This window comes from Zootoca vivipara, chromosome 4 (genome assembly GCF_965207765.1).
Source record: "Zootoca vivipara chromosome 4, rZooViv2.hap1.1, whole genome shotgun sequence".
In the NCBI taxonomy this organism is placed as follows: domain Eukaryota; kingdom Metazoa; phylum Chordata; class Lepidosauria; order Squamata; family Lacertidae; genus Zootoca; species Zootoca vivipara.
The window spans coordinates 72,336,954-72,625,311 of NC_142587.1; the positions used below are offsets into that span (position 1 = coordinate 72,336,954).

General features: G+C 42.2%; 10 protein-coding genes across 28 annotated transcripts in view; 7 read left to right on the plus strand and 3 right to left on the minus strand.

Moving 5' to 3' along the window:
• The first annotated feature begins 19,023 nt into the window (after positions 1-19,023).
• Positions 19,024-91,236, plus strand: BOC (BOC cell adhesion associated, oncogene regulated). Of its 7 annotated transcripts, XM_088668785.1 has the most exons (20): positions 43,935-44,051; positions 44,929-45,074; positions 53,737-53,917; positions 54,848-55,126; positions 68,259-68,405; positions 69,285-69,428; positions 69,841-70,134; positions 71,698-71,970; positions 73,388-73,686; positions 78,325-78,484; positions 78,711-78,821; positions 79,736-79,942; positions 82,046-82,227; positions 84,561-84,666; positions 85,994-86,116; positions 86,842-87,063; positions 87,434-87,660; positions 88,516-88,586; positions 89,345-89,511; positions 90,372-91,236. In XM_088668785.1, exons 3-20 carry the CDS (start codon positions 53,833-53,835, stop codon positions 90,551-90,553), a joined length of 3,279 nt encoding a protein of 1,092 aa, XP_088524911.1. In that variant the 5' UTR covers positions 43,935-44,051; positions 44,929-45,074; positions 53,737-53,832; the 3' UTR covers positions 90,554-91,236. The 7 variants fall into 7 exon arrangements, with proteins under 7 accessions (XP_088524914.1, XP_088524912.1, XP_034970293.3 ...); XM_088668788.1 differs by lacking the exons at positions 43,935-44,051; positions 44,929-45,074 and adding an exon at positions 19,024-19,054 and having other exon boundaries at positions 88,519-88,586; XM_088668786.1 differs by lacking the exons at positions 43,935-44,051; positions 44,929-45,074 and adding an exon at positions 26,280-26,722 and having other exon boundaries at positions 88,519-88,586.
• Positions 91,237-91,686: 450 nt separating this feature from the next.
• On the minus strand, positions 91,687-131,879 carry CFAP44 (cilia and flagella associated protein 44). The gene is made up of 35 exons (XM_035114394.3): positions 131,757-131,879; positions 130,813-130,872; positions 128,568-128,648; positions 127,636-127,813; positions 126,485-126,647; positions 125,620-125,722; positions 124,197-124,413; positions 122,109-122,223; positions 121,199-121,363; positions 119,086-119,241; positions 118,340-118,387; positions 117,396-117,495; positions 117,075-117,169; positions 116,343-116,552; positions 115,234-115,344; positions 114,536-114,688; positions 113,783-114,010; positions 112,976-113,121; positions 110,189-110,459; positions 109,869-109,924; positions 108,945-109,107; positions 107,766-107,896; positions 106,025-106,227; positions 104,113-104,305; positions 103,257-103,434; positions 101,811-102,326; positions 100,798-101,001; positions 99,776-99,971; positions 99,277-99,387; positions 97,685-97,815; positions 97,259-97,375; positions 96,342-96,543; positions 94,849-95,009; positions 92,888-93,022; positions 91,687-92,501 (listed from the first exon to the last, which is right to left on the minus strand). The coding sequence occupies exons 1-35, from the start codon at positions 131,794-131,796 to the stop codon at positions 92,316-92,318; spliced, it is 5,523 nt and encodes a 1,840-aa protein (XP_034970285.1). The 5' UTR covers positions 131,797-131,879; the 3' UTR covers positions 91,687-92,315.
• A 27-nt stretch (positions 131,880-131,906) lies between these two features.
• On the plus strand, positions 131,907-147,739 carry ILDR1 (immunoglobulin like domain containing receptor 1). Its single transcript, XM_035114405.3, has 8 exons — positions 131,907-133,316; positions 136,211-136,381; positions 138,009-138,158; positions 138,722-138,841; positions 140,132-140,278; positions 141,620-141,724; positions 143,012-143,847; positions 145,847-147,739. Exons 1-8 carry the CDS (start codon positions 133,253-133,255, stop codon positions 145,886-145,888), a joined length of 1,635 nt encoding a protein of 544 aa, XP_034970296.3. The 5' UTR covers positions 131,907-133,252; the 3' UTR covers positions 145,889-147,739.
• Positions 147,740-148,756: 1,017 nt separating this feature from the next.
• On the plus strand, positions 148,757-162,146 carry LOC118085513 (apovitellenin-1-like). Of its 3 annotated transcripts, none has more exons than XR_009557497.2 (5): positions 149,054-149,174; positions 150,328-150,438; positions 151,573-151,735; positions 153,515-153,697; positions 161,132-162,146. XR_009557497.2 is itself a non-coding variant. In XM_088668789.1 (4 exons), the coding sequence occupies exons 2-4, from the start codon at positions 150,378-150,380 to the stop codon at positions 153,621-153,623; spliced, it is 333 nt and encodes a 110-aa protein (XP_088524915.1). In that variant the 5' UTR covers positions 148,757-149,174; positions 150,328-150,377; the 3' UTR covers positions 153,624-154,029. The 3 variants fall into 3 exon arrangements, 1 of the variants encoding a protein (XP_088524915.1); XR_015949792.1 differs by lacking the exon at positions 161,132-162,146 and adding an exon at positions 158,112-158,204; XM_088668789.1 differs by lacking the exon at positions 161,132-162,146 and having other exon boundaries at positions 148,757-149,174; positions 153,515-154,029.
• A 7,044-nt stretch (positions 162,147-169,190) lies between these two features.
• Positions 169,191-171,519, minus strand: GPR15 (G protein-coupled receptor 15). The gene has a single exon (XM_035115845.3). The coding sequence runs from the start codon at positions 171,435-171,437 to the stop codon at positions 170,355-170,357; it is 1,083 nt and encodes a 360-aa protein (XP_034971736.1). The 5' UTR covers positions 171,438-171,519; the 3' UTR covers positions 169,191-170,354.
• Positions 171,520-174,455: 2,936 nt separating this feature from the next.
• Positions 174,456-183,401, plus strand: CLDND1 (claudin domain containing 1). Of its 2 annotated transcripts, none has more exons than XM_035116493.3 (5): positions 174,456-174,526; positions 179,727-180,016; positions 181,388-181,492; positions 182,100-182,237; positions 182,361-183,401. In XM_035116493.3, the coding sequence occupies exons 2-5, from the start codon at positions 179,737-179,739 to the stop codon at positions 182,579-182,581; spliced, it is 744 nt and encodes a 247-aa protein (XP_034972384.1). In that variant the 5' UTR covers positions 174,456-174,526; positions 179,727-179,736; the 3' UTR covers positions 182,582-183,401. The 2 variants fall into 2 exon arrangements, with proteins under 2 accessions (XP_034972384.1, XP_088524917.1); XM_088668791.1 differs by lacking the exon at positions 174,456-174,526 and adding an exon at positions 175,817-176,087.
• A 1,853-nt stretch (positions 183,402-185,254) lies between these two features.
• On the minus strand, positions 185,255-213,965 carry LOC118085263 (uncharacterized). Of its 4 annotated transcripts, none has more exons than XR_015949793.1 (5): positions 213,449-213,639; positions 209,260-209,718; positions 204,785-204,925; positions 202,000-202,064; positions 185,255-189,060 (listed from the first exon to the last, which is right to left on the minus strand). XR_015949793.1 is itself a non-coding variant. In XM_035115726.3 (4 exons), exons 1-4 carry the CDS (start codon positions 213,513-213,515, stop codon positions 202,060-202,062), a joined length of 672 nt encoding a protein of 223 aa, XP_034971617.3. In that variant the 5' UTR covers positions 213,516-213,789; the 3' UTR covers positions 201,926-202,059. The 4 variants fall into 4 exon arrangements, 2 of the variants coding, with proteins under 2 accessions (XP_034971617.3, XP_088524918.1); XR_004692615.3 differs by lacking the exon at positions 185,255-189,060 and adding an exon at positions 193,936-194,143 and having other exon boundaries at positions 213,449-213,965; XM_035115726.3 differs by lacking the exon at positions 185,255-189,060 and having other exon boundaries at positions 201,926-202,064; positions 213,449-213,789.
• On the plus strand, positions 195,509-201,149 carry LOC118085264 (phospholipase A2). 2 transcript variants are annotated; one of them, XM_035115728.3, is made up of 4 exons: positions 195,509-196,044; positions 197,932-198,097; positions 199,137-199,243; positions 200,845-201,149. In XM_035115728.3, exons 1-4 carry the CDS (start codon positions 196,005-196,007, stop codon positions 201,003-201,005), a joined length of 474 nt encoding a protein of 157 aa, XP_034971619.1. In that variant the 5' UTR covers positions 195,509-196,004; the 3' UTR covers positions 201,006-201,149. The 2 variants fall into 2 exon arrangements, with proteins under 2 accessions (XP_034971619.1, XP_088524920.1); XM_088668794.1 differs by having other exon boundaries at positions 195,522-196,044; positions 199,137-199,236.
• A 4,446-nt stretch (positions 213,966-218,411) lies between the features above and the next one.
• Positions 218,412-286,571, plus strand: GRAMD1C (GRAM domain containing 1C). Of its 4 annotated transcripts, XM_060273745.2 has the most exons (19): positions 226,941-227,155; positions 231,113-231,190; positions 236,596-236,755; positions 241,587-241,671; positions 246,520-246,623; positions 247,157-247,252; positions 249,379-249,459; positions 257,955-258,073; positions 264,091-264,214; positions 265,597-265,768; positions 270,133-270,276; positions 271,494-271,612; positions 272,427-272,569; positions 273,169-273,272; positions 274,071-274,247; positions 277,702-277,759; positions 279,923-280,033; positions 280,675-280,780; positions 282,168-286,571. In XM_060273745.2, the coding sequence occupies exons 3-19, from the start codon at positions 236,648-236,650 to the stop codon at positions 282,243-282,245; spliced, it is 1,929 nt and encodes a 642-aa protein (XP_060129728.1). In that variant the 5' UTR covers positions 226,941-227,155; positions 231,113-231,190; positions 236,596-236,647; the 3' UTR covers positions 282,246-286,571. The 4 variants fall into 4 exon arrangements, with proteins under 4 accessions (XP_088524321.1, XP_060129728.1, XP_060129727.1 ...); XM_088668195.1 differs by lacking the exons at positions 226,941-227,155; positions 231,113-231,190; positions 236,596-236,755 and adding exons at positions 218,412-218,519; positions 221,578-221,706; XM_060273744.2 differs by lacking the exon at positions 231,113-231,190.
• A 1,437-nt stretch (positions 286,572-288,008) lies between these two features.
• ZDHHC23 (zDHHC palmitoyltransferase 23) overlaps positions 288,009-288,358 on the plus strand; it is a 12,630-nt gene continuing 12,280 nt past the window's right edge. Inside the window, exon 1 of one of the 3 annotated variants that reach the window (XM_088668196.1) lies at positions 288,009-288,358. This exon is cut by the window's right edge and continues 414 nt beyond it. The gene's annotated coding sequence lies outside the window, so the exon portion shown is untranslated. The other 2 variants (XM_035116602.3, XM_035116599.3) reach the window with 2 other exon arrangements.

Sequence of the window (288,358 nt, forward strand, 5' to 3'; positions counted from 1 at the left end):
CTCAATCTACTGCTGTTGTCCACTGCTGCTGGTTTGAAGTGTTTTCACCTGGAATCTATTTAAACAGCATAGCCTTTTTGGATAGTTGGGATTGGTTAGAGTCACCTGTTTGTTCCTGCTAAGTTTCATCGCATAGTACAAATTTGCATTGTAGGCAGCAGTCCTGTACATACTTCCCAAATCTGAGAGTAAGCCCAGTTGAATTCAGTGGGCCTTGCTTCTGAGTGGACATGCATTGTAAACCATCCAAACTTAACATATGCTGATATGCAGGTTTTAAGGAGAGGGGACTGAACTATTTCCCTGTTATTGATCCATTTAATGTTTTTTTGGGGTGCATTTCTAGGAATGAAGTTTTTGTTCTATAATTTGTTTGGATGGTAGTGAGAGATACTACCTGCACAGAAAGTGACAAACTGAAAAAGCCAAGTTTTGTTTTACTTGAGTGGGGAGTGCCCGGGGGGGGGGAGGGAGATGCTATGGAGCAGGACAGGATTTCACGAATCTTTACAAGGAGTCTTTTATCCCTTAACTGGCCTCACATAATTTCTGGGCTCTTTTATATACCTCTGGAGCACCACTAAGAAACATTACACTGCCAATGTAATTTACAGCCTTCTGAGCTACAAGGGAACTGAACTGAAACATATTTGCAGGGGAGTTTGCAGCTGCCATTTCCCCATTTTTAACTTCACACTGTTCTCTCCTCTAGCGTAAATTACGTTTTTGTTCTAATTTGAATGGTTAGGGGTTTTATGACTCATCAATTCATTCATTTATTCATTTAATGTATTTATATACTGCTTAATACGTAGGGCAGTTTCTAAGCAGTTTACAAATAACTAATACTATATAGTAATAACTAGCTGTACCTGGCCACGTGTTGCTGTGGCTCAGTCATGGGCCTCCTCCACTCAGCGTCCCCATTCCCCACCCCAGCCGCATGACGTCGAGACACCCGTCTCTGGTCCCCCCACCATGTGACGTAATCTTCCTCCTGTGTGACGGCACCTGGCACCCCAAGTGCTCTCTCTCTCTCCCCCTCACACGCGCGTTCTGGCAAATCCCCCCACCCATTCATCCTCCCATAAGGCATGAGCCTCCTCCACTCAGTGACCCCGTTCCCCACCCCAGCCGCACACCCCTGTCTCTGGTTCTCCCACCACGTGACATAATCTTCCTTCCACGTGAGGGCACCCACCACCCGACACATTCCTCGTCCTCAAAGGCACGACCCACCCCCACTCAGCGCCCCCGTTCCTCACCCGAGCCCTGTACCACACCCCGGACGTCACGACACCTCTCTCTCTGTGGTCCCTCCTGTCTATCTGGTCATCTCTGGTCATCTTCCCTCCAGCTCTCTCTGCTCATCTCTGGTCATCTTCCACCCGCATGATGGCACCCGTCAACCCAACCCCTCTCTCTTTTCCACCCGCACACCCCATGTGCATCTAGGGCCTGGCCTGCTCCCCTGGCTGTGCTATGCTGGGTAATTCCATGCTGTTATGATGTCACAGATAATCTGCAGCCAATGGCAGCAGTTGTGGCATCCTCAGTTGTGCTGCTTTGACATGTTTTTTTAATAGAAAACATGCTCTAACTTCTCACAGGTGTGACATCTGTCCAATCTAAGTTTATACAAACACCTGCATAGTGGAATGGAACGTTGTATGAAAATTTCAATGCAGTTTCGGAGGTAGCTGGACACATACGAATGGGGACCTTTTACATTTATATATATATATAGATTAGACGGAAAAAGTGCCAGTGTGTTAAATGTTGAACAAAGCTACAACACAATGCAACAAAGCAATAAAATACCCCCAGATGAAAACATAGCAATGCAGCTTGGATGTGCTGGTTTGAGCCAATGAGAGTTGTAGTCCAGCGAACATTTGGAGGGTACCAGGTTGTCTACCCCAGATTACAGCATGCAGTCAGAACCAGTTTGACATTTTACTACATGAAGTAGGCTATTCTGCCACTCTCCCTCCTTTCCTTCTCTTCTGTTCTGTGTAGGCTCACATCAGATCTCCACAATAAACACATGAACCAGTGTAACCTCATGGCTAAAGGGTAATTTTATTTTGCAAAAATGGAAGGGAGCAAATTATAAAGCATTCTCTGTTACACAGCACTGTACAGCTAGTAGAGTGTGTGTGTGATCTGTTTTTTGTTTTAAAGAGAGAAACCATTGCCCACAACTAAAGTAGATGACTTTTCCACAAGTCTTTTGATATTGAAAGTGGGGTGCAATAAATCAAGGGGACTTACTGTCAAGAAACCTGGAGTAATCTTATGCAAACACCGCAGTCAAATCCCCAGGACTCAAAAATGAAGAGGAGGAGGAAGGATATCTCAGAGGTAAAATAAATTATGTGAAGGAAGTCTTAGTGCAGATGTTCCTCAGTTCAAACCCCATAAGAACAACATAACTGAGTGATCACTCTGAAAGTAGAAAGGCTGCAGCCTGCATAGTCCTGTTTGGCTTAGAACATTCCCCACTCTGTAATTCCATTCCTTCCCTTAAAAGTGCAAGCACAAAACTCAGAAGAATTTAAGCATTGCAAACCTGTTTAACTTTTATTATGCCAGCAAATTCTAAATTCTTTTTCAAAAAATTACCTTCTGAGGCTTTTGGTAGATCATCAATCTTTACTTCCACTTAAAATGAGGATATTGCTACAGAGTCAGTGCCCCAAACAGATACACAAGCGCACATGGTAATAATTAAGCTCCTTCCCCATGTTGCCGTTCTACATCTCTGGTGGTATGTGTGTGAGAGTATGTGACAAGCCAAGTGTACAAGGCCCTTCCTTGGACTTTTTCCACCTCATTGCCATCTTGAGATCCAAGTATAGCTTCGGACCCTGGTACCTAAAAGAGTGCCTTCCCCACTATCAAACACCTTGAGCCGTATGATAATCAGAAGAAGCCTGGTTGGCAGTGAGCCATGACAGGGCCTTCTTGGTAGTGGTTTCCCATTTGTGGAACACCCTTCCTAGTGAGAGGTGTCAGTCTCCCTTATTAACTTTTAGGAGATTTTAGTAATAATTATAATAGTAATAATAGTCCTGGCAGGGTGCCAATTGAACAGAAAATACCCACTCTTGCATACCCACCCATCTGTAGTACAGTATATGTAGGGCTTCTGTGAAACAAGAAGGAGGTATCAGCGTGTTCAGGAGAACCCCAAAGTTTTCAGAAATAGTTTACAAAACCTTTAGGTGGGGAGCCCTAAGTGTGTAAAAGGCCACAAAATAGCTCAATGAAGACAGAGAATACTCAGTGACCACGGATGCTGAATACCTGTTGTGGGAGACAGATGGAAATACTAGGTGGAATGGAATAGAATCATAAAATCACAGAATTGTAGAGTTGGAAGGGACCCCGAGGGTCATCTAGTCCAACCTCTAGCAATGCAGGAATCAGAACTAATGCATCTATGACACATGGCCATCCAACCTCTGCTTTTAAAAAAGAAGAGTCCACAACCTCCTGAGGGAGACTGTTCCACTCCCAAACAGTGCTTACTGTCAGAAAGTTCTTTTTGATGTTTAGTTGGAATCTCCTTTCTTGAAACTTGAATCTATTGGTATGGGTCCTAGCAAGGGCGTACCCACCATGCGGCAAGTTAGGGCAGCTGCCCTACTCTAGAAGCAGGGCTGGTGGGCAGAGGCGGAGCACAGCCCGGCGGAGCGCGAGTTCGCCATTCCCGCCGCACCGCGCCGCACCCTCCCTCCAGCTCCCCGGCGCGCCCTCAGGCAAGGCCAAGCGCGGCGGGGAACCAGAGAGCGCGGCGCGGCGGGCGGGAACGCTCCGCTGGGCTGGGCTCCGCCTCCGCCTACCAGCCCTGCTGCTAGGGAGGGGCACAGCCCGGCGGAGCGCGAGTTCGCCGTTCCCGCCCGCCGCGCTGCGCCCTCCCTCCAGCTCCCCGTCGCGCCCTCTGGCAAGGCCAAGCGCGGCGGGGAACCAGAGAGCGCGGCGCGGCGGGCGGGAACGCTCCGCTGGGCTGGGCTCCGCCTCCGCCTACCAGCCCTGCTGCTAGGGAGGGGCACAGCCCGGCGGAGCGCGAGTTCGCCGTTCCCGCCCACTTTGTGGCCCCTCCCCTTCCGTGCCTTGGCCCCTCCCCTTGCCCCCCCTAGTTTTGATCCTGGGTACGCCCATGGGTCCTAGCCTCCAGGACAGGAGAAAACAAGCTTACTCCATCTTCCATGTGACAGCCCTTTACATATTTGTAGGTGGCTGTCATATCTCCTCTCACTCTTCTCTTTTCCAGACTAATCATACCCAGCTCCTTCAACTGTTCATTGCAAGGCTTGGTTTCCAGACCCTTGATCATCTTGGTTGCCCTCCTCTGCACATGTTCCAGCCTGTCAATTTCCTCCTCCTTCACACTACACATTTAAAGCACTTTTGCATATCCTTGGCTGCTGCTTTTCTATTCCTTGGCCCTGTATGAATCTTAAAGTCTGTGGTGTTTCTGTCTGTCTTTACGTCTCCCTCTTCTCACTGGCCAGGATCAGATTTCATTCAGTAAATGAATCATAGTCTAGTGGAAACTCCCTATGAGCTCTGCCAACAATTGCAAAGTTGATGAAAGAACTATTTTTCAGCCAGAGTTTTGAGGAGTTTCTATTGGCTCAGTCCACTCAAGGCAAAGGCTGTCTCTTGAGCTGAGACCTATGGCTTCACAGTTTGCAGAGAAGTGTGTTTAAATTCCCAAAAGCGATCTAGTTGTGGTTTAGGCAGTGCAGGTTGCTAAAATTTACTAAGAATGACACCTGCCAATGTATCTAACATCGCCCCCAGGAACTTTGTATCTCCTGGTTGTTATTCCAGGTAGTCGCACCTTTGATATTTCTAAAAATGCTGCATTTGTTTCTCTGTTTCGTTCCACAGCAACTGGTATAAAGGTCCATACTGCCTCTGATTCTGGAGATAGTGCATAGCCATTCTGGCTAGTATTTTATTTTGTCACCCTTTATCCTTTAACATTCAGTTTCATTCAATGACCTTGGCTCTAGTATTGCAAGACAGGGTGAAAAATCTAGTCGCTTGGTTCACTTCAGTCATGCCGCTTGTTTTACCTTTTCTTTCAACTAAAAAAGCCCAAATGCAACCTCTTCTCAAAGGAAACAAACAACCAAACATTGGATTTGCACAAGTTCTAGTGTTATGCGAGAAAATTCCCCCTATCCACTTTGTTCACAGCATGCGTAATTTTATACCCCTCATTCGTTTACTCACCATTTCTTTGAACTACTGTATATATATATTTTTTTAAAAAACCTAATGTTGTCACCTTTCCTCATTTGGGAGATGTTCCATCCGCCTGCCCATTTCTGAAACTTCCACAGCTTTACCATATCCTTTTTGAGGTGAGACGAGCAGAACTACTGGTATATAGAGGATTCCAAGTGTGGTTGTACCATAGATTTGAATAACTGTAATATAATATTGGCAGGTTTATTTTCAGTCCCTTTTCTAATGATCCCTAGTGTGGCATTTGTATTTTTTAAAAAATATTACTTAAGGTATCTGCTATGGCCCCAAGGTGTTGCTCCTGGGAAGTCACTGCCAGTTTAGACCCAATGAGGTGTCAAAATGCATTACTTTACCCTTGCTTTCATCAAACTGCCCTTGCCATTTTACTGCCCATTCAACTAGTTTGGAAAGATCTTTTCATGGCTCTTCACAACCACTTTTTGATTTAGCTTACTGAATAATTTGGTTTCATCAGCAACTTGACTACCTCCCTGCTCACCCTTCAGTCTGTTGTTGTTGTAAACCGCTGTGTGATCTTTAGATGAAGGGCAGTATATAAATTTAATAAATACAGTAACAACAACTCTAGATAATTTATGATTAGATAAAAAGCACAGGTCCTAACATCAATCCCCAGGGGGCTCCACTTTGACATCCCTCCGTTGGGAGACTTGTCCATTTATTCATACTCTCTGCTTCCTATTCCTTACCTAGTTACCTCCATGACTACTAGTCTGACACTCCAGCCACTATGCCACGCTGGCTCTCTACAGTACGAAGGCTAACGATTTCTGCAAGTTAAGTAATTGTTGTGTGCAAAAAGGAGGGGAAAGTAGCCCTAAACATTCAGATGTTTTCTGTGGCCATCTTCTGGAAAGGCAACCGTAGCACCAGAAAACAGAGGAGTGGAAGGGGACCTCATTTTTAACAGTGAGGTTTCTGGGACCCTGCTAGATCTTTTTTTCTTTGGTCATTGTGAGGCCTTGCAAGATTGGGTAGGAATGTATGAAGAAAAGAGCACCACTGGCATGCAACATTTCCTTCCTCCATTCCATGTAAAATTTTCTTTGCATTGCTGTGCGTCCACAGCATCCACAACCTGCCACAGTCCCACCAACAAGTTTCTAGCATTCTACACACAGAGACATCAAGAGAAAATTAGTTGTCTCCCATAATTCAGGGAACCATTTGTTTATTATTTGCCCTTGTATTTTTAGCCCGCCCTTCACCAAATGGTCCTAGGGCAAGTTGCAAAAATGTAACAAGTAAAAACAAATAAATTTTACATTGAAACGATAAAATAAAACCACAAAGCAACTTATGACAGAATAACAGAAAAGCAATGCAGTGCAGTGCTGTGCAGAAAGAAGGAAGACATCCGTTCAACTAAAGATATGGATAAAGCGCTTAGAAAACAACCTTTATGGAACAAATGGGCTTACATTATGGGGTGGGGGTAGGGAAATGACACAACAAAATAGTGGGTCATTTGACATCAATAGGCAGTTTTACTTGAGTAGGATTTGTTTCCAATTCCAAGCATGATCATTTAGGAAGGATTAATGTGCTTGATTGGGAATCCTTCATGTACAGGTGAAAGAACATGTAGTATTATCATAGTGTAGGCCAGGGAAAGCTCATGGATCTTGGCCCTTTCCATGAGCTTGAAGGTGGTATACAATGTGGTACTTTAGAGGTGGAGAATGTGTGGTAACTGATATTCATGAGCCCTGAAGCACCTGGACCTTGCCTAGTAACAGGGCCGGCTCTAGGTAGACCCCCGGTGGTGCGGGGCACTAGGGCGCCGGGCCGGTAGGCAGGGCGCCGCGCGGCGAAGCTGTGTGGAAACCATGCTGCGCCCTGTGAGGGCGGGGGCGCCGGAGCAATCTCCGCCCCTCAGCGCCAGGTCGTGCAACCTGTTCGAGACTGCCCTGCCTAGTAACTACAACAAACTCCATTGTACGGTCCAGACGTCTATCTGGATTAAGAAAGATATTGCCCAGACTCAAGTAAACATTATGGCATATTAAATAAGATGTTTGCGGGTTGCCTTATTGGCATCTGTGTATGCAGCAAATATTCTTCTCCAGTGCATATTATATATTATTGTTGGTTTATTAATCACCTTCTAAACTACCGTCTCAAGGTGATGCACTCTACAGTTAATTAAAAACAGTTAACAACACCAAAAGAGGAATTACATTTAAAACAAAACTAAAACCTCACAAAGGAGACACTTGGGGTGAAGTCCTATTTATCCAGCTGGGGAAACCTGTACGTCTTGGTTGAAAAAGTGTATCAGTGTACATTTACTAGTGTACCTGCATCACTTACCATTCTTTTCCTGTTTTTGCCCTTCCTAATCTAGCACATTTCCCAACTTTCCCTTGTGCCTGTGTGTCTCCTCTGTTGCTTGTCTGTCTTGTCTGACTGTATTTCCTGCCTTGCAAGGATTTAGAATTCCACCGAGCCAACTTGGCTTTCCTTTCTGCTGCCGTGTATGCAAAATGGAATGATGAATGCAAGTGATTGATTAAAGAAAGAAAAAAGAGAGAAAGAAAGAGAAACGCTTTAGGCCCAGGTTTGCTGCTTCCAACCCCCACCCCTTAAAAGGCCTCTTTTTTTTAGCTTGGCTCCAAGAAAATTATCTCCAGTAGTTCAAGCCAGCAGAGGCCCTGCATGGGCCCAGTGTTCATAAAGCCCAGGTGTGTTATAGCTCTGCATGGCTGTCAGCCTTAGAACATGAGCCTCCCTTAGAGCAATGTACTCCCTGCCAAGTGATCGGAAAGAACCATGGAGGGCCAGCCAGGGCAGGTGTCGGATTTCTGCCTGCAGAAAGGAATGAAGTTGTGCCGTCTGAAATCCCACAACTTGGGAGAGCCACAAACCTTATCAGGATTCAGATTCTGGCTGCGATAGTTTTCCTTTATTGAACTTTCTCCCCCCCCTTTCTCCCCCCCCTCTCATCTGCTTTCTTTGACACTGGTCCCAGGACCACTGCCAAATCTCATATCCATTAGAGAGGTGCCTTGCTGACTGAAGCACAAATCAGGATGGATCCAAACGCAATTAGCAGCTGCTAGCACCTCATCTGGAAGGCATTAGCTTGGATTAGGGGCGAGGGGAGAGAAAAGAGGGAGCGACTGGAGATGCCAAACTGAATAAATGCTAGCTTATTTCGATCATATTTTGAAACGCTCTCCTTGCAGCCAGTGACGCACATAGAGGTGGCAGTGTAAGCAGGCAGGAATGGGAACGTGCAGGGTAGGATAGAACTGTTGTGCCAACTTGCCAGCTCCTTTTAGATGCTTTAAACCTACATGCTCTTTTGAATGATGATTATGAAGTAAGATGGTGCTGATGATAAGGCAATAGGAAATCCACAGTTGTGAAGGGCAATTTTGGAGCAACAAATTTTAGCCCCCATTTTGTCCCAAAATGTCAACCTTGAGCCCTAATGTCAGCTGCTCCAGCCTCCTGTGGCGAAAGGAACACAAGAGAAATGTCTCCAAGGCAACATGCAGGTAAACTTGACAAATCAGGACACATTATTCTCACAGATAAAAGAGAAGGAATTGGTCCCGGAGCATCCAAAGCCAATTCATATCATCACCACCACTTACAGTTCCTTAAACCAAGGGAGACCCTGTATCCCTCCAGAAGCTGTTACACTCCAACTCCCATCATCTGACTCAGCATGGTCAATAGGGAAGAAGGGAGCTGTAGGCCAACATCAGAAGACCTACAGATTCCCCAGTCCTGATTTATAGAGGGGTTTTTTTTGGGGGGGGTAAGAATTGGGCTTGGACCTTTTAAGCAGCATGGGACTAGCCTTCCTTGTTGTATAGAGTATCCTTAACAGGAAATACAGTGTTATTAGAAAACATTTGTAACTTCTGATTGCTTTGCAATCTATTACAGTATATTACCATACCCTCCAACATGGTGAGTCCCAAAACGGGGACATGCATCTTCCTTTCCATGCTCCCATGCGAGTCACATGACCAGCATGAGATGATGAAGCCCCAAAGGTGCACTTTTTAAAGGGCCATGTTCTTATGGTGTCCCAAAACATGAGTTTGGGCCGCTGCGCAAGATCACAGCCTTGGAAAAAGCCCGGAACGCACAATATCACAACACCCAAAATGGCCACTGTGCTCTCGTGGGGGGAGGGGAGGTCCCTGTTTTTCCGAGACACTTGTGTAGTATGTATTACTTTATATGATATAAGCTGCTTATTTTAAAATGCTAAAAAGAGAGAGGAAACACATCACCTCCCTAAAGAGGACATAGATATGCATAACATTAGCAAATTTAGAATGAGTTACTGTAATAGAAATACAGAGCATCTCACTGTAGTGAGGTGATTGTGACCAGGTGACCTGAGTGCTTGCTCAGTCCAAGTGCTGTTGATGGGCAGCTTCAAGGCAATCTGTCTCTTCTTATGCTTCTTTGTCTTTAAACTGGGCTTGGATTGGATATTTCCTTCAAATAGGGGATAGTCCTCAGTAAATCAGGACCCATGGCCACCCTACTGAGGAGAGAGAGGCCACAGCCTGAGAGTTACAACAAAACCTTTAATAAAACTTAACATTGGTTTAGAGAGAGCGGTACTGTGAGCGATCCCAAAATCGGGAAGCATAAACATAAGGACTCTAACTTAATAAAGCGAGGCATCCCTGCCAGGTGAAAGATCAGTTTTCCCATTCAGTGGTGCATATTGATTTTAAGGGGCTCGCAGCTAACCTAGGCCCAGACATTCCCAGCAGAAGATATTGCAATTAAAAAACATTGGCAGTGGGTGGCACAAGGCTAATCCAAGCTCACACCAATTTTTGCAGAAGGCAAAGCTGCGTGCCATCCAGAATTGTAAACTTTGCCAAGTCAGTGAGAACTTTGCTGTGAATACTAGTTTCGGCTCCAAGCAACACAGGAAATGTGTATGTGGACTGTCTGTGTTGGTGGTACATTAGCAAGTTTCTTAGCTTTTAAAACATTTTTTTAAAAATGGGGAAAAATAATTCATTACTCTTGTAGGAATTGAAGCCGCTTATACAGGTAATCAGTCTCTGCATTCTCCTACAGAGGAAGATCAGTATCTTTTCTCAGTACTGCCACATGTGATCTACAAATAGGAACACTTCTGGTGGGTCTCAGTGATGCTAGTAAATGGAAGCAGCTGCCATAGATGTTGGGGTTGTGGGAAATGAGAGTTCAGTGGGGAGGTTCAGGGTTTACCATAGGGATCAAAGACCTGCTTTCAGACATATTCAGAATTAAGCTTCAAAAAAGCAATGCATTTAAAGTGCATTTGCTGTGGTGACTGGTGACTTGCTCTTGAGGAATAATCATGAGGAATAATTACACATGGACACAACTTAGTGAAGATCTACAACATCACCAGCATACCTCTCTTCTCCCGGGATTTGTCTAAACGGGGGCATTATCATACGGAGAAGTTCCGATATTTTATGTGTGCAGTTGGCACATGATATTCCACTCACTACTGTTTTTTCACTCGCCATATGTATTGCTATTACAGTGCTTGTTGTTAACACTGTGTGGAGCCTTGCAGAAAATATCCTGGATATGTTGTTTCCTCATCTCCTGCTTACAGGATTAAGCTGTAGTTTGGTTGTTCTTAAAAAACAAAAAAAGATTATTTTTACACAGTTCTGATTTGACAGAACTGTGTAAGATCTATATTAAGGAAAACAAATTGGGGCTGCTTAGTGCTCTCACACTCTCTGTGTGTGCGTGCTCTGAATTTTCTGTAAATTAACATAATTCCATTCTCCCAGACTTCTCCAACTGATGTCCAACTTCAATTAAAGCACTTTAAAGCACTTTGGGATCCAGTTGTGCTATACCTGCAAAAAGTATTTTAGCACTAAGTAAAAGACTACATTAAAAAAAAAATAAACAGAGTAATAAAATGGCCCCCGCCGCAAGAGTTAACAGTGAATGTGTGCTGAGATTCAAACGAGCACACCCACAACAACTGTGCAACTCTAACTGGTATGTACAGAACATAGCGGGGTGTTCACATAAAGAAAGCCCAATACTCTCAATTGTGTGGAAAGTCGATAGCAATTCTGCTTGCATCATAAAAAAGGAAGAGCAAATAGGGGAGTGGTGTTAGGAGCCACTTATTTAGAAGCTGTCAGGCTTCATGTTGCAGATAAACAAACCTATTGCAACTGCCACCAGAATGCCATGAGAGGTGGTGTGGTGTGATGGTTAAAGTGTTGGATAGGGATTTATAGCAGGCATAGGCAGACTTGGCCCTCCAGATGTTTTGGGACCACAACTCCCATCATCCCTAGCTAACAGGACCAGTGATCAGGGATGATGGGAGTTGTAGTCCCAAAATATCTGGAGGGCCGAGTTTGTCTATGCCTGATTTATAGGATCCATAGGAACATGCCGTTAGCAAAGTCACTTAAATTGTTTTGGTGCTGTTTTAGAACGACGCCTAAGACACTGCAGCAGGAGCTAATTTATGGAAGAATGCTAGCAGGGGTCTTGTTCTCTTTTTCATTTTATAAGATATTCTTGCCAATCCCAGTCTGTACACAGCAGTGGAATTTCTTCAGAATTGCGAAGGAGAATGATGGCCTAAATAAGCATTGGTTGCTGAGCTACTGGACTCAACATCAAGAAGGAAGAGCATTTGTTTTGGGTGGTCCAGGTCAGTAGAAAGTTGGAGCAATGAGATGAAATGAAATGAAGCAGAGTAAAATGTAGGCAGAATATCAGACGTTTCTTAGAATTAGCTCCAGGAAAGAAATGTTTGTTAAACGTTTTGAAGACTGTGCATTCAGTATTGTGGGCTTGTGACTGATATCTCCTTCCTGACTGACATTAGACTGGCACTTTTCTTGCCGAATTTCAGGGACATGGCAAAAACTTTCTTATTCCAGCAGGCATTTTAAGGTGATGTTTGGTTTGATGATGACTTTTTATTATTTGCTATATGGTTTATTTTTATATGCATTGCTTAGAAATGTAATTAAGCAATATATAAAGGTCTTAAGCAGGACATTTGATTCTTCTGCATGCTTTGAGATGGAGGCCCAAATATTGCTTTAAAGATGAACCCAGTGGGTGGTATAGCCAGGAACATATTACTTCATTTCATACCTATGTGACAAAACATGTGTCCTTAAAAGATAGGTAGACTGTTGAACCAACAACTTTACCTGTTGCTTTCTAAGAGGCAAAAGACATGCAGCTAAATCTGATGGGCTTGCTCATCCTCTTGTGGTTGTGGTTTTTATATATGGATTTAGAACGAGAGCCCAGCTTCATGAAAGGTTACTGTTAACATGCCCCTCAAAGCTATGTTTCTGCCTGTCCGAAAGGCTTTATTGTAGCTAACAGTAATGCTTTCTTCTGGGGGTGCTCAGGGGTACGCAGTACCAGCACTGTTTTTCCTTAGAAGAGCAGCACTGGCTAACAGGATTGCTGAAAAGGTGCTGTCCATGCCGAGGGGAATTTTTTTTAGGTCTTAATCAAGGCGGCAGGGGCCATGTTGGATCAACAGCTTAGCTGGCCTAGCCATGCAATCAACCTGCTGTCCCTTTTCTTTGGCTATGTACCACACTGATTTCAAGTTTAAGTTCTTCATCCCAGAAGAGCCAGGACAGTGAGTGTTCCTAATGTTATGGGGGAGAAGGAAAATACTACATGGAGGTGCTGGTTGCCACCAGCAACATTTGACTAGAGCCTAGTGGCTGCAACCTTTTTAAATACCACTGCTGTGGGACAAGTAGGGACAAGGAAGAAATTTTATTCAGTTCACTAATGTGCTCCTAGTGAGAGAGGGAGGGCAGGATCCATACCGGGATCAGAATTTAAAGGGAATAAAAATTGAGATAGGGCTGAAAGGTGGAAACATAGCTGGGTGGTATTGTGCTACAGTTGGTATTGTGCTACAGAAAATGGGGGGGCAGCAGGTAAAGATGGGAGAGTGGTGGATAGGCGGCGAAAGAGTGGGAGTGGGATGAGGAGTAAAAATGGGTTATTTTCTGACTGATTAAGGTGGTCCAACTGGAATGACTTATGGAGCAGGCTGATGCATCTGGGAGACCCAGAGTCCAGGGGAGGGGGGGTAGAATTAGATATACAGTAAGTGGTTAAAGGCTATTATGATTGAAGAAATAATATTTGAATGTACTGTATTAAAAAAATTGGGGTAGAAATTTTGAGGCTAAGGGAAGAAACAGATGAATTGGAAAAATAAATTTAGATTAATTAATTTATAGGTTGAGGATAGTTGATGTTCTGTTTTAGATTAGAATTGGTTGTGAGATAATGGGGGAAAATGTGAGAAAATGATTTAAGATGATAAAGGGAAATTGCTTAATTTAGATTTAAAATTGGACCCAGTGTGGGGGGAGTCGAGGAAGTCCACAGTGTTAATTCAATGTAAAAATTGATATGTTTTTCTTTTTCTTTTCTTTTTTCTTTCTTTATGTTTTATTTTTTATGTTTTGGTTTTTGTTCTTGCCAAATTTTGTATTTTGAATTGTTTGAATATTAATACATATTATTTGAAAGAAAAAAAAGTTCACATTCAGTTCGCAATTAAGGGTGCATCTATCTAATTTACACTTTCCGGAACAATTCACAAACAATGCACAAAATTTGAAATTCTCAGATTTTTGCAGGGCAGTTCTCTGCTGAAGTAGTTTGTACAGAAATGCATATATGAAGGCAACTGCAAAATGCAGAAACTGCTTTGAGGGTTTTTTTTTCTACAATTGACATATATGAATTTTATGAAACAAATTTTTATGAAACAAATCTGTTAGTGAAAATAACATACAAAATGCTTTATATTAGGGAAAACAGCTTTGCAAAAATGTGTATGTTCAGCAAAAACAGGACGAAGTAAATACTTCCCACATTAAATGGGGGGAGGGGCGGGAATCATAGCTCAATGGCACAGCACATACTTTCAGTGTAACAGATTTCAGGTGCAATCCCTGGTAAAAAGGTAAAGGGGCCCCTGACCATCAGGTCCAGTCGTGTCCGACTCTGGGGTTGCGGCGCTCATCTCGCTCTATAGGCCGTTTGTCCGCAGACAGCTTCCTGGTCATGTGGCCAGCATGACAAAGCTGCTTCTGGCGAACCAGAGCAGCGCACGGAAATGCTGTTTACCTTCCCACCGGAGCGGTCCCTATTTATCTACTTGCACTTTGATGTGCTTCCAGTTAAAAGGATCAATGAAATACCTCAGCCTGAGGGCCTAGAGAACTAATGCCAGTCAGAAAAAGCATAACTGGGCTAAATGGATAGTCTTGCCTGATATAAAGTAAATATTCTGTATTTAAATAGTGACACATACTAGGACCACTAAGGCCGAAATCCTGAACACACTTTGAGAATATGCAAACGAAAGAAGAGCCCTGCCTGATCAAACCAAAGGCCCATCTAGCCCAGCATCCTGTTCATACAATAGCCAACCAGATGCCAATGGGAAACTCACAAACAGGACCCAAGCACAACAAATGGCACTCTCCTGTTTGTGTTCTTCCACCACAACCAGTATTCAGAGCCGCACTGCTTAAGTAAGTCCCACTGTGCATACTGAGCTTACTCCTGAGTAGAGATGTATAAGTTTGCTCTGTAAGGGGCATTTTTTACAGGGAGATAAAGTGGTTGTGAAGGATAAAATGTCTTCCATCAGTGAAGTATCTGTAATGCAAAGCAGCCTTCCACGAGTAGGTAAAATCTGGCATACTTGAGGTAATGAAGTGGGAACATGATCAGCCAGAAAAGACAAAGAAAGGGGGAAGGGAGAGTCAACTTGAAGATGAACTAAGGAAGCTGGCAAGTCTCTTTCATCTCATAGTCCGAGGGTTTGCTAAACCCATTAACATACTTGCATGAACCCCTCCCTAGCAACTAAGCAGAGAAGAGACAATTTGGTTCACTTCTGCTGAGGCAATGTGGCGGACAGGAGCAATGGGATTTGGTCTGACCTAGCAATTTTGTAGGTCACCATGCAGTCCATGGAATGTTTTGCGTTGCAGGGGGAGAAAGAGGCAGGTGTTTTTTTTGTTTTGTTTTTTTGACAAAGAAAGTTTTCTTTCTTCTTTGAGGTGGGCTGAGGGGACTTAAAACACTGTGGAGATTTCCTGACATGCTCATTGAGGTGCCTCCCATAGCCCTAAGTGCGGCAAGCAGAGCATAGATTGGTTGGTGGGAGATTTGTCTCCACCACCACCCCACATGATTTCTGGAGGATTCCTGACAGAAGTCATCAAGGCTGCCTTTTATCAGAGCTGTACACTTTAGAAAGTCTGTTATTGCTCACACACAATGTGCTTCATGCCAGATTAATCCAACTATGATTCACACTCAGGATGTGAGCAGAAGGAGGGGAAGACAAGTTGAAAAGATTAGGAGAGTTAAACAACCTCCCATCTTGAAAATGGAAATTATGTTTTAAAATATAAACTTTAGAAGCAAAGAAACATTAAGTCTGCATCGTTCAAATTTCAAGTTTATTAAGCTGCAAAAAAGGGAGGAGCACTGATCATAGCAACAAACAGAAGCAAATAAATATATTACGAAGTCATTGAACACGGTAGACAAGGGCCAGTTAAAATGACCAGATTGTATTTTACACATAGAGGCCAAGCTATCTGAATGGTTTGCTAAAAGCACAAATTGTGACTCATCATGCCTGCCATACAACATTTTTCAAAGCCACTTTTAGATGTTCTAGTGAATGTACATGGAAGAGAGAGACCCTGACCCTAACTTATGTTCATGGTTATATAATATTTGCAGATATTCTCCATAGTTAAAACTATGCACACAGAAGATTCTCTCTGCTCATGGTTTTCACTTTTGATGATAAAGTTGCTCAACTCTGCAGCACCTTGCAAGCCATTGTTGCAAATCTAGTTGAGATGTTCAGTGCAGTGTCTTCCCATACTCTGTGGGATTGATTTCAGTTTATGAGGCTTAGTGCTGTGGACAAGACTCTTGCAATGAAGCATGCCAGTTGGGAAGGGTTGACCAGAAGGGTCCAGGCTGTGGTGAATGTTTCCTTATGTGACAGAGTGTTGCCTTCTTCCATTAAACACTTGTGAAGAAGCCCACTCTAGACCCTATGGTTTATAACAACTACCACCTGGTTGCAAATCCCAGGTGATGGAGAAGATTCCTGGAGCATATATATTACCTGGGGTCAGGTGTGATTTTGGGGCTGAATAATGACCCATATCGAGAGTGATATAGAAAGGGTGTGACTCTGCTTCTGCTTCTCATAAGTCTCTTGGCAGCTCTTGATACCATTGACCATGGTATCCTCTTGAACTGGGTTTGTGGGATGTGTATCGGGGGCACTGTGTTACAGTGGTTCTGATCCTACCTACAAGGTCATGTCCAGAGTGTAGCATTGGGAAACTGTGTTTCAGCTCCATGGTCCTTGCATGGTATCATCTTGTCCCCAGTGTTGTTTAACATTTTCATCAAGCCACTAGGTGCAGTTATTCAGAATTTTGGGGCAAAGTGTGATCAATATGTTGGTGACACACAACTCTACTTCCCATTAGGCACAGCCAACATGGCCAATGGTCAGGTATGATGGAACATCTATGGTCTAAAAGCACATAATACAGCCATTTTGCTGAAGCTAAACATTTCTGTGTGTGGTCAGGGTCTGGATGGAAGTCTGCTTGGGAAAGCTATATAGGTAAAGGTAAAGGACTTCTGGATGGTTAAGTCCAGTCAAAGGCGACTATGGGGTTGCGGCACTCCTCTTGCTTTCATGCCAAGGGAGCCAGTGTTTTTCCACACACAACTTTCCAGGGTCATGTGGCCAGCATGACTAAATCGCTTCTGGCGCAACAGAACACCATGACAGAAACCAGAATGCACGGAAATCCCGTTTACCTTCCTGCCACAGTAGTACCTATTTATCTACTTGCACTGGCATGCTTTCGAACTGCTAGGTTGGCAGGAGCTGGGACAGAGCAACAGGAGCTCATTCCATTGTGGGGATTTGAACCGCTGACCTTCCGGCGGGCAAGCCCAAGAGGCTCAGTGGTTTAGACCACAATATGGCAGGCTGCTGAGCTCTACATCCAAGAACACGATGATCACTTCCTCAACTGAACCAGCAAATGTTCCTTGTGGAGGAAGACTCTATGCCACCTACTTTTTCTGCAGCATGTGGAGTTTTTTTCTGTCCAGAAAGAAGATTTCAAACCTGAGACTAGAGAGTGTTCAGGATGGATGAGTTGTTAATGCTTGCAGTTGTGTCAAACTCCCAGCACCTTCCAGCTGCCTACAGGCATATTAAAACATTTCCAGTTGGCTGAAAAGGTATCTGCCTTAGGTTTAAAAACCATGTGTAAGAAATATCTGTCTTTTTTGTACTGTTTTAAACACTATTTTAGATGTTCCTATGTACCAGTAAGTCTGTTCTGCTTTCTTCAACAAAATACCATGTTGTTTGATTTTTTACACCAAGGCAGATCAGTCAGGATCAATCCACCAATGGAGGATTTGAAATGCCTGGAAACCCAACAAGACACTTTCGCAATGTGTAAGTAAACTCCCACAGTTTCATTTACATAGCCCCCTCTGTCTTTATCTTCTCTAATTTCTTGTTTAATTTTCTCTTGCTTTTATGTCAAAAGATGTCTAATTCCTGAATCCCTTCTCTAAAACTCTTTTCTAATCTCTTCACTGACCAAACAAGGTTTTGTTTGTTTGTTTAATTCCGGAGAGAAACTATCCCATTTCCTATGGATTATCAAACTAACAAATAGCCTTATAACAAAAGTAAACAAAGTGAAACCAGCTTCTAAAGTCTTTAAGCTAAGGGCTTCTTATTCACTTCATTCTGAAAGTGATCCTTATAGCAGTGGCAGTGACTTTTGAACACTTCTAATGCAGGCTGTCTTTCTCAGATTAGCTGGTCTTCATGATGAAATAATAAAAGCTCTCCTTAATCATCTCATGACCAACATGTTCTGGAGACCCCCAACACATCAACAATACATTTTTTAAAAAAATGGCTTAGAAAAATGTATTCACTGGTAGACATTATAGACACATTACCCTACCGTTGCTATTCTCTGTCCAACTCTCACCCAGATTCTATTTTCATTTGGGTTATTGGTTGCCCAAACTCAATATTTGTTTTTCAGTAGTTTAAAAATCAAACATTTTACACAATATAAAATTCAGGATTTGGGCCTTAAGCAAATAAACCAACTAACAGTGCTGAGGAAACTGCAGAGGACTTTTTTAAAGTGGTAAATCAATACTGTACATTTCCACCTCTGAACTTCTGCTAGTTGGAAGCATGTAATTATTTGAGTTCCATTGTTAGAGATAAAAACAAATCACAAAATTCAGATCAGAACCTGACTTTGTCATAATTCATGACTATTTGGATTTGGGGTTCTGATTTGGGATGCAGTCTCTTGTTCCCTCCCCACTTCAACTATCCTGTTTATTTGCTCATTCAGAATTAGATGGCCTAGGAGGGTGAATAAATTCACCATAGCAGGATGTATGAGAAATCTCACTGGCACAACAGCCTGAATGAGCAAATTTAAAGGAACCCGTTTCCCACTGAGGATCTTATCGAAACACCACTGTTCAATTTCTTTTCAGCACCATCTTTCATCTGGAGTGCTTCTGTGCCCCCCACCTTCAGTAGCACAATATCAAACAGCTGGAGTTTCGGCAACTCTGAGGATGCAGAGTTTTGAAGTAACTGGGCAAGCAGAGAGAAGCTATCCATTTTTGAGCAGTGAGTTGAAAATCTTAAAACTCTGTTTTTGTTAATCAGTCACTGATGTTAAATAGATGTTAACACTGTGGAAAAAAGGAAGCCTTTGTTAAAGATTCAATCGACCCGACCATTTTAAAGGTGTATGGACAAAGCATAAATTAAATTCACAGAATATACAAGCCAAGGAAAATAGTGATTATAAAATATGGTAATCCTGCATGTGAATCTAAACAAAATTAGAGGAACACAAAAGAAGAAAACGTTCAAGCCTTCCAACATACCAAAGTTCCCCAAGCTCAAAATCTGAGATGATCTGATTCGTTTTGATGAAAGGTAATTTTGAAATATAACCACTTCATTTCTCATCGGTATAGCAGAAATTATGCTTCATTCCCATTGTTAGACATTATAAGAGTTAGCAGTGATAGAAACAATTAGCTTTTATCTATACAGTATGTGGACAGGAGGTGAAGATTTCCTGGTCCCACCTTGTTTTACATATGATGTAATATGCTTCAGACACACTCTTGCCTTCCAAGGCCGTGTCTGTACTATTGTAGTTTCAGATGCAAACCATATGCTCAGAAGTCAGTGTTAAAATGCTTGCATGCAAGTTTAAACCTCCAAATAACAAAGCTTAGATGGTCAGAATGGCATTTAAGAACATAAACTTTTATGGAGAACTCATCCTGTTGTTAACTCATCCTGTTGCTGACATATGGAAGTGTTTACCTCCAAAATACCACAAAGAACATCACAGTATAACACACCTCTCAAGGGTGCTGTAGTAGTAAATTTCTTGCATCAGGGTGGGGTTGGACTTGATGACCTTTGAATCTCTTTCCAGCTGTTAGATTCTATGACCCAATGACTTCTTCTGTGCCTTGAATAGCTGTATGGTAGAGAGAGGCTTGCCAGGTGTTGCTTTCCCCATCATTTCAAAGTTATGGTGGGTGATGCTTCACCTATTGAATTTATTTCTACCATGCATCTAGCGAAGGCATGGGAATAGCCTTCCAAGACAGAAGCTGGAAATTATTGTGGGGATAAGCTCCACCAAGGAGCTTATACAGGGCAAGTGTCAACAATGAAATCTCCACAATTCAGAAGTTGCTGATACTGGACATTCTCTGGTATCTTAACAATTTGTTCTGAATGCAGAAAAATCATTGCGCTTCACCCACTTAAAGAAACAACACATTACAACAGAAGTGGTGAGAAAAGACACAATAGTGAGCACATTTCCAAGAAACCACCAGAAAGATTGTACATACTTGTCAGACACCCTGGCTGATTCACTTGTAGCTTACCTCTTAACCTTTGTTGTTAATCCCAGTTAATCCCCACTCCCACAGTAGGATTGAACCCTGGGAAGCTATACTGTACCAGAAAGGCAAGAAAAATCAGAGACTAGTAGAGACAGCATTCTAGGTGTGAATATCTGCCCTGGGCTATTAAACTGATTGGCCTTCTAGGGGGCCATTGGCATGGCTCTCTAACATGAAATAACTTTGAACGGTGGGTGAGATGGTTACAACTTTTGGCATTACCTAGAACTCATTCCACACTTGGGTGTGTTCATATAGTTATTATTATTATTTTTAAAGCAGATTTTCTGCAACAATCTCAAGGAAGGTGTCTGTGTACAACAGAAACTTGACCCACACCATGCATTTGAAGCACATTAAGTGCACACTTGAAGCACACAGCTTCCCTCAAAAGAATCCTATGAACTATAGTTTGTTAAGGGTGCTGGGAACTGTAAACTCTGTGAGGGGTAAACTATGACTCCCAGGTTTTTTTGGGGGGGGGGTCATGTGCTTTAAATGTATGGTGTGGATGTGAACAATGTCCAATAGATGTTCAGTGTAGACCAGTGTGGGGAATCTGTGACTGTCCAGCTGTTGCTGTATTATAACTCACATCATCACTGACTATTAGCCACACTGGCTGAGGTTGATGAGAGTTATACTGGTAATTCAATAACCTCTGGAGGGCCACTGGTTCCCCACCACTATTGTAGACCAACCAAGATTTATCGGACTTGGTATTGGAAGCCTGCCAAACTCTTGTGGGCTTACCATTCTGAACATGCATTGTTTCACAGAGCAGGGATCCATGTGCTACCTACCATGAGAGAATTGCAAACAGCTAGCCGACAGTGCAAAAGGAGTTATGTGAATCTACTTTCAAGAATGGCCACATGTGAAACCCCACTAGTTAGTTTAATGAGGTTTTTCTATTCTAAGCAAATCACTTAAACACAACAGAAACTCTGAAGAAAACATAGGAATATACCTTAGGCCAGATTAGATTGTTCATCTAGTGCAGCATTATCCCACTTGAGAAATTCAACACAAATAAGGTGGCGAATTTTGAGTCCATTCACACAAATAGAAACTAATACAGTACCAACATAAAAAGAGACTTTCTCTGAATATGAATACTGTACACACATTCCTGGAGGAATCTCTAACATGGTTCATTTTTATTCCCACCAATACAGTCTGTTTTTTGTGCATACTGAGGTGTTTCATATTTATATATCTTTTAAAAGTGTTGCCTAAACTCCCTTATTTAAAATAATCACCACTGCCATCAAAAAGAGCTTCCACTCTAGTAGGGGAACAAAAATGTTGTTTTATCACCTTCCATATAAAACATTAAAGCAGCAAATAAAAATAAAATAAAAAAATACTGCTTCAGGTCTTATTATTTGTTTTCCCTGGATCTTTTTCAAAGTTTTGCTTCCTCAGTAATGCAAGTTAATGTGCACACAACCCGTGCCTCTTTTTGCAATGTTCTAGTGGTGTTATGTAGAAAAACATCTCTGTCTCCCATCCTATGGAATCAAAGGCATGAAGCAGCTTTGCAAGCTGAATCAGTATCAAAGTAAGCACATGGAACACACATTAATAAGGGAAGGTAAATAGATTACAAACTTGTTCATTAAAGAAAGTTCAGATTATACGCCCTCACCCTAAACAGTTAGATTAGGAGTGTGGGCTCATCCAAATTTCACTTGTCCTGTGCCTAAAAAGTACAGGTCCAAGCAGTTTTCCTGTTGCCCTGTGCCACTTTCTGCTGGAAAACCCGCTTTTTAGCAATAAATCGGAACGAATGGCAATTCATGGGAAACCCTATTGAAGTTTCTTGATACAGCGCTAAGGATCAGGTTTCCCAGGGGAAAGCAGCAGGGCAAACAGAGGTGTGACTAAGAAGTTCTGAGTCATAATAATAATAATAATAATAATAATAATAATAATAATAATATATTTATACCCTGTCCATCTAGCTGGGTTTCCCCAGCCACTCTGGGTGGCTCCCAACAGAATATTAAAAATACATTAAAACATCAGTCATTAAAAACTTCCCTAACAGGGCTGCCTTCAGATATTTTCTAAAAGTTAGGTAAAGGTAAAAAGGTAAAGGGACCCCTGACCGTTAGGTCCAGTCGTGACCGACTCTGGAGTTGCGGCACTCATCTCATGTTATTGGCCGAGGGAGCCGGCATACAGCTTCCAGGTCATGTGGCCAGCATGACAAAGCCGCTTCTGGTGAATCAGAGCAGCGCACGGAAACGCCGTTTACCTTCCTGCCAGAGCGGTACCTATTTATCTACTTGCACTTTGACATGCTTTCAAACTGCTAGGTTGGCAGGAGCAGGGACCGAGCAATGGGAGCTCACCCCATTGCGGGGATTCGAACTGCAGACCTTCCGATTGGCAATCCCTAGGCTCTGTGGTTTAACCCACAGCGCCACCGGTGTCTTAAAAGTTAGGTAGTTGTTAATTTTCTTGACATCTGATGAGAGGGTGTTCCACAGAGTGGGCGCCACTGAGAAGGCCCTCTGCCTGGTTCCCTGTAACCTCACTTCTCGCAGTGAGGGAACTGCCAGAAGGCCCTCAACGCTGGACCTCAGTGTCCAGGCTGAACAATGGGGGTGGAGACGCTTCTTCAGGTATACTGGGCCGAGATCTAGCCTGTCTCCAGCTTAAAATAAGCTGTGAGCCACATTTATTTGAACATGGATTCCCCAAACCCTGTGATCCAAATTCTGCTTTCAAATAGGATCTCGATGGGGATCATGTGGTCAGGGAGATACAGTCATACCTCATGTTGCGTCCGCTTCAGGTTGCGTCTTTTCAGCATACAAACGCGGCAAACCCGGAAGTGTTTACTTCTGGGTTTCGCTGCATGCACAGCAGCATTCTGCATGGTTCATGCATGCGCAGAAGCGCTCTATCGCGCATGCACAGAAGCGCAACTCTGGTTGTGGACTTTTCGGGGTGTGAATGGCACCCCGGAATGGATCATGTCTGCAACCAGAGGTATCACTGTACTGTGTTCAAACAAATATACCATCTCTGCATTCATAACCACTCATATTTATATCACTTATTGGGCAAGTTATTTTGTTCTAAAATGGAGCCAACTTACTCCATGTTTTACTTTAAAATCTCATTGAGGTTTTTGACAACTAGTGGGATAACACAGCTCTTATCCTTGTTTTGTGATAGACTCTACTCATGGCCAGGTCATGGACCAAGCTAAACTTGGAAGTCCTGAAACTACCTCACCAGGGTTAGGCAACCTAAGGCCCGGGGGCCGGATGCGGCCCAATCACCTTCTAAATCCAGCCTGCGGACGGTCCAGGAATCAGCCTGCTTTTACATGAGAAGAATGTGTGCTTTTATTTAAAATGCATCTCTGGGTTATTTGTGGGGCATAGGAATTCATTCATTATTTTTTTACAAAATATACTCCGGCCCACCACATGGTCTGAGGGACGGTGGACCGGCCTACGGCTGAAAAAGGTTGCTGACCCCTGACTTAGGCTTTGGTCGTAGACCAAGTGAGTTACATACTTGACCAGATGTCACCTATTGAGGTCTGAAACAGTTTCATAAAAGTCTGGTGATTTTATTCTGGGTTTAAAAACCTTTATGTGAATTGGAATAAATTAAGCAGGATAACGAAATACGAGTTTAAGTCTTGCACTTCACTATCAGTATCAGCCTACTAGAATCTCAAAGGAATCCCCCTCCTAAGATTTAGCCATGTTCTCAACCTCCTGTGAGGCTTCACTAGAAGTGGAGACATGGGTGGATGGACATACAGCTTAGAGCAATTTGGTGGGTTGTTTCCCCATCCTCTGTTTTTAATTGCAAGGTTTTATTTTATTTTTGTGGCCAGGTCTCATGACCTGAAGACAAAAGTGTGTAAGAATGCAAGAAGAGCTCTATTGGATCAGATCAAAGTGTCAAGTGATACACATTGGGGCAAAAACTCCAAATTTCACACATAGGCGCATGGGTCTGAACTAAGGGTGACAGACGAAACCTTGGAGTCTTGGCTCAGTGAAGATGCTGACCCAGTGTGGGGCAGCTATGAAGAAGATAAATGCCATGCTAGGGTTCATTAGGTTTGAAAGTAAAAGTGGCAATATCATAATGCCTTTACACAAATCTATCGTATGACTGCACTTCGAATATTGTATATTGTTCTGGTTGTCCCACCTCAAAAAGGATATTGTAGAGATGGAAAAGTTTCAGAAAAGAGCAACCAATGATCAAAGGGTTGGAGCAACCTCCCAATGAGGAGGGGTTACAATTTTAGGAGCTTTTTAGTTAAAAGAAAAGGTGAGTAAAGGGGGACAGGATGGTGGTGTATACAATTATACATTGTGTGCAGAAAGTGGACAGAGAGACGTTCTCTCTCTCTCATAATTCTAGAACTTGGAGACATCAATTGAAGCTGAATGTTGGAAGATTCAGAATAGAAAAAAAAGGAAATACTTATTCATACAGCACATTGGTAAACGATGGAATTTGCTCCCACAAGAGATGGTGATAGTCACCAACTAGGATGGCTTAAAAAGAAGATAAGACAAATTCATGAAGCATACAGCCAGGATGGCTATGTTCAGCTTCCGTTCAGAGCAGTATGCCTCTGAATACCAGTTGCTGGGAATTGTAAGTGAGGAGCGAGAGTGTTGTACCCAGGTCCTGCTTGCGGGCTTTCTGGTAGGTGACTGTGAAAACAAGTTGTTAACCTAGATGGGCCTTTGGCCTGATCCAACAGGGTTCTTATGCCTAATAGCCATTGATAGACTAACCTCCATGAATTTGCCTAATATCCTTTTAAAGTCATTCTAAACCAATGACCATCACCATCATGAACTGAATTCCATAGGTCCAGGATGAGTTGCCATATCAGATGGAGAAATCTGATGAGGAAATACTTACTTTTGTCACTTCTGAATCTACCGCCAATCAGTTTCACTGGGTGACCCTGAAAGTGCTTCTGGACAGTTGCTGTTTTCCAGTGGGATTCAGTCACATACCTCCAAGGGCAGCTTGGGCAATTAAAGAGCATTTGGTGCTCTTGCATAATAAACCTTCCCCCTGCCATTGCATATTTTGCAAAAGGAAAAATTATGGGAAAACACACTGGAAAGTGTGGGGTGACAGTTGCTTTACGCAATGCTGTATAACCCTCCCAGAGACACACCAGAATGAATGAAATAGTCAGCACTGTCTAACCACCCTGTGAACTTTGTGCAAACAAATCAGGATGAATGCATAATAAGTGGGTCCTGTGGAAGTGGCCTGAGTTCTTATAGGAGAAGAAGATATTCCATCAACCCTTTACAACCCAGCTAGATGGGTGGGGTATAAATAATAAAAATATTATTATTATTTCTAACCCTCCATCACATTTTCACCTTAGCTGGCCTACCCCTTGCATTACGGCCCTGCGAGCAAATCAGTGAATGCTAGAAAGTTTGAATATAATCTAACCTTTGCTTAAACTTTGTGCAAGCAAAACTGGTCTACCGCTCACTCAGTGAACAGGTCCTTTGGACCTGCCTACACTATCGAATTCCCTGTGCAACCTGTCCCCTCTTGTTGGCGTGCTGCACCCTCCCTGTTCCTGTCCATAGCTTGTAATATGCCATAACCACGTTGTTTAAATTTATAAACAAATAACTTAAGATGCCCTGAGGAAAGACGCGATGGCCCTCAGTTCTACAATCTCGTATACGCAATGCACACCCGCCAACCAAATATTCAACAAACGTTCTTATGTGCAATAGAGGGAAGCGATCCAAGGGGGCTTCTGTTAGTGGTGCTAACTTTCCAGGAGAAGGGGAGGTAACTTGTTTAGTAGCAGCCGCATCTAGGCAACCTCGTGGGTCTCTCTCCCCCCCTCCCCAACAGCGCGGCAGATTGTTCCGAGTGATCTGCCCTCTCCCCACATCCCTGCCTAAACAGCCTGCTGTGATCAGTGTAGTGTGCTCTAAAAAATGAGCCTCCGCTATAGTTAAAGACGCTGCTCCTGACTCCCCCTCGCCTCGCTACACCCCCTCCCAGCCCAGCACTGATGAATAGCGATCGGGAGCTTTGACGGAGGACTGCCACATACCAACTGCAGAAAGCAAAGGGGTGGTATGGAGAGAGAGGGAGAGAGGGAGGGAGGGAGAGACCCTCCTCCTTTCTTTGCAAAACTTTTCAGCCCAACTTTCCCAGCTTCCGCTTCTCTCGGATTGGCGAGGCCGTGACGGGCGGGGGTGTCGGTTTTCCTATGCGATCCCCTGAAACATCGCCTTCCCTTCTTTAAACCTCAGGTGCAAGAGGGCGATCTCCTCTCATCCCGCTCCGGACTTCTTCTGGGGGAGAGAAGGTGATTTTTTTGAGTACTTTTCTTTTTCTTTCCCCCCTGGCAGTTCCATTCCCCCCTTTCCCCTTCTGCGGCTCCTCCTTTTCCCCCTCCTCCTCCGCAAGGGGAGGCGGGGGCAAGAATGGGAGGCTTCGGAGCCGGGTTAGCAAAAAGAAGGGAATTGTTTGAGAGTTCAGTCATCCAAAAAACCTTCTTCCATATGGAGGCTCTGGCTGCCTCGATCCCAGTGGCTTTCTCGGCTCTCTGCAGTTTCTTCTTCCTCTTCCGCTCAGCTTTGTAGGGAAGCTGCGGACTCTTCCTAAAAGCAGCCAGCTCCCAAGTAGCCTACAACAGCCTCCCTTTCTCCTTTAAACCTCCTCCATCCAGATTCTCAACATCAGCTTTATTTTGGTGAGTGCCTAGTTGAACTGTCCGAGCTGGGACCTCCCCAGTCTTGGGGTTTGGGGTTCTTTGTTGCTGTTTCTTTCCTTATCTTTAAAAACTCCCTTATTTTTCCTTTTTCGGTAACCGCTCTCCCTTAAGCATCATCAGAGATCTTGGGTGAGGGAAGCGGCGGCAGCAGCAGCAACAACAACAACAAAACAACAACCCCAAAGTTTGATTTTTAAACAAAACCGAGGAGCAAAATAAAGTCATAGGCTTCCCCGTGTAACAGTAATTTGTGGTGTTGGGAATTTGGGAGGACAGAACCGGGATGTTTGGTTGGCTGCTTTTTTTTTGCTTTTTTTTTTGAGATGTAGGATGAGTTTGATAGTTTATAAGAAGTCATGATTTTCCCATGGTTCTTTTAACTTTCTCTGGTTTGTGCAGGTTTGTTTTTCACTTGGCAGGTGAGATTAGTAGCAGCCTGGCTGTTTCACTTTTTCGCCATCATCTTGCCAGTAATGGAGGACCTGCCAATTGCTCTGTACAATTCAGCTCCAGCTCTTTGCCAAAAGTCCCTCAGAGATTGCAATGTTTTTTTAAAAAAAAAATGAAAGAAATGGGGGAGAAATAAACTTTATCATCTTAGTTCAGGCTTGTACGACAACCTAAGAAATGTCTTGTAGCAAGCCTGCATTGGTAGGGTAGTTTTATTTAAAAGTTTTTAGAAACTTGAAAAGATGGGGGGGCATGTAACTGCTACAGCATCTTTTGCTTGTGACAATGCAGGGTGCTGCAACATAGAGGATGCATGAATGAGTTTGCTCAGAGTAAACAAGTTTGTTGTCTGCATTTGCCTGTTCAACTACTTATTTTTGTAAAGTTTTTGTTTCCATCTTTAAACGAAAAAGAAATTGGCGGTAGTAGGTAGAAAAGTATTTTGGAGGATTTTATATCTTAAGATGCCTTGTTTTGGTTGTAAGATTTTGTCAGAGACTTGTGATTGAGAGGTAAAAGTTATTTGCAGGAACATCCCAGTTCAGCTTTTCAAAAGGATATTTAACATTTGCTTATTAGCAAAACTCAAGTAGCAAAATTTATGTAAACACCTTGGGCATAATCCAGCTGCCGTTAAGCCCTTTTAAGATTTAGGGATTTCATTGGAAGAGAGTTCTGCACCTGCTTAATTCTCCAGTTGGTTTCAGTAGGTCAAAAAGGTGCTTAATGTTGGCTGGGTTGTAACCTTGGTGTTCTTGAGAAATACTTCCAAGAGCCCTCATTTATGAAATACTTCAGTTAATTAAAAACTCTTACTAACATTTTAGGGTTTTTTTTTTTTAAAAAAGTATGTCCATATATTGTCATTGTATAGAGCAAAACTATATTGATATTGTGCTTATGTTAAACTTGTAAAAGTTCTAGGTAAACTGGGATTTTTCTGTGAATTATGGTGTGACGAATCTAATTTTGAAAAACTTCCTTGTGTTTTTTTATGATCCCATCCCCATTACTTTTAAGACTACAAACCTGCAGCTCATCCTATATGTATGTAAAACTCCCTATGAGTTTTTGGAAATTATTTATATATATATATATATATATATATATTAGTTTGTTTAGGGAAAGGAAAAATAAGATAATATTTATGTGAAAGATGCATAGCTGGAAGCCAAGAACTGTTCACCACCCTCTGTTTAGCTGTTTAGCTTTTCAACCACTTTCTTAATGAAACCTGTGGAAGATTATTATGTCCAGGCACAATGTCCTTGCTTATAGCTAAAGAGTAAACTTTAAACTGCATGTGGCTCTTTCTAACAATGATTGAGATATTATGACAACTATCCCGGAGATTTGTGTCTATTTAGGTGTGGATTTACCTCTCGGTGGGTTGTGTAATGGAACTGAACTGTCCTATATCAATGTACCACATGTTCTGTTGGGGTTCATTGTGCAAAATTTGGTCATTGTTTTAAAAATCAAATGTTTTCCCAGCTATTTTTATTGATGTGTGTTTCTGTGTTTGTGTCTGTTTTTGTTGAAAACTGATTTTTGGAACATCACTGGCTTAGTCTGAAAGAATGAGAATGACAAAATAGAGAGAGTTTTTATTGGTCCTGCATCTGTTGTTTTAGAGATGTAGATTCTGCTCCTATTAATTCTCCACTAGTTGTGGAGTGCAGGTTCCAGCTTTTACTATTTGCATTTAAGTCTTCAGTTTGTAGTTTGTTTCCAGTCCAGCGGTTCCACTGCAGTGACTAATGAAGGTCCACAATGTGAGAATGTGGCAGTTACAAACTGACCCTAGCTCTTTCTTCCAGAGATTGTATAGGGAAGGCATAGTATAGACAGTTGGGAGTTTGAGGTAGGAGCAGTATACATTCCTGCGTACAAAGCACAAGATCTGGAAAGTCTGTTCCGTGCTCAAGCTGACTTCTATGATTCTTTTCTACCCACAAACCTGTGATAACATATATCTAACTCATGAATGCAAATCATTATAGCATTCATCACAACTTGCAATAATAAATAACTGCAGCCACAATCATGTGAAAGAGAAGTTGTTAAACCAGTTGCTTCTGTTGATAAAGAAAGGTTAGTAGTATTGAGATGCTGAAAATTTAGCTACAGCAAAAGAGTGAGTCAGTTTTCTGATTGATTTACACCCATCTTTAATTCCTAGAAAGGAGGAGTAACCAAAACACTTACTTTATATAGGCTGGCAAAGGAAACAAGCACAACCCATATATATTTAAAACACTCTCTACCTTTATAGCTTAAGAGCTGGTTTGTGGTGAATGACTTAAGGCCATGCCTATAACAGCCATATGGATAGGCAGGACACAAGAACTTGTTGGTATAGAGGGGAAAACTTGGGGAATCTTGGCTTGTTTTGGCTCCCAAAGGTGATGAGAGACTTGTGCCATTGACTTCAGTAGGAGTCATAGTAAGTTGGTATGAATCTGGAAGTCTCCCTGTTAGTGATGGTGTTGGTGAGTTCAGCTTGTGAACTTTCTAATGATTCGTTCTTCATACTGAATAGCCTTCCTTGATATTCATTTTACAAGCTAATCTGATCTTGGAGGATTGCTGTATCAATATTTTGCATGGTGGTAAATTGAACTTTGCAAAGTTGCAGAATGGAACTTTCTAGACAAAAACAATTAAGCATATTCAAAGTTCAATGCATAATAATCCTATCTGTTGAAAAGCTCTGAGACGCCTTAATTTAGCTACACTTTCAAGGAGTCAGACAGAAATCCAGTATTCAGTACATTCATAGTATAAATACAAATACGTGTTTAATGTTTAATGAGGTCACTGTGAGAGACATTGCTAAGTGTGTTCTAGCTGTGATCTTGGTATGGGTGTTGGCTTTGGTCATGTTACCCTCTGACGACAGTATTGTGTATGGGTGGGGAGCTTGTGGTCCAACAGATGTTGTTGGCCTACAACTCACATCATCTCTGACCATTGGCCATGCTAACTGAGGCTGATGGGAGTTGAAGTCCTGCAACATCTGGAGGGCTACAGGTTCCCCACCATGAACTTCTTAGTTGTGGCGCCTAAGTTGGAACTTCCTGCTTAAGACATTTCATCTTTCAGTTTCCTTGCTGACTCTCAGGAAGATTTTATTTCAAAGAGCTTTAGTCTGAACTTTTCCAGTTGAAAAACTGATGATTATGCCTGTGTATATTTTGATAGATTTTACTTATTGTTTGATTTTTTAATGTTGAAAACCAGTTTTTCTGCAGATTGGTACAGAACTTTAATGATAACTTTAATGGTCTCTAAGGTGCTACTGGACAATTTTAAAAATTTTTAAAATATATTTCAACTGCGTCAGACCAAAACGGCTACCTACCTGAAGGTGTATAGAGTTAACATTTTAAATACTACAGCTTAAAATAATATTTGGAGTTTATTTTCTATCACAGCATCACATTGCAGAGGCCCAGTTCCATCGTAACACTGGAACCAGGAGTAGGCCATAAAACCATGCAAACCTTCCTGCTGTAATGGTTTTTCCCAATCTTGGTTAAAATGAACATAGTCTGTAAATTAATGTTGAGAACTCATTTTTAGTCCCCTTCTGCGATGCCAGTCAGATGGATAAGACAGATATGGTTAGATTATTTGCATACATTCTCCAGTGCCATTGGAATGTACTATGGTTACTGTGCAGTGTGTGTGTGTGTGTGTGTGTGTGTGTGTGTGTGTGAAGAAAGCTGTCTCTTTAGTGCAGGGATGAAATGCCTGTGATTCTGCAGATGTTGCTGGACTACAATTCCCACTATCCCTAACTATTGACCAGATCAAAAGCCAATATAATCTAGCATTTTGTTCTGGCATTGACCAACCAGATGCCTATAGGAGACCAACAAGCAGGGCATGAGTGCAACAGCATGCTACCATATGCTTTTAAACTACAACTATCATCCCTTCTAACCACTGGCCATGTGGGCTACAGCTGATGGGAGTTGTAGTCTAACAGTTGTAGCAGGCTAACGCTATGTTATGTATGGTCATGCTACATACATGATGATCGGGCTCACATGATCACCTCTCCTCCTCTGATGCAATTTTGAGGGGGAGATTGGAAGTAGCTGCTTCTTCAAAACTTACCAGAATTCCTTGTTAATGTCTGAACTTTGGGACCTCTGGTTATTTTGAACGATGGTTAGTGGAACTAGCCAGGATCCTAAACAACAGTTTAATCCTGGCTTGTTTGAACTAACCAGAGTTTCACAAGTGTGAACGTAATGGGGAGCTCTGGTTTGTTTAAAACCAGAGAGGAGAGGAGGAGAGGGAATGACTAGTGTGTGAGCCTTAGATTCATAGGCAGCGATTGAAAGAGAGATGGTGCCAATGGAGGTGTTTTGGGAAGGTGCTTTTGTGCTTTGCTGGTTGGGAGCATGTCAGCACTGTCATATACGTTGACAAATGGAGATTCAAACCATTAATGCCTGAGTTTGTATAGTCTTCTCAGAGGAGTGTACCTCTTCAGTTTTCATGTAGGAAACCACTTGTTTGAAACAAGCCAAAATGTATCACTTTGAAGAGAAGACTTGCCACATGTACCACATAATGTACATGTGGTACATTATGGTGTGCGGGGTGTGATTTTCACAAGTGTGGGTATAAAACAAGTGACTTCCCACATGAAAACTGAGATTGTCCTAAAGCATGAGATGATTATGCATAGCTGAATTGGACCTGAGGATGGTCAGCTGACGATCTTGAGCAGGTTGGCAACTGTCTTAGACTTTTAGCCAATAGCTGTACAGAGACACTGTCATAATCTTCAGTCACCCCCTCCCCCCACCCCGGATGACTGACTTTTACATCTTCTCCCTGTTAAACCATTCCTTCAAATTCCCCACTCCAAAAACCAAAGTTGGCTTTATCTTTAGAGAAGCTTTTGGATGGGAGCAGGAAAGAGCAATGACATCAAATCCATTAGTCAATTTTTAGCACAGTTGCCAAAGAAAATGCTTTTTAACATACTGGGGTGGGGTGGGGTGGGGAACTGTGTGAAGGATCCAACTGTCGATGAAATACGGTAAATGTAGGCCATTCATTTACAGAGTGATCAGAGTGGGAATATTGTGGCAGAATTATGCAACAAAGATTATTTCCAATTTGCCACTAAGTTGGAACCCTCTGGGTTATGAATAATTATTGTACATTTATGCAGTCTTTGTGTCTACCCCAAAATGAATACAGTGGTACCTCGGTTTATGAACACAATTGGTTCCGGAAGTCTGTTCATAAACTGAAGCGTTCATAAACTGAAGCGAACTTTCCCATTGAAAGTAATGGAAAGTGGATTAATCCGTTCCAGACGGGTCCGCGGAGTACTTAAACTGAAGCATTCATAAACTGAAGCATGGGTGTAATTGGTTCCAGAAGTCTGTTCATAAACTGAAGCGTTCATAAACTGAAGCGAACTTTCCCATTGAAAGTAATGGAAAATGAATTATTCCGTTCCAGATGGGTCTGCGGCGTTCATAAACCGAAAATTCATAAACCGAGGTGTTCATAAACCGAGGTTCCACTGTAATGCATAGATCTAACCAACTCTCTCCACAATAAAACACTTTGAGCTGGTCTATGTGTTAACTTGTATCACAGACCTGTAGACATGTGGCAAATTGTCCATACAGCCCAACTGTACTGTATTGTGAAGTCAGACTCATTGTTTGACTTGAGGGTGTCATGTTCTGAATTTCTCTTTTCCCATTCATCGTGAATGGCAACCATGGTGGAGCACAAAATATATAGTTTGGTGCACAAACAACCCCCTTAATGGGTAGTCAGATTCCATAATAAAGTCAGTGCTGTTTCTTGCCAAGTTCTGGAGCTCTTGCAGGCAGGCTTAGATAGGCAGTTACAACTGAAAAACAAATAATGATGTTACATTTTTTTTAAAGAAACTTAGCTGACCAACCATGCTTTATGATTTGTAGTACTAAAGGCCATGAAAAGCATCTCAAGCTTAGGGTGTGAAGGTTTAGAAGGACAGAAAAGGTAACTAAAGTTTCCATGTAAATAATTCTTGGTAGAAAGTGGGGGGGGGGTTGTAAAAAAAACTTTTAGGCTTGAGGAAAGAGAAGGTGAAGTTTGGGCAGACATCAAAAATGAAAACCATCTTTCAAGGAGGATAGAATTTCATGACCAAATCCCCAGTGCAAGAACTGTAGCGATCAAAGGACTAGTTTCACCCTTCATCTTTGAGTTAGATACATCCTCTGCAGAACCGATGGTGAGAAGACCCCATTGACCTTCTTCCCCAGTCCTTTTGGGTGGGATCTTTGCTGCTCCCAAAGTGTTTCCCCTTGCAGTGACTCCTCCTTGGATACTCCCTTCCCCCCCCCCGGTGTGATGTACATAACAGCTGTCTGGATCACAAACAATGGCTGTTTCACTGTTCTGTTTCTCTAGGATTGACATTAGAGAAACAATGTGATAACCATGCAGCATTTTACTCATTTAAAATCTGTAGGAATTGTTTTTTAATGTTCAAATGCTCTCAATTTCAACATGGAGAACATGGATCACTCATCCTATTAATATAGAAAAAGCTCCTAGGTGGTACCTTAGGCTGTGATTGTTTTCACTCTTTCTAGCCCTGGGATCCATCTCTAACACCAATCTGTAACATGAAGTCCACTTTCAATGTTTTATCTTGTTTGTTACTCTTCCTTTTATTCTATCTGATTGTTTACATATGTGCTGCTTGCTTTCTTACACTCGTGGATTCATCCAAAGGAGGTTGTGGTACTGCTGTTACAACGTACCTTAATGCCAACCAGTTGAAGACAAATGTACAGAATATTCAAGGAACGAGAATACACAACCACATGTCACTAATTCTCAAAGACCCAGACAGCCTTGACTGAGATTGATAAGAAAAGTACATGACAAATGGAGGCTGTAGATGCCTTGCCTCAATTTAGTTGTTCTTGTTATTATTTATTTCATTATTATACCGCTTTATATTTTAAAGAAATGAACTCAAAGCGGTTTACAACTTACATTAAAGCATCAAATGAAACAATCCAGAATAAAACTTTGCAGAAGAAAGTCAGATATAAAGAATGCATTCAAAGAAACATAATTAACAGGAAACTAAACTTTTATCTTAAAAGATTTCAAAACAAAACATTACAAAGAAGGTCAAGCACAGGATGTGCATTTAATGCAGCAAGAACAAATTATCTTAACATTTCAAGATAAAACATTACTCAAGTAAGTCAAATGTAAAATGCACATTTGAAACGGCGTTATCAGCAAGAGTATACAATATTATCTTAAGCAGAGAGCGTATCTGCTGCTGTTGCTGCCAATCCTGCCAATGGTGGTTCATGGCAGCCAGCAGCTGTGGAAGCTCAAGCTCGATGACCTGGGTCTGCATTAAGAGACAGCCAAGAGACAGTTCTGCCTGCGAGCAGCATGCTTTGCCTGTGAAGTGCCTCTAATTCTGCTGCTTGGAGAGGGGAGGAAGAGTACCCGGAGAGTTGGCTTCTTCTGATGACTCCTGATTCATCCTGGGTTTGTGGGAAACTCAACCCTCTTGTTTTCAGCCACAGGAATGATCCTCTGAGACAGTTGTCTGTGTTCCTGGCTCTTGGGTGTGGGGCAGGATGTGTGCCAGTTCTGCTCTGTTCTTGGATGACAGTGGCTAGAAGTAGGATGCAAATAAGGAGAAGCAGAACAGAGGCGGGATGGTGGTGGAGTGAGAATTGTAAGCTGCTGAGTTCTAGCTGTAGGGGAAGGAAGGATCATATGGGTAACGGCTGGTCTCTTGTGGCCTGTTTGATCCTGGCTTCAAGACAATCTGAGATCTTCTGAGCAAAATCTCTCCTCTCTGTTATTTCCAACTTCTTTCTATAGGATATTCAGCATACAGTAACCTCTACTCCTTCCTTTGTGTCCCCCCCCCTCTCTCCTCTCCACATACAAGCTTCTTCTCCCCTCCCTCCCTTTAAATCTTCTTGGCAGAAGTTGAAACACACAATGAGCTTGGACCAAGATGAAACTAGTTGTGGAGTGTGTTGGGCAATGAGATTCATTTGTTCTGAACCTTGAGGAGAGAAGGCGGGTGAAGGAAAAGGAGGAGAGAGAGATGACCCTCCCCAGATTGGGCACAGTGCCAAAAATGTGTTTTACTTGAAAAAAGAAAGTTTTGACGTTATCCTGGAGTTAACTCTTTCGCCACCCATAATACAAGGACCATTTGACAGAGCAGCAGAAATCTTACTGCCCTCCTAAGGGCCCTATAATAAATCCTGACTTAACTGTTGGAACCACATTAGTTAAGATTGCCATACTTATTTTGATAGGCCAAACCATTAGGAGTACTTAGCGACTAGCAGCCATCATCAAGGATACTGACAGCAAGTGGCATCCCTTGACTGAAGAGAAATGTGCATTTCTTTTTCAGAGAAACAGTTATGATTGTCACCATCTTTAAAAAGTCAGAGTTCTTCAATTAGTGATGGAATATCTGTTCTGTGTTCCCTTCGTTACCACAGGCACCATGTTATTATGATTGCCCTTTAAATCAGTTCCTTTTCATTGCAATACCTCTAACCCTCCTCATTTGTACAATGAGGAAAATGTTATGCCTTGCTTCATAGAATGTAGGAGGTTTGAGCTGACTATTGCTGTTTAGACAGATATTTTCATACCGTGACATGAACGGGATCGACAAGAGCCTTGCTTTTTCACTGCCAAGTAGCTGCTTTAATTGAAAAAAGGGGACGGCGGGGGTGAGGTGAGAGGAAAGAGGAAGAAAGATGATTAACACAGAAATGTTGTTGCTTGCAGCAACTGAATAATCACAGCAGCTGGCATTGGATAATGGCTTGCAATTTGTATACTTTTGAGTCATCACAAGGGCTTGATAAATTTTCTCCAGATGATCAGAAAATGAATGTGGTGAAAGAGATGATGGTGAGGACATCCATTTTCTCAAGGAGGGGGGGGAGTCTATAGGAAGACAGTCTCATATCTGGATTCTAGGCCTAGTAGATCTACCTAAAGCCAGCCTATTTCTTATTAGGCATTCGCATTAGCCTGGTGTGCACATCACATTAAGCCATAGTTACAATAAACCAAGGTTTAACGCGAACAAAAGGTATGCTGGTGCATGCTTTTGAAATTGGGGGCCTTCTGAAATTCCCCACCCTGATCCTCCTGCATGGTCTGGCTTGCTGTGTTGTCCAAACCCAGACTCCTTGTTTGTGTCTCTCCGCACTATGAGCAGTAAGCCAAAAACAAACCTTGGCTTCTGAGAGTGGTTTGTTTGTAGAGAAACAAACCACAAACCCAGGTTCAGATAACACGACAAGACAGACCATACCTTGTTTCCTGGCAATGTGACCACAGCAGGAGCCAAAGTGGAGCAAAGTGCCTACAATTTCAACTCATTCATGTTAAACCATAGTTTATTTTAACAGTGATTTAATATGACATGTGAACCAGGCCATTGTGTTGAGGAAATAACGTGGCTCAGTGCATAAATACAGCACTGGATTGTTGTTTTAATTCATGCATATTGACTAGGTGGTAGCAGTTGGGTGATAGGCTCTTGCTTTGAGCCCCACCTCCTGGGTTGGGTCATTGGCTTAAGACAAATTTGATAAGCATAGTGACACATGAGCTTCTCCTAAGTATAGCACCCACATCATCAGGATTTCCAGGTAATGGGAGTTAATCACACAAACAATGCTCTGTATTTTGTTGGCCACCAGATATCTTGTTTGTCTCCATTTGTTTTTTCAGGGTTTTTTGCCATTACTGTAGGCTACTATTTTGCAGTAGGTAGACAACACTGATACAGTGATGCCTGAGGGCTCATTTTATGTCAGTATTATGTCACAGTTTGTCTTCATTACAATATATGTAGTTCAGTTGCACTGATATAACTAGATTAGTTTCCATGCTGCCACAATAAATGCCAAGACCTCAACCCTCAAATTCGATAGCATATTCCACTGAAATCAACAGGACATGATCATGGAGTGAATGTGCTTAGGGATGGTGTTTAAATTTAAACTAGGCCTCTTGTTAGTTTGACAAACATTTTCTCTTGGGTCTGTGATTTTGAGCTGGTTTATTTGATATATCCCTGTAAAATTATTCTGCTGTTTTTGTCTATGCCAGACTTTTACCACACTGCTTTGGCATGGTTGCTCCTTCCCTTAACCACAATATTTTGTGTACACTGTAAATTGCTTTGTTTCCATTGTAAAATGTATACTGATATGTCCTCCATCTGTTTGGTGCTATTGGACCTTCAGAGTGCTAACACTTTGAATTCTGGAGATTAGCCAGTTGATTATTATTATTTTTTGAGAGAATATAATTAAGTGTTTTACAAATAGTAAATCTGTAACAGCACAATCCTGTACATATCTGCTCAGAAGCAAGGCCCATTGAGTTTAATGGGGCTTACTCAAAGGTAAGTAGGGATATAGGATTGCATCCTGTCTCGGAAGTAGTTGATTATTTAGTCTGCTTGTTAGCATCCACTATAATATATAGATATAGATATGGTAGGAATTATTGTCACTGATTAATGTCACCAGTTCAACAAGACTGTGTGTGAAACTCAGGTTGTTTGTCTTCTCCTCTGTTGTGAGAAATAATGTACCAGGTTGATTTTTTTTCCATTATTACTCTCTTCATTCTTAACCGTAATCTTATTTTGTAAACTAAGTAAAACTCTTAGGGTTCCAGAATCTTGATCCACAGTGCAGTTGTTTTAATCTAAAACATCACTTCTAGTTTTGAACCCATAGAGGTATGAAGCTATTCATGAAAGGGTTTTTGGTGTATATGCTGGCGATTTCCCCGAAAATAATACTTGGGTAGATGTCCTAGCAGAGAATAATTTTTTATACCAAACCTAAGATTAGGTAGAACTAATCTGGTTTTGCAGCTATCCGAAAACACATCTGCAAATCTTTTGAGGAAGATTGGTCAGAATTATGGTTAGGGGTGGAAACCACATGGAACCAAGCCACCCCACAGTGTTTCTACCCTGAACCTTGCAAAATACATTGGAATGGGGGAAGGTGGAGTTCAGAGGGAGGGCAAGTTGACACATAGATTTATTTATTTTTAATGGTGGGAGACCCTTCTGGATCAGAAGTACCACTTCTCTGATTCTTCTTCATGTGCTCTGCGTTCTGAAAGCTGCATATATAATGTTTCAGACATATAGGAAAGGCAGGCTATATTGCAGTCAACAATGGCCTTTGCAGTGAGGAATAGCTTTGGACTGCTTGAGAAAACTTGATTCTGGCCTTGAAGATAAAAAGTAGATAATTGTGTTTTTAAATTAAGATGTGGGCATCAACTGAAACAGTAGAATTACTTGGAAGCAGGACAAAGGATTTGAGTTCATTGGGAACTGAATGCATTGTTCTTTCTATTTTATACATATGTTTTTTTCTGACTGGTGTATAATTCCAACTGTCTTCCTTGCTCTCTTTTTTTTCCTATTCCTTATTCCTTTTGTAAACAGAGCATACCAAATCCAGCTTCATTGCTGGCTATGCTCCACATGTTTGTTTTCTGTACACGTGCTGCTCTTGCCAACTCTGTTGGGTTTTGGCTGTTGAGAGAAGGAAGGCAGGATGGAGGGGTGGCAGAGTGACATGAGAGCAGGCCGCTGCTTTACAAATTCATATTTGTTTAAAGCTTAAAGGCTCCTTGAGAGAACTTTTGGAGTGAGGAGAAAGTAGTAGGGTGGGAATGGGGAAGAGGAGAATATAAACTGTGTCAGCACTAGCACAGCTGGGGCCTGCTCCTGTTGCCTGCGTGAAGACAAGTACTTTTAAAGATCTTAAATCTCAGATAAAGCACAAGTGGGGACTGTAACAAAATGTTGCAGTATGTCCTTAAACAGCTGTTTAAGGTACAAGCCAACTATTTTGCCTAAGCAGGGCATCTCCTGCCCTTCCCCACACTGATTTCCTGTTTTTATTTTCCAACTGATACTCGGCATTCAGTGGTTACTGTGCATGCTCAGAAATGTTAACATGATCAGAAAGCTTAAGTCTCATTTTGCAAGGCATGGGATACCCGGCACTCTGTTCTTTGACAATGGCCCACAATACGCCTCAGGAGAATTCAGAGTTATGCATTACATAGGAATTCCAACACAAGGCACCATTCCATGGATACTCGCAGATAATGGGAAAGCACATTCAGCAGTAAAGACAGCCAAAGCAAACAAGACTGCAGGGGATCCTTACCTGGCTTGATTGGAATCACAGAAACACACCCTTGCAAGGAATGAACAGTAGCCCAGTTCAAAGACTGATGGGAAGGATGACAGATACATTGCTGCCCTTGGGGGACTATTTGCTACAGCTCCAGGGGAGTACAGAGACAGTACACTTGGATTCCACAAAAGGAAAGAGCTAAACAAGCAAAGTACACCACACAAAACAAAGGCAATGTATCACCTGGAACAATTGCACAGGCATGAAGCGGGAAGCTGGTACAACAACCAGCCAACCTGGATGACTATGGACCAGTGGTGAAGGCTCCACTGTGGTGTATTTGCCAGCAGTAACCTGTTGGCCAAACCAACTGATTAAGTTAATTGTCTGCTTTAACAAAGATATAACTACATGTATAGAGTTCAGAAGTAAAGCTAGCAATAGCAGAGGGAACCGGAAGTGGGGAAGTACAGATAGGTGGAGATGGCAAGGAGACAACATCATGCCCTGTAATTGTTCTGTATGAAACTATTTTAATGAAGTACACTGTTATGTGGGGAGTTGCTCCTTTGATTGCACAAACAGTGTCACCTTAAGAAGCTCTAACTTGTTCTAGATGCTCTATAAATATATGGGGATTTAGTTTTCTTTCACCAGAAGGTGAAATGTTAAATTAACTGTCTCCACTGCTCAGTGGCCAAGAGATTATGGGCTATTATGAGATTTCAGGGAAACAGAAGAGCCAACCTGTTCCAACTTGCTCTTAAGGTTTTCTTAGCTAAAACAACTACTCAGCTTGTTTATGGTGCTCAGGTTTGGGAACTGGCTGTGCTTCTTCAATAGGCAGTATCCAGAATAAATATTTAAGATCACGTTTGTGCTGCTTTCTCTCCCAGTGTCATTTCTGATGCTAGAAAACAGGTTTAAGTTCCTTGGAATGTAAAATCCAGAGGCTGCTTCTTAATTATTGGCTTAGGCTCACCACAATGGATATTTCTAATGTAGCACATTTATGTTTTAGGGGATAGCCAATTAGGAACCAGCACATAAATCCTTGAGATCTGTGACAGAGGAGCACATTCATAGGGTGGGTTTTTCTTACTCTTATTCATTATGGCCTCTGCTGGAGCTCACATTACAGTTAGATTGGCTGGTAGATATATAACATCAACATTATTTGTCCTATGTTGAGGGAGCAAAAATTTCCCATTGGTATAGTATTTCAGAATACATGACCTGACTCAGGCATTTTTGCTTTCCTTCAAACTAAAGAAAATCTTTTCTTTATTATGGGTGGTTTCATAGAATCATAGAGTTGGAAGGGACCATGAGTATTCAATTAAACTTTACTTTGAGTATATCTATTGAAATTAATGGATCTAACTTAGTTATACTTCTTAATTTCAGTGGGTCTACTTTGAGTAAAACTTAGTTGACAGTACTGAAGGGCAGGTACACCCAAACAAATGATAATGATTGATTTGGTTTATCAGTCAAAGACCTCTCACATTATGCATGTTTTGGTAATCACTCATGCACCTAGACAAAAAAGTCGCTTATTACTGTTTGGACACAAAGAAACCTATCAGTTACCTTTTAGCTTTTCCTACTAAATGACAGGTACCCCAACTCTGGGATTTTCCTTAGTGGGATAATTTACAGCACCAAATTTCCAGTAACAAATTTATCTGATATTTATTTGATACTGATTCATGAAGGTGACTATTCAACTTTGATTCAGCTGTCTGTGGAGGTTTTTGATAGAAGTATGATTCCGTTTGTTGGTAACTGAAGTGTAATATATATTACCTGATTTTAATTATAAACAGAGCCCCACTTACATTTGAAAATGTTTACCGGTAGTTGTGCTTGACATAGCTTAGTCAGTAGAACATGAGACTCTTAATCTCAGGGTCATGGGTTTGAGCCCCACGTTGAGCAAAAGATTCTTGCATTTCAGGGAGTTGAATTAGATGACCCTTGGGGTCCCTTCCAACTCTACAGTTCCATGATTATATGATCTCATGTGATCTAATTACTAGGTATTGTACTGTAATGACCAATGGCTAAGTAATAAATTTGAATCTGACCAGGGCCCATAGAGGTTCATGGTTTGTCAGCAGAAAGGCTCTCAGCAGATTTGAGCATAGCAGATGATTTCATCCTGGAGCATAGGGTGGTCAGGTCAAAAAGCAAGGCAATAATTGAAGAGATGCTTAAGTGGAGATCGACAATAAGACTTCCAGGCCAGGCAGGAAAAGTTAGGGATTCAGAGAGGGCCTGGTTTTAAGTTCAGCAAAGTTAAAAGGTCACACAAGACGGAAAGCTGAGAAGATCCAAGTTGCTAAATAGTGAGGAGAAGCATATTGTTGGACTCAGTGAATCACTGGATATTCACATCTCTGTTTCCAAGTGCAGTTTTTGGTTTGATTGGAGTATATGTACGTTACCACTCTAACCAGCTTTCTTGGCAGCACAGGAAACAGAGAGCTCATGCTTGTTCCCCAAAGACCAGGGTTTGAAGCCTACAACATCTGATGTTATGCTGCTTCTATAAATAGCAACATTTGTCCACTCCAATGAACAAAGCCCCACATTAAAATGAACGTGCACTTAGTGTGATTACAGTCTCAATTAATTTGCAAATTATAGTCTCAATTAATTTGATATCCCCACATGTTGTTTCTTGCAATTGCACATAATTAAGTAATACACTTGCCTTATAGCTCAAGATTGCATTTGAGATTGGCTTTGCAGGAAAAGTCCTATAGAGTATCTAACATAATTAAAATGAAGGTTCTTGTGCCTTACTTTTATTTAATTTTAGGGAGTGCTTAATTTCATCATCACCATTTTATTTGTATGCAACCTTTCCATAGTTAAAACCATGCTCAAAGTGACCTACAATATGAAAAAGGTACATAATTTTAAAATAGCCATAGACAATAAGTAAAACACATCAAAAAGTAGACATAATCGAACAATTTCCACATAAATCCTAAGAGCTTAATAACAGCAACATCCCCTGTTAAACAGTGCCCAAGCCCAGTTTTTGAAGCTGGATTTAGGGCCCTGCCCTCCCAGGCCAGGTGGGGAAAGGCTAGCAAGGCAGGGAGCAAGTCATTCAGAACTCACAGCCAAGATGGTCAAAGCTTACACCAAAATCTATTGAAATTACAATAACTTGAAAGAATAACTTTAATTGTATGTCAAGAATAAAGTTCCTCCAGATGTAATAACCATGAAAAAAACCTGCTTCATATAAATACATTTTGTTTTAGGAGCGTATTGTGATGCCACGAAACTAGTGATACTAAAAATAGCAATTACAGTTGCCTGTTCGAATTCCCAGGCAGTCATTATGTGTGCTAAAGTTATGGAGGTTTTTGCCAAGGATTAATGAAGTCATGGAACTTGAGAAAGCTGGAAGTAATTTCTGCAATATTTCATCCAAATGTTATAGGAATTTTATTTTAATGAAGAAAAATTAGAATAGGCTATTACTTAAGAACCAATTACACTGTTGTTGTTGTTTTTTAAAAAAATCCTTTGTTACAGCAACATAATTCCATATTAGCTGGCAAGTTATGGCTCAGTATTCAGAGGGGCACTTTGACAATTTGGTTGCCCACAAATGGGATCTGCCCCAACTTCTTGTAGTGCGGAGTGCTCCTGTTCATTGTTCCAGTCATCCTGATACTCTATTCCCTTTTGTCTGGTTTTCCATCCTGTTTCTAGCGGTCGTTCAGTTTTTCCTCACCACTGAGCATACTCAACCATCATTGAGCAGTTGTGAGGTTGTTTCCCATTATACTTCTGCAGATCTCAGGTTTTCCTCCAAGTACTATTGATACCGCTCTTGTACATGGAAGATGCCATTTTGGATTCATAAAGATCCATACTCAAGAGATTGAGTTCTCCGTAAGTACATATAGGGTATCAGTATATAACCCAAGCTAAGTGATGCTGCTATTGTGCCAAGTCCATGATAAGAAAAACTAAACTGAATAATGAAAATGTCAGTATAAACAAACTATGGACATGATCTACCCACTTGCAGCCAACTATACATGGAAAGATTGGCATTGTTTGTCCTCTGAATGTGCATAGGCTTATCTGAAGCATTTCGAACACAAGAAGAGCCTGCTGGATCAGAACAAAGGCTTGTCAAGTCCAGTATCCTGTTCTCACAGTGGCCAACCAGATGTCTGTGGAAAACCAGCAAACAAGATGTGAGCAAATAATATTCTTCCTTCCTGCTTTGGGAACAGGCAGGCCATGTTTCCCATATCTCTTTCAGCCCTTCCTCTTGCCCAGGTGAAAGTTTCTAGGGCACCATGTACACCAGTGGAGGTTAAGGGGACATGACACCTCTATTCATCTTGTGAAACGCCATCTTTGATGTATTTCCACAATCCATTTTGTTTTGTACCTGATACCTAGAGGGTATTATTAGTAAGCCACTCCTAGCTGATAGAGGAGGTTGACATTGGAGAGAAGTTGATTTCTGAAAGTGAAAAAGCCTTGGTGGACATACTAGACCAAGGAAACAAGAGTAGATAACAATTACAAATATGACAGATATTCATTGTAGAAATGAGGAGATGCTAAGTGCTGAAACACAATCCCAAAGGAGGAAACAGATTGATTCCAGTCATAGAGAAGTCCCACCTTGTTGCTGACATGATTGTAATGGTAGGGACTGGACAGCATAGGAGGTGTGCTAGCATACATTGCTAAACTCATGAAATGCAAATGCACCATAAATGGCAATCTTAAGGTGTTGGAATTCATCTACTTCACTGGCCAAAGGAGGAATAAACTTGAGCTTGGTACTCGCTGATATATGGGCAGGCTATTTATGAGCAAGTAACCAGTACACCCACACACACAGTGACCTGGGTGACAGGTAGGCTTTATTACCAGTTTATGTAATCAGCAGCAGCAAAGCTTTCCTGGACATTATCACGTCAGGCTCCCAAGTGTGGCATGTATATGGGATCTTTGTAAAAGCTCACTGTACCTAGAAAAATGCAAGTGAGGGGGAAGGCTAGGCTGCATGGTTTTATTATCTGCATGGTTTGATGAACTGTCTGCTATTCTACTCAGCTCATAAACACCGTAGTATGCAGTAGGAAACTGAAACAGAAGAATTGCAATTTGGGATCAATGGTTCCACCAGCGCTGAAGCTGTGTGAATTGAGGGCCATAATGTTTGCATTGTGCAGTGAAAACCTAAGCATGCTGAATCAGAAGTAAGTCCTGATTTTGTTTTTATTATGTATTTTGTTTTGTTTTTTATTGCAGTTTTATGCTATGAACTCCCCTGAGATCTACAGGTATAGGGTGGTATACAAATTGTAATAATAATAATAATAATAATAATAATAATAATAATAATAATAATAATAATAAGTGGCCTTACTTCTTCATACTACTTACTACTTAGTAAGTTTGTAGTACTTATTACTACTTAGTGTTACTTGCTACACAGTAATTTTGTTTAGGATTGCAGCTTTCATGCTGAATAGTATTAGATTTTGTAATTAATTATTTAGATTTTTAAATTAATACATACAATTTTTTCCAAAATCTACACACAAACACAACTTTACACATATGTTTGTCATACCTGCTAGGAGAGACTATGGCTCAATGATAGAGCACATGCTTTGTATTTAGAAGGTCCTATTTCAATCCCTTGTATTAGAAAAGGCAAAACTCCAAAAGAGACATTGCTAGTACAGCAGACCATACTGGACTAGATGGGCAAACAGTCTGATGGTGTTAGGCAGCTTCCTAGATTCCTTTCCAGCCACAAAAGTTTTCTAGATTTACTGTGTACTTGCTGGCATTTGTAACCCAAAATACATTGAGACATTGAAGCATTAATGTTGCACTTACCAATAGTGAGAGAGACCTGGTCCTTCCTCTGGCATACACAGAGGGTTGCAGGCAGGAGGGTTCAGTGCAACTACAAATAATTGCAATCAAGTAAGCCAATTTGTGGACCTCTTTCTTCAGGTCAAGGTTTTCATGCAGTCAGGAATCACATCCAAACTACAACAAATACAGTATCTCTCTTTATAATATTTAGTCAACACATGCTGGGATTTGGTTGGTGATCTGACAACCCATTTGGTTTCCTGAACCACTTTCGATACAGGTCTGGTGATAGTAAAACTAGTTGTCTTGGGAGCTAAAGTAACTTCCAGACTATCCCAGGCTGTTCTCTGTGGATGTTGGCGGAATGAAATGAAGACACAGCAAAAGAGAGGAAGGGTGCAGATGTTTAACTTTCCACCAGGGGTCCTCCTGGCTGGAATGGTTTGTTTACATGTAGAAAGGTTTAAAGTCCTCTTAAATTCCTTCCTTTCTAGATGATGCTACCTGTTTTTACAAAGTCCTACATTTACTTACTTGTATTTAATTTTAATCCTACCTTTCCTCAAAAAAATTACCTTCATCTTAGATTTACGGGTAACAATCCTTTCAGGCTAGATATGCAGAAATGAGATTTAAACTTCTTTGTTGGACAAGATAACATACAGAAGACTAGTAGTAATGGAGGTGTTTTCATGCTATTATATTATGAAAACTGATAATCCACTTCTTTTCGTAGACTGTAGATCACTAAATGTTGCACTGGAGGCACATTGACGTGATTTTTGTTGTTGTTGCTATGGAATGACTTCATTGTAGCTTGAAAGAACTGACATTTTACCATGCTAAAAGGGATGTGTGAATTGGCCTTCTAATTTATTAGTACTGATATTATGCAGCGTTCCCTTAGTGCTTGATACCACACATTCCATGCTTGGAACACAGGGTGAATATTGTCTTACCTTATTTACAATATTCTGGTTGTTTAAACACTCTCTTTACGATAATAGAACAAAAATCTTGATTTTGCAGATAGGAAAAAAACAATGATTTACTGTTTTAGGGGAATAGTGTTCTTAGTTTTCTTGAAAGTTATTGTGGACACAGAAGGGCAGTTTTTGTTAAGCTGCTGCTGGAAATCTGGTAAGAGTTAAAGAACTAAGAATTACATGATATGGCAGCATTATGTAATTATTTTTAGTTTATGATCCCTTATGTAAGTGCTTGCAGGTTATGTATTCTCTCTTGTGTCATTAACATGTTCCTTAGTTAGAGGTGGAAAGAGTGAGAGAGCCATTAGAGAAGAATTGTAGTTAAGATTTCATTTGCGGTAAGGAGTTGTGGCAGGAAGTGCTTTGGTTGCAGAATGCATTATTAATAAAAATTAACATATTTGGCATTTTATTGCAAATCCAGTTCCTGGTTAAAGGCTACCCCCGCCCTTTGAGCGGAGAGAGAAAAGGTTAGCCATCTTCTTCAGCTCTGAATTGGTTTGCAGTGCCTGCTTCCGATAGCTTTTATCTTCTGGAGTAATTTCCTTGACCATTCTAGTTCCCGGCACAGTTTACCTTTATCGTGGATATTTACCACAGTCTAATTTGTAAGCTCATTATAACATCCTTCCATGTGGCAAGGAGAATTTTACCACATCCTCGGGCTTCACCAGAAAGCAAGGGCTTCAGAGAACTGATAAAATCCTGCTCACCATTTGACTGGATACTGTGGCATTCCCCGTGGATTCGGACCTAATTCTAGTAAACTACCACTCACTAAATGGTAATCTGTATTCACCTTCCACCCAAGTCATCCAAGTTTGCAACATTCCTGCGAAGGGCACAGATTCCTATGGTGAAAAGGGACTCCCGCCGCCTCTACGCACAGGTATTTGGACGAAGAGGAGGCATTGTGGACATCTTGACAGCTGGCCCACGGCATGCTTATTAGTTGCTCCTTTACTGTCCACTCCACTTCCTCATCTTCCCAGCCATCTTTCTTCCCTTCTGCAAGCGCCAAACCCTGTCCCTTCACTGAGCCCCAGCCTCTCCAGATTAGAGCTCTCCAGGGACCTTGTCTTTTGAAAAGAGGAAAGAAAGAAAAAAAAGGGAGGGAAAAAGAAAGAAAGAGAGGGAACAGAAGAATGAAAACAGACCCAAGGGGCAATAGTCCCTCGAGCCATCTCACTGCATTACAATGAATATGGACTCTATTAAGCTCCGTTCTGCCTGTTAGCGTTTCCCAGGGCAACACAGCTCCCATATGGCAAGCATGCAGCAGATTAGCGTAGGCCTCTAGGCCTCATTGAAGACCTGAGGCTTGACTGGCAGTTGAACTCCCTCCCCCCTTCTCCTCACACTTGACACTGCCTGTGTTTATCTAAAGCGGGGTGGGGGGGTGCATTTGGAAGGTTATTGTCCAGGGCAATGAGAGATAGGAGAGGGAATAACTGAGCCAAGCTGGGAAGGAAGAAGGGACATGGGAGGGAGTGGGGCTGGCTGGCCAAAGGAGGGGAAGAGGGAGGTGAGACGGGAGCAAAAGGAGATAGGAAGGAGGGAAGGTTGGAAGGGGGATGGCAAAACACTTCATAAATATTCAGGAAGGATGCTGAATAGGGAGAGGAGAAATAAAGCAGATGGAATTCATGTTAAAGAACAGCCACAATCACCCTCCAAAAACAAGAAAAGAAAAGAGAACTGCTTTAAAGGAGCATAGGGAACGACGTTTATCCAATTAGCAGGGTTGTCAAATTGAATTTATACAGAATTAAAGGGGGGGGTAGAGGAGTGAAAATTAAGTGTGTGGGGTTGGGTTGGGGGAGAAATATATAGAAGAAAGGAGGTGCATCCCCCCCCACTCCTTCCCACTCTAGTAAGGAGTTTTTATCCTTTATAGGGCTAAGGCAGTTTCCAGAGTGTGTGGAAGGCAGGCAACGCAAGGGGTAAACTGACTATTCCATTTTACTATGATGTTCTCACTTTGGATAAGAGGGTAGAAAGAAGTAACAGAAATCAAGCATGATGCAAGAATGCCAGCATTGCTTTTGATTAAGGCCGCTTTGTACCTGAGAATGCTATGAATTTGAGACTGGGATATTAAGTATATTAGATTATCAGTGGAAGTCCCCTATCATACACAGTTGTGATAGGCAATTGTCGCTTTAGCTGGTGACATTGGTTTCTGGGTTGCAAGAGAGAGTTCACGTGCCATAATTACTTCAGTCCTTAGTCTGTTAGCAAGCGTCTTAGTGGTTGAGTTGCATGATGGTTCTAAATGCTTTCAGTGGCAGTGGATTGATAACTGTCTAATTTTCATGTAGGCACTACCAAAATAGCTAGGGAAGATTTGATGATATGAATATATGTGTGTTAATACTGATCCACTGACAAACATAAAAACAGATTCCCCCCCCCCCTGCTTTTTATCAGTTGGTCAAATGGGCAACCTGCTTTTTATCACTTGGTCAAATTTCCAGGGCAGTGGGTAGCCACATTAATCTGTTGCAGCAAAATCAACAAAGACCCTTGTGGCATGTTAAAGACTAACAAATGCCATCATTGCATAAGCATTTGTGGGCTTCATCATGAAAGCTAATGCCTTAATAAAATGTGTTAAGCCTTTAAAGTGCTACAAAACTCTTGGCTGTTTTTTCTCATAGAAATGTATGTCTTTGATTTGTGATTCTGTATACAGTACAGTAGGTGTGGAGACCTGGGAAAAATAAAGAGTTTCCACCTGTTTCTTTCAACACCTGAGCTTTCACATCTCATTCTTCCCCTCCTCCATTATTACTTTTTACATTTTGTCCTACAATACCCACCAAATTCAAGAATTGTTAACAATAGCAGTATGCATTCATGGTCTTATCTGTAAAGCATCGAAAACCCCAAAATTATATTTTTATTCAAAAGTCAATGATGTGAAAGAATACAGCAATACCTATTCATTGATCTCTTACTGAGATACAGCTGTTGTCAAAAGCCCTGTTTGGGTGTTCTTCGTCATGCAATTATAGTTCTGTGAGGAGTGACAGCGGGCCATGCTAGATGGCTCTGACCCTACTGTTGTGTTCCCTTCATCACCTTCCACACATTGGAGGGTGGGGGAAACTGAATTTGGGAGGCTGCTCTATGTGTTTAGGCTCACTCCATGATTTAGAACTCTGCTTGGGCAGATGCCCTACACCAGACCTTCCCTCTTCAGTGTGTGGAAGTTGGTGAGGGGACAATGATGGAGCAAGCTGTGCACATACCATGCCTTTAAAGCACATTTAAGGCATGTTTCATCTCCCCCAAAGAATCATGGGAACTAGAAGTTGTTAAGGGTGCTGGGAACGATAACTCTATGTAGCGTAAACTACAATTCTCAGGATTCTCATTGGGGGTGGGGGCAAATGTGCTTCAAAAGTATGGTGTGTATGCAGCCACAGTCTCACCTCTATGGGAGAAACCATAAGTAGCAATTCAACAGCTGGTCTTAATCTTAATGTGGTCAGTTAATGAGCTATTTCATAAGTATTTGTGTCACTATTCTGTGTGGGCTTACTTGACCTATGATCCTGACCTATTGTCCTTAACATATATGGAAATGTATGTGTTACTGAGATCGATGAGCTAAATTTTTTTCAAATACTGTACATTATTCTGTTCTTTTAAAAAAATTGCCCCCTGCTTTCCCCCTTCACAAATGAGTTACTCAAAGCAGCATAGAATAAAGCATAAAAGTAATAGTGATCTAACCATTAAAACAAAAAATAAAATTAAGCCTGTAATCTTAGTAGACTTGCAAGTGACCTACTGTAAATCTTGTCTTGCAGATAATTGCTTATCTTAATTACCATGAGCAATGATGCAGACTAATTGTTTTGTATACCTGTAGATAAAACTAATTCATGCAAACAAAAAAATAATTAGAGTACTATATTCAGATCAAGAAGGAAGCCTAAAATGTCCATTTTGTGAGGTCTGATGTTCACAACATTTAAATTGTGTATTTAGCTTGGCTTTCCTGTTTCTAAATTCGGCCTTCAAGAGTGGCGTATCTAGGGCTAATGCTATAAACTGGCCTGCCACCTCAGATTCCTTGTAAATGTCACCAAAGTGGAGAAGATTAATGGATTGGTTTACATCCTTGGCCTGCACTTTTTTTAAAAAAAGCTTACTTTTCTATCATTTTTCAGCCTCAGAAATGGGCTGAGAGCACATGGCTAATTGTGGGCATGCCTTCTCTGCAGGATCCTGCTGCTGGCTGGCCTCTATGACGAGAATGGGACACCATTTCTGGTTGGGTTTTTTTTTAATCAGTCCAGCCCAATACATGGTCAATATGGAACATAGTTCAACTTCGTAAATAGATTGTTTTTGGTCCCTGACAAAAGGAGCAAAAGTGGCAAAGTCAAGACCAGGGGTCAGCAAACTTTTTCAGCAGGGGCCGTTCCACTGTCCCCCAGACCTTGTGGGGGACTGGACTATATTTTGAAAAAAATATATGAACGAATTCCTATGCCCCACAAATAACCCAGAGATGCATTTTAAATAAAAGGACACATTCTACTCCCCTTAGCTTGGGGACCCTGGTCAAGACTATCTTGTTTGGCAGCCCATTTAAAACCCAGACTTCCCTAATCTGGTTACTATAGAAGTGTTGCAATGTCTGCTTATTTTCCTGCATGATAAAATACAAAACTCGTGCACTCTTCCCTTACATCTTTTCTCAGCTTAAGTAGTGCAAAGGCAAGCAAGATATTAACAGTTAAAAGGAGTAGTCATTCTTCTTCCCCCATGCTGTAGCCTTGAAGTGCTTCTTTTATTTGTTTCCGTCTAAATTGTACCTGACTGTGACTAAGCAGGGGCAAAAACTGAAAAGTACAGACTCTTGGTTGTGTTTAATGCAGTGGGATCCTATCCTTATTAACTCATAAGTTCAGTGGGAATTACTGCCAAATCACTGCTCATAGCATCACAGGCCAGTTCACTCAGCTTGTAGAACTTTGCTACGTCAATCCCTTTGACTGAAGACCTGGCAGAATTGCAGTTGCCCTTAGACAGGAAACCACCTTACAGGCTTTGACAATTCTGCCTGCCTGCCTGAGTTCCCTTTTCATTTCTCCAAACACCTTCTCCCTACCCCCATCGTCCTTCATCCATTCCTCAAGTTGCAGCAAAAGGCTTGCTTGTGCCCAGCAGCTGAAACATGGCCTGTTTTTCATTTAGGACCCTCCTCATAAATTTCAGATGGTGTGGTAGTAACAAGAATTGCTTGGCTGGCCCTTATTTAAGCAGCAGGGGGTCTGGAGCTGCAGGCAGCATTTCCTCAATAAAACCTTCAGATTCTAATCAACAAACACCTCTATCGCTGCCAATGTTACTATTATAGGACTCCCTCAATCTTCCTTTGTCTCTTCCTCCATCCCTCTTCTTGTTCTCCACAGTGTATACAGATTTTTCCACATATGCACACTTTTGAGCAGCATGGGGATAGGTAACACTGATGGTATTAGCTTTTACACCTCATACATCTGATTCTCCCCTTCCTTAATCTCTGCCAATAGTGTAGTCCTTTGATTTAATGAAAGTGACTTCCATGCCCCCAGTCCACAGACAGGAAATTGTTTTTAACCTGAAGGGAAATAATTTATAAAAACAAAGTTCCTACTTTTCATTCCCTCTAATCCATTGTCCCTGTTGCACCTTTACTGGTGGGAAAATGAAGGATGCAGTCCAGTCAAAGTTGAGAATTTTAAAGCTCCATTGATTGAATGGAAGAGTGAAGCATGGGCTTACCGCATATCTCTTCCATTGGAGTTAAAAATGACTTTAAAATGCTTTACTTTGACTGTACCATGCTCAAAGTAAAGTCTAAATCTAATTTGACACTGCCTTTGAAGTCAGTGGGGTTAGGATTCTAGCCTGAGTCTGGATATATTTATATTGGTCTGGTTTTATTTTATTTTTAAATTCCTTGCTGCAGTATGTGAGCACTGTGTCTGTCTATATAGTATCTGGTGTATTCTTGTGTGACAATTTTCTGTGTCTCCTTCTTTTTACGATAATTTCTCCCCAAAAAGCTTTTCTTTTCCTGTTTTTTTCCTCTGTATTGTTTCTGTTTGTATTAAGAAGAGCCCAGGGGCTGAGGAAGTCTATTCATTTGTCTTTCTGTTTAAACCAAAACATTTTTTATAACCACAGCCAAGTAAAGAGGTAACAGAACTTGGCAAACAAACTATTTAAGCTACACTTGATTGGACGTGTTCTTATTTTATGTCCTAAAAATATCCGTAATAGCACATTAATTCACTGCGATGTTTCATTTGTAGTGGATAGAGTTTATACAATGGGAGCTAAGCAGGACTGTGTTGTTCACATATTAATTTTACTACAAATGATAGATCCGCTTGAAGGGAGTGTGTGGTGGTGGTGAAAAACAGTCATATGGATCACTACCATGAGTGTAATGTGAACAGTGCTTATGTTCTTCCACTGAATGCTTAAGTACAGTTGTAGCTCGGTACATGGACAATCCATAGGCTTCTATATGCTTAGTTTACATGAATTTGCTGCTCCAAGAGGCAATTACTGCTGATAACTTCAAATAACCCAAAGTCCACTTGTTTAAATACTCATAATTCTTATCGTACACTGCTATTTGCAGTATAATTGTGGCAGTTTTCTTGACCCTCTGGCTATGAGACTTTCTGGATCTTGTACAATGTACTGAACCATTTATTGATTTCCCGACATCAGAGAAGATAAATGTGCATTGTGCTGCATTCAAGTTTATGAGTTCCTCATGTAAACGGTCCTTGCAAAAGAGGCGATAAGATCTGAACCACCTAGTTTCTTCACCTCAAGCTGCCTTCATGGCAAGATGGAATGCCACCTTCACTTATTAAGGTTAAGAGGCACAACTATCTATGTTTGCCTTTAAATTTGTAATTCCATCCTCTGAGGACTAAATACTGACTCTGGGTGTTGATGTGTGTCAAAAAAACTGTACTCTTGACTAACCTACTATTTTATCTCTTATCTCCCTATCATCCAGGGTGCCTCACGAAGCTGAATTTCTACCCTTAAGTCCTCTGGGGCAGCTTATGGGAACTTCACTTGGCATCTTTTGCTCCAGACTCCTCTGCATGGGATGGCCATGATATCAGAGGGGGAAAGACCAATGACTGCTATCGTCTGTTTGCTCTTGGCATCTGCTGGTTGCATTGCAAATTTGGGTGAGTGTTTCGCCACCACCACCCCATTTCCCCCCTAATAAAGCAGCTGCATTTTCAGGGACTCAACTTTATTTCCATTTTGCTTATGGGATTGGTCCTACCTTTCAACTTTCAGATGCTGCCTTCCCTTTAATCTTTTTCTGTAGCGTTATTTTCAGCCACTTAGGACCGCTTTCAAATCCCAAGTCAACATTTGAGAATCATTGCTGAGTCATGAAATTTGCTGCTCACCTGGAGTGAGTAGCAGTTGCCTGTGGGTGAGCAGCCAAATGGCAAACTTACCTAATTCCAGAAGTGGTATACCTCTAACCATGAAGTGATGGGGACAAAATAACAGAAGATGCCTTTCTTGCTTTGTGAGATTTCTAGGGCTACGGTATATCCCTGTTAAAAACAGAATGTTGTCCTTTGATCTGATTCATCAAGACAGTTCTTACATTCCACTTTGTACTGCTTTTTTACTTAAGTCACATAGGACAGTACTTTGCTTCTCTCACTATGGAAGCAGAGTATTACAGATGTTCTCTGTGTGTACTGTGTACTGTCTCTCCTGAAGTAGAGGGCAGGACAGAGAGAGAGAAGGCAGCTAGAATAGTGTGTGGTGGAACATGTCTTTACTTACATATAATGCCACATTAACTCAGCATGGTACCCTTGTTGAGACTGAAGATCTAGTCTCAACAGTGGAATGTGATGTATTCTTATGATCTTACTAATAAGTAACCAACCCCAAATGCCAATAGCCTTCAACCTGTGGTATCATCTAGTTCCATTTTTATTGAATTATGATCAGAATGGTTAATGCATGACAAGCCTAAACAATGTGAATGTGATTAGAATGTAGATAGCTGGTACCTACAGTTTTAGTAGATCTACCTCCCTTTTGTAAACCAGTGTTCATGAGGATTTCTCAACTATCCTCCTTTGCAGGTCAATCTCGTCAGGTCACCGTGCAGCCTGATTCTATGGTCCAGAAGTATGGTGGCTTGGTGAGCTTGAGGTGTGTGGTCGAGCCCTTGACTGTAAATGTGTCCTGGAGACTAAATGGAAAGGAGCTGCTTCACTCAGATGACATCCTGGGGATCCATATTGATCAGAGATTGCTTACCATTGCTTCCTTAAACAACGACACAGTGGGCCGGTACCAGTGCATAGCCCGTGTGCCTGAAGGTGTTGTTGCCAGTGTTCCAGCCATGGTAACATTAGCTAGTGAGTAGCTTTGCTTCTTTTCCTCAATAACAACACATTGTCTTTTGTTGCCTGATTCTGTGTTAATCAGATGATCTAGGCATCCTTCATTCTCAAACATAGGATATATTTTGGATGTGAATGCTGGCCTCATGCTGGGTTAACACTGTTACACATATGCTTCACAACAAGCCTCGTTTTGGAGTAAAGAAGAGCGCCTTGTACTTGTCTGACCTCACATAGGCACTCCCACAAATAGGACTAAGTAGGATACTCAGGTTGGGATGCTGGCATTGTTTAAGAGTCAAGAGTTCTAACATGGCAAGCCCACAAGGTAAATGCTATTATGTGTATGAGTCATAGGACATAACTGCCTAGTAACCTGTCTCAGCTAGTATCAGGAGGGTTCCCTCTTCAGGGCACCATAGGGTGTGGAGGGAAATAGAGAAAGGAGATATGCCTTTAAAAGATTGAAGGAGATACATTTGTGCAAAACGGGGGCTGGTTTTGTTTCAAAGCCAAGAATTATTGGCTTGTCATCAAGATATTAATCAGAAGTGAAATGTTTAGGTTGGGCCGGGTTAGAAAAGGAGAATGGAACAGCAGCTCCAAGGCTCCATGGGAGGGGTCTGTCATTGGGTTGAAGCCTTTTGGGGATTTGGAGTGAGCTCTGCAGTTAGATTAAGTTTCGGAGAGTGCATTCCAGAGCAGAATGGGGGCTGTGTTTTGCTTGTGGGCTCATAGAGGAGGGGAGTGAAAAGGTGGATGAGATTACTCAGAGCATGGTTTGCATTTAACAGGGACTGGGAAAGTGCTGCTTGCTCAGCCTCTTAGCACAGTTGTTTTGCTTATGGGCCTTTCTAGTGTTCCCTCAAATGTTTTTTATTTGGACAAAGCTGTCATTGTTCAGCCTACCTGACTGATGGCTATCCATTCCAGCCTCAGTGAATAAGGGGAGTCAGGCTTCCACAGCAGAGCTTCTAGTAAATCTCCTTGAATGTCCATAAAATCTGGTCCACAGATCCAGCTTGCTTTTGTAATCTGTTGCTGTTGAAATAAAACAGTTTTAATTAAAATAAAGAAGACAGTGAAGTTAGCTAGTGATGTTACATCACAAATAAGCCATTTACAATATTCACTTTCAGAAGTAGCTATAGTTTGGAATAATGTGTGATTGTTAAATAATCTTGTATGCAAAAACTAAATGGGCCTGGTAGATTTCAGCACAATATACTGTATGCTGTTTGCTAATAATAAATGTAAACTGAAAATAGTATGGAAAAAGATCCAGAACACATATTTTCCTAGATTCCATGCGAAATAGTTAAATTAGGAATGTATGTTATTAGAGCAGGCATGTATAACAGGTAGATCGTGATCTACCGGTAGATCACTGGACGATTGTGGCAGATTGTGGCTCCCTCCAAATGGGCCTTCTTCCTCCCTAAAAAGCTCAACAACTTAGCCCTGAACCCAAAAACCAGGGCTTTCCTTCCCCCCAAAAGCTCAACATCTTTCACCTGAACCCCCCAAAAGGGGGTAGATCACTGCCAGCTTTTAACTCTGAGAGTAGATCGCAGTCTCTTGGGAGCTGGCCGTCCCAGTATTAGAGAAAAGTGGAGAAAGGTAACAACCAAGAACGTGATGTCAGATGTCCAGATTCAAAGTTTCCAGTGTACACAGATGAGGAAGTAACACCTGTTTTTCTATGTGAATTGGAGACACATAAAATTTTCCACCAAGTCACTTTGAATTTGAGCCCATTGATACAGGCTAAACTTCCATACATATTTACTGGAAAGCTCCAAGACTCGCCAATCCAGCTTGCATGTTCCATTAAGCCATAGTGAAAAACAAGCTGTGATTGAATGTGCAGTGTGCTCATGCATGCAGCTAAATGGTTCTTGCCCCACTCCTCCCTTGCTGCTGCCATACCACTAAGAAACAACTCAGAGTCTGGCTTGTCATGACATTTGAATCCAGACCATGAGTAGTAACCAAGGTTTGTTCTTGGTTTAGTGCTTGTGGTTTGTTTATGGGAAACAAACCTGGGTTCAGACATCACCACAAGCCATATTCTAGTCGTTTCCCAGTGTTGGGCAGCAATATTACCAGGAGAGGAGTGGAGAGAGAATTTTTCAGCAGTGTGCACCATCATAATATGGGCACTGAAAGAACCCCTACTAAAATTAGGCTAGAGGCTTTGATAACTGACTGAAATAACATTGAGGACAGAGTCACATTAACTTGTTGGGGGACTTGTAGGGCCAATTGGATTTCCCCCTTCCCTTCAGCCTGGCTTAAATTTGCTAGATCACGTGCCACTTCAAACCAGGTTGACAGGAAAGAGTAGATTCACTGTGTAACCATATTGCCAGTATGCTTATGTTGAGTTGTTAGTGAAGATTCTGTATGTTATAGGTTTTGAATTATTGCCTTTAAAACAATAGTTTGTTATTGTGAGTGTTTGTTCGTTTGTTGTTTTGCATACAACAAAATTTGCTCATATTTTCCCTTTTGTGGGTGAAAGGAAGAGGCACAACTGGTAATTTTATTCCCTACATGTATGAAGTGAACACTGACAGACTGAATATGATAAACTACATAATATGCAAGAAGATCTATTATGTCTTATCATTTGTAAACACAGAGATATTCAAAAGATCTAGGTTCAAAAGATGCCCATCCAATTTCTGTTGTATGCTAGTTGCTGAACATTTGCTCCATGTGCTGTTGAGAGAAGACCATGAACACAAATAGGCAAAATGCCTCTTAGATATTGAGAGAGCTGGAGAGGTAGGCAGCAGAAAGGTGGGCTTATGTGATGCAAGGTTTAGTGGCAAAGTACATGCTTTGCATGCAAAAGGTTGCATATTCAGTTCCTGGTATCTTTAATTAGGGCTTGGAAAGAATCCAGTCAGAATCCTGGAGAGGCACTGTCACTGTAGACAAGTCTGAGATAGATGGACCAACAATCTGACTTGGTATAAGACAACTTGTTGTGTTCGTTCTTTAGGGGAAGGATGCTGGAGTCATTGAGACTTAATGTGTAAAGGGAAAGAGCACTGGCCTCTGGCACAAGCCCTCCAAGGAAAGTGACACCTTGGAAAGGGCAAGTCTAGACTAGCCCCAGCCATCAACCAGAGAATGAGTAGCTGCAAGAACCTGCTCTCCTGCACCAGGAGAAAGAAGCTTGCCATGTGCCTTTGGGATTGCACAAGTGAGGGAAAAGTCACCCTTATCTCTGCCACTGGCCAGAGCAACAAGGGCTTGGTTTTGTTGGTTTTGTTGCAAGCTGCCTTGGAAACTGTTAGTTTGAAAGGTGAAGTATACTTCTGGATGCAGAAGATAGGCAAGGAGAGCAGTATCTTGAGGATGCCCTAGAACAGTATGTGGTGGAGAAGTTTCAAAAAAATTGAGGAGCCTGTTGGGGTTTAGCTGAGAAAGAAGTTGCAATTCAAGCCCAATGGAGGTTGTTCAGAGTAGGCATCTGGGCCCATTGTGGAAAGAGAGAAGCAGAGGGACACATAAAAAGAGAAAGAGGGTGTGGGCAGACATCCCTGGTTGTCAAATAAAGATGGATCCTAAAGAATCCTTATTCAGGATTCCTCCCCTCCTTTTTTTTTAAAAAAAACTCCTTTGCTTCTTGGAAGGTATGTTAGAGACTATATCTCCATTTCTTTGGTGACAGTTAAGGTTTCTTACAAGGTTTACACATCGCCCTTCCTGTTTCCCAAAGGCACCATGTCTGAACGGGATTATCCTTGCCAATATTTTTGACATGTTGGCAGCTGAACTTTAGCCTTGGGATATGCCTGCCTTTAGTGCAGAGAAGCTGATTGACACCCTTGAGCTGGTCCCTGCTCAGGCTACTTTGGAGAACTAGTTGAGACTAGCAGTTAATTCCTGCAGCAGATTTTTTAAAATGTAGAGATAAATTGGCTATTGTTATATAGTCCTTGACAGAGGGAAGGAAATGTGGAAATGGTAGATTTGTTAAAGCAACAAAATAAAAAAAATCCTTCCAATAGCACCTTAGAGACCAACTAAGTTTGTCATTGGTATGAGCTTTCGTGTGCATGCACACTTCTTCAGACATTGTTGCTCATATTAGCTAGTGAATGTGTGCAGCCGCTCCCAAGCAAAGGTAAATACAGGTAAATGCTCTTCACACATGGCAGTGTACATCTTTTATTTGTTGCAGTTATATTATTCATGAAGGAAAAAAGTTGCACATGAACTGGCATTCTCTGATAAATACTACATGTTTCTGACTCTGATAGGAAATCCTGTGCACAAGGATAGGGATGCTTGAGAAATTCATTCGCTTCATATTCCAAAGTGAACTGACCTGATCTGTACTCTCCTGACTAATGCGACACTCTACATTTGTTGTATTCAGTGTTGCTTGAATCCTAGTTGTTTTCTGCCTCTGAGCAAAAATTGGAATAAAAGACCCCCAAACTAAAGACACAAATTGAATGCTAGAAGGGTTCATTGTAGCCAAAGTACAGAAGGATTCTCTCCAACAGTATTTTCAATGCAATGTCCCTCCTTCCGAAATAGATCTTTTGCTGCCTCCAGCTAGCCGGATTGGGAAGAACCCTGTTTAAAACTGGCAGGATTCACGTAACAAACCCTGTCAGCAGAAGCCCTGTGCAAGGACTTCCACTTGCACAGTGGGGCTTCCCTCTCTTTCCCTATGTGCACTCTAGAATTGGCTCTGGTGGCAGGTTGTGAGAACCCCCAGAACAGCCTATGGCGGGGGGGGGGGGGTTCTGGCAAGCTGCAATGTTTGTGTGAATGGAACGTTCAACACAGCATAATGTTGAATTTCAGCATGTAATTCTTATCAGCAGACACCTCTCAAAACTGAAATTGTGGCAAGATGAGGCAAGAAAAAAGATGATAAAAATGCGGAATTCAGTAAATATGTAACTAGCATATTTGCTAATGTAATAAAAGAGGGCCAGTTTCAGCATAAGCAAGAACAGCTGACTGTTCTAATTAATACCAGGTGAATTTAGCATTGTATATGAAGAATTCAAAGAAGAAGAGGCAGTCTGCTTTGTAAACAAAATTCTCTACAGTTTTGTGAAACATCCTGCGTTTTCATTTGTATGTTCCATTCTGAATATTAAGCTATCAAAGCAGCCTTCAGCTGGAGCTGGACACCTGGGTGTTAGCTTTTTGCAAAGTGGCAGTGGGTAGTGACCCTTGCACAGAGGCATCTTTGGGGACCTGGGGGCATTTGCAGCTGTCTTTTCAACAACAAAAAACCTCATTTTTCATTTTGCTTCTGTCAGGGCCTCTAATCTGATAAGTCCCTTGATACAGCTGTTGGCTCCATCTTGAAAAGCCATTTTCACCCTCTAAGAACTTCCAGGGTAGAATTACAGCGAGGGAGAGAAGGAAATGAAAACATAGGATTTATATAATGGTGATAGTAGAGGTGTGAGGAGATAAATGGAATATGTGATACACAAGTTTGGGTGGCTATGCACAGCTTTGCATATGGGGATGTGGGTTTACAATAGAGTACTGCACGTATGCAAGTACACGTAAAGTACATTTGTGAAAGTGGCACAGGAACACAGCAGCTGAGAATAGAAGGATATATATTTTAGGTATGTAAGAAAGGTGGAGATAATGGAACTGTGAACTTACATGGGGTGGAATTCAACATCTTGCTAAGGTGATCATCCTGCCAGTGCAAGCATTTCTGTTTGCCAGATGGGAGGATCGCCCCTCTCCTCCCTGACATGCTGTTCTGGGAGTTTTCGTGACCTTCCCAAACAGATTTCAGGAGGGCTCAGAGAAGGGGTGGAAGTCTTGTTGCAGTAGAGCAGGGCTGTCCAACTTCCAAGTGACTGCAATCTACAACCACTATAAAAAAAAAAACTTAGGGAAGCCAAAGTTGTTCAGCTTTTTTTTAGGTAAGCCAAAGTTGTTCAGCTTCTTTTCTTTTCTTTTCTTTTCTTTTCTTTTCTTTTCTTTTCTTTTCTTTTCTTTTCTTTTCTTTTCTTTTCTTTTCTATTCTATCTTTGGGGGGAGGATCCCACAGTCAACCAGTAGATCGCGATCAACCTGTTGGACAGCCCTGCACTAGAGGGTCTCTCTGATCACTTCCGTTGCATAATGACTTAGCAGAATCTGGCCCATTATGTTTTGTGGGTGTATCAAGAGTCCCAGTCTCCTAATATTCAAGGAACCAAACTGTGCTGGTTGCTGCTGGGCTATATAGACTTGTAGGAACAGCATGGTTACACAACCACTGTTACACCAAAACAGCAACAGTCAGTTTAAACATCTGCAGTAGGACGTAGCTCTTCTCTCAGATATTCTTTGTTCTACAGTATTACAGCCATTTCAACTTGAAGAGGTTTGCTTACGTTGTATAAGAAGTGAGTTAGCAATGTAGTCAGAGTTTAATGGAAGCCAGGCAAAGTGCTCCACCATTCTTTATTCCTGTAGCTTAAATGTGGATTACCAGTGAAACATCATATTCTGCTTTACATTAAAAGAGGCCTTTAGTCATTTTCTTTTCCTGAACTTGCATCTTCCACAGTAATCCTTTGCTGAATTTGATGTAATAATATATTTGGAGATTTGGTCATTTTAATTATTTTTAATTTATTTCCTCCCAGGAGCACTTCTTTCTGTCTAGTACATTTTCTTCTGCCTAATGTTATCCATCATGGGATTTGAGTCCTTCAGAAACTGGGGACAAACTTAAGGGGAATTTGCAAAAATCACCAAATTTGGGCAAGATGGATGGCAACTAACTAAGTAAAGAACAGTGCCAGTTTAAAGCAATATGTTATCTGGGACCAAAGGCAAACTGACAGCAGATGTTCTTAACTTTACATTTCAGTTCAGTTTAAGTGCTTATATATAGAACACAGATTTCAAGTTCCAAGCAACATCAGTGTGGGGGTTGGTAGGTTTTCTTTACAATTGCTCTGTTTTACTCCAAAGCTCGCAATAACATGCTAGGCCTTTTTGTTGTATATCTGTATTCTTCACTTTGGCTTCTCTCCCCCCCCTTCCTTCTTCTTCTTTGCAAAACCAAACAAAAATCCTGAAGCTGAGTTGTAAAGTTTCTTGCCAATATGCAGTAGTAATTACAGGCGGTTTTATCTTCTAGCTAAAGTGTGAGAAACTGGATATGGCAGGTGGGCAAGATATTGATCTAACCCCCGTAACCCCCACGAACTATTTTGATAGGTAGGCCACCTATCCAGCACCTAACATCACAATGATGTAAGGTAAAATGTTTTTCTTCAGCCTCTATAGTTTGGAATTCTATTGGGCAAAGGCTTAGGGTTTTTTTTTTTGCGTTTTCTATCTTAAAATTACAGGTGCGGCGAAGGCTAGACTCAGTCATACAACTCTTCCCCCCCCCCAAAAAAAGTGGAGCTGTTGCTATGATTTACTATGATCCTGTTTGCATGGCACATTAGATCATAGTTTGTTTCGTATGTATAGTTTAATATGAATGCAGTGTGCTAGTGCACACTGCTGGAAAGTTCTTGCTCTGCTCCCCTGCTACTGTGCTGTATGTAAATAAGCCAGGGTCTGGCTTGTTGTGACATCCAAACCCATGCTTGTGTTTTCTTTTTCTCCAAACAAACTATGAATAGCAACCAAGCTTTGTTCTTGACTTACTGCTTGTTGTCTGTTTAGGAGATATAAACCGTGAGACTGGGTTTGGCCACTTCGACAAGCCAGACAGTGGCTTGTTTTCCCTCTTGTGCTGCAATGTGGAGAGCAGAGTCCACTTGCAGCATTCATGTTGCTGTGTGTACATATTAAGCCATAATTTTCTCTCAACTATGGTTTTAACCAGGCCTATACAATTATAACTGGCTTTCTCAAGAGACAGTTGAAGGCCAAGAGGACAGAGCGATAGACATAGACCTGTGCTTGTATCAGGTGTTTCAGGTGAGCAGCTATACAGTATATTTAATATTAGTAACATATCCCATGACAAGGGAGGTGGCTACATTTCCCCCCACATGTATGGAGAGCCACAACTGAAATAAGCCTTCTGTGCATGACAAACTGCGCATGATGTAGCTGGCAAATCTCGAATGTGTGAATATCCCTGTTACACCATATTACTTTTGCTAGGTTACTGTTTAAAGATGCAGGCATACTCTACCAAGTTGCACAAGTATTGTAAAAAGTGACAGAATATTGATGTGGAAATCTGATCTTCCTATAGATCAGAGATTAATTTTCTCTGTTTTCCTGTTGGGGAATTTGAGGGCATGGGGAAAATAAAGTGACATAAGTGAAAAAGGTAGCAGAGATGTAAATGCATTCCAGAAGACAAGTCATGGTTCTTTTTTATTATGAAAAAGCCATTCTTACCCTTGTGAAACTGTGCTTGGATTGCTCTTCCTTCTACAAGCAAACCTTGTAATAGCAGAAAATGTTTTATATTCCATCTGCAAAGAAAGTTGTTCCCTGGTGGCTTGGCTTGCAGAAGTGTTGGGCTGTTCTTTCTCTGCTCATTGGCTGAGACGGCTTTGGTTGTTTTTTGTTTAAAGCTGCTTTTGTGCATACATATCCTTTGCCAGTAATTTTGGAGCCTTTGCCTTGGCTCTGGGATTCAAAAATGGCTGTGATGAATTTGGACCACCAGGATGCACATTAATTTTTCCTGATTCTATTTGTATTTTGTTGATCAGATAAATGTGTGATGTCAGCAGCCAAGCTTTCAATTCTCTTTTCTCCCACCACTGTTTTCTGTGTCTCCTAACATTTGTCCCATGAGAAAGAGAAATAGGAAAATAAAGTCAGCACCAGCCTCTCCTTAATTTTTGTCCCATCAATATCTTGGAGTGAATAATTAACCTCCCATCTGTCTGCAATACCCAGTGGAAACATGGCTCTCCATCCCCAGCCTGCCTTTAAAGAATTAATCACTTTTCTGAAGTTCACCCCTTTACACCTTCTTTTTACTTTTATTATTATTATTTTAGTTGCATGATGCCAAGACATTCCTGAAGCATTAAACATGTTTGCTGCAAATCATTTTTATGTCTTTGTTAAGTCTCTCCCCTCCTTCCCTTCTTGAATCCAGGCACTAGCACGGAAATATTCTCCTGACAGCTAATACGTTTTTCATTTGGGGAGGTTTTTTGCAGTGCTGCCAAGGGAGCTGTTTTTTATTTAAAAATGTTTTTGAAGCAATCTTGCTTTAATTAGCCTGTTTGAGAAATTTCATGTCACTTTTCCATAAGCGTGGGTGGGAGAACCTTGGAGCCAGAGCTGTCTTTTGCTGTTGGAGAGCTGGTATAAATCCCAGAGAAAGAAAACATATTTTTCCACTCTTCCAGTCTGCCAATAGAGACTTGGCCATAGTTTTCAGTTCACAGGCTGTTCTAGTTTTTGCTGTCCCGGCTGCCTGAATACTTGCATTGATCCAGTCCAACTGTAGACGGCACACCCTCTCACTAGCACGGGTCATATGAAAGAAGTCAGGAATCGTAGGCTACCAAATCACAAACTTTGCAGGCAAAAATCCCAGACTCCAGTCTTATGAAAATGAAGGGCTTATTTGTAGTTTTCAGCTGAAGGTTAAAATTGAGAACTGGTGCAGTAAGGGGTATTGGTGCAAGTTTTCTTATCACAGCGCTTAAGTGAAGCAATACTTGATATCTATATTTTGTGAAATTTTCCCTTCAGTTTAACTCATTTCTTGACGTTAAGGAGTCCTTTTAGCCTTTGGACCTAGCAAACGTGTTTTTAGAGCAGGGCATGATGCAGCACAGAGCTGTTTCTTTCTATTTACTACATTGTTTCTCAAAATTCTTGAATTCGTACAGCCTTCCAAACCTTCAGCCCCTCGATCAGAACCAGTCCTTTATTCCTCAAATGAATGCGCAGAAAGGTTCTTGCTCACAGTTGTGTGCATACACTCTACTGCTGCACTGGGGTACCCGGTAGTAATTCCACACAAGCATTAGGAAAGGAGTAGAACAGGACATGTCTGACTCCCTACTGAAGCCACAGATGGGATAGTCATAAGCATCTCCTTCTGAGCTCTCATTTTCCCATATCATATTGGGATGATGGGGAAGAAAGGATGCTGTCAACCTCACAAACCCAATGTGGATCAGTGAGGTTCCACTGCTAAGAGGGCATTTGGTTTAACTCAGGGCTTGGCAGTTTGAGGAAGATAGCACTACAAGAAACCATGAGGACTAGATGCGAGTTCTTTAATTAAAGCCAGATTAACAGGATCCCACATAGCTACTGGGTTGAAGCATATATTTGCCACAACAATCATCCCACACTGAAGACATTCCAGGAAGGAGTGCTGTGGGCAAAGGCTTCAGTAGTTCATCTTGATATTTCCAAACATAATACTGTACAGTAGTTATTTTGTTTATGTTTTATCATTAGGAGATGTAATATGTATCAAACAAAGGCCCTTTGGATTTCATATGAGCTTAGAAAATTATTCCTATTTCTGGAAGAACCTGGAGTTTGATATAGTGATTTTTTTCAACATTTGATCAAGGGAATTCACTGGCAGTGGTCTATGTCTATGACTCACTTGATAATTGTAATCCCATACCCAGAACTGGAGTCCCCTTTAACTGTTTTCTGCTCTGGAGTCCTCAGTACCTGCTAACAAACTAGCGAGCCACTCTCAAAACACCCATGACATACTGGTACAACCTGCCTCACCATTGGAAATCACAGTTCTAACACCACTCATTATATGTAGGTCACTCAGACTCTCATTGCATTGCCCCACAGAACTTTGCATTGTAAGTCTTTGCATTGTAAAGATGGCATTGTATCTCTGAGATACTATTGTTTTGCTAGATAAGGAAAGGGGTTTACTAGAGCAAGAACCAGTGAAATAGAAAGTTGTTATTATATGACAAATTCATTAGAGGTTTCAGTTTTGGGCACCTGATTCTTGAAATCCTGTGCAGATGGTTAAGAAGTGTTCAGACACAGTAATAGAGAAAACAGCAGGGAAGAGAGGAAGAAGGAAGGCTGAGGTTGTTGGGGTTTTTTGGCTGGTTGTGGTGAGAACTTGTGCAAACATTCCCTCCTAATGGATTTCTCAAATGTACTGGCAGGCAGGCAAGCAAAGGCAGGTGTCACTTCAAATACCTTCTCCGATGAAACTTGATCCATCCCTCTTGATCTGGTATACTCATTCTCACTTTTAAAGGACCTCTTTGTTGGTTGTTTTGCTCCTAAGAGCCCAGAGAATAGTGCAGCCAACTAGTTTAGCAGACAAAGTAGACCTCAATAAGAAACCTTTCTCTCTCTCTCTCTTGCTCTGTAATGTTAATTTTGCAAGTATATCTGAAAACCCATTATATTTCTCTCTTTCTCATGGTTCATAACAGTAGAACATTAGGACCAGTATCATCAACAATTATAATTTGATTACAAACATACAAAGCTGAATAACTGTTCCCTGTTGATATGGGTTTCTGTTTTGAACAATAATGAAGTTTTAAGCTTGTTTATTATGGTTATGGCAATACACTTTGAAAGTGACTACTGCTTCATAAAAGTCTCGGTTTGTTTTGAGAACTGATTATCTGTTCTGGGGGGCTTGCGGTAGTGGGCTAAATTGCTTCCCACACTAGCAGTTTAGGGAAGAACCGAACCGCCTGATTTGCCTTGTTGTGGGGTAGGTTGTAAGGAATGGAGGTCTCTCACTGCCCAGGCCAGAACAGCTGTGTCTGCCTCCACCTATGGAGTGACACTAGCATAACTCTGCCAGCGCATAGCTCCCCATTCCAAATTCATTGTTTGTGTATGTGTGTTTGGGTGCTAAAAGGGCTTCACCAGATAATAAATGCCTTACCTTGCAAAGCAGTGTGATTTGTTGTTGTTTAGTCGTGTCCGACTCTACATGACACCTTGAACCAGAGCACGCCAGGCAATGTGATAGGTATTTGGAAATCATATGGTCATAATGGATAATTTCAAAAGAGATCAGCTCTAGTCTACACTCCTATTTGATGTGGCAACGAAATTAAATAGTTATAAGAATAAAGAAAACAGAAGATAACAAGTAAAAAATCAGTTGGGCTATTCAATCTGTTTCCACTTAAAAGTCAATCAATCAATCAATCAATCAATCCAGAGGCATTATGATTTGCTTAGTGGCATACTGCCTTTGCCCAGCAACTGCATACATCCATCCTTTGTACACCATGAAAACAGGACCATGCCTTCAGGAAACTCCCCAAATGACTCCTGGAGAGACAAAGGCTGCACTCTCAAGCACACTTGCATGTAAATCCTATTGATATCAGTGAACTAGGTGTCACATTGGCAAAAGCGTCATCCTACCCACATATTGTCAAGGTGATGGGAAGGCTTTTAATGTTTAATAGATTATTGTGTTTTATTTTTCTGTTGGAAGCCTCCCAGAGTGGCTGGGGAAACCCAGCCAGATGGGCGGGGTATAAATAATTTATTATTATTATTATTATTATTATTATTATTATTATTATTATTATATTCGCTATTTGCGAAGGGGAGATTGGAAGACACTTGGCAGTATGGCTTAACTCCTCCTGTGCATCCAATTTCTATCCTGAAAACATCCCACCCAGGTCATGTTTCTCCTGCCTAGGCTTGTTGTGGAGCCCAGCTAAAGAAAAATATTTAAAACCTGACATTGTTGGGGAATTTGCTGGACTGAATGTGGAGGGTGGGAGTGGAGAGAGGGAAGATTAAGTACCCTTCTCTTGTCCACCTGCATTTCTTACAAGTGAGCACTCCACAATAGTACAGTATTGCAAAGGAAATGGAGAGCTTAGAACCCCGTTACCTTCCAGCATGCAGTTTGTTCTTTATTTCTAGGTTTAGGATCAGGAGTTTAGGAAAGAACGAGCACTTGAGGCATAAGAAATGGTCATATTTCAGACAGCTGCATATGCTATGGTTCTTGGGAGTTTTTCAACAGTACATGAGATTGTGATATAATCTCATGGAAAGGATATAAGCTTCTTCAGTTTGTAATAAATGCAAAACCTTGAGCACCCCCCTTGTGATTCTTTTTAATCTACTTGCATTGTCCACCACTTTTACTTCTCTCCCATGTGTAAAGCCCAGCAGTTCAGCTTTTAACAGATCCTGTTGCTATCCTCTTAAACAGATCTCAAAGACTTCAAATACAATGGCCAGCATGTGATAGAAGTTGATGAGGGAAATACAGCTGTAATTGCCTGTGATCTTCCTGAAAGCCACCCAAAGGCCCAGGTTCGCTACAGTGTGAAACATGAATGGCTGGAGGTCTCCAGAGGTGAGTTGTGACTGGCTTACGAAGGAAGAGAAACTGGAATTGGTGGCTGCTTTATATCTCACTTACCTTAAACCACAGAGCCTAGGGCTTGTTGATCAGAAGGTCGGCGGTTCGAATCCCCGCGACGGGGTGAGCTGCTGTTGCTCGGTCCCTGCTCCTGCCCACCTAGCAGTTCGAAAGCACATCAAAGTGCAAGTAGATAAATAGGTACCGCTCCAGCAGGAAGGTAAACGGCGTTTCCGTGCGCTGCTCTGGTTCGCCAGAAGTGGCTTAGTCATGCTGGCCACATGACCAGGAAGCTGTATGCCAGCTCCCTTGGCCAGTAAAGTGAGATGAGCGCCGCAACCCCAGAGTTGTCCGCAACTGGAACTAATGGTCAGGGGTCCCTTTGCCTTTACCTTACACCTTCTGACTGTGCCTTTTGGGCTGATCTGTACAATCATTTTTCTGAGTTCTCTTAAGGGCTATGGCTTTCTGTATAGTAGACATAGTCTTTCATGGCTCCACATTTCGGTCCTCACTCGGGAGCAATTTCTTGACTGTCCTGTAACTTTATTGAAGCACTAAAAATATACCTGTGAAAGAAATATCTGAAAGCTGGGAAGTGCTGGGAGGATGAGTGAATCCCTTATTTTAATAATAAAACCGAATGATGTTCTAATTATCATACCAGGTTTGCCATGAGAATTAAAGCTGATTTTTTTTTACTCAAATCTTTTTATTCCATTCTTCCAACCACTCACCATTTTCTTTCTCTCAGTTTTAGCTGGAAACTTATTCTGCTTCTCTTATTATTACTCGATAATGTTCCTTTTGTGTTTACAGTATGCTAGAAATTGTATAATACGGATTTTCCCTCTTGCTCCTTTATCTTAACAGATAACTATCTGATCATGCCATCTGGGAATCTTCAGATAGTCAATGCAAGCCAAGACGATGAGGGAACTTACAAATGTGCGGCCTACAACCCTATCACCCAGGAAGTAAAAACATCGGTGTCTAGCGAGAAGCTCCGTGTGAGACGTAAGTCACTTCTTCCAAATATTTGGGTTCATTGGCTTCAGGCTGTCTTAAGGTGGTGGTCCCATTTTGCAGGTGCCACCAAATGCAGTCCTTTTAAGCTGCATGTTTTACACAAGCCCTTCATATTTGAGAGCTTGCTTTCTATACAGGAGTGTTAAATTCAAATTATCCTCTTGCAGTGCAGGTAGCAGAAACTTATCTCACAAGCATAAGGCTTCATTGTACATTTTCTGTTGCTTTTGGTATTACCGTATATATGGAGTGATGGAGTTGATGAAATTCCAGTTGGTGAAACTTCCTGTTTAGTGGCTTTTTTACCCCAATAGGCTTTTCTGCCTACATAATGCATCTTGTCCTGTTCTACAAGGCTGTCTTAATTTTGTTTCACTGATTTCTCTCTTGGTACTACTAGGCTCCACAGCTGAGGCAGCTCGCATAATTTATCCCCCAGAGGCTCAGACCATCATTGTCACTAAGGGTCAAACTCTAATCCTTGAATGCGTGGCTAGTGGGATTCCACCTCCACGTGTCACATGGGCTAAGGATGGTTCCAATGTCTCTGGCTACAACAAGACTCGATTCCTTCTCAGCAATCTCCTAATTGATGCAATCAGTGAGGAAGACTCAGGGACCTACAGCTGTATGGCTGACAATGGCATGGGTGAGGCTGCAGCAGCATTCATTCTCTACAATGTTCAAGTGTTTGGTGAGTACTACTTCATTTTCCTCCCTCTTCTCTCCTGTTAGACCCAGCAGCTACAACCATGGTCTGGAGCAGAGGTCCCCAGACTTACCGCGCGGCGGGCCGGAGGGCAGGGGAGTGCGCGCGCAGCGGGCCGGAGGGCGGGGGAGTGCCCGCCCGTGCGCATGCGCACACGCACACGGGCGGGAAAAAATCGCCGAAAATCGCTTGTGCGCATGCGTATGGGCCTCCCCCGACCCGGAAGTGCATCGGAAATGACCTCTTCCGGGTCGGGAGAGGCCCATACGCATGCGCACAAAGGATTTTCGGCGATTTTTTGCCGATTTTTAAGATCGTCGCCGCGCTGCACGCCGTAAGAGCGGGCGGCGGCAGCGGGCGGCGGGGGTCGTTGCGGGCCGAATTGGGAGGCCGATTGGGCCGCATCCGGCCCGGGGGCCGTAGTTTGGAGACCCTGGTCTGGAGACTGCTCTTGGTAATCCCACATCGTCATATATTTCAGAACTGTTTTTGAGGTGCAATTTAATGCTCACAAGCAAAATTCCTCCAGCTTAGATTTCACTCAGGGGCCTAACTCCTAATGACTGCCTAAGTAAGCTTTGAGGGCAGAGCCAAAGCTTTGACTTTCCAAAAAAAGAGCCAGAGGATTAAAACTGAGTTATTTATCGAGGCACAGTAATTCTAGGCACACACACATAAATATAATCAAAAGACAGAAAATTGTATTCAGTAACTAAAAATGCTCTAAGCTAGATGGAATGTGCTGTGAAAAGCAGGCATGCACTTTTAGCTGAACTGTAATTTAAAGATCCTTGGGTGAATTTGGTCCTTTGAGTATCTCACAAAGAAATTAAAAAGATATCAATATATAGTATGCCAAGCTTAATGATCAAGCAAAAAGACAGAGGCATTTCCTTTTTAAAGGAAATAAATGTCTGGGCTATAAGCTAATGCAGGCTAGGTAATCCCTGGCCAGTCAAGAAGGCTGCTTCATCTACCTGCATAATAAGCCCAATTTGATAGGATTACCTGGTATACATGCATATAAAAGAAACACACAAAACAGGCAGTTGTTCTTGAAGGAGTTGATTTATAGAATTCAACACATAAGGTTTTACCTAGGTCCTTTGCCCAAGAACCTGGATCAGGGAGCTCTTGGAAGAGATTTAATTAATGAATAGGTCCATTAGTCTTCCGGTCTAGAGCCTGTGGCTGTAGAAGAGCGTAGTGACTGCCCATCTGTCATGGATGCTTTAGCTGAGATTCCTGCATTTCAGGGGGTTGGACTAGATGACCCTTGGTTCCTTCCAACTCGTAAGATTCTATTATTCTACGATCTCCGAAAGATAACTTTTGAAATACACGAAGGATCTACATATAGGACACTTAATGGCTGCGCACAAGAATAAATAGGTTTGGGTATTGCCGTCTTCATAACCCCGTTTATAACACAGCAACGTAGGAGGGTAGCTACAAATATTTCAGTTCTGCCTGTTTCAGAGGTGAATGGTTGTTCTCACACCTGCTCCCCCCCCATTAATTTGAATTGTAACTCTCTTTCCTTTTCAGAACCCCCAGAGGTTGTCATGGTACTATCTCAGCAGATCATCTCATGGGGTCAAAGTGCAAAGTTCATCTGCAAGGTTCGGGGGAACCCCCAGCCATCAGTTGTGTGGCTGCGTAATGCAGTTCCTCTCTTCTCCAGCCACCGAATGCAACTCTCTCGCAAGGCCCTACGTGTCTCCAGTGTGGGGCCTGAGGATGAAGGGATATATCAGTGCATGGCAGAGAATGAAGTTGGGAGTGCACAGGCTATGGTCCAGCTGAGGACTACTGGGCCTGGTAAGTCCAAAGTGAAGTTCAAAAGGTTCATATAGGGATAATGAAATAAGAATTGTAAAGCACTTTGAGCAGCAAAAGAAAGTATATTATTATTATTATTATTATTATTTATTATTATTATTATTATTATTTTATACCCCACCCATCTGGCTAGGTTTCCCCAGCCACTCTGGGCAGCTCCCAACCAAATATTAAAAACAGAATACAACATTAAACATTAAAAACTTCCCTAAATAGTATCTCATTGCTATTAGTATTAGGGGTGTATCTGTCTATACATGGGGCTGCTCATTCTCTGTTTATGCCAAGTCATGCAGCTCAAGTTAGTTTCTGATCTGGAAAGGAATTTCCTGAGATTCCTACTTCTCAGATGTATGGCTTTCAGAGTATTGGAGAAATGAACCTGAACACATCCAGGTTGTATCTTGAGTAGGTCCCTCAGTACTTAGGGAGAAAGGTGCTTTCCCTGCATAGCTCTATTTCATGGACTGAGCTTCTTAAATTCTTTATCTGTCCATTTACATATGTATTAAGTGTCTGAGTGTCTGAATTACCCTCCACACTTCAGCCGCAATACCAACACTAAGAGCAGCTTACAAAAATCAAAATGACTAAATATTTGTAAAAATTCAGTGCTGAAGTGATAAAATAGGTGATTGTGACAAACATTTGTATTTGTATGCCACTCTTCCACAGTTCAGACCATGCTCAAGGTGGGTTACAACATAAACAAAATATTAAACTACAACATAAAAAATAAATAAATAAACAGACAGAACCAAACTGAACAGTTTCCACAAAAATTACAACAAGATCTAAAATAAAAATACACAAAACCAACAGCAACAATTCCCCCCAAAACAGCCCCCCCCAAAAAAGTGCCCCAGCCCAAGAGCTTTTGTAGCTGGAGTCAGTCTGGGGCCCACCTTCTCAGGCCAAGTGGGAAAAGGCCTGCAAGGCAGGGAGCAGGTATTCCAGGACTTTGTGTAGACAAGAGTAGGCTGATGCCTAGTGCACCAAAATCCCAGGTGCTTAGAGCGTCCCCTCTGGCTACCTAAAGCAGACTTTCTATCTTCTAAAGGAGCCAAAAGCCTATGAAAAAGTTAGGCTTGCTAAGTTAAGAGGAAGAAGCCTAAAGCCATCTGAAGACTCATGTAATAGTTTATAGCAGGAATGGAAACTTACCCAACTTAATGGGTGTTATTCTACTGCAGTGCTAAGAAAACCCTAATAAGTGCACGCACTCTCTCTCTCTCTCTCTCTCTCTCTCTCTCTCTCTCTCTCTCTCTCTATATATATATATATATATATACATATTCACCTTTTCCTGATCGATGGGAGTAAGTGGGTATCAGTTTTAAGACATGTGTTAAGTGCTCCAGCGTTTGTTCAAAACATCCTCTCTCTTGCCTTCTAGGAACAACTCTGAAGCCACAGCAAGGTTCTGTTGCCGATTCAGCTCAGTCTGCCTTGTCACCTACCCTGCTTAGCAATAGTGAAAAAATGCTGAAAGACAAAGCAAACTTCCTAAGACCCAGGCCCACGACACCATCTGTGTCTGTTCAATGTACTACCAAAGAGTTGGTGTCTCCAGCTGAGGCCCCAGTCATCCTTAGCTCTCCCCGGACTACTAAAACTGATTCATATGAGCTGTTGTGGAAACCACGGCATGATGGCAGAGCCCCAGTCCTCTACTATGTTGTAAAACACCGCAAGGTTAGCACATTCCTTTTTAACTAATTTCTGATCATGATGCTGAATCACAGTTTCTCTGGAAAGCTCTGTATAGCTTACACTTTCTTGCCAGTTTAGGTAGGAGCAGCCCGTCTTTTGGATGGGCAAGATATTTGCCCTGTGTGCGGTCTCTGAATGTCAGTGAGTGATAGCAGTGTAAGGAACATGCATAAGGAAGTGGGTGCTTTGGTGCAAGTTTGAGGTCAGCATGGGAGAGAGAACTGCAGAGATGTATGTATCAGTGAATAGGGGCAAACCCAGGATGTACATAACCCTGTGATTATGCATATACTTTACTATACTTTACTTAGTCTGGGGCATTTCTTCCCACTACCCTCCCTCCTCTTTTGATGAACTTATCATTACCATAAGACAGATTCCAGTAATGATTCCAGACCATCATGGTATCTTAGCTTGCTGCATGTCCCTTCCTTGCTTTGTTCGTTGGTTGTGGTCTCTCTTTTTTCAGCCGCTTCACCTGGAAGGCTCTTGGGTCAGAGGGAGTCACCATGGGTCACTGCACTTAGGACTAATATGTTTCCAGCACAGAGCAAATTCTCAGCTGGAGATTCTTTCTTGTATCTTAAAGGCCTTTACAGGCCTTTAACCCTGCTATCACTTTTATTTGTGTGGCTGGTAACAAGACAAGACACCCTGAAATGGGCTTTATGTAAAGGAGAAGCTGGGTTTAGCCAAATTCTGAATAAACATGATTATATCAGAGCTCATTTCAATAAATCTATTCTGACATGTGTTTACTTGAGGTGTAAGTGCATTTCAGAGAGTTTTATCCAGCTAAGTCATACTCAGATATGACGTATGGAAAACAGTGGATAGGACTAAGTAATGTTAATTTATTTCAGTGGGTGTATTCTGCATTGGATACCATCCAGTTTATGGAGTGCCCACGTGTACTACATGTGCTAACTAAATAACCTGGACTACTTAGAAATCTTTTAACTAAAGATAGCACTGAAAACTCGTTAACCCTATGCAGCTTTGTTCAATACTTCCACAGCACAAATTATAACATTGTGATTACATATTCCTTGGGAGATGGGAATAGTGGTGAATAGAGAAGTGGTACCTACCTAATAAGTCAATTGATTGAGGGAATTAGTAGCAATGGGTATCAACTACCAGAATTCAGATATTTGCCGGTGGACAAGTAGTTCTGCTCATTTCAGATTGCAGGTTTGTTTACAACTATCTGTGATAAATATGGCATTTTCCTATTGGAGGCAAAATTTTCTTTTTTAGGACAAAATTGTAGTCTTGTTTCCAATTCAAAGAAGACACTGTAGCCTATAAGAGCCTTTCACCAATGTAATGTGATTTCAGCGATTCCTAATCCTTTTCCAGTCCCCTATGCCCCCCATCTGCTCCAGACAAAGGGGATCTTTGCAAAAAAAAAAAAAAGCCTCCCTCTTTGTCACATTCATGGAAAATTTCACTGGAGGTAAGAGCCTGCAGTGAGCGGAGGGACGGAGGGAAAGAGTTGGATACAACCTATAACTGTTTGGTAAATGCACAGATGCACAACCTGTGTAGTTTGGAGTTGCTAAGTAGATATTGGAGTTCTCTCCCTTGGGGGTGTTCATTCCCCCCCCTCTAATTCTTGATGATACATAACAACAACAACAACAACAACAACAACAACAACAACAACAACAACAACAATTTATTATTTATACCCCGCCCATCTGGCCGGGTCCCCCCACCACTCTGGGCGGCTTCCAACACACATCAAAATATCACAAACTAAAAACTTCCCTAAACAGGGCTGCCTTTAGGTATTTTCTAAATGTCAGGTAGTTGTTTATCTCTCTGACAGCTCTGCATTGTTGATGATACAGCTCTTTCATTGTCATATGGTTATTTTTGACTGGGAAATAGCTAATAATCTTAATCTCCTTCTATTCAGATGGAAGGGCTGTAGTTCAGTAATCAAGTACTTGTATTACATGCAAAAGTTCCCAGGTTCTGTAGTTCCCAGAATCTCCTGGTAGGAGAGAGAGCCATTGCCAACAAGTGTAGAGCATTGTGAGCTAGATAACAGGCAGCTTTCCCGTGTTACTTTATTCATATGTTATCTTATACCAGTTTGCCAGTGATTATTTTATATATGTAGCACACATGTTTAAACAATTTTATTTTATAATTCTCAATTGCTATTAGCAGGACTGTTACAACATGGAATTGTAAAGGGGTTCCTCTGAGTGGTATCAATTTAATAAGATCATGCTGCAAAGTAGCTTAATGCTTCTGAGAATTTACTTGTCATAGCATTCTTGCTGTTGTCATTACTACTCAAATCCAAACTGCTCTTGTCAGTATGCATGACACTTTGCAGAATACAAGACAATCTAAAATTTAAACTGGGAAAAACATAAAGGAAGGGGAGGGAAGGAGAGTTGGGTTAAAAAAATGAAGCAATAATGCATTTGTTTCAGTTGCATTTGCTTAGGCTTTATTTCTGCATGTGCTGTAGTGAGGGGCAGATGGGTCTTACCAGCCTGGAAAAGTAGCCCATCTAAGAGAAGGAAAACTCTGATCCTAAACCTCCAGTGCCTTGCGGGATATCTTTGGGAGAAAAAATGGTTAAGGAGTAAACCCAACAAAAATCCAGAGTGGAGTCCATAAGACGGTTGGGTGGCACTTTGTATGCCTTCTTCCGACAACTCCTGGTGCCAAGCATATTGCTCTGCTTTCCTTTAGACCACATCGCAAGGCTGAGAGAGCAGGGGTCTTGTCATTTGGAGAGCCCAGGACCTCCGTACTTGCTTGTGTCCTGGGGGGGGGGGTGTCACTAACACAGCAGTTTTGTTTTTTTTTGTAAATTTTTATTAAAGGTTTTCTCAGTTTACAAAGACTTGGGCAATGTCTCTCATAGCTTTTTTACAGATCAGTTTCAATCGTTGAGACATTGGGGAGGAAAAGGGGGAGAGCGGTAGATAAGGAGAGGGGGTGGGGGTGGTGTGACAATGTTTCTAGTTTACTTAAAGTGTGTGGGGGGGGTTGTCAGCATCGGTTGTGCAGGTTCTTTGTTGTGCATTTGTTTTCCTTTGATGGTGAGAGTTGGTGGGGTTGGCCTAGGATATAGTTTTCTTTTGTGATTGGCTGTGGTGGTCTGTTTTATGTGAGTAGGGTGGGCGGGTGTTCTGGGTCAGGTTAGCCATATTGATTTGTATGCTGTTGGTGGATTTCTGTCGTTGTCTTGTTGGGCTGTGTATGTGATAAGGGGGAGCCATACTGGGGTGAAGCCGTCTTCTTCTATTTGACCCCGTGTCAATTTCAACTTATTGGTTAATTTTTCTAGTAGGGCTGTTTCCCATACCGTCTGGTACCACTGATCCATGTTTACTCCTGCCAGGTCTTTCCAGTGTCTGGTTATGGTGTTTCTGGTAGCTGAGAGTAAGTGGGTTATGAGTTCTTTGTGATGTAGGTGGGCATTATTGTCCTGGAAGATGTTTAGCAGGGCCAGTTCTGGGGTAGGTTCTAATGTTTGTTGGGTTATTTTACCTATTTCTCTTACGGTTGTTCTCCAGAATTGTTGGGCTTTGGGGCATTCCCACCACATGTGGAAATATGTGCCTGTTGAGGTGCATCCTCTCCAGCATTTTGATGAGGTTCCTGGGCGTATTAGTGCTAGTTTTCGTGGTGTTAGGTACCACCTGTAGATGGTTTTCAGAGTGAGTTCTTTCCTTTTTGCTGATATGGATTTAAAGGGGGGTTTAGACCACATTCTGGTCCACTGAGTGGGGTTAATCTCATAGCCTATGTCTTCTTCCCATTGTTTTTTTATTGTGTCTGGGGAGTTTGTGGTATTTTGGAGCAGTATTTTATATATTGCAGATACCATCCCTTTGCCGAGACCCTTTGTTGTTAGGAGGTTTTCAAAAGGTGTCAGGGGTCTTGTTGCTGCTAATTTTATTGCTGGCTTGTTTAAGAGGGCATGTAATTGGTGTTGTGCTAACCAGGGTATTTGGGTGTCTTCTAGTTTATCCTGTATTTCTTGTGTTGTCAGAGGTATGTTATTTTTATAGAAGTCTGTTAGGCGATATAGGCCTTTGGTTTGCCAGGTTTTAGTTTGGATGTTTTGTGCTGCATGGTGGAATAATGGATGGTAGACCAGGGGGAGTAGTGGGGATGTGGTTGGGGATAGTTTGTCCGTTTCTGTTTTCCATGCTTTGAACATGGTTTGTGTGTACCTATTAAGTGTTGTGGGGATCTTTCTTAGTTTGTTTGGGAGGAATGGGTATGCTGTGGTGCTGATATTTTCAATTGTGTCTCTCTCTAAGTGTATCCATTGTTTTGTCTCATCTTCCAGTATGTACGGGATTATATGTCGTATTTGATTTGCCCTATAATATGTTTCTATGTTAGGGATTCCCCATCCTCCTTGTGAGGTGGGGAGGTGCAGGTATTTGGTGCTTATTCACTAACACAGCAGTTTGACTTCATCCCTGCACTCTATTGTCTCTCAAAACAGACAGGTGCCAGCAACAAGTTTATTTAGATCTTGCTTTGGCTGAAAATGCTCAATAACCCTTTTATCCATAATAAGGTGAAGGCAATTGAATCCACTCATAGGTGTGCTTGTTCCTTGTCCTTCAACAGGTAATGAATTCTTCAGACAGCTGGACAGTCAGGGATGTTCCTGCCAACCAGCATCATCTGACTCTAATAAAACTGGACCCAGGAAGTTTGTATGAGGTGGAGATGTCTGCCTACAACTGTGCTGGAGAAGGGCAGACAGCAATGGTGACCTTCAGGACCGGTAAAGATGTAGTACTTTCCCATGAGTTGTAAATTCTCTCCTTGTCCTGATGCTGAAGGCTTTGTCATTTAGAAATTTGCTTTCGTTAACAATAATAATGTTAATAAAACGCAGTTACATCCATGGAATGTAAGCCGCCACAGAATGTTGGTGAAGTTTATCATTCAGAGCAATAAGATACTAAAAGTTTATCTCATGCCATCTTTGCTATTTTTGTCTTGCTTAGGACGCCGACCCAAACCAGATATCATAGCCAGCAAAGAGCAGCAGATTCAGAAGGATGACCCTGGCACCAGTTCTCGGAGCAGCAACCAATCCGACAATACTCGCCTGTCCCGTAAGGCCATTTTTAGACTTGCAGCAGAAAGGGTTTTTTGGCTCTAGAAGTCTGATTATTCTCGGGGGAGGAGAGCTGGGAAAGATGGTGGTGTGAATGAGAAAAAGACAAGCCTGGCACAGCAACAGGAAGGGAGTTTGCTTATCTCTGCTGCTTCTGTCCAGTCAGTCCTTATTAGGCCATGTTGCTCTTCAAAGTCTGTTTTACTGGCAACAAGCACCTATCATACAAACAATCTAGTAATATGATAGTGAGCGAATCATAGAATTGTAGAGTTGGAAGGGACCCTGAGGGTCATCTAGTGCAATCCCCTGTAATGCAGGAATCTGAACTAAAGCATCGATGACAGATGGTCATCCAACCTTTGCTTAAAAGCAGAGGAAGGAGAGTCCACTACCTTCCGAGGGAGTCTGTTCCACTGTCAAACAGTTCTTACTGTCAGAAAGTTCTTCCTGATGTTTAGTCAGAATCTCCTTCCTTGTAACTCGAAGCCATTGGTTCAGGTCTTACCCACCAGAGCAGGAGAAAACAAGCTTGCTCCACGCTCCATACAACAGTTCAACAAATAGTGATTTGATTATGATTGTTGCAGTGGGAGGAACCTTGAAAAAATATGCAATTTCAAGAGGACACTTTTTACTGAGCCCAACTTGTGCATGTGTGCACCATTATTATTATTATTATTATTATTATTATTATTATTATTATTATTATTATTTAAATTTCTATAATGCCCTTCATCCAAGAATCATAGGGTGGTTTAAAATATAAAAATATATACCATATATCTCCATTTGTCTTCCCCCTCTCTCTAGCACACTATTTAATCTTGCAAGGAAGGTTCACTACAGCCCAGCTTTCCCAATCTAAAACTGGTTGTATATCTGCTATTGTTATTCTTCTTTTCCCTACAGCTCCTGAGGCTCCAGATCGACCGACCATCTCGATAGCATCTGAGACATCTGTCTATGTGACTTGGATCCCTCGTGGAAATGGAGGCTTCCCCATTCAGTCATTCCGAGTAGAATATAAGAAACTGAAGAAGCTGGGGGACTGGGTGCTGGCCACAAGTGACATCCACCCATCTCGTCTCTCTGTGGAAATTGCAGGACTAGAGAAAGGTAGGAGATCTTCTATTCCCAGCATATAGGCTTTCTACGGTCCTTGGAAAGACTTAATAGTGGCTTCATATTTTGCCTGCTGCTACAGATGCCATTACCCATGCCAAGGAGAAAAGGTCATTTCAGAGTTGATTAGTAATTCATGGTCCTCTTCCAGAGAAATGTGAAATTCTGCAGATGCTTTCTTTAATCCTGAAATTATTCTGTGGAGACCAAAAGCTTTGAATCACTGCATCCGTGCCAAACTACATATTACCTGCAAATGTATCTAATGGCAGCCCAACAATTCTCTTTTTTCACATGGAAAGCTACCGCAGATGGGTCAGTTAGGAACGGAAACGTGGGTGCATGTGAGCGGAAGCTTAACCCTTTCCCTGCTTGCTGTTTCCCCACTTCAAGTGGAACAGATTGTCTCAGGAGATGATGGGCTCACTGCCGAAGGTATTTAAGTTGAAGCTGCCAGGGGGGGTGTCCACAGAGATGCTGTAGTTGCAGGAGTCCTATATTAAGCAGGGGGTCCTTCCCAAATCCAAGGCTGTAGCCAAAGGGGGGCAGGGAGGGGCAGCTGCCCCTCCTAAACCAGGTAAATCAATACAAAACAACTAACTGAGGTTCTGCCCCTCTAACATAAAGCCTGGCCACGCCCATGCCCAAGTCTACAGTTGTTGGTTTGTTTTTCTTAATGTTCAACAATACAAAAAAACACGAATTAAATACAGTGGTACCTCACAAGACGAATGCCCTGCAAGATGAATTTTTCGCAAGACGAATGCGTCTTGCGATCTGATGGTGACTCACAAGACGAATTCATTTTGCGAAAAATTCGTCTTGCGAATCGCGGTTTCCCATAGGAATGCAATGAAATTTAATTAATGCGTTCCTATGGGCAAAAAAAGAAATTTCAATGCATTCCTATGGGAAACCGCGATTCGCAAGACGAATTTTTCGCAAAACAAATTGACTTGCGGAATGAATTAAAGTCATCTTGCACCACTGTACATAAAACATGACTAGACTAACACATATCATTACTTAACATAACCTTACATAACGTAACACAACACAACACCCTCCACCCACCTTGACTCCCCTCCACTCCATCCCAATTTCTATTGTAAATTATATTGAATATTTGCATTGCATTTCCTTTCTAGATTTTCTGTTATATCCTTTTGAGCATCATTCTTCTTATAAGCTTCTTATAACTCTATTACCTTAATCTATGCATATCAACGTGTTTTTTGTGAACAGTGTTTTTCCATATATTGTTCAAAATATTCCCATTCTAATCTTAATAATTGGTTTGACTGTAGCCTTATGGCTGCTGTTAATTTTGCTAATTGTATGTAATCACTCATTTTGCATAGCCACTCCTCTTTTGAGGGGATTACTTTACTTTTCCATTTACTTGCTAGTACCGTTCTCGCTGCTGCTGTGGCATACAAGAAAATTGTTTTCCTATCCTTTGGAATATCTTTCCCCAGTAGGCCCAATAGATAAGCCTCTGGTTTCTTTTCTATAGAAGTACTTATTATCTTTTTTATTTCCTCATGTACTCTCTACATGTTTTATAGCTCTACAAAGTCACCCACTTCTCTAGTATGGTACCTTCCCTCACTGCAAGATTTCAAGCCTTTGTTTAGCCTCACAAATATAATTTTGAAGAAATGGCAGGAAGAAAAATGGTTAACTGCATGTGTCCTTGTATCCATTTCTCCACTCTCCAAACTTCCACCCTAAAGCATCTTTTCATGCAAAGATGAAAGCCATAGTTCAACTATTTTTTACACTTGTTGGCATGTAGCATGTACATTAACACTCTTCTGTGCATCTGAAGTAAGGTAGAAAATGTGATCTCTTGACCAGGTTAAAAAAACACCTGAACCTTTTAAAAAGCAGTCATTGTCTGGGGCAGCAAGAAAGCCCTGCGTATAGACTTTTGTTGCTATTTTGTTTCTTAGTTCATTGGGTCAGGAAACACCGGATCTTGCCACCTGCTAATGTGGAATGTCTGAGTTTTCAGGAAGAGATGAACAAGGAAAATACAAAGGTCAGAGGTCTCCTCACTTTTCTCCTGCATTGTTTCTCCATTCCATATTCTAGGCACATCCTACAAATTTCGAGTGCGAGCACTGAACATACTGGGGGAGAGTGAGCCAAGTGCTCCATCTAAACCACATGTGGTATCAGGCTACAGCAACCGTGTATATGAGCGCCCTGTCACAGGGCCATACATCACCTTCACGGACGCCATCAATGAGACCACCATAATGCTGAAGTGGATGGTAAGCAGGGGAGGCAGGAGCTGGGACTAGAATTCAAAAAATAGGACAGTTATCCTGTGCTCAGTAAAATTGCACAGGATTTCTTACAACATTATTCCTGTTAACATGCTGATACTATTTAGTGCCAAATTTTAATTACTGTATCACTACCTTGAATTTCTCTGTTGCTTCCCTTCTTCTACTCTGTTGTGCTGGACACTTCAATACAGTCACTGTTCTGTGTTTCAACACTCAAGCACACATTTGATTTTATTGACTTTGTGGCTTAGATCGTTTGTGTTCATTGCATTTCAGTTAAAAATTCTATAAATGAGCAGTATTATTCCTCTCATATATACCCACCCATCATATGTAGCACTTTCCAGCCTCTGCAATGTCCACATATACGGTATCTTTAATATTGGCATTCATTTTGAAACAGACGTTCTCAAACCTCTACAGAGAAGTATCTTTTAGCTAAAGAAACACAAATATGTGCCTTTATAGCTGTACATTCCCCCCCCCTAGTTTGTAGCAATTGTGGGAAAGTTTCCCATTATTTCTCCTGTTCTCCTACTGCAGGCATCCCCAAACTTCAGCCCTCCAGATGTTTTGGACTACAATTCCCATCTTCCCCGACCACTGGTCCTGTTAGCTAGGGATCATGGGAGTTGTAGGCCAAATCATCTGGAGGGCCGCAGTTTGGGGATGCCTGTCCTACTGCAATATCCTATGCCTGGGAATAGTCAGTGCAGGCATGTTAAAAAAAGTTATCAAACTGCTTATTGCTAGTAGAGTCTCATGCATCAGCCCCAAATCATCTCTATTTTCCTGCCTGTGGGAAAATCCATTGCAAACAATGGATTCTGAGTGGCTAATATGAACACAACAGCAGGAAGAAGGAATGAGTGGGCAAATGATGGATACATAGAAAAGGGGAAGAGTAGAAAGAGGTCCCCAGGGATATGTAGCTTAATGATAGAACACTTGCCAGGTAGTTTGCATGCATATATGACAGTCTCTGTGTAAATCCCTGACATCATCCACTAATGATTTCAAGTCACAGGACTAGGAAACAAAACAACTAGTGATATACTGCCGATTAGTATTGACTGTACTGGGCTTGGGTATCTCTGCTCAGATGCAGTACAAAATGAGTAGTGAGCTGAAGATTGACAGTGAGAAATAGCGGCCTGCTTTAGGACATGTATCTGCCCTACAGTTTTGAGAACTGTTTTAAACAAACAAGACAGCAATTGGTTGTAGGCACAAATTGCTGGGTATTTCTTTTTTCCATATCTTCCACTAGAGAGATGACATACCCAGCAACTTGTCCCTAGAGCCATAACACTCTTTTTGGTGAAAGTAGGAGTTCTATCACAGTGATAATTATAGTGCTATCATATCCTATGTTATCATAATGGATTTTTTAAAACTCTTTTCCTCACCTGGCAAATAACAGTGTTCAGGGCTTAAAGAACAAGATATATAGTTCAATTCATCATATGATGAGAGAGAACATCAAAGTGCAAACTTGTGCAAAATATTTAAGCCTTGGGTGCAGCTTTACTGAGGATCACAATACTGTACTGAAGCTGCATAATGCCCTATTCCTTAAAAAGCCTCCACAAATACATTTTGCACCTGGCTCCACTCATTAACATTATAATAATAATAATAATAATAATAATAATAATAATAATAATAATAATAATAATAATAATTTATTTATACCCCGCCCATCTGGCTGGGTTTCCCCAGCCACTCTGGGCGGCTTCCAACCGAATATTAAAAACAGTACAGCATCAAACATTAAAAACTTCCCTAAACAGGGCCACCTTCAGTTGTCTTCTAAAAGTAAAATAGTTACTTATTGCCTTGACATCTGCTGGGAGGGCGTTCCACAGGGCGGGTGCCACTACCGAGAAGGCCCTCTGTCTGGTTCCCTGTAACCTCGCAATGAGGGAACCGCCAGAAGGCCCTCGGTGCTGGATCTCAGTGTCCGGGCTGAATGTTGGGAATAGACAGCTGCCCTAGACACAGAATTAACCTGTGCCTCCATGGACAGCTGTGAGTCCAAATGACTCCCAGGCTGCGCACCTGGTCCTTCAGGGGCACAGTTACCCCATTCAAGACCAGGGAGTCCTCCACACCAGCCCACCTCCTGTCACCCAAGAACAGTACTTCTGTCTTGTCAGGATTCAACCTCAAGATCTGTTGTCAGATCTTGGTGTTCCAGTACACAGTGAAATAAATCCCACAATCTAGAAGTCTGCCCAGTCCTGCCTCATTCTCTGCCTCTGCGATGAACACCAACACTTTTGTTGATTTCTGCTTTTTGCTCCTTTCTATAGTACATTCCAGCCAGCAATAACAATACTCCAATTCACGGTTTTTACATCTATTATCGACCAACTGACAGTGACAATGACAGTGATTACAAGAGGGATACAGTAGAAGGTAAGGACACGTCGGCTGGTGGGGCCCCAAATGTTAATTGTCCCAAATAGTCTACTGAGGGCTTATCCACACTTACCTTTTCTGCCCTTTTCCCAGGCACAGGCTGCACTTTAAAGCTCCATATCCAAGTGCCCTTTTTTGCCCTGGAACTTTCCTCATGAAAACTCGCTCTTTAAAGCTGAATTCAGAGCAAATTCCAATCTGCGTAAAACCCAAATTGCCATTTGTTGCGCTCCAACTTTAAAGAGCAACTTTTTTGCGAGGAAACCTCTGGGACAAAGAAAAGAAAAGAAAAGAGTGTTCCGAGTCCCCCACTGCAAAGTGTTTATATGAAAAGGGCTACTCAGTTGAAGCTCTCTGGGTGACTCATTGACTTGCTGTGAAGATAAAACGGAGATGGGGAGCCATTGAGCTCCTTGGAGCAACAGAGGGATATAAATATAATAAATTGTTTACATTGAGAGGAAAGGCCTCTTGGCTAGGTGGTGTGAAGATTCAGCTACTGTACTTCTGACTAGTCACAGCGACACAGAAGCCCTTTCAGTACTATGTCCCCGTCCCCGAGAGGTTCAGAGGGAGGCAACACAAGAACGGGCCTTTCCTGTGGTAGCTCCCCAACTGTGGAATGCTCTCCCCAGAGAGGCTCGCCTGGCACCTTCATTAACATGTCTTTAGGCACCAGGCAAAAGCATTCCTCTTTAACCAGGCCTTAGACCAGGGATCCCCAAACTAAGGCCCGGGGGCCGGATGCGGCCCAAGCACCTTCTAATTCCGGCCCGCGAACAGTCTGAGAATCAGCATGTTTTTACATGAGTAGAATGTGTAGAATAATCTCTGGGTTATGTGTAGAATAATCTCTGGGTTATGTGTAGAATAATCTCTGGGTTATTTGTGGGGCATAGGAATTTGTTCATATTTTTTTCAAAATATAGTCCTGCCCCCCACAAGGTCTGAGGGACAGTGGACCGGCCCCCTGCTGAAAAAGTTTGCTGACCCCTGCCTTAGACTATTAAATAATCTATGACTTGTTATTATGATTGTTTTATTATGCTGTCTGTTGTTATTATTTTTATTATGTTTTTATTATTGGTGCTCTGAAGTGTGCTGTTAAAGTTGTTCACCACCCTGGGATCTTTTGATAAAGGGTGGTATATAAATTGAAATAATAATAGGCATTTCCCAGCAAGTGTGGGAAAAATTTGTGTTTGCTGTTAACTGTCCCATGTCTATATTGCTGTGTGATAATACAGTGATCCGTTTATGGCATTGGGATATAGGTGTGAATAAAAGGAAAATGACACTTGTGTGTATATTGCTTCCTCTTCAGGCGACAGGTACTGGCATTCTATCAGCCACCTCCAGCCAGAGACTTCATATGACATTAAGATGCAGTGCTTCAATGAGGGTGGGGAGAGTGAATTCAGTAATGTGATGATGTGTGAAACAAAAGGTAACTAGTCCAACGCTATATTCAGGCATCTCAGATGCTCCTTTTTCACTTTGCAATATGAATAAGCTTGTGAAGAGATCAGGAAGTTTAGAAATATATTATCCATGGGTGATTGTAAGATACGTGTGAGAAACTGATTAGGAGAGCAAATAATATGAAACTAAGGAAAGGGAGGAGTTCTGGTGATAAAAATTCATTCATTAACTGCAGAATTTGAAGGCTAAGTATAAGTCCCCCCCCCCATTGGTGAAAAAAGTGACTCAACTGGATATTATGCAGTAAGTCAGGAGTGGGGAACCTTTTTTTCCTCCCATTCCCTTCTGAGCCACCTTATGGAGGCCATGTGCCAGCATTGGGCAGAGCAAGAGGCAAAAATGGGCTGAGCAATGAATCCAAACTAGGTTCATAAACTATGAAGAAGCTGCAATATGTGGAATGCTCTTCCCAGGGAGGCTGCCTCGCATCTTAGCTACATATCTTTAGGTGCCAGGAAAAACGTTTCTCTTTACGTAGGCCTCTGACTGCTTAAACAAGTCTATGGCCTTCTAAAAAAGGGGGGGTGTATTTTGTTTGTTTATTACTATGTTATGTATTTTTATGTGATCCTTGGATGAAGGACGGTATAGAAATTTAATTAATAATAATAACAACATATTGAGAGAACTATGTTGAGACTGAAAGATTGTGTAGTAAAGATCTTAACTATGCTTTTCTTTCTCTTGAAGCTCGCAAATCTGCAGGAGTGCCTGGTCGCCTCCCACCATCTACAGTATCTACGATACATCACCCCCCACCCAACAGTGGCCACAATTTCTTAGGGGCAGGGGCCATGGTGGCTCGCTCCAGTGATCTACCATACTTGATTGTAGGGGTGGTGCTGGGCTCCATCGTTCTCATCATTGTGGCATTCATTCCATTTTGCCTTTGGAGGGCTTGGTCCAAGCAGAGTAAGTGACTTTTTAAAAAGGTACCTGTAACTCTGAAACAAAGGGCACACACACAACTTTGATTGGAGGTTATGAGCTACAATAAGGGAAACCACCCAGTCCTCAAATAACTTTACATGTGCATGTGATTAAATTTTGACTTCCTAAAGTCATTTGATGAACATAAGACTGTCTGAATTGGCTCTGTGGCCTTAAAAAGCCCACTCGTAACCAAGGTCCAAAGATATTCTATACTGTCCTCAGGATGTTTTTCCCTGTTTTCTTTTTCTTCCCCAATGGCTATGTCTGCAGTGTTTCCAGTTATAGCAGCAGCTCATGTTATGTCGGTGTTCAGTCTTAATATGTACTGTATATTATTTTGTCTTTTCAGAGCAGAGCATAGACCTGGGTTTTCCTGGTGCCGGGGTGCTGGTGTCCTCTTGCCAGTACACCATGGTGCCCCTGCAAGGGGTCTCCACTCCTCAAGCTAATGGGCTGCGTTATGCGAATGGCGTGCATCTGCCAGCACACCAGGGAGCCAATGGCCATTTCCCCTCAGCTACAATTGGATATCCCAACACAAAGTCACAGGATTACAGCCCAGATGAGGTTCAACAGGTAAATTTATTTAGCAACAGCAGGGGATGTTTTTTTATCTCCTTGCCCTGAATAATGGCTCATTGCAAAGCCCAATGCCTAGTGTTCTGTTTCTGCCTCAGGAGGCAGAAGAGGAAGGAAAATGCTTTGCCAGAAACTTCAGTTCCCAGACTAAAATTTATTTAGAGATTATATACCCTGCTGACTAACCAAAGTTCTCATCGTGACTTAACAATATATTTAAAAATGCAATAAAGTATGGCAGGGCAAATACACTATTTATATAAGCTTTCCCCTAGCGTTCACTGTTCCAGTTGCCACTCTGCAGCTGAATCTTCACATTTGGAAATGGCTGCTGAATCAGCCAGATGTTAAGTTCCTCCTATGCCACGGTTTCTTCATTGGACAGTTGCCAGTGTCCTTACAACCACTGCCTCTGGGGGCAGATGCAAAGGTGTTATAAGCCTTCCTCCCAGAATGTAAACCTGGAGAGGTCAGTCTTGTTTTTAGGTCTTTTGGACAAGCGGAAAATTTTGAACCTATAGATTCTGAATATGACGGAATAAATAGCATTTGAGCATCTAACTGGTTATTAATGAACATTTTAAAGCATCACATCCTTTTAAAATGCAGTACATAAATTCCCCACTGCCATAGAAATGGGTTTCAGAAGCCATTTGTATACAAAGACCCAGAGAAGCAGTAGAGTTCAGTTCCCTAAAGCAGCTCAGTTTTTATAATCCTAGAAGCAGTAATGGTTCTGAATATCTAAAGCTGAACTCCTTTGGCATAATCCCATGCATTGGCATCTTGACTCTTTAATTATCTTCTAGATTTTTCTTTTTCTAACTTACCGGTATTTTTTTTTATTCTCAGCAGAATGAGACCAATGCGTTTCTGCAGGGGATGGTGCTGCAAAATGGAAATATTCCAGCTGAACACCAGAGGTATGGCTCTAGCATCAGGCTTCATGTGTAATGGCAATATAGTGTCACAGAAATGATGTAAACGCCTCTTATGTCAGCATTTCTGTCATGCCAGATTATTTTCATTGGGGCCATAAAAAATCAAAGCTCATAGCACATTTTGTTCGGCAATCTGTTCCTTTAAAGTTTTATAGAAGTGAAATTGGAAGTCCTTTAATTTCATGCTACTGATGGCACAATAGGACTGATTCACTAATTGCTTTTAAACTGAGGCAGACCAAACAAATGTATTTTATGGTAGCAGGCCTGTGTGTGTGTAGGCTAACTGCAGATTAAAGAACATCTCGGAATCAGATTAATGACCTAATAGGTAATTATCCAAACATGACTCAGCAATTTAGCCCCACAATTCTGCTCTCCTGTCTTCGTTATAGCTCATGATCATTACCCAACCCAGTTAACCCTACCTTAACCCACCGAAATCAATCACTTATCATACCTAGTCACTGTCTGCTCCAAAATACATGGCAACCTCATCCTCTTGATAACCTCTGCGAAATGTAATGCTCAGTAATCACAACGCAATTGAAATTGCACACTATATTGTTGTGTAAGATTATATCCTACTGGAACCTAGAACAATGAGCATGGAAATGAACCTATGAACTCTGCCAAACTCTGTCCTTTTTCAGTTTCTTGAATTAACTTGTATATGAGGAAGTTAATCAGAGGATAATTGAAGATGATGTCCTCAAATTGCTTTTTCCCCTGCAACTTAGGTCACCTAGTCCTGGACCAGAACAGAATTCTTTTCTCTATGGGCTTCCAGATGACTCCACACACCAGCTGCTTCAGCAACATGACAACTGCCATCAACATGAACAATACCAAGGCAAAATGGGCAACTCCACTAAGGAAATAATGAAGGATCCTGTCTTCCATACAGGTCAGTGGGACATGAACCATAAAAGGAGATTTTTGCTGCTGTTGCTTTCTATGCATTAACCTTTGGAGGAAAGTTGCTGCTTTCTAAATCTAGGGCAGGGCAGAGAAGGACCTTGATGTGAAAAGCAGAGAGAATGGTAGGCATGGACTTTCTATTCCGTTAAAGTTCTGCATTATTTGCAAGTTATATATGGTGGCATATACAGAAACTAATGTTCAAGCATTTGAAATATACAGCCTAGAAAGATAGATCCAAGTATGCAACTGGAGCAGATTCATCTTTCCAATGACATTGCTGTGCCTCCAGCCCAAAACTGCATGCATCCATATCAATTTCAGTAAATGTCAGAGAGTGAATTTTGATTTGGGAAATGTCAAATATTTTATACTACTGCAGACTTCTTTCACACAATCATTTTTGTGTTAGTGTCACAGAAATGACTGCATGAAATAACAGTGTATCTCAGGTCTGAAATGCCAAAAACAATTACCAAAGCCTTACTTGGCATTTACTAATATGCCTTTTGCTTGCAAATGGAATAAGTCAGAGTAGAAACTTGTCATTAATTGGTGATTTTTGAGAATTAATCAGTAATTGGCAGAATTTGCAGACATTTTCCACTGGCATCGCTTTTACTAGCAATTCTTAGCATTTCAGTATATGTCACTTCATTTTTTATATTTTTAGTAATAAATCATAGCTTGCTATCTGACAAATTGTAGTAACCCTTCTGGAGAACTCCAGAGCAGGGATTTAAGCTCTTTTGGTGGATTTTCATAGTGAATTCCTTTCAAAGTGTTTTGAAGAATAGTGGTATCTGACCAAGGACACACTTTCATTATCCTTCCTTGTCTTCCCAGATTCTGCCCGCTGCCTTGGTCTAGTACCAGTTGAAGACGTAGAGAGGACAGATTTCTGCCAAGATAAACGACAAGTGTGGCCCCCAAACACAGTGGACACTTGCTTGGCTGGAAGCACAGAGAAGCATCTGAACAGCCTGCCACGGCATGTTCCCTTAGAGACTCTTCCTGGCACCAGTTAGGGAACTAATTGCCTTACAAAGACTATTCTAAACAGAAAAAGGGTTATTTATTTTTGTATTACATCTCTATTTATATATTTATGCACTTGTAAATAGATGTGTATCTGCCTTCTATAATTACGCTGAAAGAAATGGCATCATGCACAAGAGGTAATAAACTGAGGCAACAGCATGTACTTCCATCAGATCATGACTTGGAAAAGGCAGCTTCCTACTCTCAGCAACAGGCTAAGCACAAGGGCAAGAGCTGCATTCTCCAGCTGCAAGAAGGTGTCTCTAAATGGTGAGATTATGGGAAAGGGTCTTTACTTGCCTCCCAGCAGGAGGAATCTCATTGCAGAATGCCAAAGGAAAACAGATATAAAGTAGTTACAGGTAGGTAGCCATGTTGGTCTGCCGTTGAGACAAAATAAAAATAAAATAGAAAAATTCATTCCAGTAGCACCTTAGAGACCAACTAAGTTTGTCATTGGTATGAGCTTTCGTGTGCATGCACACGAAAGCTCATACCAATGACAAACTTAGTTGGTCTCTAAGGTGCTACTGGAAGATATAAAGTAGGTACCATATTTATCTGCATTAACAAGCAATATATACAAGCACAGATTCTGTGATAGTGTGCCTATATAATGAAACCAATGCCATGCTTCATCTAGTAAATAAAGACTGTTTCTTCCCTTTGACTGAACTTGTACTTGCCAAATGCATCTGCTTTATTTAGGCTCTAAGGAGGTAAAGTTAGGTAAAGCCTCCTTTCCTCATGTTCCCCTTAGCATTCATTTTTCACCAAACACACACCTCTTTAAGATAATGGACAACACTAAGGAAGAAAATTTAGCACTCAAAATTAAACATTTTAAGCTTCTGGTTTCAGTGCAAATTTAGGGGTATTAATGTGATCAGCTTCTAGTCTATAGAAAGATGAGTCATGTAGGACATGGTTTTTACCTATAACCACTTCATTAAGCATCATGAATATCTACTGGAGCAGACAGAGACCTTTTGTTTCTTTAAAGTAATAGCTGCCCTTTGAAGTCAGAGTCTGGCACAGAAATGTTTTTAAAAGTAAATAAATCAATGCTGAGTTCAGTACAAAGTATAAGGTGCACGGCTGAATGAGGACATCAGAACAATTGCTATAAACTCAGATTTTATTGTCAATCTCATAAGTATTTATCAACAACACAGTTTCAGGTTGAAAGTACAGATATGGAGACACATCTGCATCAAGATACTAATTGCCAGATTAGGAGGACAAGACTGTCTATCCATTGTGCCTGATCTTGCATATATTTGGATCAGGAAGTAAAACATCTATTTGAAGACTTTAAGACAGCATGGTTAATTGTGCCCTCCAGATGTTGGCCTTTATCAACCCTGACCATTTGGCCAGGCTGCCTGGGTTGACCAACACCACGTGCCCAAAGCCAACGGGGTACACTAAGTAAATGAGAGATGAATGGGGTTGCTACTATTTTCTTAATAGTGCCTTTATGCTTTTAACAGCCATATGAAAGACCAATTCAAGAGCTGCAACTTTCTCCCATCAATGTATCAAATCGCTTAATGCAAGGAAAAGTTTTAATATTCTGCCTGGCCTGTGCTATTAAAAGGTCCAGAATTTCCGCCAAAAGGGAGAGAGCCTTAAGACCAGGACACATCATACAAAACTTAAATCTCAAGGGCTAGCTTGCTAATTAATCTCATGCAATAGGCTTGATACGCATATAAAGTGAGAACAAGGGAACGACATGAAGAGGATTTAATCCAGCATCCCACCTTGCGGATATCCAGGCTGAGATGGTGGAAAGATGCGGCCATCCTTCCTGCTTAGGAGAGTGATTTCTTCTTTCAGGACTTCAGCTTCTTGGGCTTGTAACTGGACCAATGCAATCAGCTTCTCCTTCTCCTCAATATCTGCTTTGCGAGGCCCTTGGAATTCTGCTCCCTGAAGAAACAAAAGCCAACAACTGCCCTTAATCACAGATGAAACAATGACATTACTTATAGACTCCAGGCACAGAACACTTACAGCACTTTTGACCGTAATACTACCAAGGAGCTCACACCCTTCTGGATGTTGGGCAAATTACTTTCTCTGATGATTGGCTTGTGTCATTCCTCTCACCCACTGTGATTTAAATGCAGGCACATATTCAATATAAGGAATAAACCATAGAGAAAATGTGGATCAGGTTACTGAGGAACATGAATAACACCCTAGGTAGAACAGCAGCTAGTAGGGTCAGTTTACAGTTATAACCTCTAAAGCAGCCCAAGAAAAAAGTTTATTTGGCTTGCTAGTCAGGAACAAGTGATCAAAGCAGCACATACCAGGTTATTCTGTAGTGCGTCCAACTTAGTTTCAAGTGTCATCTTCTCCATACAAAATGTGTTCATTTGCTTCAGTTTGCCAGTATTTTCTTGTGTCACCATCATCAACTCTTGACGCAGGTCAACAATTTTATCCTGGAACAGAGCAAATATTTGCTGGAGTAATAAAAATATGAAAGCAGAACTATGGGAATGCCAAGGTCTGGGAGCTACAGAGCCAGAGTAGTAGCAGCCAACAGGTCAAAGAACAACAGGGGGAGGATGGAGAGAAGAGGGACACATGGCTTGAAGAGCTGTTTAACCTTGGCTGTCATCAGTTTTTTGCATACTAACCGAAAACAAAATTCATCCCCGTTGGCAGTTTTGAGTTAACAGAAGCATTGCCTTAGCAACACTGGCTCCCACTGTCCTCTGGATCTCACTGCCCTGGATAAATTATTAGCCCTCTGGATGTTAGTTGGGCTACCACACTCTACTTGTGCATAGAAAATAACAGCAATAAATAAGGAACCTTGCAAGTGCTTGAGATTACAATCGAATTACAAATCCTAGATTCGAGGGCCTGGAGTTTAGCATATAAATTCCAACTCTCTTAATCTCTGCTGTAGAGAAGTTCCTGGGTTAGTAACTCACCATGTTTCTGATTAGTTCCAACAAACCTCATTCAATGCCACAAAAAACCTGTTGGCATCTGATAAAGAGAGAAGGAGATGCGTTTCTGCAAACACCATGAAGCATGTTACAGAATTTGCAATTTTAAACTGTTGTCAGCTACCCGCCTGAGTGTTGCACAGGCAGTAGAAGGCTGGACCAAAACATTTTTATACATAATAAAACACTGTGCTGGGCTCTTGCCAGCAGGTTGGAAGTAAAGGTCCTGCATTTTTCTGGGTGTTCTTTTAAAAAAATACTTCCGCACTCACCAGAAACAAGGGGAGTGAAATAATTGGGACTGAGCTACATCCACTCGAGCTGGCTTAGTTCAATATCCTGTTTGAGGGTATCTTGGGGGGACTTCACATCACAGCCTTCTCCATGTTTTTTCAGGGCATTCTGCCAATCCACCCCCGACATAACCTCTTTTTCAGCCCTACTGATCTTGGAGCTGACATTGGTGGGGACAGGACTGCAAAAAGGGGAATTAAACATTGGAAAGCTCTCTCCGACTTCAGGGCAGGAGATCCAGTGCTTCCTATGGCCCTTGTGATCCCCTATCAGGGGCCAAAGATTCTGGGCTAAATTATATATTGCAAGTGGTTTGGTTTGGTTTGGTGTGGAGAGGGTAGTTTTGTATCAGTCTTTGCACAGAAGCACCAAAGTAAATTCTACAGGCTTCCTAACAGGGAGAAAACAGTACCAAAATATAAGATAAATGATCCCTCCCTTTAAAGCTATCCCAGTTTTTGAAAGATTGTCCTGAATTGAGCTTCTGACGGATGATCTGATAAGCCTTCAGGGTAAGGGTGTTCTACAGCAAGCAAGAATAATTCACTGCACATTCTTGCTCTCCTAAATTGTAGGATGGCTGGAATACTAAAAAGAAAAAAGAAAAAAAGAAAAGAAAAAAGGTGGGGGGGATATGAGATGTAATACCTTGCATATATAATGGATTTATTAGATTATAGCAGTTATATGGTTCTGACATGCCAGGAAACATTTTCATAGCACTGCATACATGATTTTCCAGACTGAGAATTTGGATAACTAATATACCCTTCCTTTGTGTGATACTCGTCCAGGATATCTCACTCCTTGCTTGACAAGTGTATCTTCTAAATAATTATGATGCAATTACCACATTGCCTTCTGCCTCCTAACCAGGGTTTGAACTCTTTCCTGACTAAAAGGCCATTTTCATACAGGAAATCCTCATGTTATATGTCTATTATCTAGCCCTACCCCCCTAGTCACACTTTCAGGCCACCTGGTTGCATCACAATGTGATTTAGAACAAGTCTTACCTCCCATTTTCTTAATTCTGCAGCTTGAGCTTGCTCTTTTTCCATCATCTTCATTCTGAGTTCTTCCAGATTGGTGTTAACAGAAAGAGTCTGCAGGGCTTCCAAGTTCACTAATCGGCCAAATTTCAGCATCATCAGCTCATTGCATTTCTCTTCCAATCCTGCAAGATGAGTTTAAGGCCTTTGTGTTCTCCCTATTTTCCTTTTTTAAGATATGATACCTACACACACAAAATACTACTGTGCATATTCAAAAATCCAATCCTAAACAGTGCAGCTCATGGTAGCACAATCTGTGGGAGTGTGCAGGTAGATTAATTTGCATTGCAAGAAAACGATAGATGAGGTGGCTTTGGAGGAGTTCTTTCCATCTCCAGAATACCACCAGAAAAGGTGGGTGTGGTTATCCTTTTTTGTGCCAGATTTATGAGATACTTTGATCCTACGAGAATTTTAGCTATTGCGATCTTTGCCGCAAGAGCCACCCACAGGTCGTCTGCTGCACTTATACCCAGACCTGTGCAGCAATAAGCCATCACTGGCACAGCAGCAGTGACAATAGCCTCTGAAGTGGCTCTGACATATGGTCCCAAAGTTGGCACAGAATAACGTACAATTGCACTGAGGAAAGGTTCTAATCCTATGCACTGCCAAGCAAGCTAAGCACTGTTTGGAAGGATCATTTTCTCTTGCATATAACTGCCTGATGCCCTTCTCTATGTAGCCACACAACATCAGAAATTAAGTGTGGTGCCCAGCTTATGGAATGCTCTCTGCAAAGAAAATCACCTGGCACAAAACTTTGTGACTTTAAGGCACTGGGCAAAGACTTTTTTTATCAGCCATTTTAAATGGTGATACTGTCATTTTTCTTTTTTTCTTTTTTCAAAAAAAAAAAATTTAAAAGAACACACCGTCATTTGTAAGATGCCTTGGAATGCCATTTACAAAAAGAAAAGAAAGGTGGGATAGAAATGTTTTAAATAAAGGAAGAAACAAAGCAAGTTAAGCAGTGCACAGGGTGAGGTCCACAAGGTTCTCAAGTGTTTTACATGCCTCGATTCATTTCAGGTTCACAGCAATCCTTTAGGTTGCTTCACACATTAAGTTGGGAAAAATAAATGTTTTATCACATGGGCACATACCATGGGGAGGCATGGTCAACTGGGAGTTCTCAGTAGCATGCATTCGTATTACACATGTGTTTTACATTAGAATGCTTCTTTTTCAGCATGTATAATATGGATACACATCAAATGTCTCTGCAGCATTCAGCTCTCATTTTCAGAAGTAGGAAAGGATACTCATTTCTTCTGAAACTGGGGCTTTGTAAGGCATCTTCGCCTCTCTGTGCCAGTCCTTTCATTTGTAGAAAGAAGCTAAGGCACTTAGAGTATACCTCCCAAGAAATAATTGTCAGTCATGTGTGATACAAAGAGGAAAAGCCTTCACACACCGTATAAAAAGAAACTGGAAACCTAGCATACACTCACGGTCAATCTTAAGCATCATGTCCCTCCTGTCTCGAATGAGCTGTTTGTGCTGCTGCCGGGCCTTCTTATAGAGTTCTCTCTGCTCTAGTTTCTCCTCCTGCAGGACAATGATCCTCTGCTGCAAGTTCACCAAAGATTGGTTGGTAAACACCAAAGATTGCGAGAGGTCAGAGGGGATTTCTCCATTTGAGATATATTCCACCTGCCAGAAATAACCACAGACCTATAAACCTCTCTGGAGCAGAGTGTGTGGCATGTTGCATCTATGAAATTCCTCAGAAGTACACATGGCACTCTGCCCATGAGCTGCGACCCTCCAAGGCTACTTATGAGCAATAGGGGTCCATGGCGGCAGGGGGAGCAATAGGCAGACAGCGACTCCTCACTGGATAAAACGTAATCCCCAGAGTCCCAGATTTCCTTTTAAAAGAAAGGGCAAGTTTCCGGCATTTGTGGAGCCTGACACACAAGACAAGATGTGCAGACACCATTCTGCTTGTTTTGTGATAAACTAACCAGCTTCCACCTTTCAGTGTTTTGGCCAATGAATGAAGCCATAGCAATGATAGACGCCGAGGAGAGAGCCTAGTCAATGAGAGAAAGAGAAGGTTAGAGTGAGACACGCTTTCTACAGACCAGGAGTAGCCAATATGGTGCCTTCCAGATGCTGTTGGATTACAGTTCCCTGAAGACCCTTGGCTTATACTGGTTGAGGCTGATGGGAGTTGTAGTCCAGCATCTGGAGGTCATCATGTTGGCTATCCCTGAGCTAGACTCTGGGCTTGCTTTTTAATCTTTCCTGCTGCTCTTCCCTGCCGACCATAGAAAACAATTCAATGCTTATTGCAACTCATTGCAGAATGTTTTGGTTATCAAGGAGTCAAAGTCGGAAACAGGAGCCCCAATGGACTTGTTACCTGGTGAAGTTTTAGAGGCACAACTACATAGAGCTCATTCAATCTCTGCTGCTTCTCCCGCTGATAGGCCTCCAGTTCCCAATCTGCTGCATCTAGGCTGGCTGCTACTACTTTCACCTTAAAAAATAAAAAAATAAAAAAATCCAAATTCAAGCAGCAAGACCTTGCCATGAAGTCCTAAATCAGCCTGAAAGTGTGATGACTATGAGTTGCAGGGTCCAATCCGTCCATGGTTTCATGAAGAGTTGCTTCACATGATCCTTTTGGGATAGAGAACCAGGGGCTGAATCGGAATGTGTTGCAATTCTGCCCTTGGCAAAGGACTCATGCGACAGGTTACCCGCCGTGGCCACATCCCTCAGCAAAACCAGGCACCTAGAAATGGCAGGATTCCTGTTGGGTTGAACTGGAAAGAAGTCACTGTACCTTCTTGGCCAAGACATCGTAGTCTTTTTTGACATTTTCAACAGTTTTCTTTTCCTCCACCAAGGCCTCCTCAATGTCCAGCCGCTTCTCTCGGAGCAGGAGTGTGTTTTCAAAGAGTGCCTCGTCACAATCTGAGAAGAGGAAGAGTCCGGATTAAGCAACTGCTTTGATTGTTTTTTTGTATGCTTTGGGTTCGAGCTCCACATTGGGCAAACAATTCCTGCATTGCAAGGGGTTGGACTGGATGACCACATGGTCCCCTCCAACTCTACAATTCCGTGATTCTACACACACCACCTGTACAGCACACACAACCACCACCACCACCACCCCAGAAAACATAAGAATCTGCCTTATACAAAGTCAGAGCATTGGTTCACCTAGCTCAGTATGACCAACTCTGACTGGCAAAAGCTCTCCAGGGTTATAGACCTGGGAGATTCCCACTTCCACCTGTATTTTCCAGGAATGAAAGCAGAGTGCACACTTCTTCTTCTTCTTCTTCTTCTTCTTCTTCTTCTTCTATCACTCGTAGCCGAGTAATATTGTCTTCCATAAACACGATTTTAACAATGGGTCCGTAAGTGACTGTGGAGGCCAATTCTGGATCCACACGTCCTTCCACAGTGGGGACATTGGTTTCCAGGCAGGAGTTGATCACGATGTGGATTTACCAAGCGTGCCTTCCTCTTAGCACGTTTCTCCCTTGCGTCCTGAGATCGAGTTTCTTCAAAGCCCATGACACCAATACATGACACATCAGCAGTTGTGCCAGTTCACCAGAGCAGGGTCATTCTCGCTGACAACAGCTCATCTGATTAGCAGTGTAATTTCAGAAGGTGGGATATCTGAGATTGCAAGGTCTCCAAGGTTCATGGAGACAGGTTGCTCAGCAATATATTCTATGTGCAAATATGCTGATTCAGAAACGGATTTACAAAGCACAACTCTTGACAAATAGGAATGCATCAGCCCCAGTGTAACATGCCTGTTTATAGGGGACTTGTGATAATGTATTACTAAATCTGCATAAACAAAAATAGGTCACTTGCAGTTTTTGTGAAGATTTACAAACCTATTTTTGAGAAATCAGTCTGGTAACAGGACGTTATTGCTCCATACCATTAGATGGCAGCAAAGGGCTTAGACCAAAGTTTGAGCCACTAGGGATTTCTATACAGATAAGTAACACTTAGAAAATTAAAATTCAGTAAGTGTGAAATTCTTCCCTGGGGCTTCCCTGTCCTCTTGGGAAAAGACATCAAGGCTTCATATCATACATAAATTGGTATTTGTCTAGTGTTAACTCCTTCATATTGCTAACATACCAGCTACTATATTAGCAAAGCCACCCTAAAAATCCAGAGCTACTATATATATCATAAATAGGAAGGGGGCTGAGATTCTGGAATGTGGCCTGTTCTTGATATTCTAAAGTTTACATATAAGCAAAGCAGATAGGCGATGGCCCATACAGTAGCAGCATCTCCTTAAATCCCAAGCAAATAATCTCTTTTCAAAGGTTGATACACAGCCATCTCCAAAGATTAAATGAAACTTGGTATTAGCAGGAGAAGGTGAGTATGACTTACTTTTTGGACAAACAGAGTCATCAAAGACTTCATCCTCAGATCCCGACTCTTCCTCATCACTCTCCAAACTAGACTCTTCATCGCTCTCTTCCTCACTCTCTTCATCTTCATCTGGAATAAGAAAGCGCCATTGTTACACAGAAAACTCCTGTTGAAGTAACACAGCCCAGAGAGCAAGCTCCTTCATCATGGGGGTCACCAGGGTAATATTCAGAGAACACAATGCAGCCATTAAAATGGCAGAAGGAAGTGTCAAATACCCCCATGCTAATCACTGATCAGGCAGCACAAAGCAGTTTGCAGAAGCAACAAAGCCAAGCCAACTCATGGGCTTCTGTTAGAAAGGACTAGATTGAGGCTAAGGCTGAGATTACGGGGTGAATACATTGAGCAGAGGTCACAAGGTGGGACACGCATAGTTTAGTTCTGCCTCCACAGCAATGTAGAATTTGGTCAAAAGTTATACAGGGCAACACAGACATGAAACAGTATTTCCCACCTCCTTCGCCTTCCACTTCTTTCTTCTTAACACGCTTGATCCTCTTCTTTAGGACTTTAGTGAGGAAATTAGCAAATTTGTTGTTTTCCCCCAAAGACACTTGGAAAGTGGCATAAAGGATCTTCTCTCGTTCCTGGAGCTTTGCAATCTCTGCTTTCTTTTCCTCAATTTGCGCAAGATAGCTATTTAATTTGTTCTTCAAAGAAAGAAAAATAGCATTTAAACTCCACATGAGCAGCACTGGACACAACTATTACAGTTTGCTTATCTACTGGGATGCAAGGAGGACTTATCTGTAAGAGAGGACAGAAGCACTTTTCTTCCCTTTCTGAAGAGACTCGTCGGCCAGCTACCTATATGGCAGCCATCTGGGAAAATCATAGAATTGTAGAGTTGGACGGAACCACAAAGGTCGTCTAGTCTAAACCCCCTGCAATGCAGGAATCTTTCACTCAATGTTGGGGCTTGAACCCATGACCCTGAGATTAAGAGTCTTATGCTCTACCAACTAAGCTATCCTACTTACAACTCCTTCCACCTGTGCACTTTTTGGGGAGCAGAAGTGAAATATACTCAGAGTCGAGAGTGAATTTCATGCTCTTTATTCAGCTTGTAGTAGCAAAAGGAGAAGAGGAGAAGGAATGGCTCTTTCCCCCAAACGTCTGCTTATATACATTATTTACACAATGGGCCTTGCGTGATTGGCTACTTCAGGGCTGCTCCTGCAGGCCAATCAGGTTGCGGATTCACTTCTGCCAGCAGCCTGATTGTCTGCTCCTGCAGGCCAATCAGGTTGCTGATTCACTTCCACCTGGAGCTGGATTGGGTGGCTCCTGCAGACCAATCAGACTGCTGCATTCTGGATCCTATTGTTCTTGGATTCAGCTCAGTACATAACAAGAAGTCTCCACTGACGAGGGCTGTCCCTATCACATCTAGAATGGCCTTTTAAAACCAGCAGAGGAAGGTCTCTTATCAGGAACTTCAAAACTGTACAAAGGCTTTTTATATGCCATGCATACTTGCATTTCCTCCTCCTCACTGGAAAGGCTGTTAACACGTTCCTGGAGAATGTTCTCATGTTTCTCAAAGTTCTTCAGGAGAAGCAGCTCTTGAAACCAAGTGATGTGACGGAGGTCAGCAGTTTTCATCATTATGTCCAGTTTCAGTTTTTGGTGACGAAGAAGACGAAGCTCAGCATCAAAGGTAATCATGAGCTCATGAACCTGGAGAGAGTGTTAAGTCAGAAGGAGCACTCAAAAAAGGAGTAAAAGAAGAATGTCAACAATACTACTGTATTATAATACCGTAATTAGTGAGGCAAAAGAACAGACTGAAGCCATTTCCTTCCACACATTTGTCAAAAAAATGGAAGTATCAACCTAGGGATACTGTATTCTAATGTTTTGTTGCAAGCCGCCCAGAGTGGCTGGGGGAACCCAGCCAGATGGGCGGGGTATAAATAATAAATTATTATTATTATTATTATTAGGATAAAATTTTTCGCCTACTTCTAAAGCATGTATTCTGACTGGTGGCTGGGTCAATACTAGTATAAACTTTCCCAGGTTCACACAGTTCATTGATGTGGGATTAATCAGAGATTTGAAAATGAAAATCCACAGAATTGGATCACAATTGCTGACATAGTTCAACTTTACTTTAGAAACCGGATAGGAACGTTACAATCATGATATGCTAAATAAAGGCTAAATACAAAATTCTTGCTATCATATTAGCATTAGCAGAAGTGGACCAGTTGCCTGGGGTATCAAAGTGTGCAAAAATTGGGAAATTAAAGACATTTTTATTTTGAGAAGCTTTTCCAGCTGGGTGAGAAGGCATTGATTCTGTAGTGTTTTTAAACCTACATTTAATTGCATGTAATTTTGGTACCGTTTTAAAAGCTATTTTTAGTTGGTTTGTGCAAATTAACTTGAGACCAATAGGAAAAGGGATCCACGAATGAACAAATTTAAAAGATCTCACTTGGGAGCAGAGTACACCCAGTTGGCTATGAAATATTTTCACTTACCCTCTTGACCAAAACCTCTTGCATATAAATGTTCCGAATCTCCCCCCTCTTTGCGATTTCCACTTCCAATTCTGTAGGCTCCACTGCCTCAAACTCAAAAGTTTTGACTGTCTGCGCAGTTCCAGACGCTATTTTCATCGATTTCAAACTTGTCGACCGCATGGCAGCTTCTAAGTCCTTTACTGAAGGGGCACGATAAAAGCCTCCTCCAAAACCCCCTAGACCTCCGCCCTCTCCTGAAGGAGCTACTTGCACTGTCTCCTTGAGCCTGACCTGCTCTTCCATATCACGTTTGAACTTCATGAGCCTTTCACTGTCATACTGGAACTGTTTCTCTGGAGTCTCTTCAGGAAGGAGTTGGGGAATTGGAGGAACAGGGACATGTTGGGATGGGTGGAGGGATGACTGGATTTTTTTCAGTTCTTGCACCACACACTGGATCTCTTCAATAATAGCCACCTTGAGGTCTCGGAGGGACACAATCCATTTGTTCATTTCCAGTTTCTTATCATGTATCTGAAAGGAGGAAGGTTAGAACAGGCTTGCATTAAAGAACTCGCAACACATCAATATTCATGAACCAGTCCACCAAGACACTCTGCTTCTGCTCTTAACGCTACCTAAGCAAAATAATTTCAAAAGGAGACTCGTGAAACTGCTGAATTGCCATTCATCAAAACACTCAACTCAAGTCATTTGGATCTGAATAGAGATAAAAGTTTGCTTTCCAACTACAGATGTTCATTTGCTCAGTATGCCAGAGTGGTTATTTTATCATCTATAACTGCTCAAATTGAATTGTCACTATCTGTACATTTTGCATTCCATTTCTATCTGCTCTCACTGCTTGCAACCCCATCCCCATTTTCCCATGTGTGTATTTATTGCTACAAAAGAGGATCTGAATAAGTGGACTCTAGTCCATGTAAGCTTATCCCATAATTAAATTTTTTAAGTCTATAAGGTGCTAGAAGACTGTTGGTTGTTTTTTGTTGTTGTTTTTTTGCTTCAACTTCACACCTGGACTTTGGCCTCCCAGTTGTGGCTCCCTTCATCCAGCTTTCCATTTTCTTGCTCTCTATGATCAGGCAGCATTTAGTGGGGAGGCTTTTTCCCTAAATATTTTTTGAACTTCTGCAGAACTCAGGCTTCCCCCAAGTCTGCTAAAACTTCTGTCTTGTGCATGGGTGATACGATTTGAAGTAAAGAAGCAACAGCACACAGAAACAGCACAGGAATGGGATTATTTAAATAGTTTTTTAAAAAATTGATTATGTTATGGTTTTATTCATTTTTTAAACTACTTTTGAGTTATTTCTTACAATCAAGTGGTATATGCATTTTATGAAATTATGAAGGAAAAAAGTTTCTCTTCCTTCTAGTGCAAATGCTTAGGAGAGGACAGAGTGAATAACACAATCGGGGGGGGGGGCAGAATCTACTTACAGCCACTTCTAAAGATGCCAACTGATGAGTTTTCTTGTCAGCATTAATTCTCATGTGTTCAGGAATTTTGTAGTTAGTAGCTGTTTTCAATTTGAAGTCCCCCATATTCTGTTGGGCCTCTTTGATATTTTCTACATCTTGGGGATCCTCATAGTCATCACTTGGTTTGCTCTTGAATCTGACAAGCATCAGTGAAGATAAAAGCTATCAGTCCAACAGGCAACATCAACTCACTCACTTTATAGCGTTTCATTCATCAAAGAATCTGCGGCACTAGAACTGCCCAGCTCTCATCTCATGCGGAGGCAGCAGGAAACAGACTGAAACCTTTTTATACTGAAGGGAGGAAACACAAATGGCAACAGGGAAGAGTGCTGTTATACTGAGCTCCTGCTTCCAGGCTCTCCATAGGCACCTGGTTGGTCTGTAAGATGTTCTAACTTCCCTTCCTACTAATTCACATGGAGGCATTACTGGAGAACAGACCTTTCTGTCTTACCTGCCTGCAAGTAAGAAGTTTCTGATTGCTGTGTGTGTGTGTGTGTGTGTGTCTGTGTTTAGTTGCTGGCTGAGTGGATACAGCTGGGCTGTGGGTGTGGTCAAGAGCCTGCTTTATAATACAGTAAGGACAGGCTTTGCCACTAGCAATGGGGTGACTTCTTTGGGTCTCCACTTTGAGGAGATATGAGGCCATATACCACTCCACATGATCCTACTGTTATACCACATCAAGATAACATTTTGAAATTTTGAAGTAATACGGGCCAGGTATGATTACTATTTGTTTATCAACAACATCCATCAACGATGAGCATTTGAAAAGTCCTTCCTTTTCTTTTCTTTTACTCTGACTCACAGTTCTTCCCATTCACTCCTTCTTTGTTGGATCTTAGCTTTGGCTCTGTCTGCTTTTTCAATAATTTTTCTAAGTTTTTCCATTCGATTTTCAACAATGCGGCTTGCCACCGTGTGTGGGTGCGCCTTTTTGGGCAGCTTTTCTGAATCCACTTCTTCTTCACTAATAGAAGCCTGGGTTGAAAATTTTGGCTCTGCACAAATGTGAAGAAAAATAAAGTAACATGCTTCTGTCCATATCATCCTCATGTCAATATCTAGTTCACAGGATTGTCTTAGTAGAGTGCTGCATTTACATCCACTTTGACAAAAAATGTTGTTTCATGGGAACAGTTTCCAAATTCAGCTTGCTGAATACCAAACTGGAGCTGGCCCCAAGGGATTTCCTTACAAAAGTAGGCTTTAAATGACATCTTCTGATATTTCCTGCTCTTTGCAGAGGCTAGTGTGGTTGCATCTGAGGAATTCTCACTATGGCCCCTCAATGTTGTAAAATGAAAAGCGCACCTAAGCTTCTGTGTGCAGGAGGGACTTTGTCCCAGATTTTATCTTGTGAACCACCCTGAAATCTTTTGATGAAAAGCGATATATAAATCTAATAAATAATGTCTAAAACCTTATTTCAGCATTACTTTAAATGTTAAGAGAAGCCATTGTAATAATCCTTCTATATAAAAACACCACCACCTTTACTGGTTGCCTTCAACCTAAGCCAAGGAACAAATTCTCCACTTTTCTGGCTGGTGAGAGTTCCAGGGGCAACACTTTATAAGTTGGCTTCCTTTGAAGGAGAGCACTGGAGGTTCACACCATAGATTTGGTTTATTAACAAAAAGACAAAAAGCACCTAAATGGAGGCAAGCAGCCAAGCCATTGGCTTATCAGGTAGCAGACCCCACATCACATCGCCAGAGAGAGGCAACCTTTATCTGAATATCCTTTTAGCCTTCTGTTAACTTTGCGCTTCTCTACACAGACAAACATACATACATCTTTTACATTAGCCCCCTCATCTTAGCTGGTGTGTCACTTTCTAAACTCTGATAGAATTCAAACACTCCCAACAATTTCTTGGCTCCCATGGAGGAACTATCCATTAGCCATTCCGGACCACTTTTTAAAAAATAAAAAGCAAGGTTTCCTAGGCATTATTATTATTATTATTATTATTATTATTATTATTATTATTATCATCATCTACCAGCCTGTGATATACAATCCCATGACAGTGTTCCATATGTGTTAGCACTATATAGAAAAACTAAATGAAAATATGGGTACGGTTGCACAGCTGACAAAGAGTCACATATTGGCATGGAGTCTTCCTGCTACATTTCTGCCGTCAGTAAACACATACAGTACAATTTTGACTGGACAGCACTTTCTTATACATCAGAGTGCTAAGAGCTGACAAGTCAAAGGCACCTCTACCATCTGCTCTGATAAACTGCAAACCCAGTATATTTCTGAAGAACCATTGACCCACTTGCTTAGTAGGTACTTGCTACTCCACTATATTAAAAAAAATCACAGTATTTCACCAAGAAGAAGAAGAAAGTATTGTGCTTGTGGATGAAACTGTTGACATTCAATGCAATGTGGGAATGACTGCTTGTGCGCAGCCCCCTGGATCCCAGTGCGGCTCCTGGTAGTTCAGGACTTGGTTCATCCTCCCCAGGCAGGATACCTGGGGTCTCCACCTACCTCAGTCAACCGCCCAATCCTGCCTGGGGAGGTGTTGCCAGGGGATTGAGCAGCGTTAGGGAACTGCTTTTTGAAATATAGTGTGAGGATACCATCTGACAAACCCTCTGGTATAGAATCATAACAAGTAATATAAGATGAAGGCTGGGGGGGGGGGAATATTATCTTATGGTTGTGATAGTTCTGCCACAATGTTTTCAAACCCTTACTGGCATCCTTTTGGGTCTCCGTCCTTTGGTCTGTGTCTTTTCCTTTATGGTCATACTTGCTCGTTCTTCTTTTCCCTGCTTGACTTTGTTTACTGACATTGTACAATTTTTCTGAGATCGACAACAGTCTGTACGTGGAGATTCGGTGGTTGCTTCTCATGGCACAGACCACAATGGTGTCATATTCCAAACTGGCCCGAAACCTGAGGAATCAAAGCAAATATCTAATTTTTTTTTAATGCCACATTTTCTGCTCCGTAAAGTTGTCTCGGCAGGGATCAGCCAAGCAGCAACAGCCTCTATGCCAGGGTGTAGAAACCCTTTTTCTGTCAAAGGCAGCATTCCCTCCAGGTTAATCCATCAAGGACTACATGGCAGCCACTGGGAAGGGCTAGAGTTAAAATTAGATGGAGTTTGCAGCGTTGCGTAGTTCTCTCTTCCTCTGTGCCACCTAAAGAACTCCCTTCCTGGTCTGTAACTGTCAACTCAGACCCCTTTAGCGTTTATATGCGAAGTTAGGGATTCTTTGCCACAATGTGCATCATCAGTTTACACTTGCTTACAAGTGTATTGACCCAGTGTTAAGCAGCTGTGAATAAGGCAGATTCTATGTTAGTGAACTTTAGGAACTTTAGGAAAGGGGCTGAAAATTAAAAAAAACAAAAGGTATTTGTATAATAAAAGTAAAGGGCCCCTGACAGTTGCGAACGACTCTGGGGTTGCGGTGCTCATCTCACTTTACAGGCCGAGGGAGCCGGCATTTGTCCGCAGACAGTTTTTCCGGGTCATGTCGCCAGCATGGCTAAGCCGCTTCTGGCAAAACCAGAGCAGCACATGGAAACGCTGTTTACCTTCCCACCTATTTATCTACCTTCATACAAATCTATGGGTGTCTTTACACATGGAATACCATGTGGATGTTGCACAGCTGGAAGAGGGTCAGAAAAAGGGCAACCAAATGATGAAGGGGACCAAAATGATGAAGGGGATGCAGCACCTGTCCTATGAGAAACGCTTAGGTCTTTTTAGTTTAGTTTTTAGGCTACAGTTCCCATCATCCCTGACCACTGGTCCTGCTAGCTAGGGATCATGGGAGTTGTGGGCCAAAAACATCTGGAGGGCCAAGGCTGAGGAAGCCTGTGATAGAGGCACGTAAAATTATGAAGAAAGTGGACAGAGAGAAGTGTTTCTTTCTCTTCCATAACACTAAAACCGAGTGAGGGTCATCCAACAGACTGGTGGGAGATTCGGGACAGACAAAAGGAAGCACTTCTTCACAGAGAACATAGTTTAACAATGGAATTTGCTACCACAAGTTGTTGCAAAGGCACAAACTGGGTGACTTTAAAAGGGGATTAGGCAAATTCATGGAGAATAAAGCTACCAATGGCTACCTGTCTTGATGGCTATATACTGCCTCTAGGATGAAGGACAGTATACCTCTGAATACCAGCTGCTGGGGAACAGGCAAAGGTGAGTCCCTGCGTCCTGCTGCTCTGCCTCCCATAAGCATCTGTTTGGCTCCCGTGACAGAACACTGGACAAAAAAGGCATCTGGTCTAATCCTACAGTTCTTCTCTTATGTTCTCAAGCAAAAATGAGGTACTACCAGAAAGACTTCAGTTTTCAAGGAAAAGTTTCCAGCTTTTAAAAAATAAAATAAGAACTTTGCTTAAATATAACACCTTAGCAAATTACGGATCTCTCCCAAAATTTGAGGACAGGGGGAAATGGCACTTGCCGATTCTCTACTTTCCGCAGCCCAATGCGATGTTTCTCCTGTTCCCAGGCCAATTCCTTTAGGACGAGCCGGATCTTATGCGCAGTCTTTCTGTCCATCTCTGCACGGATTCTGCGGTCCAACTCAAATTGCTACATATTGAAAAAGTAGCATTTCATTTTATGGTGGCTACGATGATGCTTTGTTTGTTTGCTGGATGTCTACTCTGCTTCTCAGCAGCGCTCCCGGGTGCTGGGATGTGATGGATCATGATAGTCCAAAGGAGAGATGGGGGAACTGTGGAACCTCCAGATGATGTTGGACTCCAGTTCTCATCAGCCCCATTGAGAATGGCCAATGGTATGGGATAATAGGAGCTGAAGTCCAAAAGCATCCAGAATCAGAGGTACCCCAGCATCTGTTTACAGACAAGGGGTGGCCCATCCCGTCTCAACCACCTGAGGCAAAACAGGACTGTGCCCATGTTGCCCCCCCCCCTTTCGCCATCACCAGAATGCACCTCTTCTCCTCCTGAATAGTTCTACCAAGGGCAAGATGTAATTTCTGCTCCCATGCTAGAAAGATTGTGATTTTATTGTGATCTTTTTGCAAGCTGGTTTTTAGAGCCTTTTGGAGCTATAGAGTGAGATAAAAGTATTCTAAATAAAATGAATGAAGAAATAAAAATACTGGTGAAATCCTAACTGCCATCAGCAATTTGCCTAATTTAGGATCAGCCTGACAGCAACCTGAACAATATTTTAAAGCAGCCATAGTCCCGCCTCAGCTAATTCATTTCTCTACTTCCAAACTGTTCCCAATGATGTCCACTTGTAAGATTCACTGTTCAAAGCAATCACCTGAATGTATTAGTCAATCTTTACATATACACGGAACCAAAGCTAAATCTTGTAGTTCTTGATATGCTTTACACTTTACATGCATGGTAAAAAAAACAGATTACAGGATTACAGATTAACAGATTACAGGATGGGTGACACCTGGCTTGAGAGCAGTACATGTGAAAAGGATCTAGGAGTCTTGGTAGACCACAAACTTGACATGAGTCAACAGTGTGATGCAGCAGCTAAAAAAGCCAATGCAATTTTGGGCTGCATCAATAGGAGTATAGCATTACAAAAATACAAGCCACACTAAGGCATTAATTTGTACCTCTAAAGAAAGAAAAACCATACATACTGCTCTGTGAAATTGCATGTGAGATGGCAGCTGACGGTTCATTTGGAGCAAATTCTGAAACTCCTCCCTTAGAGTGCTTAGTTCTTGTCTCTTAATAGATTTCTTCTTTTCTGCTATCCTCATTATATAATCGTGTTCCTTTTTTTGCTTGGCATTTTCAATACTAGAAATGTGAGAAAAGAAAGAAAGAGAAGATGGAGCAGTTTAAACTTAAATTCTGGAAGTGGGCCTACAGAAAAGCATAACATTTCATTATGCAATAAAGGTTTTTTACAGCAAAAAACATACAGCTTGGGGTCCCTTCCAACTCTACAATTCTATCTACAAAATATCCAGTTTTGCAATATTTGGATAAGCTAATTGGGACAGTGTTGTATAAACAAATTAATTTGTATGGGATTGAGCTATTAGATGGAGCTACCAAATGAATGATTAAAAAGCTGACAGAAGCTGCACCACAATTATCCTGACAAAAGCCAACAGTGGCTTTTGAGGTGGGCTGGGTGGGTATGAAACCTTTATGCATCGAATAAATGTTTCAACAGAGTAGAGCATGCTTATCTAGAAGTCATCTAGATCTGACCTCTTAATTCAGGCACCCCCAAACTAGGCCCTCCAGACATTTTGGGACTACAACTCCCATCATCCCTAGCTGACAGGACCAGTGGTCAGGGATGATGGGAATTGTAGTCCCAAAACATCTGGAGGGCTGGGTTTGGGGGGGGGGTGCCTGTCTTAATTCATACTGGCATCTAAGGCACCAATCCAGAAGTAAGAGAGATATTTGAGGGGAATAGCTTTAACAACATGACTTGCCAATAGGCCACACCGGATGAGGGTGCACTGCCATTTCAAAGAGGCCATTAGCAAAACCCATTCCTCATGAGGGATTTGGAAGCAAAGTCTCTCTTTCAGCAGCTTTACCTGTACGCAGTAGGATCGACAATATCTTCTGCTGCTCTCTCTTTTTCGAGGCCTCTCTGTGGAAGAATGTAATTAAACAATTGATGGCACTGTCAACTGTTGGCATGGCTGTTCCTGAAGTTAGGTTGGAATTGCATGCAGCTCCTCACAAGCATAGTACTGTAATTCATATAGGATATAAAAGACACAATGGTGTCTTTCTAGTAATCAACCTCCCCGAGGCCCAACCCTAAGGAGACTGAAAAAAAGGTTCATCAAGGAGAAACAGCTGAGAGTTTCCCAATAATTGTGCACTTAAAATCTTCCTGGCTGTTACTTACCCTTGGAGAGGGCACCTTAGCCTTTAGCACTTTCTTAACCTCCTCAGCTGAAAGGATGTTATAAGTAAAGATATTGCCATCTGCTCCACAGGTCACAAGAAACCGATCATCAAAACTTGGATAGATGCCTTGAATTTGCCCATAGTTATTATCATGCATGCTGTATGACCAATATCCAGCTATATTGTCTTTGGAGAGCGATTTCTCGTAAAGAGCATAGATCCGTACTGCTCCATCCTGCATGCCACAGATCATTAGCAAGCCAGTGGAGCTGTGGAAGTAATCAAAACGTAAACAGCTGAGGGTAATTACTTTCTCCACAATGCCCTGCGAAATGGATATCTAAGGGAGCTACCCAACCCCAAGATCTACTGGTATGTGCAAGTTAGGATCCAGAAATTCAGGCTCAGACAACCAATTCCTAACACAGCCAGGCTAGGTTGAATCCTGGTTCAACCAAAGATACACCAGCATAACTCCCACAACCAAGCTCAGCCAGGATTTAGTTAGCTGAGCCAAGACGGACGGATTTTATATGGCTGTAAGCCCTGAAAAATGGGCGTTCTGGGGAAGTGGTGGGATGGGACCAGACAGAGGGACTTGGATCCTAACTTCTACTAACTTCTATTCAGCTCAGCCACATAACCTGTCAACTTGGCAGGACTCATGCTGTTATGAAGAGCAGTGTAGGTCAAGCCCTATTTCAAAGGTCTGTTTTTCCATTGCCAGGTTTACACCAGCTCAGCCAGCAGTAGTTCTGCTCTCGAACAGAGTTTGGAACAGCTCGATTGAAGGCAGTGTAAGTTCCACTTGCCTCCAATATTTAGTATTGTTCTATGAATCCTAAGAAGGCCCAGGTAATGTGAGGCATCCAAAGTTCTAGTAGGAAAAAGTTAATGCTGGCAGAGGTCTTTTCTGCAGCATTTGACTAATAGATTTTTTGGGGGGGATCACAGTGTTTCCTCAGTTCTAAGGGAAGCATACCATTTGTGGCTGCATCCACACTATATACCTAAAGCGCATGGCTTCCCCCAAATAATCCTAGGAACTGTAATCACCCACCACAGAGCTACAATTCCAAGCACCCTTCATAAACTACAGTTCCCAGGATTATCAGAGGGGGGATCTATGTGCTTTGAATGCACGGTGTGAATGTGACCTGTGTCACATTTTAGGATTGTACCTTAAAAAGGTATATGAGCAAAACACTTGGGTTGGAGGTTTCTGGAGCCTTTAACATCTCTTAAATCCAATTCGAGTTACACATAAACTGATGCTTATGAACTCTTTGCATACAAACTCACTGCTATCTTCACCACTTTGACTTGTGGCTCCTCCTGGCATCAGCATTGGCCAGCAGCGGAGCAAGCCGATCGGGCACCTGGGGTGGCATGCATGCCCTGTTCCCAGGGGCGAGGCCAGCCGTCCACAGAGGCACTGTGAGGCCTCCAGCTGTGGGCGCCCAAGCCACCTCATCACTCCCAGGAGAGACATGTGACTCGGGCACGCTGCAGGCCCTGCAGTGAGTGCCACCCAGCATTTTGTCACCCGCCTCACTGGTGACACCTGGGGTGGGCCGCCCCTACCACACCCCTTTTCCTCCGCCCCTGGTGTTGGCATAGATGGACGAGGGATTCATTATTTCCAACAGGGCGGCTACTGCTGACAAAAGCCAATGCACTGCAAAGGCCATACCATTCCACCCTCCTCTCAATCCCTTGTTTCTCTCTCTTCCATCTAGATACATACAAAAGGGTATCTGAATTCATCCCAACCATCACCTAATAATAATAATAATAATAATAATAATAATAATAATAATAATAATAATTTTTTATTTATACCCCGCCCATCTGGCTGGGTTTCCCCAGCCACTCTGGGCGGCTTCCAACAGAAATATTAAAATACACTAATTTCTTAAAGATTAAAAGCTTCCCTAAACAGGGCTGCCTTCAGATGTCTTCTAAAAGTCTGGTAGTTGTTTTTCTTTTTGACATCTGGTGGGAGGGCGTTCCACAGGGGGGGCCACTATCGAGAAGGCCCTCTGCCTGGTTCCCTGTAACTTGGCTTCTTGCAGCGAGGGAACTGCCAGAAGGCCCTCAGCGCTGGACCTCAGTGTCCAGGCAGAGTGATGGAGGTGGAGACGCTCCTTCAGGTATACTGGACCGAGGCTCATTCACCCTTGCATCTTGCTTCCGGGGCCTGCTCTACCCTGATCTCTGCAGAGAAGAGGCAGCTCCTCCTCGAGGATACACATTTAGTGGGGGACCAGCCAACCCAGTGCTGCAGCAACCCACCTCTATATCTGCATGCATATAGTGATTTATACATTATGAGGGTGAAAAGAGAACCATTGGGTCAGTGGGAAGGGGCCCCCGAGCTAGTCTGGAGCCACATTTGCTACTGCATGTATGGAAATAATTTCAATCTTTGAAAATCCAAATGCTTGGTTTTTTATAAAGAAGGGTATGAAAGGGGGGGATTTATTTCTTGTCCTGCTATATGCCCTGACCAGGATGCAAAAGTAACAGCTTAAACTAATTCAGTATGTCTAAGTATGTCTAACAGCATTTCATAATATTTGCTCAAAATACTACTTTCAGGCGGTGACAGTCAGAGTGCTAACCAGCCTGCCATTATATCAAGAGATCAGCTCCTGCAAATATATACACAGGCATATAGTTTATAAAAGAAGAACAAACAAACAAAGACCAAGTGTTTCACACTTATTTTAAAAACCCAACTCAACCCATGAAACCAACCAACATACTGTAAAAGACATATTACCAAAACACAATCCGTCTAATGGCAGTGTCATCTGTATCTTCTAAATGAATATAGGCAAAAGGTTCATCTTTCCGAGCCTCGGGTTCTTTGTCGCCTTGCTGATGAGAAAATGCACAGTGGAACAGGAATCCAGTATCGTACTCTCCCTAAAGGAAAGAGTGAGTTATGAAGAGTTGTTAACTTTATTTCTTGTTTCCTTCTTTCTCCTCTCTCCCCCCGCCCCAAATTAATCTATCACAGTTTGGAAAATTCCAGAGTAAAACTTCCTCCTTTCCCAAAATTGGTTTCATCACCAGTTGTATTTCATACCATATTATAGGCAAACACACTTCATTTCTACCTCCAGGTAAGGGGCTTCCTTTGAAAAATAAGCTTGCAATTCTGCTTTAAAATTAAACAAAAGGTGGAGAACAGCACTAGAATGAAAAGAAACAAGAGTGAAGACTATGCTTGCATGTTTAAGACACACCCAGAATCAGCATGACATTCTTGCATCTTGTGGTTTTTAGCATTTGCATTTTACATTTAGATTTTAATCTTGCTTTGCATCTGGGGTTGGCAGGAAGAGTGCCAATCAAAATTGACAATGGGAGTGATGCCACTACTGAAGTCCTGAGAGATTGCTTAGCATCCCTCTATGTGAAACAAAAAAACTCAAACCGCTTTCAAATAGAACTGAGACAGAGGTGAATGTGAAAAGCCAGCTCCTTCGGCCATTTAAGCTGCATTCTCATTATACTATAAAAGAAGGAAGAAACTACTCTCCTCATTTTGTTATCTGTGAGAAAGAAAGAAAGATTGGCTTACCAACGACAACCAAAATTTCCCTGGCCGAGAGTAAAACCCACACAGGATGGGGCTTGGAGTCTCTGGGATATAGATTTCAGGCAGTGGTTCCTCTTCCACAGCTTCTTCCTGTGGAAATTCAATTTCCTCCATTGTTTTCCCCTCATTCAGTTGCTGCTGTATCCATTCCTGCTTTGCTTTCTCCTTCTCTAGTCTCACTTTTTCTCTGCGTTCAAGTTCCTCTTGAAGCTTTTTAAAAGAGCCAGTAAAATAAGAGCATTAAAAAAACAACTGTGTTGATCACACCAAAAGCCCATCTAGTCCAGCATCCTTCTCCCACGGGCAACCAGGAACGTCTGCAAAGCCCACAGATAGGACTTCATTCACTAACTGTGTTACAGGTAGGTAGCCGTGTTGGTCTGAGTCGAAACAAAAGGATTTTTTTTTATTTTGTGTGTGTGTGTGTGTGTGTGTGTGTGTGTGTTGCTTAGTTTTATCTGTTTGGGAATTGAGAGCAACAGCCCGCATCTGTCATTGTTCTTTAGCGGTTGGCATTCACAGGCATTCAGAGGCAAGGCCTCTCTGATCCTGGAGGCAGACACATTCATAATCAACAGATCCTAATATTTTAGGAAATAATTTCTGCTGGGGTACGAAGTCCTTAGCTGCAGTCTTACATCCAGGACCACAATAACTAACGAGCTCAGCATTTCTTACTTCAGTATTCTATAATGACTACAGATTGCATTTCCTTATTTGCATGTGGTGCTTTACCAGAATCCGAGATTTTATGCTGGAGAAACGAAAATATTGTGTAGGCAAGTCTTTTATCCTGTAGGTGGTTGCTGCGTTGTAGTTCCCAGGGTCTGGAGCAGGAACCTGGACAACAATGCCGTTCTTGCATAAAATAAGTAGCGTGCTCTCAGGCTACAGAAGGAGGACATGAAACACAAGTGTCAGGCATGTGTATGTTGCTGAATTTTGATGGTGATGGTGCAACATTCTTATGTTCTTAAAAATAGGTCAGAGCTCAAGGACAACTGTTGCCAAAATGAAACACAAACATAGTTGTAAACAGGAGGGAATGGAAGTGGCAGATCACCCACCACTTCCCTGCTGGCTCATGTTGGACAAAGTGAGAGGTGCAGAAAGTTGGCATTGCATATTTCTCATGCAGATTTTGAGATATCTAAATTTCACCCATTGCTGCCAAAGTGGGGTGGGTGTGGGTGGGGATTAGTTACCCCAGCTCCAGGCTGGCATAGAAAGGGAGTTGAATCACTGGGGCATTCCCAAAGAACAGAGGGACCTTGGAGCCAGTCCCTGTCCTGCCCCAGAAATGCTTCATGGGAGGGGAGTGCTAAATGCCAGTTACTGATGACAACATAACCACCAATGGATAAACACAGCATTGCAATGTGTTACAACATAAATCATGAGATGCAAATACTATGAAAAACACCGCTACTCACATGAGAAAGAGGAGACCACTGCAATGCCTGAACGGGCCCTGGGACAGAGATGAAGCCAATTGCCTCATATTTATCTTCAACGGTAAAGAAGAACACAGTTTTATCATTACTCTGAGAAGGAAAAGACGGAAGAATGAATAAAGCCACGCATTCCACAAGAGTAGCTATGCTAGTCTGCTGCTGCAAAGAACAGAGTCCCACCACAACCCAACCCTCTGATTTAGCATCAACCTTGATATACAAAAGCCTACGTCATCAGCTAGTGTTACAAGGATGACAAGGAACAATTAATGAGTATTTGTTGGGTTTGGTCAGTCAACCAGCTACAAATTCACCTAACAGTTAACTCATTCAACGCACATTTTACCAACTTCCTCGAGAGAATATCATGGAGGACTTTGTCAGAAGCCTTACTGAAATCAAGATAAACTATGTCCACAGCACTGCCCTGATCCACCAACTTTGTAGTTCCATCAAAAAAGAAAAAAGATTGGCCTGGCGTGACTTATTTTTGAGAAACCCATGCTCATTCTTTGTAATCACATCATTCTTATCTGCTCTAGTAAGGCATCATCCAAGTCTTCAGTCTGGCTTGGCAGTCTATAGCCAATACCCACAGTAAGGTCAGTAATGAATCTAATTAAGAGAAAGGACTTTTAAAAACTTTTTAAAATCAAACAATTCTTACATAAGAAGAAGATATGGTTTAAAGCATAGAACATATACAAAAAACACAACACTGATGATTTTAACACGCAAATTCAAATCTAAAACCTTTCCATGAATCCTTAAGGAACGAGCCTTTCTTTTATAGTCTTAGCCAAATGTTCTCTCTGAGCTGGGCCTCAAAGGTGCAGAGAAGAAGCTAAGATGATGTGAGAAGCAGAGGTATCAAAAAATCTCCTGAATAATTCTCTGAACTGACTCATTATACACTGAAACGTGTATGGATCAGCACAAATCTCTCATTTCAAAAATGTATTGGACCATAATTCTTAGGTAATGAACAATCTGAAGTTAAGTTTGATCATCTACATCTCAGCATTTGCAGTAGTAAATTTCCACTAACGTTCAAAACAAAACAGTTTTTAGGTTTGGTTGAAACATACCCCTGTGGCAAGCAATTCCCCATTACGCTCATAGGCCAAAGCTGTTACTATAGTAGTATGAGGTTTGAACGCCTGTTTCAGACGCAAGGCTGCAGGCGCTCCTTTGTCCCGTCCAGACACAACAGGAAGTCCCTTTGGATCGAAAAGTTCAATAACGCGTACAACGCCATCTTGAAAACCTACAACCATTATGCCTTTCTTGGGATTTACCTTCAAGAAAACAGAATAACATTGTGATTAAGAGCGAATTTAAACCCTGCCTTATACATCGTCTCATAAATCTATGTAAAGTATGTAATTGTTTGTACAGAGGGAGAATAAACCATGTTGTGAGTGGCGTTTTCTTCTCAAATACCAATACTAAACTATTTTCTTTCACTGTCACCAGAAAACTCGGGAGGGGGTGCAAAAAACAAAATCCGTAAAAGTAAAATGTTTGCCAAATAATAAATATGAAAACCCATCAAAACAAAACTGAAAACCTTAGATGTTATGGACCCCAGCCAGCAGACCTCTGCAGCTCAAAACATCTGGAGGACATCAGTATGTGAAACTAGAGGAACAGGAATTAAGAACAATCCAGACAACCTGCTCCTCAATCTCATTATGCTCCATTTTAGGAGAGGGGCAGAATAAACCATAAGCCATTTGTACATTAAAACAGCTAGGCTCCAGCCATTCTGTCTTGCACTACCATCCATATACTTCCTCTTTCTATCTTGCACTACTTACCACGTTTGGTGCCCAGACCATTACTGTTCCTCCCTGTTTAAACTTCATCTCAGTCAACTGCACATTGTCAACAAAATCGAAGACACGAACTGTACCTGCATTAGATGGTTAACAGGGGATCAGAATAAGAAGGAGCCAGATCTCCGTTGCTTTTTAAAATTTAAGCAACACATTTTACATGGGGGCTCTGAAAAAACAAAGAAACTACACCATTACAAGTGATCCGTGGATTATTCCCCAAACGTGTCTACTTAAGATAACTTATTTTAACCTTGAAAACTGAGTGTGGGAGGAGTCAGAAGGAAAAAGATATGTACTTACGGTCAAGACCAGTGGTGGCCATGATATAAGTGACTGGAGAAACACACATGGCTTCTATCTTTCCTGAATGAAAAGTAAAGAGGCATTCTGGATCATGAGTCTACAGGGGAAAAGAAATAAAATGGGTTTTCTTCAGAGGCCTATTTGTAAAAGTATTTTAAAAGTTTTGTGTAACAGGGTCACCTAGGGACATATCATTAAAGCCCCTCTGAAAATCTGATCGCTAAAATGCATTGGACATTCAAACTGGGGTTCCTAGTTTTCAATCTAGGGCACAAATTGAGTATCAGATAAACAAAGACAAAAAAACACTGATATTTGTTAAAGGTTTTTAACAGTGCTCTTTTTTTTATTACAAAAAAAAAGTTGCTGGTGCTCACCATGAAGTTGTTACAGCAAGTGCCACACTTTTAACATTTGGGGGGGGGGAGGTGCTGGTACTGCACACCCTTGAGTACCCCCCCCCCCCAGAAAAAAGCACCGGTTTTAAATCAGTATACTTTGTATTTTCAAGGAGGAAGCATCAGTGGTGCCTTATATCTGTTCTTTTGAAGACCTTGTTTGTTGAACGCTTAGGGCCAAGCTAACAAGACATGAAAGATCTGACCGGATTTCCTGCTATGTTTTTCTGTTCCTGAACATAGCCAATTGGGAAGCCCAGCTTGGATTAGAGCCAAATTACATCCACAGAAACAGGGTAAAGTCTAAATGCAAAAGAGGGGAAAGTGGGTGCCTCACCTTGCATGAGTACTTTCCACTGAGGCTGCCCCACCATTGGAACCACAAACTAGTACTGACATTTTTGAGGCCATCTTTCTCAAAGTAATAAACTACAGAAGCTGCACATCTTTTAAAGATAAAATATTGGCTTCTATTTAACTATCAGGTATAACAAAAGTACAGTGGAGGAATGATTGGGGAACAAAACAGAAAGGAAAACTTACAACATTTGTGAAACTCAAATCAAGCTTCCAGATGGCTCCATTGGCATCCTAGTAAAGAAGAAAAAACACTTAGCTTTTTGCTATTACTTCAAACAGTATTTACATCCCTCTCCTAAAGACATTGGCTTGGATCCAGAGAATTTTAGCTGCACTTCCCCAAGCAAATAAACAACTAACTTGTCCCACAAAAAAAAAATCCTTCCAGTAGCACCTTAGAGACCAACTAAGTTACCGGTAGTTATTGGTATGAGCTTTTGTGTGCATGCACACTTCTTCAGATACAGAACTTAGCCTTTTCTCCCTTCCAACAACAATCAAGATTCCCATCCCTGTGGTAACTATTCTTAGATCCTAGGGGTGCCAATGGGAGGTTCCCCCTTAAGAGTTAACAGGAACTGTATGAAAGCAAGTGAGAACTGAATGCTCAGCCTTGCCCTTCCCCCAAGCTGCAAGGTCTGGAATAAGATTCATTCAAGCCCCTGGAATTTTATTCCTTCCTTCCATTTTTATTTTTTGTTTCACCTGAGTGGTACTTTCCTAGTTTGGTGGCTGGTTTTGAGGTTGTTGTTTTTTTGTTTGTTTTTTTGCTTTAGCTTCAAAGGTTACCATGACATCACATCCTACACATGAAAAAGGGTTGTGCACACCACTGAATCAGGGCACACACTCTCTGTTGACTAATGTGCAACCTAAAAAACAACAACACAACCCTATATACCACAGGGGAGGACTAAAACAATGCTTACCTGAGCATACCAAAATGGTTCTCCACGTTCATGAATTTTCACCATATAGTTCAGATTTACATTTTTGCCAACTAAAAGTTCATTAATGTGTTCCACCTCCAGCAGTCCAGTGTCATCCACAATATCAGCTGTATCTATTGTTTCAAAATCCCAAACCTTCATGGAGTTTGGAAAAGAAAATATTATCTATTGTTGCCAAATGCCAGTACCAATGCTTTAAATGTTAAAATTTGGCTACTATGAGCCAACCTAAGGGAAGGAGTAGTTCAAATTCAATAGGATTTTTCATTCACATGCAACTGATGGGAAGGGATAATGTAAACCTTTCTCTCCCTACCGTGCTTCTTACAAAAAATCGCCTCTTGAATATGCTATCTGGATTTCAAGGGAAGCCTCTGTTGATGTCACTGGTGTCAATTGATGTTTCCCTTCAAATGCAGAAAGCAGTTTCAGAGAGGCAACTTTTGTCAGGACTGTGGCAGGGGGGTAGTTAAATTTTCCCTCCCTCCTCCAGGCTCTACAGTTGCCATTTACACAAGAAACAACAGACACATTAACCATCACATCTATTTGGGTTCTTTTCACTGTACGTTCTTTATTATGTGTGCTCATGTAACTATTGGGGTAGTCATAGGTCATCCCGCTTTTAAAGCTATTTGTGCCTGCAAAAGTTTTAGGGTAGCCATAACCACTTTAATTCCAAGCTGTGCACATCCTGCAACTTCCTATTTCACAACTGCCCTGGTGGGTTTTTTTGTCTCACTTTTGCTGTGCTATTGCCTCTCTGACAGCAACCACGTGGTCCAACTGGGGAAGCATCACAGAATTCCTCAAGAAGGGTAAAAAACCATCATTAACGCGCTCCTATTGTGTCAAGAACATGATACAGAATATACTGTCAATCAAGTAAGATATGTTCAAGAAAGCCTTAGCAAATGAAGAAGGAAGCAATGTTCTCATACGAATGGTGTTTCTCAAAGGTGTTGAACACATTACATGATGGTTATACTGCCTTCTTTTACCAAAGACAGGAAATGCAAACAGGTCTTTGTCAGTCTGCTTCAGGCCAAGACAGGAAATAGATTGAGAAGGAGAGGGGTGACTAAAGGGCAAATACCTGTCTGCACTTCCTGTTTTTGGGCACAGCAGGGCAAGCTTAACCCACCACCTGTTTGTATAGGTACTCAGGTTGTGAAATAACCACCCCAAGCACACTTACAATAAATCTCGTTCAGTCTCAGCACCAGGTTAATGAAATATTCCAGCAGGAATCTTATTAGTAAAAACCAGTGGTCACTGTTAATAAAAAAGGTAAAGGACCCCTGGACGGTTAATTCCACTCAAATGAGTCTATGAGGTTGTGGTGCTCATATCGCTTTCAGGCCAAGGAAGCCAGTGTTAGTCCACAGACAGCTATCTGGGTCATGTGGCCAGCATGACTAAACCGCTTCTGGCACAACGGAACACTGTGGCAAAAGCCAGAGGCCACGGAAATGCCATTTACCTTCCCGCCACAGTGGTACCTATTTTTCTACTTGCACTGGCGTGCTTTCAAACTACTAGGTTGGCAGGAGCTGGGACAGAGCAACGGGAGCTCACTCCATCATGGGGATTCGAACCACTGACCTTCCGATCGGCAAGCCCAAGAGGTTGCCGATCACAGTGGTTTAGATCACAGTGCCACCCGAGTCCCACTGTTAATAATAATAATAATAATAATTTATTATTTATACCACGCCCATCTGGCTGGGTTTCCCCAGCCACTCTGGGCGGCTTCCAACCGAATATTAAAAACAGTACAGCATCAAACATTAAAAACTTCCCTAAACAGGGCTGCCTTCAGTTGTCTTCTAAAAGTAGAATAGCTGCTTATTGCCTTGACATCTGCCAGGAGGGCGTTCCACAGGGTGGGTGCCACTACCGAGAAGGCCCTCTGTCTGGTTCTGTTAATATTTTGTCTGGTCTGTTAATAGTTTGATAAAAAGTGCAGAAGAGTAAACAGTACCATCAACCCATGAATAATCCTGGGTACACTCAATATGTCTCTTCTTTATACACTTAATATTTAAGAAAACACATACCCCCCAAAAAAAAGATTTAAGAAAATACTCACCCTAATAAAGCCATCTGATCCAACACTGACCACCTCTCCCTCATCCAGAATTATCTGATTAATTGGGCCGTTGTGGCAATTTTTACGCCCAGGCCGACAAAGTTCCACTTTTATGAGGCCCCCTTCCCACAGCAACAAGTTGCCCCATTCTGATCCTGAAAGTACCTTTCATGCAGAGAAAACAAAATGCATTAGTATTCTATCATATTGATGTATATCTGAAAAGGGATACAGGGAAGGACACATTAAGTTACATCCCAAGTTTTCACAGACAACAGATACATTTTCTAGGAAAATGGCAAATGTTTGTAAGACCAAGGCTGCAGGCACACCATACTGTACATCTGAAACACGCTTCCCCCTCAAAGAACCCCGGGAACTGTACTAGGAATTGTAGCTATGTGAAGGGTAAACTACAGATCCCAGGTTTGTTTATTTTTTTAAGTTTCTTTTTTTTTGCAATGTTTTGGAACAATAAGTTCAATGATAACGTCCAACCAAATGCTGCTTTCTAACTGCTGCAATAGTATTTCTTTATGCTCTTTTTCTTTGATTTATTTTGTTTACAGCTAAGTGGTTTGTCACAAACCATAAGAAGGCTGGGCACTGCATTATACAAGGATGTGCCTTTAAAAACAATTCAGAAATCTCAATTACTACAACTATTGATTGGTATCAGTCTATGGGAATATATTCCGCCAATTCTTAAAACATATCCACTGTTTACCAGATGCTTTTTTTAAAAACAGAATAAGCTTCTGATCATTTTTAGACGCAGCAGACACTGGATAGGCTATGCCTTTCCACACAGCAATGTCCTGTAAATATGGGTCAGGGCAAATCTGAATAGAGAACAAAGGAGCCCATTTTATCATACAGAAAAGTTTGAGAAGATAGAAATGTTTCTCACCTTCCCATCTGGCAGCTCCACATATCCTTCAATGTCTGTCAATGCTGTTTTTCCAAACCTACCCAGTGCTCCTTGTAGTTTCAGACCAGTGAAGGTAAGCGCCATCTTCCAAAACCTGGTCACATAAAAATCAAATCTCTATTAGTTTTCAAGGGGTTATTTTGGTCTTTAAACAGACTGTTATCAACCTTTCACATGCACTAATTTGGCTGCATTTTGAAGCAAACCACAGTTTAGTGCTACAAGGATGAGTCTGGGAGGTCCCAGGGATTGCATACTCTCCCACTTTCCTCTTCTCCTCCGGCACAGGTGTTAGGAGGAGATCTCATTTGCATGGACAGGCGGAGTCTCCCAAACCCCCAGGCAACCCCCTGAGCGGAATAAAGACGCAAGACAATGTGCTATGGGATTCAAATTGGCCACAACTTTATTAAGATTCAGATGTAGGGAGACCTTGGCTCAGGCATTGGGCGTTATCCTTCCCAGTTCCCAGCTTTAGCAGTGCCAGGCCTTGGGCGGAATTCTGTAGCGCTTTTCCTAGAGGGAGGGGTGTGAAGCGGAGACCTTGCGGCAACAAGATCGGGGTATTGGGGAAAGCCTTGACCATGCCAATAGGCGTCATCGCATCCCCCTTCCAGCGGCGGCGAACAGGGGGCGGGCTCTCTCTGCTTGAACATATATTCTCCAGAGCCAGGCCCAACCCCCATACATGAACCTCCCCTGCATGCTCACCTACTGTTCTGCTGCTTCAAGAGTAAGGCCTCTCTTTCTCTCCACGTAGTGCTTCCACAGCAGGAATCATAGAATCATAGAGTTGGAAGAGACCACAAGGGCCATCCAGTCCAACCCCCTGCCAAGCAGGAAACACCATCAAAGCATTCCTTACAGATGGCCATCAAGCCTCCGCTTAAAGACCTCCAAAGAAGGAGACTCCACCACACTCCTTGGCAGCAAATTCCACTGCCGAACAGCTCTTACTGTCAAGAAGTTCTTCCTAATGTTTAGGTGGAATCTTCTTTCTTGTAGTTTGAATCCATTGCTCTGTGTCCGCTTCTCTGGAGCAGTAGAAAACAACCTTTCTCCCTCCTCTATATGACATCCTTTTATATACAGTATTTGAACATGGCTATCATATCACCCCTTAACCTTCTCTTCTCCAGGCTAAACATACCCAGCTCCCTAAGCTGTTCCTCATAAGGCAGGCATCCCCAAACTTCGGCCCTCCAGATGTTTTGGACTACAATTCCCATCATCCCTGACCTGTTAGCTAGGGATCATGGGAGTTGTAGGCCAAAACATCTGGAGGGCCACAGTTTGGGGATGCCTGTCATAAGGCATTGTTTCCAAGCCTTTGACCATTTTGGTTGCCCTCCTCTGGACACGTTCCAGCTTTTCAGTATCCTTCTTGAACTGTGGTGCCCAAAACTGGACACAGTACTCCAGATGAGGTCTGACCAGAGCAGAATACAGTGGTACTATTACTTCCCTTGATCTAGACGCTATACTCCCATTGATGCAGCTCAGAATTGCATTGGCTTTTTTAGCTGCTGCATCACACTGTTGACTCAACAGTGTGACTCAAGCCAAGCATGAGGAGCACCATGTAAGAATACTGACAAAACTACACTTTCCAGTGCTCCTAGCTCACAGCAACAGCATCACCGAGCACCAGGGAAAGGGTGTTGCGCTCAAGGGCAGTCAATTACACAAGGAGCCAGTCAACATGGCTGCTTCTTTTCCTGCTTTCAGAAGATATTCATGGCATTTCAATTGTCTGAAGATTATAAATAACTATATTACAACATGAAACAAAAATTAGGACACTGCCAACCCAGAGCAGAAGGCTAGCTTGATTTTAAATAAATAAAATGCATGTCGTACTTGCAATGTTTTGGGGCAGCTAAATAAAAGGTGGTCTTCATTGAGTAACAGGAATGTTTTAATACAGATAATTAAAATTTAATGTATAGTTAAGGTAGGTACAGCTTTCTAGTGTGATGCGTTTACTGATGAAATATTCCTTTTAGTCAGCATGCCTCTGTGGCATTCTAGTTCCTTGAGATAAAACTATGCTACTTGCTGGCTTACTTTATGTGACCTGAACCAGATGTGGTGAGTTGCTCTTCATTTTCTGGAGAAAAGGTCACTCTAAAAACATCTTGGGAAAATGCTTTCGCTCTCAATACAATCTTTTCCTGCTTCCAGTCCCAAACTGTTAACATATAGTCAGGGCTGCTCCCAACTGTGGCGATCAAAGTACCCGAACGATTAAAGTCAGCAAATGCATATGCTTCTTCAGTTCCACCTGGAAATAAGATGATATAACAGGTTTCTTAATGCAATATAAATGTTCAAGGAAACATACCAATGTGCTAGCCAATCAACTAGCACATATTGTAAATTATTATTATTTTTTTGAAGTATGAAACAGATTAGTAAAGGTAAGGGGACCCCTGGCCGTTAGGTCCAGTCACAGACAACTCTGGGGTTGCGGCGCTCATCTCGCTTTACTGGCTGAGGGAGCCGGCATACAGCTTCCGGGTCATGTGGCCAGCATGACTAAACCACTTCTGGTGAACCAGAGCAGTGCACAGAAACACCGTTTACCTTCCCGCCAGAGCGGTACCTGTTTATCTACTTGCACTTTGACGTGCTTTCGAACTGCTAGGTGGGCAGGAGCTGGGACCAAGCAACTGGAGCTCACCCCGTCATAGGGATTCGAACTGCTGACCTTCTGATCGGCAAGCTCTAGGCTCTGTGGTTTAGAGCACAGCGCTACCCACGTCCCTTGTGAAACAGATTACTTATATTTTAAATACATTTAAACAGTACAAAGCAACCACAAAACAGAGAAGAATGAAGGCAGTCTGTATGAAGAGAGAAAAAACAAAGGCTTCAGGTGATAATCTACCCTAGAGCCTTCAAGCCTTCTGCTCTTGTAGAAATTCTGTCTCTGAGTCCCAGATACTGTACTAGTACCGTGTGTGTGTGTGTGTGTGTGTGTGTGTGGTGTGTGTGCATCATAAGCCTTTCCTTTTCCCCACAATGAGTAATTACTGAAATCACATGAAACGTAAGAGATATCACTGAACTGATTTGTCAGCTTTATTATTATTATTTATTTTTAAAAAGTCTCAACTCAAAATATATTAGAAAAAGAAAAGCTATTGAACTGCATTTGGTTTCCAGAGTGATAGCCACCTAATAAAAAATAAACCAGTAATGAAGAATAGAATTCCTTTATCATCCTTCTTTAAATACTTGGCCATTTAGACATGCATCCATTGCTTTTTCTTGAACGTGAACACAGAAAAAGGGAAAATAGCATCTGACTCTGCAAATAATAATGCCAATTCTTCTTAATCACTTGCACATCTTTAAAAGAGTGACTACTTACAAATCTCCCTGTATTCATACAAGAAATATCAAACAGAAAATTGCTTCTATTTCTGTGACTATTAATTCTCCTTTATGAATATGAAATTGTGAGACGGCTTATGTTTTAACCTACCTCGTAATACTCTGTATGGCCTTAAGGAAGGGTATTCATAGATAATCATGTTTGGCTTCCATCCTTTTTCTCCTACTGCAAAGTAGGTTTTATTAGGATGTACCTAGTAGAAGCAAAGACCTTTTTCACTCTGCATTTATCCAGTAAAGTTTTAGTTCATTTGACTTCTATCCCACATTTTAATCCATGATAGCCACTGCAGTGGCCTCCAGATACTGTCTGACTACAACTCCCATCTTTCACCACTGACCATGTTAGCTGAGGCTGATGGCAGTTGTAGTTCACCATCATCTGGAGGCACTGCCTAAAACAAATATGGTTGCAGCTACCCCTCTGGAAAATGGCAGCATATTCTCCGCCCCCATACCGTGTTCCACCAGGACTGCAAGTCTTTCAAAGTCTAAGGACAGAGAGAGAGAGAGGTGCAACAGCTTGGGAAAACACTGTTTACTTTGTTAGAGCTTTTCCCTAATCCATGATACCTTGTTCACCTGCATAACATTTGAAACTAGCAGTGAACCTAAAAGGAACAAATATCAATAGGACAGCCTAGTAAGTATGCTGCTAGTCACTTACGGACCCATTGTTAAAACCGTGTTTATGGAAGACAATCTTACTCAGCTACGAGTGATCATCAAAGAAGAAGAAGAAAATTGTAAAATATATATTTATCTCCTACAGTACAAAATTAACTCAAGCCTTCGACAAGGGCAATAGCCAAATGCACTACCTAATGTGTGAAAAACCGGCCAAAATATTTTTCAGGTTGAAAGAGAGATTCTCATAATCCAATAGCCCTGCTTATTTTGCTACCAAGGAAGATCTCAAGAAAAATACTTTACAAAATAAAACAAAAATGTCATACCGCGATTACTCCAATCCCTCCACCGCATGTGCTTCGGAGATAGTTCTGAGATTTCGTTAGCAAATTCAGCATTACTAGTTGGTTGCCAGCTATGTAGAAGAGAGTGACACTATCCAGCATCTGAATGTTTGCCCGTCTAGTGCAGTCATAGCCAAAAGAGTGACTGAAGAACATTCACTAAGGAAAAGTGATGCCATCACCAAGGTTTATTTTGACCATGTAATAACACTACCACCAATAAAAACCCAGAGGTCGCCTGAAAAGTACAATGCACTGTATTGTAATGGTATTGGAACACAATAGGGTCTTTTTATATAAATGAGAGAAAAGAGCTGAAGCTATAGAAAAAATGTAGCCCACCCATCCTTTTTAAAATTTCTGGCTTAACCATATTCTGTCTTAACCAATTTCTAAATGTTTTCTATTAAAGAAAGGGCAAAAGGCAAAAGATCCCTTACATAAACTGAGAGAACAAACCACAGCAATAGTGCAGGCTTTGTTATTTTGCCCATCTGTTGGGAAATACTGGGGAGGATGTAAAATTTCTCACTAGTATGGCCTTATTATGTATTGTTACAGGCCATTCCAATCCCTGCTAAGCCAGCCATGCACAGGATTCCAGAGGTCTTGGCCCTCAATCAGGGTCTGTGCTCCTTTGGAGAACTGAAGACATAGCGGAGTCTGTCGTAGCTTTAAGAAATATGATTTATTCTCATATTTACACCTGAGTTTAAATGGAGGTAGCCCAGATCTTACAGCATGGTCATCTGAAGAGGGTCTTGTTCCCCCCAGCAGTGCAATGATGGAGATTGAGGCCTCTCTATCAGCCTGTCTTCAGTCAGTCAAGATGGATCTCTCCCCCCCCCCTTCCTAGCACACCTTGCTAAAAACAGTCTTTTCCTGTCACCTCACACCCAGTTAACCTGGAAACCTTTCAAATCCCCAGTCTCTGTTCACACCTCAGGGCAGGGGGAAAGGATAGTTCTCTTGCATTGCCAATGACTCTCAATTGTTTGTGGCTTGGCCAGGTTGTGTGCTTTTTTGCTTTGGCTAGCCCAGGAATTCCTCTGCAGCTTGTATTTCTCCCTTCATTTCCCAAATACAGTAATCAAAATCCTACCATTTATTTATTTATTAGCAAAAGTGGATACATGAGACTGAGCAAGTCAAGCGGAATGCCAGAATCTGGAGTCACAAATGGGAGTGCACACAACTCCTCATAGTTATAGTAGAAGTTTTCAGAGATTTTCTTCTCTACCTTTACTTTCTTCTTCTTCACCGGTTCTGGAGGCTTTTCAATTTGTATTGGCTCCACTTCCTCCTCCTCTTCTGGATTTCAAAAACATCAACAACAATTTTATACATGCACACACAAACACCACTTTTCACAAAGGCTGAAAATAAGAAGGCAGGCATATAATTTTCAGATAGACAAGATAGTAGCATTTGTGGCCAATTATAACGTGACGATTCTCACCTTTGGGCTGAAGGACAGGACATTAAATAAATAAACTCAGAGCCAGCATAGCCATTGTGGTCAATTTTTGAACACAGAGGTTGAGCCCTCCTGTAAGCAATATATTACAACCAAGAATCCCAGCCTGCCGAAATCCCAAAAGTTAGTTCTATATTTAATCTGATCACTGCTGCATCTGATCACTCACACTGGCCAGAGTAGAAGGCATGGGGAGTGTGTCAATTTTCTTTCTCTCTTTCTTTCAGTTGTGCTAGCTGCAGGCTGGCACAACTGAGGAGCTCATGGATTAGGGTCCTCAGAGCTGTGGACTCAGTGAATCCAAGGCCTTCAGCCTTCAGCCTTCAGCCTCCTGCCCAAAACCCAAAATGCCCCATTTCAAACTCACCGCTGGCTCCCACCAGTGGGAGAACTGGAACCAGCAGCTTTCCACTTGCTAGGGAAAAACTTGAGACTCCATGGAAAAACCTATCATCACCATTGACACTTCTCTTTGCCAACGGAGGTTGGTGAGAAGGCAACTAGGCGCCATCCTAATCCTACCCCATCCATCAACATGGAGGCAGTAGGAATGCTTTGTCAAACCCAAAGATTGGTAGCAATACTTGCCTTCATCGCTATAGCCTTCACTACCTTCTTCATCTTCATATAGCTTTTCTTCTTCCTGGAAAGCAGAAAATGGGGTCTTTTCTGCAAACAGAAAATCATGTTAATTTCCAGTCTACTTTATTTAAATACATATGCTATAATGTTTTCCCTATTTCCCTTGGACCTAAAATCAAATAATTAACTGATATCAGAAGAGCCACCTGTATCATGGAGCAGAAGGTTACATTACAAGATACAGTGAATGCTAACGCAGGTAAGTGCTAAAGCAATGGAGAAACAAACTCCCAATAGGGGCTGCCCATAAAATGTGCCACACTGTGAAACCAAATGCTCTGCCAGCTGAGCTGCTATACTCAAGCAGCTGCTAGGTTTAGGACATGGAGAATATAAACTGCTTTTTGGAGGAAATTCCTAAAAGAAGAAAAGTATAATTTTAAATTAGATAAATGAATAGATAATTAACATACTGCATATATTCTGATCATGCCTAGTAAGAAGATATTTCTGGACAGCAGTATTAATGGAAACTATATATAACAGGTTATGTCTTAGCAGTAAACAGACTTTTAGGATACATAAAATAGCTTGTCGTTTCAGAAGATGGAAAAATGATAAAGTACCTCTTAACTGCAGTTTAGGCTGCGTACACACCATATGTTTAAAGCAGATAATCAAGGCAACGCTAGTTTGTTAAGGGTGCTGGGAATTGCAGTGCAGGTTAAAACTACAGTTCCCAGGGTTCTTTGGGGAAAGTCGTGGTTTTAAATGTATGGTGCATGCATAGCCTTAGTTATAACTGGAGGGAAACTGATGCTCTTACACTAGATGCATGTTGGAGCAAAAGATCTTAATTTCACATAGGGTCTGAACTGGAGGGACGGACCAGGAGCAAGACCTTAAGGCCATATTAGATAGCTCAATAAAGATGTCAACCCACTGTGCAGTGGCTATAAAGAAGGCAAATTCCATGCTAGGGGTCATTACGAAAGGAATTGAAAATGAAACTGCCAATATCATGAATGCTGCTATACATATTGATCAGGCTTCCTCAACCTCGGCCCTCCAGATGTTTTTGGCCTACAACTCCCATGATCCCTAGCTAGGAGGACCAGTGGTCAGGGATGATGGGAATTGTAGTCTCAAAACATCTGGAGGGCCGAGATTTGAGGAAGCCTGATATTGATGGTGCAACCACATCTGTACACAATGAGTACTGTGTACAGTTCTGGTTGCCTCATGTCAAAAAGGATATTGTAGTTGGAAAGGGTTCAGAAAAGTATGCATGGCATGGAGAAAGTGAATAGAGAAAAGCTTTTCTCCCTCTCTCATAACACTAGAACTCGGAGACATCCAGTAAAGCTGGATGTTGGAAGATTTAGGACAGATAAAAGAAAGTACTTCTTCAAGCAGCGCATTGTCAAACTATGGAAATCACTCCCCCAGGAGGCAGTGAAGGCCACCAACTTGGATGGCTTTAAAAGAGGACTGGGCGAATTCATGGAAGAGAGAGCTGTTAAGGGCTACAAGCCATGATAATGCCGTGCCTCCGCAGTTGGAGGCATCAATGCTTCTGAGTACCAGTTGCTGGAAACCACAGGAGAGGAGAGTGCTGGTGTGCTCATGTTCTGCTCCCTGGTTCCCCACAGGCATCTGGTTGGCCACTGTGAGAACAGGATGCTGAACTAGATGGGCCATTGGCCCAATCCAGCAGGCTATTCTAATGCTCTTATGATGTTCATGTGTTCGTGATGGCTGGATTAGAAGAGTGTGGGAAGTGGTCAAAATGGTGATATTAGCTAACAACAGAATAAGAGAAGAAAGACAATACGGTAACTAATTTATTGAAAGATTATTATACTGGTGCAATAAAACACAGGAAAATCCTGATCCATATAAACTGTAAAAGCACCATACTGTATATTAAAAAGAATGGGAGAGGGAAGAGACGTAAAACAGGTATAGCATACTTTATTTCTCACTGTAAAAAGATATACGTTGTATGATGCAATGTGTTTTGTAACATAGTTTTTATTTGTTTATTGGAGCCCTCAGTGGGCTTGAGGGCTGATTCCAAATAAGGATACAATATAAGGACAGATTTAAACTAATGATTTTTTTGTCCTTTGACACCTAAACATTGAACAGTAAAATTACAGAACAAGCCCCTGGAGATGTTTCTCTCCAAAACACAGAAATCACTACACATTCTTGTCTATCATAATTTGAATGTGCAAGCAATACTTACCATCAGCTACCTTCTTTGCTTTTTCCTTGTGTTCCTCTGAAGGTGACCCCTTTCCTTCTTCTGAAATAATAAAAGCAAAATAATAAAATATGGTGGAACTTCCAATTGGAAATATTGGGGCGAACTGAAATGTAAATTTCTCATGCAAGCTGGCAGAATCATGCCATGCTTGCTTCATCTGTCGCAGCAGTTTTTATGTTATTGCAGTTTTATAAGAGTATATATTTAAAGTAGATGAATAAATAAGCAAATTAAGTTAATTTGGATATGCAGAAGATATTAAAAGTAAATTAAAGGAACAACAGAAAGAGGGGGAAGGAAGTCAAGTTTTGAAATGTTAAAATGATTGTAAAATTAGTGAAATGTGTAAACCCGAAAAGCATAAATAAAATTTAAAATAAAATGTATGTTATTGGAGACACCTCCTGGTTTCTCCTTCTGTCCTGGACTACTGCACTGTCTTACCTTAGAGCCTGTAGAGGGGAAGAATATTTGAAAGTTTTCTAAAACAAAAACAGAACTGCTTCAAGCAGCAGCGTTTCTATATTAGAGGAAATTCGAAAGCTAACAGCTGCTGGCAATAATGGATTGAAACCAGAAAGCGGTGAGCAAGCTTTCCTTTAAATTCACCAGAACAATTCTTCAACCTGGACGATGCTTTGCAAAAACGTGGGGGGGGGGGCATATTGAAATTGCAGCCTGGTACCACCACCACGCCGCGCGCCCCACTCCCTTTGGCATCCAGCTTGAAGAACCCTGGTGACCCCGAAAGCTCGCGCACTGCTTCAAAAGGTATTTCCCGACTGTTTCTTTAAAGTGTGCCATACTAGTGGAGTGTTGCCAACGTTACTGAGAGCAAGGGGTAGTTTCGAGGGGAACCCCTTGGTGGCAAGTCTGGGCAATGGCTGAAGGCGGGAAATGGAGAGGGGCGGGAATGGGGGTACCTTTTGCGTCTTTCGCCTCCTGCTCCCCCTTCGGCTCCATGGCAGGTATACGCCGGTTGCTAAGCAACCGAATGAAAGGCGCGCCAAGATCCCTGGGAAGTTGAGTTCAAAACCTGCTTAGGCTCAGAGCGCCTGCGCAGCAACAGCAGCAGCATAGTAAGAAGTAACACCGATGAACAGCTTGCTCGTTTTTCTCCCCTCCCCTCCCCCCCGATTACTCTATACACTAATACATAGCAAATACTGTATAATAATATACGCTGCTGTGCACAATGGAGACAAAGCTACGGATATTTAAGGAATTCCAGGGGGAAGGAAATATTTATTTACTTTAGTCATTGCCATTTGCAAATGTTTATAACGGGTAACATCGGCTTCTCTCCGTGCATGTGAAATCGGGGAGTCCTATTGAGTTCAATGGGCTGCCTCCCAAGTGTGCCCGCCCGCTTCATTTAAAATAATAATGAGGATCGCGCCTTTAATAACTGCATTAACAAGGCAAAGGGGATTTTCTTCCTGGGTGTGGGGAGCCTTCCTTGCTAACTTAATTGTTACAACGCCTGTCAACATTTTTCTGGCAGGTTTTCTGTGTGCCGAGCAGAAATTCTGCCGGTGTGGCTACAGCGAGGGAAAAAGACGGCACCTGCTGAATTTCCTCTAGGGGGATCTTCCAGGAGGAACAGGGAAATATCCCTGTAATGTGGTTGCCAAATGAGTGCCCGTCGGCAGGTCTCCATTTTCTAATACCTATTTTGATTTATTGGTGGGACGGCCGCATTGATCCAGAGGAGCTAATATCTGCCCGATCCTATAGGATCTACATAGGATCGAACTGTTGCAACGCAATATATCCCTGCTTAGATCTGACCGACCCAACTATAATTTAAGAGTATTTTAGTTTTACTACATGTTTGGGGGTTGGGGTTATTGGTTCGTTTTGCTTTTGCTCGTTTTTATTACGTATTTTGTGTGTTTCTATCTCGTATTTCTAATGCTGCCAACCCCCCTGAGATCATTAAAAAATCTGGGTGTTAAGGCAAGCCTTTCTGAACATAGAAGAACTTACTTCAGAGATTAAACTGCCAGGGGTCATCTGACTTGTACAAACAAAGTTTCTTCTTCGCTCTGAACTCGGGGAAATAAAAACGAGAGGAGAGGCCTGGCGAGAAACCGCTGCAGGTAGCGAGCCGGGAGGCGGGACCTGTCCTTTTTTTGCAGGGGGAAAGGCGACGCACCTGCCGGAATGCGCCTTAGGGCGCAGCTGGAGGAAATGGGAAAGCGCTCCAGCAACAGGTGCCGGGGGAGATCGAGCCGAGGGAAGAAGGAGTTGCTCGCTCCTTTCCAGATAATACTAACAATAATAATACTGTAGTAGTAAAAGGCGCGGCTTCCCTTCCCAAGCGGAAAAGCAAGGCCAACGTCTCCCGGAGTTAGGAGTAGAGGTTGAGGTTCGTTTGCGCAGAGGGATCCGGCCGGTGGGCGGAGGAGGCGGCGCCATGGCCTGGAGCTGGCGATGGCAACACCTAGGGCTCTTTCTCGGCCTCAGCTGCCTCCCGACAGGTGAGTCGTGGGGGGCGGCGGGGATCGGAGCTGGAAGGGGGAAAGGAGCTGCCTCCCGATCTCCGTGATCTTTCGTCTTTCCCTTGCTGTTTTGCTGACGGCGACTGGTTTTAGTAGTTGATTGTCTCCTAAAGTTTCCTCTCGCCCGATTCCTTCCTGCTCCTTCGCTTGTTTACAGTACCTTCCTCAAAGGCAGGTCTCCGGGCTAATCAGGCATGTTTTAAGTCTCTCCATGTTGCTTTTATTTTAATCTTCTTGGTCCCGGGGAGGAGAGGTTGTAAAATTGCCCAGCATATGTGTGTGTGTGTGTATCGTGTGTGTATCCCCCCTTTTAAAATCGTATTTGCTGTAGTTGTAAACTTACACCCACACAGAGTGGATACATGTGTAAAGAACTTTTGTCCTCCACAAAAATACAAGTAAGAAAGGGTGGAAATCTATGTACCAGGCTAGCTGGCATTTGGTGTCAGCAGTTTAGCCACAATTCTATTTACATATGTGTAAGCATATTTACATATGTGTAAGCGTGGGTGCCGCTGTAGTCTAAACCACCAAGCCTAGGGCTTGCCGATCAGAAGGTCGGAGGTTCGAATCCCCATGATGGGGTGAGCTCCCGTTGTTCGGTCCCAGCTCCTGCCAACCTAGCAGTTCGAAAGCATGTCAAAGTGCAAGTACGGTAGATAAATAGGTACCGCTCCGGTGGGAACGTAAACGGCGTTTCCGTGCGCTGCTCTGGTTTGCCAGAAGTGACTTAGTCATGCTGGCCACATGACCTGGAAGCTGTCTGTGGACAAACGCCAGCTGCCTCAGCCAATAAAGCGAGATGAGTGCTGCAACCCCAGAGTCGGCCGCGACTGGACCTAATGGTCAGGGGTACCTTTACCTTTTAAGCATGTGAAAAGTTCACTGGTTTATCTCACCATTGCCCTCCTAGATATTAGGTGCAACATACTTTAAATAAGATGTTGATTATTATCAATAGGACTGTAGCTTGGCTGCTTTGGAGGAAAATGCATATAAGTGCAATGTGTAATGACAATGAATTAACTAGATGGAAGTATGCCTTATTGGTTTCAGTAACGCTTACTTCCTGGTAAGTATGATTAGAACTAAATATATTTCTCTTGTCTATAATTCAAATGTAAATGGTGTTTTTAAACAAGTGTCTTCACATTCTGTCCTGTATTAACAGTGCTCACTTGAACACACAAAATAGAAGTTATAGCCTTGCAGCTAAAGATAGGTTGAGCCCGGTCCTAGTTTAATTTATTCCTGAGTAAATACATTTAGAATTGCAGAAATAATGTCACAGCCACAAAAATAACCAGTATGTGCACTTCTTAAGCCCCTGGCCATTCATTCTTATAAAGGCACTTCATTCCAACTAGGTGCTGTCAAGTGTGTTTGAGTAATTCTATCTAACACAGTGTTTATATTATGTTATCTCAAATGCTGTTGATATCTTTGGTATTGTTAATGCCTTGAATGCTTTTCTAGTGTTATCGTGTATACCTATGATAGGGAAAACACAGGAGTCTGGCTAACCTAATGTATATTTAAAAGCTGTTTGATAGTATTAAATAGTATAGTTATAGTATTATATTAAATTGTATTTAGCTATAATTGAGATTTTTTAAAGATTTAGCAACAAGCCTTTCTCTCTTTTCCGCTTATTGTAAGTATTGTGAAGAAAAGAGAACGTACCAAATAATCCAAACATCATAACAAGAATCTCTTTAAAATCCAAGCTTGAAGTCCGAGCCATGGACTGTACAAATCTGCAGGTTTTTTCTCAGTCTTCTTTGGTCCAGACTATGTCTGTTTATTGTCCAAATCTAATTATTTTATCGTGCAGATATTCCCAGCTATGAGAGTGGCTTTGGAGAGTGCTGGCCGTACTGTGCTCTGTGCCCCAGTGTACTGCCACCTGCACCTTGATGCAAGCTGGCAACCTCAGACAATCTGCAGGTCTTCGAGACAGTCCTCCCCCATCTTGGGGAGTCTGTCAAGGCTAATTACCCCCATATCAGCCCTGAATTACTGGCACAGCTGGGGTCCGATCATATGGGAGTCAGCCATTTCCCACTGCCCGAAACAGGAAGTCCCCAAACATAGATTTCCTACAGACTTGGCCAACCTGAAGAACTCACATTCCTCATTTGTGAAACTATTACGCCTCCCCTACCCTTATTGTGAGAGAATACAAGGCCTGCCCTCATCCTGACTTCTAGGACATCCTGGATAATGGCTGCTCCCCCACATCAAATGGGGGTGACTTTTGCGTGGTCGCGTGCAGTCCCCTGGATCCCAGTGCGGCTCCTGGTAGTTCGGACTGGCTTCATCCTCCCCAGGCTGGATACCTGGGGTCTCCACCTACCTCAGTCAACCGCCCAATCCTGCCTGGGGAGGTGTTGCCAGGGGATTGACCAAGTAAGGGGAGGGACCGCCCTGCACACGCAACAGAAGGTGTAGCTTACCTGGGAAGCGGCAGTCGGCTTCTAGGACATCCTGGATAAAAGCTGTCCTTTGCACAGCTTCTTCCCCATGGATCAATGCTGCTATATTTCTTCATTTATCTTACACTGCTGGTATTTTCAAAGATTGTGGCACTGCTGTCTTCAAAAGCCCTATCAAATCCAGAACTAGGAAAAAGGAAGTCCCGTGGGTGCAGACCAAATGCAAACTGTAGGATATGTCTGCACAGTCACTCAAGAAATGAACCAGTCCTTTGGAAAACTTTATGGAACTTGATGGTTGTTTGTTTTGTTTGTTTTTTTACTAAATCTCTGTATACTTGGTTTGCTGTCTGCATTGGTAGATCCCCCCCCCTGGGGGGGCATAGGGGTGCTTTTCATATGCTTACTGATAGCTGTTGTTCATGTCTTTCATTGCAGGTTGCTTCTCCCTCCTGGTGACTGTGCCAGTTGCTGAGCGATATACAACTTTATTTGCCTCTGTGACCCTCAGGTGTGACTACAGTACCTCTGCCCAACTGCAGGATGTGCTAGTTACCTGGCGCTATAAGTCCTTTTGCAAGGATCCCATCCTTGACTACTACAGTGTTGGTGAGTGCCACTGATTCTTGCGGCCCACCACCAAGGATTGCTCTCCACACACATGAGAAGAGGCAGGAAGGAGGGAGGGAGCCCCAGGGAAGACAGTTCTTTGACTTCTTGTTCTCCAGAGCCAAATAATGGGGAAGTTGATCTCTTCGGTCTCTGAACCAAAATGGATGGAGTGATAGCTAGAAGATGCTGCTTTAGGAAATGACTGCTTGTGCTTTCACTTTTAAGACATCTTTGGAATGCATGAAACCCTAACAGGCTCTGTGATTTTAGGAAAGGGAGCCTTTCACTTTCAGTCATGCTCTCCTTTGGCTCTAGCACTTTCAATTCAAAAGGGAAAACTCTGAAGTTTAAGACTAATTTCTCCATCTAATACTGAGCTCAACCAGAGAGTGCCAACAAATTCAGGAAAAGACTTGTGTTGCATTGCACTTTGGCCTGTAGTCTGACATGGATGAACCCCAGCCCACCTTCTAAGTTGGGGGTCAGGGAGGGACTGTCTTTAACCTCACACCCTATTTTCAGAGGCGCTCTAGAGTGAATCTGGAACTTTTTGCGATATTGGAGAAGGGATTATATCCCTCACTGAATGAGGAGCAAGGGTCCCTACAGTCAAAAATGTTGGCAGGCTATCAAGGCTAGCCAAAGGTCGTGAGCCTTTTACCCATCTTCCTTCAGTCTGGATAGGCTTAGTGAGATGCTCAGAGTTCTTGCAATCTGAACCATGAATTATAGCTTTCACTATTGTAAAATTAGATGAAAAGTATTGGGTTTCCAAAGCATTTAGTTATCTGTATGGTCTAATATCCACAAATTTTTTCTTTCCTCTTTGTGCCAAATCCTGATAGCTTATCCTTGATTCAGACTGTGAATGGTGTGCTTGACAACTTTTTCAAATATATCCCAAAGTTTCATCCCACGTTGTTTCTCCATATGCCCAGCAAAGTTTGCAGTTCATATAGCATTAGAGCTTGCTGTCTCCGAAATTAATTGAATAATTTCTCCTCTCTACCCCCATAATTTTTTTCTGTTGTTACCACTTATAAAGGGGCAGGTAGTAAACACAAGGTGATCTTACCTCACTGGAATTTTAAGGAACACTATTATGAATTTAATACTTTGGATTTAAATAAACTGGCATTCATTTTTGTACATAAACTTTAATTAGTTTATGTTTAAGTAAACAATTTTACTAGTCCAGTCGCGCTTCCGGACATAAATCTTCCTTTTCAGCAGAGTGTGTGTGCGCACCGGTTAAGGTTAAGGATGAGTCACCAAGAGTCGTAAATTCAGGAACTCTGGAGCACGTTGTAAACTCAAAAGACTTTATTTACAAAAAACATAGCCTGGAGATAAGGCAGACATCCTTCATCTCTGGGCAAGAAAAACTTAAACAAAACTTTGCCTCAGCGCACAAGCTTGAGGCATGACTTCTACTACAAACTGCAACCAAGAGAAAAACCGCTACTAAGAGAGCGAGCACATGTAAGGAACTGACTATTTATACACATTGTCTAACATTCCCAGGTGATCCATGATGCTCAGCTGCTCAGTGTTCAGAGTGTCTAGTACAACTTAACCCTTTAATACCAACAATTTTGAAATCCATCCTCTTTGTTTATTACAGCCTATCAAGCAGGCCTAGCTCTTGGCCAGGACCCTTCCAACGACTGCAATGACAATCAGCGGGAAATACGCATTGTTGCTCAGAGAAGAGGGCAAAATGAACCTGTGCTTGGTGTTGATTACAGACAGCGGAGGATAACCATTCAGAACAGTAAGACCATTTGAGCAGGGACTGGGAAACTGTGGCCTGTAGAGGTCTCATTAGTGCTAAGGAAACACAGCCTTAAGCAGCATGAAGTAATTGTATCTTAAAGGTAAAGGGACCCCTGACCATTAGGTCCAGTCGTGACCGACTCTGGGGTTGCGGCACTCATCTTGCATTATTGGCTGAGGGAGCCAGCGTACAGCTTCCAGGTCATGTGGCCAGCATGACTAAGCCACTTCTGGCGAACCAGAGCAGCACACGGAAATGCCGTTTACCTTCCCCTATATATCAACTTGCTTTCAAACTGCTAGGTTGGCAGGAGCTGGGACCGAGCAACAGGAGCTCACCCCGTCACGGGGATTTGAACCACCGACCTTCTGATCGGCAAGCCCTAGGCTCTGTGGTTTAACCCACAGCGCCACCCGGAGGTGTAAATGACTCGGAATGTAGTTTCAGCTCTCCAAAAGGCTGTTTGCACAATAATTTTTGCAATTCAGGAATATGCTTTCGTGGTATGAGAAGAATCACCCAGTTGCCTACTTTTGCCATGCTGTGTTTCTTCTTCATAGGAGCAGATCTCCTGATCAATGAAGTGATGTGGTGGGACCATGGAGTCTACTACTGTAATGTTGAAGCTCCAGGAGATACAAGCGGTGACTCAGACATAGAGGTCAAGCTCATTGTTCTCAGTACGTAGCGCTGTTCTATTTTTTAAATTTTATTTTGGGGTGACCTCCTCTTCATTTTTTCTTACCATTTATGAAGTTTTAGAGAACAAAGCATGGAGCAAAATGAGCCATGCTCTGATCCTAAAGATGTTTACTTCCAGGGTTATCGCTTATTTCAATCCACATATTAAAAGGGGAGAAGAAGACACTAGCAATTCCTGATCTTGCAATGCTGGAATGCAGCCTACTGTACAAAGACAAGAGCCGTATCTCTTGCCTCTGGCCCTTCCCACCACTGGCATTCAGTTCTCAAAAGGCTGCCCTCAAAAGGCTACCACAAGATAGGAAGACATTATTTCTGTATGCAACCGCTGCAGCAAGGATCCTACTTGCAAAAAACTGGAAGGGAAATTACATGCCGACAAAGGAAGATTGGCTAAACAAGCTTTTAGGATTTATTGAATTGGCAAAACTAACCGCAGTAATAAGATATTAAACAATCCAGAAACTAAGATCACAATGAAAATGATTTGAAAAATAGATGAGCAAACACTGTCTAAAGACAACATGCTGATATGTCTAGATTAAGTTGGTAAAGTTGATTCAGAAAACAAAATATTAGTTACATAACAATACTAAAGATGAGAGTTACAAATTGCAATATAAATAAAGAATATAATAAACATAAGAAATGACGGACACTGGTGGAGGGAAGTCATGTAGGTGTAACATATATGTTTGTTACAGGTAGGTAGCCGTGTTGGTCTGAGTCGAAACAAAATAAAAAAATTCCTTCAGTAGCACCTTAAAGACCAACTAAGTTTTTATTTTGGTATGAGCTTTTGTGTGCATGCACACTTCATCAGTCTATCTGATGAAGTGTGCATGCACACGAAAACTCATACCAAAATAAAAACTTAGTTGGTCTTTAAGGTGCTACTGAAGGAATTTTTCTATATATGTTTGTATTTTTGTATTGTCGGTATTTGTATTGTCGGTATTTGGTTGTAGTTTTAATGTGTGTGCATTGTATATAATAACTTTTTTTTAAAAAAGGCTGCCCATTATGCAACGAGCCCTTGGACTGGGTTTCTCTGCCCCTGGAATAAACAAACAAATATTTTTTGTTGTTACATCTGAATGCAGCACTCTATGTGAACGCTCAGTCTGTATTGGGTGAGCTATCTTATGAGGGAAGATTGCAGAAAGCTTCCTTTTCGGTGCAGGAAGCTCATCTTACAGGCATCTAGTAACAAGAAAAGCAAGGTGATGGGGGATAATAGGTTTGAATGTCCTCTTTCCCCCCATCAGATTGGCTGACTGTCGTCCTTATTGTCCTTGGCGGCCTCCTCCTCCTCATGCTGATAGGGGTGTGCTGGTGCCAGTGCTGCCCTCAGCATTGCTGCTGCCATGTGCGCTGTGCCTGCTGCCCAACTCGCTGCTGCTGCAATGAAAAAGGTAAATCGGAAAGCAGGGCGTCTGCCCCTTGCGTTTGTTCCCAGGGAAACAATAACAACAAAATAGGTGTATTGAACCAAAGTCTTTTTTGTGTACGCTTCAACGACAAGCGTACATCCTCTGTGGGATTTGGGGTGGTCATAGAGGGGGAATACTGCTCAGTTGGAAACCTGACTGCATGTTATCCAAAATGTACAGTCATACCTCGGTTTAAGTACGCCTCGGTTTGAGTATTTTCAGTTTAAGTACTCTGTGGACCTGTCTGGAACTGATTAATCTACTTTCCATTACTTTCAATGGGAAAGTTTGCTTCAGGTTAAGTACGCTTCAGTTTAAGTACTCCACGGACCATCTGGAATGTATTAATCCACATTCCATTACATTCAATAGGAAAGTTCGCTTCAGGTTAAGTACGCTTCAGGTTAAGTACAGACTTCCGGAACCAATTGTGTTTGTAAACCAAGGTACCACTGTACACAAATAGGAGGGCCTTCATAGTTTCCTCCAAGTAGTTCAAACTCATGTTTTATCCTCACACCAACCCTGTGAAGTAGATTAGAATAAGAGACCATGATTAGCCTAAGCCTAAAGTCACCCAGTGAGCTTCATGGCTGCGTCAGGTTTTGAACCCTGGTCTCCCAGGTCCCTGATATGAAATTCTAACCACTATGCCCCATCTCCATCCCTTTCTGCCATTTGTGTTTACTCTTTCAGCATGTATAAATGCTCTCTTCATGGAACATGCTGAAGTAGACCATAATTTTATGTTAAGGGCATTGTGTAGGACAGAGTTTGCTAAACTATTGGGGCCCATGGACACATTTGTGAACCGGAGAAACAGTCACAAACATCTTGTGTATTTATTAAATTTATTGCCCACCTTTCAGCAGCACAACACACACACACACATAAATATAATGCAGACTATTCTATTGGCTACAATAGAATACTTCTTTTAAGCCTTATTTCAGCAGGGGGAGTGGAGTCTGTGGGCGCCAGGAAAGTCCTCTGCCGGGACTACATTGGCAAAGCCCCGGTGTGAAGGAATTCAGGATTGCACTTTTAATGTTAGAAAATTTAGTGTCTCCAGGGTAAATATCCGTCTGAAATCAAAACCACACATTTGGTGCAGACAGACTGTATTTTTTCATGCCATCCCAATCTTGGAGCGGTGCAAGATTCCAGGGGTTCCAGGCATTCTAAACCAAGCAAGGAGGAACCTCCCTGTCACTAATTTTGGCTTCCAATATTGCTATTCTATAAAATGGAGAGAGAGAAAAAGATCTCCAGAGTTCTTGAGTGTACCTGTATAACATTTATTGCTTTTTTTCTATCCTCTAGTGCTGGAACGACATCAGTTTATGAAACAGGCTCAACAACTTTTCCCATGGATGACACACCACTCCCAGTCATCTTCATATCAACTAAACCCGTTGTTACAGAGAGGTAGGGCTGCGTCTACAAGTCCCAAGGGAGTGAATATATTACAGCAGTTTAATGACTTGGATGCTTGTGGTTTGGCTTGATGATGATGCCTCTCTCAGAGGTGAAAGAGCGTCAGTGGCTAGCAACCCAGCTGCTCAGAGGTGGTGAGGGTCAGGGCTGAGTTTATTCGTTACACAGGCAAGTGGAAGCATGTAATCTAGTATCTGTAAAGACTTGGCATCTTGTTTCCCATAGTGACAAACCAGTTGTTTTGGAGAAAGCCCAACAAATGTTTCTGGGAAATCCACAACCAGGGAGTGAAGAAGAGAAACCTCTCCCGTTGTTTTGGGGGGGTGTTTCTTTTCTCGTCCATCTGCAAACCTTGAAGTTTCCCGGGCCTACTGGTTCCTCTCTTTTGTACATGAATGGAGCAGCTCTGGGCTCCATGAGGATCCACACTCACAGAATTAGATTTCTATTTGCATTTAAGAAAGATTGCCCTTCTGTGGATTTCTTTTTGTAATCCACGTTTAAAGCCATCTAAGCTATTCGCCATAATTACATCTTGTAGTATAGTGAACTCCATAGATTAATTATGCCTTGTGTGGTGATGTAGTTTATCTGTCTTGAATCCACTGTCATCCAATTTCATTGGGTGACACACACACACACACAGAGAGAGAGAGAGAGAGAGAGAGAGAGAGAGAGAGAGAGAGAGAGAGAGAGAGAGAGAGAGAGAGAGAGAGAAACCACTTTTCTATCCTAGGCAAAATTTTAGAAACTGAGTTGCTTTTGTTTTCTAAACTTAAAATGCTCCAAACAATTACTGTTATTTATTAAATTTATATACAGCCCTTCACCCAAAGATCACAATGTAGCTTTTTCTCCTAAGTAAAGTCCTTGTTGATTCCTTTGCCTCCCATTTTTCTGCACTTTTTGAAGCTGTCTTTTTGGCAATTGGGTGATCAAAACAGGTACTTGCCAATGAGGTCACACCCACTGTATATGCATTTGGAGTAGACCAAGTTTAAACAAGTTGATCTGCTGCTTCTACATCTAGTTTGAGTCTCTGTCTTAATGCTGAATTGGAAGTCTTTACTTCAGGTCAACGAAATCTGTGCCGCCACCGCCCCAGATGCTGTTGTCCTCCAGCTCCCATCAGCCCAAGCCAGCATGGCCACTGGTTAGGGATGATGGAAGCTTTGGTCAAGCAACATCTCAGAGGGACACAGTTTCCCAGTTCGTCTTGACCTGGCTTTTTCTCATGGCAGGTGTCTTTCTTCCCCCTCCCCACCTTCTGTTCCATAGATGTGTCTCTGCAGAGCAGTCAGCCACGGATGCCTCCACTTACCCAGTTTCCCTCCAACAAGATCTTGGAGCAGCTTGAGTCTGAGGTTAGGAACCTCGGCGTTTCCCAGCCCGTGATACCTCCGCACCGCGTTGAGAGCAGTCGTCACCCTAGCATCCTCTCCTCTCTGGGCTCAGAGATCGTGGAACGCAGAGTGATCCAGCTGCCTCCCATCATTGAGCGTATCCCATCCTCCCGCAGAACTAGTGGTTCGTCACGACCACGGCGGTCGACATACGCCTCGCGACCCCGGAGCCAGGCAAGTGACGACGAGAGGGAGAGGAGGAGGAGGCGCTTGTCTTTGGATGAAGAAGATGATTCCTACTCCAGTTACGACCAGGAACTCCGGAGCAGACCTAGAGACCGCAGAGTCGAGAGGCAGAGGGCTGGCAGCCATTATGACAGGTCTCGGAGTTCTAGGCCAGACTTATCTCCCATTTTGCATGGTAGGAACAGTTCCGACTCGTATCCTGAGGAGGATAGAAGGGAGCATTCTGCACGGCATCCCTCTGACAGAAGGTATTCAGGGCAGCGGGCTTATCGACCTCTCAGTCAGAGGAGCAGGGACTCCGATCGCCAGGGCCACCGCCACCGCCGCCATCGCAGCTGTTCTCCACCATCCCGCCGGGAGTCTTGGAGTTCATCTGATGAGTACGAGCGCTTCCAAGGGAACAGCAGGCGGCATCGCCGCCAGCGCCACTCTCCAGACTGGCCAGAGAAACCCCCTAGTTACCGCTCGGTAGAAATCGTCCCAGCCAAAGGCGACAAAGCCAGAAGCCTTGCGGAGCAGCAATCGGTAAAATAAGTGTGACAAATATTATCTTTCACAATCTCATGGGTTTGTAGCTTTGCACCCTGCTACAGGCTACTCTCTGGCGGAGGCTGAAGACAGGCACCATACAGAAAGGGGGGCCATGTGCATTTGCACAGGGCTGCTTTCTAAAGCTTATGCCCCTGTTCAAAGACACATGAATAGGCTCAAGAGAAGCATGGTCAAGCTCATGGCTATTTCTGAGCGAGGCAAACCAGGCCCTGCTTGCCTCAAGCCTACAAACGCTTCTCCTTGCTCCGACAAGGGCTCAACAACTTACCAGGACTGGGGCATGGCAGTAAGTAAGAAAGGGAGTTAGTGGGGAGGTGCTCTGGGGTGGGGGCAGAGAAGCCATCAGACTGAGAACAGAAGGTGATGCACCTTTTATTTTAGGCCATTGAGGTGCTTTTTCTAGCTATTGGGTATGTGGGAGCATCCATTCTTGCCCAAGAGCAAATAACGAAACAAAGCACTCCAGCCAAGAAGCTTCAGATTCTCTTCTTGGCCAGCATGGTGTTGCTTTTCTGGTTTGGGACATGGTTTGAGTTCTAGTTTCTGCTTTGAGTTCCATGCCCGGGGGGGGGGGGGGGTGGACTTGCTGGCTTTTTATTATTTTTCCAACCGGGCTGCCATTTCTGCATTGCCTCCTTCTGCTGCTGCCCCAACCCTCCCTGTTAAGTTGCCGGGCTCTTACAAAGAAGAGAAACAGCAGCTCTAAGTAAGACCCACCCAAGCATTTGCATGGAAGCACAGTTGTTGTTTTTGCAAGTGCTCACTTGGAGCACGTGCAAGAATGGAGCCCCTTTTAAGACAAATGGTAGGAAAGCCTTGCACATCTTTAGAAAGGAAGCTCTCCAGTGTTGTTTGTCTGCAGCATGCTAGTGAATCAAACATTGATATGGCCTGGCCCAGTTGATGAGAGTCAAAACTGTACATAACTTGTCTCATGTAGTTCTCCGAAGAGAAAGGTAGTGGTTGTTGTGGTTTTCACAAGTGGGCAGGGGTAGGTGAAAATCTGGATTAGAAAACTGTAGCATTAGGGTCAGAGCTGGATCAGATACCTTTCCACTGCTGGTCTGATCTGAGTCAGGGGCTCCACATTAGCATTTTCAACTTAATTTGCATTGCAAATTATACATGCAGGCAGCCCAAAGGTTTAAAGCCCCCACCTCCCACTCTAAGGCCCTAATCTGGATCAAGCCCCCACACCAATTTATTTGTAAAAAAAACCAAACTGTGCACACTCCAAAAACAAGACAAAATACCTTGCACACAGAGGTGGAGCTGTGAGACTGAGCCTTAAAGCACCCAGCTGCAGTGGCGCTTCGTTTCCCAGCTGAAGGAGGAGAAGACACCTGCCGTGAGACGAGAGGGGCAGGAATGGTAATTCCAGCTTGATTCACCAGTATCTGATAGTCATTAATATCCAAAGTTGCATTGCTGTGAACCACCCTTCTGTATTGCATCCATCTTCAACCAGAGGGAGCCTCATGAGTGCTATAGGCCCCACTGGCGGAGGAAGAGGAGTGCAGGGGGAGTGCAGCGCCCCCGGTAGCGCGTTCCCAGTGGAGTGCCATCGTGGCTGTCTCCCGCCCGCGCTGGGTGGCATGCCACACCCCCAAGACACATGCCACATCCCCTCAGGTGGCGCGCCACGCCCCCGGGACGCGCGCCAGCCCTGCCGCCATCTGCTCTCCGCCCCCCAGTGCCGGAGCATGAAGCTCCGCCACTGATCGGCCCCAAATAGCTTGTACAAAGGTTCGAAATTTTGGAGCTAATTAACAGCATCCATCGTTCAGATGAGCATCATTCAGATCAAGCGGTCTCAATTCAGACTGTGGTTGGGTTAGCTCAGTAGGGAAAGTATTGCTGTTTAACAGCCTGGAAGGGAGGGAAGGTAAGAATGAATTATCAGTGACCTGTTGCACTGCCCCCCGTTATGGCTGCTTACCAGCTGCTTACTAGCTTTCTTTTTCTCTTCTAGGAAAAAGGCAGTTCTCGCAGCGGAAGAAGTGTTGTCATTTAGCCTTCTCTTCCTGCTATTGTAAAAAAATGTCTGCAAATCAAAACAGTCATTAGCTGTTCAGTGTAGCAGCCAACAAGAGGAATCTGTTTCATCTCAACCACCTTCAGCCTGGGTTTCCTCACCTTGGACACTGAAGCAGGAATGAGATGGAACTCCTTTTCAACAACATCTAGTTCCCGACATCCCTGCTCTAGGGTTTGCTAGACAGTTGGCTTTTAAAAACGTGCTTTGTACAGGAATAATTTGTTCAAGAATAATTGCTTATTTTTGTATAAATCTTGCAACTGCATACCCAATACACCTAAGGTTGAAATTAACATGTTGAAATTAACTGATTACCAATGGCCTGACTCAGAGCCTGACGAAAGTAGCCTTGGATTGCATCAGACTTTGCAATTTGATATTTACATGAACCAGTTACTGAATGAACTGTACAAGACAGCTCAGTTGCTGTGCAATGTGAGCAAACAGAAATTAACCAAGATAAAACATTCTGGGAATTTGGTATTGCAATAAAGGTAACTCACAACTTATGTGCATTTAACTTAAGCACATTCAGCTTTACACGGTTGGCAATTAAATAATAAAAATAATAAAAGGGGGGCAGGCATCCAGGAAAAAAGACTTTGGCAATACCACCAGGAATTGAACCCAACACGTTTTGGCTATATGTGATTTTAGCTTTACACGCTATCCCCGGAACATAACCCCCGTGTAAGTTGAGAGTTGCCTGTACATTGATCATCATTGTACATTAGGACCTAAGGCCTGGTTCATAGATGCACTTTCATCACTTGATGGCCGACAGATGAACAGGCTCCCATTGACTTGTGTTCAAGGAGACTTGTGTGAGCCGTGAGACATTTTTGCTGGCCCAAGGCAGCCCTGCCAAATTCTTAGGATTTTCTTGTCCTGCTGCAGGCCCCCCGTTCCCCCATCTCACAGCATGCTAAACTGGCAATCTTCCACCCTCTCTGGAGTGGCTTAGGGAGGGAGAAGTAGAGGGGGAGCCAGGAGAGCTCCATTGTACCAGTGGTATCCCACTATTTCTCCTCTGGATCTATCCTATTGAGTTTGGCTCGAGGAAAAATGAAAATTCTGTTCTAGAGCCAGAGTGGTGCTGTGACTGCAGTGTTGGACTTAATACAATGGAGACCCAGGTTCAAATTTCTACTTGGTCCCAGCACCTAAATTACCTTTGGCTTCCTCTCAGACTAACCCTTCTCACAGACAAAAAATAAATTTAAAAAAATCCTTCCAGTAGCACCTTAGAGACTAACTAAATTTGTCATAGGTATGAGCTTTCATGTGCATGCACACTTCTTCAGATACACACAGAGTTGTTCTAAGCCAAGGACATAAGGGGTGTTATAACATATGCTGCTCTGAGCTGGGAAAGATGGGATACTAAAATATGTGTGGTATCATTCAACAACACAGGTTATATGACGTGGGGAACAGGCTCAAATCAAAGTAGATAAATGTGATTTTTTAAAAAACCCCTTCCTAAGGAACCCTTCTTTGTAGAAGCTTCCTCTTTTCAGATGATATATAGCAGAATGAAGGGTGCCTATAGCAGATATTTGCAGATACCAGATCGCACTCAAATGAAGACTGAAGGTTATCTATTGTGTAATCATTTGTTTTTTTTATCACAGACAAATAATGTGCACCCATATAACTGGTGTGCCACGAAGTGTAAACAGTAGCTAACAAAAATATTCTGTTTATCATTTAACTTCTGTAAAGTGCATTTACCTGTCTTCTGAAATGTAATTGCATCTTCTACACTGTACTAAATGCGAAATAGATTGTTAGAGGCTGTCAATTACATGTAGATTTAACGAGTCAGTGATTGGTACAATATGTGTATTTTCCTTTCCTTTCCTGTTTTTAAAAATATATCCTGGTGTTTTGGGGGGTTTGGGGTTGGGGGGTATTAATACCACTGTATACTGCTCTGGTCAGACCTCACCTGGAGTACTGTGTCCAGTTCTGGGCACCACAGTTCAAGGATACTGACAAGCTGGAACGTGTCCAGAAGAGGGCAACCAAAATGGTCAAAGGTCTGGAAACAATGCCTTATGAGGAACAGCTTAGGGAGCTGGGTATGTTTAGCCTGGAGAAGAGAAGGTTAAGGGGTGATATGATGGCCATGTTCAAATATGTAAAAGGATGTCATATGGAAGAGGGTGAAAGGTTTTCTGCTGCTCCAGAGAAACGGACACGGAGCAATGGATTCAAACTACAAGAAAGAAGATTCTACCTAAACATTAGGAAGAACTTCCTGACAGTAAGAGCTGTTCGACAGTGGAATTTGCTGCCAAGGAGTGTGGTGGAGTCTCCTTCTTTGGAGGTCTTTAAGCAGAGGCTTGATAGCCATCTGTCAGGAATGCTTTGATGGTGTTTCCTGCTTGGCAGGGGGTTGGACTGGATGGCCCTTGTGGTCTCTATGATTCTATTACAAAATAGTTTTTTTCTTTTTTTTTCACTTGAGCCAGTGATAGGTCACCTCATGATATGTCTGGGCTTCTAGGAAGAAGGAACCAGATGACCACAAGGGCCAGTGCTAGCACCTGGCAACTTGAAGCAGTTGTTGGGACCCCAGTGGCTGGCAGGCCTCCCCTATGCCTGCTATTTGTGTCTCTGAGCCACCATTGAATTTTTATATTTTTAAGAAAGAAAATTTGAATTCCATTTAAGAGCTTTGATTTACAGTTAGGTGGGTGTTACTGATTTTTAAATAACAGCAAAAAGCACAACAACAAATAACACAACAACCCAAAAGGAATACAGGGTAATGACAAGAGAAATAAAAAAAAAATCAGTTAAGTGTTTTACAGCAAATATAAACTCATAGGGGCTGCCCTGCTTTTCCTTGCACTTGCCATCCTCATATGGCCCTTTGCCAACCACCCTTCCCTCACACCTGATCAACCCCTTTCCCTTTACATTTTACTCATCCCCTCCCCTATTGCCCACAACTTCCCCAAGCCCCACTTGCTTTTAAAGGAGGGGAAAGTGGCATGCTGCAAAATGTATTTGGAGGGCTCCACCAGGCCCCCAAACCTGGAGTTAACGACCCCAGGAGTAAAGGGTTAACTAAAAACTTTTACCATGTGATTGATCAGATTGTTTTCCTTGGGTCTCCACACTTCCGTACCTATCTATTGCAAAAGAGCAGATGTGGAGCAAGTAGAGACCTTTGTCCCCTTAAATACATCTATATGAGACCAGTGAGTCTGCTTGGCTTTCAGAGGTGACATCAGCCGCTGCCAGTAAGAAGGTAAGTGAAAAATGATCTCTCTCTGTGTGTGTATATATATATAATGCAGATCAGTTAGGGGAGATATTGAGCATGATACATTTCAAGAAATTTGAATGTGCATTGCACCATTTTGTACTGTTTTTCATTCAACAATGTGTCTTGGGTGGGCTATGGGGGATATTCTCCAGTACAGGGGACGTTTTCGAACATCTCGGCTGCCAAATGTTTTGGAAGCCGAACGCTGAAACCCCGGAAGTGAATGCTTCTGTTTTCGAACACACCTTGAAAGTTGAATGGCTTCCGAGGCTCATTTCTCAGTTTTCACCATAGACTTTGCCAACACCCCTTTGATGCTCAGTTTTCGAATGTTTCGGAAGTCGATTGGTCTTCCAGAACAGATTACGTTCGAAAACCGAGGTTCCACTGTATTTGTTACAATTCTGGTGCTAGTACAGTACATATAATAAGTACTGTACAGTACATACTTGTTGGCCACTGATTTGCGATGCATTTTGTTAGGCAGGTGATTTTATTACTGATTTCAGGCTGTTTGTCACCATGTTGTTATTTTTTCTTTTAAAAGAAAAAATAATGATGGTATAGAAAAAATGGGGGGGGGACCCAGGTGGCGCTGTGGGCTAAACCACTGAGCCTAGGGCTTGCTGATCAGAAGGTCGGCGGTTCGAATCCCTGTGACGGGGTAAGCTCCCGTTGCTTGGTCCCAGCTCCTGCCAACCTAACAGTTTGAAAGCACGTCAAAATGCAAGTAGATAAATAGGAACTGCTATAGCGGGAAGGTAAACGTCGTTTCCATGTGCTGCTCTGGTTTGCCAGAAGCGGCTTTGTCATGCTGGCCACATGACCTGGAAGCTATACGCCGGCTCCCTTGGCCAATAATGCGAGATGAGCGCGCAACCCCAGAGTCGGTCACGACTGGACCTAATGGTCAGGGGTCCCTTTACCTTTACCTATAGAAAAATAATAACAAAAATAATAACAAGAACTTGCGCAAATGGATCCTGTGAACAGGTGCAGCAGAAGGGAAAAAGCAAATAGAAATTTGTAGCTGATTTCAGCAGTGCTATGTGTATTTGATTATTAGTCTCTATTCAAATGTGGCGGTGGTGTTGCATTTTCCTTACCAAATACTGACAGAATGCTTTCTTTGCAGCACTCTGTAGAACTGTAGCACCAGAGTCTTCTGATACTGTGACCTAGATCATGCTTCAATATAAAGCTTGGGCTGTCACTCTGATCCTTCTCCTTGCAAATACCCTTACTGGTAAGATCTAAAGTGCTTCGATCTGGCTTCAGATATGCTTTGCTTGTTGAATATGTGTGCACCCCAGCGCTCAATTAAGGTTGAGTCCTAGTACTGTATTAAGTGTGAAATGTGCAGGCTACTGCTATCACCATACCTGGTTATACTGTTGAACTAAACAGGAGCCATAAAGTCATTGGAAAAAGGGGTGATAATCTAGAGCAGGCATCCCCAAACTGCGGCCCTCCAGATGTTTTGGCCTACAACTCCCATGATCCCTAGCTAACAGGACCAGTGGCCGGGGAAGATGGGAATTGTAGTCCAAAACATCTGGAAGGCCGAAGTTTGGGGGTGCCTGATCTAGAGTTCTTAGTGTATTCTACAGCTCAAAGTCAAATAATTGCAGCTCCAAATACTCAACTGTCCTTAGACACTGGAGAGAGTATTTATTATTAAATCTGTCAAATGATTAATTACTTTAAAAATGTAGTTATTTATCTGATAGGCTGATTAATTTAGGTACTGAAAGGGCCATGTTGCATTTCTTTTCATCAGATTTTGTGCATTTGATGAATGCTGTATCTTGCCATCCTATACAAGATGAAACCCTAGTCCCAGGGTTTTGCTTATGTGGAGGTTTTCTCACAGACTGACAGACACACCCGATCGATTGGGGCAACTGGTTTGAATACAATCTTTAACTCACGGTGAAAATGTTAGTGAATTGTGCCAGCTAATAAATTAAAGCTCATGGCTTTAATTTCTCCCACCCACCCCACCCCACCCTTTGCTCAGAAACAAATTCTGCATAATAGCAGATTCAGAAATGTTGTAGTGCAAGGGATCTATCAGTCCCCCTGCCTATGCTATTTACGGATCTTGATAATGCTGTATAAACATGTCTGTGTGTACACACACACACACACACACACCATAGCTGCCAAGTTTTCACTTTTCTCTCGAGGAAGCCTATTCAGCATAAGGGAAAATCCCTGTAAAAAAGGGATAACTTGGCAGCTATGACACACACACACACACACACACACACACGATATCTGCCTTGCTTCTGAAGTTCTTAGAAATACTTGTATCCAGCTGGACACTAAATTACAGAAGAGAATTTAAATTCATTTTCCCCTCCCCTCCCCTCTCCAGAAGTTGACGCTAAAGCCATCTCAAAGAGGCATGTCCGTTATGATTTGATGATCATACCTGACGCAATTGCATTTTATGTGTTCAATGCTGTGAACAAAGTGTCTCCTAAAACTGCTGAGTTCTTGTATGGTGCTTTCCAGAATCCAATCATCCTTGAGACGAGGTATGTACGGTGTTGATGACACATTTCTGTCATTGGGGGCGGTGGTTCAATTGTGGAGGTTTGAGCTGCAGGAACGAGAGTATAGACAGGGCAGTCTCAAGCAGGTCGCCCGCCCTGGCGCTGAGGGGCGGGGATCGCTCCGGCGCCCCTGCCCTTGCAGGGTGCAGCATGGCTTCTGTGCGGCTTTGCCGTGCAGCGCCCACCCTACCGGCCTGGCACCCCGCGCCACCGGGACTCTACCTAGAGCCGGCCCTGAGTATAGAAATAAACCAGCTTTACAGTGAAAATATGTACTTGGGATATATTTCTTCCTCACTAAAGTGTGGACAATGTGTTTGTACTGGACTGGTTTACAAAAAAAAAAATGCTATGTGTGCGAACTTTTCTCTTTCAGCATTGCACTGCTTTTGGCTAAGGGTATTGGCAAACTCCAGTGGGCAGTATAATCGGTAGCATATTGGCAGAGATGGGATTCACCCACAGCGTGTTTTGCCCATCCTGGGAGGCAGGTACAACCTAGAACAGGCATCCCCAAACTTCGGCCCTCCAGATGTTTTGGACTACAATTCCCATCATCCCTGACCACTGGTCCTGTTAGCTAGGGATCATGGGAGTTGTAGGCCAAAACATCTGGAGGGCCACAGTTTGGGGATTTCTGACCTAGAACCTGCAAAGCACTTGAAAGTAGTGATGGGGAACAAATTCAATTCAGTTTAAATTTAAGGCCAAACCTACCAAATCCACACTTTTGAGAACAGTGCAGTATGCAAACTGAAATGCTGCTAACCTTCAGATTTACTATTTTGCAAAGCACTTCTCCAACCAACCAATGCCTACAAAAATGCATATCTCAGGGGAAAGTGTGCATAAGAATGAAGATATTAGTGAAAATAACATACAAAAAATGATCTGAAGAAGTGTGCATGCACACGAAAGCTCATACCAATAGCAAACTTAGTTGGTCTCTAAGGTGCTACTGGAAGGATTATTATTATTATTATTATTATTATTATTATTATTATTATTATACAAAATAATGTGTTATATTAGGGGAAATTGCTTCTAAAAATGTGTGCATTAGTCAAAACTGCATATAAAAATGTATGTGTCGGGATAAATTTTCACTAAATTGCTGGTGAATTTTCATTAGTTGTTTTTAAAAAAATTGCTGCAGAAATGTGGAGAACTGAATTTAAGATTGGAAAAATGAGAAGTTGAGGCAACTGCAGTTAGCAGGTCCTTCCATTCATACAAGAATGGGTTTCATATGAATGCCTGCTACCTACTCCCACCCCCACCCCGTCTTAAGGGTGTTAACCAGATGCAGACAAGGATGGCTCGAACAAGAGCCTCCTCCATTGCATTTTTTTGTCATCCAGCCTGGTGAAGAGTTATAGTGAACATAAAAGCTTGTTGTGGCATTCTGGTTGGCTTAAAAAAGGATAAGAGCTGTAGAATTTCCTGGGAGTTCTGAAGAACATGGATGGGCCTCTATAAACTGTCTGAGGGAGCAATATATTTTGGGAGGGTTCAGGTTGTGAAGCTTCCACCCATGTCCAGCTTATATATGTGTGAACCCATAAGCCCTGCGTCGCAAAAATGCCACAAGCCTCCAGTGTCTTCCTCCCAAAGGAAACAGATTTAGGGTACATGGTGAACCCCTGGAATTCTCAACACTCAGAAAAGTGGGGAAAGCATAAAAATACTGTGTAGCATAAAAATACTGTATATGAAATGTCGTCTAGCATCTCATCATTACAGGTTTCTATTTCCTTGCAGGAACTTCTTGATAAAGACAACAACAGAAATCAATCAAGCATTTCAACAACTGGTAGAAAATATACATGGTTTATGGACAAAGGAAGAAGCAGAACCAGCACAGCACTAGGACCTAAACGAATTTGTGGAGTGGCCTCTTCCTTGTATTCATCAGTGGATCATATTGTGCAGAGGGTTATTTTGGTATAGTTTATTATTATTATTATTATTATTATTATTATTATTTCATGTTATGATGTGTATATAAAACAGATAACAATTATAACAACCGACAAAAATGTAAAGATGAAAAACAAAACTATAAAATAGGCACGTGGAATGAGTAATTGGACATGAGTTAAAATAAAGTCCAAGTAAAGACTATCAAATTTACCAGATCATTAAGTATAGTTTCAGATTTGCCAGGCTTGTGATGACGGTTATCTTGAAAATGATGGTTCCACTGTATATGTCATAAAGGAATGCCAAATCATATAAAAAGTGCCTGGAGGTTCTAGCCTCATCGAAATCTCAAATTATGCTTGGTTTTCTCCTTTATTCTAGGGTGAACAGTGCCAAGCGTCCAGTGTAAGATTTTGGGCTGTTTTCCACTGAATTGCAATTATTGTTTGTGCTGCCAAGATCATATATGACCAGTTCCTTTGACGATATATTTACATTGGTATCATCGAAAAATATTCAGTCACATGACTTCCAGTGCCTTGCGAAGCATCAGAAGTCACGTCCAAGGCTTTGTGGGGCCTTGGAGGTGGAGTCTGAGGTCTCGCAGGGCCTTGGACATGACTTCCGGGGTTCCCAGGCACTGCTGCGGAGCTCACAAGGTGATGTCATGGCTCAATGTGAGGCCAGGATGTCACATTATATCGTAGACCACTGGGCACCCATTATCTGGGGCCTAAGTCGGCACCCCTGGATCCAGCAGAAGTCAAGCATGGCTCTCTCTCTCCCTTCCCAGCCTGCTTCCAACTTCTAACTTTTAGCTCACATAACCCAGCTCTCAATCCTGGCCTTTGTCTTTCTAAATACCAGCAAGTTGGGGAAGAGGGTCCCACCCATTTGTCGTCTCGCACAAAGCCATTTCCTTTGTTACATTAATGATCCATACTTCAGGAATTACCTCATTAGGAAGTTAGCCTGGCTTTTCCAGGAATTGAAATTGGATCCAGGAATTTGAAAGGGGCTCAAGCATATAGACTGTTATGTTGTGAGTGTGATTTCAGCTCTTCGTGAAGTCAGCTCAGAAGTGATTCAGCATACTAGCAAGGAACTGCTAGGAGTCAAGTATAACAAGAACAGTCTTCTTTATTGCAGTAGGAATCTTTGACTGACTGGAGGGAAAGGGTGAGCTCCTTTTATACTCTCAGGAGCAGGGGTTGGGGAAAGGATACATTTAGATTTTGGCGGGAACCTATCAGAGTGAGGATCCAAATTGTGCTAACAAGTTAACCAATAGCAACTGTCCCCGCACCCATTTGAATCGCCCAGGAGCGGGAAAGGTAGTTACAGGACTAGCAGAGAAACTCATGAACACAGATTAAACCAATACATAACACCCCTTCCCTCCTAGTGCGCGAAGCACTCAAAGTCCCTCAAGTAATTAGGTGGCCAGCGGTTCCGCTGGGGCCTCCTAGGAACAGGAGTGGCTGGAGTCTGCTGCACCGGAACTTGGGGTGACGGTGGTGTTGCAGGCAGGATGGGCGGTGGAGACACATCCCTGGCTGGGGGCAGCATCTCTGAGGAAGCGGGGATGCTGCTACCTTCTGGTGGAGGCATTTCCAAATCGCTGGAACTGGCCTGGGTAGGAGGCTGCAGGGATTCGGTGTCAGGCAGTGTTTCCTCTAGGTCGGCCGAGTTCCCATCACTTTGGGTACTGTTGGGGGCACGCCGACGCAGCTGGTCTATATGGCGTCGCATCACTCGACCGTCGTCCAGCGTAACGAAATACGAGACTGGACCACTGGCACGGGTGACAACACCTGGCACCCATGCCGGACCTCTGGCGTAGTTTCGTACCCAGACTAGCTCTTCTGGGGTGAGGTAGCGTGTGGTGTCCCTTTCGGGCTCTGGCTGAGCTCGAGCAGGACGGGACGGGTTTTTGTCCGGGTGTACAAAGTCCATGATGGTGACCAACCGACGGCCCATCAATAGTTCAGCGGGTGACTTGCCCGTGACAGTGCAGGGCGTGGCATGCTGCAAAAATAGCATCCGGGCAATTCGGGCTGCCCAGTCCCCCTCCAGCAGGCGAGCGATAGCCTCTTTTGCCGTCCGTACCATCCGCTCTGCCTGTCCATTAGACGATGGGTGGAACGGGGCCGACGTTGCCCCCCTAATGAAGTTGTCTGCCAGGAATGCCTTAAACTCCTGAGATACAAAGGCCATTCCATTATCCGACACGATAGTCTCAGGCAGACCGTGGGTTGCGAACAGCTGCCTCAACACCCGAATGACCGCAGCGGAGGTCATGCTGGGAACTACTGCCACTTCCAACCACTTTGAGTAGGCATCCACTACTACCAGGAATACTTTCCCTTGGTGGGGTCCCGCAAAGTCAATGTGCAGACGGCTCCAGGGAGTCCGTGCCTGCTCCCACCAGTGGACTGGTGCCCTTGGTACATCAGGTCTCACCTCCTGACATGAGGTGCATGTTTGTACCCATTTCTCAATGTCCTGGTCCATTCCAGGCCACCACACATAGCACCTAGCCAAGGATTTCATTCGGACCATACCTGGGTGCCCCATGTGGAGCGTGCCCAGCACCCTGTTCCTGAGGGGTTCTGGAATAATCACTCTGTCCCCCCACAGCAGACACCCCCGGTGCAGGGAGAGCTCATGCTGCCTGGTTTTGAATGCCCTGAAACACTCTGGCTGGGGACCCTCTGGCCATCCCCTCCCCACCCAAGCAAGGACACGGGCAAGGACGGGGTCTCTCATTGTTCGGGTGGCAATTTCGGGGGCCTTGACCGGGGGGCCCGGCAGCGCCTCTAGCATCATGACACACTCAGCAGGTGCAGGGTCCCTGTCGGAAATATGGGGCAAGGGCAAACGGCTTAGGGCATCCGCATGGCATAGATGTGTACCCTTTACATGACACAACTCATACTGATACCCATTTAAAAATATGGACCAACGTAGCATGCGAGGAGAGAGCATCTGAGGAGTCTGTTTGTGAGGGACGAACAACCCTAGCAGGGGCTTGTGATCAGTCTGAATGGTAAAAGGCCGACCATAGACATAATCATGGAATTTTTTAACACCTGCCACAATGGCCAGAGCCTCCTTGTCTATTTGAGCATAGTTGCGCTCTGTATCGGACAGAGTCCGTGAGTAAAACGAAATTGGCCTCTCACTCCCGTCAGGGTCCCTGTGACTAAGGACGGCCCCCAGACCATACTGTGATGCGTCACATGCCAACACCAGTGGCTTGGACTCGTCAAAATGGGTGAGAACACTCCGGTTCGAAAGCATACCCCTAAGCGCATCAAAAGCCCTCTGATGGACCTGGGTCCAACACCAACTACTTTTTTTTTCTAACAATCTGTGGAGGGGCTCCGCAATGGTCGCCTTATGAGGGAGAAAGGTGTGGTAAAAGTTGAGAAGGCCTAAGAAGGCCTGAAGTTCTGTTTTGTTCCCTGGCCGAGGGGCCTCCGCAATGGCCCTTGTTTTGGCTGCTGTGGGGTGGATGCCAGCTGCATCAATCTCGTACTAAAAAATCGACTTTGGGCACCCCAAAAACACACTTCTCCTTTTTAAGCTTAAGCCCCGCACCCTGCAATCTGATTAAAACAGCACGGACACGCTCAAGCAGGTCCTGAGCATTTTTCCCAGCGATAAGAACATCATCAAAATAGGGCAAGACCCCCGGAAGCCCTCGTAAGAGGCGCTCCATAAGCCCCTGAAAGATTCCCGGTGCCACACTGACCCCAAACTGGAGCCTTTTTACGCTAAATGCACCCTTGTGGGTGACAATGGTCTGAGCCTCAGCAGAGTGCTCTGACACTGGCAGTTGTTGGTATGCCTGAGCCAAGTCAAGCTTTGCAAATACCGTGCCCCCAGATAATGTGGCCAACAACTGAGAAACTACTGGAATAGGGTATGAATTGCCCCGTAACGCTTTGTTAATTGTACACTTGTAATCTGCGCATATGCGCACTTCCCCATTTGCCTTCAAGGGCGTGACAATCGGGGTCTCCCATCTGGCGGATTCAACAGGTTCTAATACCCCTTGGGCTACAAGTTTATCTAATTCAGCATCAATTTTTGGCTTAAGGGCGAAAGGAACTCGCCTGGGCTTAAGCCGGATGGGAGCAATACTTGGATCAAGGGCAAAATCAATAGGGGCCCCCTTGTAACACCCCAGGGATCCATCAAAAAGCATTGCAAACTCCTGGTACAAGACATCAAATTTTTCATTAGTCACTGTAACAGAATTAAGCCCCGAAATCCCCAGTCCCAATGCTGGAAACCAGTCCGTGCCCAACAGACTGGGACGGTTACCCTTAGCAATCACAAGCTTCAGTACGGCTGTCCTGGCTCTGAACTGTACCTTGACGGAGCACATTCCCAAAATTGAAATGCGGCCTGCTGTGTATGACTGCAGTGTGACTGGAAAAGTCTCCAATGAGGGAAACTTACCCCCCGGAAAGAAGGAGCGGGCAGTTCGGTCGGAGACCATGGAAAATCCTGACCCAGAGTCAACTTCCATGTCGCAGGGATGCCCTTCAATCTGGACCCGGATGGTTGTCTTCTCCTGTGCGGGGAAGGGTACGGTCTTCCCATTTATTACGGTGAGGTAGTTGCAGTCATCAACGAGGTGAGTGCTGGATGCAGATCTGCGGTGCGAAGATCTCGGGGACACTGCAGAATCAGAGGTGGCAGAACGACAGACCCTTGCAAGGTGGCCCAACCGGCCACATGCCCGGCACGTGACGTCACGGAAACGACCATTTTTCCTGTCGTGGTTTCCCCCACAGCCGGCACAAGCGGGGCGATGGTTATTGGATGCAGTGGTACTCTGGCGGACCAACTCAACCCCTTGCACGGGGCTCTGGTCTGGACTGGCTACAGGGTCTCCTGTGAAATGGGTGGTGTTCAACGGTGCTTTCGCTGGCTTGATTACGTCAGCGGACTCTTCCTTCTCTGTGGCTTCCGTGGCAATGGCTTCCTGCAGAGCGGAGGCAAGGGTGACCTCTTCTTTCGCGATGATGCGGCGGCGGGCCTTGCTGCTACTGAGGCCACAGACAAAACGGTCTCTCAGGCTTTCCTCGAGGTTGGAGAACCCACAATGCTGTGCAAGCTTCCGGAGCTCAGCTAGAAACGTTGCCGCAGGCTCCCCTGCTTGCTGCTGCCGTTTGTAGAAATCGACCCGCCTGGACATCTTGGTTGCAGTCGGAGCCAAATGACTAGTCATTTTGGCTATGATGTCTCTCAAAGAGGCATCCTGTAGTTTAACTGGTGCCAGCAGTGCCTTTGCTAGCTCGAAGGTCTCTGGGCCACAACAACTGAGGAATGTGGCCCTCTTCTTGGCGGCGTCTGTAATACCCCTTGCTGTTGCATAGAACTCGAACCGCTCTGCATAATCTTCCCATTTGTGTGGAGAGCTGAGCTGGAAGGGTTCCAACACTCTGCCGGCCTCCATTCCGCGGCTGGTCAGGCTGACTGATGCTGGTCAGTGAGGGCTTGAGCGTGAACAGCAGTTTTCGTTACTCAACCCTCGAACTCGGAACCTGGGCCAAGGGAATGTCTCCTTGCAGCCTCAGAATTCCGATCCCATCCTCGTCGCCAGTTGTTATGTTGTGAGTGTGATTTCAGCTCTTCGTGAAGTCAGCTCAGAAGTGATTCAGCATACTAGCAAGGAACTGCTAGGAGTCAAGTATAACAAGAACAGTCTTCTTTATTGCAGTAGGAATCTTTGACTGACTGGAGGGAAAGGGTGAGCTCCTTTTATACTCTCAGGAGCAGGGGTTGGGGAAAGGATACATTTAGATTTTGGCGGGAACCTATCAGAGTGAGGATCCAAATTGTGCTAACAAGTTAACCAATAGCAACTGTCCCCGCACCCATTTGAATCGCCCAGGAGCGGGAAAGGTAGTTACAGGACTAGCAGAGAAACTCATGAACACAGATTAAACCAATACATAACATAGACCATGTCTCCTAAACTCAGAACAGTACAATTTAGAAACAAATCCTTTTCTCTCTATACCCATTGTGCTTAATAAATTGTGCTAAGGGTCTCAGAGCTTGTGTTTTTAGAAATTCTTTTATAATAAAACTATGAATTGATGAAAATAAATCCAGTTTGTGTTCAGATTTGACGAAGTTAACTTTATTTGGTTACTAGCTAGAGGTTGATTATTGGTATAGAAATCTTATAATGTGTATAAACTTTCAGATTTGCAGTATTCAAATTCCTTATCTCTCCTTTGCTGGGAAAATATGGGTGATATGTTATTGGAATTAATGGAAAAACAATAGGTGCAAATTTAGGTTGCCAGGTTTTCCATATCTGAATAGTACAGTTAGGAAATGGATTTGATATAGAGTTCATTAGATCTGGTTTAAGATTTTCCTAGCAAGAGATGCTTATATAGTTTGATTCCCCAGTGTTTATTCGGTTCCTCTTTGATTATATATAATAACCATCTCAGTTGAAATACAGAGTAGTAGAAATATAAATTAGGTATACCCCATCCTTCGAACTGAGCTCTGCTAAATAAAAAGTATTGACTCAGTCTAGGTTTTTTCTTTTGCAAAATAAAATTTATTATTTTAAGTTGGTATGTTTTCTCATGCTGCCACCAGAGGGAGGGAGTAGCCATTCTTCAGCAATGACAAGTTATGAAGCCTCCCCACAAGTCTACGATCATTTCGTGAATCATTGCAAGTAGCACAGCATATGTGTAACTCCGAACTGTTTGGAAGAAGAGCGTGCTTTTAAAAATGAAGTAAATAAATTGAATGCCTCCACATAATAAAATGTTATATATGACTCACAATTATTGGGAGCCACTAGATTCGGCAGAGAATTTAGCAGTTTCCATCATTTCCTGCAACAGCTTTCTTTGTGAAATGTGCTGCATGGCTGTAGAAAAACCAAATTAATAACGGATACAATGTCACTTACATCTGTATACAGGGACCTATATTTTGGTCCTGTGGGGCAAACCCTCTTCTGGATACAGCCCACAAATCAGTTAGAAATGTGATTGAAAATCTGCCTTGGGGAACTCTTCAGTGAAACGTTTCTTTAAGATTTCCTTAAACTCTTAAATGAGTTGCCTCGGGTGTGCTTTTTTGGTACTTGAAGGATTAATGCACAGTATTTTTGTTTAAAATCTGTGATGGATTCACCTTATAATCCATTCGCATGAGTCACAGCATATTTATTCAGCAGTAAAGGAAAAGGACAGTTTTGGGTAACTCCTTCTGATTTATTGTCATCAGTACAGCTGCTGTATGAAACAAGTGAATTTTACATTCAGCAGGTTAAGACAATTCAGTATTGGAAAGTTTGGGATATATTATTTTGCAAGAATGGTGCAAATGCTGGTCTGCGTCGGTCTTTGTGTGAGGAAACTGCATGTGGAATGAGAGATTCACTGTTCTGATCCTTTTCAGATCCCAGGAAATTCTCACCATTATGAATGTGAACGGAACTATCCTGATCCATTTGCTTCATCAAGTACATCTTCATTACACCACGGGTTCAAGTTTTGCTCGCTTCATGGAATGATCTTCCTTCCTTTCTGTGTGTTGATATGTATTGCTTTGATATGGGACTTCTGGGGAAGTACAGTGGTGCCTCGCAAGACGAATTTAATTTGTTCCGCAAGTCAATTCGTTTTGCAAAAAATTTGTCTTGCAAATCACGGTTTCCCATAGGAATGCATTGATATTTCTTTTTCTGCCCATAGGAATGCATTAATTAAATTTCAATGCATTCCTATGGGAAACCGTGATTCGCAAGACGAATTTTTCACAAAACGAATTCGTCTTGCGAGTCACCATCAGATTGCAAGACGCATTCGTCTTGCAAAAAATTCGTCTTGCAGGGCATTCGTCTTGCGAGGCACCACTGTACAGGAATGGCGGCATACATCAGGAAAGGAGGTCTATGACAGTTAGCAAGTCCCCTCCCCTATTCAATTTTAACTCTCCTGAAAATTAAGCTGAAATATGCCCCACCCTTTACCACCTGTAAATGGGGTTGTGAAATAGGAGACAGGGAAGGTTTGGCTCAGTCCTAGTATTAGACTGGGCTGTCTTCAAGACATCAAAAGAGTTTGAGGAATGTAGAGACACTCAGCAAATCTGACAGATCACTGCCAGAAACAATTTTCTAGAACGGTGGTAGTGTCCACTGGGCCAGTTTCTTCAATGACAGGTGAATCTAGACCAGCAGGTGCATTCCTAATCTCACATTTGCCTGTGGAATGTTAGAGTAATACAGCCATCTTTGAATCTTGAAAGTTTTGAAGCAGCACAGATGACCGTAGCAATATTATTTTTAAATACTGCTTTTCAATGTACTGTTCACATGTAGTTCACTTGTCGTGATGAAAAGGAAAATATAGCACAAGAGGCTTCTCGCTATAAAAAAAAAAATCCTTGAAAACAGTTAAGGATAAAACCCAACATTTTTTCTCAGTTTTTTTTTTCCTTTGGGAAAGGGGTGTTTTTCCAGTGTTTATTATCATGTGGCATCACTAAGCTGCATCATGTACAGTAAGCCTTAGGAACTGGATCACTGCATACCTGACCCATTACATTGCCTTGCCTTACCTCTTAAGAAAAGGTCATTCTCTAGTATTATTTGCAGTGTGGCAGTCAAAACACTCCACAAACATGAATTGTCTATACTGTGTACACACTTCCTTCATAATATTGTACAGAAGTAACTACCTTGATTTAATCTGTCTTAGTCTTAAGAAGGACTGAATTATGATACACCATAAAGTATACGAAGACAGATTTCACAAATGGAGTAAGTAGTGTAGGGGAAAATACTGCACTGTATATGTGTACTTAAAAAAACAACTTGTCTGTGGATTGGCATTTGCTATTTTAGACTTGGGATTTTCAGCTAATGTCCTTATTAAATGGCAAACTATGGTATGTTTCTCGGTGATAAACCAAACTCTGGCTGCCCTGTGGCTACAACATTCAAGTTCACACATATGCAAATTTGCCCATAAATAGAATCCGATTTAGCAGGCTTCAGTTTGTGGTAGAAGATGTTCACCACATTCAAAAGGCAAAACATCAGTTACTTCCACTCTGACAGCAACATTGAGAGTTTTAATCTGTTTGTTTCACCAAGTTGTTTTCCCTAGTAACATATTTGACTGTTTAAAGAAGTGTGTGTAAAACCACTATTACCTGCAAAAAAGTAAGTACCGTTAGTTTTAATTGCTCAAAATATTTAGGTTTTGTGTATGTGTGTGCTGGAATGCTTTCTCGGCAATTAGTTTGAGCAATATCATTATCAAGATGAAGAGAAATGACATGTCTACCATGTTTCCACAAACCATACATTAACCATGAGCAACCACACATGGCATAAACATCAGGGAAGAACTTCATCAGTTTGGGAACCCATGATCTACATGTATTTTACCCAGGGCAGTCTCATGCAGGTGGCGCGCCCTGGTGCTGAGGGGCGGATATCGCTCCGGCGCCCCCGCCCTCGCAGGGCGCAGCATGGTTTCCACGCGGCTTCGCTGCGCGGCGCCCTGCCTATCGGCCCGGTGCCCTGGCACACTGCACCACCGGGGGTCTACCTAGAGCCGGTCCTGATTTTACCATCACTTATCTCTACCCTGTTTTACCCTACAAACGAATGCTTAACAAGCTACAGATTAAAATATAGGAAGCTACTTTATACCACATCAAACCATTAGTCCAGGCTTCCTCAACCTCGGCCCTCCAGATGTTTTTGGCCTACAACTCAAATGATCCCTAGCTAGCAGGACCAGTGGTCGGGAATGATGGGAATTGTAGCCTCAAAACATCTGGAGGGGCGAGGTTGAGGAAGCCTGCATTAGTCCATCTAGCTCAGTATTTACACTAACTGGTAGCAATACTCCCAAGGTTTCAGAGAGGAATCTTCATCAGCCCTACTATGGATTCCAAGGACTGAACCCAAGAATCCATTTCCCATAGAAAATATGTATCCTATCACTGAGCTACAGTCTGTCCTTTAATTAAAATATTGTGTGTCATCTCTTAATCATAAGGATTCCTAAGGCAGCAAACTGGATAAAGCCACCACATTAAAATCACTAAAAATAACATAAGCAGATTAAAATACTGTACCCAACAAAATTAAACAATAGCTGTAGCACCAAACTGTATTAAAGCCTGGGTGGGGGTAGAGGGAGCAGCAGCTTTAGTTTATTTCTAAAATCAGTAGGGAGTCTGGTAAGAGGCAGATTTAGGGGAGTGTGGCCAGTTCGTTCATACTGGGCACTGAGCCGCAACAAAGACTTAGAACGGAAGGTGAGAGTCGGGGGTGATCGCTGAATTTTGGCACCACAGAGGGTGCCACTGAAATCTGAAAGCCCAAAGTCTGCCACTGATCTGGTAGAACATTCCAGAGGCCAGTTTCAGAGGCAAGGGGCCACAATGGACAAGGCACTGTTAGTAGTTGCTGCACACCTCACCTCAGAAGGTGAGGGAAATCTGAGAAGGTCCTTTGAAGAAGATTATTAAAGATCAGGTGATCTTCAGATAGCCTGGTTCAAAGCCATTTAAGGCTTTAATGTTCAAAATTGGGACAATTGGACCCAGGAACAGAACAGTAGCTTCAAGTGCTAGACTGGTTGAGCCTTAAACATTGGTAAAATCTAGTTACAAATTCAAACTCGAGTCCTCCGAATGCCTATGTAGCAAAAACTGCACCATCAGCAAAGAAGAAGGGATGTATCTGTAGACACGGATTACTCTTAGGTATGGGAGGATGGGGACTAAAAGGAAGGAACCCCCAATCAGGTCTATCAAAACTCAATGGCGCAGAATGTTGAGAAGAGTGAGAGGGTAAAAACCTGGGTGGGAAAGATGTCTCCCAATGTCAGTTGCTGAGAATCACAGTTGGTGGGGTATGGTTGCACCCAGGTATTTCTTGTGGCCGTCCCTCATTGACATCTGTTTGGACAGTATAACAACAGGATATTGCTCTAGAGGGGCCATTGGCCTGATCTATGTTCTTAGTATGGAGGGCCTAGAGCAGAGCACACACAGATGAGGAGCCATATCATTCTATGGATAGGTGATTTCCTGGTTCACACCGTGAAGTCTTGTATGTTCTCAGTAGAGAAATTAAAGAACTGAATGTGGCTGGGATTGGTCACAAATGTATCTACCCTGCACACATGAACCCGAATACAGAGAGAAAGAAGAAAACTGGCCAATGAGGACTGAGAATGCTCAGTGCGAATGGAATATTGACTGGTTTGGGAGAGGAGAAAAATCAGGCTGTGTATAAATTACCATTTACTCCCACTCCAGTGCATGCCCACTGCTGGTGTTGGAAGAGGGCTACACATTATATACGCCACAATGCGTTGATTCTGCAGTTTCTTGAGAAATTCTGCTGTTTTATATACTTTCTCTCAATCCAGCATCTATCTGATTTGAAATCAGAAGCTATAATTAAGCTGTGGTTTGTATGTTTTAGACAGCCATTGCACATGCTTACATGAGAACTTCAGTGAATTGGAGTTTGATGTGGGGAAACAATCTGGTAATGGGTTGCTGGGAATTATAAATCTACTAGTGTCGTTCATCCCGTTTAGAAAATGGGCGCTAGAGGATATGTGAACATTCAGCCTCTTTCTGCAGCGACTGCCTGAGGTGAAATAAAAAAATTCCTTCAGTAGCACCTTAAAGACCAACTAAGTTTTTATTTTGGTATGAGCTTTCGTGTGCATGCACACTTCTTCAGATACAGTGAAATGGGAGTCCTCATTTCCTGAGGTGGTTTGCTGTGGGGCGGGCGGTGTGTGTGTGTGTGTGTGTGTGTGTGTGTGTGTGTGTGAGAGAGAGAGAGAGAGAGAGAGAGAGAGAGAGAGAGAGAGAGAGAGAGAGAGAGAGAGAGAGATAAGCGAGCGGGGCTTCTCCGGAGCAGTCGTGAGAGGGGAAAGTTGCGGCTGCGCTTCCCTCCAGTCGACCGCCTGAGGTGGTTTGCTGTGGGGCAGGCGGACAATGTGTGTGTGTGTGAGAGAGAGGGAGAGAGAGAGAGAAGCGAGCGGGGCTTCTCCAGAGCAGTCGTGAGAGGGGAAAGTTGCGGCTGCGCTTCCCTCCAGTCGACCGCCTGAGGTGGTTTGCTGTGGCAGCGGGCAAGCGGTTTCTGTGTGTGCGTGAGAGAGAGAGAGAGAAGTGCACGGGACTATTTCGCAGCCTCCTCCTCCTCACGCTGCTGCTTAGAAGCAAGTGCACCTGCGTGGAGACAGAGCGCGCTCGCTCGCACGGGGAGCGGCAGTTGGCGGCCACAGGTAGGTCTCTGCATCCAATCTCTGTGTCCGTGGAGCACATGCGCATTAGCGCGGAAAACGGGACACACGGAATCTGGACGCAGAGACACAGGGACTTTATTATATAGGATGAGGGATAAACTACAGTGCCCCAGAATTCTTTGCAGGAAGCAATGTGCTTTAAAGATAGTATGTGCACAACCTTATAGGTAGCATAATTTAATAGTAGTTTTCATCCAGATCCAACCAATTTTTCTATGCAGGAAGCACTGCTTGAGGAAAAATCTGGTCCAATATTGCATGGTGATTTTTTTCACTGTGTCCTGTGTGAACTGCTCAGCCCATGTTTCTCTACATCTGTAATACTGAAAGCTGGGTCTGCTACTAGTTAATGTTGCCTATGTTCCAGATACTGGTGCTGCTTATTCAGTGTTTGTGAGATCTGTAAAAGACGTGACCATAGGGGGAAAAAATCAAAGGTCTGTTTGCACATGCCATGGACAAATATACAGGTGTGCAGAATGCTTGACCAGGTTAAGGGCTTTGATGGCTTGAGCTAAGCTGGCAGAAAGAAATGGACCCATGCCAACTTGTATAGGATTTTTGACTTGTTTGTTTAGCTTTCTTTCTGTTGGCCTCTGGTGAAAGGGTACATGATGCAGGCACCATGCTGAAGCTAAGCAAGTTTGGGTCTGGTCAGTGGCGCTCTGCAGTCCCCAAGTATACTGCCAAATATAGGTACTGCCTCACTGGTTTTCCCAGTCGTGATGTATGGAAGTGAGAGCTGGACCATAAAGAAGGCTGATCGCCGAAGAATTGATGCTTTTGAATTATGGTGCTGGAAGAGACTCTTGAGAGTCCCATGGACTGCAAGAAGATCAAACCTATCCATTCTTAAGGAAATCAGCCCTGAGTGCTCACTGGAAGGACAGACCCTGAAGCTGAGGCTCCAATACTTTGGCCACCTCATGAGAAGAGAAGACTCCCTGGAAAAGACCCTGATGTTGGGAAAGATTGAGGGCACTAGGAGAAGGGAACGACAGAGGATGAGATGGTTGGGCAGTGTTCTCAAAGCTACGAACATGAGTTTGACCAAACTGCGGGAGGCAGTAGAAGACAGGAGTGCCTGGACGTGCTATGGTCCATGGGGTCACGAGGAGTCGGACACGACTAAACGACTAAACAACAACATACTGCCTTAAGTTTCATGATGGAAGAAAAGTGTGAGGTAAAAATCCACACCGGAGATTTAAAGTAGTTTAACCATCGACTCTTCTTCCCAGGGCACTCTGGGAATTATTGTTCTGTGAGAATGATAGGAGGGGTCTCGTAATGATTCTCAGCACCCTTGACATATTACAGCTCCCAGGATTCTTAGGGGGGAAACCCTGACAGCTAAGGTGGTATAAAAGCACTTTACATGTATAGTGAGGATAAACCCCCATGCAACGCTTACCTGGGCTCTTGATTTAATAATAAATAAATAAATATTGCTTTTGAATAATGAATAACTGTGAGAACAAACCTCTCGTGCAATGAGCGTTTCCTTAACAGGTAGAGAGATGAGTCAGTTTCTACACAGAGATGTTAGAGACAGCTCACTGCTTGGTAGCAACTGACTCAAATCAAGCAAACATTTTCCCACTACCCTTACAAACATGCTGAAAACTCAGTATACAGCAGCTTGGGGAAGCCCAAAAGAGTTTCACTGACTTTTTAACCCCACACTTTCGTCCACATAAAAATGTGTAAGGCATTCCCACTGCATAGAGCAGTAATTTATTTTCGCATTACCATGTGAAAGGTCCGCTCAGATTGTGCAGAATAAGAATAGCTAAGGAGATGAAGACTGAACACTTCTTACCCCTCAGGTACCGTAGTAGTTCCTGGAGGTAGGTAATTTCACTGGGATGGGGAGCTGGGGAGCTCTTTAGAAGTTAATGTGTGTCTATGGGGGGGGGGCTCCTGATCATTCTGTTATGTGGGGGGCCCTGTCCTTCTGGAAAAAAAGAATATTGATGACGACAAAATGGGGTGGTATATTAGAGGTTTATAAAATGAACCCCACCACCCCACCCCATAGATAGCCCATTGGCTTAGTGTGCTCAGTGGCCATAGAATGTTGACTGACTGTAGAAAAGGGCCAAGTTCTACTTGTTTGTGTTATTGGTCCTCCCCACAATTATCAACAGAAACAAATCAGCTTGCCTAGCACAGTGCCACACTGATCAAGTTTCATTTCTGACTTAAAACAACAACAACAAAAAGCTATTTAGTTTCACAGCTTGGTTTACTTTATCTCAACCTATGCCACATAATCTGTAATCTTAAGTCATTAACACAAATAAGCATTATTTCCTGCCTGGTGAAAAATAGTTGCCTAGTTTGGGGGGGGGGAGTCTTACTTTTGCACAAGTAGAATGTAGCCTATACAAAGGTAAACGGCACTCAATCATTGCACCACTCGCTTTTGCCGCTACCTCTGACAACCAGTGGCATCATCCCCACCTCAAGGTTGCCCATAATGGGATGCAGGTATCAAATTGTTTGCACTAAAGCTTGCTAGGAACAAGTATAATTGCTCATACTAAAACCAGGTGTGATCCAGATCTGTCTCCATTAAGTGAAATTCATGAGTTCCTTCATAGGTGGAAAACAGAAATAAAGGGAAATTGGGTACTCCTTACATTAACAGAGGTAGAAATTAATTTGAGGTGGTGTGCTAGGTAAGAAATCAGTAGAAGCCAAATTCGTTAGCAGTTGGAGGCACTGGTCTCACTGAAAAAAGTCTAATCTTTGGGTGGTATGCTGTCGTCTTCCGGCTTGTGGAGGTTTGAACCTCTATTTCTCAGTTCCAAATACAGCATTCTGTCTCCTACACAACATTGGCAAGGTCTAGTAAATCTGTGTTAAAAATTATGAGCTGGAACTCTGTATTCTGAACCACATATGCAGCAAGTTGAAGATCCAGAATGTCTTAAAGGGGGGTAAATAACGCCATTTGAAGTAGGTGTGAGTGTGTGTTAAAATAGAAATGATATTTTTATTTAGTTGAACTTGGATTATTTTTCATCATGATCATAATCATATTTTTTATAAATCTTCTACCCAGTAAATGCAGCGTTTCAGTTATATTTTATTTCAAGAGAAGAAAAGTAAATTCACAGTGATCAAATGAAATCAACATACACCCTTTTTTAGGTCATATACTTAATTGTTTATTCTTCTTAGTGTAAATAACAATACCAGTTTTTTTTAAAAAAAACAACACTTTTTAAATTTACATTTGCAAAAAAAATCACACTGATTTCCAAAGCTAATGTACAAATTTCTAAAACATGTTCACACTTCCTAAAGTTTTAGAAATTAAAACTGCTGTTAAAGGGAGGCAGTGTTCAGACTCTGAGAGGCAGATAAATTAAACAGTGTAGTTCTTGGAATGAAAAAACATTAAAGAAACTCAATACTTAAAATTAGTGGTGAGCATAGGCGTCTTTTATTCTAGAAATCAGTTATCCTCAATCATGAGTCATGCATGAGATCAAGAGAAATATCTGAATAATATCTGTGCTGAATAATTTTTATTTTTCCTGTGAAATTTTAACTGAATTTCCAATACTTTCTGCACCATTTTATACAAATGAGAATGAGATTTACAAAAGAAAAAACTATTTTATGTATATATTTATTTAAAAATCCTTTCAAAACCCTCTCTAAAATTATTATGACAACATTATTTAAGGTTGTCGTCCTATGTACTCTTCTCACAGCACAATGCAACTTACATTTTCAAGTATACATAGGATTGTGTTAAACTAAAATAGTTTTTACATGTAATAGTGCAGACACTGAGAGTTGAAAATGGAGATAAACAAAAAAGTAGATTTTAAAAGAATCCTGAACAATTCAGTATTATAGCATTTAACAAGAAAAGATGCAGAATATAACAAAAAAAATGCATTCTAAACTAATTTTTTTATGTTAATAAGATTTTATAAAAGAGGCAGGTATGAACTGGTTTGGTTGCTCTGAGTTTGTAATATTATACTTCTTATGGAACAGCAGAATATTGACCTAAGGTTTTCCATGGTTCGTTTCTTATTGGTTGGTAAGCCTCTTGGTGTAATTGCCTAATAACTTTCAAGAATCTATAGCTAATATTACAGACTATATTCCAAATGAACTTTGTAATTACATAGTTTAAGATAAGAAACATGCCATTTTATGAAATACAATTTACTGTCATATTACAGTCAATTAACTTTTTAGATTTATTCTAATCTTTTCATTTTCTTACATTTCCATGACCTCCTTTTCTTGATCTTACTCTTGACATGGAGACACTGGAACTTTCAGAATTATGACTCTTGTCAGAATGATACTGACCTCCTTCTCTTCCTAGAAACATCTTCCCGGTGGGCAAATGCAGTCAAGGAGTAGCTAAGGCGAGTGTCTGAGCTTTCAGAACTGGTTCCAAAGTTGTTGGCCTTTGTGCACGGAGTTATACATTGCATCATTGCCCTACGGATGTAGTCATCAAAGAAGTAGTAGATGAAAGGGTTCGTGCAGCTGTTGGCAAACGCAAATGGGCCACTCAGTTCCATACCAATATGGGCAACTTTGTAGGGAAGGCAGAAAGGTGGCTTCAGTTCCTGGATTGCAGACATCAGAGCTAGAAACTTAAAAATATTGAAAGGAGCCCATGAGAAAACAAAAATGATCACTACAGTGAAGACAATTTTGATGGATTTCTTTAGCTTTTTATCATGTTTTCCAGATTTCTGATAATGCACACAGAGTTTCTTGGTGATGGAGCAATAAAAAGTCAAGATGATGAACAGAGGAACAAAGAATGCCAGAATTAGTAGCAGCACCGACCCAATCTGGTGAGTAGATGTGATTTCCTTGTCCACACAATATGTGCTGTTGTCGTATCTCCTCAGCTCTCTGGACAGAAGGGTAGGCAACCCAAGTAGGCAGGACAGAATCCAGACACAAGTGCAAAGGATGATGGAATACAGCTTTGTTCTGATTCTCCTAGCCACTGATGGGTACATGATTGCCAGGTACCGATCGCTACTCATGCAAGTGAGGAGAAAGATAGTGCAGTACATGTTGACTGAGATGGTGTAGGAGCTGCCTTTGCAGAGAAAAGAGCCAGATCTCCAAAGTCCTGAGGTCCTCTCTTTGTCTACCCAAAAGGGTAATGTGATAAGGAATATAAAATCAGACACTGCCAAGTTGACAATGAAGATATCAATTAGCCTCTGAATCCGCCGTTTGAAGATTAGCGCTCCTATTAGAAGGGCATTGCCAGCAATTCCCACCAGGAATACAATGGTATAGAGAGCAGGCAGGAAAATGTGTTTGTAAGGCAACTCCACAGCTGAGCAGTTATCTTCAGGAAGATCTGTATAGAAATAGTAATCATAGCTAGAAGTTGATTTCTCCATCTCAAAAATGATTTGTGTGAAGAAGCTGTCAGCACTTTTATGTTCGTATTGGCACTACAGATGATAGTTCTCTTCTTTTTTCCTTTCAGTTTCTTCCAGATGGTAAGAAAAATCTGATGTACAACATATCAATCTCTGACTAGGCATTTAAATGTCTAGCACAGAATGGGAGGGACTGGTTTGATTTGACCAACCAGCATGCTTATACAGGCAGCTTTGACCATAAAATATGGTAGGGTGGGTTTCCTTGAAATTTTGGGAAGTGGGGAGGGGAGAGGTTTAAGTTTCTTTGTAAATACAATTTATTAGTTGAGGTTTTTGAGGTTATAGATGGTTAGCAGAAGTAAGAAAGTGGTGAATTCAGTTCGTCAGGGTGGGTTGTTATTTAAATAACCGTTAGCTTGTCTAATCTGTGTTTCTAAACTTGGGAGGGTTCCATTCCCGCAAGCTTTACCAATTGACATGTTGCTGTTATTTGTAGAATGAGTGTCCAACACCTTCTCAATTCTGGCAGCAGCAAAATCTTGCATACAAAGATGTGTTTTTAAACTTCTACCTGACCTTTAATGTCAAATTTTATTCTACATTGCTCTTAAAAACGGTATCTTGCTTCTATATCTTTTCTGAAGTGTTCTGAATACTCTTTTATTCACTTCAAGTTTTGGTCCACCCTGATAGTGGCAGCACCAGAAAAAAAATATATATGAGGGTTACAGAAGAAGGAAAATGAATTCCTGGGATGGTAGATGAGTCTGACCAAACTGCAGGAGGCAGTGGAAGACAGGAGTGCCTGGCGTGCTCTGGTCCATGGGGTCACGAAGAGTCGGACATGACTAAACGACTAAACAACAAAAAGAGCTTTGCCCCACATATTAAGACTTCTCATTGAGAAACAGAAGTATATTTTGCATTCATGCTATAATCATAAACAGATTTTATTCGAAAAAGTCCTATTCATTTTTATGGGTTCAGCTTTTACAAAAGGATGCTTAGGATTGCAACCTTGTTTAAAACTCTGTTTAATTTGTATGTGAACTGTCTTTTCTTTGAGTAATTATAGAAGGAGAGACTATGGCAGTGGTTCTCAAAGGGTGTGGTGTGCCACAATTGTGGGGCAGAAGAGGATAGCAAATGTGGCAGGAAAATTCAAGGACAATAAAAAAAAATCATTTAAGCATTTCAGTGTAGCATAGTATCAATTTGGGAGGTGGGCAGGGTATATACAACCAGAAACAATATCCAATGTCTCTCTTCAGGAGCACTGGCTATTCTTCTACAGTTCTCCATGACATATTGTTGTGAACAGAGATTCTCAATTGTGAGAAATATGAAAGATCAGAAAAGAGAAGCTTTTTTGTCGACAGAGCTATATCTAGGCAAGGAAGTGTATCGGCACCTGCTCCCCATTTGCACAAGCAAATTTTTATTGTGAACATGTGGCCCAGAGTAAAAAAACTTGAGAACCACTGTGCTACTTCTCTACAGAGCCATCTATGCCTTTACTTGAACTACGCTTCATAGCAACTGGGGACACATATGTATTGTAATTTGTTACTCCAAGAATGCTACTTTATTGAACCTATCTAAGTTCTAGACAGATTCCCAGAAAATTGTAAATAAAATTGTGCCAAGGTAAAACCTGTTATGCCACATCTCCACTTGCATTATCAGGGAGATGTCATTTCTATTCCTGTCATGCAAGACTAGCTAGATTATGGTAAGCATGTGAGTACTCAGTGAAAGCCCAAAACATCATAAGAAGATAAACCCTAGCAACCTGGTATAAGTGTCATTTCTCTCTCACACTGAGTTCTCTGAGAGCTGAAGAAAGAACCAGCAATCAGTGGTAGAACACAGCTTTGGTGAGTAATCCTCTGTGTACAGTATACCGAGGACTCATTGAGCTATGGGCCTTGCTCTTAGGTAGGGATGAATGAATCTGTCCATTTTGGTTTTCTTTTTCTCATTTTTACAGCCTTAATTTCAGCTCCCCACATTTTCACACGTTTGCAAAAAAGAGAAGTCCATCAGCATTTTAATGTGAATTTATCCAAATACAGTATATGCTTTTGTAAAATATACTTTGCCCAATATCTCCCCAAAATAATGCATTTTATATATTATATGTGACTTGAATATATTATATTGCCTTATAAACTTGATAGGCACGAGCTTCAGGGCAGTGGTAAGTAACAACAATTTTAAAGCATTCTATAAACATATTTTATATGTTCTTATTAAGTGCAATAAAGTGACGTCTTTTACACACCAGTACAGTTGCCACCTTAAAAAAAAACCAACAACCACTGGCAGTTTCTATCCCAGGAATTCAACAGATGAACATGTTTCAAAAGGAATGAGAGATGCTTATATTTTGGTGAAACTCCAAAATATCTTACGCCCTTAAGGTTGCAGCCCTTACCTGGGAGTAAGCCCCCTTCGATTTAATTTACGTTACTTCTGAGTAGATAAGTACAGAAAGGCTAGCACTATAAGGCACTGGAACCATGGCAGGAAGAGGCGCTGCGGCAACTGCAGGCTGAACCGAATTAAGAACTGAAAGCAGTTTCGTCCATTGAGAAGCACTACAGCCCTTGCATGCATCCAAGAAGGACCCCCGCCCCACCCCCCGCGTGTCACGCCTACAATATGTTCTGCTTTACACTGCACACGTTTTTAATTTAGGACAGTTTTAGTTTTGAAGCAAAGAAAGAGAGGAGGGGGGAAAACACCACCATTCCCACTTCGGCTAACGCGCCAGGCAACCTCCCCGCATTCCAGCGCCTTTGGTCAGCGAGACTACAATACCCAGGATGCAAATGGAAAGGCGCCTCTCCTTCCGATCTCGGGCCAACAACAAAGCGCTCCCCACCTTGGTTTCTTAGCGGAGCGCCGCCGCCGATGCAGCCAGAACTGCATTTCCCAGGGTGCCTGGCGGTCGGGGGCGGATGAGCGTCTCCGAGAGAGGAGGAGGGAGGAGGAGGAGGAGGAGGAGGAGGAGGAGGAGACCTCTCCCCCGTCCCCAGGCTAAGCGTCGGCCGAGGGTGGATGGTGGAAGCGGCGCCGTGGAGTCGGGAGGAGGATGGGAGGTGAGTATGGACGGGCCCGGCTCCCTTCCCCACCCGGAATTCATGAGTGAGGTAGTACTGGGGTTGCGGGTAGGAGAAGGTGTCCGGAAATAGTCCATGGAGGTGCGGAAGACCCGTGGCTTATATTCTGATGGGCATTTCCATCTGCCCACCAAGCACACCCTGCCCGCAACGCTGGCAGGTTCAGCTCTGCAGTTCGACAGAGTCTGCAGGCGCCTGTCCATTATTATTATTATTATCATTATTATTATCATTATCATTATCATTATTACTACTACGGTACTACTGCTGCTGCTGCTGCTGCTGCTGCTGATAGTGATGATAATGTAGTAATAATCACCCCCACCACACACACCCCTAGATCTACACTCCCTGGTATGCGCATCTTGCCTCCAAGGTGCAGTGCAGTCCCGCTTTACTCACTGGGTCTCACTCCCATTTTAGCGTGCATAAGACTGCAGGTGTGGAGCTATGTATATAAGATGAGCATTGAGGAGGGGAGACAGAGAAAGGTGTGTGCCTGCGGGCCTTTCACCCCCCTCGCCTCCACCCCGCCCATGGAAAAGGGATTAGGCTTCTCCTTTGGGAAATCTCTCTTCTTGTCAGCGTATATGTGTGTCTACCTGGACGAACGTTTCATTTCTCCCGGGTATTGTAGCCTGAAATGATGCTCTCGCTGATGGTCGTGATCCCTCTTGGTACTATAATTGAGGGAAAACAACAAAATCGGATATGAATGGGTTTTGTGTTCCTCCCCACTGACAATCTGTGCCTTAGGATGCTGGTATCTATCAAAGGAAGTGTTGTTTCCACTACCCTTGTAAAACTCTGGAGCTAACAATGGGATCATCCTAACAGAACTAGCCAGTGGATAGGACCAGTCGCCTGACCCTTTTTTGAGCCAAAGATGTGGCAAGATAAAAGTGCTATGCTACAAATGGTCTGGTTTCTAATTATTTTCTCATTTTCCTAATATATATATTTTAAATGATTGTTTCCATATTTCTTCTTTAATTATACATATTTACTAGTAAGAATTGAGAAAGGTTTTGGTTAAACCTCAGTGAGAGAATGTATACCCTGACATCTTATTTAAATAGAAAGTGATGATCTTATCCCTGGCAACTCCTAAATTTAAGATAGGCAGACTTCATAAGCCAATCTTGTCTCTTGGTGGACATCTATAGTACATATCCTATGCTTGTTACATGCTCAGCTTTAGAAATACTAATAGACTGTCCTAGGTTTGGGTGTTGCCTGCCCAATTTGTTTTGTTTTTCCCCAATCAAGATTGTTGAGTAGCTTGTGTTAAAGACAAAACGTGATTGACTTGCACCAGCCTCAATTTGCTTCTTTCTTATCCAAATAAAACAAAAAGCCACCTTTAACAACTTTAAGTACCCTGAGGACACTGTTGTGAAAATAATACTTGTTAAAGCTGCTGAGCTACTCTTCAGTCCTGATTTCTTCAGGAACACCAAAGTATTCAACTTTCAGCAGAGGAAGTCTCCACACCACAAGATTTTTCTTGGTGAGATAGAAGGAATGTTTCAAACCAGGGGTAAGCAAACTTTTTCAGCAGGGGGCCGGTCCACTGTCCCTCAGACCTTTTTTGAAAAAAAATATGAACGAATTCCTATGCCCCACAAATAACCCAGAGATGCATTTTAAATAAAAAGACACATTCTACTCATATAAAAACACCAGGCAGGCCCCACAAATAACCCAGAGATGCATTTTAAATAAAAGGACACATTCTATTCATGTAAAAACATGCTGATTCCTGGACTGTCCGCGGGCCGGATTTAGAAGGCAATTGGGCTGCATCCGGCCCCCGGGCCTTTGTTTGGGAGCTCCTGTTTCAAACAATCAAAATTCCTTATTTGGCATTAAGGTTTATTAAAATGAATAGGGTTTATTTCCAAGTAAACATGTATTGAGTTAGACTGCCAGTTGAAAATATGTTCCATTTATTCTGTTTGTGCACATGGGGATATTTTCTGAATCATGTGGAGGAAGTACTTTGAAAACTTAGGGTACATACACATAGGGCTTTACAGTGGTGAATGTGACAATTTCTGCCAAAAAACACAAAGCTGTTCTTGTTGGAATACAGTATATGTGTACTGCTGATTCATGTGCCACTTTTCCCACATAATAGGGGCCTGTTTTGAATTGATTACAGTTCAAAACAATTTTTTCTACTGTGATTTAATTAAATATGTCCATTTGACTGACATTGGGTGAATGCCAGTTAGTAGTATAATTGCACAACTTTGATTTTCCTCTATCAGCATAAAATCTTAATGACAATCTCTATCTTCAAGAAAGAAGATTCCACCTAAACATTAGGAAGAACTTCCTGACAGTAAGAGCTGTCCGGCAGTGGAATTTGCTACCAAGGAGTGTAGTGGAGTCTCCTTCTTTGGAGGTCTTTAAGCAGAGGCTTGACAGGCATATGTCAAGAATGCTTTGATGGTGTTTCCTGCTTGGCAGGGGGTTGGACTGGATGGCCCTTGTGGTCTCTTCCAACTCTATGATTCTATGATTCTATCTAGATTGAATAAACTTTCCAATAAACAGCAGGAATGACTTCAGCCTGGTAGCACAAGTTTGTGGCAATTAAGTTTTATTCATGGTTTTGAGTCTGTGGCTGGTGGTCCTTAGGTATCCCAATATCTTTGATTTAATCTTTTGAACTTTCTGCCTAAGCCACTGGCGAGCTTGTTTTTTTTGACTCTCTACTTTTTGAGCTCAGAACTCTCTACTTTTTGAGCTACTAGTTTCATCTAAATGGTAACATTTTTGTTTCTTTTTTCCTGTTAGTGTTTTATCCTTCGGTTTTTACTATCTTTTAAATATAAAGTGCCTTTTGCAAACCTTATTATTTATGGGTGTTCTAACTTTGACTTCCCATTCTTTCTCCTTTTTTCTGTACACCAACTTCTCCTGTATTAATACGGTAAGCTCTGGCTGCCTCCAACCTTCATCTGTGTGCTCATATCTTCTTAACCACCTGCTGCTTTGCGCAAATGCTTCTTTCTTGAGCACTCCCTATAATTGTCCTCATAAGCTCCAGACCATGCTGCAGGCTTTCCCTTGGTTCTCACTCTTACTTTCTTCTAAAGAACACATTGCAAACTAAGATAATCCATAAAATAGCCACACTCCTGAGTCAGCTTGCTGTCCTGTTTATACTGTGATTAGTAAGTTCTTTGCTACTGGTAATACTGTGGGTGAGTTCAGATGCAGCAAAACCATGGCATTAAGAGAATGTGTCTCATCAATCCTTGGGACTCTTATGCTCCCTCTTCCAGCGCAATTTCAAGGAGATTGGAAGCGTTTACTTCCGTTTTATTTTAGCTACAGTTTAGCAAGTATTCCAAACACTAAACTTTATTTCACCTTCACTGTAGTTACAGTCAGACCTTGGTTGTCGAACACCTTGGTACTTGTACGTTTCGGCTCCCGAATGATCGAAACCCGGAAACGGGTGTTCCAGTTTCCGAACTTTTTTTGGAAGCCAAACGTCCGGTGCGGCTTCTGCTATTGTTTCCAGCACGCCTGCACAATCAGAAGCCAACTGGAATCCGCGCCTAGGTTTCCAAATGTTTTGGAAGTCGAACGGACTTCCGGAACACATTCTGTTCGAAAAGCAAGGTACGACTGTATTTGGAACAGGCCAGCTTCATAAACTGTGATTTGAAGTTGCTTTGTTTCTGCAAGCCATAATCAAGACCGGCTACAATTTGCGAAGGGCTGGACAGCACAAGAAGCTGTGTTTAAACTAAAACAGAAGCTAAAGCTTCTGTACTTAACTCCTCCTCATGACAAGGCCAAAGGGAGGGGGCTTATGAGTCTGAGGCCCCCTGATGCCTTCTCTTAATACAAAAAGTAATGCTAAAATATGTTTGAATAAGATCTATAAAAACTAAGGAAACAGCTGTGACTGGGGAAATTGCAACACTGACATCTTTGAAAAGAAGTTTAGATACTTGAGAAAAATGAGAGAATTTAATAGTGTGTGTTTTTACAGAGACACTCCACATTTTTGTGTGTTCTATGTCTGAATGAGCTGTGAGCATAGACGTTACTGGTTCAAATCTCACCTGCTTAGAAACTCAGTTGGTAGCTTCTGCAAGCCTTTGTTTATTTCCCTCATCTGCAGCTTAGGGAGATAATACTGTCGTAAGGAGGTAATGGAATTGTGTTGAGCCTTCTAAAGTACTACACAAATGTTATATTGTATTATTTTGTTGGTTTCCACTTCCATATTTCAATAAATAATTATCATATACTCAGTTTATCATGGTCACAGCCACCAGCTGGAATGTGACATATTTCATTGTACAATATTTTTAAAGTTGTTATTTTACTATTAAAGTCAGTCTTATGAAGCTTTACAGGGAAGAACAAAAAATGTAACTGATTACATGTATAGACAAGTCTGCTTGCATCTTCCTCTGTCTTAGGATGGGTGGCATAACTGATGGGTCTGTTTAGAAGATCACTTGCATTGACTGCTTTTTCTACATGCATGTTCTTCCAAATCTCTTAAGCCCTGCCTCCATTTTCATATATCAAGTTCAAGATGCACAGCATAATATTATAGCAATAACAGTTTGCAACTAGAGGTACCTGATTTGAGCTGACAGAATTAATATGCAATAATGTACGTGTGTGTGTGTGTGTGTGTGTGTGTGTGTGTGTGTGTGTGTGTTTATTTTAATGATTTAAACCACACTCATGAGACTCCAAGGCTACCAGAACGGCTTGGAAAGATCAATGATAAAACAGTCTTTCGGGTTTATAATCTGAAACATGACACAAAAGGAAAAAGAATAGAAAGGGAGGAGGAAAAAGCCAGACTCTTCGTTTTTCTTTGTTTGGGGAGTCTGTGGTTTTGGGAGTCCCTGCATTCTTGTAGCGATGATCTGGAATGTTAATAATTTTGTTTTCTGGTTCAGTCCTTGTTTATGCTCAACCCAGATACAGTTCAATGAGTAGAATTTTACAGGAGGGGATGTTCTGAAGTTGCTTTAATTGCTAAATGGAACAGATGTTGCAAGTAAGCAAAGAAAGGAACAGCTGGCGTATGCATGTGAAAGAGGCTGGCTAGAGCCAGAAAAACACGCGTCTTGCTAACTCAGTTAAATCTCATATTTGGAAACTTTCTTCTTTTTATTCTTTTCAATTGCAGTTGAGACACTATGATGGATAACCGTTTTGCCACTGCTCTGGTAATCGCCTGCGTGCTTAGCCTTATCTCCACCATCTACCTGGCAGCCTCTATTGGCACAGACTTTTGGTATGAGTACCGCAACTCATCACCACCCGAAAATTACAGTGAAGTTAAGGCCACTTGGGATGATTTCACTGGTGAAGATGAAAAGTCTTATACAGAAGCTCTCTTTCGATGGAACGGCACCATTGGACTGTGGAGGAGATGCATCACGATGGCTGAGAACTCTTACTGGTTCAACTCACCAAGTAAGCCTACTTCAGAAAGTGTCTCTAAATGCGTCTTTCTCTTAGTGCCATTTTCCTGAGGGATCATTTGAATGCAAAGCACTGATGCATGAATAAATTGATTAGGTTATCGGGTCCCGCTTGAGCAGACTTATCCCATTTTTGTTTGTTTGTTAATTCTCAGTTGTAAGATGCACAAATTTGCCTGAGAGAGAACTTTAATTGTATCTTCTAAGCAAGTACCTCCATCATTTAAATATAGGCTTGCTCTTAGGACCTTAAAATTATTACAATGGTACCTCGGGTTACAGACGCTTCAGGTTACAGACGCTTCAGGTTACAGACTCCGCTAACCCAGAAATAAAACCTCGGGTTAAGAACTTTGCTTCAGGATGAGAATAGAAATCGTACAGCAGCGGCAGCGGGAGGCCCCATTAGCTAAAGTGGTACCTCAGGTTAAGAACAGTTTCAGGTCAAGAACGGACCTCCAGAACAAATTAAGTTCTTAACCCGAGGTACCACTGTAGTTTGTCTCTGAAGTAGTCTCTCAAGTCTTCTGAGGAAATAACTAATACGGTAGTTTTGAGAACAATACCAAGTTTAAAAAGTTGGAGATCAGTGCCAGCTGCTGAATAATAAGAGGAATTGTAGTACTTAGGAAGTTAATCATATTTGCCAGAGTTGGGCAACCCGTGAGCTGCATAATAATAATAACAATAATTTTTTTATTTATACTCCGCCCATCTGGCTGGGTTGCCTTATTGTAACCTTTGGCCTTATCGTTTGCAGTCCTTGCAGCTGCCCCCACCCTCCAGCCAGCGTCTTCCTTCCTTCCATTCCTCAGCATTGTTGTTGTAAATCAATAGTGCCTTAGAGGCTATAAACCTATAACCATAAACTTGTTCTTTCTTAAAATGCTGCAATATGCTTTGTTGTATGGGGTGGGGCCACCGACCTGTCAGTGACGTCACAATGACACCGGGAGACTCCTTTTTTTGCCTGCAGAGTTTGAAATCCAACCATGTGGGCAAATGCACAGCCTGCAATGCACCTTTCAAAGCGTTCCACAAAACTGGCAATCAGCTGGTTGTTGGGTCTTGGGAAGCCACTTTGTGCAGGGCTTTGCAGGTACCTACATACCTCACCCCATTTGGCTGAGCCAGGCCTTTACCTACCCCACACCTGAGATCATGCATGACATCCGGTGGGCATGGCTTGACTGAAACGGCCTTGTGGGTCAAATGGTGAGGCCTCACAGGCCTCTTTAGACCCACAGGCCAGAGGTTCCCCACCTCACCTAGTTAACCTAGATATATGTATGCGTGTGAATGAAGAATGACAGTCAAGCAAAGCAGATCCTAATAAAGGTTATTTCTTTTTTCATTTTGGAAGCTGAGATGGTCACAAGGTGCGTCAGTTTTTCCCTTTCGGATCAGTTCATGGAAAAATATAAGGATCCTGGGAATCACAATAGTGGCAGTGATCTGAACCGGACCTGTAAGTAATTTTTGGTTTTGTGTAGCTGATAAAATGTATCTGAGCCTAAAGTCCTGCCCACCTTACCAAAGAGTAAGAGCCGTTGAACCTGGTGGGACTTGCTTCTGAATAGAGATAGGACTGAGAAAGACTCAAGACGCATTTTAACTTGGCCATAAGACATGTTTGCCTTCATCAAATGTGGATAAATGGAAAGTATGCTACCTTGTCAGAGTTGGTCAACAGTGCAGTCCAGTGCATTTCTACTCAGAAGTAAGTTCCACTGAGTTGAACGGGACTTCAAAGTATGTTTAGTATTGCAGCTCAAGTCATTTATGATGCTCTGGTAATTTACTTGGGATTCTTATATATACATATAGCATAGTCTTTTATTTAACAGTTATTCTCTGCAGAATTCAATGTTGTTTTATTATGTGATGTATTTCTGTACTGTTTAGTGCAGGCGAAAAGCTAGAGTTCTTGGGCTCTGCCACAAATAAGTAACTAGATAGTAGATTGAACTACTCTCTGCTTGTCTTGGGAACAATGCATTTTGCACCGTGAGATTGGAGGAAAGGCCCTAAAGTTGGAACATCCCAGTCATGTTTCCTCTCCCTATTTCCTTTAGATCTTTGGCGCTTGCAGTTCCTCCTGCCTTTTGTTAGCCTTGGGTTGATGTGTTTTGGGGCTCTCATTGGGGTCTGTGCCTGTGCCTGCCGCAGCCTCTACCCCGCCATTGCCACCGGAGTCCTCCACTTTCTAGCGGGTGAGTCCTCTTGGCAAACTTCATCCCATGTATTCTGTGTTGAAACGTGAATATCTTAACATGGTGAGCCAAGAATTTGGTGCTGTAAGTCTGACGAAAATATACTTACTGCTTCTTCTCCAGGTTTGTGCACACTGGGTTCAGTTGGCTGCTATGTAGCTGGAATTGAGCTGCTCCACCAGAAGCTAACCCCTCCAGAAGATGTGCAAGGCCAGTTTGGCTGGTCCTTCTGTCTGGCCTGTGTCTCAGCACCCCTGCAGTTCATGGCTGCTGCCCTTTTCATCTGGGCTGCGCGTACTAACAGGAAGGAGTTCACACTCTTGAAAGCATACCGTGTGGCATAAGGGATATTTTCATTGCTTCCCATGTCTGTCTCTCCCCCCCCCTCCGGTTTTAATACTTCTTTTTTGCCCCCTTACCTCATGGCTCTTCCTTTTTATTTTATTTTAATTTTGTTCCACAAAATGCATGAAGTGAAATGGCCTGAGGGTTTTTAAAATTGAAAGACCTTAGAGGCCAATTACCAGGAATAGCACTTTCTTGCCAGAGATCTGCAGGGTTTTAACAAGTTTCTTATCTGTTAGGGTTTTTTTAAAACTATAAATTTTGATGACATGTCTTTGTTATTCCCAGCGCAGTACATTTTTTTCCACATCTAAACCTGATATTCAAAAACAATTAACAGGGTAGTGTACGTAGGAGAAGAAAGATTTTAATGACACTAATTTTGGCAGTACTGTATGTGTGTTATGACCCACTAGGAAATAAACCAGTGCAACCTCTTTCATAAATGTAGCAATAGAACTTTGTTCTAGATTGTGATACAGTCTTTCCCCCTCACTCTTACGCCTACTGCTGTATCCCTTTCAACCTTTTTGGCTTGATTGTTGTAAAAAGGTTGGTAACCATGAACTTTCTAAATTAAGTGAAATGATGTCAACATTTGTTTGTTCCATTCCCCACCCCCTCCTTGTAGTAGCAGCTTCTATTACAAGGTGTACCTTCTAATTTGACTAATGTAAGTGTGTATATAAATCTGACTTTTAAAACCCTTTATTTATGCAATGCAATACCTTATTGGATTTTTGTATAAGTATTACTCATGTCGCCTAAACTAAAACTTTTGTTTAAAAAATAAATCTGAGCAAAGCTCGTGGAATTTTACTGGATTTGTATGCAGCCGATGAGACAGAAAAATGCATGGAGTACAACTGAAGCTCAGTTTCCACTAAGAGAATTTTGACATGGACTTCTGTCCAAATTTCCATTTTTATGTATGTTTAAAAACATTATGGGATGGGGAGTAAGGATACGTGGAAGGAAAGAGGAAAAGTTTGTTGGTCTCATTTCAAACTGATACCACACATTTTTTAAGGGAGCCGCACAGTGGTTCTAACTCAATTTTGTCCAATTGTGTGTTGTGGTCCTTGCAAATAAATAGGTAATAATTAGATTCACTGGGAAGAGATGGTGGGTCAACCTTGCAGGTCCAAGATTACGCTATTTGTTCGTATGCAGAATACATTTTTCTAGGTATGCATCAAGGGATTTTTAAAGATAACCTTTACAAAACATTGGGGAGTGAAAGGGACCTATGGAATTACGCCTGTCACATGAATGGTGGTAGGGATACTGGCCAATAGGCTTCTATGACATCCCCACAGGCACCTTTCAGATTACGCTTGACTTGGCTGTAATAGCACAGGGAAGAGGGTTTTGGGGATAGATAGCATTGCAATCTTGAGCACTGGGTAAATGTGCTATCCCCACAATGAACAGAGAGGTAACCCCTGAGCCATAGTCATCTGGATTGCCCACAACATATGAGTAACTGAAGAACTTGCATGTTTATGTGATCATACAAGTATTCCCTGAGGCTCAAACCTGACATGTCCTAAACACCAACATGTGTGCAGCTAACTTGCAGCTTATGCTTATTTTATTTATGTGATCACAGCTTTGCACAGGTGGGGGGAAATAAGTAAGTAAATGGAGAGTGCTCAAAGCTGCAATCACGGGTTTGGGAAGGCAGTGCAAGGACTCTGGGAACATCCTGGAGCCTCCTTTCCCGTAGCTGGACAAAAACGTACCAGGCTTTGGGAAGGAGGTTGGAGGACTCTGGGTTGCTGCCAAAGCCCTCCCACCACCTACCCACAGCAGGGCAAGCAGCCCTTCACTTTGCAGGGGACTCTGTTCCAGGGGTTCCTGGTTTTACGTCTTTCTGCGTATATTCTTGGACCCCTGGAACCTAACCTTTACAAGTTGCCTGTGTTGGGCAAATGCTGTGTTTCTCCACCTTATTGAATTAATCATTTGAATTGCTTTATGTATCTTTCATTAGAACATGGAGAACAGGAATGGCAGCTTGTTCAACAAAAGAAGGCACAACTGAAATGTATCAATTCATAAGTCTGCATTTCATTTCCTTAACATACAGCTTAAATGGATACTGCAAGTCCTCAGCCATCAACCCTACGCTTTCCATGTGATATGAGAATCTTGTCTCTGCCCTGTGTTCATACTTTCTCATATAGCCAAGGAAAGGAACCTGCACAATCTCTGTTTGCCCAAAGTGATATTTTAGTAGCCCCCTGTGCAGCACACACACACACACACACACACACACACACACACACACACACACACTTTTCCAAAAAGGGAGAGGGGTTCAAAATACCGTAGGTTTGCAACATGGTGTGGAGGACTTGTGGTTCGAAGAAAATAAGTAAAATTTGTACCAGGCATCCCTAAGCCTTTGAATGCACTAAAATAGCTCTTTGAAGCCCACACTTGAACAGGAAATAATGATAACCTACCCCTCACCCCTTCAGCTGAGCCCAGTACTTGACCTTCCCAACAAACTACCCAAAGTCTTGTCACCTCTTCAGAGTCATTAGAATTATATATTAAAAATCAGCATTAGAAGACAGAGCAAGAGTCAGTTTTGAGGAGACCGTCTACATGTTTATGGAGAAGTTTGTGAAAGCCTAAGGGCTGGATACTTTTTATTTTATTTTAATGGCAGATCAGTTCCTCTGGAGCTGCATGTATCTGAAACTAGAGGACCTCACCATCTAGTTGTGTGCTGCCTTTCCATAATTGACCATGCTCAAGGCAGTTTACAACATGAAAATAGTTACATAATTACAGAAATATAGCAAAAGTCGCAAGCAATAAATAAGAGAATATAATAAATAGACAATAATGTTTTGGTGTTGTTTTTTTAAAAGCTCAAAGTAATAAACTTAAGTCTTGGAAGGCTTCTAGGATGATAATAAAATGCTGTTGCATATGGAGAGCCTGTGTGTGTAAAGCAAGGTGTCAAGCCAGGACAATGTCAAGCACATTGAAAACCGCATGATCCAATCACGGACATATACTCTTGATCTTTGGAAAGCCAGGATGGGTGGAGACGGCTTGAGGTAAAACTGAAACATTGCTGCTATTATAATGTCTTAATCTGTGTTGTAAGCGGCAAAACACTGAGAAGGGTGTGTATGCTGTGGTTGCTGTTTCAGTATTGGAAATTGGCCTCAAGTGGTAGAAACAGTGCATAATTTATTGGTTTCAATCCAGCTAAAATTAGTTGTGACTAATGGTGCACTTCCACACATGCTTACTTAGAAGTAAGTCCCACTGTGTTAAATGGAGCCTGGGCAACAGGCTGCTAAGCGAAGATGTGCTCTTTTGGATATCTGGATCCCAATACAGTACCTATATCCAAGTGCTCCCTGATAGAAGATCTAAGTCCGAGAGTGTATTTCACAGCCCGAACTGATGCTGCACCCATGGAAAGCATACAAGTCCCTCTTTAATACTGGACTTTATTTTAGAGGCTGATACAACTGACTGTGAAAGAAATAGTACTATTTGATGATAAATATAGAAGGTCTGACTAAAGCAGTGTGGGCCTTACTTCTTGAGAACTTTAGATAAATCTGGAGACCATTTTTCATTCCCATCTCTTTTATTAATTTGTTCTCTTATTTTACCACTTCTTCCCTATGGTGAAAGTCTGTTGAAGATACCTGAATTTAGTTTTATGAGGGGAGTGACTGAAAAGAGATTATACCTTAATTGCTGTAAACTGAGTTACTCTAATAGTTGCTTGTTTGTTTTTTAAGATACCCTCAATCTCTTACCCCCGTATCTCACACATGGTATCTCTACCTAGTACTTTATCCGTCCTCTTAATGCAGCTAATGAAGTAATCTGTTTCTGCCCAAATTCCCTGTCACAAAATGGCTTGTTGTCTTTAGATATTGCAACTGTCGTCATCTTGCACAAATACTGCTACTCTTCTATATTTTGAAGCATGTTATTGGAGACTGGAGAGACCTAAGATGATATCCACCATTAAAGGTTAAGGGACCCCCTACTGTTAGGTCCAGTCGTGGACAAATCTGGGGTTGCGGCACTCATCTCGCTTTATTGGCCAATGGAGCCACCATTAGCTGTGTTCTAAACAAACCCACTAAAACCAGTTGGTCTACTCTTAGAATCATAGAATTGTAGAGTTGGAAGGGACCACCAAGAATCATCTAGTCCAACCCCTTGCAATGTAGGAATCTTTTGCCCAACGGGGGCCTTGAACACATGACCCTGATATTAAGAGTCTCATGCTCAACTGACTGAGTTGTGCCAGGGACTTAGGCTGCATACACACTAAGCTGTACCTTTGAAGCACATTCCACACACACACACCCCCAAAAAAGAATTCTGGGCACATTGGTTGCTGGGAATTGTAACTCAGTGAGAGGTAAACTGCAGTGCTTAGAATTCTATGGAGGGAAACACACTTTGAATGTGCTTTAAAAGTATAGTGTTTACGCAGGCTTAGTTGAATATCGCTCCTACCATTTATCCCGATTTTGTTCAAATGTCATTACTGATTATATCGTTTGTGAAGAGGAGAGGGCTGGTTCACAGCTCTGTTGTTTTTTAATGTATGTATAGAAACCACCAGAAAACATCTGCAGGGTTAGTACATCAGCTACAAACATAAAAGGAAGTGGTTAAGTGAGTAATATTTAAACACAACACCTTTCTTTGTTGACAGAAAGCCTGCCTTGAGCTCTTTGAAGGGCTCAGTGGAAATGAAAAAAAAAGATGAAGATGCATCTCTGTCTTGCTTCTAGAGTTGCATCTGAGTGTCCAGTTGAAAGGCCTTTTGATAGAAATTCCATACTTTCTGTAGTTTTGGATACAGGTAGGTAGTCGTTTTGGTCTGACGTAGTCAAAACAAAATAAAAAAATTCCTTCGAGCAGCACCTTAAAGACCAACTAAGTTTTTTATTTTGGTATGAGCTTTCGTGTGCATGCACACTTCTTCAGATACACTGAAATAGAAGTCCCCAGATGCTCATCTGTAGAGAAAGGGTGGTGAGGGGTATCACTCAGAAGGGTGGTGGACATGGGTGATTGACTGACTGATAGCTGTTGACGATTGTAAACGACTGCAAATGGTCTTGCATGAAAAAGCAAGGGGTGAGATGGCTGAAGATCGCTTTATCGTGTATAATGAGATAAGAATCCAACGTCTCCGTTCAAACCAGGTCTCTCCATGGCTTTAAGCTTGGTGATAAGTTTTGGATAAGCGCTGAAATATTCTAGCCCAGGCATGTCCAACAGGTAGATCGTGATCTACCAGTAGATCACGGGACGTCTGTGGTAGTTTTGGAAATATTGCAGTCTATTTTGTAGACCATACGTAAGTCCCACTATGATGTGTGTTTGATATATATCCAGTTTTTAGCAAGTCTTCAAGCACTCACAACATTTATCTGGTAATGCACCAGATGATACATTAAAAACTGAGGGTTGTATCCAACTTTAGCCCCACCTACAGCAAACATTTAAAGAACTACCCTACCACTTTGAACCGTCATGGCTTTTCCCAAAGAATCCTGGGGTCTATATTTGATAGAATATAGAAATATAGAATATAGAAAGGTGCTAAGAGTTGTTAGGAGACTCATGTTTCCCCTCGTTGTTGTTGTTTAGTCGTTTAGTCGTGTCCGACTCTTCGTGACCCCATGGACCATAGCACGCCAGGCACTCCTGTCTTGCACTGCCTCCCGCAGTTTGGTCAAACTCATGTTCGTAGCTTTGAGAACACTGTCCAACCATCTCGTCCTCTGTCGTCCCCTTCTCCTAGTGCCCTCCATCTTTCCCAACATCAGGGTCTTTTCCAAGGATTCTTCTCTTCTCATGAGGTGGCCAAAGTATTGGAGCCTCAGCTTCAGGATCTGTCCTTCCAGTGAGCACTCAGGGCTGATTTCCTTCAGAATGGATAGGTTTGATCTTTTACCAGTCCATGGGACTCTCAAGAGTCTCCTCCAGCACCATAATTCAAAAGCATCAATTCTTCGGCAATCAGGCTTCTTTATGGTCCAGCTCTCACTTCCATACATCACTACTGGGAAAACCATAGCTTTAACTATACGGACCTTTGTCGGCAAGGTGATGTCTCTGCTTTTTAAGATGCTGTCTAGGTTTGTCATTGCTTTTCTCCCAAGAAGCAGGCGTCTTTTAATTTCGTGACTGCTGTCACCATCTGCAGTGATCAAGGAGCCCAAGAAAGTAAAATCTCTCACTGCCTCCATTTCTTCCCCTTCTATTTGCCAGGAGGTGATGGGACCCCTCACAGAGCTACAATTGCCAGTGTTCCCAGAGAAGATGAATTCTTTGTTAAACCATTCTTTCAAGGTCACCCTAATGTCATTTTATTTGTACTCCAGTAAGAGGCTTCATTCCACTATAAAGGTCTCTTGTTGTGTGTAGTCCTTTCTATTTCCAGTCTTTGCATTATGTTTCTTTAGTACTGCAATAGAAATTCTGTTGTGTTACAGCAAATTTGAAATCCCAATCCTCTCATATGTGTTGAAACACTGCTAAAGAATCCTGTGTCCTAAACATGTGGAATGTCACATTTTCTGCTAGTTCTTAATACTGTGGTTATATAAATATTGCAATTGCATATGTATTGCATAAGTTTCAATTTCCCCCAGTGTGTTTATCTCCTCTAAAAAAACCCAAAAATCCTGGAATGGAGAGATTTCATGTCTCCCTCAACATCTCCAATGCTTCCAAAAGTTATCAAGGAAGGACAGAGAGATATAAGAGAAGTAGAATTGTATCCAACTTCTGGTCTGTGTTACACTCTTTATTGCTGTTTTCCACTAGGTGGAAGCAGTGGTTCCCTGTCTGAAAGCAATGGGCTAGAATATTTCAGCGCTTTTCCAACTCTTTCTGCCACTCCCATTACTCAGGCTTGAACTGACTGCTCCTCGCCCCAGCCAGCTTGGCATGCTCTATCCATTTCAATTGCGTTTTTTCCTGGTTTCCCCCCTTCCACCTTCCTTCTCTTCCCTGGTTTCCTCCCGCACTGCAGCTCATTGCAAGCCTTTCAATCCCCTCCCCATTTCTCCTCCTTCCCTCTCTCACACAAACAGACAGACAAACAAACAAACAAACAAACAAACACATGCACGCATACTTGCCAGAGGGATGGTCTAATAAAGAGCAAGAATGTGCCCCCAGTGCCCAGAGGGCTGCATGAAATTAGTCTGGGGACTGAGTTCCAATCTGCCTTCCAGGCAGAATTGTACAACACGCACATAGAGAGAGTGGGGAGAGCACATGGCATATAACTCAATGGAGCTGTGAACACCTCAGCCCATCCCCAAACTTCTCTCAGGCATTCATACGGTAGATCCAAGCAAGATTAATTTGCAGTCCAGGGCCTTGGGGAGCAGAGAGGGGCAAGCAATTACAATTGCACTGTGTCCTTTTCACATCAGGAAGAGGTGGGAGGGACTGCAGTTTCACTGTTGAAACTTCATGCAGCTCATCCATTCTGCTGGGCACTACTGCCCTTTGGTTTTAAGTGCTCTTGTGTGTGTGTGTGTGTGTGTGTGTGTGTGTGTGTGTGTATATATATATATATATATATATATATATATATATATATATATTCATTTCAGTACCCAATATGCCTCTAGAAAACCTCTAAAAGGCAATAGCAGGTGTGGTGAACCTTTGGGCCTCCAGATGTTGCCGAATTACAACTCCCTGGCCATTGGCCATGCTTGCTGGGGCTGATGCAAATAGTGATTGTTTATTTGCTACAGTTGACAGCTAAATGGTTTGGCCAACTAACTTAATGGGGAGAAATTTCAGACTTAAGAGTCATAATGGATAAATAAATTGAGTTTAGTCCTGCAATTAATAAATTAGCTGAGTTTTGTTTTGACTTATTTGTTAATTACTGGAAACCCTTGTTAAGTAGGACACCTTTTCTTCTTCTTTTTATTGGAATGTAGCAGGAGAACCAGTGAGCACCAGTGAGTATATGCAGGGCTTTTTCTCCAGCCGGAACTTGCCGGAACAGCGTTCTGGCACCTCTCAGCTGGGCCCCAGAAGTGGGGAGAGAAATCTGACCAGCCTCAGCATAGCTCCGCAAAGCATTTCCAGCCCAAGAGGAGACCCTCCTGGGAGCCAAAAGGGAACATCCTCTACACTACTGGCTCTGGAGAGGGTCTCCTCATGAGTTGGAGGTGCAATGGGGCTTTGCTGAGACTCTTCAGCCTCTCAGCTGACGCACAGAAAGCTGTGCCTCCTCTAAACAAGCCCCCAGCTGCTCGGCTCACATCAGTGGGAGAGGCATGGGTGGGAGCTCGTTAAGTTGTTCATCTGAGGCATGGAAGCCCCCCTGTGCTTCAGCTAAGCAAGCCCCAATGCTGCTCTGGCTCATGTGAGCTAGTGAGATGACGGTGGGGAGGGTGGGACCTCGTTAGGCTGCTCAGCTGAGGCATGGAGGCCTCTCTGTGCCTCTGCTGAGGAGACCCCAATGATGGGGGCTCGTTAAGCTGCATGGAAGGCTCCCCTTGCCTCAGCTGAGCAGCCTCAACAAGCCTCTGGCTAATGAGGAGACTGCCCCCCACCTGACCCAAAGAGGCTTCCGATTCGTCGCGCTGGTGAAGTTGGACGCAGGGACTTCGTGCTCTGAAGTCCCTGGCTTCGTGGAGGGGGGGGAAGACCGCAGAGCGAGCGGACTCCCCGAAAAAACACCGAGTAGAGAGTCTCGGTGACATAGTGCCCAGCTGTTTGTTCCGAACGCGAATCCTCTGCTGCCCGAGAGCTCAGTAGAGCAATCGAGAGCCAGCGGAGTGGAGTCGCGGGAGCCATTTTTGGGTTTCATCTTACCTCCTTGAAGTGAAGCTCCGAGTCCTCAGCCTGCAAGCGGCGGATTCTTCCAAGGCAATAAAAGGCAATAAAAGGCAATAAAAGAAGGCAATAAAAGACTTCTTCAAAGTAAGTTAAATCTCTATTCGGATCTTAAAAGTTTTAAATTTGAAGATAGGAAGAGATTCTAAAGTAACGGAAGCCGATCTCTTCCAAATGGACAATCGGGAGGCGCATTAAATATTCCCAAGCCGAAAAGGGAAAACTTCTTTCAAGATTGCGGACCCGAGAGAAAGAAAGACTTTTCCAAACCTCCCCAGCCCGCCCGGTGTCGTTGCCCCTTGAGGTTCAGCAGCAACAAGGGGGAGGACGTTTTGACAGCTATCAAAAGCTGTCAAATTGTTAAAGGGCTAAGAAAGACGATTTTATTCCTGTGAATTGGAAAAATTGATTCAAAAGGTTTTAAAAGGATTTAAGCGGACTGTAAATTTGAAATCTGATGAGGTTAAAGACAAAGGATAAGAACAGCCAAGATGGTGCCGAAAACGTTGTAGAGAGGAATTTTCCAGTACCCTTCTGCCCTTATCTCTGGTCTGCCTGTGGTCAAGTGAGCTATGAAAACAAAATTCTCTCGAGCTTTCCAGGAAGCTGTGCTGGGTTATCTACAAACATGGGAAGATATCTACAAGGAAAGGCAATGTTTCAATCCAACAGAAAAGGAGAATGAGGTGCAAGAGCAAGATTTAGAGGACAATTTTGATTATGAGATTGTGTATGAGGAGCAACAATTTGAGGACAATTTGGAGACTGATTCAGACTATAAAAAATATGTGTTGGATGATGAAAAACAAAGATCAGAACAAAGAGATGAGGCCGACAAGGAGAAGCAAAGTGAAGAGAAGATTGATGGAAGTGAAAATCCTGGAGAGACTGAAATGTTGAATGATGTTAGTGAAGGGAGGGAAAGGCAGAAAGAGGGAGGAGCAGAGGTCTGGAAGTGGATGTGGGAAAGAATTGGTGTGGGGTAAAAATTTTAGTTTAAGGTACTGTTTTTGGTCTATGAATAACGGTGTCGGAATCTTGGCCTGTTAAAAGGATATGCTGATCCAATTGGGAGGAGGGACATTGGGGGGGGGAAGGAGAGATTTTTATAGTTTAAGGTTAAGAGCTTTCTGGAGGGAGTAAAAAGAATGGCTGAGGAAATATGCTTAGAGTCTGTTTTTGAATAATTTTGGTGATCAGGTGTTTGGGTGGAAAACTGCCTGTCTCCCCCTTCTTACTCTTGGTACCCAGTGGCAGGGGGTGCCTTGAGGGGAGAGGGAAGGGTGGAGGGAAACCCAGACACAAAAATGGAACCTTTTGACTGCTGGACTCCTCGGGCTACCCCAGTGGCAGGGGGGGGGGGCTCAGAGGGGGACAGCATGAAGAAGGAGGAGGATTGTGTTAATATTATAAGAATAAGATTCTGAATTGGATTAGAAAACCCGCCATAACTATGTAAAGAGGTTGGGAAATCCAGGAGGAGGAGAGTCGTGGAAGCCATTAATATTTTTCTTTTTTCCTTTTTTTTTCCTTCCCTTTTTTTCCCCTTCTCATATTTTTGCTTTTTTTCTCTCTCTCTCCTTTTTTCTTTGTTTTTCTTTTTTCCAGTACAGTGAAGAAATAGCTGGGGGATAAGCCAATCCCCAGAGATCCTCCGCCTTTGTCCTCTCAGTGGCAGGGGGGGGATGAGGGGGGAGGAAGGAGGGGGGAGGTCAAAGCCAGCTTAAAATGGACCCCTTTGTTCCCCAATACCCATGGGGCTCACTGGTGGCAGAGGTGGGCTGGTGGGTGGAGGGAAAATGAAGGGACAGAGTTTATGTTGTATACTTTGTATGTGTTTTTTTTTCTTCTAAAAATTAATAAAAATTATTCAAAAAAACAAAACAAAGAGATCTTCTTTGGGCTCTAGGGTGGGTCTTCTGAGGGAGGTACATTCTGGCACATTTTTCTCTAGAACCGTGCTTCCCAACATGGGGCACATGCCCCACAGGGGCGCAATTTGATTTTTAACGGGAGAAATTTGAGAATGAGATATTAACAGTGAATGGCCTTTTAGGCTTCCTTCACATGAATAGTTCATATTTTGGTATGAGCTTTCGTGTGCGTGCACACTTCTTCAGATAAGGTGCTACTGAAGGAATTTTTTTATTTTGCTTCGACTCAGACCAACACGGCTACCTACCTGTAATGAATAGTTCACTTTTTGAATAATAAGAATTATATGTCACAGAGGGTGAGGCATCAGGATTTTAGAGACGCTTAGGTGGGGCATGGCAAAAAAAAAAAAGTTGGCAACCACTGCTCTAGATCTAGAAAATAAAGCCCTGGGTATACAGTATGTGGAATTTGAACTCTTCATTTTCCCACTTCTCTCACAATTAGTATCAGATTATGGGACTATGAGTTGAGCATAAGAATTCTGGGCAATAAAGGAAGCTAAAATTGAGATGAAACTGAAATGCACAAGGTTGTGATGACAGATTTTATTTTCATTATGCAGTAGAGCTATTCTGAGAGAGGCGAGGCCAGTCTGGATTTTGCTCTAGGCACTGACCCTTCAACGTGGCTCATTTAACCAACACACCATTCATAAAGTGAGAGTAAGAAGGGAGAAACCCAAAGGCGGATACAAGAGGGGAGGGGAAGAGGAAGGACAGCAAAAGATCGAGCTGGAAAACCTGGAAGAAATAATGAAAAAATGTTAGCAATGTCTAGCTGTGACCATGTCTATAAAATTCCCGCCTCTCATCTGAATGGAAATGAAGAAAGAGCAGGTTACCCACAGGGGAGCTGGCACTGGTTCCCAGAAATGTTATTTATAATAATTTTGTTCCATCTTTTCTAAAAGGAGAAAAATAAGATCCTGAGCAACTATAAAAATCCCTGGAAATGTAAAAAAACTATATTATACAATAAAAGGCAGATAAAACTCACAAAGAGAATTAAAAACCTAAAAAAGAAGAACATGAAACAGTCCATAAAATTAAAATACAAATGCTTTTTGACCCAATGTTTTCATCTGTCTTTTTAACTCCTATCCAATAATTAAATCAGTCTTCCTAGAAGAAATGTGAAAGCAAGGAACCCTAAACAAAACAGTACTAAAAACAGTCTTGTATAAAATCAGTATAAGAACAGGCCTAAAAATAAAGCAGGAAAACAGTTTGTGCCCAGTTCTAAATTCACTAAAAGTCCTACAAGAATTATCTCCTGCTTAACCTCAGTTGGAAAAGCTAGAGAAGAGCATTTGGTCCTAAGGACTGTGCAGATGTGTGTGAGAGAGAGTTAGGGGGCGTGGGGGTTGTACTGGATTCATCAGGGTTCAAATTGCTGGAATAGCCAGGCCAGGTTCTTGATGATGACCCCCAAAGTATGAGAGCAAATGGGTGTGCCTCCCTCCCTCCACTGGGCAGCTGAGAGAAAGAGCCATGCCTGATTTCTGCTGGAATCCAAGGCTGTGGCTGGGGGAAGCAAGACCCTCTTGGGGTGTTAATACTATGAGCTCCTCCATTGTAGGCTCAGGTAGCATATGCGTGTAAATAAACCATAGTATCATCAAGACACCAGTCTCTGCTGTCCCTCATTCCAAGGAAGCCGAACCCTGGGCTCAGAGATTGGGGTGGCATGCAACAATTTTGCAATGATCACTCTCTGTTGATGACCCTCAACATCTGATTCTCAGAGGCTCACTGCATCTGAATTTGTAGTGTTTATTGATATTAAATCAATAATTTAAAGCAGGGATGGGGAACTTGTGGCCTTCAGAAGGGTCACATTTCCCTGTCCCCGGTTTAAAGTTATGATGCACCCTTAAGACGATGAGGAGCCAAAGAAATTACAGTTAACATTTACAAGCCTACCTGAACCACTTTTATAACGTCAATTAGTGTGTTGAAATCTCAGGAAATTGTAGGTAGAAGCTTATTGTTTCAGCTTGGCATTTGCAGTTGTTGTTGTTGTTCTAATTGAAAAATTCCTGCCAGTGCCTATGAACTCAAATGCTACCCAGTTATAAAAGTTGGACTGTAGCAAACACAGCTTTTACACTTCAGCAGTGGAACAACTTGGAGGGGTCAGTTGAGGATGTAAGCAAACAGCTTAGGAAAGGAGCTCCCGGCTTAGTGGCTGCAGCATCTAAACCTGTCCAAGAGACGTAATTCCCTCCCGACAACCCCTCCCGAAAGGAACAACGTGCAAACAGAGGCATTGAGCTGTATTTGCCAGATGTGTTCTTAGTAAGGTAAAGGTTCTTAGTGAATTGGGCCTTCCATCAGTCTCTGGACAGTGGACACTTGAAACACAGAAGTGTCTCACCTTTAACTATACACACACACACACACACACACACACACACACACACACACACACACATATATTTAGCTCTGAGAGTAGACTGTAGAGGAGTAGCCTTGTTAGAGTGTTTATACACTCCCACTCCTTGGCTCAGTCTGACAGCAGAACTACAGGGAGACTCTCTAGGCAGTCAGGCTATGTGTGTCCGAGTGAAAGGGTGGGGGGTCATCCTGAATTGACCTCCAAATGGAACACCGGCTGGTGACGCTGCTGTTTTTCCAAGCAGGTAAGTACAAAATAGATGCCAAGCTATGTAACTGTTGACCTCATAAAAACACCTGTGCTTTTGTGCCCTCCTTAGTACAGAGGTTTCATTACTGGGCTTTACACCATTATTATCGACCAAAGCAAACAGGTGAGTAAGCTTATCTTTTTCATATTGTCATCATCGTCCTGGAACTGTGCTTTCGGTGTCTGATTTTAATGATAACTGTGCATTGTTTGAGCATGTAAATAGTGCGGGCGAAACATGTTCCACTGTGTTTACAAGTCTGAAAGTTCATAAGTCCCAAAGTTTACAAAGTATGATAAAACTCCTTCAAATAGGTGGACTTATTTCAGTGCAGTGGGATTTGCACCAGGCTGTTATTAGACACTGAAAAATGCTTCAGTGGAATTAGGTCAATAGAATGGCTTGGTCTTAGGTGCTTTGGCACATTGCCAGGTGTCTTTCTCATATCTGAATGATTGTCTTTGTTCATGCTGTAACTATCTGTTTGCCTCTTCCCCGTACAGTACTTTAAACAGCGAAATGTGAATAGGTAGTTTTTATTCATCTAAAGTCCAGGGTGGATGGGAAGGGAGGAGATAAAGGTCTTTTTATAAGGCCCCACTACAGAAGCAGCACACAGCAGAACCGAAGCATGTGAGACCGTTATTGCAAGGCCTTTTAATTATTTGAGGACGCCTATATTACTGCAGCTTAATGCCTGCCAGTGTAAATTTAATCATGCCAGGAAAGTTGAGATCATAAGATCCCACCCCAACTGCCAGGCACATTTTTGTAACTATTTTGCTAACAGGTAGCGTTAGAAGAAACTGGGCCTGCTGGGCATTTAAAAAGCTTGTTCAACTTTTCTTAGCAACATGGTCTTGGCTATTTGAGTCGGAAAGAACAATTTAATGAAATAGTTCATCAGGTAGAGAGGGAATGCTACATTTTTTTCAGAATGCATACTTGATAGCTAAGGAATGTATTGAAAAACAACAGCCAGTCTGTATTAAAACATTAGTCTTCAGTTTGAGGGGTTTTTTTTTTTGGCAGTTGTTAAATGTCCTTGTTAAATCATCCTGAAGTAGACGATGAGGCACACTTCATTTTCCTCAGGTTTATAGTGCAGAGACACTTGTGTTTCTGAAGCCTGTTTAAGTCTTGGATTCAGCAGAATGCTTTAACTAAACATTAAAAGCCTATGCAATATAATACAAATATATAGATTAAGGGGAAAACTCTAAATAATGTCAAAGAAGTTCTGTAGAAAAAAATGATGCTGATCCTGATAACATTTAGACATATCTGATCCAGAATTCTGTGTGTGCATATATAGAGTGCCCTAATACAGGCATCCGCATTCCACTTGTGTGTGACTACATTTGTGCAGGTTGCTGCAAAATAAATAAATAGATTAGCCTTCCCTTGCACTGGGCAGTGGCCCCAATCTAGGGGAGGCTTGGGGCAGGCCGGGCAGCGGCCCCAGGCAACTCCTTGGCAGCAGCCCCAGCAGTGCTTGTGAGTCTCTTTCTCTTTCTCTCCTCCCTGCACACCCTCCCTATTAAAGTGGGTTGCTTCCCACTTTATGCAAGTTCACTTATGTGCGCAGGGCCCCAGAACGTAACCCCCACATTAGTGGGGGGACACCTGTACATTTAAGTGAAGGGAGCTAACCTGGAATGTCATTTTCAACTGAAATAAATGGGAATGCAAGGCAGACCCTTGGTTGCAGAAATGATGTGTGTAGAGTTGTATAACTCTTTGTGAGCAATAGTGCATTTTAAAATTATTATCAATAATACATACATTAATTCAGAATTGGGAAAGTGTAAAGATGGGAAACCAGGATTTTGAGTAATGGTTTTACTCAGATGCACTAAAATTTCACTTCTGCCTTTGCAGTTTGGAATAGTGTTCTTGGGAAGAACCATTCTGTACACAAAAGAGGCCTCCTTGAGTTATCTGGAGCCATAAAGTGTGGCACAGGACGATTTCCTTTGGCATATTTAGGTTATGGATGCTACTGCGGCCCAGGAGGAAGAGGATGGCCGAAGGACAAAACAGACTGGTAAGGACATCAATGACATCCCCAAGTGTCATTCTTCAATTGAATTCATCCAACCTTATTTAATACCCTTGAAATGATGGCAGGTTTAATTTGTAGAGGAGAAACTGTAGGAAACTATATTGTGATTAGGGATGGGGCAGAAATTTAATCCCATTCACATTTAAAGGTGAACCTGCCAAATTCACGTATTCCAAAACAATACAAGAACCAAAAACACAGCTATTCTTCAAAATTCTCACTGCTCTGAAAATTGCAGTGCCTTTCTCCAGCCAAGTAATGTCTGCAAAAATAATCATGTACTGGAGTAAAGCATCCATAAAATGCATATATTAGTGAAAAATAACATACAAAAATGCATTATTTTAGGGGAAATAGTTTTGCATAAATGTGCATATTATGCAAACTTACATTAAGAGGGAAAAATGCACTAAAATGATGATTAATTTTATTGAGGACTTCAAAAATTGGGGGAAATGTGCAGAACAGAGCTTGAGATTTGAAAATGAGAAACCAAATTTGACAGATTTGCCCATCCCTAATTGTGATAGCACAAACCAGTAACAAATTCACATAGTGGTGGTGAGTGAGTAGTGAGAATAATAGGTAACATGATCAGCACATAACAAAACCTGCCCTTTATTATGCCAGATGACATTACCATGTTGCTAAGTTGAGAGAATGCAGCGAGAGAAAAGGAATGTTGTGTGCCCTCTTTTAACTTGATTTGGAACCACTAGGCTTTCACTAGAGATAAATTTGATTTCTTTTTTAACCCTTGCTTCACTGAGTGAAGTGGTAGGTGTAATATTTGCATGCACTATGCTCTTGTTGTTTGTTTACCAAATGAATGATTCCAGAGGGATATGTATAATGTAAAAACTTAGTGGGCTTTCCCTGAAACACTAGAAGTATTTGAAACAATACTGGAGAGTGACTGTATAGCTGAAGAATTTACTTCTGTATTGGCACATGGCTCTTTTTAAATCTTGGATGGGCTCACAAAATATAATGGGTACAATTCAATCTCTATTGCTTTAAGGTGCTGTCATGAACATGACTGCTGTTATGGCTTCGCGGAGGAACAAGGCTGTAACCCCATAATACGTAGATATAAATGGACCTGTAATGACAATACTGTGGTATGTGGTAAGGTAACAATTTTAAACTAATTGTATTTATCCATTTTATCTTGATAAGCAATGCATGATCTAGTGCAGGGGTCAGCAACCTTTTTCAGCTGTGAGCTGGTCCACCGTCCCTCAGACCATGTGGTGGGCCGGACTATATTTTGAAGAAAAAAATGAACGAATTCCTATGCCCCACAAATAACCCAGAGATGCATTTTAAATAAAACGACACATTCTACTCATGTAAAAACACCCTGATTCCAGGACTGTCCCGGGCTGGATTGAGAAGGCGATTGGGCCGCATCCGGTCCATGGGCCTTAGGTTGCCTAGCCCTGATGTAGTGTTAGGGTCTCCTCAGAGTAGACTTAAATCCACTGATTTCAATTCCATAGTTTAATTACACACAGTGTGAAGCAGTGCTTCCTTTTTCTATGCTGCATCTTTCAGCATTCGGGTTCATTGAGTGCAAGTGAGAGGAAGAAACTTATCTCTATCCACACCCTATCTCTTTACACGGATTCTACCCCATGCATAATTTTATACACCACTATCATGTCACTTACTCACCCTTTTCTAGACAAAAAAGCCCCAAATGCCTCTCCCCATATGAACATACCCGTCAACTCCCGGATTGAAAAATCTGGGATCAGCAGCGGCACGGCACCGGAAGTCGCTTCTACTCATGTCCAGACATGCGCAGAAGGAGTCTTCCTGGCCGGCAGGAGCTGCTTTGAAAATCCGGGGGAATTACGGGGTATTTTGCCATTCGGGATAACAGCGGGAAACGGCTTTAAAAACAGGGATTTCCCGCGAAAAATGGGAGACTTGGCAGCTATGCATATGAATGACCCAGATCCTTCAATCATCTTCAGCATGTGCCTCCTTCTTCGTGCCTCCTACACAAGAGGTCGGGAGGGTGGCAACATAAGAACGGGCCTTTTCTGTGGTGGCTCCCTGTTTGTGGAATGCTCTCCCCAGGGAGGCTCACCTGGCGCCTTCATTACATATCTTTAGGCACCAGGCAAAAACATTTCTCTATAACTAGGCCTTTGATTAATTAACATTCTAAGGCTTTTTAAATGTGTTTGTGGGGGGGAGTTATTGGTTTGTTTTTGTTTTATTATCTATTTTGTATTCTCATTTTTTATTTTTCTATTGTGAACTGGGATCTTTGGATGAAGGGCCGTATACAAGTTTAATAAATAATTAATATAGTGTAGTAGTAGTAATAATAATAATAAATATTCTGTCCATTGTGAGAACTGTACCTATCTGCTACTTGTTATTGAAACAAAATAAAAAAATTCCTTCCAGTAGCACCTTAGAGACCAACTAAGTTTGTCATTGGTATGAGCTTTCATGTGCATGCACACTTCTTCAGATAGCAACTACCTGTAACTACTTGTTATTGTAACTGCTTTCAGAAATATGAGCCTAAACTTTAAGAACAACTTACTTATTTTGATTTATAGTTATATTTCCTTCCTGGTCTATCACGATTCCCAAAGCACCTGCAATGAATAACAAATGCCAATAGACATTAACAATTTGTGGCTAGTTATTTCAGTTTGGTGCTCTTATTCTGTTTTAACTATTCACCTGGTTTTTCTCTTTTTCAGATACAATGTTAGACAGATGTCAAAAAATCATATGCCAATGTGACAGAGAAGCAGCCAAGTGTTGGAGATCTGCCCCTTTTAACCGACGCTATGCCTTCTGGCCAAATTTTCTGTGTGGCCAAATTTACCCTGTATGCAGTTATGGGAAATGTAGGCATTAAGACTATTTTTTAATGGAAACCTTCAGTTTCTTTCCTCTTTAAGCTCTCTATACTTTGTACAACATTCAACTAGACTAGCAGCTTCTGAATTGTGTATGTATCTTCGGATTTCTGGAAATGTCAGATTAAACAATGACCTCTATACCTGTTGGTTGCACAGATTCATAGGCTTCTTGTGATATCTTGTCATGGAAAACATACCCTACAAAAGTGTTTTTGAAATGCCATGCTACGATCTTTTAAAGAAGTGGTACATACAGTAAGTCCGCATAAGTACAGTGCATTTGCCCAAACCATCCTGGACATTCACAGGTTCTTTGTGGTTGGTGGTGCTGTGTTCCCTATACAGTGACAGTCCTATGGAACAGGAAGTGTAAGAGAGATACGGTACTCTAAGGCATGGGTAGGCAAACTAAGGCCCGGGGGCTGGATCCGGCCCAACTGCCTTCTAAATCCGGCCCACGAATGATCCAGGAATCAGTGTGTTTTTACACGAGTAGAATGTGCCCTTTTATTTAAAATGCATCTCTGAGTTATTTGTGGGGCATAGGAATCCGTTCATTCCCCCCCCCTTCAAAATATGGTCCGCCCCCCCACAAGGTCTGAGGGACAGTGGAGCAGCTCCCTGCTGAAAAAGTGTGCTGACCCCTGCTCTAAGGGCAGAAAGGCACCATAAGATTGCTGAACACAGCATATAACTTTTTTTTCTGATAAGAGAACAGGAGGTTCAGCCATCTTGGCCACACACTGGCTTATTGTGTCTGGAGAAGATATTATGCTCAGTGCAACAACCCCCTTTCTATGCTTTAATATAGTTTTCTTTTTTTATTTAGTAGTGAGGATTTATTTTATTTTTTGAAAAGGATGCTTATTTTATGACTAAGCTGTAGTCACAATTTGAGGCATATATTCTAAAAGGATGGTAAAGCATTTTTATTATACCATTTTTAGGTAGACTATAGAAAACACTCGAACAACTGACATTTTTGCTTACATTCAGAAAACTATATCGTCGGTGGCACACCTGGCAATTACTTTAGCCATGCTGTCCAAGTTATGCTGTGGAGGAAGAAAAAAGATTAAGTAAATAAACAATGAAGTAGAAGATACGACACAATATAATGCAACTAAGTATTTTACAACCAATTTTTCACAATGTACATTTGAAGCACATTCAAAGCATATTTTTCCTATCAAAGAATTTTGGGCACTCCTAAGGAAGTTGTGTTTCAAATGTACTTTAAAGATATAATGTGTACGCAGCCCTGTATGATCACAAAGTTAATGTAGTAATGTGCTTGAGCTGTGCAAGCACTTCTGATTATTTGGATCCACTGTAGGTTGGCCAAACCCTTGCCACAAATATAACATACAAGAGCGGCACAAAATTCATGTTAATGTAGAATCATTTCTTGTGTTTACATTGGCCTTGTTCAGCTCTGCACCTTGAAGGGACCTTTTATGGTTGTTTTATGGGCCCTAAAAGAATTAGAATGGAGACAGTTGTAGCAACTCAATAACATCCAGATGGATTTAAATAGGTGGCAAGCTTTTTAATCTGACTGTTCTGTGCTACACTTTGTTTATTAGACAGAGAATCATGCAATAAATCCTTGAAGTCAGAGTCATTGTAGCAGGCTTTGTGCTGCTATCAGCTCTAACATCATCTCAAGGACTATAATCTCAAAAGTTTTCACTCAGATTACAAACACCTATTGGTTTCACTGTAGCTACCTTCCAAGTAAGTATTTTTAGGACTGCTGTCTTAATCTTCTCAGTGCAATTCAACTTCTTCCTTGTGTATTTGTTCAATCTGCTTCAAGAAACTCACTGTGCCTGTTTATAGAACGTTCAGACTATTTCCTCTTTAAGGGGGCTTTTGTTGTTGTTTTTGTGGTGTGTGTGTGTATACACATAGAGAGAGAGAGACAATTTGGCAAAACAACCACAAATGCTTTGAAGATCGCTGAGTATACAGATATATACAGATAGCAATTGTGGTGAACTGTTTATTTAATAAGAAAGCATAGTACTGTACAGTGGAACCTCGGTTTATGAACACCTCGGTTTATGAATTTTCGGTTTATGAACACCGTGGACCCATCTGGAACGGATTAATTCATTTTCCATTACTTTCAATGGGAAAGTTCGCTTCAGTTTATGAACACTTCAGTTTATGAACAGACTTCCGGAACCAATTACACCCATGCTTCAGTTTATGAACGCTTCAGTTTAAGTACTCCGCGGACCCGTCTGGAACGGATTAATCCACTTTCCATTACTTTCAATGGGAAAGTTCGCTTCAGTTTATGAACGCTTCAGTTTAAGTACTCTGTGGACCATCTAGAACGGATTAATCCACTTTCCATTACTTTCAATGGAAAAGTTCGCTTCAGTTTATGAACGCTTCAGTTTATGAACAGACTTCCGGAACCAATTGTGTTCATAAACCGAGGTACCACTGTATGTCTATACATAGACAATACCAGAGAGATGCGACTGCAGATTTCCTCCACCAGCTCTTCTCAAAGCCCAACCTCACTGCTACCTTTATCTGCCAATAGCAATTCCACAAGGCTATAGTAAATGCAGGGACAGGACTGGAGGCCTCCACCACTGGCTCTGCTGAGAGACCAATTCCATCAGGCTCCCCCTTCAGCTATCACCTATAAGGAGTTATTCCATCCAAAGGTAGCCAATATGGGGCCCCCAAGTTGCTGGGCTCCCAATGGTTGAAGTCCAGCAAATTCTGGAAGGTCCTTGTATAGCAACCTTGAAGCTTTCTATCATCAGCTATCTTGAAGGTATAGCAATGGGAGAAATTGTGCTGCAGAGACTCTCTGTTGAGAGACTAGCTTCATCTGCTGAAATTTCCTCTTCTACACCATGCTTAAAGCTGTCCCCGTCCCCACCCCCGTTTTTGTTTTGGTTTTTTTATTTTTTGCAGCTGGCCAGTCTTTCAGAAAATGAAGTGCAGAGATTTGCTTGTATTGTTGGATATATCAGCACTGGCAATCTCTCTTAGATCTCTTTAGTTCCCCCACCCTGTGAAAGGCCCATATTCTGTTTGTTTTTGCCTGTGGCCTACTGGGCAATGCTGCAGCCAACTCAGTTTTCCCTGTCCCAACCCACCCTCCATTGCTTTGGCTGACTCAGGGTTCTTCCTTCCCCCTCATGACTATGTGTTTCCCCCCTCCCTTTGTTGTGCCTCATCCCTTTGACTCCCCCCCCCCCCGGTTGTGAAAGGCCCTATTCTGTTTGTTTTTGCCTATGGCCTACTGAATGGTGCGGCCTACTCAGTTTTCCCTGCTTGGCAATGCTGCGGCCTATTGAAAAAGCTGGGCCTTGTTGCTGCAAAAGGACTGTTTTCAGTTGGTTGCTGTGGAATTTTGTGATCTCATCTGGCGGTGTAGCTTTGGAGGCGGCAGGGTGTGATATGCCTTTCTATTGGATGCTGCTGGAGTTTTCAGAACTTCTGGTGGTGACGTCTAATTTGGGCACCACTTTTTGTGTTTAATCATTATTTTAGGTGTGAAAGGTATGTTTTTTTGGAAATTTTTTAATGCCAGATCCCTCTCTGATGGGCATGGAACGTTGTGGCCAAATTTGTTGCATTACGGTTCAGCAGTTACGGAGAAAGGCTGTGACCTCCGTGTGCGCAATGCCTACATTTTTATATAGAGAGAGATAAAGCTTGCTTTTCTGAAAGCATTTGGCAACTGATGTGCATTGCATCTACAATTTTGGCAAAACAACTGAGCATTTTGTTGTCACCATACCTTGGTTCGATGTTGCTTTAGCACATGGAAGGCACTTCCTCAGCTGAGGAGTTAAAACTACTATTAGAACTAACATGCCTCCAATGCCAGCTGCCACCACGCCAATGATTGTTCCAATGGATTCTTCTATGCCAAACAATCCTGAGGGGAAATGCACAGAGGCATCAGAAATCAATCGTCTTGAATATAGAGAATTTTAAGGAAAACTCAATGCACACTGGCTGGAAGAGGCTGCACTGAGAGATTGAGGGGGCAGCTTTGGATCTTTGTTTGCTAAAGCTGCGAGAGGAGCAACAAGAGACACTATTGGGATGTAATGCTCTGCATTACAGACTAGACTATTTTATATTCAAAATGACAAAAATATCTCCCTAGGAAAACTGAGGACATGCATAGCCTAGGGGCCTTTTTAAAATAGAGCGAGAAAGCCTAACACACACACACACACACACACACACACACACACACACACACACACACAGCAAGAACCAATTGTGTGAATTGGAACACAGTTTGAAGAGAGTGTGACTGAAGTGGGTTGGTAGATTATGAGTAGCTAACTCCACCACTGTTTAACATTTATATTGTGCTAACACTAAGCCCTGTTTCTATACAAATAACGTAGAATGTAAGTAAGCTGTCCCCATTCCAGGGGCTTTATAATCTACATTAAACAATCAAAACAAGCATAGGACTGATGAGCATTTACTGTTCCCAACCCAAATCTTGGGGAAAGCCATCTAATTCAGATTTTAATTTTATCCTGACTTGTTTTAAGAGGTGATTTAATTATTGTTTGATTCTATATCAATGTTTATATTTGATGTTAGTTGCCCTGAGCCTGGTCTCGGCCGGGGAGGGCGGGATACAAATAAAAGGTGGTGGTGGTGGTGGTGGTGGTGGTGGTTGTTATTCCTGTTAAGAAACTATAAATATTAGGCCTGTTACATTTCCCTGGCAGAAAACTCTGGCATACAGAAGATCTCCAGCATGGCTTTAGCCTTATGGCCTGTGCCTTCCCATGTTTTCCTAGCAAGGTAACACAAGTACTACCAAGGTTTGTACTGGGAGTGGAGGTGAGTCGGTTGGAATTGCCATTTAAGTATCACACACACCCCTGCCAAAAGAGGAAACACATCACCACAAAGGACAAAAGAAAGTAGACCTGCATTAGATGGTAACGTGTTAGTGTTTATGTATATATGCAAATTTATAAACAAGTGCTATAACTGTAGATGTTTTAATCTGTTTAATCTGTTTTAGAATGTTCCTGTTTTGCTTTTAAAAAATTGTATATCTGTTTGCCACCCTGGGCTATAAATTCAATAAATAAATAATTTGAATAGAAATACAATGCAGCTCACTGGTAGGGGCTGAGAGATTACTGTGGGAAATTGCAGTCAAACATAACTGCACACAAGTGCCATTTAGTGCTTGAAGGAGTTAAGGTTGTAGAGCTGTGCTCCTGCACTCAACTAGGTCATGCCCACTTTTCTCTGGTTCCTTTTCCTCACTCTCTCTTCTGCCATGTGAACTCACCACAAGAGGAGCTCACACCATGTGCTCGGTAGCTTTTCTGTATTTTGTAACACAAGATATTTCTACTTGTGTTCTTCTTGTTGCTGCATGGAATAACACAAGAAACTGACCATTGTTGGAGTTTTGTAAGTAAAGTCTTTTAAAACTTATTTAACAATGTGACCTGTTCATTGCAAGAGGGGTAGAAATGAGCGCTGTATGCAACTAAAGGAGATATGAAAAGAGTTTTGTGAGTTTAAACTGTGCTGCTGGGGGCTCTCCCCTGCTGGAAAGTGTGTTAAGCCCCAGATTTTGTATTTAGGAACTCAGCTGATCCTTTTACTAATTATCCTCATGTGGGGTCAGTGATCTACTTTCCACTGACATAATTATGACCACATGACCTGTGTGCTTGCTCATCTGCTGTCTACGTGCGAACTGTTTATGGACAGCCTCAAGGCTCCTGCTTAACCTTTGTATAGATTTTGTTGTCATCTTTAAACTGGACAAATTAAGGAAGCACTTGAAGGAGGGGAGGGAAGTAGATGATTAGAGAAAGGGTGGTGGTTCTAGATAGAAATTGCATGCCAAAATATAAGGAAGTACCAGAAAGGGGTGCTAGTAGTAGTTGAACATACAAATGGAGAAAAGGTGGAGAGCTCAAAAAGTAAGGCTTACCGGTATATCAGCTTGAGGCAGAAAGTGTTATCAAGTCACTGCAAAAGCTTATGGCATCTCTACGTTAAAGTTAGATGCTGAAATATTGTGCTAGAGCAACTCCTCTCTGAACACAGAGGGATATAAAATGTATAGGATTTGTGCAGAACACCTGATTTAGTAAACATCCCCTTTACCAATGGAGCCCTCCTGTGAGGAGGCGTTCAGAATATTTGACAGAAGAGTCTCAGCACTCTCACCAAGCTACTATTCCCAGGGTTCACTGATGGTGAAAATAGTATAAAATGACTATTAGGTCTAGTTTGGGTGTTGATGGACAGATTAATATACTGTAATCACAACACTGGGGGAGAGAATTGAGCAGGAGGTACTTTTTGTCTTTAATTTCTGCCATTAATTTGAAGTGAGGAATGTCGTTGCGAAGTGTTCCGCTTCTGAAAAGCAGCCACTTCATAACGATTGCATATTCTCATTACTGTCAAATGAAGTGAGATGGATGAAATTAATCGGGCTGTGGCTACATTACTATGCCACCCTGATCATATTTTCAGAAAGGTTGGAAGAGAAATTCTAGGAAGAGATAACAAAAGTTCATTTGCTGTTATTTCCCTAACAAGTTTTCTGCTGTGAAATCAGTGCCTGAATTCCTGAAGAATGTGTGCGCTAGAGCAAGTTCACACATGTATGTATACTTCACTTGGGGACTGTGGCATATTTTAATTAGAGGTGTTTTGATGTTATTGTGTATTTTAATTAGGGGTTGGTTTTTATAGTTGAAAACTGTTTTGGCATATTAACAGTAAAGGGGTAAAGGGACCCCTGACCATTAGGTCCAGTCGTGACCGACTCTGGGGTTGCGCGCTCATCTTGCATTATTGGCCGAGGGAGCCGGCGTACAGCTTCCAGGTCATGTGGCCAGCATGACAAAGCCGCTTCTGGCAAACCAGAGCAGCACATGGAAACGCCGTTTACCTTCCCACTGTAGCGGTTCCTATTTATCTACTTGCATTTTGACGTGCTCTCGAACTGCTAGGTTGGCAGGAGCTGGGACCAAGCAACGGGAGCTCACCCCGTCACAGGGATTCGAACCGCCAACCTTCTGATCAGCAAGCCCTAGGCTCAGTGGTTTAACCACAGCGCCACCTGGGTCCCTGCTATATTAACAGTACATAAACAAAAAAAACATGTAAGTTGATACTCAAATATTTAGAGACGTCAGAAGCATGTCACTGGTCATAATTAATCATACAATGATGGGCATATCAATGCACCTGCAACATCCTCACCATACATATATAAAACACCATTATGCCACTTTAACAATCATGGCTTCCCTGCAATGAATCCTGGGAACTGTGGTTTGTTCAGAGTGCCAAGAGTGTTAGGAGACCCCTATTCCCTTCACAGAGCTAGAATTGTCACAACAGGTTAACAATCAATCCCTCTTCTCAGGGAACTCTGGGAGCTGTAGTTCTGTGAGGGGAACTCTCGGCATCCTTAACAAACGACCTTTCTCAGAATTCTTTGGGAATGTTGAAAGTGGCATAATAGTGCTTTTACTATATGGTGTGGATGTGGCCTCTTATGCACATTATACCAGAGACTTAAACTAGTTTCGTCATCATATCATCTCCCTAGGTGTTTGGAGAATAAGGCTTTCGACAGAACTGAGCACCCTCATCGAGCTGCAAAGCTCCCACGATTCTTTCTAGGAAGCCATGCAATATAAAACTATAGCGTAGATATGCCCTACGGCTTGGCCATGCATCTGCCAATTTTTTTGATGAGCAGCATAACACATCATGCTTTATTAGTTTATGACAGTGGAGGCTAGTACATTAGGGTGAAGGGTGCACTGCCCCCTTTAAACTCAGTCAGCCCCAACTCAGTCAATTTTGTTTACTGCTGTTATTGAGGCTCCATCTGCACTATATCTTTAAGGCAGTATAATACCACTTTAAACAGCCATGGCTTCCCCCCAAAGAATCCTGAGAACTGTAGTTTGTTAAGAATATGGAATGTTGTTATGAGGCCCCCTATTCCCCTTAGAAAGCTACGATTCTCAGAGCTCCCTGTGAAGAGTGATTTATGGTTTAAACCTCCCTGATAATAGTAGCTCTGTGAGGGAACAGGGGTCTCCTAACAACTCTCAGCTCCCTTAACACTCCCCAGGAGTCTGGTGGGACTAGAGGGCAGTCATGATTGTTTAAAGTGGTAGGACAGCATATAGTGCAGATTGGGGCTAATTTAGAAAAGAAATGAACAAAACAAAACATTACCCAGCGCCCTGCGGATCCTGAGCTTTGTGCCACCTCCTGTCACCACTTCTCCACTGGAAAGCATCACCTGGCAGAAATAAGTGCCGTGATCGCTGGTTGTCACATTTAAGATAGTCAAAGATGCATTGCCTTCAGATAAATCCCCTATCAGGAATGCTCTGGTGTAGTTTGCCAATACAGTGATGTTGTTCTCCATTAGGTCCCTCGACCCATTTTCATCTTCCTTGTACCATTTCACTGTTAGGTTATTCAAAGATGAGCCATGGGAACTTCGGAACCGGCATCCAAGGGTCACCGTTTCACCCTCTTTGGCTTTCTCTCTGCTTGGGCTCTGAGACACAGATGGAGACACAAGACTCATTCCATATGTGTGAAACACTGTCGTGGGGGAAGCGGCAGGTAAATGGGTTGAGATAACTCTGTTCTCCTTGGCTGCATTTCCAACGCCAGCATAAACAGCTGCAAAAGAAGAGAGAAAGACGAATGTTATTGGTGAGATTTAAAGAAGGTAGCAATTGTTTAGGGGATGTGCGGGGTTCTGTGGGTGGGCGAACTGGGTTGTGTGGGGTTTAAAGGACTTGAAGCTCTGGCTTCATAGCAGATTATAGAAAGGGAGGGGGAATAGGTAATTAATAAAAGGGTGGGTTTGTGCAGATTTACTTTGTGAGTCTGCTAGAAAGAGATGCATTTTCAGTTGTTTCAACCATAATTCTGGATATGGGTGGTATACATTTTTGTACTAGTGCAGGGATTAGCATTAGTGCAAAAGGATTTCCCAACTCCCCCATGGGTGCCCCCCCATCTACTCTGGAGGTTTAGAAGTTCCTCATTTCACTCCAATATGGACTTTGATTGGCCCAGGAATTGTAGAGTTGGAAGGGACCCCGAAGGTAAACAGGTCTGCAGGAATGTGCAGGTGGCCAAACCCATGACCTTGGCTTCATCCGCACCACGTTTTAACCAACTGAGCTAACTGTTTTCATGTATGGGACCTATAAATGTGTATGCTATGGGGCCCTTCTAACACACACCAAATGCGTGGAGAGCTGGGCACATTGGCAGCTAGCCTACATGGACCCACAATCCCCACATTTATTATTTGAATGTTGGAAGCGGGGTTGTTTGAGCACCCTGCCCCCCCCCCACTCTGATTTTTTTTCTCTCTCAACATGCATGCATTTTAAAAATGATAAATAAGCAGAACCAAACCATGTTGTCCATGAAATAAGTGTTTATGCATCATAGCTCCTTCATATATGGAAACATATACCGGTACGTTACTGCATTTGACTAAAGCTCTTAAAAGATCACAGATATCTAGCACATAGCTGCCAAGTTTTCCCTTTTCTCGCGAGGAAGCCTATTCAGCAAAAGGGAAAATCCCTTAAAAAAAGGGATAACTTGGCAGCTATGATCTAGCAAATCCATTTTAATTTCATGACCTTTGCTGAGGGGCTCAACTGTTTACAAAATCCTTTGCCCTGAAAGAGATCATTGACATCCAGCCATCTTTGGTAGCCTGTGAAGCCAAGTGGAGAGAGAGTAACAGGTGCACTTCAAGAGAAGCTGGACCAAACAATAAAGAAAAGAATAAAGACTCAGTAAATACAACAAGGGTTTTTGCTATGGCAACTTGAGCCTGTGAATCAGTCATGTGCCTAGACTGACTATCTTAGCTTCGACATCCCACAGTTAAAAGGAAGACCTATGCATAAGCATAATTAAACTGGTTCACTTTTTTAAAAATGCCCTTAGAATGATCATTTGATCATAATTTAGGTATATAACAACATTTCATACCCTACTTTATTTTTACAATAATTTTACGTGGCACATCACAATTATCCTTATTTTGCAGATGGTGAACAGAGGCTGAGATATTATAAATTGGCAAAAGTCCACGTTTTTCTTGTTATTGTTGTTTTATTGTCCTGGTACCAGATATGCAGACAGTGCAGCAGCAACAAAACACAGGGCTTATATATTTACAGTTGCCAAGCCCTTCTATAGAATTTCCTGGATTTTTATTTTGTAATTTATTTCATAAAATGTATATACTAATTGATTGTTAAAAACAACAAAGCAGTTTAGAAAAAGAATACAATGAGATTATCAGTAATTAAAAAAAACCAGTTAAAAACAACTACTTAAGACATTTAATTTTTTTTTAAATAAACAATAAGTGAAAACCTAGATTAAAATGCATGTCAACAAGTTGCATATCTGCATAGACTTCCCTAAAAAAAATGTATTTAGCAGGTGCATAACAGAGTACAGTGAAAACACTTGCCCAATGTCAATAGGCAAGAGTTCCAAAGTTTGGGTGGTGCTACACTAAAAGACAGAGCCCCCCCCCCAAATGTAGAATAAGTGTTATGTAGCAGTGGTAACTGCACCAGTTCTATAGATCAAATTTATATAATAAGATATTTTTTTTACTTACAGAATTGCCTTTCTGTTTCGATTTAGCACTGAAGATTGGGTTTCCTTTGCGGGAAGAGGCAGGGCAAATTGAGCTGTGGATAAGCTCATGGCTTGCTGGGGATTCAAATCCTGATTTCCCAGGTCTTTGTCTGATACTCTAACCACTACACCACACTGGCTCTTAATAGTATAACCAGCTTGATTTATCTGCCACCTTCAAATATCAAACCTGAAGTGTGTGTGTTTCAAGCTTTGCTGGAAGCCAAAGATTCCCATCTTTGGTTCAATTACCAGCTCATTCCATGGGCTTCACTGTGAAGGTCACCATGGAAGACTTGCTCTTAACATTGCAAAAGGTTACTAGTTCACTTGTATTTATTTATATTGTCCTCCTGTAATACAAGCACACAGGAGTGTCCCTGTGTGCATCTGTGAAATGTTGGAAGGCAGGGTTGCTGGCATCCAGACATATTTTTGTTTTCTAGATGGGACCTACAGACACAGAATTTGGATAGTTCTTCAAAATAAATATGTGAAACCCAGTCCACCATCGTCAGCATCACTACTTCATCTTGGCACTTACCCTTAGGGATGACTGTTGCAATGCTTCAGTGACAGTAGAAACCACAACTGGCTGTAATTGTCCCTCCAGCTTCTAGTTGCAACAACCCTATCAGTCCTATTTCTCCCTCTTTTGCCTGCTCACTTATCCATGCCTGTACGTGCACAGCTTTTATTGCCTCCTGAGGTCACACACAAAGCTTTGGCCCGGTCGTACATTCTCCTTGGTTCCTGTTTCCTTCAATGCCATTGTGTCCTCAAGCCTCCATTTTTTTCATGCCACTGTTTACTTTATCCTACTTTCCAGCATTTACTAAATCCAGGCATTTGGCACCCTTAACCTATAACAGTATCAATATTCACTGCACTACACATGTATTAGACACACAGGAGCCTTATTCTCTTTGGATGTGGTCACCCTAGAGTTGTATATCCAGGCAATAAACACATTACAATACTGTGTCCTCCTTAACTGATTTTACGACAAATGTTTATGCATAACCTTGCAGGATCTCTTCAAATTGCAGGGTGAGGGAGGACATAGAAAAAGTGTATTTATAGCAGCTGTCTCATTAGGGTTTGCCGTCAGTACATCACAACAAGAAGAGACATAAAGTCCTAATGATACAAAATCTGAGGACAAATTTGCCCAGCTAAACCCCTTCTCTAGAACTCCCACATTCTGTCTTTAAGTAAAAAGGCAACATAATTATAGTTGCTTGTCGAGAAGCAGAAATGGGGGTTGACTTCAGATGTACTGTAAAAAGATAAGCACAGAAGCAACTTCTCTGCCTTGAGGATTTTTTAAAATGGAAAACTGTGCCCCCCCTTTTGTTTGTTTGTTTAAAGATCGCCTTATAAAACCAAGCTTCATAAATTATAGAACCATAGACTTAACAGAATGTGAAAGACTAAAGGCTGTCTATCCAGATGCATACGCTTCAACCATCTTTTATAAAATAGCCTATAGACCAATAGGATACAGCTCAGATCACAATCCACCTATTCAGACTGACTCTATAGATGTTTTCTCAAAGCTACGTTCCATTGTGTTGAGTGGAGCTTACTCGTATCCTAGACAAGTAAGTGTGCATAGGATTGCACCCTTAGTTTGCCACAAGCAACTATAAGAAGAAACAACAAGTCCCCTCTCCCTGCTCCAATCTCCTAAAAATGAAGGTAGTTCTTTAGTCCAGTTACTTACCCAAACAGATAGAAATCAGAAGACGGGGCACTGCCCAGCTGTAGGATTTCAAATTCTGCTTGATCATAGCTGAGAATGTATTCTCTTTGGTTTTGCCTTTGGCTCCAAACGTATGGGCAAAAGAAAAAAGACGTGCCTCTCTGCCTTTGTGTTGCAACAGAATAGGAATTCACATTCTGCCCAGTAAATGTCACACTTACTAAGGTTACCACAGCTTTGACATCACAGCTCTCTGTCTGCTGCCTAGAGGGCTGCCACTTTTGGTTTTCCTACAGTTATTTCACTGGGAAGCTGCTCTAATCTTTGTGAAGGAAGCTGCAGAGAAGGTGCAGGACAGGGAGGAAATTTTAAGAAGTGTCTTGGCTAAACAACTCAGAATTTGCACTTGATGATCAGGTTTTCGAATGACCTTCCTAAGATCCTTTGCCTCACAAATCCCCCATGAAAATAGCCAGCACTAAAAAAAATATATGCTTGTGGCCCTAGTTATTCAGCAAGAATTGTGAAGAATCTTCCCCTGAAATGACAACAAATAGGTTTTGAATGTCATTCATATTATCTGGATATATTAATATGTTGTGACTTTTGGTAGGCTTTTGTGTATTTTGTAAGGCCCTCTAGTTTGGAAGGGAAAGTGAGCGACAATTATTTTTAATAAATACATTCTACCCCTCTTGTGCAACTTTTTTCAGTTACTGATAAAACTGTTGATTGTCTTTATTCTCCATGACTAATTTAACTACACTTAACTTAATTGCTACTGGGGTTTTTGAAAACTGCCCAAACAAACGTGTGTTGTCAGAGAATAAGAATAAATAGTTTCATGACCCATGGGAATAGTTGGACTTAACTGTGCCATGCCTAGAGTCTGTTTTCAATTTCATGGCTTAGCCCTGGGAAATGTAATGTAAAAATGAAAAAGAGTATGTAGTCCAGGGGTCAGCAAACTTTTTCAGCAGGGGGCGGTCCACTGTCCCTCAGACGTTGTGGGGTGCCAGACTATATTTTGGGGGGGAAATGAACAAATTCCTATACCCCACAAATAACCCAGAGATGCATTTTAAACAAAAGGAAACATTCTACTCATGTAAAAACATGCTGATTCCCGGACCGTAAGCGGGCCAGATTTAGAAGGTGATTGGGCCGTATCCGGCCCCCGGGCCTTAGTTTGGGGACCCTGATGTAGTCCAACATCTGGGTGTCACAGATCTTTTGCCCCTAGCAATGTCCCATGCTCCTAGCAATGTAATATCTGTAGTGAAAAAGACTGTTTTTCCCCTAAAAAAATAATGTCAAAAATTAAGGGGCGTCGTATACACGGATATATCTCCCTCCATTCTCTTAAATCCTATACAGGTATGGGGGGCATCCTATACAGGTATGTTTATCTGCCCTTCCCTGTGCTCAGAGACCGGTTATCTCATTTGATGAGTTGTTTCTAGTATTGTTGATAACAAGGGTGAGAAATTCAGTGGATTTAACTTATGCGTAGGTAATTGAGTTTGGTGGTTTACCTGCACTGTCATCCTAAATCTTTTCAGCCTACTTTTACCAACAGAAGCTGAAAGGGCACATGTGACGATATCTATAAGATTGCATTACAGGGCTTGTTTTCAGCCAGAACTCACCAGAACTCAGTTCTGGTACCTCTCAGGTGGGCGCCATTGCCATTATAAGAGAACAAGGGAGACATTCATGGTGAGTTCCAGCACCTCTTTGTCTAGAAAACTGGCTTTGCATATCTAGTGTAAGAGGTCAGGCCCAAGCAGGAGGCAAAAACGCTGGAAAGTACCGAAAGGAGAGACCTGTTGTATATAGTTCTTCTTACCTGATCTTTATTAAACAGAGAATGTTACAAAAGCCGTATTTTTCATCTTCTCTGCTTTGTTTCCTGCATTCTCAATAACATGAGATGGAGATCTAAGCAACTATGTGCTCAATATTTTAGATTTGATTCAATAAGACTCATGCTAACATAGAAGGGATCTATTGTCATGGCAACAGGGCAGATTACCACCATTAAATAGAATTGCTTTCATTTACATACCAGCTGATGATCTAAACAAACAAACAATTTAAAGCAGCCTTCTCAGACCTGGTGGTTTCCATATTTTGGGCTATAGCTCCCATTATCCCTAGCTAGTGTGGTCAGTGGTCAGGGCTGATGGGAGTTGTATCCCACAGCATATTGTAAGGGCAGGTTTGCTTTATGGGCATACGATTTGGACTGGGCACAGGTGGACAATCTTCTGCCCTCGGCCTAGTCACTGTACGTGCCTTTTGGCAAGACCCATCTATCCCTATCGCTCTCCTTCCTTGAAGGTTTTTAAGCAGAGGTTGGATGGTCATCTGTCATGTATGCTTTAGCTGAGATTCTATTATTCTAATACCGGTAGCTGTCATTACTTGATGGCAACTATATACCCTGCTGCACATGTGCAGATGTCCTTCTGTTCTACTGTCCTTCTGTGCCAACTTGAATAAAATATTGCGGGGGCACAGGTGAGCCCCGCCCCGCATAATTGATCATATGACACAGTGCACACACACCATTTGAATGGGAATGCCCATCAACTTTGTGGTGGCCCGGCCTCCTCAAATATTTTATTGTGGGGGCTGAAGCCTCCACGGTCCCCAGCAGTGGGCTCCTAATGCGTCCTACAAATTCACAAGTGGAGCTCTAGCTCTGCAAGAACAGATTTCAAGGTCGAGGCAGAAGAACCCTGCGAGTTCTTGCTCCCTAGGGATGGGGAGAACGAAGGGTAGAAACATTGTCTATACGAAGGGGTCTGCTGCCAGCACAGAATGGAGCAGTGAGCTATTATATCCATGCTTGTTACGAAAAGCAGAGGCTGGGATTGGGCGCGAGAAGCTTGCTTCGAGCATCTATGGCCACTAGAGAGAGCTGCTGGGTTCTCAGCAACCCTATTGTAATAACTTTGGAGCTTGCAGTGGACTCTTCTTGGTTGTTTAGCAGGACCGGTTCTAAGGAGCCCACAGCAGGTAGTGAAAATTCAGCAGATGAGAGTGTGCCATTGAATACTGTACCAGCTTCTGGGGAGCCCCGAGTTTGCCTAGACTCTGGATACTGTATTCCTGCTTCTCTTGAGCCTTTACCTATTGAGGCCACCACAAATAGCAGCAGACCTGGGTTTTAGCCAGCCCCAAGTTTCCAGTTTGCTGGAAACATAGCTAACTAATCTATTTATCTATCAATCATCTATCTATCTATTTATTACTTCATTCTCTCTTTCACACAAACACCAACATTTCAGGTCCAGATTTATATAGTAAGATTATTAGCAGTTCAGTTATTTCACAGCCACCAACTCTTGTGACTTGAGAGACTTCTGGCAGCACACATTTTGATAAAGCTGTGTGAATCTCAATTCTTGTACAAAAATATTCTAGCTCAAATGACTGCATAATGGAGGGAAAGAGCCATCAACGCTGGAAATTAGAACAAAAATGTGAGCTATAAATACAGGGAAGAGAAATACAAATAAAAAGAGAAGAACCTAATCCAGAACGGAAAATCTGATAACATTGATAGTCTTTACTTGGACTTTGTTATTACAACTCATGCAACTATCCATACTATGTGCCATCCATACTATAGTTGTGTTTTTCATCTTTTAATTTGTGTCAGTTGTTATAATTGTTCTCTCCGTTTGACATACATTATAAAATGAAATAATAATAATAATAATAATAATACCAAAAAGAACCTGCTTTGTTAACAAGGAAACCAGGCCCTTGCCTGGAACCACTGGAACCTTGCATCACTCGGAGATTGGAGCATGTGCAACAAACAATTGTTGGGTTTTTTACATTTAAAAAAGCTTGTTAACATATTATGTTCCTGTAGGTGGCTCTGTTTTGAAGCACATGGAACTCAAATGCAATGCTGTGGCTGATATCCCACGCAGTAAAATATATACTGTATAGCATAGGTTCAACTAGCCAAATTGTTTTATTGGCTTTGTCCTTTGTTGTGGTTTTATTGTGCTGTAATGCTGTATAGTGTGTCTCCTTGGTCAGAAAGGTGAGCTATTAGTTTATTGGAAATACACTATAAATAAAGGATATCATTTCAGTCTTCGCGGGGGGGGGGGGGGAGCAGTCTGCTCTTGCTTATGTAGCACAAGAGATATCAACAGGCCAGGGAGTGGGGTGGGGAACCTAGGTATGCAAAAGTAAAAAAAACAAACTAGTAAAACAAAACGAAGGGCGCAACCTCTCTCTGCCCCTCCCCAAAAAACCAAGCCAGTGAGGACTGAGCCTCTTCAGTAGCCACAGAAAGTGGGTGGGTGGGGTGGGGTGGGAAGAGAGATAAAATTGAATATGAATGAAATAGAGCCGCCACTCTGCAGTGTTTTGTCCCATTTATATATTACTAATAGTGACCATCTACACATGAGGAAGCATGGGCGAGGGCAGGGGGATTTTGTATCAAAACCAATACAAATAAGAGGTTCTGCCCCCCCACAGCAAAAGCCTGCTCCTCCTACAAAAATCCTAGCTGCGCCCATGTGAGGGAGGTATTGCCAGACTTGAGAGAATACTCCGCTCATGAAAATGCCTCGACTACACCATCTTTCAATGTGTACACACTGTACATAAGAGAGTGAGAGAAAGATGATATTCGTTTGTACATAGGATGGGCCTTAGCGCCCCCCCTTAAAACAAACCCTTTTAGTCAAGGGGGAGGGGTGAAATCCCAGCCGTCTTGGATCTTATTTTTGTCCTAAATAATAAAGATATTCCAGACTCAGAAAGTGCAACTTTTAAAATTCCCTCGCAAAAAATCCTTCTCGTGTAAGCATTTCCACAGCACAGGGCAGCTTGGCCAAAGCGTCAATGGTCGGACAAATCGCCTGCTTCGAAAAGAGCCGGCACTTCTCGTAGGCGAGAGAAACTCATTTTCCGCTCCCTCTGTATGTTTTTTTTTTTGCTTAATGCTGCTGGCCCTTTAAATTGCTGGGAAGAGAGGCGTTGCTGCAGGCAGCCCTATGGTGCTAATTTTTGAGACAACCCGCTTGCAGGTTGCATCTTCTTTCTTCTCTCCATGGTAAGCGTTGCGATCTTTGCCCGTTGACTTTGCACTTTGTGCTTCCTCTGCTCCCCCAACCCATTTTGCAAAAGCAAAATTTAATACTGTAGGTTCTTCAGCCTATTGGTGGATGGCTGCGGACTTGGAGGTTTCAAATAGCGTCCCTGTATTCAGAGTCCTCTCCTGCCAGGTGCGCTTCTTTTTTGTTTTCTTGCAAACTATCGGTAGTCGTTGCTGATAAAGTAGGTAGACGTTTGAGGTCTAAAAAGTTTCCCCTTTTGAAGGGAAAATTTGCTGCTTGCTACTCCTCTTAACACTCAGCTATGGGTCAAGGGGTTTTTCTTTCCTGCCCAACAATTTTTTTCCTTTGCAGGAATTCTGTATCTTTAAGCAAAAGGGTTCAAATTTCCTGCCATGCAGATCCAGTAATAGGAAGAACTTCACTTGTTGAACTTCTGCCTGACACACGGCTGTTAAATGGTGCTGGAGTCCTGAAGGGGAATAGAGGGAGGAGCAATCCTAATACGCACATAAACCTGTTTTAAAATGCTAGTTCTTAAAACGTTTTGATCCTATAGATTCTGTAAGCTACAGGACCATTGTATTTTAATAATGTATTTTGTTGGAAGCCGCCCAGATGGGCAGGGTATAAATAAATTATTATTATTATTATTATTATTATTTGTAAACTGGTCTGTACTGGTAAAGGGGGGCTAAGAAACTCAATACCTGATAGGGCTATGCTTTGTCCTTTATTTTTTTACCACCAAACCCGCCCCCCGCCCCCCAGCTCTGGAGTGTTCTGAGGATGCTTTTTTTGTAGCCTTCCACAGAAAACGTTTACAAATGAATTTAAAATGAAACCCTTCACTGCCATTATCTTTTGTAAACTTCATTTACAAAAGAAGTTTAAAAGTAAACATTTGTCGTCCGTTACCATGTGGTTGTCGTTTCGCAAATACTGTTGAAATTGTATAGTGTTATAATGCTAGTGCATTAAAATACGTTTCTATATACAGTGGTACTTTGGTTCTCAAACTTAATCCGTTCTGGGAGTCCATTCAACTCCCCAAACCATTTGAAAACCAAGACATGGCTTCCGATTGGCTGAAGGCGCTTCTTGTACTCAAGCAGAAGCTGTGTCAGATGTTCGGTTTCCGAAAAACGTTTGCAAACCAAAACACTTACTTCCGGGTTTGCAGCGTTTGGGAGCCGATTTGTTTGGCAACTAAGCCATTCGGGAACCAAGGTTTGACTGTATAATACATTAAGAATCCCATTTTAGGCTGGGTGAAAGCTGATTTTATAAAGAGCACTGTTTCTCTTGTCCACCCATGGGAACTTCATATACTTTCCCTCAAATATCTTTGTTTCTACCAATTCCACTGTTTACTCATAGAATCACAGAGTTGGGTTTGAACCCACAAGCCTGAGATTGAGTCTCATGCTCTACTGACTGAGCTATTTTGGCAGTCTTTGGTCAAGAGTCTTGAGGCATGATGTGGACCAGCATACTTTACCTATATACTGGTCCTGTGGTGATAATCCTGTGTTCCTTTTCAGTGTCAAATTTATTTTCTGCTATTTACATATAAAGGCTATTGTGCTGTAGTTTTCATTTTTAAAGAAACATTGAATTATGGCCTAGTAGTTCCGTATATTTTTTCCTTTCTAGCACATGCAATAAAATTAAAAAACAGGCACGGGGGGGGGGCATGATCTGCTTCACACCCTCCTTGAGTGTTTCTGTGTGGTTAGAATACGCCCTTGACTTCTGATAATGCTTTTTGTTCATTTGGATGGAGGACAGAGGGATATGAGTGTATGCACAAACCAACCTACTGCACACACAAAAAAGCAACTTTTGTTGCTCCGCCCTCTTTTGTTTCTGGCCCCACCCACCACTGGCATGTGACCCTGGGAAGACAGATTCGAAGGGAATGTGGCCACACTGCTCCAAACTCCCAGACTTCAAAGCTAAGTTTTCTCAAAATGGCAGATATTGATGTCAGATGGTTAGCTTTGCTGGTTTTTAAGAAGAACTTAAAACCTTCTGTGGTCAGCTGAGTGATCCTGCTCTGCAGTAGCAGAGTGAGAGAGGACATACCTTCTAAGGGAATAGGGGAGGCAAACACTTGCCCCACATAAAAAGGTAGTTTTTCTCAGTGCTGTGCTGATTATAGTCTGATCTACACAAGCTGTAGAATGGGCTAAAGTTTGTACCACTTCAGGCTGTAGGTAGGGAATCATTTTTTAAAATACATCCTCACACAAACAAATCTCTGCTTGTGGGAAGGAAATTACAGTGGTACCTCGGTTTGCGAACGCAATCTGTTCTGTGGAGGTGTTCGCTCGCGGAGGCGTTCGCTTGCTGAAGGCACACTTAAGTGCGTGCGCGAAGCGCCGATAGAGCACTTCTATGCACACACGCGCTGCGCAGATCACTTCTGCGCATCTGACACTGCAGAACCCGGATGTAAACACTTACGGGTCCACGGCGTTCGTAAACGGAGGTAGGCATAAACCGAGGTTCCACTGTACTGAACCATCTTGTTTGTTTTTTCCTTGCAAGTACGGTGTAGTTAAGACACACAGCATCACCCAGACCACCACCATCCCACCTGTAATCTGAAGTGGTACAATCCTCTCAAACACTCTTAGAATTCTGCCTCATGTGTCGGCAAAGGGGAAATGCAGTGGATGTCCAGGACTGTCTTACAGCAACACTATGAGCAGCATTTACAGTTGACAATGAACATGCTATCTGGAATGGAAAGAGAGGATGGGTAAAAATAACTTTCCCTCCAGATATATCATATAGAGTGCTGGTTGAATTAGTGGAACCTTAACTGAAGATGTGAAGCCTGTGTGCAACAAATGAAAGGCATAGTGTGCTTGCAATGAACTAATCAAGGGGTAAAAGACTTTGAAATGCTATAACCTAATTAGAACAAAGTAGATTCGAAATGTTCCTTCCTTGTTCCTCGTGGCTTATCCAGAGCCTTAAAGGTTTAGCTAGAAATGCTCCATTTTACTCCAATTTTTTAAGCTGCACACTTTTATTCCTTGTTCACAGGCACTTCAAGAAGTGGATCATGGCCTCATCAGTCAGCTGTTGGTGGACTCGGAGGAAAACCTTAGTGTGTGTACAGAGAAAATTCAAACCTCCCCGCCATACAACTGGAATGCTGACTGGAGCTTTTGGGTAATTTCATGGGTTCTCTCTGTTATGTATGAGCGATCTCTATTCCAAGGCAACCTGCATTCTATAACAGTTTGAATTAGTCAATCCCTTCTTACAGCTTGGGGAGATTGTAATGATCACTGTGTGTATGCTGATTTAAAGAGAAGTGACCTCACTGATGTATTTCACACTGAGTCATCAACAGCAGCACTGTAAGGTTCCAGGGCTTGCTTACTGATTTATCTTGTTTATTAACAATCTAGAGTTAGTGGTGAGCAGTGAGGTGGCCAAGTTTGCTGATGGTACTAAATTGTTCAGGGTCATTAAAACAAAAAGAGATTGCAAAGAGCTCTAAAAGGGCCTCTCCAAATTGGCAGTAAAACAGCACATGCAATTCGGCATAAAGTGTAAAGTTGCATATTGGGACAAAAAATATATATCTTCATTTCACATATATGCTCATGGAACTGGCTGTGACTTATTAGGAACAGCACCTTTTGGTCACAGTAGATAGCTCAATGAAGATGTCGCTCCAGTGTGCAGCAGCTGTGAAATGGCAAATTTCATGCTAGGGATCATTAGGAAAGGACTTGAAAATAAAAGTGTCAATATTATAATGCTGTGTCACACAAATCTATGGTGCAACTGCATATGGAATACAGTGGTACCTCTGGTTGCGGACGCGATCCATACTGGAGGTCCAGTCAGATCCCGAGGTTTCCGCAACCTGAGGACCATGTCTGCGCATGTGCGCAGCACGGTAGAGCGTTTCTGCGCATGTGCGTGCAGTGAAACCCGGAAAATACTTCCGGGTTTGCCGCATTCGCATCCTGAAGTTTATGTAACCAGAGGGTTACGTAACGCTACAGTTCTGGCTGCCTCGCCTCAAAATGGGTATTGTAAAGCTGGAGAAGGTTCAGAAAAGGGAATCTGAAATGATCAGCAGGAGGCAAAGTCGAAGTGTTTGGGACTTCTTAGTTCAGAGAAAAGGTAACTAACAGGTGACATGGTAGAAGTTTATACAGATATGCGTGGCATGGAGGAAGCGGCTAGAGAAAAGTTTTTCTCCCGCGTAACACAAGAACTTGTGGACATTATTGAAGCTGAATGGTGGCAGGTTCAAGGCAGATAGAAGAAAGTACTTCTTCACACAGCGCATAGTCAAACTAGGGAACTTGCTCCCACAGGAGGCAGTGCTGACTACCAAAGAGAATTAGACAAATTCATGGAAGATGAGGTTATCAATAGCTTCTAGCCCTGATGGCTGTGCTTTGGATCCATAGCTGGATACAGTAATGCTTCTGAACTCCACTTGCTGGAGGGGAGAATACTCTGATCCTGCTTGTGAGCTTCCTGTAGGCACCTGGTTGGTCATTGTGGGAACAGGATGCTGAACTTGATGGAGCATCGGCCTGATCCTGCAGGCTCTTATTATGTTATTAAGAATGTGGAAGTTTCATAAGGCCTCTCTTGAATACCTTTTTATGCTGACAGGCCTTTGTGGCTGTTTAATTAACTAATCACTTTAATAATTATCTGTATTGTTTTTTTCAAGGTATTTTACATTTTATCACGGTACACCACGGTGATATTTTATGATATGGTGGTATAAAAATACTTTTATAAATAAATAAGTACACTCCAGTGCTGTGCCACTGGGCTTTATTATTATTCAGCAGTTGCAGTTGCTGAAAACTACAAGGTTTAGCAACTGTGTGATTGGTTTTGTAGGTATATAAAGCCAGGGAAGTGGGGTTGCTGACCCAGGCTGCGAACCTGGTGAGGGGAATCATAGAATTGTAGAGCTGGGACTTGGAAGGGACCTGGATGTAGGAATCTTTCACCCAGCATGGGGCTCGAACCCACAACCTTGAGATTAAAGAGTCTTATGCTGTATTGACTAAGCTACGCAGAGGGAGAGAGGGGTTTTTAATCCTTGCCTCCTAGTGCATCCTAAATTTGGGATTGGGGAGGCACACGGGAAAGGAACGATTCTATTCGCACCAATAAAAACTTCTAGTACAAATAGCAGGTGGAAGTGATCTGATTGGAAGCACAGGGTGCAAAGGGTTAAAGTCCAGCCCTCATGTTCCTGGATCCCAGACTGGATTGGCCACTGTACCTGATATTTACACTTAAAAGCTATTCACCCAACTGCTAATTTTGTGAATGATGTCATGTTTAGTTTTGCCTAAGAAATCATAATTTCCAAGTGGCTTAAGTCTACAGCCTGAAAATCTCTCTGTATTAAAAAAACCATTCTACCTGTAAACTGTGAAACAGGGGAGTCCGATCACTCGGCCAATGCTACTTGCTCACCTGCTCCAGGCATGGAAGCATTATCTGAGCCATCCTTGATTACAATTTTAAATTATTAATCATACTCTTAGCATAGGAAATTTGAGTCAGAAGTTAAATACCTGAGCTGATGAAGTGAATCAGCTGCTGAGCTGAGATCTTTCTTCGCGTGTTAGATCCTCAGCATCACACAGCATTCTCTCAGCTTGAATCTCCTCACCTGAGATCTACAGATGAAGGGTGGTGTACAAATTTAATAAATAAATATTTAAATAAATGGCTAGTAGGGGAAACGTCAAATTTTGCTCCATGGATCTTAAATCCATTATACTAGAGTTTAGCAAAACCATTATTTCTTGCTTCTGTGAATTTCTGGTGGAGCCTTGAAGCTCTGAACATTAGGCATCAAACTGTGGCAGCAATCCTAAACGTACTTATGAGTACCCATACTTATGAGGCCCATTGAACACATTAGCCTTTTCTGAGTTGTTCTTCCCTAATAGGCTTACAATTGTGTGATGGGAGAATGAGGCCATGCCGTACCCCTGCCGTTGTGTTTTCATTGGCCCTGCCTATTCACCAACCACATGTTGTGGGGGAAGGTCTGAAGTAGAGAGCCTGCTGCAAGTGCCTGTGCAGTTGGGGCTGCAGTCACATGGTGGTTTATTCTGTTTTCATGACTTCTCCCTAACTGTTAAGTTCCACATTATATCTGAGCGTTCACATGACATGAAAGTCTCTTCTGGACCTATAGTGGAATATAGTGCAAGTTTAGTGCAAAGTTTTGTGTTATTTACTTGGGGGAGGGGGGAAATTCTTTGCAAATAATATGGAAATGAGTGGTAAACTTGCATTATGGTCCACTGTAGTTCTGGAAGTGGATTTTACATCATGAGAGAGCTCAAACATAATATGGAAATTAACAGGGAAACATTGTGAAAATGAAATAAACTGCTATGTGAATGCAGTCTTAGAAGGGTGATAATGCAGGGTTCCGAATCACGAGAATCTACATTATGTACTGTATTGTATTGTACATCTGGCTGTATTGTTTTAATATTCAATTGGGAGCCGCCCAGAGTGGCTGGGGAGACTCAGCCAGATAGGCGGGGTATAAATAATAATAATATTATTCATATTGTAGCTCCCTACTTTAGACCTTTAAACACGTGGAGACAGGACTAGTAAGAAGACAACAGAGGGCGGGGCCATAACAGGGGCAGGGCCACTGAGTGGGTAGACTTGTGAATGTGGCTCGTGAGTGTGGCCCTCTACATGTGTTCATTATCGCATGCAAGTACAGTGCTTGAAAACAGTTACTAAGACTCTGGCTTCTGAATAAATAAGCATAGGATTTTATAGTTGGTGTGATTTCATTCTAATTAAAAGTAGTTTGGGTTGACACACATCAGAGAGACCACATCAACTGTTCTATTCCTTTTTCTTTTCCCAAAAATGTCCTAAAGGGTGGTAAACATGCAAATTTAGAACAAGGAACTGAGATTTAAGTTTCATTTCTGTATGCTTGCCAATTGTGATTCTTGAGGCCAACTAGCAGGAAACAGATTTCTGCAGGGAATGTTGTTTTCGGCTAATCTGTATAATGATGTAGAAAGGTAGGACGCAATTGTTAATTAAGCCTTAGTTGTTGGGCTGTGAATATTTCCATGAAGCTGTAATTGCACCTCTAGAGACTTTTTTGTGTGTGGTTAAACTCAAGTAAGAAGAGAGCCTGGATTCTCACAGATTCCCCCCCCCCAAGGGCTGTTGGTTTAGACTAGATGTTGCTGGGAAACATTGCTTGTAAATTCACTAATGTTTACTTAGAGAGAATCAGTGTAGATTTCCATAATATTATTTTAGCAAAAATATCAAATACCAAAATTCCTTGTAAAATCTTGAAAAGGTTTATCATTGTTAAAAACAGAAAACATTTATGGCAATAAAGGTTGAAGGATGTGCTTACAAGTCCAAAAGTCCAATTTTCCTTGGGTGGCCTTCATGATGATCAGCTGTTGAGCCTGTCTCCTTTGCAATGTTTCTGTATGTTTTTAATGAATGATCTTATAAGCCACCCTGTGTAGTGCATTTACACTAGAAGGGTGGGGTAATAATCCCTTAAAATGCATTTAAATGCTTGTATGCAATAGAGGCCACAAATTTTCTATTATTAAAATATTTATAAAACAGTTAAATGAGGACATCCACCATGGATGCATTAGTTGAGATCCATGTATTGTAGTGGGGTTGGACTAGATCAGGCATAGGCAAACTCGGCCCTCCAGATGTTTTGGGACTACAACTCCCATCATCCCTGACAACTGGTCCTGTTAGCTAGGGATGATGGGCGTTGTAGTCCCAAAACATCTGGAGGGCAGAGTTTGCCTATGCCTGGACTAGATGACCCTCAGGAGCCCTTCCAACACTATGATTCTATGAAAGGTGGGTTAGTAACTTGTGGATTTTGCAAATCTGGCTTTCACAGTGGGAGACAAAGAGTTCTGTGACAAGTCTATTGTTTCTCCTTTTTTAAAAAATAATAATTTGGAAAGGTGAAGCAGAGTAGCTCTCCTTGTGCTGAGTATGGTTGGTTCGTGATGCCCAGTAATTTCACAAAATTCAGCATAGTATGGTAATCCAAAACATCTGTAGAGCTAGCAAGTTGGGGAAGGCTGCTGTAGGAGGCACATGAGCCCGATCAGGTGGCAACATACCTCACTTAACACATTAAGCACTATAACGCACTGTAATTGTAGTGCACTGTCATTTTCTGTCATGTTTTGCTGTGCTAATTAGGTGTCTCAGTAACACCTGGCAGGGTTATTCACAGCTGACTGCGACCTGTTCTTGCATCCTGATTCATAACAAACACGTGAATGATATAATTGCTGGCAGCATGCTCTCAAACGTTTAAAACAGTTGACTTTTAACACCATGCCTAACAGTGATCTGGCATCTTAGGATAAGCACAGATCTTCCCAAGTGTACTCCTGGACATATAGTTAAGGGAGCTGTGAAAACAACAAGAGAACCGTACCTCTAAACCAACCGGACCATGTTTCTAAACGTTGGCATGCTTGCCACAACACACACCTCAGCCCCATACAATGGAATATTCTCCCAGTGGATTTGATGCTGATTCGCCCTTAGAGGATATACTCTTCTTTTCAAGGTAGGTTCTATCAGATGTTCCAAGATTACTTAGTTTAAAAAAATCAAAAGACTTTAGGGTTTATCTGTGGCTAGTTTTCTATGTGCATGGGTCTTTTTGTTTGTGGGTGGAAAAGCCTAAATTAATCCAAGCTTCCACCTATTAATGAAGTGGCATAGATGCAGTTTTAGCACATCAACAAGAACTAAGTTGAAGGGTATAGAAGAATTTTAAACTTATTAGATACTTGTTATGAGTCTGACTGGATTGAACCATTAGCTATATCTGGTGTGTGCGTCCCCTATTCAGACTCCTTTTTTAACGGTGCCGTATGCCTAGATGCTGCTGTTATTTTTTCCCCCTAGCAAGCATTATATGAAAGTTGAAAGGCACGCATCCTAGTAGTTCAGTTGGGTTTTGGTCACATTGTCTTCTAGTCCAGTGTATACTTTGAGACAAGAGTAAACAATATTTTATGGGAAAAGATGAAGGGAGGCACAGAACACACTAAGTGATCATCTACAATATATATTTAAAGCATTATACCACTTTAAACAGCCATGGCTTCTCTTAATGAATCCTGAAAACCAGTTAAGGATGCTGAGAGTTGCTTGGAGACCCTTACTCCTCTCACAGAGCAGCTATACCCAGAGTTCCCTGGGTATTGACTGTTAAAAGAGTGTGGGAATTGTAGCTTGCTGAAAAGGACATAAGGGTTTCCAAACAATTCTAAACACACTACAGTTCCCAGGATTCTTTGGGGCCTAAATCTATTTCATTGAATTGAGACATTTGAAATGCTCCTAAGCAGTTTGCAGACGTAATCTAATTTGACTAGAATGCATATCAGTGTGCTCAACTATTTTGGGATTGATAATTAATTTTAATATAAATTTATTCAGTGATATAGTGAAGCGATATTGTTGGAAGGAGCCCAGAGAATTGTGCCTGAATAATAAAGTTATCTAGCTTTGAGTACATAGCATTTGATACAGATAGCATTAGAGAGGAGCTAATTCCATGGAGGCATGGAGAAAGCATAATTTCAAAAAACTGCAGAAAAACAGTGACCTGGGTTGGATAACCCTTTCCCCCTGGATTTCTTCCTCTGTGAAATGTAGGAGCAAAACTGTACCCTCCCACCTTGCATAACAGGTGTGTCTGCCCTGCAGGCTATACATGCACAGCTATAATGTTTAAATATAATATAACACATTAGAATTCAGCATGTGAAGGCCAGCTGAGTTCCCTCATACTTTATGAGGATTGACTGTGCAATTTGGACCGACACACCTTTATCCCCTGCTAACATTACACCCACATGTGGATATCTGGGATAGGTGATTTGGGCAGGAAGGAGGAATCCTGATTTCCAGCACACAAAGATAATCAGAAAGTATCACTTGAGTGGAACTGCATTTTGTGAAGTTTGTTGAACAGCCTTATTGTATCTGTTTTCTCAAAACAAGTCTCGCTGAGTTTGGTGGGCTGACTCCCCTCTGACCGTATAGAACTGCACCTAAGTCAGGATCAGTAGTACTTGGGGAAATCTCGCCAAATTCACTGTGTGACATGTGTCTTTGTCACATGCTGTGGGAGACAGTGGTCAAAGAGTTGCAAACTGGCTCTGGGCATAAAAGGACTAATAGCTGCAGAGGGCTTATATTTCTGTGGTTTAATGGGAATACAAAGGAATGGGCAAGAACATATTTCTCATAATACATTTACATGGCTCAGTAATCCAGAGGAAATCATTCCTCCAAATAAGCAAGCATGGCATGGGTACAGGAGAATCTTGCACAAATGCTGCTCTTTGGCTTCTGCTGGGTCTGTTCTGACCCCTCTAGCATTTCTGTTTCTCTCTGCCAATTAACTGGGCATTGAAGACAGCACACCTCTGGATGTATGTGTCTTGTGGTGATTTAATCCCCATCCTAAAGCTGCAAGGTGTTGACTAGACAGTATTCACAAGCTCATCGGGAGTGTTCTTGCCTCTGTTGTGCCGGAGGCCAAACTTTCCATTGTCTGTTAATGGGAGAGCCTATGAGGCTCATGGATTTTCAGGAGCACATGTAGAATATGGGAAATTGTTTTTGTTTTTCCGAGCTAAGTAAAACATTTGCTCTGTAATAAACAAAATCTGCCCTTATTCCCTTATGGGGTATACAAGAGCCCTCATAGAGTCCTTTGTAGGTTCTCCATCGGTAGGAGAAAATAACAGAGGCCAACCAGAGAATATTGAGAAGCAAAGCAGCTATTTCTTCCGGCAATCTTAATTCCGGTTTGGTATTCATCCAGTCCAGCCTTTCGCATGATGAATTCTGCATATAAGTTAAATAAGCAGGGAGACAATATACAGCTTTCTCGTACTCCTTTCCCAATTTTGAACCAATCAGTTATTCCATATCCAGTTCTGACTGTAGCTTCTTGTCCCACATAGAGATTTCTCAGGAGACAGATGAGGTGATCAGGCACACCCATTTCTTTAAGAGCTTGCCATAGTTTGTTGTGGTCGACACAGTCAAATGCTTTTGCGTAGTCAATAAAGCAGAGGTAGATGTTTTTCTGAAACTCTCTAGCTTTCTCCATAATCCAGCACATGTTTGCAATTCGGTCTCTGGTTCCTCTGCCCCTTCGAAATCCAGCTTGCACTTCTGGGAGTTCTCGGTCCACATACTGCTTAAGCCTGCCTTGTAGAATTTTAAGCATAACCTTGCTAGCGTGTGAAATGAGCGCAATTGTGCGGTAGTTGGAGCATTCTTTGGCACTTCCCTTCTTTGGGATTGGGATGTAGACTGATCTTCTCCAATCCTCTGGCCATTGCTGAGTTTTCCAAACTTGCTGGCATATTGAGTGTAGCACCTTAACAGCATCATCTTTTAAAATTTTAAATAGTTCAGCTGGAATATCATCACTTCCACTGGCCTTGTTATTAGCAATGCTTTCAAAGGCCCATTTGACTTCACTCTCATGTCTGGCTCAAGGTCATCAACCACACTACCTGGGGTGTATGAGACCTCCATATCTTTCTGGTAGAATTCCCCTGTGTATTCTTGCCACCTCTTCTTGATGTCTTCTGCTTTTTGAGAAGCAAAGCAGCTAGTAAGCTTCATCTTTATTGAACTGTTGCAACAGGGTACCCCCTCACAGGCAGGAGAAAGAGGAGGACCTAGAACAAAGGCGTGCCTGCCCTTATATAAGACATAAAATTGCCCACCCTGTAGTCCAAGACCACCCCCAGAAGCATCACAGAAGGGGTGTAGCCCAAGACCACCCCCCCAGATACATCATACCTACATCACAGAAAAGGGCGGTCTACAACAGAAATCTGAGTACTGTACTGTACTTTGTTTATCCCCTGTCTGCCAGGCTATCTGATAATGCCTTCTCTGATTGCCCTTCCTAGTAGTCTGGCCATTCCTTTGAGATGGTAATCACTTTAATTCCTGAGACAATGGGAAGGTTCCCTCGCCCCCTCCTTCCTTGCAGGGAAACTGTTATGTACTGAGCTGAATCCTAGAACAATAGGATTCAGAATCAGCGGGAGCTACCCAATCCAACTCCAGATGGAAGTGAATCCGCAACCTGATTGGCCTGCTGGAGCAGCCAATCAGGCGGCTGGCAGAAGTGAATCTGCTACCTGATTGGCCTGTAGGAGCAGCCAATCAGGCTGCAGGCAGAAGTCAATCCACAATATAATTGGCCCACAGGTGTAGCCCTGAAGTAGCCAATCACGCAAGGCCCATTGTGTAAATAATGTATATAAGCAGATGGTTTGGGGAAAAGAGCCATTCTTCTCCTCTTCTCCTTGATGACTATGAGCTGAATAAAGAGCATGAAATTCACTCTCGACTCCGAGTACATTTCAGAAACATTTTGTCAACTTCACACATGTGGCCCATACATTTGTGTACGTGTCTGCTTGGTACATTGATGAACAGTTATTATATATATAAAACCTTAATTTTTTTATTTCAGCTTGGTGGCTAAATAGCTCAGATCTTGGGTCTTACAAACAGACTTTGGAAATCCTGAACTGCTTTCCCAGCAAGCAAAGTAGGATATGCTAAACATTACATAGTAGTATAACAGAAATATATCCCTTTGATCCAGAATCTCCTTAATTCCTGCTACATTAACCATGGTGAAAATAAAGCCAAGAAAACCAAAGCAATTGTTTTAGATTCATTTCAGATAATACTCATGCATAAAAGCGTCAACAACAAAATCACCCACTCCTAAGTATTTAAGAGTTTTACGCTGCCAGGCAACGATGAAAAACATCATAAATGTGGGTTCTTTGTGGTTTTGTTGTTTGAGGATATGATCTCAATTAAATGTTAAAAATAATCGCTTCTGTATAGGCAGTTGGCATGGTTTGAGTTGGTTTTATTTTCACCATAGCGTCTGTACTTGGCATGAATCGGTAGCCTGTTGCCCTGCAAAATATAAGTGCACAGCTTTTTAAGTTGTTGTGTGCCATGTGGTTATTTCTGTATATAATAGGAAGGAAATTTCTAAAACTTCAAGCCTGGCTTACAGTGAGTGCAGGAAACAACATTTTCTAGTCTTCTTAAATAGCTGTTGTTGTTTTTTTGGCTTGCAATAAAAAATATATTTTATTTTTTTAAAAAAAATATTTTTATTAATTTTCCAATTAAAACCAATTATATCACATTCAATATTTCAAATTATACACATATATATATCAATCAGACCGAATGTTATGCCAAATCATCTAAAGAATTTTTTATTTGGGTTCCCATGCTTCAAGAAATTGGGAATTCCTCGCAACTGTCCACTGCCGTCTTTTTTCTAAAGTTCAAATCGTCCTTCAAGTTCATAATAATCCAGATCTTCCCCTTACAGTCACATAGATGTTTTCCACTTTCACGATTGTTTCCCAGCTGCTGATATAAATATCAAACAAAGTCTCACAGATGTTCTTTCTCCTGTGTGAGTTAATCAGTCCAGCCTCCCCATAAATCTTCTTAATGGAGCTCCTGTTGCGTTGAAGCAATTCGAAGTAGCGCCATCTTAAAAAGCTCAAATCACTTTCGCTTTCCTCTCATGGCCATGAAAATTTACGATCATTATAGAATTTACAGCTTTTCCAGGCAGGAGACCCAAACATCAAACCATAGACTCTTGGTAAATTAATGGATCTCCTTGCCCTATAGCTGAACTTAGCTTCAGGTCGCTGCTCCAATTTAAAGTGCGTCACAGCTCATAAATCCTCCGAACGCATTCAGAACTCCTTCCGTCCGACTAGGGGGGGGCTTTTCTCATCGGCAACTCCACATCTTTAAAAAAATATGCTCAGTAACAACAGTTATAAGGTTCAACTCACACAGTCTTTTGCTTCTCTTTCACTCCAAACAAGCCAGGACATCGCGTCCGGGAAGGTACGAGGCAACAATATGAAGAAAAAAAATAAAATAAAAACTCACTCCCCTTATCGCTCCGTCCCCATCAATCCTTCTTCCAGATGCAGTACAATCTTTGACTCCTCTCACTCGGCAGCATAAATTTCTCAGCAGTAAACAGCGCTTCTTTCCCTCCTTCTGAAGTATGTCCATAGATTTAAGCCTAATTATCTTCTTTAACCATGGAAATCCCCGCCATGCAGATTAGCGTCCGGGAGTCCTGGCCCTTGTAAGTGCTCAGCCCAAGCTCCCCCCACTCCAAAAACAGTCGGAGTGGGTCTGGGGGCATCGCGGGCCAGCGGCCCCTCTCCGTAACCCCCGGAGAGGGTAGGGGGTTGCCATTTACTCCCCTAGCAACCGCCAAATTCCTTACAAAGGTCAGAGAGATGGAAAACAGGTCCGCCATTCCTGCAGGCGGAAACCGGAACCATAAAAAATATATTTTAAAGCATTTTAAAGCTTGCAATAAAAAAATAAAAAATAAATTTTAAAGCATTTTGCTTTTTTCCCTTAAAAAACCCCTAATTTATGAGAAACAGAAACCTTATTTCTTCAGAGCTAGAGAAGCTTTATGAAAATCATGGTGCAAATTACGAGGGTTGCGGAAGCAAGGAGATTCTGTACATGATTAGATCACAGCGGAAGTATGATCAGTCGCCCTGTCATAACAGTGCTGCCAGTGTGGAGCACTGTGTATTGAGGCATATATGAGTCATGTTAAAAACACTATTTTCAGATGCCTTCTATCACCTTCCCAATCAGGAGGGAAGTGATTGTTAAGTATTTGCAAATGTGTTTAAGAGTCAAAATACGGATAAGGCAGGATGCAGATTTATTGAAAAGCTCCTTTACGTGTCTGTGTGTGTTCATCCATACTTTGGTTTGGGAGGCTGTTGAAGGATTGCCTTACTTATCTGGAAGAACTAGTTTCTGGGGTTTACTTGAGTAACTGAACCTTATACAAAATACATATGTGGCCTGGTACTCTTTGCCACTCAGCATCATATGAAAAAAACAGCTAATATATGAAAAAATATATATCTCAAGCAAGGTATAAGGCTTCAGAAATGTCTTTCCTTTTTCTACCAAAGAGAAGTTGTGTCCTCCATCATAGAGCTTGGGGAATGGGAAGATAAACTCTTGTTCCTAATTCCTCTTCTGCTGTTCCTCTTCTATATCGTTTTATATCCTCTACTCTGAGAGCTGTCATAGCAAGAGGCTATGAAGCTGTATTGGCCATAGTACCGGTAGTTGTGGTGCGATGAGGATTTTGGCTGATTATGGTAGTGCCCTGTCCTTGTAAGCCACTAATTCTTAACAGGGACCATATTTGGAACTGAGGAAGAATCTGCAGCACTGGCTCTGCCCATTCAGCTCTCATGTGAGTTGAAGGTGCAGGCAACATTACTTTTATTTCTTACTTCCCAGCTGTGAACAGCATCTTACGCTTCCCATTATCCACGTAAGCTGTTTTCTCCTACGGGCAACCTACACATTATGCACATTATACATGAAACATGTAGCTATGTTTCATCTTTTTCTTAAATTCAGTACAGATGTGTGTATGTGTATTGCCCATTGTTATAGGGATTGTGCATTGGGAAGGAAGAGTTCACTCCCATTGGTGAGAAAGTATGTTTGAGCACAGTGTGCCCCAGTCCTAAGACTGTTCCAGTATTGAATTCCCTGTTTGTGTTGACAATCCCAGAAGGGGGAAACAAAAATCTAGTCAAGTGAATTTGCTTTGGGGCATGATTGAAAAATTAAGTGTGAATGCACCTTTTAAAATTCCAGGAGCATACTGGTCCTTTCCTGACATCCTACCTTCTTTGTAATTGAACTGACTGACTGGATTGGTATGCAAACTTTAAGATCTCTGCATGATGGAGAATTCTTAAAAGAACTGAGTGTTGACTTCTGTCTTGACAAGCAAGATGTTGAGCTGTTGCATGGACAAAAAGAAACTAGATGAAATTGTTATGAAACATTTATTGACTGGCAAGGATTTATTTATTAAGAGATTTTTAAACCTCATCCCACAGCAGTCTCAAGGCTGTTAAATTTTTTGTTACACGCCACCCCAATCTCAGAGTTGTGCGATTTTCCAGGTGTGCTTACCCAGGGTTTGGGTTTGCTTCTGGAAATGAGGCACAGTACAGACTCTGGTTTATTTACACACATATACAACCTGAGCCTATGACAGAAGGGTTCTCAACATTACACTCCAAGATGGTCTAGCTTCTCCCATAGGCATAACCCTGGATTCAAACAGACATCTGCCATGGCCTGCAGCTTTTCTTCCAAAAAAAGAGGCAACACGTCGACCAATTCCAACGGGCGAAATATATCTGTTTTTATCTTTATAAACTATAACGACATGCGAGACAGTGATCCAAGGTAATCATACTGTTTTGGTTTGGTCTTCTTCAGTTTTTTAACTTAGTGTTTATATACAATCTGCAGAACAGGGGTCATACACATATGTCATACCCCTGTAAGCCCGTTGGAATTGGTCGACGTGTTGCCTCTTTTTTTGGTATTTTAACTCAAGTCTGCAACACAGGGGTTGTTACTTTCTGCAGCTTTTCTTCAGCTTCTAGATCACATAACTCATTTGTCACATCATGGCTCTGAACCCTAACCGTCTAACCTAACGTACTTGGCTTCATCCCTAGAAGAAGAGGAGCCTCACCCATTTGTTGTGTCACGCAGAGTTCCTTTGATCCTCTGTAGTCTTCTTAATGGCCCACCAGCCCAGGCAATTTCCTCACAATGAAGTTAGCCACCTTAATTAACCTTTCAACACTTGGCTTAATTAAAGGATTAGCAGTGTCTAGCACACATCTTAATGCACAGGCTCTGGCTTAACACACCTAGTCTTAACACTCCAAGCATTGATTAAATTCTGACACCTACTGGACCCAAATCACATGACCGAACATGGTTTGAAAGAAATATGTGCTCTCCCAAGCCCACATCCCCATCAGAAATTACAAAGGAGGCCATGTACCTGTCCTCTTGATTTGTCATGAATATTGGAAGATACGTGGGGAAGCCTTTTAGTAGAAACATTAAGAGCTCTATATTTCTTGCAGTGGACATGCCAAAAATTCATGGAGGTTATTTGTATTGGTACAAATGATAAAGCTCCACATTACTACTATTCTGGATTTGTCTAAAATTCTTCTAAAAATGTTCCGGATCTTCTAAACCTTTGGAAACCTTTATATTGTGGGGTTATCTTTTCTGCAGTAGCCAGGTTGCATACATCTTTATGCCACAAATACATTTTCAGGCATTCTGCTCTAGATAGCCTAGCAGCTGCCAGCAGCCATACTGCCATTTCTTTAGATTGTAATCTTTGAGATTTACCAGATTGATCATTGAGGCTGGGAGCATTGCAGAGCACACTAGTTTGACTGTTTAGTAGAATACCACCGATCCCTTTTTCTTTACCTATCTGACTGTGTGTTGTGTGGGCATTTTTTTTTAAAAAAAATGTGTCTAGGATTCGGTGACTTTGAGCCAAGGTTTCTAAGATACTCTGCAATGTGACCCTGAATGGTATGTTTCTCTTGTACCTGGTGAAGTGATTCCATTCTCTTAACTACCACTGTGTTTAGTTAATCTGAATCTTAACAAAAATGATTATTGATGTTGTGTCATCTGGCATGAACGTTTCTGAAAATTAGTTACAGGTAGGTAGCCGTGTTGGTCTGAGTCAAAACAAAATAAAAAAATTCCTTCAGTAGCACCTTAAAGACCAACTAAGTTTTTATTTTGGTATGAGCTTTTGTGTGCATGCACACGAAGGTATCTGATGAAGTGTGCATGCACACGAAAGCTCATACCAAAATAAAAACTTAGTTGGTCTTTAAGGTGCTACTGAAGGAATTTTTTTATTCTGAAAATTAGTTTATTTGATTCTACTGGGAATGTTTTCCTGGTCTGATTGAAGGCAAAAAAAAAAAATCTCACCTGCCCAAACACTGCACAGTTAATCTGATTTTTCCCCCCAAAATCTTTCTCCTTCAGCCTCTACAAGTAGCAGGGGGGCTGAGCCAAAGACTGGGACATAATCACACTAATGACCAGGCCTCTGTCTGCCATTAGCCCTCTGGAAGAGTGCCCTTTGCTTAGGAGACTCTCCTCTCCAGAGCAGCTCAGGGGAAATGAAGAGGAACAGAAAATGCATGTAAGTAGAACACACAGGCCTGATTCTTCTAAAGCAGGGGTCAGCAACCTTTTTCAGCTGTGGGCCGGTCCACTGTCCCTCAGACCTTGTGGGGGGCCTAACTATACTTTGAAGGAAAAAAAAGAACGAATTCCTATGCCCCACAAATAACCCAGAGATGAATTTTAAATAAAAGGACACATTCTACTCATGTAAAAACACGCTGATTCCCGGACCATCCACGGGCTGGATTGAGAAGGCGATTGGGCCACATCCGGCCCCTGGGTCTTAGGTTGCCTCCCCCTGTTCTAAGGCTTGAAGAATAGAGATGTTTCAATTCAGCTGATTCTCATCTGGATGTGCAGCTGGCTCCAGCGAAAAAACATTTTATCTGAGGTGAAGCTGAAGCTCACTCACACACCTTGATGTTGTGGTCACGAAATGACGGCCATGCATATATTAAGAGGTTGGTGTATATGTGTGCATCAGCAATATCTTGGCACTTTTAACAACACCTATTTTCTAGACTAAACAGTACTAAATTTGGTAAAAGAGCCACATGACCTATGGAAGTTAAGTATCTTAAACTTTCTCGAACGAGAGACAGAAGGAGAGTAAGCAAGTCAGCAGGGCTCTCTGGGTTTAGGTGCTGATTCTGAGAGCGGTAAAATGCACCTGCAAACAATGCAGAGAGCCCACGCTCCTGTAGAACATTAATAATAATAATAATAATAATTTATTATTTATACCCCGCCCATCTGGCCGGGTTTCCCCAGCCACTCTGGGCGGCTCACAACATAAAAATAAAACACAGTGATCTATTAAACATTAAAAGCCTCCCTAAACAGGGCTGCCTTCAGATGTTTTCTAAAAGTCTGGTAGTTGTTTTTCTCTTTGACATCTGGTGGGAGGGCATTCCACAGGGCGGGCGCCACTACCGAGAAGGCCCTCTGTCTGGTTCCCTGCAACTTGGCTTCTCGCAATGAGGGATCCGCCAGAAGGCCCTCGGTACTGGACCTCAGTGTCCGGGCAGAACGATGGGGGTGGAGATGCTCCTTCAGGTATACTGGACCGAGGCTTTAAAGGTCAGCACCAACACTTTGAACTGTGCTCAGAAATGTACTGGGAGTCAATGTAGATTATGTTAAGAAAAGGTAATAGGAAAGCTGCAGCATGTGTGAGAGAGAAAGCAGTTGTGAGCTGTGTTCACATGTAAAAATAAACCATGGCTTGGTATTATGAGGCTGAGGCACAAGGAGCCTTGGGCTCACACGCTCTCCCCTTCCTCCACCAGCAGCGGTGTACTTAGGGGTTGGCAAAACTGCCCTCCACTGGGGACACGCACACACGCAAAAATCACCTATCAGACTTTGGAGTGTAGGACATATAGGTGTTGTGGTGAGATAAAACGTGGAAGAAGCTTCCTGCCCTTGCGGTAAAATGATTTTGATTTTTTTTTTTTGGCAGAGGGCACCAATGCAACTCCTTGCCCTTGGCACAAGCGACCCTATGTATGCCTCTGTCCACCACCACAGTGGCAAGGAGGAGTTTGGAAATTAAATGCTGCTTTGTGGTATTGTCTGAACCTAGTCTTAACTGTGATGAGTAGAAGCAAGCCAGCTTCAAACAATAGCTTATGAAGCTGACATATAGTTACAATTAACCACACTTTACTGTTCAGGCATAACACTAAACCATGGTTAATGTGAACCAGTAGTGGAAGCATCCCAATTTAATGGCTGCACTGGAAGGGGCTCAGGGAGGGAGTGTGCCCTTGTGCAAGGATTGGAGTCAAACTAGATTTGATGCAGGAGATTGTCCGTGGAGAGAACCATAGAGCACATGCTTTGCACCCAGAAGGTCACAAGCTTAAACCTTAGCATCTTAGGTAGTGGATGATGTGAAAGACACCTGTTTCAGAACTGCTAGAGCAGGAATGACTCTCCAAAACCATTGGAGATGTTGTTAGGCTCCAGCTTCAATCAGCCACAGCATGACCATTGGTCAGGGATGATGGGAAATGCAATTCAACAATGTATGGAGGGCCCCGGGTTCTAGAGCTGCTGCCAGTCAGCAGTGAACAGCAACTGGCATTCAAAGTCATAGTGCCTCTGAAAGCAGACATAGAACATAGCCATTCTTCTAATCTTTCAAAGGCATCAAAGTTGGTGGCCATCTCTACCTCTTGTGGGAGTGGATGCTATAGTCCCAACTAAGTGCTGTATGAAGAAGTTACCCTTCCTTTTGGTGTTTTCCTGACTAATTGCTTTAATTCCAACTGAAGCAGAGTATCTTAATTGTCCTTCCACCATAAACATGCCTTTTATACTAAAATATTATGCCTGGAAAAAGCAGCATGTGGATTATGCTGAAGAATACAAGACGCAAGGGGGGAAAAGAGCTTTATTTAACATCCTACACATTCCACTGCTTTTTCCACTATTTTAAGCTATATATCTTTTCTCTTTGTCTTAGACGTATCTTCTGCTTAGAAACAATTGCATTTTTGGTAGTCTTTGTTTACTTTATGGGAAAACAGTCATACACCAAGCGGTTTGTAGGTGAGGCCTGGTGTGGTCTAGCAGTGCTGAGGCTCAAGAGATTTAGTTTGTGCAGTTTAACTTTGAAAAGACTCCCCTGGAGTGCTGATTTTTAGCAGTGTTGCTTTGGCCTGAGTATTGTGATAATCTAAGCATGCTTGAAGAAGTTTTTTGTTTACCCAGGGACAATTACAGTGAATCGGCTTGCTAGTGGAGAAATCCTCTTTGATGTTCCAAAGGGAGCTTAAAGAACTCTAAAATGATGTATATCTCACATGATGACCTGCAAGAATGAACAGAATACATGCAGCATCTATATTAATCCTCTGCGCTATTAAACATAGAAGAAAATTAGTAGGACCTGGCCAGTGTTTGCCACTTATTCTGTGAGATTTCTGGCTGAATCTTTTAAAGCAGGGTGGGAGAGATTTGTGGCCCTCCAGGTATTGAACCTCAGCTCCTATCAGTCCTAGCCACCAGGTTCGTAAGGTGAGGGATGGTGGTAATTTCAGTCCAGCATCATCTAGAGGGCCACAGGTTCTCCATTTCTACATTAAAGATGCTGGGTGGAATTCAAAGTGGCTGTTATGAGATTGCTCCATCAGTGCAAGTATTTCTGCTTGGCTGTTTGGAACACACTCCCCCCCCCCCCAACATGCTGTTATGGGCATTCTCCTGTCACACACATCCCAAGCTGATTTGCCGGGGTGGGGGTGGGAGAAGAGGGAAAGCCCTATTGCACTAGCAGGACTTGCTGTGCTGGTTTCTAACAGCACAACTATTTAGTTGAATCTGGCCCATCATTTTGCACCAATATTCTGAAACAGCTTAGCTTAAGGAAGGGGTGGGGGGAGAACTAGAAACAGCTGGAGTGGTGGATCCAGAACTGGACCATACTCTTTAGACCAGGCACCCCCAAACTTCGGCCCTCCAGATGTTTTGGACTACAATTCCCATCTTCCCCAACCACTAGTCCTGTTAGCTAGGGATCATGGGAGTTGTAGGCTAAAACATCTGGAGGGCCACAGTTTGGGGATGCCTGCTTTAGACCATTCTGAAAGGAAGGTGAGGACCACCCGCCTGTTAATTATGGATGTCGTATGAATCATATGATGCCAGGTGACTCTAAAGTTCAAAGCCATGGTAGCAGGCACAGGCACATCTCCAAAGTTTGTTCTAAAGTCCCACACCTCAGAGATCAGAGATAAACCTCTGGTTTTTCTTTTATATTAAAAAGCAGTAGTAGAAGCTTATCTTAATTGGATATTAGTCTTTGCCAGTTGCCTTTTAAAGAGGGGGTAGAGGCTTTTTGTACCTGCTGCCTTTTTTCTTGTTTGCATCTTCTAAAAACACCAGGCAGAGGCTTATCTCCGATCTTAGCACTGTGGTCTCATGGTGCCAAGACTAGAGATATGAGTTCCCTTATCGCTTACTTTAGCACTTTGTGCTTATGGAAATAGCAGATCTCAGTGACTGATGTCATATGATACCACGTGACTGGCAGCTGGGTGCAGTTTGCCCAGAATGCCCTTGCAGGTCAAATCCAGAGGTCTAGTCTTTGGGCCAGAGCTTCCCCATGCTAGGGCACAAGAAAGGGAAGGACACTAGTTAGGTCCTCATGGAATGCCATTTTCTGCCAGGGACTGAGCTTGCCGCTTCCAGAATCCCAAGTGAAGTACTAACTTTGCACGTGCTGTTTCTACCAGGGAAGGCCTCTATGACCTCTTCTTATGCTACCTTGGAAATGTGGGAGTTGCTAGAGCACAGCTCCTTTCCACTGCTCCTTTCCACACCTTGGAAACAGTCTGAGATGTCCTGAGTCACAGAGGAGGAGTCTTTATCTCACACTCACATTCTGTGGCTTTATCTCACATCCACATCTCAGCCTTGTGCATGTTTCTACAGATGGAAGGCGGTCAGGATTGCAATAGCAGAGTACTGTACAGCTGCTTTTGCATTTTGCATTAATATCTATGATACATCCAGACTGCTATATTTCGTAAGTGCACATTGCCCAATGAGATGACAACAGTAATTTCCTTTTGTGTTGTCTGTTAAACCTTGGATATGGAATGCAAACTCCATGTACAACTTCCTGGCTGGGATTCAGGAGGCTTCAGAACTGCAGGAGGGTTTCTGCCAGATCAAGGGAAGGCTGGAGACTGGGTTGTGCTTAAGGCAACAGTGCATGATTAATTCACTGGGTGTGGGCACTGTACAGTTGCGTTCATTCTGACACTTGCTTTTCTGCGAGGATTTGATAATAATAAAACACAAAAAAACTTGTTTACTTGAAACTTTTCTTTTTGCAGATCTCAAGTTCCACTTACAAATATAGGAATGAGGAATTTAAGAGACAATTCTCGCACCTGCCAGATTTGGAAAGGCTTGTAGTAGGTAAGAGGGAAATGTTGCATCCTATGAGTGGAGCTACAAGTTGCATTTTTATATTTAAAGCAAATTTGAACCTTGTAACTTGGAAACGTAATGCAAAAAATACTGAAGGCTTTGTTGTGATGAAAATGAAACAACTTAAAGGACACCTTCATTGAGGCACACTTTCTGAAATAATAATAATAATAATAATAATAATAATAATAATAATAATAATTATTTATACCTGCCCATCTGGCTGGGTTTCTCCAGTATGTAAACTGAAGCCCAGCCGTTCTTTAAAATTCACACTTTTCAGAATTTTGCAATGCAGTTCACCAGTCAGGTAATATGCATAAAAATGCACATGCTAGGGTAAAGTGTGCATAAAAATGTGTACAACGATGGTTTATAAATTGCTTTGCAAAAATGCATGTATCTGGCAAAATCGAATACAGAAATGTGTATATGGTATTAGGAGGAATCAGCACTGAAATGCTGGTGAATTTTCATGAAGATTTCTTTTAAAAAAATGGGAACTTAACTGATGTTAAGATTGGAAAAAAGAGAAATGAAGAGAAACCAAAACTGACATATTTGCCTATCCCTAGCCTTGGATCTTTGGGCCTTGCCATAATGTTGAAACATTTTCAAGAAGTTCAAACAGCAGATTAAGAAGAGATGGGGGGGGGAGGTTTCTAGTTCATTTGTACTTGCAGAACATCTTCTTGCTAATTTCATTTCATTTGTGCCTTGCTTGCTTGCCTTTAATTTCTCTGTGCTTGAACAGCGCTGACATTTTGCTCTTTAATCTTCTGGATGTATCTGCCTTTTGTTCTCAGAATGTTCAACAAGGCCCTGCCCATTCATTTCATCCCTTTGCAAATCCTCCATATCTCCCTTGTGTATTTTGCACAGCTTTCAAATGTGCCCATGACACAAGCTAACCTGATCTCATTTTTAAAATATCCTTACTGAAACATTATCTGAAGCTTTAAAACAGCCCATATTCAATAGAGAATTAGTAAGATCTGCAGTAAACAATTCTACTTTATTCTAAAATTCCAAGCTGCTGTTTGCACTGATGTAGGAAAGAAAGCAAGAAAGCAATTTGGCTCTTTGTGTGAGGCATACTTTCCATATGACAACCATTCTGAAACTGAAGAGTAAACAGCTGGATTAGGCATGAGCTGCATTGAATGCAAGTTTGGCTAGTCAAGGACAGTGCAAAGTCATAGTATTGTATTCAAAGGAAATGTTATTATTCATTAAAGTGTTTCCTACTGTGTATTGCACCCTACAGCAGTTTCAACCGTTGTTCTCCAATATGTGACATGAAGTCAGGAACTATTACATATGATAAAAAAACGGAGCAAAACCTTTTAAAGAATAAAGAATGGGAGGAGAGCTAGTTCTTAATCTGAAAAGAGGGTCAAAAATCCATGGCACCGCGCCCTCTGTCCTTGAAGCCTTCCTTCTTACTCCTAAAAGTTGAAGCTAAAGCCAGCTAACACAGATATGCTGTGAATAGGAAAGCAGATTACCCTGGATGGAGGTGTTCAACCAATCCTTGATGGAATTGCACTCACCCTGAAAGACCAAGTTTCCAGCTTGGGTGTGCAGCCCCCAGATGCTGAGGGCTGCAGCTGCTTTTTATCAGCTTCAGTTTGTTTGCTGTGAACCTATTAAGAGATGTTGGGCCGTGCCACAATTATTCATGCACTAGAGATTGCCAGGCTAGACTCCTCTGAAGCTTTCTACATGGGGTTGCATTTGATGATAGTTCAGAAGTTACAGCTGGTACAGAATGCAGCTGTTTAGCTACTACTGGTTGGGGTCATGTTGGGGACCCAGGTGGCGCTGTGGTTAAACCACTGAGCCTAGGGCTTGCTGATCAGAAGGTCGGCGGTTCGAATCCCTGTGTCGGGGTGAGCTCCCGTTGCTTGGTCCCAGCTCCTGCCAACCTAGCAGTTCGATAGCACGTCAAAATGCAAGTAGATAAATAGGAACCGCTACAGCGGGAAGGTAAACGCCGTTTCCATGTGCTGCTCTGGTTTGCCAGAAGCGGCTTTGTCATGCTGGCCACATGACCTGGAAGCTATACGCCAGCTCCCTCGGCCAATAATGCGAGATGAGCGCGCAACCCCAGAGTCGGTCACGACTGGACCTAATGGTCAGGGGTCCCTTTACCTTTACCTTGGGGTCATGTTACACATATACCGTGTTTCTCATATTATAAGACACGTCTTATATTTATTTTTTCCTCAAAAAAACACACTATGGCTTATTTTCAAGGGATGTCTTATTTTTTCCCTCCTCCTGCCGCGGCCGGCATTGTTGCTGCGCCTATCACTATGTCTTATTTTCGGGGTATGGCTTATATTCATTGAATGCTTAAAAATCCTGCTATGGCTTATTTTATGGGTATGTCTTAAAATATGAGAAACAGGGTACTTAGCCAATTGCACTGGTTACCAGTGTGTTTCTGGGCCCAATTCAAAGTGCTGGTGATGATATTAAAATCCTAAATGGTTGGGACCAGGTTATATTATGGACTGTGTGCACACACATTAGCCTACTCATGCCCTCATACTACTCAGAGGTGCCTGTGAAATAGGGTTGCTATATTTCAAAAATAAAAAAAACCCAGGACACCTCAAAAGTTGTTGAGGCTTTTTTAAGGGAAACCCCAAAGTTGTTGACAAAGCACCACATTTCGGAAATTCCCAAGGATGCCATCTCTACCATTGAAATCCCGGTGAAGTCTGGGAAAATCCTGACGTATGGCAGATCTACTGTAAAAACTATTAGGCTCGCAAGCACATAGAACACTACCTTTTCTGCGGCGGCCCCCCAGTTTTGGAATTCTGCTCTGAGTGATGTTAGGCAGGCCTTTAACAACTTTTAAACAGCAACCCCCCCCCCCACTTTTAAATCATGCCCTTTTGATGCTGAATTAAAAGGACTACTTGCTCTGTGCTAGTTTTGTATTCTATTTTTGGATGTAATTGGCTTTCAGTGCTTGTAGTGCTTCGTTTGTATATGCTTATTGATTTGTAAACTGATTTGTTAGGCAATTTGGCATTGAGAAGCTTTTAAAATAGATAACTAAATTAGGATGCATAGTGTTTGGAAATAATTATTCCTCAATGAGAGAAGCACTGTGTGCATAGGGAGAAAGCCTGTCCCACTCACAGCTAGTGTATTTGACGGAGAGGCTCAAATTATTAAAACAGTCTTTGAGTCCTATTCCCTGAAAGTTTTTGTTTTAGCTGTTCAGATGGCCAGGTCCCAGTGATACGGAGGCACTCTATTTTGGAACAGGTGGTGGCAAAAATGGGTGGTTTTTTGTTAGTAGTAGATACTGATGCAGATTTATTCATAAGATCCCACTTTTAGGGCTCAAGTGCAGTTTGAAGTCTGAGCAATTTGTAAAATGGGCAGGGCAATCTGAGCTGCAATAAGCAAGCCTGAATAATAATAATAATAATAATAATAATAATAATAATAATAATAATAATAATAATTTATTTATTTATACCCCACCCATCTGGCTGGGCCTCCCCAGCCCCTCTGGGCGGCTTCCAACAAAATATTTTTTAAAAATGGTCTGTTAAAAATTAAAAGCTTCCCTAAACAGGGCTGCCTTCAGATGTCTTCTAAAAGTCTGGTAGTTGTTTTTCTCTTTGACATCTGGTGGGAGGGTGTTCCACAGGGCAGGTGCCACTAACGAGGTTCCCTGTAACTTGGCTTCGCGCAACGAGGGAACCGCCAGAAGGCCCAGGCAGAACGATGGGGGTGGAGACGCTCCTTCTGGTATACTGGGTAAATCTTGGTATCTTGAGGCCAGAGTTGGTAGCAGAATATGTGTTTTGAGGCCAGAGTTGGTAGCAGAATTGGGGTCAGAGTTGGTAGCAGAATATGTGCTTTGCAGGGTTTCAGTTTTAAGTTTTATTCTCTTCTCTCTCCAGTCCATAGTCCTTGTGAAAAATGTCCATACCTCAAAGCTGCTATTTTCTCCAGGAGAGAAATTGTCATTATCAATGCCAGTATTAATGGCTGCTTCCCTCCTGGGGCATACAATAACTTATGTGTTTCTGTGTCTGACACCAGGACCGTGGGATGGAGGGAAAGGATGTAACAGAGTTTCATTCCTGCTCCTCCCAGCAGGTGCTATTAAAAATAAAAGAGGACCCATTAACTACATTCACACATATAACATTAGGTGTAGTTTGGCCCTTGTGTGTAACCCCTGGAAAAACTGGTTCTGGAAGTAATGATGTCACCAGTCTCCAGTCAATCTTTTGTTGCAAACTGGCAGAACCAGTTTCTGTTCAACTCATTATGGGAGAGAGAAGATGATATACCTAAATAAAACCTGGCGAATGCACTTCCACAGTGAGCTCACCTTTTAAATTATGTAACTCGTGGGCATCCAAACTATGAGCAGACAACATTAGGCTTAACCTGATGACCATTCTGTAAAAGAGCAGGGTCATGACTTCAGATGCATGTAAATTTCAAGGATATCCCTTTCCCAGCACAGACATGCCTTTTTCCTCAACCTGTTTTTGACGTTTTGCCAAGCATGTAGATTTACTGAGGAATGAAGCACATGTTAATTTCCCTCACATCTTAAAATAGTTGTACGCTGTTCTTTAAAAGGTTTTTCCCCTGAAGCTGCTCAGAATACGAAATGTTTCAGGTATCCCTCTGACAAATGAAGAACATTTCCTTCATTTTAACAACCATCCACAAGATACCTAAAGCTGCTTGAAGTTCCTTAAGAGCACAACATTGCTGATAAGCTAAATCAGGAATTTAGCTGAGCTCTGTTAAAAAGATACACTCTTTTATCATTTCCCTTTTTAGATTATGCCTGTGCTCTTCAGAAGGATATCCTCCTTCAAGGACGCCTGTATCTTTCTGAAAACTGGCTCTGTTTCCACAGCAACATCTTCCGATGGGAGACCACAGTAAGGCCTGTGTGTGTGTGTGTGTGTGTGTGTGTGTGTGCGTGTGTGCGTGTGTGCCTGCAATGACTCCTCAGGACTGACCATCAGGCATAGTGAGACAATGGCCTCGGGCAGCAAAATTGGGATTGACCTACCATTAGGCAAAGTGAGGTGGCTGCCTGAGGTGGCCTTGCACTTCCTCAAGTGTGGTAATAGATGCTGTCCCATTTCCAATGTTGAAGTGATATTTAACTGCCAGTTTGATAGGCTTCTGGACATGGGGTGGGGGGTGGGGACCCTCCTTTGCCTCAGGCGGCAAAATGTCTTGGGCTAGGCCTTACTTTCCTAAAGTGATCTGTACCCCACTTTTTATTGTGCCCAGAATTCTCTGCCACACCTAGAAGGTTCTGTTGCAGACAGATTGATATAGAAAAGGTTCCTTGTGGATAGCAAGTCTGAAAACCAATGTTTTACATACTATGACATACTATGCTTTCGTCCGAGGTCTTACATTGTTTCGTCTGAGGTCTTACATGTGTGTTCTTGAACTTCAGATTTCTATTGCCTTGAAGGATATCACCTTCATGACAAAAGAGAAGACAGCTCGGCTCATCCCAAACGCCATCCAGATAGCAACTGAAGGGGAGAAGGTGTGATGTTCTTTAATTTATTATTTACTTCTTTTCTTAAATACTGAACTGTCCTGGCTCCCACCCAGCACACACAGACAGAGATTCTTATGTTTAAGAAAGGGGGAAAAAAGAGATGTTTATTCAAGCATGTAACAGTACCAGCTTGGCAGCAGACACACAGTTCAGGAATCAGACAAGATGCTAAGAACTGGATGTAAACAATGATGATGCCCCAGTTGTTTCCATACCCCACAAGCCATGCAAGCGGCAAGCTCACTTGCAGGACTTCCTTGCTTTGTGGGAATGTCAGGATTGGAATGCATGCTTTTCTGAGGTGGCTGGGTCTGCTGTCATCTGCATCCCTCTTGTATCCTCCTGATCAGTTGCTTCCACCTCCTGATTTGCCCCCCTGCTCATCTAGTTTTGCCTCCATTCAGTACTCGGCTGAGTTCTACATTGGCAACACTGAGACTAAGGAAGAGGAAGGTGACAGTCAGTGCCACCCCCTGGCCTCAATATAAGTGGGGGCTATCTGAAGTTGGTGGGGTAGTGCCCCATTTGCCCTAATGACCTATGTGGCAGTAGACTCTGTTGAGCTTAGTGGGACTTATTTCTGTTTAGTTACAGGTAGGTAGCCGTGTTGGTCTAACATAGTTGAAACAAAATAAAAAAATTCTTTCTAGTAGCACCTTAGAGACCAACTAAGTTTGTTATTGGTGTGAGCTTTCGTGTGCATGCACACTTCTTCAGATACATACCAATAACAAACTTAGTTGGTCTCTAAGGTGCTACTGGAATGATTTTGTTAAATTTTTATTTCTGTTTAGATTTGTATAGCATCTCAATGTAAACATTTTATTTTGTTATTATATTTATAAATATACTGCTCATCCTGTAATATCTGGGTGATGAGCACACACAATAAAACCATAAAACAATTAATTTAAAATACACACATTTTTCAAGCTAAAGTGTCATCCCAGCTACTTTTTGGGATCCCAGTATGGATACAAGCATATAATAGTGATTTAGATAAGATACGCTCAAGTTTCTTGAGACATATCCTGGGGCTCCCAAGTTCAAGTATGAGATGGTGTGTGCAGAGCTAGGTATACATACGCTAGAATATTGGGTGTGGGCTAGCACTATAAAATGCTAGTTGCATTGCTATTTCCATTGCCAACCTTTGAGTCTGCTCTCGTGACTTTCTTAAGGACTCTTATAAATCCAGAGGACTCCAACTCTTACATAGCAAAATCAGATATATTGGTATTGACTCGGAACCCTTGTATAATTCAAGTGAGCAATATATTTATCACAATATTCAAACCAGATTAAGGGACATTGAAAAACAAAACATATTGTCAGCAGTATATAAAATTTGCTCCCTCAAGTTCTATGATTTAAATACAACAGATAACAGGGTCACTTATATCTCAAAATTAATAATTGCAGTCCAAAGCAGGCCTTTATGTTAACCCGACTGAATGTTTCCCCCTCAGCTTTTGTCCAGGGCAGATATTTAAACATCCCAGAAATGATAGACATTGTGGATGTTCTTTGAATGTGCTGGATACTGTAGAACATATCCTTTTCTACTGCCCATTGTACAACCAGCTACGCAAACACATGCTATTCCCCTTTTTGGCTAGTCTAACACCATGGCACAATGAAAATATTAGATTCTATCTGTTTGACATTAACCTGGAAGTAACTGTAAGGGTGGCTGAGTGTTTGTCAATAGCATCTCTTAAAGTGGTGTGTGTGTGTGAGAAAATATAAATTTTATATATGGATGTTTTATTAAGTTTTATGATGACCTGTACCTGTAATGCCTAATAAAGGTTTGGTGAAGTAAGTAAATAATTTAAGCACAATTAAATCATATTATGCCAATCAAAACAGCTCAGCAGCAGCCTCAGAAATAGTTCTTCTCAATAATGGACCTCCCCCAAATGCCTGTGTGAACAGATGTGTGTTAAGTTGTCCTCTGAAATCCACCAGGATGGGGACAGCCTTATTAATGGAAACAAAATCAACTGAAATCATGTAGCCTTAGTTCCATGTATTTTCTTTGGGATGAGGATATGCAACATTAAGATTATTTTACAAAGTTTTCACATGATTGTCATTTTTCTTTGCAGTTTTTCTTTACTTCATTCAATGCCAGAGACAGAAGCTACCTCAATATCTTTAGATTGTGGCAGAATTCGTTGTTGGAGAAGGTAAGCTTTGATATGCTTGGGAAACGTCTGGACTGGTCATTTTTTAAAATGCTTGAATTCTAACATATATTGCTAGTTGCTTGCCTTTGCACTCTACAACTAAGTTCCGAGACCTGCATTTGTTAAGTTATGCATTCTTGAAAAATTAGCACTGGGTATCAAGTGCATAAGGGTGCTTGTCTGCAAGAATGGTGTGGTTTAGAACGACTAGATGTTAGTTTAAAAAACATTCAGTGCAAGATTTGTCAGAATAAGAAGTCTATCGCTGTGGCAGGCAGTAAAGTCAATCTTGAGATGATAGCTAGGGTAGGTACCCTGCCTAGTGCTTTGTCCTCTTGGTGATATTTGGTTCATAAATAAGAGCTAGAAAAACATAATGTCATGGAGAAATGGCATAAATGGAAGTTAAACATCTCTACTATATAACAGGGTTGGAGAGAAGGAAGGTAATTTTTGGACAGGTGGCCTTTAGTGCTTGTAGGTTCTTGAGAGCCTTATGTTGCATTACTTTTTGCATCAGATCAGGCTTCGTCAAAGAGTGAATTGCCTTCACATGAGGGCACATGAGGGCAGTGTGAGCCCAAGGCTCCTAACTGTGTGCTCACATAATGCCTACCAAGGTTTGGCATGAGGCCTGATGTAGTTCTGCTTTGGGATGTGGAGAGATCTTAGTCACACACACACAAAAATCATAATAAAAGCACATTGTGATCTATAAGGATATGAAAGGAAGGGACAGGAAATCTTTGCATTGCATTCCCCCCATGGGCAACCTGCTGTGGGCCACATGTCAATAGTGAGTTAGGACAGAGGCTAAAACAGGTAGAGCATTAGATCATGTGACTCTTAACCTATGTAGCATGGATGGAGAACCTGTGACCCTCCATATGTTGCTGGACTTCAGCTCCCATCATCCTTGACCTTTGGCCAGGCTGGTTGTTGCTGTTGGGACTCCAATAACAACCTAGTGGCCACAGGTTCCCCATCCCTGCACCATACAGTAAGCTGCATTCTAGCCATGGTTTCTGTGCACACACCCAAACACCAAAGGTCAGAGGTTTCTATGCATCCTCCAGGAAAGCAAGGACAGGCAAAAGCACCCAAGGAGGCTGCAGAGTTAGGGCTGCTGAGAGGATGTGGCCTAGAAAGAGTCCTGGCCCCTGGACGAACCTGTTACCAAACGTAATAGTTTCCAAGTGAGGGATTTAGGCATCTTTATTTTAAAAATTGAATTGTATCCTTAAACAGGTTTTGGTTTATTCTAAAAATATTCTTAGAAGGACTTAAACTGCAGTTCTAAACATGTTCAGAAATGCCACATGGCACACTACTTCCCTAAAATAGGCTGTTTCAAGTAGCAGGTGGTAGATGACATGTTGAAATATTCTCTCTCACGTAAAAACAAAATAAAAACCCAAACATCCAAGCTTCTTTTAAGCGTACTAGTTTGTTCAGGGAGATTTTTTTTTAATATAGGAGAGAATTCAAACACACTGGCCACATTCAAACACCATATTAACTTTAGTTTAGTGGGATGAGACGGACCACACTGAGCCTTGTGTTTCCATGCTTGTCAGTGTAACATGGCAATGAGAAGATGGAAAGCTATCGCTTGCTTTTGATTAGCCACAGTTTAATGTGTCATCCAAACCCTAAACTGAATCTGCTTACCCATTTGGTAAGGGTCTGAGAAATATATTTAGGAGAAAAGATAGCTCTCTTGAATTGGTGAACAGATCCACTGTCTTGTTTGTGAAGCAGCTTTTCTCTTGTGTTTGAAATACATCGGGAATTAGGTACTTTGTGTGTGTTTTCATCTACTGTACCTAGATCATCCCATTGTAGGTTTTCCATGTATTATTTTTTTAACACGTATTGGATCTTTTTAGGTGTTTCTTGTGCTCATAATCTTCCTGCGATTGAGGGGATTCTACTGGGCATCTTTAGTGTTTTGGTTAGAGAAACTGAAGAGAATTGACACAATAGGATTTGACAGCATTCTTTTTAATACCAGGTGCTGTAAAGCAGTAGCGGGACCCAGTGGCATAAGGTTGCCAGTGTGAGGAACAAGATGCTGGACTACGGAGATCATTGTTTTGGTTCAGCATCAGGGCTCTTACATTCTTAGCAAAATATAGTTCATGCCTGTGGGGTTGCATATGCAACTGCAGAGGTATTTTAATGCTGGATTCACAACCACAAGGGCTATGGACTTAAGAAACATCAACAAAAGGAATTCCTTTCATAGCAGGCAAAGTTAAATGTGTCCAGGGAGATTGGTTGTAAGCAGACAGACAAACAGGCAGACACCTCTACTTATTGTGGGTGGAAGGCATATATATCAATGATTGATTTTATCAATACAGTGGTACCGCGGGTTACGAAAACGATCCGTTCTGGGATGCAGTTCGTAACCCGAAATGGTCATAACCCAAAGCGCCATTTTGCGCATGCACAAACCATGCATGCCGCTTCTGCGCAGGCGCAGAACGCACGCGCGGCGAAAATACTTCCGGGTTTGCGGAGTTCGTAACCCGAGTTGTTCGTACCCCGAGGTGGTCCTAACTCAAGGTACGACTGTACAAATTTAATAAATTTAGTAAATAAAGGTAAAGGTAAAGGGACCCCTGACCATTAGGTCCAGTCGTGACTGACTCTGGGGTTGCGGTGCTCATCTCGCGTTATTGGCCGAGGGAGCCGGCGTACAGCTTCCAGGTCATGTGGCCAGCATGACTAAGCTGCGTCTGGCGAACCAGAGCAGCACACAGAAACGCCGTTTACCTTCCTGCTGTAGCAGTACCTGTTTATCTACTTGCCCTTTGACGTGCTTTCGAACTGCCACTCTTATCAGAGGATCACAGGTCGGTTTTACAATTTAAAAACACAAAAAATCATAACATAGTAACAAACAAAAACAATTACCCCTCCCAACCCCCAGTTAAAAAAGCCATAGATTGTTTAATTAACCAAAGGCCTGGGAGAAAAGGAATGTTTTTGCCTGGTGCCTCAAGGTATGTAACATTTTAAAGGGCTATAAGATAGTAATCAGCCAAAGGCCTGGTTGAAGAGGAACGTTTTTTTCCTAGTGCCTAAAAGTGTGTAATGAAGACGCCGGCCAAACCTCCCCTGAGGAGAACATTCCATAAACAGGGAGCCGCTGTAGAAAAGACCCGTTCTTGTGTTGCCACCCTCCAGACTTTTTGTGGAGGAGGCACACAAAGAAGAAGGAACACAAAGAAAGGTCCCGGACAGTTCATATGGAGAGAGGCGGTCCTTGAGGTATTGCGGTCCAGAGCTGTTTAAAGTTGTAATAGGTCAAAACCAGCACAAAGAATTGGGCCCAGAAACTAATTGGTAGCCAGTGCAGTCAGGCCAGGATCAGTGTCATATGCTTGAACTGTCTTGCCTTGGTGAGCAACCTAGCTGCTGAATTCTGAACCGTCTTCAGAGGCAACCCTACGTATAACGTGTTGTGGTCATCTAACCTAGAGTTTACCAGAGCATAGACGACAGAAGTTAGGCTATCCCTGCCCAGATAGGGACACGGCTGGGCCACTAGCCAAAGCTGATAGAAGGCACTCTGCACCACTGAAGCTTCCTGAGCCACAAGCAGCAGCAAGTATCCAAAGCAAGCTATGTTCCCGGTCCTTCAAAGGGAGTGTTACCCCATGGAGAGCAGGCAACCTCCCATCCATCTGGTCTAGTGCCTCAGTCTTGTCTGGATTGAGCTTGAGTTTATTCATGATGCCCTGTACAGGGTTTCACATTCTGGAATCTGCAGTTTCCTGGAAGATAAAGAGTTTTGCAGCAAATGCTGTGTAATTATTAAACTATCATATAATAAAATCATAAGCAGTGTGAATCTTCAATCATAACAGCTGCTTCACCAGCCTAGAAGGAAGGCAAGTTGAGGGGCAGACATAGCAAAGAGTGCCTTGTCAATGCTGACTGCTTTACTCTGGAAGGGCCGGTACCAGTTTTCTTTTTGAGAGGTGGCTGAGCCTTCTGGGCCTTCTAGTCAAGTGTGATTTCCCTTCTCTATTTATAGCCTGCACTCCCCGCCCCCCTAATGTATGTGCATGTTAGTGAAAGGGTTAAAGAGAAACCTGATAAGGAAGCTCTGCCCAGGAATGCTGTCAGTGTTCTTTCCCTGCAACAAACTCTGGCTTGACCGGCTTTGAGTGGAACTAATAGCAGCATTAATGTACTCAAGCAGCCTTAAAAGCAGCTCCCCTGAGATAGTGTTAGAGACTTAAGGCATTTTTAAATGAATTGTGCATGAGGAGCGGAAGATAAATTCTCTCAAAAGCCGGGTAACCACATCTGTTTTCCTGTCTATCCAGGTGTTCTGTGGTGGGGAGGAACCTACTCGATAGATTCTTAGGAATCCTGAGCCGTATGTTTTCATATAACCTGCTTACCTGTTTTCTTGGTGGGAGGGCCCCAGGAACTGAGTAGGAGCAAAGCACGTCCCACTTCCAGTTCTGAAAACAGACCTGCCCATTTTTCAGCAGCTTGCAAAGTGCCTATAGTAGGAAGTTACCTAAATGCAGCTCTTTCTCTCCAGCGCTTTTCTTCAAGACCTCTTGATCACTTCAGGTTGTTTGCCACTATTTTGCGGAGGCATTTGTCTACAGGGGTGGGGTGGGGGCAGTGATCTTCCTTTTTATTACATTCTACTTGTATAGCCTGGATACTGCTTCCTTCCAGTCCAGCTTGTAAGCCATGTGGCCATGAGAGAGTTCTTCGGCACTTCAGGAAATCCTGAATGTTATGCAATGTTTTCAAACCACGGGAGGTTGTTAAAGTACACTCCACCAACTTTCCCCCCGAAGATGTGTCCAGTTTCCTGAATGCCACTATGAAGTTGCCTTCATTATGGAACTGCAAATGTAAGCTTTCATTTTCTTTTCGTGCGGCAGGTTGCAGGTGAATGATGCAGGGAGAGTGGGTTAAGCCTTGCGTGAGAAACCTTACTAATCTTAAATCTGTATTCTCCCGAGGGAGCATTTTGTGTGTATTGGTAACTTGTGAATATATTATTTGACAGAAAGTTTTCTGCCATACTTCTGACTTACGTGGCATGCTTGAGCAAATATTTTCTACTGGCTTCATATGAATGGCAAATAGTTACCATTAATTCATTAGGAAAGCTTGAGTTCTTGTGGTGAATGAGTTACACAGTATAGTTGGAGCATAAACGTTGCGAGCTTGCTTGTCTGATTCCTGTTAGTGGGTATATCACCTGATTGGAGTTGGGATTTAGGGGGGGGGGAACCTTAATATTCCTTTAATGGGTGTAGCTATTTCCTGAATGGCCATTTACAATGGTGGCATCTATGACCAGTGTTGTGCACAAGGGGTGTGTTTCTGGGGGTGGTAGGAAAAACCCCACACAATTTGAATAAAGCCAGGTAGGGGGAGAACTTGGTGAAGCATACACAAATAGTTCTCTGGGGACTTGCTGTCTGCTGAAGGAATGTCTGTATATTTGTAAGCCAGGTTTAGAGGACTTGCGATCCTCCAGATGTGTTGGGCAGCTCCTGCCACCTCCAGCCAGGATGACCAGTGGGAGTTGGAGTCCAGCAACATCTGGAGGGGGCCACAGGAGGTCCCCCACTCCTGTTGTAAATAAAATCAAAGATGAGAAAGCCAATCCTAGTGCTATTACTACTCTGAGTTCTATGCATGGAACAGTACATTTCCATGCCCTCCTCACTTCAGCTCCATTTAGTCATTTCAGAGGAGGCCTTATCAATCTTGTACATTGATGTGGCATGAGGGGATTAAACGGGGAGAAGTTGTCTGGGGAAATCTGAGACCCGCCTCTTTATGTTAAGAAAAGGGCCTTGATGGGACATGAGGAGTGGGGAGGCTGTGGGGTGTGTGTGTGAAGGGAACAGCAGGACTTAAGAACCCTCCCATGTGAGCAGGCATGCTCTGTTGTATCTGTCACTAAATTTTCCATGTCCAAAGGAGGCTAAATCCTTTAGCTGTGCCCTTGGAGCTTTTCACTGCTTGAGGAAGTGGGGAGCACATAACGGTATGGTTGATCATTCATCTGAGATTCTCTCTCTCAGTTTACTTATCTTCAAAACCAGCTGCCTGTACTTTGACTGCGAAAGACCCTTGATTGTACAGTAGCCTTGATTGTACAGGGCCAAAGTTCATTTGAATGGCATTATCAGTTTTTCTCAACAATGCAAGTCCAGAGAAGACAAGTATAATTATTTTAAAAATCTCATTTCCTCCACATTTTGAGAAGCATGTTTATAGAAATGGCAATAGCTGAAATGGAAAATGTATGAGTTAATTGGTTACAATTTGCACAGGGCAGCATCTACAGTGGGAAACTCAGACCTCTTGGGTTTCTCAAGATTGCTGGTTTTTTTTTAATGAAACTTAGAATATATCTAAAACTTTTAAAAGCAGTTTAAAAACAATTTTCTAAAAATAGTTTAAAACTTCTTAAAAAACCCAATAACTCACTCAGTAATTCCAGTATTGCCACCAAATGCCAAAGTAAACAGAAATGTTTTTAGATTCTTCCTCAAAGTTAACGAGAGAGACAGACATACCTCACTACCTTGGGACTATGTAAACAGTAAACAGAAATGTTTTTAGATTCTTCCTCAAAGTTAATGAGAGAGACAGACATACCTCACTACCTTGGGACTAGAGCTAACATTTTGAACTGAGCCCAGCAGCGCAGTGTAGGCTAAGCCATAGCTAAATCATAATTTTGCTTAGACTGTTTTTTGCGAACAGGCCATTCAGTTATTTACCACAGCAAATGTGACCGCCACATGAAATGTCAACTGGCTCACACTCAAGGTGATATAAACAAATACAAGCAAAGAGGGATGAAAAAATAATGGCGAAAAAGGGGAAGAAAGTATAGGCCTTATGCTGCTTGCCTCCTCTGCTAACATCTGAATTTATAAATTCTGGAATGTTTGGTATTGGCTATGTTACAGAGTTTAGTTTCTTTAGAACTGATGTATTTTGAATGAGTGCATTACAGACTTGTGACACCTTTTGTCATTTATTTACAAATATACAAGCAGAGCATACTGGTAGCAACTACAAGGCTACGACAGTCTGCTAACCCTGCATCCAAGTGTCAGAGAGGGACACTGCATCTCCAGAAGCTTCAACCAACTTACAGCTCTAGATTCTTTATCTCTCTCTCCCTCTCTCTCTCTCTGTGTGTGATCTTCTCTCCATTTAAAATGCAAATCCTAGCTCCAAACTCTGTCTCTGCAACTCTTCTTATTTATTACATTTATAACCTGCTGCTATTCCATAATGAAACCGAAAGTAGCTTACATATACTGTAGATTGTAGGCAGTCTCCAATCTTCATACTGACCAGAGCCCATGGCGTGCTTAACTTCAAAAAGGTTGTCGCATCATGTGCTTTCAGACTATTCCCTTAACTCTGAGAGGTGTCATCATCCAAATTCTGATTGGTACTATATTCCATAGGCCAAAAAAAGCCTTCTGGCTATCAAGGAAGAAAACATTTCTGGTCATCCTGGCCACTCACAGTGAACAGAAAGTGCAGTTCACAGCGCTATTTTGTCACATCTCAATGAGATGGAGGAAATCTTCTATTTCTCCTAGGCTAGAAGAAAGCATATTTGGAAAATTTGTTAATGCTTCTGATGTTTGTCGGTAATTAGGTACAAATGGCAAGTGTACATAGGCTTTAGTGAGTTTTATACCACCCTGTGTGTCCTGCTTTAACATTAAACATGTAATCCTAGTACAGTACCTCATTTCAAGGCAGGTTTGTGACTATGTTCTGGCAAGCGAGGAGACAAGGGAGAAAACAGTTCAGTGGTGGTTAAGGCATAATCAACATACGATCTGATTTTTTTGGTTAACATAGTGAGCTATCTTTGACTCCTGTGTTTGAGTTGGGTAACTCTACATTGCTTTGGTTCACATGCTATTTTGCTGTTGTCACTATGCTTGGGGCCTCTTCAGCAGTTGAGTGAAGAAACCACTTGACCTGAAGACAGCTGGCTAAGAGGGGATTGTGGTATTGTTGTACAACTAATGTCAGCTGAGAGGGTGCAGCTGTTCACAGCAGTTAAAACGACTTGGAGAAGTTTTTTCAAAAAAAAAAATATTTCAGGAATTGGGGTGGGAGGGGGCAAAGACTATAGTGGTCTTGGATCCCAATAGCCGTATGGAGAAGTATCGGGAGTGTACTATCTTAAAGATAATTATAATGATGGGTTTGTATTGTTAGCTTTATGTTAGAGTTGAAAATGGGTGTTAGAACGAAAGCTCTGTTTCACATTTTTATTTAGAAATGCAGCTAGGTATACTGTGGATCATAGATTGAACGTTACTAGCAACTGGGATTTTTTTAAGTGAAAAAGAGCATTTGTTACTTCTGCTTAAATAGGGTATAACTCTAAAAGACAAGCCATCTACTGTGGTTACCGACCAAGCGTACTTAATTTTTTGTTTTGTGTTTTCCAGAGACTGACCAAGCAAGAATTCTGGCAGCTTGTACAGCAAAGCTATGGCTCTGAGCTGGGCTTGAACACGGAAGAGATGGAAAACATTTATTCTTCATCAGAGGAGAATGGACAGTCAAGGTAAGAATATGCTGCAGATTACCACAAAGGAAGGTACATATTATTGGCATCCCATTTTATACAAGTCATTTGAAAGGCTGCTATTGAATGCACATAGAGTTTTGCTTATTAATGGTATTTTCATTTTTCGGCACGATCCTCTTCCTATGCAGATATAAAGCAGGTATAACTTCTATTTTGCCCTTTTGATTCCGAGCTAGTTTAGAGATTGCCACTTGCTTGCTTAGATTGATGAAAAGGTTGTACCCACGGTGATGCTGGCTTGCGTGTTCAAGCAGTAGCAGTAGCAACACACGTATTGCCAGTTGGATGACAAAGTATATCAGGAACTTTTAGTGCAAACCATGCAGTAGTGGCACTGCTACGTGCAGGTGTTGCATAGGGTAAAGAGCATGTAAATGTTAACTGGCTTCCATGTTTTTCTGCTACAGGGGCAGAGGCCTTTTGGCAACTGCATGGGCAAGTGATGATATTTAAACCAAACTGAAAAGGAATGTGTGGAAGTATGAGGCTAAATATCCAATGAATGGTGTTCTCAAGGATTTAGCATATTCCTTTTCAAAGGTGCTATTTTTACTTGTCTTGGGGCTGACGCTTACCTAATAAGATCATATATACATTTAGCAGCTCAAGTGCAAGATCTACTTTATCTGCTCAGGTTTCGTGGGAAGAGAAGGGAAGCTCATCTTTTGGGTGTCCTTTGTGGAAATTGTTTATACTATGGATTCATTGAGTGACTGGCCTTCTATGTTAAATCGAAGAAGCTCTAGGAAATGTATGGGTATGATTCCTTCTATTAGTCCCTCTTGGTGTGTGCATGCATGGTGCACACACACACACACACACACACACACGTATTTTTGCTTCATGTACGGTAAGTAAAATAGTTGAGTTCCTTTGGTTGCAAGGACTTGAGCAGATGTTAACTATCACATCTGTTGTTTCACAGTAGCTTTAAAATGTGTTTTTGCTTTAAAAAGACAAAGCCTACATCCCTGATTTCAGCTGTTGACAATATCAAGAACCTTTCTTGTTTGTGAAAAATGTAGTTTCTATAATATTTAAAGTAAAGGTAAAGGGACCCCTTACCATTAGGTCCAGTTGTGACCGACTCTGGGGTTGCGGTGCTCATCTCGCGTTATTGGCCGAGGGAGCCGGCGTACAGTTTCCAGGTCATGTGGCCAGCATGACAAAGCCGCACGGAACCAGAGCAGCGCACGGAAACGCTGTTTACCTTCCTGCTGTAGCGGGAATTCTATAATATTACAGCATAGCAATTTTTGCTGCATCCTTCACAATATTGTATAGAAATGTCTTAGTACTTTTCTATATAATATTGTGGTGAAGGATAGAATGCCAATTTAGAATCTTTAATGATGCCTATAGGCTAGCCAGCCTTCTTCAATACAGTGCACTCCAGCTACTTTGTACTACAATTTCCATCAGTCCAAGCTAGCACAGCCATTGGAGAAGGCAACCATAACCCTTCTGTTTTGTGTCTGTTTATGTCTGCATCCCCACATTTGGGGGGTATGCATTACACAAAGATTCTAGAGTCAAGCTTCCAAGAGGCTCACAACCCGGTCCTTCTTGCTGATTAAACACATTTTTCAAAGGCTTGCTTATAGACTTTCTGCTCCTGTCGTCCGTCCCCCCCCAGCCACTGTGGGGCAGCAAAAAATTCCTGTGTCTGAGAAGGTTGAAACCTTTCATCTCCTAGTTTTTGGATCAACATTTAGTGTTGGCAGCTTTCTATAAGGAAATAATGTTTCTGGTGAACATGATAACCACATTGAAACAAAATGCTGTCTCAACTTCTAGTGCTATGGGTGCTAAACCACCAGAACCGGGGCATTATACTATACCACTCCTAGGGGCTCAGGAATCAATATGACCCCGTTTCTTGAGTGTAGAGACAGCACAACATGTTCTTGAGAGTGCTGCTAGCTAGGAGGCTGCTGTAGATCACTGGGAGAATCAAGGACAGTGTCTTGCACACCCAGCAATGGTGAAGTAGAGACACCATGTCTTTCACAACCCTTGACACCACCCCTACTATTTGCATGCATGGGAATTCCACATGACAGTATCTAATCTGTGCTGCTGAATATTACCACATGCATGCCACTTCAAATTCACATCTTCTTAAACTGGGTCATGCTTCATGCTACCACTTTAAGAATCAAGGATCTGGACCAGTGGCTGGTCTCAAAACACTTTAAGACTCCTGTTCCTGTGCAGTCCACTGACTGCAAAGGTTTGACAGAAATGGACCCGAGAGTGCAGAAGTGGGCAGTAGAGAGCGCTGTGTGCATATTGCTTGTACTATTTTGGCCACATCAGCCTTGGCTTATTCAGATGCTCCACCTATCAAAGAGGAAAGAATAATCCAACACGGAGGCAAGATCCTGCACTGTGATGATGAGATGCCTGCACCTGGCAGCCTACCGTAGTACCTAACAACTGCTTTTTCAAAAGGGATCCATCTTTCTAAACTGTAGCAAACCACATAGGATTCATGACTCAATTAAGCTAGACAAACACAGTTAGTGGCCTGGTAAAATGCATTCTACTCCAGTGCCTAATTTGGAGCCTAGTTTTGACTTCCTGCTTTACTTACAAGGACAAGGGATTATCCTTGAAAGTTTGCCTCTGTGTTCGGCCAGACAAACAATGGGACATTTTCTTTATTTGCTAATCCCTTATTGAGGAAATTCCATCATAGCCTTCAATTCGATTAAAATCTATTTTTGGTACTATATTAATTGATGGCGAAGCCTTTCAAGTGGAGGGCAAGCTGTGATTTTCTTAAGAGAAAATCCTTGGTAAGCCTTTTAGAAACCAATAAGGGTTAGTATCTACATTCTAACCTAATGTGGACTTGAGTACCAGCTTTCTCCTCTAACCATAACCAATTTAATTAATAATAGGGAGATGACCCATGATCTTGATGTCTGGAGGACATTATTTTTTTTTTTACTTGGATTATACAAATCTGCTGATGAAAATAGGAGAAGCTGTATGTTTGCAATGCTCTGGAACTGTGTGAATTACTTTTGCCATCATCACACCATTTCCTAGTGAAGTTTGAACTAACAACAGCATTTTCTCCCAGCTGGTGTGGAGGACTAATAGGAATAGGAATAATTTATTGGCCAAGTACCAACATACTTTTGGTACTTGGCCAATAAATTATTTTGCTTCGACTACCTTGCAATGTAAACGTGCCTTATACAAACACTGTTTCACTCACAGTACAATAGCACACCAAATGAACCCCACCCATAACTGGCCTCCCCTTCCGCTACACAACTACGCATTTAACAATTTGATGGCACAAGAGGGAAAAACTGTTCCTGTGCCTAGCCGTTTTGTGTATAGAGTCCTGTAGCAACGTCCAGATGGAAGTATGTCAAACAGATGATGACCTTGATGCAAAGGATCTGCGACAATTCGCTCTGCTCTCTTCCTAGCTTCCTAGCATAAAGTGTCTCTATTGAAGGCAAACTAGCACCAATTACCCTTTCTGCAATTCTTATTGCTTGTTGGAGCCTTTTATTGTCCATCTTGGAGGCTGTGCCATACTAGGCAGTAATAAAATTACAGAGAGCAGTTTCAATGATACCTCTGTAAAATTGGATCAACAAATCCTGGGGCAAATGAAATTTCCTTAGTTGACGCAAGAAATACAACCTCTGGTGGGCCTTTTTAATAATACTATTGATGTTGCCTGACCAATTTAAGTTTTGAGAAATTATAGAGCCCAGGAACTTAAAGGACTCTACTACTACAACCATGTTACCAAGGATGGAAAGTGGCGGCAAGACGGAACCACTATTTCCACTGTCTTTTGGGCATTTAGCACCAAATTATTCCTGCTGCACCACGAAACAAGATGATCTACTTCCCGCCTATATGCAGATTTCTCGTCCTCCCTGATAAGCCCAGTAACTGTTGTATCATCTGCAAATTTCAAGATCTTAACTGATGGATCAGTTGAGGTGCAGTCATTTGTGTATAGAGAGAAAAGCAGTCGGGAAAGCACACACCCCTGGGGAGCACCTGTACTGATGGTATTGTTGCTCGATATAATTTTCCCCAACCTCACCTGCTGCCTCCTGTCCGTTAAAAAGCTATATATCCATTGGCAAACAGGAGCAGGTACATTAAGACATAGCTGCCAAGTTTTCCCTTTTCTCGCGAGAAAGCCTATTCAGCATAAGGGAAAATCCCTGTAAAAAAGGGATAACTTGGCAGCTATGCATTAAGATGAAGTAATTTAGAAAACAATTTAGATGGAACAATAGAATTAAAAGCTGAGCTGTAGTCCACAAACAAAACTCACACATAGGCCCGTAGGGAATCCAGATGTTGCAGGATGTAGTGCAATGCCACGTTGACCATATCATCTACTGACCTATTAGCTCAATAAGCAAATTGCAAAGGATCCAGCAAAGGGTCAGTAGCATCTTTCAAATAGGCCAACACTAGTCTCTCAAAGACTTTCATTACCACAGATGTTAAAGCAACCGGTCTATAATAATTCATCACACTGATAGAAGATTTTTTTAAGGTACTGGAATGATAATAGAATGTTTGAAGCATGAAGGAACTCTACACAACTCCAACAAACGGTTAAATATCTGTGTGAGGATCAGAGCCAATTGTGTCGCACACACTTTCAAGCAAAGAGGAGTCACCCTGTTTGCGCCTGGAGCTTTTTTGGCCTTCTGTCTCTGTAGAAGTCTCCGTACATCTTTTTCCCAGATCACCAGCGGAGTGACTTCAGAACAGGTTGAGGTGGTTGTTGGTGCCTCTGGCGTCGACTGAATGGCACTAGTTGATAATGCTTGACTTTCAAACCTGCTATAAAACTGATTCAGGTTGTTTGTCAATTTTTGACTCTTGGGACTGGAAGAAGATGTTCTCTTGTATCCAGTAATGTTCTGTAAATTCTTCCAAACAGTAGCCAGGTATAATGGGATCCAATGCATTCCTGAATGCCCTGGTTTTCTTTTTTTCCCCAATGGATTGAGTTGGCAATCATGCTGAGACCCAACTCTTGTTGTGAAAAAGCGAGATGAAATGGGCCATCAACATTGTTGTTTTCGGTAATTTGTTCTGCTCCCTGTCTTGCTATGGGTAGTGAAGGAAGCTGGGTCATGGCTAGTGTGGAAGTTGCGGAAATCTCTGTGTGAAGTCAATCCAACAAAGATGAGAGCTCATAGTTATGTTTACTGTGTGACAGTGAGATTGGCAATGAAGGGTTATCTAAAGTAGGTGAGAGAGACTAAGTGCATATTTAGGCATCTATAAGGAAACACTTTGACATATGTCCAAATTCTGTCCTGAATTGTCGATATCTCATGCTCTATATCAGGCATGTCCAACAGGTAGATCGTGATCTACCAATAGATCACTGGACGCCTGATATAGAGCATGAGATATCGACAAGGGCGTCCTAAAGAAGCTCAACAACTTTGGCTTCCCTAAAAAAAGCTCTATTTTTTTGCCCTGCCCCCCCCCAAATGGCGCTTTCCTTCTCCCTAAAAAAGCTCAACAACAACTTTGATCTGAATGCCTTAAAAACGGATCTTCCTCCTCCCCAAAAAAGCTCAACAACTTTGACCTGAACCCCAAAAAAGGGTTTTTTAACTCTGTAAGTAGATCGCAGTCTCTTGGGAGTTGGCCACCCCTGCTCTATATGACTGCACAAAAGATGGTTGGAAAAATAAGCTAGAGGTAAGGAACTCTGTGCTCTATTCATACAACAAAGCAGCATTAATTTCCATCTTTATGTTACACAAGTTAGTTGTACCACTTTTGACAAAGTCTGAAAAGCTGATATTTACTCAAAGGCGCAGGAAAAGAAATGAAGTAACGTGGTGGTGATAAGACTGAATGTCTTAAGGCTGAAATGTTGCACTTGCCGCATTGGAATTCCAAAATGGTAAAGTACTAACAATGTATGTGAAATAAGTGTAAGTTAACTCTGCTGCTATTTTTGTCTCTGGCAGATCTAGCCTTTGTGACGAATCTGGGGATAAGGAGTCACCTAAAGCAGTTGGTGTAATTCGAGAACCCATTGCTCAGATACTTGAAGTTGAAACGGAGTCTCTTAATGGAAACATACGGACAGAAGTAAGCTATGAAGGAGTCTCTGTACCCCCCCCCCTCACCCTCAGCATACAACATTAGCAGTGTTGGGGTAATCGGGCTGACTGCGGCTTTTCCACATCCAAAGCCCCTTTGTTTCTCCAACATGCCCTCAGAAGGTACCCTATGCTGCCTTTGCAGCTGGTATAGTGAATTACCGTATTTTTCCGTTTATAAGACTAGGTTCCCCCCCAATAAATTATGTCAAAAATTAGGGGGCGTCTTATACATGGTGGCGTCTCATAGACGGAAAAATAATTTCACGCTGTAACCAATGAGAAGGGAAAAGAAAAGGTACTTCTCAATCTGCCATAGGAAAATAGCAGGGCAATAGATATGGTAATTCTCTTCCAGTGTATCTCCCCTCCTCCCACTCCCACAATTCGTTGCTAGAATTTGTCTTATAAAAGTATTTTTGAGCAACTTGTGGTAGTCCTGTCTCTCCCCCCCCCCCCGGATTTGAAAGGGAAGTAGAAATCTATTTATCTATTTTCTGCTGCACATCATGCGCTGTATATGAACACTTAATGAGCTTACAAATTTGTATGGGAAATGAAAAACAACAACAATGGAATCTTGACATTGTCCTTGTTAGATTAAATCTTGTTCTGCTTATTGTGGCTGTGTATGCAATTTGAGTTGAGATGGGTGGGAATACTTAACTTCAAGGCATGCCGAGCCGATCATTCCCATATATTTAATTTGAAATCCAGATTTTTTTTGTTCGACACATTTCAGACTGCTAAGCCTGTTATGATATGTAATACCCGTATCTGATTTCACTCCCACATTTCCCGCATTTTCTTGGCATTTGAAACCACTGAAGTTTTGTTAATGACAGATCTGAAGTACCCTCATTATCTTAAAAATATATCAACATTCTGTTCGGCACATAATTCTAATTTAGTATTCACAAAGTTCCAGCACTAAGCAAAAGGTGGTAACAATTACTTTACTTCAGTAACTATTGCAGTAATTAATATTTATATAACGTTTTCCCCACACCCACTCAAGATGTTTCATACATATTTCTTATAAATATATAATGGAAAGTTTAAAAAGCAGAGGCTGCTGTTAACCCTTTTAATTTCAATAGCTTTTGCATGGGAGCTCTGTGCATGCTCCATTGAAATGAACAGATTGCATGGCAGCGGTGCTCTGCGCATTGTATGCAGACATCCAAAAACCTGTTTTATTGAGCCTGTTAGGGAGAATGCATATTTGGGGGCCTATGTGTTCAAGAGCTCTTTCTGCTGTTCTTTTTTTAAAAAAATTAGGAAATTGTGAAAAGTAGTCCTAATACAATTTTAACTATAGCTCCTTGTAAAATAAACATGATGGACTATGTGGATGCTCTCTTTCACTAGGGCCCTGAGTTAGAGGAATTGCACTGTGATAAACAGGACAGAAGGAGTTCTCTGCTTCCTTCAGAAAGGAAGCCAACTGATGTAGCACAACGCAAATACTCACTACAGTCACCGGATCTAAATGAGAACTTCGCTCAAGAGAAGAGTAGTGCGTCAGAAAGTGACGAAGAAGGTAAATCGTTTCCATTTCAAAAACCTGGTCCCAGGAAGGGACAGCTAAAGTAAGCAAAGGGTAATGTGAAAGCATGAAATCCATGGCTCTACTGTACATTTACGCCATTTATTTCCAGTATAGGTAGTTGTTGATAGGTGGGCCAGTCCTGTGACCCGACTATGCCAGCAATTAAATCAAGAACGAATAGACTAAAAAACAGTTTCTATCCAAGAGCTATAACCATCTTAAATGCTGTAACTAAATAATATGATCTTGGGGAGTTGTGCTGGGTGTGTATGGCTGTAATTGTGTTTTTGTTTTGTTTTTATGGGATGGCATTCAATTTCGTTGTACTATGTACAATGACAATAAAGTAGCCATCTATCTATCTATCTATCTATCTATCTATCTATCTATCTATCTATCTATCTACCGTATTTATCATCTATCTATCTATCTATCTATCTATCTATCTATCTATCTATCATCTATCAATTGCTACGCTCCTGCTTGCATCAGGTAATGTCATTGAAGTTTTATGCACTTAAAGAAACATTGATGAAAGCACAAGAACTGCATTAAAAACAAAGGTAGAGTAGCACTACCAACAACCATTCCACTATCGTCCCTGTCTGCTGTATTACTAACCATGATGATGGCTTCTGATGATGCCCCCACATTACTCATTCATCATTTTGTTTGTACGCCGCCTTTCCATTCTTAAAACTATGCTCAAGGTGGCTTGCAACATAAAAAAATGCATAATTACAAACTTAACAAAAGTAGTCATAGGCAATAAATAAAACACATCAGAAAGTTTTGCCAGTCTCATTGCATTCACACCAGTCTTTCCCTACCTGATGGCCTCCAGACGTTTTGGACTGCAACTCCTATCATCCTTGACCATCGTCCATGTTGGCTGGGAGGTATAGTTCCGAAAACTGGAAGGCACCAGCTTGGGAAAGGCTGATTCATACAACCCTCCCAACTCCTATAAATTTGAGTTACTGTGTTGCTTGGCTATATTGACATAAAAAGTGAGATTGGCAAAGGCTGAAATGTCTTGTCTCAATATTGCATTTTGCAAGTGGTACATCTGTCACTTAATGGTATTAGTTGCCACAGAAATCTGTTGCTTTCGAATATGGACACTTTACAGAATTTTTAACGTAGATAAGATTTGTGTTGCACAGGCAGGAAGGTTTTTTTTTGTTAGTACTGATTATTTTTCAAAAATGTTTGAATGATCTCTAAACTATTCTAAAGTATTCTAAATGTAAGTGACATTCAGTTTAAGCTTTCACTTCATTTTCACAGCCACCCCTCTATATACAGCTACAATTTGGCAGTTTCTTATGGCAGCCTGATGTTAGAGGAGAGACATTCAAGGCTGGGCTGTCTTTGCTTCGTTTTGTTCAGTCTGTGGCTTCTTCCTTCAGTTGTGTCGCTGAGAAACTTCAGTTGTGTCGCTGAGAAACTTTGTCTTGACCATGTGGTTGGGAGCAATTAAGAAAATAACCTTGTCCACACTGACATCCAAGTGCTGTGTTTGGCCTAAGATAAGATGGCTATATTTCTAGTTACCATGTGCAAGGATTAGCTTTTGGTTTGCCCAGAAAAGTAAGTGCCACTTGGCTTTGACATGCCAAAAGCAGAATTCTGCACATTCAGGCAGGTGTGTACGACTGATTAGCCCATGCTGGGGGTAAAGGGAGTGAAAGGCTACCTTGCATTTCAACAGTCATGCAAGTTAGTTTCCAAAAGTAGTAGGAAAATATATTATTATTATTATTATTATTATTATTATTATTTATAACCCCCCCCCCATCTGGCTGGGTTTCCCCAGCCACTCTGGGCGGCTTCCAACAGAAATATTAGAATACACTAATTTCTTAAAGATTAAAAGCTTCCCTAAACAGGGCTGCCTTCAGATGTCCTCTAAAAGTCTGGTAGTTATGTTTCTTTTTGACATCTGGTAGGAGGGTGCTCCACAGGGCGGGCGCCACTACCGAGAAGGCCCTCTGCCTGGTTCCCTGTAACTTAAATATAGCTATGAAACACTCACCCCCAGTTAGCTGAAATGGAGGGTTGTATACAATGGTGCCTCTTTGCTGAATGAAAGGCACTTTGATCAAGCAGAAGCTGCCATCAACCAAACAGCAAGGCATTTTTTTTTGCTAATTTGCCTTTCAATCTGCTCCAGTGCTGGAGAACCCTTCAGAACAGCATGGGAGGTGGGGCAGTGAAAGGGAGAATCAACAAAATCCACCATTCCCATTTTATTGATGAAAGCCTCTGCTAAATCAAAGAGCCTTCTGCTATGAAGACCATTTGATGCAATCCATATTGTGTCATCCACTGAAGGGTTATTAGTGAATACTGTTTTTTCCTACATGAGTGCCCATTGGCAGGGATCACAGGGATATAGGAATGCAGTGAATGTGCACAGGCTCAGTGTGTTCCCCAGGGGCCATTATATAGGTCTCCTTTCTGCAAGCAGCTCAGCTCTTTATAAGGGTAAGCATTTTATTATTATTATTGTGTAACCAAAACAACAACAACCACCCAAGGAATATTTTTTGCAAGATAAACACTGAACCTTGTCAGGAAACATTTCCTTACCTTGTGGTTTGTTCCTTTTCGTTTCTATACTGCCAACACACCTCTCTGGCAGTGTGAGCAACTGCACAGAGTGAGTAATTGCTTGTGATTAGTGGGCTAAGAGACATATCTCTATATTAAAGTCTGCAGTGACATGTGCACCTTGTCATTATGAATGGACTGACATTCTGTGCCTTAGTACTTTTAAGTTTAATTTCCTGATTTTGATTACAGCAGCACAAAAGTGTTCTTGCCCCATTCTTTGCTAGTTTGAATGGATATACTTTTTCAAATTCTAAATGCAGTGAGCATGACTGTAGATCATGTGGAAAATGAAACACTTTTCATTGTATTCACTTGCATTTATCATGTGGGTCGATGTTTGCCTCTAATTACCACGCCTGGATATTTTAGGATATTGCAGTACTTGTCTATTGTTAGTATACAGAACATTGCACCATCTCGGATTCCTCTCTGTGGTATTTGCTTTCAGCAGTCATTGCTATATGGACTCCACTGCACAAGCACCACATCTCAGTTTTGTACTATGGTCCTGATTTCTCTCAGTATTGGGGACAAGGTGAAGGATACTTTTCCTCTTCTTTTCTTTTTCTTTTCTTTTCTTCCCTCATCACCAAAATATGTTAGGTCCGACTTACTTTTACTTTACTTTTGGAGAATGAGAATCAATTCAGTAATTCTTTCTTCACTCTTACATATCGCAGACAGTGCTGCTATCATGCCATTGCATATATTCCCCTTCACACTGTGTGTGTGTGTGTGTGTGTGAGAGAGAGAGAGAGAGAGAGAGAGAGAGAGAGAATTTAGCTGCCATAATCTTTTCCCACATCAGGTTAGAAATCATCAAAAATAATACAAAATATATAAATGTAAACAACATAATTGTAATAATAACATCCGTTTTTTTTAAAAAAAACAAACCCAATATATCACGGCCAGCCATATCAGTATAAGATTATAAATGAAGGCTACTGCCTAAAAACAATCCTTTAAAAAAGTCCATCTAAGCACTACCAAGGAGGGGGCTGATTGTATATCTCAGGGAAGGGAGTGCCATAGCCATGGAGCCGTTGCAGAAAAGGTCCTGCCCCCTTTCCCTGTCAGCTTAACCTTCCTTCCTGGTGGGAAAATGAGGCAAGTCCTTGTAGCTGTTCTCAAATCCCTGGCAGGTTCATATGGATTTAGGCAGGCCCTTAAGTAGCTTGGTTCCATATGCACTGTTGCTAAGGGCATTAAAGGAAATTCCCCATACTTTTGAGCTTTATTTCTCTCTCTCAATCTCTCTCTCTCTCTCTCTCTCTCTCTCTCTCTCTCTCTCTCTCTCTCTCTCTCTCTCTCTCTCTCTCCCTTGCCAAGCCGAACTGGCAGACATAAACCTAACAGAGAGCAGAGAGCAGCAATCCTCTTGCTGTTTAGCACAAGAGTCAGTTACCAGGTGTCATTCTCTCAAAGCCTTGAGCCTTGGTGTAAGATGAAGGAAATGCTTCTTTCCTCTAACGCTTGGCATCATGTATTGACATTCCTGCTTGTACAGCTTCATGGGGTGCGGTTAAGCTTTATCTGTTCATGTACGACTCTTCTTACGTTCTTAATAAGATAGCAGATGGTCTCACAAGTCTACTCTAGAGACAATTTACTGTTCTAGAGTGGTGTGCTAAATTTGAATTTTGCAAGAAATGTTTGTTTTCCTTTGCGTATGTTTTACTGTGTTTTGACGCCTGTTTGCCTAACCTCTGCTTTGTACACTTCCCCTCCCACAGATGAGGAAACATTCCCTGAGAGCGACCTACATGGAAAACTCTTTATTAATCGTGTTTTCCGCATTGGTGCAGATAGGCTGTTTGAAATGCTTTTCACTAATTCCCATTTCATGCAGAGATATTTTAGTAGCAGAAACATAACAGGTGAAGTATTATTCCTTTTAAAATTTACATTGAAATAACTTTATACCAGGCACCCCCAAACTGCGGCCCTCCAGATGCTTTGGCCTACAACTCCCATGATCCCTAGCTAACAGGACCAGTGGTCGGGGAAGATGGGAATTGTAGTCCAAAACATCTGGAGGGCCGAAGTTTCGGGGTGCCTGCTTTATACCCTCTCATGGAATAATCAGTTTGTTTATTTGAGACACAAATGTTGTTGAGCTTTCCAGATGTATGGCAACCCTAGGGGCCAACACACTGTGATCTGAAACCGCAACTGGATGCTGGTTATTCTTATGATAGTTTTCTCTGTAAAGTAAACACCTAGAATGCTCTCCTTTCTCGAGAGCTTTTGCCACTGTAGATGCTCCTTCTTTGCAAGTGTATCCCCCTTTTTCAAGGAGCAGTGATGTATTTTTGCCTGTATCCCCTCTCAACTGATTCAGGATTTTCTTGTCCTCTTGGGCTGCTACCGTACCAACGATGACAAATTATGTCACTTATTCTCCCTTATTCTCGAGAGCCAGTGTGGTGTAGTGGTTAAGAGCGGTAGACTCATAATCTGGTGAGCGTCTTCACTCCTCCACATGCAGCTGCTGGGTGACCTTGGGCTAGTCACACTTCTTTGAAGTCTCTTAGCCCCACTCACCTCCCAGAGTGTTTGTTGTGGGGGAGGAAGGGAAAGGAGAATGTTAGCTGCTTTGAGACTCCTTTGGGTAGTGATAAAGCGGGATATCAAATCCAAACTCCTCCTCCTCCTCCTCTTCTTCTTTACATGCAGTATAACCTACTTCTTTCATATTGCTGTGTTTCCCTACCCCCACTCCGCATAAGTGGCCACCATTGGGGAGAACAGAGAAATGTTAGGAATGTTAGAAATGGGTTAGGGAGAGACCTTGACATATGCCATCACTATTGACAACAGATCCAAGCTCCTTATATTGTATAGTTCTATAGTTAGATGGATACATATTGCAACCAGTGACAAAAAACTCATTATTGTTTATCAGAAATGACTATATCTTGATGGCTGCATATTTTAACTCGTTTTACACACATAGATGGATATGCAAGGTGTGAGACAAGTGACCTATGATTCCTGGGTAGTTTTGTTTCCTCCAGTCACTTTCAAAAAGTTTAAGGATCATGATGATATGTGTAAATGGCTAGACGTGATTGATTACATGTTTTGGGTTTAGATGCTGTAACAACTCCTTGGAACAGAGACATTGGAGGCAATCAATTGAGGACCATGACTTACACTATTGGGCTCAACAATCCACTTGTTGGAAAATTCACAACTGCAACAGAAAAGCAGGTACAAAACTCTGTTGGGGGTTATTAGTTTATGCCAAGTATGGAAGTTGCCTAAAACACCAAGTTTGTAAAGTGTGGGATCCTATAGCAACGGCCAAATGGGCAAAATATGTAAGAACAAGGGGAAAGCTTAATAATGGATCCATTTTATTGACAAGTGAGCATGTTTTATTGAATTGTAGATTCAAGTTAGTATTGCCGTATCTTTGTTTCAAAATAAAGTAAATGGTAATAATGAAATATTTAAAAGAATCAAATTAAGAATACCTGTTTAATAGTTAATTTTGAAATAGATTATCACTTATGTATATCTCAGCCTTTATATTAGCTGGGATTGTACATAATAATAAAATAGACCATGTTTAAGTATGAATGAACAAGTGTGTACGTACTCACAGAAAAAGTCATGGCCACTTTACTTCTCCCCACTCCTGCTACTGCTGTGCTTCCCAGGGCTAAACCATGGTTTGGCTTAGCATTACATTTAAACCTGGGCTTATGGTTTGTCTTGCTTCAGACAAACCATGAGCTGTAGACAAGGTATGTTCTTGGCTTACTGCTCATGGTTTGTCTGGTAGAGACAAACATTGGTTCTGACATAAGGCTAAGCTACTTATTTGTACTTAACCATGGTTTGTCTTAGTGTTGCATGCAAAGCAAGCCATTGTGCGATGACGTTTTAAGCATCCTTTTGTTTCAGCTGTTTTAAGTTTATTGCAATATGGTGAGGGGAAAATGTTTTTGCATGCGTAAAATCATTATTTCAATTATTTTTGAACTATAATCTTAAAAAAAATCTTTATTTTTTCTAATAGGTCCTGCATAAACGGAGTCACAAAAATCATTGCTATCGGGTAGACACAGAGGTGGTGACACACGACGTACCTTACCACGATTACTTCTACACCGTGTATAGTTATTGTATTGTTCGCATGTCCAGCCAGAAGTGCAGACTACGGTGAGGCATTTGGCAATGTTAAATGGGGAAACTGGAGGCAGTCAAAAACGACTGCACTCAGTATGGTGAAACTGGTTCTTCTGCACAAATTTCTTTTGCACAAATTCCCTTCCCTGTTTACTTTGGTGGTTGGAAAACTATCTGTTGACAGAAACAGGCGTTTACTTGTTTCTTTGCTTCTATTTTTGCCAGGGGATTGAACATACCTATAAACATGTGTTGTGAGCTTTCTCCAACTGCCTTTTCAGTAGAGTTCATCATCAAGTTACAGCTGGCAGTGTAATCTACAATAGCCTTTTAAAGCCAGTGTGTGTGTGTGCGTGTGTGCGTGCGCGCGTGTGCGTGCACTCGAAAGTACTGTGTTCAGCATAGAGGTGTTAAGTGACCAAGTCTTCTACGCATTTCTTCCTTTTGGCTACCGGCATGGGTGAAGAAGGTGTTACCTAGTGACCATGCCTTTGCCTCATGTACACAGTTTGCTGTTTTGAGCTGCAAAGACTGACAACATTGTTCTGATAGTGGGTGAAAAAGCATGCCTCTGTCCTTAATGTTCCTTGTATTGCAGTCAGTTACTAACCTTATTATTCTTTTTGCTGCAGGATCTCCTCAGATGTGAAATACAGAAAGCAACCATGGGGGCTTGTCAAGAATATAATAGAGAAAAATACATGGGGTGGGATAGGAGAAAACTTTAAGCAACTTGGTAAGTGCTGTGTCTCCTCCTTGCTGATGATTCCAAATTGCATTCATAGCTGTGATATTTGATAGCACTGCATAGTTCTACACGGTGGTGTGATTTGCAGCATTTTCACAATAATTGTGCTTAAGAACAGTCTTGGACCTTCCCAGCTTTTAGAAACAGTTTAAAGACCGTTTAACTTTATTGATTACCTCTTGGTAGCCTTCCAGCAGATGTATCTGCTCTTGAACACTGCTTATGCAAGCATGTGGAGGTGACCCATCGAGTACCATTGGATGATAAGGTCCAAAATGGAGCATCAGAACTCGGCATTAAGCTGTTCATTTGTCTTTCATCGTATATCTACATCGCATCATTAGAACACTGTTATTTCACTTTTAACCAACTGTTTGTGATAACCTGGAAGTAGGGCAGTAGCAGAACCTTATTTAGGCTCCGATAAATTATTTCCCATGTACCGCAGTAAAGCATTACTTGTTGCAGGTAGACCAGCCTGCTCATTTTTATGTGTACTAATAAACTGCCTTGTGAATGAAGCCTTACTCGCTGTTGGTTTGCCCACTCCCTTTTTAAATAAGGCCAGCACCTGATACTGTTTTACTGGTTTGTCTCTCTATGTGACTTCTTGAATGTAACATTTGGGTTTCCCAATGCATCACGTGCTTCTTCCTCCCCCCCCACACCCTCCAGTCAAAGGCCACCTTTTAAATATCCTGGAAAATGTCAGTATAGAGTGTTGTGAATTTCTGAGTTAAAATAAAATGAAAACTGAGTAAGAAATGGGATGTTGTTCCATTACAGAATCGGAATTGCTAATGGAAGAATATGAAATGAACAAACCTGTGGAGGATCCAGTGAAACTTGGTGTTTTGAGGAGGAGGAGGTGGACTTTACAAAGGAATGTGGGAGAGATACTTCCTAAACGTTCTTCACAGTACTCTTCAGGGGAGACAGGTGCACCTTCCCGTGGTGATGGAGGTGGGTACTACAAGCAGGAGTATTTGTTTTGACTGTTCACTTAAGCCAAAGGAATTTCAGGGATGTGTTTGCATGAGAGCCATGCATTATATAGCACCTCTGCATAGCTCATTCGGTTCCTTTGCCTTTCCGAATATGGCATCTCTGGGGTACATGCAGGTGGGTGCAGTCAAGCTCACACACAGCTCCTATGCAAAGTTGTACCTTTTCCCGCAGGTACTGTCTCCAATGCTTCCAAGTCCAGTGCTGTAGTGCTGAACTGTCGGTGTAGGAAGTGGCTACACAGAGATGCCTTGGAATTATTATTGTTATTTGAAATAATTTTTATTTGGTTTTACAAAAATAAAATTATCACAATACAAAATGCATATCCATATTTGGAAATTCCTCCGAATCTCTGTACTTCCCACCTTCCCCGCCATGGGTCCTATTGTCTACCTTTTCAACTGCATATTATTCAGTAATCCATATTTTAAGTCGCACCATTTTGTCCATAATATTTGCTACATCACAAGTGTTATTGCAATCCTGCTAATGTTTTCATCTGCTTACAATGGTTTCCCAGATAGGTTACAAATACCCCCCCCCCCATTCTTTATTAAAGTTTTGGTCTTCTTGGTTGCTGAGCTTTCCGGTCAGTTTTGCCATTTTGGCATATTCCAAACAGCTTAATTTGCCATTCTTCCCTGGTAGAGACTTTGTCTTATTTCCATCTCTGGGCTAATAACATTCATGTGGCTGTCGCTGTATACATAAAAAGTCTTTACTGGTCCTTTGGGATATTGGTACCTACAATTCCTGGGTTTTTTTAAAAAAAAATAAGTTATTTTAAACATTATTTTTCAGTTCATTATATATCATTTCCTAGAATGCTTTTATTACCTGACACACCCATCACATATGATAAAAGGTGCCTTCTTTTTCCTTTGGAAATTTATTTAAGACTAGCTACTCATTTTTAAGGGACCCAGGTGGCGCTGTGGGTTAAACCACAGAGTCTAGGGCTTGCTGTCAGAAGGTCGGCGGTTCGAATCCCTGCAATGGGGTGACCTCCTGTTGCTCGGTCCCAGCTCCTGCCCACCTAGCAGTTCGAAAGCACATCAAAGTGCAAGTAGATAAATAGGGACCGCTCCGGCGGAAAGGTAAACGGTGTTTCGCCAGAAGCAGCTTTGTCATGCTGGCCACATGACCCGGAAGCTGTCTGCGGACAAACGCCGGCTCCCTCGGCCTATAGAGCGAGATGAGCGCCGCAACCCCAGAGTCGGACACGACTGGACCTGATGGTCAGGGACCCCTTTACCTTTACCTCACTCATTTTTACAAAGCACCCTATTGGTAAATACAGTGTATTTTATTTTGCAAATAATTTGGTTCACGTTTGGAAACCTCTCCAATTCATTAGTCTTCAGCTTCATAATGTGTGCTTACAGCTGCTTGTAGGATCTGTGTAAAATATGCAGATTTCAGGACAGGGGCGATTGGACCAGCTTTTTCTTTTCTTTGCAGTTTGCACAACAGTGTATTTGAGATTTATGTTGCAAATGTCATTCACAAGATACTACTGGACGACTTTCATTATTTATGCTTATGTATGTGTTCGTGTTTTCCTTCCATCTTCTTACCATCTAAACCTTCTTCTGAAATCAGACTTAGTTTCATTTAATTTCTGGGATATTGAAACTCATCTTGTTGCACAATTGCCCTTTCAAAATTCCATATGCTAGTCAATTGCATATGATCATGTACTGGCTGATTTAGAAGATAAATGACTATTTTGAGGAACATATGGCACAGTTTAGTGTTCCAAGAAGGGTGAATGAACTAAATGAAGCAACTTTAAATGAGTCTAAACTGCTAATGCATAGCTTCATTCAAGGAAAGATAATATAGAGAAAAACAATACAGAGTGTGCTGCAGAAACCTTAAAACTGTTTGGTCCCTTTCATTATTTTAGTAGTTTTAAGCTGCCTCCTAGATTTTTAAATCAATCCACTCACCGGTGCTCCAGCTTTTCAGATGAGAGTGTTTGTGCTAATATATTCACTGCAATTATAATGCATACTTGCATGCCGGAACACGAAATCTGAATTTTAAAAAAGGTTTTACTCAGTGTTATACTAAGTGATGTGGGGAGGGGGTGGCAATTCAGTTTCAGGGAAAATGTATACACTCTTAACTTTAATCGCATCCCTTACCCTTAGTGGCTACAAAAAAATCTTGTACTCAAATATTGGTCAAGATAATGGCTATTTGTTTCAATGGCCATGGAGATGAAAGAAAATGAGCTCATGAAGTGTAGTAGAAACTGGTGCTGCTGCTTTCCAGGATCAAGAAAAACCTAAGTTGACAAGTGAAAGAGAGCATTCAGTGCTGATGTCATTCTGTAAGTCTAGTGTGTGCTTCATACCTCACCTTATCTTTAAGATGGCAATCAGATGACAAGTCCAACTGCTAATGCCATGGGTGTGTTCTGATCTAATGGCTAACCTGGTTTGTTACCCTGGTTTGTATGCAAGCACCAGCCCTAGTTTGCCTGTTTGGACAAAAAAGGCAAATTATGGTTTGCTGCAAGTAACAAAAAGGAGGAGGACATATTGGTGTCCAAGTGAGGAGGAGTATGTTGACCAGCCAGAGGCTTACCAGCACTAGTTGTAGAACAGCAAAGTATAGAAATATCCTATGTGGGTATCACACAATTTCCTGTTTCTGATTTGTGAAATCTTGATGAGTGTGTTGCCTATGGAATTTATCTTTGGTCATAACTTTCTTTCTGTAGCTGATGCATGTTTTACTTTTCCTGGTCTCCACGTACACCAGGATATATTGGAATTCTGCTTGGGATGATTAGATGGTTTTTCTAAGTCAGTGTCCTAAAGTAACACCTCTGTTAGTGAATTGTGCACTTGTGTGGTATCAGAACTGTGTGTGGGTCTCATCGGCTGTAACTTGTGGCAGAGGTTGCACAGGGGCCTCGTTGTGTAACCATGACAGAGAAAAACCAGCTTACCGGGACGTAGGCTGGAATTGTGAGCAAAGGCAAGTAGAAGAATGGACAGTGGACAGATATGTGCACATGATGGAATCAATCTATATGCAACAGCCATCATGGTAGAATCCTGAGATTAATGCAAGACTATTCTTACACTAAAAGTCTGCCTATTACATTGTAGTGGTGGATGTTTCAGGCCCTTTTCAACTCTGGAGGAGCTTCTAATGCAACAAGATTATCTGCCTACTTCTTGCTGTGCATGTCAAATAAACACACTCTACATTAAATTTGTATTTCGATTACATACATGAGCAGCATCTTTCAGCTCAGTCAAGAACCAGAACTGCTCCACCATTGAGAAGGGGGGGGGGAGTCTCTTCAGAAAAGATGCACGTTCAGGTGAAGTTAATCTAGTTTAAGAAGATAGATACAGTAGACTTAATAGTTGCTTCTCTTGCCTTATAGGACCAAAAAGGAATGCTACAAATAAGACCATCACCATCATAGTGGTAATGAGCATCTTGTAAGTACTTTCTTGGCATCTCATTTGACTTCATTTTTCTTATGGTGAAACATATTGGGGAAACATTTTTCCCTGGTGGCATTTGAGTGAATTTCATGGAGGTTGCTTTTGCAGAAAGGAGCTTTCCTAAGCCATTGTCAAATTAATCCCAGGTTGCTCACATTTTTAACATGCAGGATACTGACATATAGGTGCAAGTGATGAATTGGCTTCTGGCTCCTGGTCACATACACATAATCCTTTGCTGGTTTGGCAGGTGGAGACAGGGAGTCATCCTGACTCCCAGAATCTTTCTGTAAGAGTATAGGGCAGACTTCCTCAACATAAGTAAAGGGACCCCTGACCCAACATAGGTAAAGGGACCCCTGACCATTAGGTCCAGTCGTGACCGACTCTGGGGTTGCGGCGCTCATCTCGCGTTATTGTCATGTCATGTCCAGGTCATGTGGCCAGCATGACAAAGCCGATTCTGGCAAGCCAGAGCAGCACACGGAAACACCGTTTACCTTCCTGCGTGGAGCGGTACCTATTTATCTACTTGCACTTTGACGTGCTTTCGAACTACTAGGTTGGCAGGAATGAAACCGAGCAATGGGAGCTCACCCCGTCACAGGGATTCGAACTGCCAACCTTTTGATTGGCAAGCCCTAGGCTCAGTGGTTTAACCCACAGCGCCACCCGGTGCCCTCCAAATGTTTGGGGGAGGACTGCTGGGAGCTAGTCCAAAACCCATGGAAGACACTAGCTTGAGGAAATCTGGATCAATGAAAGTCAGGGACCCTTTCCTATCCTCATGTTTTCATCCCACTGTGTCTGCATGCAACTCCAGCCCCCACCCCCCGCTAATGATTTTCACATATATTGTGACTGTATGTGCAGCAGGAATGGGGGAGAATTCAATTCAGTTCACATTGAAAATGGCATCTCCCTAATCCACACCTTCTGAAACAATTTGAGAACTGAAACACAGCCATTCCTCAAAATTCAAACTTCTTCTGCAAAAATGTGAAGATTAGGAAAAATTGGACATAAAATGGTATAATATACAAACATGTATAATGGGGGAAATTTGCAATACGGTTCTGCTGAACTTTCATGAGGGCATTTTTTTTTTTTTGGAAGAGTTCACAGACTGATGTGGAAATGTGGCAAACTGAATTTAAGACTGGAAAATGAGAACCCCAAATTGACAGTTTCCCTAATCTGCAGTGGAATATATTCACATCATTCATATACTAAAGTTAGCATATCTAAAAAACTAATATAAATGGGGACTGCAAAGCATTCCAAAAGCAGTTACAGTCATACCTCGGGTTGCGAATGTGATCCGTGCAGGAGGCACGTTCGCAACCAGCAGCGTCGTATCTGCGCACGCACGTGACACGATCCGGCGCTTCTGCGCATACGCGTGACGTCATTTTGTGATTTTGCACATGTGTGAGTGCCGAAACCCGGAAGTAACCCATTCCGGTACTTCCGGGTTCAGCACAATCCACAACCCGAAAACGCACAACCCGCAGCATTCATAACCCGAGGTATGACTGTACCTTAAGTTTCAGTAAAATAGCTTGAATTGCTGGATTGGCTAACTCCTCTGAGAATTTGACTTGCAGGAAACAGGGCAAATATCATAATTTTATAACCTGCCCTTCTTCAAGGTTGGCTTAACAGGGTGGGGATATCCCATGCTATCATGGCAACAGCTTTGTGTGGTAGAGGTTAAGATGAGAGCTTGTGGACTAGCCTTGATCTCCCTGGTCTAACGTAGCTTGAACAATGCCAACACTCACTCATGCTAGCTCTCTTTTCAATACATTTTAAAATGAGAATATTGTATTTTATTTTGCACAGCGAAAAATCTTAACCATCTTGCCAAGGTTGTCATGAAGATGACCTTTTCTCTCTAACCTTATATGTTTTTTTCCTACTGATGTCGTCTCTGTAGCAGGGGCGGGGAATTTGTGGTGTTGTACTACAGCTTCCATTGGCCCTGACCATTGGGCATAGGGGCTAGGGCTGATGGGATCTGGGGTCCAGCGGCCATCTGGAGGGGCCACAGTTTCCCCATCCTTGCTGTTTAGTCTCTTAACTACTGTGATGCTATAAACGTGAAACAGGAAAAGTGATAAAAACAGTCTTCTTTCTTTCTTTCTTTCTTTGCAGCTTGCTCCTACTGGTTTTGCTAAACGTGACGTTGTTCCTCAAACTGTCCAAGATTGAACATGCAGCTCAGTCATTTTACCGTGTTCAGCTTCAGGAAGAAGGATCTGTAAAGTGAGTGGATTTCTCCCCACCCCACCCTCATGCTCAACTATGCCTCATCAGTCAAATATAAGATACGAAAAAAAAAAAGTTTTGCTGACTTCACAATACAGAACTGGTGTAGTTTAGAGGCTAAGAGGCCCAGGAAGCACCAACTTCAAATCTCACTTTAGACAGCAATGCATTAGGTGGCTTTCAGGGAAGCTGCTCAGCCTTTGTTTTATGACAGGAATATTTTTCAGTCCAAAGGCTGCATTCTCTTATGGGGAGTAGAGGCAAAAGTGAGTTGAGCAACAAATACAATCCATACATTTGTACAGTAGGTAAATTCAGAGGTGTCTATACAATTAAGGCAATTAAGACAATATTACAATTCAATTCAAGGACACAGTCCAGCCATGCAAGAGCACCTGAGGAGGGCAGGGGCGTAGCGTGGAAGAGGGGGCTGTCGGAGTGATTACCCAGGGTGCACTGCTCAGGCTGCCCTCCCTGAGCCAGCCCTGCGGTGTTTTGCAAGGCTGGTATCTGATCAGAAAACATGTACAGAGATTATGGTAGTAATGTGTTAATTAGGCCAAAGCAAATTAAAGAATGGGACTACCTTCTTTAAGTACTGTAAGGCAGCTACTTATCCCTGCATTTTCTCTTCTCAGTTTAGCCCTTAATGTGGCATCAAGAGAAAAAACTCACCAGCAGGACAAAGATCAAGTCCAGCATGTGAAAGGAGTTCTGAGGGACTCCATAGCGCTGCTTGAACAGGTGGGTGTTGCTGTTTCTTACTATTATTTGGCCCCCGTACATGTGAAAATGAAACGTGGGATGTGTGGAAAAATTAAGAGTTTGAGTGCTTTGCTAATAAAAGAATGAATAAATCACTGCCGTATTTGGATGCTATGGCCTCAGGCTTTCAGGTATTAACTAGTGAAAATGGGATACAAAAAAAACTGATTTGATATTGCTTGAGAAAGAGAATATTAATATTCAAGAGCTTGAGATACTTCCAGGGCTGCTATGAATATGTAAGAACTAAGGAAGCTTTGAAGTTTAAGATTTGCCACAATGTTTGTTTGTGTGCTAATGAAATGGAGCAATAGTAAAGGTGACCAAGAGACAATAAAGGTAAAGGTAAAGGGACCCCTGACCATTTGGTCCAGTCGTGACCGACTCTGGGGTTGCGGTGCTCATCACAGTACTCCTTATTAAAAAGAACTTTCTTTGCATCCCAGTAAAACAAAGGAAACATGTCTTTAAAAACTATATTATTTAAAGAATTGCAAGTTCTACTGAATGAAGCTCAACAACCTCACACACACATTTCAGATTTGGTAAAAGGTAGATTAGAGAATGGGCTTAATTCTTTTATGTATGAAAGCAGAGTTGAGAAAACCCATGCCACTCTGTTGCCTGTAGGTACTTCAGAGCAGATTCTGCTGATGCTGCAATCATAGAATCTTAGAGTTAGAAGAGACCAAATCTAGTCGGACCCCCTGCAATGCAGGAATCTCAGATAAGGAAGCATCCATGACAGATGGCTGATCAATAGAGAGTTTTACAGATGGTTATGCTTGTTGTTACATGTTACACACAACTGAGGATTCTCAGGTTGCCACTAGGTGGGTTGTCTTCCTTCTAGGTGGGTTGTCTTCCTTCTGGTTCATTTCTGGCATTCAGTTTAAGTAGATCTCCTTTGACTTGTGCCTAGTTGTTTGGGTTCCGCGCCCTTAAAATACAGTTGCAGTTCATCTGTAGTAAGCACTCTGTTAGTACAGTACATAACTATTAGTGTGGGGCAGGGTCGGCAACACAAAGCAGCATTTTGGGGCAGCTTCCCAAGTACCAAGTGCAGCTGATGTTATTTACACTGCTGCCCCGACCCCCATTTTCCAGAGCCCAGTCAACACTGGGCCACTGCCATTTTAGTTGCCCACAATCATCTGGCACTCATTTTCGGTACCCAAATACCTACCTGTCTGGTGGAAATAAATATGAAGAGAATAGACCATGTAATCCCATGGGGACACGGACAAGGGAAGGCAGTCCATGTTGAGGGTCCCCTCAATCCTGGAGCTGGTTCTGCTGAAAAGTAATTAGATCTCTTTTTAGAAACAATTCACTGCCTAATTCTTGTGGGATTTTATTTCTGTAGCTGAAGAATTCCCTATCTATGCTCCAAAGTAGCTTTGATCACCTAAACAAGACCAACAGCAGGAAGCCTGAAAGCTGATGTCACCAAAGGAGAATGAAGATATTTTGTATTGAATGTGAAGCTGCTTATTTTTCTCATATTTCTGCTCACAACCACTTGCACACCTTAGAAATATATCTATAAAATGTGTTCGTTTTTAAAGCCATTAGCCTGTGAATTCTCCTGATCCACTTGACATCTTCTTGTGAGCAGTTTCCTGAACTGTGAATACCTGGTGTGAATGAGTAAGAACATTGTGTGGTCTGGTAATTATGTGATATGCAAATTGTAGGGGGGGAGACTTCAGCAAGCATTGTGATCTGTAAAAAAGTAAAAAGTAAAAGTAAATTGGACTCACATCTTATGGGGAAATCATTAACATTTGGACTCACATCTGATGGGAAAATCATTAACATTATGAAGGATGCAGCATAGATTATCTTGTGGAGGTTGTAACACCCAGAAGTTCTCCATATGGTCTTTTTCCACATCCATGCAACAATTATTCAAAAGTAAGCAATTTTAAAGGTCTGTACATATGTTCTAGAAAACTATTTATAAATCTGAATTTTGAACATACTGATTGTTATGGTTGTGTGGGTCTTCTGCTGTACGAGTCAAAGCAATTCTACCTCTTTCTACCACTGTCATTTCAGCTCTCAGGATTTCTCAGGAATTGTCCTTATATGTCAGAATTATATTAAAAAAAAAAGGCCAGTCCCTGAATATTTTTTAAAATGCAAACAATGCATTAATCTTACTGGCATGCTGAGTCCATTGAAGAACCATGTAAGCCATTGAAGAACAATAGGCTTTCTAAAGTATACTTCTGGAAGAGTAGAACAAAGTAGAATGATAGTGTGGCACAAATAAAATTGTGCCTCATTCTGGCTGTGCTGGCGATGTCTGTCTATTAAATGGAAGTGACCACATTTGTGACTTCTATTTTGGGTTTTAAAATTACCACTTGATGTTCATCAAAAGTGCCTTTATTCCTGTTTGTATAGGAAACCAGCTTTAGCAGATGCACCTACCTAGGCTTTAAAAAAAACCAAGAAGGAAGTACTGTTTATGGACAGTGCAGACAGAAATGTGTTGGAGCAATTTGTGTCAAACTACCACATGTTTTTGTAGTGTGTGTATCTTTTTAAAAGCATAGGCATTGAAGTTATAAATTACTAGTCAGATTAGAGATAAATGAAGGCCGTTTCTGTGATGTCTCTTTACTTCTGATGTAGTGTGTGCTTTTTGTACTTGAAAGGAACACCACACCGATAATTTTATAAGGTAAGAAAATGAAGTTGAAGATTCTGTATATAATACCTGGAGAATTATGTTAACCTTTCTGTGAATAAATATGAGAGGATCCATTAAAGTTGCCAGAAGGTTTGCTGTACATAAGAAGAGGCTGCAGGATGAGGCCAGGGGCCTATCTCTTTCAGCATCCTGTTCTCATAGTGGCCAAACAGATGCCCATGGCAAGCTCAAAAGCAGGACCTGAGTGCAACAGCCCACTGCCCACTTGTGATTTCCAGCAACTAGTATTCAGAGACGTACTGCCTCTCACAGTAGAGGCAGAATATAGCCATTGTGGCTAGTAGGTGTTGATAACCTTACCCTCCAGCCATCCAAGTTGGTGGCCTTTACTGCCTCTTGTTGAGAGCAAATCCCATAGTTTAACTATGCACTGTGTAAAGAACTACTTTCTTTTATCTGTCCTGAACAGGGCTGGCTCACCTGTGAAGCAGGGTGAAGCAGCTATCTCAGGTGGTAGAAGCCCCTGAAGCAATGCCCCCATGGGTGCCCCACCCACCCTGCACAGAAGCAGTGCTGATTGCCGGTGAGATCTGAGAAGATTTCGCTGAAATTTCATGAGATCTCATGGAGCACAAGTGATCTTGCTATAAATATTCTGCTGGAAGCCGCCCAGAGTGGCTGGGGAAACCCAGCCAGATGGGCGGGAAATAAATAAATAATAAAAAATAGGCACTGATTCCAGCATGGCTTCTCTGCTAGTGATGGGTGGTGCAGTGGTGTTGCCGGCATGGTGGGAAGCATGGAAGTGGGGGCTGGCACTTCCCATTTTACCTCGGGTGGCGAAACAGGATACTGATACATTTAAGGATTTTGTTGTTGGTTTTTTATGTTTTTAGCAATGTGCTCAAATTCTTCTTTAGCATCTCTTATTGGTTGGTAGCATTTCTTTCACCTAAGTTTGTGTTGCTTTTCCTTCTCCTCATTTGGAAAACTTCCATTTTCTAAACGAAGCCTTCTTGCCTGTAATAGCTTCTTGATTTTATGTAACTTCCTGAAGGTGGGAGCTTGGAGATGCGATGCACAACAACCGCCTGTCATTGGAATAGCATAGCTATTATAGCTGTGATTCTAAACATGGTTACTAGCAAGCACTGAGTTCAGTGGGACTTAACTTCCGAGTAAACATAGGATTTCACTGCATATCTAAAAAGCAAACAAAAACTCACTGAATAAAATACAAAAAAAAGCTAATAAATGACTCTCAGGCCAACCACCTTTTTATGTTTTGGGGTAGAGGCCAAGCTAAATTAAAAACCAGGGCAGTTGACAAACTGGTATGAAATCAAATGAGCTGTTAAATGCAAGCAAAAAGAATTGGGGTAGGGAATGGAAACTACAAAGGTAAAAGAAAAGCAAGTGCTTCCCATGAAATACCAGTATAACTGTACAGAGAATATATTGGGATGTTTTAGGAAACCTGGTTCTTGCTTGAAACAGTCATATAAATGAAGCTTCCGTCTGCCCTAGAGAACATTACTGAGTGCACTAATCCTGAATTTCTTGAACGCAAACCCTACTGTGTAGAGCCAGGTGATGAGGTTCTATATTTCATCCAAACTGAAGGGCTGTCTTGTATTACAAACAGGTGAAGGAAGCAAGAGTCACTTGCATTTCCCCTTTTGCATCTGCTTTGCAATATGAGAAGTTGCTCAGTACTAATCTATTCTAGTTATTTACCGTAGGTCATTACTGGCTTGGAAGTATCCGTGGTGCATAACCGATCAGCACTGGCAACACTTGTGTTCATACAGTCCAGTGCTGGTACTGAAATAATAATAATAATAAATAATAATAATAATAATTTATTATTTATACCCCGCCCATCTGGCTGGGTTTCCCCAGCCACTCTGGGCTGCTTACAACAGAAAAATGAAATAAAATAATCTATTAAACATTAAAACCCTCCCTAAACAAGGCTGCCTTCAGATGTCTTTTAAAAATCTGGTAGCTGTTTTTTTCTTTGACATCTGATGGGAGGGCGTTCCACAGGGCGGGCGCCACCACCGAGAAGGCCCTCTGCCTGGTTCCCTGCAACTTGGCTTCTCGCAACGAGGGAACCGCCAGAAGGCCCTCGGTACTGGACCTCAGTGTCCGGGCAGAACGATGGGGGGTGGAGACGCTCCTTCAGGTACTGACACATACACCATCAGGACAAATGGCAGCTCAGTTACTTGCTTAGGGAAAATGGTTTGCAATTAGTATTTTTTGTTTTGCAAATTCAGAGCTGTTAGCCCTGTGACAAAAGGAAAATGCAAAAGGAGCAAGTCATAATAACTACAAACGCATAATTCTTGCCAGACCTTTTTTTTAAAAAAAGTTTCCTAACATGGAAATTAAAAAATAGCTAGTTTACAACATCTATCCTACAGTGAGAGAGCCAGCGTGATGTAGTGGTTAGTGTTGGACTAGGATCTGGGAGACTAGGGTTCAAATTGCTGTTAAGCCATGAAACTCACTGGGTGACCTCGGACCAGTCACAGTGTTTCTGCATAACCTACCTCGCAGGGTTGTTCTGAGGATAAAATGTGGAGGAAGAGAATGTATGCCACCTCCATCTCTTTGGAGGAAAGGTAGGATATAAATGTGGCAAATGCACTGCTTGTCACATCATTTATTTCCAAGGCTTCAGAGAAAAGAATTTCTCAGATTAGCCCGGAGAAGCCAGGGATCGAACATGTGGCCTTCTGAAGGGGAAAGCAGATGCTCTATCACTAAGCTATGGCTCTGCTGCTTGAAATTACCAGTAAATGGCACATTACAAAGGTGGCTGTTAAAATTCTGCAAATTTTGCTGTCAGCACCAGAAAAGGGGGGCACACGAAGGGAGTAAAGCTTATTATTGTGTGGGTGAGCTTTGCCTCACATATTCCTGAAAGAGAAATAATGATGTATTTCATATTAACACTCTGATCCTAAACACAGTTTCTCTGAAATAAGTCCTAGTATGATTTTGATGGAAGTTCTTTTTCCCAACCCATGTATGCCAACCAACAGATATGAAGTGAGATCAAGAACCGCTGATATATATAATAAATGAGATGCATTCTGAGTATGTGAAAAGTGTTTTTTCTTTTAAGTGAATGTAGGGGTTCAGCAAGCATAGGGGTCGTGCTACATGGTGGGGGAAGGGGCTAGCCACTTTTGAGAGGTCATTTTGACCCCTCCTTTTTTGTAAATTAGTTTTTCAAATATTTAAACGTCCAAACGCGCAATAGGATCATTTGAGTCTATAATCGGCACAGCATCTAATACTCCTAAAGCTGGCATTGAAACTTCATTTGCTATATCCTATTCATATTAATCGTGTACAGTAGTTCTCAAAGGGAGGGGTGCACTGGTGCAGCAGGAAAGGGTGGCAAGTGTTTCAGGAAGATTCAAGGACAATAACATTTAAACAATGCAGAATAGTATAATCTCAAAATAATAGTTTTACACTTTCTGAATGCCCCATGTTCATATTATAAATTAGTTGCGTTCCACTTAGATCATTGCCCACTGTACCCCTGACAACTTCCTCTTCTGTGCCTGGCAGTGTTGCGTTTTGTTAAGGACTTGCATTGATAGGTTAAATAATTAGGCATTTGAGCCTTACAAAGTGGCACAGCTTGTTATCCTAAACATAACACAGCAGTGTTTGGCACAGTTTTGTCAAAACTTCATTAATTCTAACTTCTACAAGTTTCAGGAATTATTGGATTGGATTTGAAGCTGATTGTCGGGTGCCTAGTTCCTTTATTTCTATGACTCTTGTCACAAGGGTGGGATGCTTCAGGATCTTGCATTTTCAAAGGATCACTACCTACATATTGGGATGGAGCACGTGTCATGAAATTCTACTCAATAGTGATTCAGAGTAGATTCCAGTGTATAGTTAGCAGAGTAAAAACTTAAATACGTTGCAGGATTCCCCCCAAAATAGACCAGAGTCAACTGTATTTCATCCAGCAGAGCTTTACCATGCTGTCAGTTTGCCTCACATTTTCAGACCTGCCGAGACGGTGGTTTGCAGTGTCAGAAGCTCAATGCTGGGGAAACTGCTTTGCATGCATTGTGTCCCAAGTTCAGTTCCCCACATCTCCAGGTAGGGCTGGTAGAAACTCCTGCTTGAAAACCTGGAGAGCCTTAAGGCTATTTCCTTAGGTTCTTCCTATGTCCTTCCTAGGAGTGGTCAGGTCACCTTTATTAGGGCTAGGCTGGCAACTGGGATGGGGAAAACCTGTGGCTGGCCGCTGCCGTTTTGAGTACACGGTTTCTTAGGATCTGAATGCTGCCTCAAATTTTGTGTTGCAGTTTCTTTCACGTACTTTCCTTCGCCTTTACTGAGCTGCTTCCCAAAAGCCCCATCCAAACTTCGAAGGCGCGGCTGTTTCTCCCTTGCAGCGACGGAACTTCTCGCGCTCACAAGTGCTTTTTCTCCCTCTCCTCCGCTCCCCCCGCGGGCATTGGGCAGGGCTCCATGACGTCACGGGAGGATAGGAAGAGGCCGGCGTGCCAAGGAAGCCGGAAGCTGGGGAAACTTCAGGTCGCTTAGGGGGAGAACTGCAGGGCGCGCCCTGGATGCAAGGCGGGGGCAGGAGGGAGAGAAAAGGGAGGCGGAGCCTGCAGATATTTCAGCCAATCCTCGTTGGCCAAGGAGGAGCACGTTGGGCTTGGGAGCTGCCCTCCCCCCCGCCCAACAAGAATTCATTTTTTGCACCTTGATAGCCGGGAAGTTAGAAGGCGAGGAGAAGTCACTGGATGCGCATCGTTTGCAAATGAGCGGAGGAGACCTAGTACCCGGGTGGAGGCTAAGCAAGTTGCAGGAAGGGAAGAACCTGGCTGCCGCCTGACTCTTGG

Coding starts and splice junctions, on each gene's coding strand:
- BOC (XM_035114402.3), top strand. CDS start 53,833: ATGGCCATGATATCAGAGGGGGAAAGACCAATGACTGCTATCGTCTGT. Junction 70,135..71,697: donor CTACAATGTTCAAGTGTTTG/GTGAGTACTACT, acceptor TTTCCTTTTCAG/AACCCCCAGAGGTTGTCATG. Junction 79,943..82,045: donor AATTGCAGGACTAGAGAAAG/GTAGGAGATCTT, acceptor TCCATATTCTAG/GCACATCCTACAAATTTCGA.
- CFAP44 (XM_035114394.3), bottom strand. CDS start 131,796: ATGGAGCCGAAGGGGGAGCAGGAGGCGAAAGACGCAAAAG. Junction 119,242..121,198: donor GATCAGATGGCTTTATTAGG/GTGAGTATTTTC, acceptor AACTCCATGAAG/GTTTGGGATTTTGAAACAAT. Junction 96,544..97,258: donor TGCCTCTAAAACTTCACCAG/GTAACAAGTCCA, acceptor TATTTCTGGCAG/GTGGAATATATCTCAAATGG.
- ILDR1 (XM_035114405.3), top strand. CDS start 133,253: ATGGCCTGGAGCTGGCGATGGCAACACCTAGGGCTCTTTCTCGGCCTC. Junction 136,382..138,008: donor CCTTGACTACTACAGTGTTG/GTGAGTGCCACT, acceptor TGTTTATTACAG/CCTATCAAGCAGGCCTAGCT. Junction 143,848..145,846: donor GCCTTGCGGAGCAGCAATCG/GTAAAATAAGTG, acceptor TTTCTCTTCTAG/GAAAAAGGCAGTTCTCGCAG.
- LOC118085513 (XM_088668789.1), top strand. CDS start 150,378: ATGCTTCAATATAAAGCTTGGGCTGTCACTCTGATCCTTCTCCTTGCA. Junction 150,439..151,572: donor CCTTGCAAATACCCTTACTG/GTAAGATCTAAA, acceptor TCCCCTCTCCAG/AAGTTGACGCTAAAGCCATC. Junction 151,736..153,514: donor CCAATCATCCTTGAGACGAG/GTATGTACGGTG, acceptor ATTTCCTTGCAG/GAACTTCTTGATAAAGACAA.
- GPR15 (XM_035115845.3), bottom strand. CDS start 171,437: ATGGAGAAATCAACTTCTAGCTATGATTACTATTTCTATACAGATCTT.
- CLDND1 (XM_035116493.3), top strand. CDS start 179,737: ATGATGGATAACCGTTTTGCCACTGCTCTGGTAATCGCCTGCGTGCTT. Junction 180,017..181,387: donor TTACTGGTTCAACTCACCAA/GTAAGCCTACTT, acceptor TCATTTTGGAAG/CTGAGATGGTCACAAGGTGC. Junction 181,493..182,099: donor CAGTGATCTGAACCGGACCT/GTAAGTAATTTT, acceptor TATTTCCTTTAG/ATCTTTGGCGCTTGCAGTTC.
- LOC118085264 (XM_035115728.3), top strand. CDS start 196,005: ATGGAACACCGGCTGGTGACGCTGCTGTTTTTCCAAGCAG. Junction 196,045..197,931: donor GCTGCTGTTTTTCCAAGCAG/GTAAGTACAAAA, acceptor CTGCCTTTGCAG/TTTGGAATAGTGTTCTTGGG. Junction 199,244..200,844: donor TGACAATACTGTGGTATGTG/GTAAGGTAACAA, acceptor TCTCTTTTTCAG/ATACAATGTTAGACAGATGT.
- LOC118085263 (XM_088668792.1), bottom strand. CDS start 213,515: ATGATCAAGCAGAATTTGAAATCCTACAGCTGGGCAGTGCCCCGTCTT. Junction 209,719..213,448: donor TCTGATTTCTATCTGTTTGG/GTAAGTAACTGG, acceptor CTTCTTTTGCAG/CTGTTTATGCTGGCGTTGGA. Junction 204,926..209,259: donor CAGGATCCGCAGGGCGCTGG/GTAATGTTTTGT, acceptor ATTTCCCCTCAG/GATTGTTTGGCATAGAAGAA.
- GRAMD1C (XM_088668195.1), top strand. Junction 271,613..272,426: donor CAACTGCAACAGAAAAGCAG/GTACAAAACTCT, acceptor TTTTTCTAATAG/GTCCTGCATAAACGGAGTCA. Junction 273,273..274,070: donor AGAAAACTTTAAGCAACTTG/GTAAGTGCTGTG, acceptor GTTCCATTACAG/AATCGGAATTGCTAATGGAA.